Source organism: Astatotilapia calliptera, chromosome 22 (genome assembly GCF_964374335.1).
Source record: "Astatotilapia calliptera chromosome 22, fAstCal68.1, whole genome shotgun sequence".
In the NCBI taxonomy this organism is placed as follows: domain Eukaryota; kingdom Metazoa; phylum Chordata; class Actinopteri; order Cichliformes; family Cichlidae; genus Astatotilapia; species Astatotilapia calliptera.
The window spans coordinates 1,526,898-1,815,255 of record NC_137442.1 but is presented as its reverse complement, the minus strand read 5'-3'; the positions used below and the strand labels follow the sequence as shown (position 1 = coordinate 1,815,255).

The 288,358-nt window shown below is 44.5% G+C and overlaps 7 protein-coding genes and 3 long non-coding RNA genes across 36 annotated transcripts; 2 read left to right on the top strand and 8 right to left on the bottom strand.

Moving 5' to 3' along the window:
• Window positions 1-74,039: 74,039 nt before the first annotated feature.
• On the bottom strand, window positions 74,040-87,005 carry LOC113014268 (zinc fingers and homeoboxes protein 1-like). Of its 2 annotated transcripts, none has more exons than XM_080296715.1 (8): window positions 86,696-87,005; window positions 81,655-82,146; window positions 80,506-81,129; window positions 80,023-80,149; window positions 77,961-79,190; window positions 77,740-77,871; window positions 77,076-77,476; window positions 74,040-76,348 (listed from the first exon to the last, which is right to left on the bottom strand). In XM_080296715.1, the coding sequence occupies exons 2-7, from the start codon at window positions 82,020-82,022 to the stop codon at window positions 77,084-77,086; spliced, it is 2,874 nt and encodes a 957-aa protein (XP_080152841.1). In that variant the 5' UTR covers window positions 82,023-82,146; window positions 86,696-87,005; the 3' UTR covers window positions 74,040-76,348; window positions 77,076-77,083. The 2 variants fall into 2 exon arrangements, with proteins under 2 accessions (XP_080152841.1, XP_026011480.2); XM_026155695.2 differs by lacking the exon at window positions 86,696-87,005 and adding an exon at window positions 86,003-86,337.
• A 525-nt stretch (window positions 87,006-87,530) lies between these two features.
• Window positions 87,531-101,556, bottom strand: LOC113014266 (ATPase family AAA domain-containing protein 2-like). 7 transcript variants are annotated; one of them, XR_013904873.1, is made up of 28 exons: window positions 101,177-101,556; window positions 100,396-100,484; window positions 100,119-100,147; window positions 99,525-99,609; window positions 99,116-99,188; window positions 97,609-97,687; window positions 97,402-97,527; window positions 97,163-97,229; window positions 96,587-96,658; window positions 96,329-96,437; window positions 96,079-96,194; window positions 95,476-95,650; window positions 95,116-95,204; window positions 94,787-94,946; window positions 94,431-94,521; window positions 94,023-94,337; window positions 93,846-93,948; window positions 93,341-93,527; window positions 92,945-93,130; window positions 92,712-92,847; window positions 92,430-92,626; window positions 91,535-91,694; window positions 91,038-91,160; window positions 90,876-90,947; window positions 89,258-89,959; window positions 88,664-88,785; window positions 87,895-88,023; window positions 87,531-87,745 (listed from the first exon to the last, which is right to left on the bottom strand). XR_013904873.1 is itself a non-coding variant. In XM_080296710.1 (28 exons), the coding sequence occupies exons 1-28, from the start codon at window positions 101,312-101,314 to the stop codon at window positions 87,713-87,715; spliced, it is 3,723 nt and encodes a 1,240-aa protein (XP_080152836.1). In that variant the 5' UTR covers window positions 101,315-101,555; the 3' UTR covers window positions 87,531-87,712. The 7 variants fall into 7 exon arrangements, 5 of the variants coding, with proteins under 5 accessions (XP_080152836.1, XP_080152837.1, XP_080152840.1 ...); XR_013904874.1 differs by having other exon boundaries at window positions 89,336-89,959; XM_080296710.1 differs by having other exon boundaries at window positions 89,498-89,959; window positions 101,177-101,555.
• Window positions 101,557-112,122: 10,566 nt separating this feature from the next.
• Window positions 112,123-203,083, bottom strand: LOC113014344 (uncharacterized). 15 transcript variants are annotated; one of them, XR_013904860.1, is made up of 52 exons: window positions 202,869-203,081; window positions 185,536-185,808; window positions 185,054-185,344; window positions 184,221-184,505; window positions 183,629-183,658; window positions 182,986-183,021; window positions 182,408-182,440; window positions 180,231-180,503; window positions 179,749-180,039; window positions 178,916-179,200; window positions 178,324-178,353; window positions 177,681-177,716; window positions 177,103-177,135; window positions 174,898-175,170; window positions 174,416-174,706; window positions 173,583-173,867; window positions 172,991-173,020; window positions 172,348-172,383; window positions 171,770-171,802; window positions 169,567-169,839; window positions 169,085-169,375; window positions 168,252-168,536; window positions 167,660-167,689; window positions 167,017-167,052; window positions 166,439-166,471; window positions 164,238-164,510; window positions 163,756-164,046; window positions 162,923-163,207; window positions 162,331-162,360; window positions 161,688-161,723; window positions 161,110-161,142; window positions 158,919-159,191; window positions 158,437-158,727; window positions 157,604-157,888; window positions 157,012-157,041; window positions 156,369-156,404; window positions 155,791-155,823; window positions 153,561-153,833; window positions 153,079-153,369; window positions 152,246-152,530; window positions 151,676-151,732; window positions 119,247-119,531; window positions 118,711-118,839; window positions 118,193-118,222; window positions 117,667-117,699; window positions 117,428-117,463; window positions 117,291-117,320; window positions 116,667-116,750; window positions 116,471-116,509; window positions 116,307-116,343; window positions 113,364-115,882; window positions 112,123-113,285 (listed from the first exon to the last, which is right to left on the bottom strand). XR_013904860.1 is itself a non-coding variant. In XM_080296707.1 (51 exons), the coding sequence occupies exons 1-51, from the start codon at window positions 202,921-202,923 to the stop codon at window positions 115,858-115,860; spliced, it is 7,377 nt and encodes a 2,458-aa protein (XP_080152833.1). In that variant the 5' UTR covers window positions 202,924-203,081; the 3' UTR covers window positions 112,123-115,857. The 15 variants fall into 15 exon arrangements, 3 of the variants coding, with proteins under 3 accessions (XP_080152833.1, XP_080152834.1, XP_080152835.1); XR_013904870.1 differs by lacking the exon at window positions 202,869-203,081 and adding an exon at window positions 187,706-187,900; XR_013904866.1 differs by lacking the exon at window positions 155,791-155,823 and having other exon boundaries at window positions 202,869-203,080.
• LOC145423822 (uncharacterized) lies at window positions 123,167-123,837 on the top strand. The gene is made up of 2 exons (XR_013904876.1): window positions 123,167-123,517; window positions 123,649-123,837. It is a non-coding gene; the product is annotated as an uncharacterized LOC145423822 (long non-coding RNA).
• Window positions 141,563-144,195, bottom strand: LOC145423696 (uncharacterized). Of its 2 annotated transcripts, none has more exons than XR_013904749.1 (5): window positions 144,002-144,195; window positions 143,635-143,688; window positions 143,190-143,210; window positions 143,052-143,096; window positions 141,563-142,861 (listed from the first exon to the last, which is right to left on the bottom strand). It is a non-coding gene; the product is annotated as an uncharacterized LOC145423696 (long non-coding RNA). The 2 variants fall into 2 exon arrangements; XR_013904750.1 differs by lacking the exon at window positions 144,002-144,195 and adding an exon at window positions 143,829-143,878.
• Window positions 203,084-207,623: 4,540 nt separating the features above from the next.
• Window positions 207,624-216,217, bottom strand: LOC145423821 (uncharacterized). The gene is made up of 2 exons (XR_013904859.1): window positions 214,923-216,217; window positions 207,624-208,477 (listed from the first exon to the last, which is right to left on the bottom strand). It is a non-coding gene; the product is annotated as an uncharacterized LOC145423821 (long non-coding RNA).
• Window positions 211,580-224,462, top strand: LOC113014786 (class I histocompatibility antigen, F10 alpha chain-like). 2 transcript variants are annotated; one of them, XM_080296704.1, is made up of 7 exons: window positions 211,580-212,400; window positions 220,055-220,330; window positions 220,436-220,726; window positions 221,045-221,329; window positions 221,668-221,793; window positions 221,975-222,035; window positions 222,362-224,462. In XM_080296704.1, the coding sequence occupies exons 1-6, from the start codon at window positions 212,346-212,348 to the stop codon at window positions 222,031-222,033; spliced, it is 1,092 nt and encodes a 363-aa protein (XP_080152830.1). In that variant the 5' UTR covers window positions 211,580-212,345; the 3' UTR covers window positions 222,034-222,035; window positions 222,362-224,462. The 2 variants fall into 2 exon arrangements, with proteins under 2 accessions (XP_080152830.1, XP_026012302.2); XM_026156517.2 differs by having other exon boundaries at window positions 211,581-212,400; window positions 222,879-224,462.
• Window positions 224,463-224,902: 440 nt separating this feature from the next.
• qrfp (pyroglutamylated RFamide peptide) lies at window positions 224,903-227,900 on the bottom strand. Of its 2 annotated transcripts, none has more exons than XM_080296706.1 (2): window positions 227,650-227,900; window positions 224,903-226,721 (listed from the first exon to the last, which is right to left on the bottom strand). In XM_080296706.1, exon 2 carries the CDS (start codon window positions 226,719-226,721, stop codon window positions 226,146-226,148), a length of 576 nt encoding a protein of 191 aa, XP_080152832.1. In that variant the 5' UTR covers window positions 227,650-227,900; the 3' UTR covers window positions 224,903-226,145. The 2 variants fall into 2 exon arrangements, with proteins under 2 accessions (XP_080152832.1, XP_080152831.1); XM_080296705.1 differs by having other exon boundaries at window positions 227,513-227,650.
• Window positions 227,901-228,925: 1,025 nt separating this feature from the next.
• On the bottom strand, window positions 228,926-234,018 carry LOC113014755 (LIM/homeobox protein Awh-like). Its single transcript, XM_080296702.1, has 7 exons — window positions 232,993-234,018; window positions 232,551-232,669; window positions 231,815-232,023; window positions 231,630-231,738; window positions 231,416-231,548; window positions 230,047-230,273; window positions 228,926-229,401 (listed from the first exon to the last, which is right to left on the bottom strand). Exons 2-7 carry the CDS (start codon window positions 232,665-232,667, stop codon window positions 229,021-229,023), a joined length of 1,176 nt encoding a protein of 391 aa, XP_080152828.1. The 5' UTR covers window positions 232,668-232,669; window positions 232,993-234,018; the 3' UTR covers window positions 228,926-229,020.
• A 1,094-nt stretch (window positions 234,019-235,112) lies between these two features.
• Window positions 235,113-288,087, bottom strand: LOC113014508 (tenascin-like). 3 transcript variants are annotated; one of them, XM_080296700.1, is made up of 21 exons: window positions 285,462-288,087; window positions 283,995-284,067; window positions 282,279-282,637; window positions 281,253-281,310; window positions 280,914-281,132; window positions 273,596-274,963; window positions 263,780-263,895; window positions 251,096-251,249; window positions 250,057-250,326; window positions 245,683-248,664; window positions 243,753-243,875; window positions 241,281-241,424; window positions 239,296-239,415; window positions 238,976-239,125; window positions 238,760-238,902; window positions 237,876-238,008; window positions 237,644-237,795; window positions 237,343-237,439; window positions 236,946-237,101; window positions 236,230-236,393; window positions 235,113-236,031 (listed from the first exon to the last, which is right to left on the bottom strand). In XM_080296700.1, exons 3-21 carry the CDS (start codon window positions 282,411-282,413, stop codon window positions 235,933-235,935), a joined length of 6,783 nt encoding a protein of 2,260 aa, XP_080152826.1. In that variant the 5' UTR covers window positions 282,414-282,637; window positions 283,995-284,067; window positions 285,462-288,087; the 3' UTR covers window positions 235,113-235,932. The 3 variants fall into 3 exon arrangements, with proteins under 3 accessions (XP_080152826.1, XP_026011875.2, XP_080152827.1); XM_026156090.2 differs by lacking the exon at window positions 283,995-284,067; XM_080296701.1 differs by lacking the exon at window positions 245,683-248,664 and having other exon boundaries at window positions 285,462-287,467.
• Between the last annotated feature and the right edge of the window lie 271 nt (window positions 288,088-288,358).

The following is a 288,358-nucleotide window of genomic DNA, read 5'->3' as shown; positions in this document are numbered from 1 at the left end:
GCCAAAACAGGAGAAATCTGCTCTCTTTCTAGATGAACAAAAGCAGTTGTACGTGTTTAACGTGTGATTTTAGGAAATATCCGGGTCATAAATGACCTCACAGAGTCCTCACACTCTGATAGCCGCCCGTTCCAAGTATCTGGCTATCTGGAGGGTTTTAAGCAAAAACTTTACTTTAGTCTGAGTGAACATGAATGCATTTAAACAGGAGTCAGAGGTGCGCTCTTTAACATCCACAGAGTCACTGGCGACTCATTAAGGGTGGCTTTTGCTTCAGCCACAGGCTAAAGAGGAAAATATTCAGAAATGAGAGGTTTCTGTCAAAGCAGAGGTGCTACATCCAGAGGAACCGTCGAGGTGGTCAGGCTCCGGGCACGTCTCCTGGGAAGAAGTGCTCTGGGCACGTCCTGCCAGGAGGCGGCCCCGGGCCAGGCCCAGGAAACGCCAGAGAAAGTCCTACGTGCGAATACGACAGAGTCCTCACAGAAGGGCTGGAGGAGGTGATGGAGGTCTGGGTATCTCTGCTTCAACTGCTGCAGCTACAACCTGACCTGGATGGGAAGAAGATGGATGAAGGCGTGAATGACAGCCGAGCCGGACCCCGGACCCTGATGGGTCGAATGCGGCGTTGTGGATCTGTGTTCAGGTTTATCAGCATCTGTTAAAGAAATGAAATATTCAACAAGATATTTGTAAAAAGTGACTAAAGTAAAATATTAATGTCTCAAAATAGAGGTGTGAAGAATGTTGTGGGTTAGTTTCCATTCAGATTTTATTTTTTATTCTGTCTTTACAACTGCAGCTCACAGGTAAGGTGGGCTGCTCGAGCTGCCCCCCCGCCACGAAACCTGCCGAGGGAGCGTGGACTCCAGAGGCCTCGCTTCCTTCAGCTTCCCCAACGAGGCCGCTCAGCAGCCGGGTGTGATTGTACTCTGCAGCTCCCAGGTGTGATCGAGTGTAAGTGTGTGAATGTGAATCGAGGTGTTGTTGAGAAACAGAACACGGGCTCGGAAAGAGCGGGGAAAAGCTCCAGCGAGGTCTCCTGTGAGAAGTCTCTGTCTACATTCCCTAAACTCCAGGGATTTAAAGCGGCTTGTGTATCTTTGAAAATGTTCCAGCGCTGCCCCAGCTGTGCCGCGGTGTACAGTGAGCATCACATGTCTGAGTCCTGAAGTCCTTCGAAATATAAAGCGAGTTGGCACCTCACCGGCCAGGAAAACCAAGGCTTGGGGGGAACGCCGTTACGTAATGCGCCCGTCTTCGCTGGCCGCTCTACGACGCGGACGCGCGCAGCACATGACCTCAGATTCTCAGAAAGTCTTATGCAATTCGTCATTGTGTAATTTGGCCTTTTAACGCTACCGTTCAGCCTGTAATTGGGTGCTGCTTCTCGGTTGCATCACTGCTGCTCTGAGAGTCCTGCTCGTATTGTAAGGCCTTCGTTCCCAGCAGCCGCCGGCCTCCGCGAGATATTTTACAGCTGCAAAAATCCGTTTTTTATTTCAGTTGAACCTGAATCCAAAGGGCAAACATGAGTCCACGTATGAATCACGGCAGCTTGATTTGTTTTTGAAATTCCTCCACAGACACTGAAAGAGTAATTTGTACTCGAGAAGCCGAACGCGGCGCCGTGTGGATGTGAAGCGGGAATAAAAACGCAGTCAAAGGTAGGTGTTGATCTCTCCACTCTTATTAGCAGGGACGGAGCCCCCTCCTCGGCTCCCAGTGGGTCCACACTCTGTGCAGAATAACAATCAGACGCTTTATTGATCCTTGTGGAGAAAATCTTTTTGGGCATCTTCCACACGGAGGTCAGAGGTCAGCCTCGGCAGCCACACAGCCGGTAAAGATTCGGCCTCGTTTTGCCGGCTGTATTTTACACAATTGCCGCATCTTAATTCACAGCAGGATCCTCGGGAAGTCGCTGCACACACAAGTGCAACCTTTACACGACCTGGACTCTTTCACACGCCGAAACCCACAGGTGTGTTTATCAGGTTCCTGTGTTCCAGGTAAATATACAGCCCTTAACAACCATCTAATACTGCGCAGGTCACCGTGCCAACAGCTCCGACCTATCAGGCTCCACTAAACATCTGTGAGCGGCAGAGCCTCGATTCAGTAACGATGCTCAATCGAACTGAGATCTCAGGAACTTCGAGTCTGCAAGTCTCAAACTCTTCTGAAGTATAACCTGAGAAGGTTACGGAGGATCAGAGTTAACCCTAAACCTAATTTAACCCCTAATCCCGGGGTGTGAATTTGTTTTAGCTACATGCTGGGAAGGCAAAAGGACACATTAAGATGTGACATTTCAAAGTCTCACACTCACGGGACATTTTATTGGGTAATAATAATAGATTTTATTTATAGGCACCTTTCAAGACACCCAAAGATGTCTAAACTAAATGTCAAAATCACAGTGTGCATAAAATGAGAAAACAGCACAGAATTAAAAAGTCAACAACACAAAATCAAATCAGCTGATCTTAAAAAGGATCACTTACTAGGATAAACCTCACCAGGACCGGGTCTGACCCGTTATTCCTTCAGAACGTCTCCTTAGCCTTCATGGCGCAGACTTAACAAGGTGTAGGAAACATCAGAGGTTTTGTTCCATGTTGACATGACAGCGTCACACAGCTGCTACAGATGTGTCTGCTGCATCCATGTTGAACCCACATCCCAAAGGTGCTCTGAGGGGCTGAGATCTGTGACCATGGAGCCTGTTGTGAACTCAGCATCACGTTCAGTTTGAGATGATTTCACAGTCAGAGCAGCCGATATTCTTCCTGTCTGAGCTGACAGGACGGGCACTTGGAGCGGTCTTCTGCTGCTGAAGCACCTGGTTGCGCATTCAGGTTGTGTTGATCATGTCTACATCTACTGAGTTGCTGCTGTCATCAAATACTTGCTTGAGCAGTTGAGCCATTACTCCAACTGTTGCTGTTGCTGTGGTGGTTAGAAGGTAAGAATGACTCCTGCGTGAGGAGGTCTTGAGCTCCTTGTCCTGTTCCTCAGCCCTCTGAGGTCGAGCCCGTCGCTCAGTTAAAATTACTCTGAAACCAAACCTTACATGGTGATAATAAAAGATCAAAATCTGTTCCTCAGAATTACTGACAATATTTTTGTCCCATGATTGCAGAGAGAAAAATATGGTGACGGTTTTCTTCCACGGGCCTGGACCACACGGGCCGACCCTCGTCCCTGACCCCGTCGGCAGGTAAGCAGCTGGTGATGCCTACAGCTGACCACCACGTGAAAAAGTCCCAGAGGCTGTGGCTCAGACGGCCGGTCGGGGCATTGAGTAATTGGAGGGTTGGAGGTTTGATGCCTGGCTGCTCCAGCCTGCACAGTATTGTTGGGGAAGCTGCTGTTCGTGCACAGTATGATATGATTTATCTATTTGCCAATCGAGACACGAACTCTTAGACGTCCGACTCCAAACTTTATAGATGTTTTAGGTCTGGGGCGTTGTCTCTCCTGGAGCGTGTCTCGGTGTCTCTGAATGCGGACGTTCAGGATTTTTAAAAATGCAGTGAGAAGAGTGGTGCAGCGTTACTCGGTCTCTTTAAACCAGAATTTAACTCGGACTGCGTTCACCTGTCAAACAGATTTTAAACAGTACACTCGGCGCATGCAGATTAGGGTACAATAATAGCATCATCATCCTCATCATCTGGTTATCTGCACAGCTGGAAGCCGACCCTCCGAGCGTTAGTGGCATCGCGGGTCATCGTGCTCTCCGAGTTTCCATTTTTCAGCCCCATTCAGCTGTTTGAAGACACACTGGAGGCTTGAAAAGCTTTTTGTGCAGCACGTACCTCAGTATAAAGATTTCTTTTTCTTTATACAACACTGGTCTCTCTCCCTTTGAGCTTCTTCCTGCTGTTCAACCACGGAGCATCACAGTTTGTACAAAATGATGAAACACACGTCACAAAAGAACAGAGTTACGATTTGATATGAAAAGAAACAAACAGAGGCAGAGAAAAGGCCGCAGAAATAGTCTGGGAGAAATTAAAGCTGAAAAATTCATGTCTGCTCCTCGTCGTCTTCGCCAGATGGAACTTCATTTTAAAGTTTAGGGTCAAGAGCGCCGCTCATACATTCGGCTCACATCAAATTCCTCACTTAAGATGCTGCTTTCTGAGTATATAAGTCATTTCTTATCTGGAGCAGCCAAGTTTCTCGACTGCCTCGCTCTTCTTGGACGGGCAATCGAGGGCGTGCGATATGAGAAATTTAATGAAAAGTCGAACGGGCGTGTGAATCACGCTTTAATGGGCGGCTGCTCGTCAACAGAGAGGCCGTTTCTCCTATCAGACGAGATATGGGGCCTCGCCAGAGAACCCGCGATGAGCCATCCTGCGGCACGTTATTATTTTTTAACCTTTGCGCGCAGCGGGTTTGTGAACCGCAGCCAACATTCACACCGCTCCACACTGGGAGCCTCCCATTACAACCACGGCTTCATACTGGGAGCTGGCCATTATAACCACAGCTTAACCAGGTCAGCACTAAGCAGATCCACTGGAGCAGCGGTTAGAGGATAAATCTCAGAGTTTACCCCATCATAAATCTTGCATCAGGAGAGTTACCCGAGAGCTCATACAGTCTGACTTTTCACATAAAACAAAGCAGGTTTAATTTTGTTGTTTTCAGATCGAGAAGATGCTGATCGGCGTCGCTCGGCAACAAAGTTACTGAGGCTGTGCTCCAACTCAGAGACCGGAAACACAGATTCATCAGTCTGGAGAATAATCTTAGATTAATTCATTCATCATTTTTCCTTTTTGTTAAATTCAAGTACGTGAGGATATTTAAAGATGTCACCTTGAGAGAATCAGGACAGAATTTCTGGCACCTGACCAACAACTAATTTGGAAATTACAGACAGACAAAGAGGTCCTGATTCCTTTTTTTCTGGGACAATTTGTGTCCTCCTCAGTGGATCATTATGAACGTATTATTCACCCATTTTTAAAACCGCTTCATCCTGTTCGGGGTTAGGGCTCGAATCACACCTGAACAGGTCACCAGGCCATCACAGGGCTAACAGGGCTAGCAGGAAACTGTATTCACACTCACACATACAGCCAATCAGAATCATCGGTTTACCAGATAAGTTAAACCAGGTAAAGCTGTACCAGCACAGGTAGATCCAAAGCAGCCGGTTGGTGGATGTGGATCACGTCTTACTGCCAAAGAGATCGTGAAGCTGTCTGACGAGTAGACACGGAGGAGCTCAGTGATAAAGAACCGTCTGCACTGCACAGTGAGCCGAAACATAGTCCGATAACTCAAACACCTCCAGACCCCGCCCTCGAGCTCACAGGAAAGAAAACGACATTTAAAACACACGCACAGGTTAGGGTTCGGGTCATTTCCTGTTTCTATCACTGAGATGCCACAGGGGGCGGGACTTTGGTGCAAAGGCCCGGCTGTTAGCGGTGATGCACTGAGGATTTTCTTTGTTGTTTTCATTACAAATGCTGAGACGTGTGTTTGTGGAGGTGTTTTAAGGTGATGCCAGTGATTAAAATTTAACATGTGAAACATTTCTCACGTTGATCCGATTCCGGTAAGTGGGGCTGGCAGATGCTTTCTCAGACGCCGGCTGCTCCTCTTGGTATTGGAGCACTGATGCACCGTTCGCACGAATACTGACCACCTACAGAGACTCCATGATGGGTGGAGGTTCATCAATGTCTCTCTTGCACCTGTCAGGCCCATTTTTCTGTTAGTTGCTTCTTTTTGTAACATCAGTGGTTTACGATATGGAGGTAGCTTCCTACTCTGAAACAGCCCAGCGATCCGGCAACCGCTCACTTCCTCGCTCTGTGACCTCAGCACGAACTGTGCCGATCAGTTTATGGGGTCAGCCACCCACTTCAAGTCTTATTTAATAAACTACAAAAGTAAAACGGGTGATAAAGCAGGGAATGTGATTGAGAAGTCTCCGGGATGTAACACCAAGCTGGAGACGGGCAAAGATGGGACTGAAGTAACCAATGATTGGGTGCAGCTGCTGATTTCTGATGGAATAATGTGGGGAAGTCCATGGATGGACCAGGCGTCGTTAAACGTTATTGTTGGCGTTATTGTTTGCAGGGTTTGATGCCACTAACGAATCACAGCGTGAATGTAAATAGTTGATTTTTGTATTATATGATTTATTTATTACTTTTTATGTGGAGTGAATAAATAAAAGTATATTTACAGTGGCCCCTACAGACAAAGCACATACAAACTTCAAATCACGTACGAACCCTGAAGCACGTACAAACTCAAAAACACATAAAAACACGTAAAAACACATAAAAACACGTAAAAACTCCAAAACACGTAAAAACACATAAAAACACGTAAAAACTCCAAAACACGTTAAAAACTCCAAAACACATAAAAACACGTAAAAACACATAAAAACACATAAAAACTCCAAAACACGTACAAAACACAAAAGACGTGCTCCAGGATGCTAGGGGGCAGTGTCGAGCTTTTGTTACCTCGTGGCTACACAAGCCAGCAAGTACCAACGACCGGATTTGGTGTGTGATAGTAACAGGTAAATTAACATTTATTTATTTTTATTATTTGACTATATATGAATGCTTTTGTATAAATTCACAAACAATACACATATGCTTTCATGCTTTCAATTGTGTAATTTAAGTGATCTAGTAGCTCTGTTTTGGAAGTTCAGTTAACGCTAGAAATATGTTTTGGAGTTTGTACGTGTTTTGTCTCTAGGGGCCACCGCATATATTTATATATAAACATATATAAATAAAACCACTTTTTTTTTACATTAGTAATAACTTTTGTGCATAATTTTATATTATTGTTAATAATAAATTAATTAAAGCAACAAAACAACCTGAAGAGCCGGTTCGGAGCCGAAAGAGCCGGCTCTTTTTAGTGAGTCGAACCGAAAGAGACGGTTCTCTAAAAAGAGCCGGAAATCCCATTACTACCCAGTTCGGATTTGTTTCTCCTGTCGCTAAAAATCCCACTCAGCCTCCGCCCTGAAGCCCCGCCCCCTCTGCAGTGTTTGTGCAGGTTTACCTGAACTCCCGACACGTCAATCATCCCAAAGTTATCAAAGGAGCGTTTTCACCCACAAACCTCTCCACCCTTCTCCCCGGTGTCAGCACCCATATGGGAGCAGAGTGTTACTGCATCTGCGTCGCTGCACACGCACACACATGCACACGCACAAGGCCCTGTGTTAAATGGAGCAATTCACAGGAAAATCTCCGGCTCAGTGAGGGGAAAACACACACACACACACTCTGCATGAATACGGAGCTAAAAGGCAGAACGAAAAAAACCCACTCATACACTGGAAGCACTTAGGCGAACACACACACACGCACACACGCTCACAGCTTTGGGGGCACGACAGCTTTCATTCCCGACTGCAGCTCCATATCTCACGGAAACGTGATTTCACACTGAACTTTTCAACCCATTCTTTCAGGAGACGAAGAAAGACGGAGGGAAGAGCGCGAGCAGATAAAAACACCTCTGAACACATCAGTATTTTTGGCAGCTGGTGAGTGAGGCGACGTGGAAACACCCCCACCCTCCCCAAAACCCCTCCGCTCGCCCACGCCCCCCCCCAACAGCAACCCGATCTGTTTTTAAACTCCATCCATGACCTGACGGTGTCGGAGAATCTGTCTTTACCAGAAGAAGGAAATTAATCATTTTAAACTACGCTCTACTTTCTTTTGCTTCACCTGCTAAAAAGATGCTGAATTTTTTAAAGACGCACGTGTACGTTAAAATTTTAACTGCACTCAGTAAAAACAACATTTAAGAGCTTATAATGTTTCCTCTGAAGGAGCGCTAGCCCTGGATAAATCAGATTTAATAGTGCACCCCTGGACAAATGATTTTTTCCTTAACGTCCTGTGGCTAATTTTTTATTATTTCCCCCAATTAACCCAAACATACTCGACTAGAATTTAAAAGCACAAATGGACAAATTTTCTTTGGACTGATGATGGGACTGAAAAGGTTAAAAAGCCCTGGAATTTCCCACAATGTGCCGCCTTCATGCTTTTACACTTCTCCAGCAAATGTTAGTGGTCATGTTCACCTGCTGCATCTTAGTCTTCCAGTCTTTGCTCCCCGGGGAGACTCATAGCAAATACTGAAAAATACACCAATCTTGTAATGGTCCATTTTAGCACATACATGCAATGAACATAGCCCCCTTCATGTTACCCGTTAGTTAGTGAAGTCCTGCTCTGGAGCCTCGAGCAGAGCGTCCTCACCAGGATTTTAAAACCATACGTTAGCCGTGGTGCCTCAACTTCAAGCCTCACAGGTGAGTTAGAGAGAGGTTCACCCTGAACGTGATGACGGTCAGAGATCTGCTTTCTCACCTGTAGCTCCAACAGGCGACAGTCCCCTGCGTACCTGAAGGGCTCTGTCTGGTGTTGGTAAAGCTCGCTATGCCGCGTGAAAACGGTAAAAGAAACGATGTCGGCATGAGACGCTCTGAGTTCTGAACTTTGTGATCACCAGTTACCTGTTTAGGGCTCAGTTAGGTTCACTGTATGTGGACTCTCTCGCTGTTTGGAAAAACCAAATGGATGAAACGGATATGAGAGACGATAACTCCCAGTGTGAGAACTATTCTTGTTTAGGCTGAAATGTGGGCTAACGGCTAATGTTGGTGAGCTGGATGTTTAAGGTTAAAACTTCTCCATTCCCATCATCCTCCTGTGTTGGTTTTGAGTTTGTTGTGAATAAATCTGATTTTAGGATTTTCTGTTATTCCAGTGTTGATTCTGATATCAGGAGTCTCTGTTTTGTTCTGGTTTTTCTAAGGTGGTTTTCTGTTTTCGTGCTGGTTTTGAACCTTTGGAGACGACGAGGTGGGTCAACGACTCTCAGGACCGCCTCTAAGAGGTTAAATACCTGCGACTCCCATCAGCTGCTACACCTGAAGAAGCATCGTCAACAACGCAAACAAAGGAAGTCCAGCTGCCTTCAAACTTCAGGCTAGTTTTACTTCCCGTTTCTTGATTGTTCTCACCTGCGTCAACCGACCTCACCTGGGTCTCGGTCATTTCGCTGTCCCCTCCTCTTTGCCGCGTTGTCTCTGTTACCTTGTTTGGTCCTCGGCGGGTAACGCGTCACCTCAGCCACGTTTCTGCTCTCCTCACATGAAGAACCACGTCCTACTTTTCTGTATTTAAACACTTCAACAATGTCGAACACTTAAAAATTCAAGAGGACCTCTCTTCCACTTTGTGACTTGATGATTAATGTAGGGTCTGCTGAGGCTTTGATTTTGTATCATATAATAAAATATGATTATCTGTAAAGAAATAAGAGCAGAAAGTGTGAAAATCACAGACAGTTTAGGACGTTTGTTTGATTAACAAAATGTTTTTTGTGTATTAGAATTTTTTATTGTCTCCTAACGTTGCACACCATCTGGCTCCAGCCAAACTTTTTGGTTTCCAGCTGACAGTGTGGGTGCGTTTGGGAAGAAATAAACGAGATAAATTTATGTTTTTGATGCCGCTTTTTGTTTTTTCATTTGCTGCAGGAGAGTTTTGTTCTTCCTCCGCTGAGAGAAAAAGAAGAAACAACAGCTGGAAGAGAGCAGAGAGGACACGCTCGCGTTCTGTCGCACGTTCACATTAACTGTCGTCTACATATTTACACGTTTTCCCCTCTTCTCACACACACACACACACACACTCGCACACACAGTCACACTTTGCATTTGTTTCACACACATATTCACACATTTCTCATTTTCACATTCTTCTTCTTTTTGCCCACACACACATTAACGCTTCCATTTTTCTCAATCTCACAACACGAACACACACTTACTCACTTACTCTCACTTTCGCTCTCTCTCCCTCACACACACACACACACTCTTGTCAGATGCCGGGATGTCCCGGGGGGGAGGAGGTTTGTGAAAGTCTCTCTCCCTCCCTCGTCTTCTTCGTCTTCCTCCCCCACGAAGCTGGACATGCATGTTGTCTGTGTGTGAGGAGCTTTGAAAGCTGGATTTCTTCTTTATTGTAACATTTACTGTCTCTCCTCCAGCAGCTACATGCGCAGACTTTGCGGTCGCGCCGTGGTCATCTTCCACTGTGAGGCAGTTTTAGGCGGCCTGTAGCTTTTTGTGTGAGATGCTCCCCGAACGGCATCTTTCAGGCCGTTTTCAGGAGCGAAAGCAGTCCCTGCGCTTCCTCGTCGGTCTTCTACGAGGTTTCTGGGATTTTTTAAGGTGACATTTGTTGTGTTTATGCTCTCCGAGTTGAACCAATCGCCGATAAGGTACACCGAGGGCATGCCTGAAGAGAGGGAGTGAAAACAAAGTGAATCAGAGATGTAAAGGTCATTTTCTGATTGTTTTACAGCGGCTGCGTTCGAAAGCATGAATAAATCCGCCCACACCTCCGCAGGAAGCTGCTGCCTGTAAGCGAGGCGCAGCTTCATCCCGCCTGCTGTCGCTGCTTTGACCTGCAGCTCTGACATGAAAACACGAGACAGAGACCGCCGCGATGCAGCCCGCTTTAACGTCTTTATAACGTCATGTGTGGGAAGCAGCCGTGGCCACATCAGTGTGCTGATTAGCCTCATGTTGGTGGAACTGCACACCAACGAGGGGCTGAGGAAACACTCGAGATCCCCTCGAAACCTTCCAGGAATAAAAAAAGTCCCAGGAACGCTGGGAGGCGGCTCAGGTACAGCAGGTCTTCTGTTAATTGGAAGGTCAGTGGTTCAATCCCCGGCTTCTCCACTCAGCATGTCGAAGCGTCCTGCAGAGAGACACTGATGCATCCATAAAGAGCGTCTGTGATAGTTTCAGTGCTTAAAGGCACAAAATAAAAGTGTGAATTTAGATTTTATTTTTGAAGGACTTTGAGTGCTCGTCTACAGCAGCTGCAGGACGGTACTGTCAGCACCGTCCTGCTTCACACGGAAAAGCATCTCATGGAAATGTTAGATGTTTGTCATGAAGCTGAGACTTTCTAAAAACGTCCGACACCACAGCTTCCCACACACACTCATGTAATCTGTGACAGTACTCACTCACTTCTCTGAGACTGTAAACGCAGGACTTCATCCAAGCACGCCGTCAAACCGCCGCTCACCTGTGCTCCGTGTGTTCACGCTGTGATTGGCTCGTACAGTCGGAGCTGCAACTGTGTGTTAATAGAGCGAGAGTCATAGAGTGATGGAGAGAGAGTCCGTTTAAGCGTGTGTGTAGGATATAAAAACTGCTTAGAGTGTGTGTGTGTGTGTGTGTGTGTGCAAATAATAAATAAGGTGGAGCTGAAACTAGAAGCACTGCTAAAACACACACACACACACACGCTTGTACTTCTATCTTTGTGAGGACGAGCCCAAACTCTAAAGCCTACTCTGAGCCCTGCAGCGACCCCCTTTGATGTTGTAAGGACTGGCCTCACGATTTCCTCACTGTGATGGCTTTAGAAACACACACACACACACACACACACACACACACACACACACACACACACACACACACACACACACACACACACACACACACAGACCTGTTCGTGAACTCATTAGCCGTCCTCACAGACAGAAACATCAAACAAACTTGTATTCCCTCTCCACCAAGGTCATCCAGCAGTTCTTCACATGAGAAAGTGCTAACAAGCTCCCGAATCAACAGCCATGCTTGGTGCCCTCCAGCTGGACAAGCAAGTTTCTAGAAGCTCTCTGCATGTGACCTCTGACCTCATGGTATCCATCCTATTGTTACATTTGGTGATCAGATGCGTTTTATACCCGCTGCATTGAAATCGGTTCACCGTGCAAACAAAATCACCTCTAAAAGTCTTGGAGGAACGGGAGTCTAGTTTGGGTGCTCAGTGGTTAGCGTGGTTAGTGTTACTCTGCAGTATAGAAAAGGTGTTGGTAGCTGCTGTGTCGGCATTGGGTTTTATAGCCTGGGTGTTCTTTGGATGCCTGCTAATTACTGCATCCAAACAGCATGCATCTATTTTTTAAAAATCCAAGAATTTTACCAGCACAGACTTTTTTCTCTGTTAGTAGGAGCCCCTGTTTTTGTGGTCCTCCTCGGGTCCTCGTATGTCTATCTTGCGTGCTGCACAATATCGTTTATTATTTAGTATCTACTGATATCTACTGCTAGCTAGTTTATTGTGATGGTGCCGTTTTTTATTATGTTGCTCTTTGTTGTTTGCTTTCTCTTCTGTTTTTTTTCTCCATACAGGTGATCCAGGTGTTTGTTTTTCTTTCTTTCTTCCCCCCCTTCTCACCGTCTCTTCTCCCCTTTGGTTTTCTTTCTCTCCCTCTCTTTCTTTCATTCTTTCTCCCTGTCCTATCCCCCAGTAATGTCTGTCCCGTTTGTAGCAACTGAAAATAAAATAAATTCATAATTATAATAAAGGTCAATCAAATGGACCAATATGGCAAGGCCATGATGATCCACTTGGTAAAATAAATCCGCTTGGCATCTTTCTTGGCCTTAAGACAACAATTCTGATGGTAAAGATCCAAACGGGACACAAAAAAACCAAAAAACTAAAGTAGGAGCCACATCCTTACTTAGATAACTGTATTTAAATGCCTCAGAGGCTCCATCAGGTTCAGTCACTGCAGTTAGCTGAAGTGAAGCGTTACAGAGGCCACACCCCACAGTTGAATTATAAGACATTCAGCCCAGTAAAGGTTGTTATGAATCGTGTTTGTTTCTGCTTGAACTCTGATAACGCAGAGTTTGACTTACTTTTGGAGCCTCCAGTGGTCATTAGAGGAATTGCATCTCCTTTTTCACTTCCCCCAAATCACTTGTTTTAACACTGAAAACTATGCCGCTGTTTGGCCCGCACTTTCTGAGAGCACTTCTTCAATTAGCTAAATGACAAAAAATGAAAATTTCAGATATTTTTAATGTGTGATAAATCATGGTTTAATCAACAATTAAAAAATCTCCAGTAAAAGCTTTTTAAATGTCAGTATTTGATATTTTCCCAGTTTTCAGCGAGAGTAAACAATTGTGTTAAACTTTGAAAGTTTTTTACTGTTAAGCTAAAACAACAAGGAAGCATTCAGCTCTGAATATATGAGCAGAGCTTCAGGGCAAATTTCCCAAATTTCACTGAGTTAATAAAGCGAACAATCAATTATTTATTAAAGAAAGTAATTTGGGAACTTGTGGTTTGCATTATTATTAATAACTCTGCCTTCTGTGTCGTGCTCCTGGGCCTTGGTCCCATGGTTTTGAATTTCTGGACTTTTATAACTATTCTGTTTGATTCTTATTTCATGCATTACTTTATCTTCATATATTTCATTGGTATTTTCAGGCTTTAGTTCTTAGTTCCAGCTTCTGTTTGTATTGGATTGATTCCTTGTGTCTCCCTTCATCTTTTTATCCTATGTCAGGTTCACTCAGTGTTGCCGTTTCGCTTAGATTCCTATGCATTCTCTCGTTTACCTTGATTGTGTTCAGATGTCTTTGGTTTCCCTCCTGTTTCCAACTTTCCTCTTAACCTCGTGTCTATTAAAAGCCTCTGTTTGCCTTTGTAATGCCGTACTGTGCTGTTGTTCCTGGTGTAGTTGTTGTGTGGTTTCCTGTGTATAATTCCCATCTTCTGAGTCTCCTTTGTTTCTGACTTTGTTTTGGGTTCAATCTGCCTCAATACGAGCTCGTCCTTTGTTCGTCCACGTCCTCTCACGTTCATGACATTGAAGCTTTTTGACACAACTTTCCAACACAAGTTACATTTGATGTTGTGCTTTGTTGACTTAAACTATGATACATGTGCAGTAACACTGAGTCTTTTGGACCTCTTTTCCACTAATGTGGTGCTGATGTGGGGCTGCTTCTAGCGAAACAGTGTCAGCAGCAGTTCGTCCTTGTGAACATCCCTGTAGCACTAACTCAGATAAACCCTATATACAATCAAAGTATCATCGTCTGATAGCTGCTTACTACAGGATAACGCACACAGATTAAATCATCTCCAACTGGTTTCTTGAACAAGACGACGAGGTAATCGTACTCAAATGACCTCCACAGTCACAGATCTCAGTCCAGCAGAGCTCCTTTGGGATGTGATGGAAGGGGAGCTTCTCATCATGGACGCACATCTGCAGCAGCTGTTTGGTTCTCTCATGTTGATATCGACCAAAATCTCTGACCAGTGTTTCCTACATCTTACTGATGAACTACAGCAGTTCTGAAGATGAGAGTCCAACCTGGTTATTAGCACAGTGCAAAGTGTCCAGTAAGTATGGTTTCTATTTGTTTTGTTCATGTTTTGAGAAAATTGATGAGATTTATCTAAATTATCTTTAATTTAGTGGCCAGCAGGACACAAACTGCATGTATAGAAGTCTCGAGTTAAGTCTGAGTTTTACAAAAAATACTTGAATGTTGGCCAAAAACAGAAACACTGTTTCAGAAAGCCTCCCATACAGCTGGGTCCCTCTCTGTCTCTGCTTACACCCAGCTGGTTAATAACTGGAGTGGATCCCACACTAATAAGGAAAAGGTGGCGATAAAGGAGTTTATCTTAAAATGTCTAATCTAGTTGATTAATGCAGGATGAGACAATAAAACAGCGAATCTCGAGGGGAAATCTGGTAAAGAAACACAGGAAATGAGTCGCTGCAAGGAGAAAAGAGAAGCCAGGTGACATTTTCCTTTTCTTCTACCTGTAACAGCAGCGAGAGAGGACCGAACAAAGGCGCTCATTCCTCACACGTATCCTGTGTCATGAAACGCAGCTTTTTATAAACTCAGGATTTAATAGTGCTGTCAGAACACAGGAGAGGAGGGAATAACTTTAATCACACAAACAACAAACTAAGTGACACCAGGACACCGAGACTTAATTTTCCTGATTTTCATATCAGGCCTCAGTCGCGGTGCCGGTCCCACGAGGCTCTTCAGCTCCATCGGCACGTTTTCCTGAAGTACCTTTGACTCAGTATTTTTATCGTTCCTCCTCTAAATGTAATTTAATCAAACTCGAACCAAATTAAAAGTGAAATGTAGGAACAGGAAGTTTGATGAAACTCGGATCAGTTCAGTTTCACTCCCTCCGAGGATTCGCACGTCTGCTGGTATCAAACTTAATCTGTTTGCTTATTACGTCGAGCAGTTAATACACGATTGTGTTAAATACATCAGGTCCACATGGACGGTATAACGGGGTGGCAGAACAGATCTGATTGGTTCCTGGATCCCAGCTGGGGTTTGACCAAGTTCTACCAGGCTCTACATTTACTAACCTGTATTTTTATTCGAGTGTTATAAATTTGAGTCCTTTGATGTATTGAATTATACACTTAGGAAGCAATTTATTAGGAACAGGAAGAGGTTGGAGCCTGTGGACAGCGTCGGGCTGGATGAGGATTTTCTTCCTCAGACATTCATCAGAGGATTAATCACTGAAACACCTGAGCTGAAACGTGACACAGAGATCTGCGTTCACGTTAATGTCACCTTTGTTTGGTCTTTGTGTTTAAAAAATGTCAACGGTTCTGAGTCAGTCTGCGATACAGTCAAATTAATATTGCATCGACTTTTATTTATTAAATATATTCATTAGTTTACATCAAAACTAACAAATTATGAACAAATACATGGACATGTTCAGTATTAAGATATTTTTCCTTCATGATCTTTCATCACCCTAAAGAAAAGCTCATATTTACTACTCATAGAGATATTTGACTTTAAAAGCTGTTTTTCTTCCTCACACAGATTTTGGTTTTTATTGGTTTTTATTTTTATTTTTCCATCTGAGACAACAAAACATTTACTATTTCACAATCGCCCTGCACTGTCAAACGTGTGCGCGCTGTGTTATGGTTTGTAGGCTTTTGATTGGCCAACACTTCTGGAAGGAGTTATTTCTGAAAACAAATACAAATCTGTGTTTAAAGAAACCATGAAGATAAAGTTCCCATCAGGAGTTTGGAGGCTTTACTTTTTTAACTTTACTCGCTGCTTTGTTTGTGTTTGACGTTGTGGGAATGACAACAGGAGCGCTGTGGGTCGTACAGGAGCTATCCGGTCTTTAAGTCTGACGTCATTACCAGTTTCTGTGTCCAAACTCTGCGTCTGGTCAAGTCAAACAAACGCTGCAGCATCACTGAGAGTTACAAACTGTCTAAAGTCTTTCATCTTTAATAAAATGATCAGCGTTGCTGCTTTACCAGGTGTAACAATTAAGTTTAACATCCAGGCATCCATGAAAACAGGATTTATGAAATTTATTAAATTTAACAGAGTTAGAAGTTAGCAGGAAGTTAGCTCGCTAGCTTCTATCTAAATACAATATAGCATGTCCTGACTGAGAGATTTCTGAAAAAATCCAAACGTACAGCTCTGCTATCACTTCCAACATAAATGAAGACAGAAAACTAAACAGCAGTGACGTTTGTAGGGTTACTGAAGTTGGGCTAGCTGGTATATGTGTGCTACGTGACCGCTAGCGACACAGCTATGTTAGCATAATATAAACAAGCTAACTTTTTTTCCACTCGATAAAAGTTAACGTGAGTGTTCTCGGTGGTCAGGAACAAATGTAATCGCATGGCAGGATGCTGTAAAAGGACCAAACTTCAGCCAGGAGAACAACTGAGATAATCCATCCACAATACGAGGTTAGTCATTCATATACTGCTGCATGGGCTGGGCTGTAGTTACATCCTAAGGTTTTAAAAACTGAGCTTTAAAATGAGCAGTGGTAATAAAAGCCCAGCATGTAAAAAACAGCTTAATAAACACAGATTCGGTTGGACCTGGAAGCAGGGTTCATACATCATCACTTAAAGACTGGATTGTGAGGAGGTCGAGTCGGATGGAGGGGTCAGACCAAACGCCGGGTTGTTCTTTGTTTCCTGCTTCTATCTGTAAGTGTTAACAGTCTCACAGCGGTTTGTTTGATTCATCTTAATGGGCACGATCTTTCCACTTTTTTCAGTTCTTGGACAAAAAATTTCCACCATTTTTTTTTGTCCCTGAACACAATTTTATTTCATCTGACCCGCGGCATATGTACAGATTCACATCTACGTACACAAAATTAAACATTTTTACTTTAAAAGGTTTTGTTGTTATTATTGCAACATCCTGTTTTGACCCCTAACCCTGTATTTCTCCCAAACCTAATCAAGTTGTTTTTGTACCTTGTTCATAAGGATGACATAAACTGCCTGAAAACACTTCCACATTGTGAACAAGAAATGCAACAAAGGAGGCCCTTGAAGTGTGGAAGCTGAAATTATATATCGGATAACAAATGCTGGCTTCCAGAGCGACTTACAGAGGGTTCAGCGCACGCTCCTGTACACTTTATTTATTCATGTGGAGACGTGTTGATTCGAAATGAGCTACAATCAGTTTAACGTCAGCTTTAAATGATTTTATTTATATTTCAAACAGCATCCAAACTTTTTAGGACATGATGTTGTGCTTGTGTCACGTTGCAGTGATGATGGTAACCTACTTTATCTTGGACATTCCTCTCTTTGTGATTATGGTCCTCCTTTCACTCGTCTTGCTTTCCCTCTGTGTGTCTACACACTGCGGTCTGATCACATTTCAGTTAACAGGTTTTTTGATGAAGTGACCAGAAAACATCTGCAGGATAATAAATGCTGAATAAGGAGGAACATTGTTCCCTGGTTCGTCTCTCCGCTGTCGTATGATTCAGACTTGACTAAATTTCAAATGTGTTGACTGGTACGGGTCGGGCACTGGGAACAAGTAAGATCTACGCACCAGTTAAGGTCGCCACGCCTTTGACTGTTGTTGTTTCTGGTTGCCATGGTGACACCTCCAGCTCCCTCTTCTCCTGACAGAAGCCGTCCTGTTAAAATGTACAATTACACATGAAGCTGTCACAAAGCATGAAAACAGACGCTGTTTGACGTTTGGTTACGAGTCGTCGCTGGAACGCCGCGCTGGGATAAAATTTGTGTGCGAGGAATTCTTCATCCAGATTAGACAGCTGTGGTCTGAAGTTTACGTCCACTCATCACGGACATGAATGTCACAGGAATTCTTAATGATTTTTAATGATTTCTTTGAACTGTTGTTCCAGCGTGGAAGGATTCATTTAACACTTTAAATGACTTTAAAAAACACGCTGGAATTTAATTTGGATTTTTCCTCAGGGTCAAAAACTCACTTAAAGATGCAGTGCTGGAGCTTCTACAATGTCTTTTGTCTCGACAAGGTCTGTACACAGATTACTACTCCAATGATACTGTGGTGCACAGGTCTGATTCATTCCCACACCAGTACCTCTGCCTGTGTCAGATCAGCTACAATTATCCCAGTAATCAGAATCAGAATACTTTATTGATCCCTGGGGGAAATTATTTTTTGTTACAGTGCTCCATTTTAAACCAACATTAAGACAAGACAGACAATACGCTAACTAAGAATAGTACAATATATACATATATATACATACATACATACATACATACATAAGTCACTCATAAATAAATAGTTGGAAAAGAAACATGTGTAGCTGTAGCAGCAAACAGTGTGTTAAGTAGATGCGTTGTACAGGGAGCCACAGGCAGGAATGATTTCCTGTGTCGTTCAGTGGTGCATCATGGGTAATCTCAGTCTCTCACTGAACGAGCTCCTGTGACTGACCAGCATGTCATGGAGTGGGTGGGAGGTGTTATCCAACATTGTCTTTATCTTGGACAGCATCCGCCTCTCCGACACCACCTTGAGGGAGTCCAGCTCCATCCCCACAACATTGCTGGCCTTACGGATCAGTTTATTAAGTCTGTTGGCATCTGCGACCCTCAGCCTGCTCCCCCAGCATGCAACAGCATAGAGGATCGCACTGGCCACCACAGACTCATAGAAAATCCTCAGCATTTTCTGGCAGATGTTGAAGGACCTCAGTCGCCTCAAAAAATAGAGACGACTCTGGCCCTTCCTGTAAAGTGCTGTGGTGTTTTTAGCCCAGTCCAGTTTATTGTCAATGTGTACTCCAAGGTATTTATAGTCCTCCACAATGTCAGCACTGACCCCCTGGATTGAAACAGGGGTCAAGTGTTTCCTGGTCTTCCTGAAGTCCACGATCAGTTCCTTGGTCTTTGCCACGTTGAGCTGCAGATGATTCTGCTCACACCACGTGACAAAGGAGTCGACCACAGCCCGGTACTCTGTCTCATCATCCCTGCTGATGCATCCAACCACCGCAGAGTCATCAGAAAACTTCTGAAGATGGCAGGTCTCTGTGCAGTGGCTGAAGTCTGTGGTGTAGAGGGTGAAGAGGAAGGGGGAGAGGACAGTCCCCTGTGGTGCCCCTGTGTTGCTGATCACCTTGTCAGACACACACTGTGGGAGACGTACATATTGTGGTCTTCCTGTCAGGTAATCAACAATCCAAACCAAACCGAGGCAGGTTAAATGATAACACGCAATTTGGAAAAAGCAGGATAACGGTTTAGAAGGGTTAAAGAATCGCTTCAGAGTGTCGGGTCAGAACACTTGCAAATGTTCAGATGTGAGAGGAACAAACAGAGTTCAGGAATAAATAATAATGGATTGGATTTATATAGCGCTTTTCAAGGCACCCAAAGAGCTTTACAATGCCACTATTCATTCACTCTCACATTCACACACTGGTTGTCCTTCTTTGTGTTTCCAATTGAGAATGTGCCCGCAGGTGTGTGTGTGTGTGTGTGGTTTGGTCTCATGAACGCACACACTGTTGTTCGGCTGCCGTTTGTCTCTGAACTGAAGCTACGGACATGCACACCTATGGTGCATTCAGGGAGCATAGGGAATCCCACACACAACCCTAACCCTTTTGTACAATAGCATTAAGCTTCGTCTTCCCAAAACCCCGGCCTCAACCCTGGAGCTAGGCTTTAAAGGCGGTCTGTGCCAAACAGTTTAAAGGAAGTCTACAAATTCTGCCAAAAACGGAGATCGGATATTATTCCAGAACAAACGTCTGATCAAACTAATCATAAATGTATGCAAGAAGTTCCTGTTGTATAAAGTGGAACGATAATGATGTGTGCATCGTTATCGCGCCACCTGGAAAAAGGAAGCGTTCAAAGAAATCGCCAACAGACCACAACTGTGTGTTTCTGTTAACAGTTTGATGTTCACAGTAATAAATCTCAAATTATTTGTGTCCTCAGTTTGGCCGTTGCTGTGTTGCATCCTTTAGGATGAAGATTAATTTGGCTTCAGATGCTCCGGAGCGTCTAAGGACGAGCAGCTAATCTCACGTTTCATTTCACTTTAAAATAATCTAAGTTTGATAAAGAAGTGATGGTTTTCACTGCTCCTTCTCTGAGGCGACCTGCCTGCCCAGTTTGTAAAAAGTCACAAACTGACATAAAAGTTAATATTTTTATGTTTTCTTCATGTCCGTGAACACTTCACAGTAAAGTATTTCAATAGTAAGTGTGTTTCATGGTAGAAGCACATATTTGTCCAGAAAAAGTGGAGAACATCACCATGGTAACCACAAAACCAAGGATTTTTACCTGAAATTAAATTTTTCTGAACCTAACCCAGTCACAGTTACTTCCTAAACTTAACCACATTATTATTCATTAATAATGTATTTCATATTCATAAAGGTATGAGTAAACTTGGATCTTTGGTGTGAGCGACAGAATGATTTGTGGAACTGGGAAATGTGGACACCACCAGACCCATCGTGCTCCGAACATGAAGCAACGTTTGGAACTTCCTGTCGAAAATGTCAAATTTGAGTTCAGAATAAACAGACTGGTTATTTTAGCACTTTATTCCACATTCACCGACTCGGGGCTCGAGGATACTTTACCATCCAGACTGGAGAAGCCAGGGATCGAACAACGAACCTCCCAGTTAGTAGGTGACCCGCTCCACCTCCTGAGCCGCATCCACTCTGAAAGTTCAAAGATCAGGAACATTTCACAGACTGTTGGACATGGCTGAAACGAGGCAGTAAGACATGCTGAGTGATGAGCTTTTTGTGGTCCTCTTCCAGAGTTTTGTAGTTCCTCTGCAGCAGATCTCCATCAGCAACAGCTGTCGAAGAGTCTCACGGTCTCATCTGGATTCTCTGAGGACTCTTACACTTCCTTTACATCTCGACATCATCGACTGGAAAAAAGACTGAAGACGAGGGGAAATCGTGGCCGCAAGCTTTTGTCTGGGTTCCTGTTTTTGTTTAAACCCACTCAAAGGTTTACCTGTCTTTCATTTATTTATTTGATTTATTTCGTTTTTGTATGATCCAGACTTTGGGCCTGATGTGTTTTTAACCTGCCTCAGCGTCCTGATTCAGCCCTCTCTCAGGTTCAGGTACCTGTAGGTGGATTAGGTCTGCGGGTGATTCATCCTCACAAACAAACAGTGCAGCACAGAGGCATCAATGGCTGAACGTCTGGGGACAAACAGGACCTCTTACTATTGGCTGAATACAGAAGACTGTTTCTGATCGTCGGAGTGATGTGAGGAAGAAAAAGGCTGATAGGAGTGCAGAGCTGAGACGCAGATTTTTCCGGGATGTGATCAGGGGAAAAAAGCTCTCGGCGGAGGAGAGCACGCCTGCGATCGTCACAGCCGGAGTATTAAAGCTCGGTGCTCACAGAGAAATGCAGGCATGTCTCGGCTTCCCTGACTAACAGGTGTATTTGCATACATTCTGCCAACAGTTTGTTGACATGTCTGCAGTTCTTTTCTTATCTCCAACGCAGACGTACGAGTCAGGGACTCGACGGTTTTTCAGACGTCTGTAATCGCTGTCTAAACAACACGATGTGAACACAGTCGTGACTTAAACCTAATAACACACAGGCGGCGTGACGCGAGGCCCGCTCTGCACTTCCTGCACGACAGCGGGCCCGTGTCTGCTTTAGTCAATACAAACCAAGCAGCGGCGGCTCCGAAAGAAATTAGAGGTAAATTAGACTTTAATCGCGTGCAGGATGCTTCTTCAGCATCCTGCACGTCATTAAATATTTAAACTTGTAATTTTCTGTTCTAATTTCAGCGACTTATTAATATATAATTTACTTTATTCACCTGCAGTTTGACATTTGCTATATTCATGTTTGTGTGTCTTGGATTTTATGGTCATTTTCTGAATTTGTTGCATTTTTCTTGTGTTTTTTCCTTTGAGGGCTTTTCTGTGTCGAGCTTCCTCCTGTTAACATTTAAACAAAGATTAGTGAAAAATGGCTGATCCAAATCATCCTCTTATTTTCATACCTAAAAAAAGTTATGAGCATAATTACATCATTTTATACAATCACAAATAAAAACAAAGCTCACGGGCACAAGAAGAAACCCAGAACAGTTATCTCCTCAGGCTGAGCTGCGCCAAAAGCAAAAAGAAAGGGCAAAATATACGTCAGTGAGTCAGGAAACACAAAACAAAGAATGCTGCTCTGAATCAGAACCACGGTTCAAAAACAAGAGAAAGCCCAGAATAATAAACACGGCACAGCTTCCACTAAACAAACACTCGACTCTATTCAGGCGAAAACCTTTAGAAAGTTCACAGAAAGCTTCTCAGACATTTTCAGATGTTTTTGTGTTTGTCCTTCCTCAGTATATGTTTCTGATAAAGCCACAGGGACACAATACAACAAATATTAATGAAGCTCACACTTCTAAATGTCGAAACGATAACAGCAGCGTGCGGTGAAAGAAAACGCTCAGAGAGAGAATGATATATAAAAATGTACAAACTGGATGAAACAAAAGTAGAGACGCCGTCGAGTCGAGTGGAATTTCTTTTGTAATCATCTTTATCATAATCCTCATCATCCGTCTTTTATTATTATAATCAGTTCAGTTTTATTTGTACACAACCAACGCTCCATCTTTACATGGTACCATAAACATTTACCTCAGCAGGAGCTGAAACAGGGAGCGGGACCGAATTACTGCATCCGTGTGCAACCGGGCTGCGAGACTGGAGCAGGTCTGCAAACGTTCACAGTCAGTCGCCTCATTCAAAGCAACTTTGGTGCATTGAGACAAAAATGAAACAGAGTCTGCAATCTGTTTCTGACCGAATGACAAGAAACTGTGAAAATCAACACAAATTCACATTAACTGAGTCCAGACAGAACATCTTAGATTTGAAATGAAATCCCATGAATAGTGACGTCGTTGCTGGACTTTTACCTGAAAAATGACAGAAAGCATTAAGACTGGCTGTAGTGTGCTGGCAGTCTGTCTGAGAGTGGTTGCAGACTGGTTGCAGACTGGTTGCAGACTGGTTGCCTCCCGCCAGGACACCTGTGCAGCTGCCTTCAGACTCCAGAGCAGAAACCTTTGTTGCATGCAGGGAAAGCAACACAAAATCAGAACTTTAACAATACATAGCAATAAATAATAGCACGCATTAAAAATGTGCGATTAAAAGTGGTTGTGCACAGGATACCTGGACCTGCAGTCAAGTGCAATCAGACAACCACTGAGTTTTCCTATTGCAAGCAGGTTGCTGCCCTGCTGTTACTCTAGTGTGACTGAGCCATTAACCAGTGGCATTAATCTGAGGCACGCACTCACCATCTGATTTTCACTCCTCTGCTGAGGTTTCAGCCTCCAAGTCTTCATCTTTTCTCCGTATCTTATAATGACAACTTAATAAACGGGATGGAAGCAGATTCTTAAACAGGTTCGTGTTTGTAGGAGTCTCTTAATAAAAATCACATTCTTTTACAGAACTGATCAGCTGATTTGATAACATCAGAGTGTGGATGACCAAAAACCAACATTTAAATTCTCGATGTGCTTTTCCATGTTTGGGGTGATGCTGACACAAAGAAATGTTTTCACATCTCAAACCAACTTTTAATCTCATCATTAATAACTGAATTATTTTAGTAGCTTTAGACCATGTGATCATTCGGTATGATAACAAAGCAATAACTTTGGATATTTTAAACCGTGAGTGCAAAAAACCCATGTAGGCTCTGATCCTGGCGAGACTTCTGGTTCCTGTTGGCAGAGCGACTGAAGATGGCACACCCCGGCTGAAACCATGTGGTGCATTCCAGCTTTTATTGTGTGTGTGGTGTTAGAATACGCTCAGAGGACTCTTGTCAGGAAGGTTGTCAGGAAGCCAGAGCCGACAGGTTGAACTGGATCTGAATAGTTTGGCAGAGCATCTTGAGTTTGTTCAGCACACATTTCAGAAGTGGTGAGAGAAACCTGCCCATCACGTGACGTTTCTGTGCCTTAAATCTGACGTTGAGACAAACGGTTGGGAGCAGTCAGACAACGTTAAATAAGATTTATCTTATAACTCCTGCAGGTTCACTGCACCAGAGAAACAGAAAACGACCATTACTGTAAATTATCATTCATCACAGGGAAAAAGTAAAGGGCATAGTAAGATTTGGATCATGCAACCACAGCATCCTCTGTTGGATTCCAGCTGGCGACCTTTGTTGAATGCCACCCCCTCTCTGCATCCTCACTTATACTGCTGGTCTCAATTGGGTAAAAGCAAAACTGCACAAACAGGAACACGTATATCAGCATACATGTTTCATCATGCGGTTGGCTTCTGAAAACAAAGCTGAACAAATATGAATGATGAACCGACAGGCTCGTGTTTAAAGTCATTTCTTTTACTGCGATCCCAGCCGTGGTCGATTTCACAGTGTTTGCATCAGGCTGTAAACGGCTTTATTTCTGCTGTACACTTTAAACATGCGAACGGGGGACCGACTCGCTGCTGGAGCCTCTGCTGGACGTCAGGGGAACTGCAGCTTTTAACACTTCTACCCTTGCTTTAATTACCAGTTACTCTTGGCTGAAACGAAGCACTTTATGCTGCTACTTATACCTACACATGTCACTTCATTAGGTACACATGTTCTTCTGCTCATTATCACAAATATCTAATCAACTAATTTAGACACATGAACATGTTTGAGATGACCTGTTCAAACTGAGCACCAGAATGATGTGGAAAGCCGATTTACCCCAACAACCATCTCTGAGGATTACATAGAATGGTTCAGAAAATAGGAAATATGCAGCAAGCTGCAGTTCTCTGGGAGGACATGAGGTCAGAGGTCAGACTGCCTTGCAGACTGACCAACATCTGCAGAGGAGCATCTCTGAATGCACAACACGTCAAACCTTCTCTGTGAGGCTTCTCAGTCCGCGTCCTGCAGAGGTTTCACACCTGAGCGCTGGTGATGGTAATGACGCACAGCTTTTGATGACTCATGTGATTAATTCCTGGCCAGCTCTCCACAGGATCCCCTCAACCCCTGTTTAACCCCCGGTTTAATACGAGGGACTCCAACTGTTGTTTTAAAACTGCAGAAACCTTTTGGATGAGAGGCAAAATATCTCCACAAACCAAAAGACGTCCCACTGCCCTCTTTTCAAGCCCTCGACACAACACGTCCAACCTCGGGACAGCTCAGAACCGTGACCACTGTGTACCATCTCCTGACTGCTTCAGGCAGGCTAACGCACCGCTAACGCATTCTTAAAGTTCCCTGTGGTCACCAAAATCAACAGACCTCCGTTCCCTAGAGCTCCTTTGGGACGTGGAGTTCTCATCATGGATGCAGCCAACACATCTGCAGCAGCTATGTGGCGATGTCATGTCAACATGGAAAATGTTTGCAGCACTTTGTTGAATCTGAGCCATGAAAACCAGCTGAGCGTTCAGTGTTTTTATAGAAAGAGAAATGTAGTTTTACTGGGAGTTCGTTAGAAGTGGCACTGCAGGGTTTGGCATTTCTGTGGTGGTATTCAGCTCAAGAAGCAAAGATAATAATCTAATAAAGTTGTTTTACTCAAGGACAAAATTCAAACAAAAACAGCTCAAATGAAACAACTTAACAAGCATAAGATAAAAGAGCCCTTATCTGACGGGCAGCAGATCGACTGAGTCCATCATAAACAATACAGCAGCTTCATATTCAAATGACCCCAGTCATGCGCTCATGGAGATAAAAAGCTGTCGTCCTGATGAGGAACTTTAGTTTTTTTGATTCTTTTTATTTGCCTGGGACTTTGCACAAAAACACTAAACTCATTAGAGAAAAGAGCCCAGGTATCTCATTTCCATCTACAGTCCAAGGCCAGGTGCACACAATATTAAATAAGCTATAAAATACCAGACCATCATACTGGAAGCACAGGATAACAATCCAAATGAAAAGGCCTTTAAAATGCTGGATATGATTAATGTATACAGAGCTGGTTTCTTAGAATCCTTTTTTGTTTTTTTGCTTGAAGAGAAAAGATGAAACTGTGAGAGCTCTTTGCAGAACGTAATGGGCTTAAATGAAAAGGAGGCTTGTGCAGAAGTGGAGCTCCTTTGGGGAACTTACCCCGAGCAGCTGACCTTGAGGCTCTGCTTGTCTGATCCAAGCAAATCCAAACAAATCTTTTTAATGGCAGAGGCGTGGATTTATTGTAAATGAAATCAGGTTCTCAAAACTGGATATTTTATATTTCATACAGATGCAAAAAAAGTGAAATTGCTGCAGATTCCTCTCCAGAACTTTCAATTCAGCTCAATTCAATTTTATTTATATAGCGCCAAATCACAACAACAGTCGCCTCAAGGCGCTTTATATTGTACAGTAAATCGTACAATAATAGATACAGAGGAAAAACCCAACAATCATATGACCCCCTATGAGCAGCACTTTGGCGACAGTGGGAAGGAAAAACTCCCTTTTAACAGGAAGAAACCTCCGGCAGAACCAGGCTCAGGGAGGGGCGGGGCCATCTGCTGTGATTGGTTGGGGTGAGAGAAGGAAGACAGGATAAAAGACATGCTGTGGAAGAGAGACAGAGATTAATAACAGATATGATTCAATGCAGAGAGGTCTATTAATACATAGTGAGTGAGAAAGGTGACTGGAAAGGGAAAACTCAATGCATCATCATGTCTATTGCAGCATAACTAAGGGAGGGTTCAGGGTCACCTGGTCCAGCCCTAACTATATGCTTTAGCAAAAAGGAAAGTTTGAAGCCTAATCTTGAAAGTAGAGATAGTGTCTGTCTCCTGAATCCAAACTGGAAGCTGGTTCCACAGAAGAGGGGCCTGAAAACTGAAGGCTCTGCCTCCCATTCTACTTTTAAATACTCTAGGAACAACAAGTAGGCCTGCAGAGCGAGAGCGAAGTGCTCTAATAGGGTGATATGGTACTACAAGGTCATTAAGATAAGATGGGGCCTGATTATTTAAGACCTTGTATGTGAGGAGCAGGATTTTGAATCCTGGATTTAACAGGAAGCCAAAACAGGAGAAATCTGCTCTCTCTTTCTAGTCCCTGTCAGGACTCTTGCTGCAGCATTTTGGATCAGCTGAAGGCTTTTCAGGGAGTTTTTAGGACTTCCTGATAATAATGAATTACAGTCGTCCAGCCTGGAAGTAATAAATGCATGAACTAGTTTTTCAGCGTCACTCTGAGACAGGATATTTCTAACTTTAGAGATGTTGCACAAATGGAAGAAAGCAGTCTTACATATTTGTTTAATATGTGCGTTGAAGGACATGTCCTGGTCAAAAATGACTCCAAGGTTCCTCACAGCGTTACTGGAGGCCAAGGTAATGCCATCCAGAGTAAGAATCTGCTTAGATACCATATTTCTAAGATTTTCAGGGCCGAGTACAATAACCTCAGTTTGATCTGAATTAAGAAGCAGAAAGTTAGCAGCCATCCAGGTCTTTATGTCTTTAAGACATTCCTGCAGTTTAACTCATTGGTGTGTGTTATCTGGCTTCATGGACAGATAGAGCTGGGTGTCATCAGCATAGCAGTGTAAATGTATGCTATGTCTTCTAATGATACTGCCTAAGGGAAGCATGTATAATGTAAACAGAATTGGTCCTAGCACTGAACCCTGTGGAACTCCATAATTAACCTCAGTGTGTGAAGAGGACTCTCCATTTACATGCACAAACTGGAGTCTATTAGATAGATATGATACAAACCACTGCAGTGCAGTACCTGTAATACCTACAGCATGCTCTAATCGCTCTAATAGGATATTATGGTCGACAGTATCGAACGCTGCACTGAGGTCTAGCAGGACAAGCACAGAGATGAGTCCACTGTCAGAGGCCATAAGAAGATCATTTGTAACCTTCACTAAAGCTGTTTCTGTGCTGTGATGAGCTCTGAAACCTCAACTTTGAGGGCCCGTTTAAGTTGCATTCAGGTGAATTTCTAACATATCTGCCAGAGTTGCCGACGTGTCTCCACGTTTAGGAGCGAGTCGGCCACCGTTAGAGCGGTCGAGAGGTTCAGGCTAGTGACGGGGTGTGAGCCGGGTTAAGGCATTTATCCTTGTATGTGTGACGTGATGTTCATGGAAAACTCAAAGTGACGACGGAAAATCCCCTGCATGGACTGACGAGGTTGCCAGCATTGGGAAAAACCCACCTGGGGGAGCAGAGGGTGCTTTGTGTCTCCAGATTCAGTGTCATGTGTTCATGAACGAGCCTCGGTTGATTTGACAGAAAGAGTAAGACTCAGCTAAAATCGGTTAAACTCCTGTGTTTGTGTTAAAAAGGTCAAAATCTCTGAACATCTGAAAACCCACTGGAGGACAGTGCTTTTATTACCTGTTTCTGTTTGCAGGTTTACTCAGTAGGTTTTGGAGTTGAGACCGATGCAGGAAGGATTATTTACCATTTGGAGATAAGGCACAATTAAACATATATGAATCAGCTTTCAGATATTGTTCATGTGTTGTAGATAGTTTTCAGGCTTGAGACTTCTTGTGTCCTCTACTTGTCCAGATGCTCTACACACCATGACGAGATCTTTGGGAATCAAACTGTATTATCTTTGGTATTTGTCTTAGATTGGGTGAGGCAATGGGAACAAAGATGTGTTTCAGTAACAGGCTGCTAGCAACAAAGAGCCTAAAGATACAAATAAAATGCATTCTTTGCTAAATTGTTACGTGTAAGACGCTGCCTCATCCGCTGAGTTAGGAGCCTTTTTGTGCTTGAATGATTCTTAGGTCAGAGCTACATGCCTCTGAAAGTGGTCAGGTACAAGGACCGGACTGAAAACGGAGAAATATCGCTCAAGAGCACGTTAAAGAGTTGCACCGAAGACTGCACAGAACTGTAGGGCTGTATTTTGGGCATCATCTTTTTCTTTCTTTTTGTCTTTTATTTCTTTTCTTTGCCAGTCTCACTGAATTCTTTATCTGCTAATATTGACACAAACCAACTGTACAGGAGGCTGTGCCAGAGTCTCCACATAACGATCACACCTGGGACCGGGAACAGAAGAGAAAATGAGAAGGAGAGCAGAAAAATTAGATCAGCAGAGGTCCCGTTTTAATGAGGAGACAGAAGTTGTTTGTTCTGGGAGGTTTTTGTTTCTCTTCCTCGAACAAAGAAGTGGAAGGGTCGTAACCGGGTCACAGCGGAGCATCCAGTACGGAATCGCTACGATCGCCATCTGAAATCTTACTCGACCTCCGTCAGTCCAGATCCAATGAGCATAAATGTCAGAGGCAGCGTGACGACGCCTCCTCCTCATTTGATCATTCAAACCAACAAACGAGTCGTTGTCCCGCTGCTCTCTTGACTCCCGTGTTCACAGGCCTGCAGGCAGGTTGTCAGACACAAACTAACACCGAGGCGCTTTGAAATCCACAGCCGGAGTTTATCTGATGTTGAACTCACAGCCACTCAGAAAAAAAGGAGTTTTAAGTCTTCATTGCTTCTAAAGTGACAAACTGAGCAGGAAAAGTGGCTGTGACACATCATTGTGTTACTGGGTAACTGTTTGTTTTGACATGATCATAAATTAACTGTTTTCCATGAGATGGTTATTTTTGGACGTGGGGATAAAAGCTCGCTGTGTCGAGGTCGAGTAGTTGCTTTCTTGTGATCACAAGAACACAACAAACAGAGAGAGGGAGTGCGGCGTGGTCTTAAAGGCGGAGAGAAAGCTTCCTTTAAAGTCTCCGTCCTTTTGTCGCGGTTAGTTAGACTCAGCTGGTGAAATCAACGTTTTAAAGGCTTGTGAATGAGCTTTGTCGAGTTTAAGCGTCATTGCTGAAGATAATAAACTTCACGATCCCCGGGAAGCTCAGACTCCATGTTTTTAATGAAAACCTGGGTTATTACCTGCAGGTAAAACTCAAGTTGGTGTATTTGGCTCTAAGAACTCTGTTTGTCTGTCTGGATGCCATTAGCTTGCCCTTGAACACCACTGTGGGGATCGTTGGGGCTCTTTGGGGTTAAAAATGGGACACTGCTCAGCTCAACTTCCCGTGTTAGGCGACATATCCGATGCTCCGCTTTGCCAAAAGAAATAATGTGCGGTTTGTCAAACTAGCCACGATCTTTGGCTTCGATCTTATGAAAAAGGGCAGGCGCCCCCGCCTCTGTCTTCATGTGGCTTGAATCATCTCCACTGACGTGGTTTGAGAAGAAAACTGTGTTTGAACCACTTTAACCAGTGTGGGTCTGATTTTAGGCGCTGTGGGCTCCTGCGAGTTGACAGCGAGACATGTTTATTATGTTCCACTGTGGATTTGTGTGGACATGTATTATCAAATTTCAGCGGTTGTAATGTAACCCATGAATCTGTGTTTGTTAACCCCACTAAACGGTTTCTCTTCTTTGTTGGTGGATGGGCGACGGTTTTCAGAGAAGGCTGCAGGAGACACCGATGATTGACAGAATTTAATAAATGCAGCAGTAAAAAGTTGGCAGCAAAGTGGCGACTGTAGGCAGGAGTCTAGAACAGGAGAAACAGGTTGGCACAGCGAGAAGGAGGAAAAACCACTCACTGTAAGGTCAAACATCAAAATGGCAAAACCACAAACAGTCAAGTAAACTTTGTTAGTGAGCCAAGGAACGCTACCCTTAGAGCGAGGTATGATCTTTAAGCAGGAGGCGGGTGGGTGACGGCCTTCGTCTGGTGACGGGTGAGGACGTTTGAGTATTCAGGGATTATGTTTTTATCGGCGTTGTTGTTTTTGGCTCTTATGTCTTAGTTAATTTGCATGTTAACATGTTGGATGCCCCAGTAAGGCAGAGCCTTCGCTTAAAGTTTCACTGCTGATTGGTCCTCGTCTTGTACACAAAGTGCAGGCAACAGAGCAACAGCGAGCGACTTCAGGGAACCGGGTGGGGGTCTGAAGATTTCACGGTGACTGTCAGCATCCGGAGAAGTCTTGATGATTTCAAGCTGGCAGAAGCGTTTGGTTACTCATCCAACTGACTTCTTCAGTCTCAGCTGACTGCAGGTTTTCCCAAACCTACAATCACTACCTTTGCACAATGACTGACACTAGCCCACTGACCAACGATGGGCTGTGAGGTCAGTCTTGGAGAATGCACACCAGCCGATCTCTCCTCCTGAGGACTGGGCGTCACTTAACTTCACTTACGTAGTGTTAGTGATGTCTCTATATTCCATTTCTATTTTTTCTTTTGGAAATTTCTCAATGTTCTCAGGAAATGTGAAACTGGCATCCAAGAGTAGCTGCACTGGTTGAGTGGGCAACCATGGCACAGGCTGCTGCAGGGGGTCCGGTCTGAGTCCACCCAGAAGAACATTCAGGAGACTCTGACATTAAAAATGCCCTGAAACGTGTCACATTCAGCCACCTGTGTCTGACCACACCCCCACAGAGCCGTCATGAAGGGTTAAACTGTCCATATGCATTGGGAGGCTGACACACTCTCAGACTGCAGGCACAGCTTTCAGCCATCAGTCTCCTCCAGGTTTGGGCTGAGGAGGAGGACAGCGTTCTTCCTCCCCACTGTGACCAAGTGATGCTCACAGCAGCGTCTGGTTGTTGGGTTTACACTGTAATACTGTCGAGTCTTTGCTTTACAGCGTCACGCATGCCGAGGCAATCGTTGTTATCTGGAGCCACATAAAAACCTGAGGTAAAACAAAAGGACATCAACAAAGTCCGAAAGTCTTATTTTACTGTGCCTCATCTTCTTCGGCATCGAAGAAGAATGCTCTTTCCGAGCACCAAATAGAATTGAGTATTGAACCTGTTTCAAGGTAACTGACTTGATTTTTCTAAAAGTTTTTTTTGCAGGGTTTTTATGTCCACATGTGCCATATTTGTAAGAGGGAGCGAACTTCAATGAAATTGGATTTTTTAAGAATTTCTGTTCTTAAAAAACGTATTTTAAAAAAAGAGAATAAAAGTTATTTCAAGGGTTTCCTGTCTTTATTTGAAGATGTCTGAATTTCTAAACTTTTCTGAACTAAATAATGAAAGACAAATATTCTGTGGTGGTAAAGGCTAACACTGTCTGTCTGCAGCGGCTCAGTGCAGAGCAGAGATGCTGAGACCTTCTGAGGTGTTCCTGCATCTGCCCCGGGGTCTCCTCCCTACAGGACGTGCCCAGAAGTATTTGTCCAGGAGGTGTACATGAAGCCACCATCTGGACACTTTGGATGTGGAGGAGTAACTATGAGCGTCTCTCTTAAGATCCAGACAAGCTCATTTCATTCTTTCAGTCACCACATCGCTCCATTTCCAGGCTCAGCTCTCTCTTTACTACAACAGATCGTTACAGCTCCGTCTCTACTCTTACTGCGCTCACAAACAAGAGCCTGAGATTCTTGAACTCGTCGATTTGGAGCAGTGAATTCCCCACAAGCTGGAGGTCAGCGCTCGATGAAGCCTGTAGAACTCCCTGACCTCTGGGCAAAGCTGCAGAAGGATGTCAGCGAGAACAGCCCCTTAGCATTCAGAGCATCGGGGAATTTAGGGTGAACCTCATCCACCCCTGGAGCCCACTCCATCCATCCATCTGTCCATCCTAGCTGTGGTTCGGGAGGTACGGCAGGTCATCTACTATGTGAAAGTGTCCTTGAGTGAGATATTGAAGTCTAAATTGAGTGTGAGTGTGATCAAATACAGCACTGTGAGAATGTCAGTGTGCTTTCTAAAGCTCTGCATGCTCAGTAAGAGTAAAAGGAACGATAAAAACACCAAACCATTTACTACGTGTCCGTCTGTCCGATGGAGAGACTTCAGACTAAACCTCAAAACCAACGAGAGAAATCCAGAAATCCAAAACAATGTTGAAATAAACCTGAACAACATTTCTAACATTTAAGATTGTGCAGGAAGTGATGTATGTGTAACCATGCTGAGATATAAAGTAAGACTGCCTGCTGTTTATTCTAAAGCTCAAAGACTCCCAAAACACGACAACAATAAGACACCAAACATGCAGCGTATTAAGATTCACCAGGGTCCAAATCCCGAGGCCAGGACATTCATATGCAACCAGAAGATCTCTCACAGCAGCGAGCGGTCTGTCTGCTGCCCGTCTGAAAGTCTGAAACAAACATATATATCTGAAAGATTTTACTGTAAAAGTGTCGTCCTGACTTTTAAGAGAAGTTTTTAACCTCACTGTTTGTTGGCCCGAAGCAGGGACTTCATGGACTTTGTGCTGATTGCTGAAAGTCTGAGATTGTCCCAGTTTGCTCCAAAGAAACAGATTACTTAGAAATGACAAAATCCTTGGAAATGGGATTTAATCACATGAAATATCAGCTCACCGTGACTTTAAAACAGTGCTCCGTTAGATAAGTGATTTAAGACGAGGAGTCAGCTTTGTCTTTAAGCACAGTCGCTTCTCAGAATCCAGCAGAACTCATAAAAACATTCAAAACAAAGTTTATTTTCTCTTTTACTTTGTGTTTATTCTGTTGAGACGAGCGCCTTTGTCTCTGCAGCATTTTGTCTCTTAATGTGGATTTCAGATAAAACTCTGGACTCATTCAACGTTGAAACAAACAATCTACAACTGAGGGGAACTCATTTCCTTTTTTAATTGCATCACAAATCGCTTCAGGAATTCATTCTTCGCTGAAGTGGGTGTATTTCAAATCAAGTACGAGCTGCCTGATCACAAAATGTCAACACTTCATCTCTGCTAACACCTGAAACAAGGCGAGCTGCATTAAAAACACACCAAATTATCACTTCTGCTTCTCAGTTACTTCATAAAGAAAATTATGACAATAAATAAACTAACAATGTGATTTTTTTTGCAGCGTAACCAGCTGTGAAGAATAAATATGAGTCTTTGATGGTTCGGCTTCGCTGGCAGAACTTTCTGGAACAAAGATGGTCTTCAGATCCTCGAGGCCTCTGGGAAATCTGAGGAGCTGTGACGACAACCGAGAGGTCACACAGACACACACACGGCCTGATTACAAGTACATATTGTATGCATCAAACTGTATGATCTTTGTTAGCTGACATAACTTCCTGAACCGCAGACTATCACCCTGAATGTCCTCATTTAAATTCTGCACAGATGCTGAGTCATCTGTCTGCTCGAGACGAAGATCCAGAAAATCAGCATCAGCCCGCTGAAGGCTCGGCTTCGTGCCGCATGTGTAACATAGTCGAGGTCTTCCTCTGACAACAGAGTCAGGTCGTGTCTGTTCAACAGGACAATGAAGCGAGTCCAGCTGTTTAAGCTGTATCTGCAAGCTGCTTTGCAACCCGCGGCCTGCCTAGGTTGGTCCTTCTGTGCTGTGTGTGAATCATCTGTTCACGCTACCTAAGCTTTGTCTTTTGTTTGCAGAAAAATCGCCATCTTCCATCCAAAGTAGACACGGCCGTGAAAATCTGCCAGCAACCAAAACATCCACCAGGAGGTTTCTGGTGCAGTGCAGTGTATCTCTGATTGACCAGTTTCCTCCAGCCAGCAACCAGTTACCAACCAGTCTGCGTGACTTAAGGGTTAAGCTCAGATAAATGGTAATTTATCTATTACAGCGCTTTTCTACTTTCCTGGAGTACTCAAAGCGCTGGATATAACATGCCACATTCACGCAATCATACAAGCACTTCTAAACGCAAGTGCAAACTAAACTACATTCACACTCCGATGAACGCTTCAAATATCTTACCCAAGGATATTTGGCATGCAGACTGGGGAAGCCAAGGATCGAACCACCAACCTCCCGATCTGCTCTACCACCTGAGCCACAACCAACCCCCTCTGTTCTCTGGGATGAAGTCTGGTCAGCATTGTCGTCCTGTCACATGATGCCTTTTGTCTCTGCCCTTCAAGATGAAATTTACTGAGAATTATTTCACCCTAATTCTCCATCTTCCCTGTGGTAATGAGCCTAGCCATACCATCTGTAGCTATGCAGCAGTTAGCAGCTCATCATGCGTCAGCTAGCCTGACTTCACTAACCGTCCAAACCTCAGATTTTTGTCGTTTAACACTAGTGTAGAGCTGGATCTGTTTAGAAACGTGACCATCATGAATCTCCTTTACATGGAAACAGGCTTGCTGACGTCCTTCTGACGCTGAGACCTGTATATCCTCGTTTCCGTGTCTGGATCTTAAGCTTTATGGTAACAGCCGTGAGAAAAGCAGCAATCATCATTTTATGGCAGCTGAAAGAAACTGGACCATTTTCCCCCGATGAGCAATGTAACTTTTTAAATGATTTCATCAAAGCAATGTAACTCATGCCGTTCACATTTACATGAGTACTTCCCTAACGAGTTTCTTCAGGTCTGAATATTTCAGTGTCTGCTTTGCTTTCACTGCTGGTAAACAAGCATCGCTCTGCACAGTCATTTTTCTAATTTCAGAGGCATTTTCTTTATTTCCAGCCCTGAAAGCGTTCTCGATTAAACACACGCCGTTTGATGTGGTGCGGTCAGCTGGTTGAAGGCACCAGAAGAATGGACGTCCTTTAAAATGTGCTGAGAAAAATGACTGGAGCTGTAAAGACTGCTCACTGTCAGCCAGCCTGCCCTTGATCGTGCTGCTCTCAGATTTGTCTCGACGGCCTTCTTCACCTGCTCAGTCGGGAAATCTGCCAAAAGAAGGCAGAAATATGCAAAGCAACAAAATTAATGTTATAATTCTACAGAAAAGGTCACTGAGAATATTTGGATGCACTTTCTTTGTAAACTCCAGTGTTAATGACTGCAATGACATCCTTTCTCTGTGTAAAGGTGCTCATCACAGTTACGTTTGCTCCATCGTTTCATCAAGAATTAGAGCAAAAGCTGGAAAAACCGCTGATGGTGTAACGTGCTCCATTTATTTAAGAACAAATCGGTCAGCGAGACGTAGAGTCCTGAGGGGGGAGTCGCATCAGACGAGGGTTATAGATAAAGTAGTTTTGGCGAATCATTACTCCCATAGTATTTTTGGACTGTGCCCTATATTTCCTCCAGGTGTGGAGGAGCTTCTGTCCCTGGAAGTAAGACAAGGTCAAACTCAGTCTTTATCAATATTATTTACTGAGGAACTCTGACTCCAGGCTCTGATGTCATTATTGGTCTCTATTTACATTTATTATGTGTCCTTTCAGCATTCGTGACTGGCTTCAGGTGATTTATCGAGTAAAGTCTGTAAGTTGGTTGAAGCTTGAGCTGCGATGCGTCATGATGTGAATAGGAAGACTCGTGGTTGCTTCGTGAACACATCAAAGATATTGATTGCAAGTAGTTGTGGAAACAAAGCGATTACCTAAAGACTGAATGTGCAACACCGTCCTCGTCTGAACGGCACATCGAGTCTCCACCTGCAGGCTCTGCGCTGCCTTTGCTCACCTCTGCCCATTTTCTGTGTGTCATATTTGCACTGAGTGAGAATAAACTGTATGAAAGATGGAGGAAACTGCTCCAACTTAGGGGTGGGTTTAAAAAAATCCCAATTAATATCAATTTTAAATTAAATAACGCCATATCAATTCATGATTTAACGCTAAATTCACTTTGGCATTAAATCATAAATCGATTTTTAAATATAAACGTATTTTGCCTGAAACGCCAGGATCTCAGGTTAAAGCTCACAAAACTGTTTCAACAACATCCAAACAGCTGAAACAGTAAATGAGAGCAGGCACACGGATTCGTGTAAACACAAAGCGTGGAGCGTTCACCCGACGCCACGCACACAGACACGCCGTCGGGCCTGAAAGTCGACGGCTCACAGATTCTGATGATGCATGTTTCGTCACTCTGACCAGAATTCACTGAACCGGCAGAAAAAGAAGATCCAACCCACCCTTTATCACTTTGTCACCAGTCTACTGTTGTGTACAGCACTGTCGGTCTCCGACAAGAAAGCCTCGTTTCTGCTGTTCAACACTGAAGAAATGAAAACTTTTTAAAATGATGCAGAACGCTCAGCTGTGTCTGTAATCAAACCTCTGTAACTTCAGCAGCATCAGGTAATGTTCAGATGTTGATTCGTAGTTTTCTTCAGTTTTTGATCTACTGCAGGATCTTTTTAAGGGGTTTCGAATCGACCTTGTGAATCGAATTGAAACGATTATAGAAATCGAAATCGATACCCAGCCCTACTTTGACTCCAGCTGTTGTTTTTGGACCTCTGAGATTAATCAGAAACATGTAAGTAATAAGAATATGAGGCTGGTTGAGTCAAAGATACGTGTTTGTACTTTGGAGCCCTTCTGTTAATTTCTGAAAGGTTAATGAAACTCTTGGACTTTCGCCCAGGCGGCTGAGGCTTGTGGCCATGCGTGACCACATTATTTAGGATTATGGATCAAAACTACGTATTTGGAATAAGAAATAAATAAGAGAGCCATTCACAGCTAACAGCATAAGAAGAAACACTGCAGTGAGAAACTGAAAAGTTTTTTCTCCCTTTAAGCGTTTCTTCCCTAAATTTAAGCTGGTACGTTTCATCAGGGAAGAACAAAGAGCAGAGTCAGAAATGCTGTCCATGTTGTTTTAACAAAGCCTTTTATCACACAGCTCCGTTGCACCGTCTGATCACATGTTTCTCTTTTAGCTGCTGATTGGCTGTTTGGGGCAGATGAGCCACCATCTTTGCCACTACCCTGAACTCTTCTGGTCTTCACTTCATTTCTACCATCTATTCATAACAAAGCATTTCAGCCCTTAAACTGCAATCCAGGAACAATGAAGGTCGTTCGTGTCGTGGCTCCTCTTGGAAACATTAAATGTGTTCCACTTGGATGCAGCAACAAAAACTTTAACAGCTGATAACACCAGCACGCGCCCAGTACGACCTGCTCTGGACCTAAAGCCTCGGTGACCCCGGGCGAGATGACGACAACAGACTAACCACATGATACAAAAACCACAGCATATTTAGCGTGATGGGAAATCAAAGAAAAGACGTTTCTTCACGATCAGGCGGTGTAACTGAAGCAGCTCAGCACATTGTCAGAAACTCAGCCGTCACGTTTGTCAGACCCTCCGGGTGAGAAGGTTTTGTTTTGTAACCGAGCGCTAACAGACGGTTTAGAATAACCTCAGATGAGCTGAAGCATCCTCCGATTCACCGGCATTAAAGAAGGAGCTGTTCGCTAATTTGTGAAGAGGATGAATCCAATCCTTTATATGCCGATGGCAAATTTGTGGTTGTATTTTAAGTGCCAGCATCCAAAAGAGAAGAAAAAATATGAGAGAATACACTCAGAAATAACTAGATTCAGTGGCTGAATGGGCCAAGAGCTTGGATGAAGAACTCAAGGTCACAGGTTCAAGTTTGCTTTCAAATTTCTAATTTGCAAGTGTTTTCAAAGCCTACATGTAGTGGAAATATTGAAAAGCTTCACGAGAAGAGTGCTGAGGCTATGCAAAGTATTAGCTCACTGCAGTACGCAGCTGCGCTGAGTTGTGGCATATTTGGAGTTGACACACTGCTTTTGCTTTTGACAATCAAGAGGCAGCATCTAAAGGAAAAACTTGAAAAAGCTCTCGCTTATGAAGACTCAATGGCTCAATCAGCAAAGCAGACAGGTTTAGAGGTGATGAGATCAAGTCACATCTCTGCTTCTGAAAGGCTGTTTGAAAGCCGGCGGCGGTGTAAAGACTGAAAAGCTGCCAGTGAAGCAGCTGCAGGACTGAGCTGATAGCATGAAGGCTGTGGGTTTGAGTCCCATTTACAGCCTCAGTCTCTGAACCTCTGAGTGTCTGTGGGAGACACAGATATGAAGAGGGAGCTTTCATTTCTGCCCGACTAACGCTAACAACCACACAGAGACTTTTAAAGAAGAGAAGCCCAAATTAAGGTTCAAACTCTAAGAGGGAACCAAAAGTTTCATGACAGGAAAGGCCAGAAAAACAGCCCCTTTGGAACCACGAAGACTCAAACATCTGGACACATCTGCTGGATAATCAAAAATGAAATCACATCTGGAGAACTAAATAAATAACCACCAACGTTTGAAATGGAGAACAAAAACAACCAAAACATGAAATTCAAAGACCTCAAAGACCCCGACCGGACAACCAAAACGGGATTTTGCTCAGTATACAGACATGAACCCATCTGCTGTCAGATCATCTGCATCTCCTCCTATCCTCTGTCACTCCAACCTGCTGCACGTCCTCCTCCAGTACATCCATGGATCTTCCCAGAGTGTTCCTCTTTCCCTCCTACTGGGATGCTCTGTATTGAACATCTTTAATCCAATATATCGTCCCCTGGCTTTAAACCAGTTCGACTGAATGGCGCTCCGGCACCTTCAGCCATTCAGTCTGAGAGCAGGTCAATCCATTTTACTGTTGAACGAGTAATGAGAAACCACTACATCTGATCTCAGGGTTTCCCCACCTGCCAAATAACTGTTGCTGTTCTCCAGCAGATCAAGTTAAAGATCCTCCTCACTCCCAGTGAAGATCTGAGCCTTCACGTTGGCAAACCATCTTCATATGGGATCCAGAACCTGTTCACACTGAAAACCTAACCAAAGCCAGCCCTCAACAGATAACTGAAGTCAAGACCCCACCAGAGAAGCAACACACACATCACACTTACAGAAACCAAGGAAGCAAAACAGAATCCAAGCTGGAGAAAATACAACATCAGCAGCGCCTCTCACCTCGGAGCCTTTGAAGTACCCACATGAAACGTTCAGGGCTGAAAAACACGTTTAATCTCTGTTCACAACTGTAAACAGATCAGGTTGCTGTTGCAAGACAAAATCGGATTTTGTTCAGCACGATTTATTTCCATAACCAACTCTGAGCGCCGGCATCACGGGACATCTGCTGGTTTCAACCCCAAACCTGCACCAGTTTAACGTCCGTGACGTCGAGGAGCAGAAACGAGCCTGGATGTTTGATCTGTTTCTGATCATTTGTTCAAAACCAGAAAACCAAAAGCAACCAGCCGGTGTTGTGCCAAAAAGTGATTGTCTGCCAAAAACTGATTTCCGGTATTTGCCAAAAAGCGATTGCTCATATTTAAAGTGCTATAAGTAACTTGTTGGGCTATAATATGTTAAACATATGTCAAATGCATCCCTTATGGATGACATAAAGTCATCTTGAGCCACAAACAACACTCGTGTAGCAAGATACAAGCCGCAATCAGTTTTTGGCAGCGACTTTTATATAACCTTTATTTATGCAGTAAAAAAAATCTCATTAACATTAAAAATGTATTTTGTAAGAGTAAGTTGCCCAACAGGACAGCAGAAACGGCAGCAAATATTACAATAGTTCTGTAAAAATATTTTAAGTGGGGATAAAGGACCGGATTGGTTATAATGTAAGTACAAGTTGTAAAGATACTTAAAAAACAGATAATTTTTTAATTCTTTATGTAACCCCTTTGTATCCCCTGTTCACTGAAGTCTATTTACGAACATACGTAAAGATATTACACATAAAAAATACACAGAAACACTGGAAATCAGTTTTTGGCAGACAATCACTTTTTGGCACAACACCGGCCTGGCTCCCTCAGCAGCGTTGTTGTATTACAGCTTCCCACCAGCAGGGGCAGCAGAGAGCCCGAGCTGCAGATCAGCAGCAGGTGGGAAAGACGAGACAACTGAGCACCCGAGTTTCACTGCCGCTCGTCCCGGTGAGTCCTTGTTTCTTTATGACTGTGTGTGTTTGATTTGTCATCCCTGAACTTTAATCAGACCCAAACTCATGAATCATTATCAGCTTTACGGCCTTGAGACACTCGTTCATATCCTCAGCCTGCCACGCTGCATCAAAGGCTACCTCAGCCTCATCTCATTAAACAACCTGACATCACAGACTTATTTACCAGGGAGGGAAGATAAAATCTATGACGTGCAAAACTTCAGGTCCCGACTGTCCAATAAAACCTTTGGACGTTTCTGGCTCTCACAGTGAAGCTCAGGTTGAAGTCCCTGAAATGTTTGGAGCTTTGTGGAAATCACAGTTGGCAGGAAGGGGGCTGATTTTTTTATTTCCTCGTAAGCGGAAAACAGATTTTTTCCCCCCAAACAATCCAAATCAGCCGAATGCTTTCACAGAGATTAAAACCTGAATATGGAAAAACACACCAGCATTTCACCAGGTAGCAAATCCAAATTATATTTTTAGGAAGAACAAAACAGATTTAAAATCTGTGGTTGTGATCGCGCTCATTTTCTCACTAATATTAATTTTTAAATACAGTTTGGAAGCAGAAACAGTTTCTGCAGCTCAAAGGAGTTTTCTTTAAAAAGATAAAATTCTGTGAATTTAAAGGAAATGTCCATTTTTCATACTGGAGCAGTGTGGTGATGATTTACAGACCTGCGTGAGCTGTGCTGATGGGTTTCTTCGGCTCGCATTTCTTGTGATATTTCTTTAAAACGTTGTAAAGCTGAGATCTGTTCAGTAAACATCTTTAATGACCTTAAAAACAAGGACTGTGTGCACAAGCGTTCATGCATTTTGGATTTTCTCTGATCCACACAGGCTCAAACACAAACACCCCGCTGATCTTTGCTTAAAAGTTCCAGAGCACGTTAAACCTCGGCCGGATGCTTTTGCGAGCAAGCTTCTGGAATAACTCTGTCTGGCTATCTGACCAGTGTTGTTTGCAGAGTTTGTTTCCAGAAGCTTAGTGTTATCCTGTATCCTTTATTTGGGATCACTGTCCTGTAGGAGCACCAACTGTGTCCCGGTTTGAACCGTCTAGCTGCTGATTTGAGGTGAAGAATCATTATTCCATCTACCAGAACCACTGCCAGGTAAACGCTGTTCCCAGTTCTGCTTGTGACTCCTGGACGGTTCCTGGACATCCTAGCAAGTTTCCTCTCATCTGAGGGCGACAGGTTGGATCTCCTTCCAGACTTTGGCAAAGCGCACAAACATCCAAATAACTTCTGCTTATGAATAATTGGCTGAACTGATGATTGTGAAATCTTTTTAGAAACGGGTCCAAGAGACCTCCCAAACTTAAATCCAAGTTCCTTTGACTTTTTCGTTGTCCGGAGCGTCCGTCTGTTCTGTCAAACAAATCCTTTTTATGCTGCAAAGAGGATCCCAGCTGCAGCCGATCGTGGACGCTACCCAGGAGTTAACAGGCCTCGGCCCTGCCAGCATTTATCTGAGCCTGTATGCAAACGCTTAACCCTGCAGATTGTTCTTGTTTTTTAGTCATGAAAGTTCTGCGTTTTAACCACATCAGCAGCTTCCCTCCATACTTCCTGTCACAGGCCAGCGTCCTCTTTATAGCCTGGTTGTCGGTTTTCTTGAATATTTAGCGGTAATGTAATGGCACAGCGCTTTGTTGAAGGTTGTTGAATTTGCTCTTCTTCTTTATTTTTGGGGTATTTAACCGTCATCGGAGGCTGACCTGAGGTTCTCCCCCAGACGTGCCCGCTGGTCTCGCTGTTGGCGTCGCATTATTCCTGATAGTGTGAGACAACATCCTTACGTCACGGTTTTTTCCTTCCCACTGTCGCCAAGCGCTGGCTCACAGGGGGCGTTCGGTTGTTGCTTTCCTCTGCGTTCTTGTGCAGTCTTTACCTTACAGGCGGCTGCTGTTGTGATTTGATGCTGTGTGAAGGAACCTGAACAGTATTTATGTGGAATATGGCCGAAGGCCTACCGAGTGTAAAGGTTACTTTCCTCTAAAACCTTTTTTTGTCAGGTAAAGGTTTTAGTCAGAAATTATTCTTGACTGCTGCTAAAGTTTGTTTTTCTTTCATTTTTTGCCATATCGCATGTTTTTGCTTTTGTGTGCTGCATTTCTGGCACCTGCATCCACCTGGAGGATGTGTAATCAGAAACCGAGCCTCTGCGTTTGTCAGTCAAGGCCAGCGTTCACCGCTCGCTGCAGAGAAAAATCAAGACAATCACACATTTCTAAAAGCCGATGTGTGCAGGCTGTTTGTCGGGCCGCTTTGTTTTTGCAGCCTCTCGCTGTACGTTTTAAACTCCACCACCAGCTCACCTGATTCAGCTCTAATGCAGTATTGATTAGGCGCTGTCTGAGCATGCCAGCGCGGATCAAAGCTGCGGTAAAGACTCGGGGGTTAGGCTGCTGCATATCGATCGCTGAACCTGTTGTTAGTGAAGATGTTTCTGTGATTCATCGTCAGTGCGAGCCCGTTTCAGGTCGAATCCTTCGGCAGCGATTGTGTGTGAGCCGCGGGTATTTTGATCATCTGTCGCCTGCCTGTGAAGCGAAAGCGTGTGAGTGAGAATATACGTCTGTTTGAAGCCGCAATCAAACGCTTCATAAAGAATATCAGAAAGTAAAGATTCAACACATTTGGCTTCTCATTTAGTCTCTTTAATATCGCGCCTGTATTCAGGAGCTCGTGATAACCTGCGTTTAATGAATTTCCTTTAATGTGTGTTTTCAATTAGCCGAGCGCCCTCGTTAATGAACCCGCCGCTGTAATAACGCTCCGTCCCCCTTCAGGGATCAAACTCGCGTGCAGGAGCTGCTGATGGTGCAGCCGACCGTTTATCCTGCCGAGCGCTGAGGAGCTGCCCTTCATCATCCTCCTCTTCCGCTTTAAGACGGTGATAAAGTGCTTCTTGCACAGGCGGGGCCGTGATTCCGGCTTCCCGATGTGTCCCAGGTACGTCTTATTCTCGTCCTCGTGTTCATCGTTTCTGCAGCCGCGGGGGCAAGTAAACATCCAAACCGCAGTTTTATCTTCGCCGAGGGTTTCTGCTTCCTGCTGAAGTCCTCCGCTGCTTGCATCAGCTTCTTCTTCTTCGTGCAAATGCAACACGAAATCTTACACAGAGCTGACACTCAGTAGTAATGAGGAGAAAATCAGCCTGTGTTCAGTGAAATTAAACACGCATGTCTTCGGTGATGACTTCCTCTCATTGTTAGAGAGCGCCTGAATCCCAAGAATGAAAGACTGGATTATTTTGATGTAGCGCCTCCGTCTGTTCAAGCATTAAATCTGACAGCACTGAATGCTTAAAAACGATGGATGTAGTTAATTCAGTTGCGAGCGTCCAGTTTTAAGCCTCGACACTAATAAAATACTCAAACCTCAGCCTCCAAAGCTGAAGCACAAACACAGACAGTGATCCAGAAGGCACAAACACATCGGAGGTGAAGGCTGGCAGCTACAGCAGCCTGTGTCGGCCTCCACCTGTCAGTCAAACAGGCCAGGTGAGTTATTAACGCTCTTATGACGAGACCAGAGGCTGTGAATGTGTTTATTTCTGCTGTGAAGTTGGATTTTTAACACAGGAGTCTGTGGGGGCGGACTCGTTGCTGGCGCCTCTAGTGGACATTAGCGGAACTGCAGTTTTTAGGTTGCTTTAGCCTCTGTTGGTTGTAAATGAGCTAAATATTTGGCAGGTCCTCTTCCTCCTACAGTCAAGAGCTCCATGATTCAGGTTTTTATCGTATGAAGGTGACAGGATGGTTTCTTTGGTTTTTCAGCTCCAAATAACGGAGAACCAATGACGTCTCTGTTGGTTCTCTAATATGTGGAGCTGGTTGGCTGACAGGAAAGTCAGGCGTGTCTCTTTGTGTAGGTTTGCTTGGTTCTCCATCGGGATTATCTTTGGTTCTTTATCAGAAACGTGTTCGTGTCTTTGATCATCTGGTGGCCACGTTTGTTTGGCCTCGTGTTTTGGGTCTCTGGTGAACATGTGGTTACGTGTTTGGATCTCCTGTCACAGCACAGCAGGGTCAACATCTTATTTTGGGTTCTCCAAAGTGGAGGTCGGTGGTTACTGTTATTTTAAGGTCTTTACCTTACAGTATAATAGGCGAAATCATGAAATGAAAGTCTTTGTCTGGTGAGTGGGTCTAAGTCAGTATATTTATATAAAGAACTGTGTTTGGTGATTCATCAGTTGTGAGGGGAGGTGGTCTGTCTATCATTACAGATGTATTTATACAGATCATGTTGTTCTCCGCTAATAATATCACCTTATTTCTGGTTCTCCTGATTCTGAGACCAGGTGGGAACCTTTTTACTGATTTTATATGGAATTCCTCCACAGGCTGTCTTTATCCTGCCCACCCAAACCGGTCACAGCAGATGGCCCCGCCCCTCCCTGAGCCTGGTTCTGCTGGAAGTTTCTTCCTGTTAAAAGGGAGTTTTTCCTTCCCACTGTCGCCAAAGTGCTCAGTCATAGGGGGTCATATGATTGTTGGGTTTCCTCTGTATTATTTTGTGGTTCTTACCTTACAATATAAAGCACCGTGAGTCGACTGTTGTCATGATTTGATGCTGTAGAAATAAAACTGAACTGAATTACCCTTTAATATGCTTTAAATCGTAAAACAAACTGCTTATACCTGCAGTGGTTTAGATGTTTACTGTTTTCAGGATTTATTGAATATCAGAGTAAATCTTTGTCTGTACTGAAAGCAGGAGCTTTTCTGAACTTGGAGAACCTCAGACTTTTTTGTGTTTAAACTGAAAACATATTCAATGTTTTAAAGAGTGAAACATGGATGGAAGAATTAGGCAAAAGGAAAAACAATGAGCAGAAACTGAAGCAGATTTCAGGCGTGTTCGTCTCTGCTGCTTAATTCTGCTGCTGTTTGTTGACTTGTTCCAGTCTGAGACATAAACCTGCCAGTTTGTTCAATTTCCCTCCAAATAAATAACATCTCAAACAATCTGAGGAGATTAGAAATAATCACTGATGAAACCGTGTTAATGTATTCTCGTCAGAGCGAGGGAGGGAAAAAAAGTCGCCCGCATCAAATTGACGTGAAATTTTCTGACACACAGGGAGGTGAGTCTCAGCCTGACCCCGAACCTGCTCTGTCACAGTCGCTTAAAACGGCGTCGCTCGGCTTTTAAAGCAGACGCGCCTTTGTCAGCCCTGTTCACGGGACAAATGTAAACTGAAAGTACAGCAAACCCAACGACAAACACCACCTGACCTCCTCCTGCAGCTCCCACAGCTCCTCCAGGTGAGCCGCAGAGGAGGAGGAGGAGGAGGCATCCTGAGCGCTCGGAGGACACGCTATAATTCCCTCTGACAACATCTTTAATGGCTGCTGCTGATTCCTGCGCTGTTAGATGGGGGAGGAGGAGGAGGAGTTGGGGGTTGATGTAACCAGGCTGAAATCACAGTTTTAACATCCCAATCTGTCAGAGTATCTGAAAACGAGACATCTGACAGGCTGCGGCGCTGCAGAAGGTGTCAGAAACAGCAAAAAAGCAACACACAGAAGTGCAGGCGCTCACACACACACACACATATTTACTCTGCCGCCTGCTGAACTCGCTGATTTTTAGAGGTTTTACAGGATTATCTGTCCCATACTGCAGCTGTGACTTCTCTATATTTGGGGATTTGGTTAAATGTCTCCCGCTCTGATCAAATACTCTTTGAAAACGTTCCTCTATGGTTTGTTTTATGTTTCATTAAAGCACCTGAAGTCAGGCTGTCTGTGTTGGTGATCAATGGAGGAACTTATGTCCTGTAAATCATCATGAGGCTGTGTGTGTGTGTGTGTGTGTGTGTGTGTGTGTGCGCGTGTGTGCGCGTGTGTGTGCGTGTGTGTGCGTGTGTGCGTGTGTGTGTGCGTGTGTGCGTGTGTGCGTGCGTGTGCGTGTGTGTGTGTGTGCGTGTGTGTGTGTGTGTGTGTGTGTGTGTGTGCGTGCGTGCGTGTGTGCGTGTGTGCGTGTGCGTGTGTGTGCGTGTGTGCGTGTGCGCGTGTGTGTGTGTGTGTGTGTCTGTCATATGCTTTGCTTTTTATTTTTGGGATTCAGACTAAAGCGTCTTTATGCTGTGATCACACACCAAAAAATAGAAACACCTGCACGGACGAACAGCAGCCTTAGACAGACGAGTAATTTAGTAGTTTCACGCTTTTTTTTTTACATCTAATTAATTGGATGATCGGTTCTCCGGAGACCTCATTGATCGTTTCGTCTCAGAAATGTGAGAAAGTCCTCCAGAAAGCAAACACCAGGTCATCGTCACTTCTTTGTTCAACAGGAAAGCATCCTGAATCCAGAGACTATTCTGCAGGTTTGCTTTTTATCTTTTAATTTATTTGAATTGATTGATTACTAATTTAATAGGAAACAAGTCTGTTTATTATCACAGGAGCTGGAAAATGTTTTTTACTGCAAAATGACTAAAACTATTATCTAATCATCAACATCGGTGCACAGTATTGTTAATTTAACTGACAATCTCCCGCAGCTCTTCAGCATCGTAACTTCACTGTCTGAAATGTCTCTGAATTATGTTTGAAAAAAATCTAGTTTATTGAATAGTTTCTGATGCAAAAACTGCAAACACACCGGACTTTACCTGACTTTACGCCAAATGTGAGGTGAAGACTCGCAGCGGGGCGTGACCTGTGAAGTCTGACCCGTTGGTGACGGGGGGAACTAGAGTTGGGCCATTTTATGCCGTTCACGGTAAGACCGGTATATTGTTAGGCAATGATTAGAAAATGAAATAGCGATAGAATATGGGTAAAACGCATTGTTTTCATACGCACATGGTAGAAAAAGCACGGCGGCGACGGAGAACGAGAAGAGCGAAAGCAGATCATTGAATGAACCAGAATTGGTTTGTAAAAATGGTGCAACTTAAGTTTCGTCAATCAGATACAAACCGAAGCACATGTTTTTGTAGAGCATGAACGCGAGCCGTCATTATTACCGTATTTTTCGGACTATAAGGCGCTCTTAAAAGCCTTTCATTTTCTCAAAAATCGACGGTGCACTAAGTTGCACTAATAAAGTTGTGGAGCTGTAAAGTATTTTGTCTCGCATCAATTGTATCGTCAGTTTTATTGTTATCGCAAATTTTCAAATATATCGTGATAAATACTTTTGGCCATATTGCCCTAAAGATAAACGACTTTTTATTGTTCATGCAGAAAATCTGAGTTTTTAGTAAACGTAAGAATAAAATGTTTTGGACCTTGGCTAGTTTCCGTGTGCTGCTGTTGGAGAATTACATTTAAAACAAACGATGAAGCGATTCAGACGTTACAGGCTTTCGTTGCCTTGGTAACCTGCTGTCTTATAGTCGACAGAATCCTTTGATGTCATCAGTCGTATTTCGGACCGCCACATTTGCATCATCAGCAGTTACTTCCTGTCATCAGTTGAAGTCACTGAAGGATACAGGAAGTGACTATCGGCTCTTCCCAGGACATTGATGTCGACCGAGAAGCAAATTTTTAAGGCGGTGCGATTATTTTCAAGGTCCAGTCAGGTGAGTTTATGCCGGTTGAAGTAACAGAGGTGAATCTGTGTTTGCTTGAGTTAAAATATTTCAACTTTGGTGGGAAAAGCTCTTCACCAAACACCAGAAATGGAGAAGGAGCTTATGAATGCCGTCTGAGGGGCAGATTTTAGGAGGAGACAGGAAGTAGCTTGGAGAAGACTCCATGCTAAGCTCGTATCCCGTGAACGTGGCGACCGTGACGCCACCCGCTGGCGTGAAGTCCTGTTTTTGACGCGAGAGGAGTCCTTCTGACGAACAGGAAATATAAACCAGACTTTTTATTGACGCGTATCGAGTCCTGAGCTCATGAGCTCAGCAGGAATCTGTTTCCAGAGCTGACGAGACGTTTTTTATAACTTCTTCCTGTCAGGAAGCCTTTGTACTCACAGCTGTCGCCATCTGGTGGTCTTCAGACAGAATGCAGGTTTAGGGCATTTCCTTTTTTTTTTTTTTTTTTTTTAGGTTTAGGGCATTTCCACATTAGCCTCATTGTTCCGACCCGGAAGCTACCCCCATGTTTGGGTGGTGTACAACCGAGGTGTTGGTTGGTGTTCAGCTCTGGGTCTCCATGTTACCCCTGCCATCCTGAGGTGGAGGCTGCAGGACCAGCGGTTTCTCCACGAGATGGACTTCATGGTCAGAGCGTACGCTAGTTTCACGCCTGACATCTATGGAATGACCCTCAGTCCTCCATCACCTCCACCTGTATCCATGAATCCTTTTTATTATTATTGTTGACCTAACATAAATAACCATCGTCTTCCATTAATACTGAAGGCTGAGTGAATAGACGCTCACGCTGCTCTGATGGAGGCGTTTGATGTCTTATTTTCCACAGAGTGAATCCCACTAAACAAGATGATGAAGATGTTCCACAGAACATTTTGTTTTCACTTTGTCGCCCTGCAACTAATCCTCTTAAAGTAAGAAAGGCTGCGTTTACCTTTTACCTGAGCGTGTCTCCGAGTTTCTAACAGAAACGCCGTCAAACAAGATCAGCTTACACATTAAAGATGTCTGCGCTCTAATTTCAGCTCATTTCTGATTTTCAGATGTAACAGAAATGTATCAGACACAATGTTTGATTTCTTTGTTGTAATGATCATTAGAGGTTTATTGTTTCCCTGGTTCAGTATTTTTTACTGTTTTATTGTTGATTTTAACTGTTATCTCAGAAATAGAAACACTGATTTGCACGATGGGACTCAGCAGTCCTGGTTAATCTGTGCGTTTAGAGCCAGAGCCAAATACTGCAGGGGATCTATTAAAGGTTTATTAGCATTTAACTTTTAAGTTTATTAATTTTAAATGATTCAGACCTGATGTGGGTGTGAGTAACCCAAGTAAGACCGTGTGAGCTGGTGTTTCAGGGAGGTGTTTGTCTCATTGGGTGGTGTTTCCGAGTCTTTGCAGCTGGGACCGTTTTTGGTCTCCTGAGTCGAGACAGTCTGATAAATCTGATGGAGCTCAGATCCTGAACCACGCTGGAAACGTTTGCCTTCAGAGTAAAAGCGGCACCTTTAGAAACATGTTGGTTTCAACAGTAAGGCACAACTTTCACTTTGAAGGTGAATCGTCTCCGTTTCTATTTTTCCCGGTCTTCCAAATGTCACTCGCTGGTCTGTTGGCGAGTGTTTGCAGACAGGTCAGCAGAGCACGTTCGACAACAGCAGTAATGGTGGGGTTTTGGAGCTGTGTCCTCTTTACAGGGGATGAAATCTGTCACAACAGTGATTGAAGGTTACCAGGGGTCACCAGGTGGTCTGTAGGCGGTGTGATTGAGGCTTAGTCAAACCCAACAAGGGCAAAGACACCCGACACAGCACCTCCTTAGTAAATTCATCCGTCCATCAGTGGGAAAGAAGAGATCTCCTCGTGTGAGTTAAAGAACAGGAAGAGCAGGAGGATGGAGAGAGACTACACGCTGCTAGTTCAGCCTTAAATGTGACGGAGAGATGCTTGAACAACTTCCACGAGTATCTCATGATGGTGACGTTGGTTACCTTTGAGCATTGCTGCTGAAATGAACCAGAGTATTGGTGTAGTATAGTGTTACAGGACTGCTGCTGTCCTCGCTGGTGTCAGATGATTGATTAAATAAATGTGATGAAGCCCGGCTGAAGGGCCCCCCTGTGAGTTTTTGCCCGGGGCCACGACAGACTGTAGAACCGGCACTGCTGAACTGTTTATTGAGTGTCCTTAGGCAAGATGATAAAAACTGAATTGTGGTGTTAAAATGGGCGAGTGTGGACTGTAGTGGATGTTTTTGTGTCATCAAATGTGTCCCACCTGATTTGCCTGGAAGAAGGAGGGACTCACGCGTCCTCTGTTCTTGGCCAAGATGAAACTCCTTGCTGGGCTGTGACGATGAGGAAACCGAAATAAAACGTTTTCTACTTCTGAAACAAATTTTTGGCTGTTGTTCATAAATATGAGCATTTAAAAAATTCATAATGGGGGAAATGGGAGACAACACCTTGACAATTTTTGGCTTTGGTGCATGGTGTCACACCTGGGGAATATCTCTGAAACATATTCAAGCTTTAATAAGTGAGAGAGCATTCACCTGATTTGTTTTAAAGAAAATTCTGCAGAATATACGAGAAACTGTAACTAAAACAGCCTTAAACTGTGGTTTCTGCAGGCCTCCAAGCCTGCTGTCAGACGTCCACATGTTTCAGGGACAGTTTTCTAGATGATGGAATTTTGAAACGATGATAGAAAAACAGCCCTTGAAACGTAATTTTTAGAGCAGTGAATTCAAAAGAGTGCTTTTTAATCAGAGGACAAGGTCATGTCAGGTAAACTTCTGGGATATTGAGCCGGTCAGTTAAGTAGCAGAAGGGGCAGACTTCATGAGGGTGTCCTGAGGTCCCCACATCCTCTAGGGGGCGCTGTGCTCTCTGCCCGGCACCGTGGAGCCTGAGTGGCATTTACCATAGAAACAGGTTCAGCCTGAGCACATGTGACAGATGTGACAGGGTCTGGAGAAATGCTGCCCAGCATCGTTCCAGCACATGGTCTGGTGGTGGTCGGTGATGGTGCGGAGAGGCATATCCGTGTAGAGACAGAAGAGGCTACACCACCCTCACTGCCATCAGGTATCAGGGCGAAGTCCTTGGACCTGCTGACCCTATGCTGGTGCAGGGGTCCTGGATCGTCCTATGCGAGAGTGTGCAGGCAGTTCCTGGACAGAGATGGAGGCTGGGCCAACAGTCCAGGTGTCATTCTTTTCTGTCATCCTCACAGATAAAAACTGAGACGGTAAAACTGTGACTCAGACCTGTGGCTCGTGACGTGATCCACTCCACAAACCACACAGAGTCCTTTCAGTGGGCCGGATCGAGGCGTCCGACAGGCCAGTTTTAAACCCCGGGCCGTATGTTTGAGACCCGTGACGTAGTCACTGGAATGAATCTTCATAAACGGCATTAAAACTGACGCGTTGCCGCTTTAAGCTGCAAACTGGCACGTGTTTGTCTTGGCGTGTCGATCGGCGCCCGCCTGCTGCCCCGCCGAGGCTAACACTAAATTCTGAGAACATTATATAACGCCGCTGCAGCGCTCACATCTGCACACGGATCTGCCTCCTAATGCAGGCAGAGAGCCACTCTTCAAACTCTCAGACATTACACAGGGGAGTTTGCATCTCGCTCCGGCGACCCGGCGGCGCGCAGGGAATGTAAAGGAAAACACGTTAGTCTAGTTAGAAGTGACAGACTCAAACAGCTGTGGCAGCTTTGATGCAGAGGAGTCAGGCGGTTTCTGTACGCCGCTTTGCGGTGTTAATATAGGTTAATACGACACGGGAACATAAAGGTATACAGCCGAGAATAAACGTGACAGCTCGAGAGGAGGAACGCTGACGCTCGTGTCCAAACGTGGCCCGACAAGAGGAGCGCCGCTGACAGGGGCACCAACACACATGTATACACACCGGGCTACACGTATACACACACACACACATTAATATATATGAACACACACAGAATCCGAGCTGGTGTAATTCTCTGTTCCTGTGACAACACTTTCATTTCAGCACTGACCCAAATAGACCCACATGGCTCTGTGTGTGTGTGTGTGTGTGTGTGTGTGTGTGTGTGTGTGTGTGTGTGTGTGTGTGTGTGAGAGAGAGAGATAAGGGTTTACTCTAGTTGTGAGGTCTGGCAGCTTCAGGGAAGGTTTTATTTTTGAGATCTGAGGTCAGAAACAAGATTCTGAGAGTTCGCCTCGCAGATGTAAATACAGGATTGAAAAGAGAGAGTGTGTGTGTGTCTGTGTGTGTGTGTCTGTGTGTGTGTGTCTGTGTGTGTGTGTCTGTGTGTGTGTGTGTGTGTGTGTGTGTGTGTGTGTGTGCACGTGCATAAGTTAAAGGAGCGCTGCACCCCAGTTTCCCAGCCATGCAGTTTCCTGTGAACGCTGAACAATCCTCCTATCACAATTGTTTCAAAAGTTTTGACCCTGCGGATTTCGGTTCATTGCTGATTTGAATTGGATCTGTATTCAGGTGAGAGAGGTCACACACACACACACACTGTAAACACACAGCAGATGGTTAGTGCGACTGTGCTGAGCCGGCTCCCTGAATATAGCACAGAGGTTTGAATGCAGTCTTTGTGCGCTGAAGACCTCAATAGCCTCGATGCAATTGTGTAACGGACCTCCTTTCACAGAGATGGAGGCAGAACGAGAGGAGGGAGGGGGAGGAAAGTAGCGCAGGGGTGAAAAGTGTAGGATGAAGAGAGGAGACGCAGAGACACGATGAGGAAAAGGAAAGCAGGAAAAATGGGATAAAACCAAAGGGAGAAGACGGAGAGGGTGAGAGTGGGGCCAGAAGTATGTGGACACCAGGATGTGTGACCACTTCAGATGAAGTGTATCTCCTCATTCACATCGTAACACAGAGACCCTGTAAGCATCCATCTCTCTTTCATGGTGATGATGAGGGATCACTCCACACACACACACCCAAACACATCTGTGCGGTTATTGTGGAGACGCTACATGAACCCTGTGATGCGGCGGAGTCCCATAATCATTTAAAGCACTGAGGTAAAGTCACCTTGATGAGGGAGCGTCCACCGGTCCCTTTGACCGTCGTCCATCCCCGACCTCACCGTCCGTTGACACAACGAAACGTTTCACCCGCAGCGCTCCGTGAACCAGCCTGCACTTCTGCAGCGCTGAGCAGAAACGCCGCGCGGGATAATGGAAGTCCTCGTCGCAGCTGACGTCAGTAGGCGTCACCTCGGTGGCCGCGGAGCTCCGAGGCCGGGCCAGTGTCCACGTTTTTGTGCCGTCAGTGAAATTGTGCACCACTTGTTGAACATCAGATTAAAGCCACCACGCTCCACGCACGTAGGGAGCTCCCAGACGAGCTTTTGGAAGAAGCTTGTATCTTCTGACTGATTCTTTCAGGCTCTGCCCACGGCGGGGTGCGTTTGTGGGGATGGGAATATAGATCAGCAGTAAACAGTCAGCTCCCCACTTCGATCCACGTGGGGGTGTCCCTCGTCCCTTTTTACCACTTGTGTGCCAGACTTGACGGTACTTGAACTCCTCCACTTGAAGCAGCTGCTCCAGCCGAGAGCAGGCAGTCCTCTCCGTTCACGTATCTGACTGAAAGTGGCCGACTGACTGTCAGAGCAGCCAAAACCACAGCAGCGGCACACTTAACAAAAAAAAAAAAAGGATTACAAGAAAAACATAATAAATGTGAGAGGTCTTTACCCTCGAGACTCACACACAATAGTATGGAGGAGCCTAGCTTTCACTGGAACTGATGGGCTTAGTCTGAACCTTGGAAAATAGCCCAAGGCCAAGATTCAGTTGGATAAAAAAGTGTGTCCTCATACTTTTGGGTATTCTTTTATTCTGAGAAATAAAAGAATCAGCCGTGTAGAACCGACTGAAAGGTGGCTCAGAGTGTTTTAGCTGTAAAATTAACAGGAATTCGTCGCGCCTCCAACTGTGTTGTGTAGCATTTTAGCATCCAAATAATTAACACGTTGACTCTGAATCACAGCTGTCACAATCAGCATTTCCCCAGACGTCGCAGCTGCAGGAAACACTTCGAGCAAAGTTTGTGGAAGTAAAGCAGCTCGTGAGGTTTCTGTTAAAACGTTCCTCCTCTGTGCAGATCTACGACATCATTTTTAAAAGTCGTTTATGACTGAGTTACGATGACCCTGTGAAGGCCAAACGCAGAATAAAAAGTCTTTTCCTGCCAAATAAATCCCGGCTATGCCCAGACTCGTCTGAGCTCCGGGCTGTGGGCTTAACGGGCACGAGAGCTGCACATCAGAAATGTGCATTAAAAACATTTTTCGGACTCACGTATTCTTATTGCCGCCGTTCACACAGACCTGCCACTGTCACAGGACGCTGTTTATTATTTTAGCTCAAGCTTGACTTTTTTTCTTTCAGATTTTTTAGATCTGAATAAACAGATCTGGCCAATCAGACGACTGCGTTTGGAAAGTGTGCTCGTAGCTCAAAAAAAGCAGCAGTACTGAAAATACAAAAACTTACAAAGAAACTTTAAAATCGTGTTTTCCCTCAGACGCAGCGCTTTACACACCATGAAATCCTCCCTGCTGCTGAGATTTGGATGAACCAGAATCTGTTTCTTCCTTTTCTCGTGTAGCAACAGCTCGTCATTGCAGGAAAGAGCCACCACGCGCTCGGTGTGGAATGCCCTTCAGTTGGCATCAAGTTATAAAATGCTTTCAGCAAGAATAGAAACCCGCTGAAATAAAAGTACATTCAAGTATTTTCACTCAGCAGCTGATGAAAACAGAAGCAGATGTGTTCCCTGAGGTTACCTTCAGCCCACACCTCGGGCTTTTCCTGTACCTGAAGTATTTTGGTGTTCCTTATTCTTATCCTGGGACTGTTTAGCCGTTCACATTTTAAACTAATCCTCCTTTCTCCCACTCTGGGTCTTAGTGCAAACAAACATTTATCCTGTCTCAAACCAGCAGCTTTAGCTCCACCCAGTTCCAAGACAACTGTTTTCTGATTGGCTGCCCCTCAAACAGAACATTTGAACAGCAGGTGGGTGGAGCTTCTTTGTTAATAGCATCCATATAAGCCCATTCCTTCTAAAGTCATAAAGATCCAGGAGTGTTGAAACGTTTACAAACTTCCAGTCAGACCCAAAGTCTTGAACCTGATTTTACAAGCGTCCTTTAAATGTGACACAAAATTCAAACGGTTTCAAAAAGAGTCATTGACGAGCTTCACGGTGGTGGAGTTAGCACGTGTGCTTCATGTCACTCCTCAGGCCCGCCGGCCCGCTTGGTGCTTTGGTGATGGTGCGCCTGACACGGAGCTGGATTGGACATCAGTGGCAGCTGGTCACTGTGTCCAGGTCAGTGGTGTGTGGACTGTAAAAAGCTGGATTAGTGCACTTTTTATTTTAAATGCTTCCCCGAGACTCTCTGTGCACACACTGTAATGTTTTGTGTGGCTCCTCGTTTCCCCCCGGCCTCTCGGCAGAGAAGGAGAGCACAAACTCACAGAGACTCAGAGCCACAATAGCCTCACTAATGGGAAACCCACCAGGTTGAAATAAAGCAGAATTATCCTTTAAGCCCTATTTTGGACGGGATTAACCTTCCGGGGAGGTGGATGTGGCTCCTGGGCACTGATCCGGATGGGATTTTAAACTTCTCAAAATTACATGATCTTGTTTGTACAAGATAATCAGCAGGACGATCCGAGGGAGGAAGAAAGGAAACATCATTAAATCAGCTTAGATGTGTCAAAAAGACTCGTCAGGACCTGCCTGTGAGGAGTAACGAGTGTTTCCTTTAGTGTCACAGCGATGCAGTCAGGGTTCCCTGTGCGTTACAGGCGGGAGGTAATGATTGACATTAGAATACTAACACAGTTATCAGAGTTTGGACTTGGAGCCACACATGTATACATGTATAAACACCAATAAATAATGGTGTGTTTATTTATTTATTGGCAATGATGTGACGTCTGCTCACTCAGGTAAGCTCACGTTAACCAGCAGAAAGCCAGTGAAGCTCCTCCAGCCTGCAGGTATCCTTGGCAACATGCCGAACCCCAGGTTTGCCCCGATGCATCCAAAGGAGTGCGAGAGTGTGAACGTCAGGCTACAAGTGCTTCGGCTGTTGTCCTGTATGAGTACCAGTCCACTTCCTGAAGCCTGGGTGGGGTCCACTGTAGGTCAGGACCAGCCGTGAGCATTCATGCTAACTTAGCTTCAGATTTATTTCCCCTTTTTGTGTGTTTACAGTTTTTATATGGACACATTTGCCCTGCTGACCCATGTATGGCAGTCATGTGTCCACTCCATGTTAACTTGTCAAGGTAACCTGAATAAGGTCAGTGACCCCAACTGCCTGTTGCTTGGGCAGGGGTCAGCAACCTGCGGCAGTTATTCTCCACCGTGAACGATGTTACAACAAACACGCTCGCGCCTCACAGACGACAGCTTACAGTCCTGTAGAGATGAAAGTGACTTCGTACAGCCCCGACCTGCAGACGCTGTGCGCAGAGGTTCAGGAGCAGAAGTCCCGTTGTAAACATATCACGACAGACCCGACGATGTTTCCATGAACGCGCTTTACAGCATCTCTTTATTGACCACTTTTCACACACGGTTCCTGTACGCATACAGCCGCTTTGCAGCTTTGTAGCTTTGCAGCTCACAGCCCGACACACACCAACAACAGCAGAGATGTATTTGCGGCTCACAGTGTTTTCTTTTGCTCCAAACGGCTCTTTGGGTGTTAAAGGTTGCTGACCCCTGACCTGGGGTAACCTCTGTAAACCCCTCAGCTGGTTTCACCGGGTGAAACTGCTCTTTGCTTTGGTCGCTGACGATGTCGACTTGTCTGCAGATGTTTCACAGCTGCTCTCTGAGCTGCAGTGAAGCCGTAAAAGGTTCGACAAAATAAAATAAAATCAAAATAAAAGGTTTGAATCTGCTACCCATGAAAATAACAAATGCTGAATTCACTGAATTCATTACCCAGTATGTGATATCATCCTCCATCATCATCAGGGTGATTTTTTTATTCTTATGCTTTCATTTCTTTAAGATAAACTGTGAAAAATAAAAGATGGAGGAAAATTATACAAATTATTACTCATATATGCAAAATCATTATTTAATTAATTTCTAATTTCTCAACAAACACTGCAGTTAAAAGGAGAAAAATGTGAATTTTCTGGCATTTATTTCAGGTTCAGCCGTCACAGAGAATATGAAAATGCATGAAACGCTTTCTCAGCTCAAACTTTAAACTGGGCTGACTCTTATTTTCATATTTCTCTGCACAAAGCATTTATGTTTGATCGTTCTAACCAGCTGGATATTTTTAATGGCACAAAGGAGGAGAACGGCCCTGCCACACCTGAGCGAAGGAGGCGAAAGGCTTCGGTTTGCAACGTGGAAACGGTGAAAATCGAAAGCAAGCTGTGTGAGCGAGCCGTGCCGCAGTTTAATCACTTCAATTGCAGCTTTTAAAGGAAACTGGAAGCAGAGAAAATAGTGCCTCATTTTCTGTTTTGGTGACGTTTGGGAGCCAGAAAAACAGGCGGAGAGCTGAAATGAAAGGCTGGAGAATGAAGGCAGGGTGAGGCAGAGATCAGGTTATAAGGAGTGAGGAGGGCGTAAAAGAGCGAGACGGGGGGAGAGAGTGTAGACAGAGGATGGAGAGAACAAAACCGAGCAGAGGGAGAAGCGACGAAGCGAGACGAGTGACGAAAAGAATACTAATAGATGAGAGACACACAAACACTCCTCCGCTGGAGTTTGTCTGAGGTCTTTACAGAGGGACTCTCTATATACGAGTGTGTGTGAATGCAAACAGAACGTGTGACAGGTGATCATCATCCTCCTCCTCCTCCTCGTGCTCACAGCGTCCTCGACTGCATCAATTAGACAAAGGTGGTAATGCGGTGACGGGTCCTACACTTTGTGAATTTCGATGAGTGAAATACAGCCGACACGTTTCTGTGCGGTCGCACTTCTGCCAACACGCTAAACACTTAAAGGTGTGTTTGGAAACTTTCTGTTGGGTCTGTGTTTCCACAAGCCCCGCTAGGTTAGAAACGTATTCCCGCTAACGACAAAAACAAGGCGAACATCAAGGGAGGCCCCGCCGGTGTCTCAGCGAGCACTCTGAATCCTACCGCAGACTGACCCCGACGACGGCCTCCGCTTGCTGCCTTTTATTGGGAAAACAGTTCACACAAAACACATCACAGCAAAAGCACCTCCCACCGTAAACCTCCAATGGTTCTAAGACAAGGCACTGTGTGTGTGTGTGTGTCTGTATGCATGACTTCCTGCTCACCAAAAGGGTCATAAAAGCAGGAAGCAACAACACAAGAAACAGATCTGTCAGATAGGCTGTATCTGCAATAAAACCTCCCCCAGCACCGAGTGGCTGCAGAGGTGCTCAGGATCAAAGGAATGTCTTGATCCTATAGATTGAACTCAGAGTTTACAAATTTAAGAAACACAATGACACATTCAACAATTGGACTTAACATTTCTCAGTGTGTTTATTAGAAATGGCACGATACCACTTTTTTATGTCCGATACCGATATCATAAATTTGGATATCTGCTGATACCGATATGAATCCGATATAGTGTTTTTTAATCAACAAAACTGTTTTTTTAAATATTTTGCTGCATTTTGTATAAGTTCATACTCAAGTTTAAAACAACAACTACACTAAAGCTATTCTGTTATACCTGTATACAAAAAAAATATTTCATAGTTCAGCAATACTGATCAATCTAATAAACTTAGACCTACACCATCCTCCCTATTCTGGTATTTTAAAGAGTACTTAGCGTAAATATTAAGCAACCTAACTAATAGGGTTCCAACTCCCAGCAACAAAAATAAATAAATAAAAAATAGGGAACCACCCCTCACGCTCCACCTCATGATGCTTAATCGACGTAATCAACCTTAATTTGATGCAGTGTGAAAAGAAATGCACAGAAATCAATTATTTTTCAAGAAATATTAAATAGATTCAACATCTTTCTTCAGCAAAATTGCAGACTGCACAGATGGTACCTTCCCAAAGTAAAAAGTACTATAGCTTACTAGGGTATATATATTAGACTTAATAGTCACTATATACAGTAATGGACTTCTATTCATTTTACATCAAATTAAAACTTTGGGTGTAAGATTCAGATAAATATTAAATAATTAAAAGCTCGACATTTTAAATGAGAATAAGAAAGAAAAGTATGTCTTTGTGCCCCTTTTCCCTGTTCATGCCCTATCGGCCCCCCTGGCTAAACTTTGCTAGATCCGCCCCTGCACAGTTACCAGCGTCAGCTACGTAGAAAAAGATCCTGGTGTAGAAAGTAATATTAAATAAATTCTAACAACAGCTGATCAAGCTTAAACGTGCTGCTGTTGTTCAGCCGCTGGTTTCCTCTTTCTGGTGCAAAGTGGACCAAAAACAAACTAGAGACGGACTCACGACAGAAAAGCCGATCAGCTGATCGTTAAGCAGTTTCATGATTGAAGCAGCAGCCGGAGAGCGAGAGAGAGAGAGGCAGTCGCTCCATATATCGCTTGTTAAGCTTAACGCAGGAATGCTTTACAAACATTCAGAGATGGACTTACACACTTGCTTTACTTCTCTCGGGGATAACTTTGTCGGAGATGAAATGCCGGGTTGCTAGCGAAGCTCCACATGCTATCCAGACCACCGACAGGTCCCGCATGCCACAGCCGCTCTATCACGTGATGCATACTGCTCCGACGTGCTAACGTTCTGAGGTGAGTTACGGCGTGTTGCAAGTTTTGTGAGGTGCTTTCGTGATATTTAATGGATCGGATTACATTTTTTATTTTTCTCCGATATCCGATCCAGTAATTTAGGTCAGTATCGGACCGATACCGATACGTAATATCGGATCGGTCCATCTCTAGTGTTTATTGGCTTTCTGAACAGAAACGTAATAATGAGAGCTTCACTGACTGTTTGAAGTACTGTGCAGTTATCTCAGTGCAAGTGAAAGCACAGGTGTGACGTGTGCGCTCGCTGCCCAGAGCCTCGCTGCATCAACAGTGAGCAGCGGTCGCTAACGTTAGCTTCAGCAGGGCGTTGGTCCAGATTGATTTTCACAGTCAAACTCCACCCTGAGCTCTTTCCTCTGGTTGCTGATGGCAGCTCAAAGATGTCTCGCATAATTCAAAAAACGCCTGCCAGGTCTCTGGGTTTGAGCAGCGCTCTCGCCAACTTCACTGAGCACAAAACCTAAAAGATGAAGCTCAGATTTCACGCTAGCGAGAGCCAACCACCTCCAGCAACCACTCGTTGTGGGGTCTTCACACTTTTCTCAGCTGATGGTTGCTGACTCGTCTCCCCAACCTTTGATTGGTCCAAACCCTCAGAGCGCATCTGGAAACTCTGTGATCAGCTGTTACAAACTAACTGTCCTCAGATTCATGGAGCGCAGCTGTAACTACGTGTGTCTCACTTCCTAAATCAGATCTGATTGGCTGTTCGGTGGGGCTATTTTGTCTGATCAGCTGATCAAGGATATCAGCTTGTTTACATATTTTCTAAAGAAATTATTTTGGAGATCAGTAAATCATGTAATGGCACAAAGCAGAGATGTTCACGGTTTAAACAGTCATGCAGTAATGGGTAATATATGTAGGTGTCCAGAGCCTGAAGGGTGGATGCAGCTGCTGCGGTGTCACTCATTGGTTAAACAGCTCCGAGCATTTTCCTGTTGTCACGTCGGTGTTTTGAACTCAGACTGTGAAATCACAGAGAAACACGAACAGCTGGTGACTCTCAGCGCTTCCAGAGGTCAGGGCCAGAGGTCCTTCTGTAGCTGCAGGTATCGCCCCCTGATGGTCATCAGAGAGAGTGCAGCTCCACGTAGGCTTCACTTCCTGACCCTGAAGCTAATGTCCATCTTTTCTACTGTGGATGGTTAAAGTCCGTGTGGGAAGCACTGCGTATATACAGAAATATGTTCATAAATAATAAATAGCGGCTGAGCTCGGTGAGCGATGCAGGTCTGTGTTACAGTCTGAGTGAAGCAGTCTCAGTCGGCCTCACAGGTCACAGAATATTTTCTTAATTCGCAGATGCAGCAATGATCGAAGAGGAGCTTCAGGGATTATTAAACATACGCAGACCTCATTATTTGAGTTTATGGACGTGTTTAATAGGAGCAGCCATCACTGGAGCATGACAGGAAGTGAGGAAAAGCAGTTTCCCTTTGATCTCCTGCTGAATCCAGATGTTGGCTCCTCCCACATGTATTTCCAGGTTGATTATTTGTCTTCCCCGCTTCAGCAGCTGTCCGGCAGAGGTCACGCTGCGTTCACCGGGTTAGTGAATCAACCAGTCGGTGTTGGAGGTGTCAGTCGGGCCGGCTCCCTGAGATGGAAGCGTTTCTATTTAAAGCCACCGTGCAGAAGCGGCATATGTGGGGTCACCTGAGGACGCTCAGAGGCGTTTTTTCCTCAGTGGAGGCTCAGAGTGTGTTTGTGCGCTCATGCGTGCCCCCCACCCCCCCGCCTGCATCCGTGCATACGTGTTGGCCGGCGTGTGTTTAGGTTTCCCGACGCACTGACCTGAAACTGGGAGTTGGTGAGCGGATGGTTTTAAAGCCGTGAACAAACAGGAGCGAGAGTATATAAGGTCTCTCCTGACCAGGTGACTCGCCCGCCGAGGAGTGTATTTATGTTTTCTTTTCTTTTTTTATTAAATGGAGGTCATATAGCCTCGGCGAGTGCACACGTGCCGAGCTGGAGTGTGTTTGTTCGCTCAAACGTGAGCGCGTCAGAGAACATGAGGCGGTGTGTACATTCAGGCTGCCTGGTATCCTGGGAAGACCCGTCACACAGGCCGGCTTTCCGCCACATCACACACACACACACACACACACACACACACACACACACACACACACACACACACACACACACACACACACACACACACACACACACACACACACACACACTCTTACCCTCAATTTTACCCTCGCATCAACCCAGCCTTCATCCTCCTTAAAGTTCTGATTCCCATCATGAGGAGCAGCTTTCTGTTTACAGCGGGACTCTGGAAGCAGATTTATCTCACACGCACACACACACATGCACACACACACACACAGCTACATCTCCTGCGTTTCTGCAGTCACACATGTCCTCGGCTTGACCTCTATCTGACCTCGCTGCAGCTGAAAGTTTCTCAAAATCGTGCAACAGAAAAAGTCGGCTTCAGTAACGGCGCTGATCTTAAATTCACAGACATAAAAACAGAAGAAGAGAAAAACAGAATAACCGTTTCATGTCCAGGTCACACGTGTCGTAGTTTGAATGCTTACATTAGACATTTTGTGACATCAGCAAAAGCTTCATTCACATGTTAAATCAGTTGACGCCACCATACTGTCGTTTAATTAAGGTTGAATTCTCGGAGCTGCGTTCAGACTATGAGACACACATCAGCCTTCGTCTACACTGATTTCGTGGAAGCGTCTCTCGACTGTGGTTCTGTCACAGGAATCGAACCAGGACAACAGAGTCTGAGGGAGGCTCACACCTGACCTGCTCCGTCTCATTAAAAGGAGCTTGGTTCGCTTTGCTTCTTGGTACAGTTTGTTTGTGCAGCAGCCAATAAGAAGCATCGGGGTCAGACTTGGAAACACCTCGACGTGAGGGCGACTTTTTTGTCTTAAAGTTTGAGATAAAAATCTTTCTGAGAGCACGAGACGTTCAGGGTTTGTTCTGGTCTCATAAATAACTGCACCGAGTGACTCCGGTGAACAGATGATGTATTAAAAAGTAAAACTGCAGCAGAAAACAGTCGACTTCGTGCTTGCAGGCGCAAATATAATAATATTGGGTTTTTGTTGTGTGTTAGTTCTGCCAATGCCATGCACAGAAAGCGATGCTTGGGAGGGGCTGGATGTTTTTATTATGTGCTTCCAGAAGACAAAGAGGCAGCAGATTAGGCAGCTAACATGGAACTGCAATTAAGCACTGCACATTCATAAACACAAGCTGACAAATACAGAAGTGAAATGAACCAATAAACTTCAATTATCTCTGGTGGGCCTGACAGCAAGCGAATAACCAACTCGTCCGGTTTTAGGAGACTCGGTGAGTGAGGAGGCCAGAATATGACGTCTGTCTCATGTTTCTGACCTTTCACATAATTTTGTGTAATTTGAAGCAGAATTTGGCAAAGTGCTGTTTGTCTGTTTCCGAGAGTTCATCGGGTTTCACCAGTTTTGTGCGTCAGCGATGCTTTTGGGAGCAAATATGCTTGTTTATGCAGTGCTGCCCTTGGGTTGCAGAGTAAGTGGAAATGTGATTTATGAAATCATATTTTAGGTTGTTTTAGGTGTTTTTTTCTATACCACCAATTCACAACAGACTTATCTCGTATCACCCCACAGTAATACAGAGAAAACCCACAACAATCAGACGACCCCCTATGACCAACCACTTGGCAACAGTAGGAAGAAAAAGCTCCCTTTTAAAAGGAAGAAACCCTGGGCTGAACCAGGCTCAGGGAGAGGCAGCTAAACTAACTGCTAAAAAATAGCTTAAAAGCTGAACTCTGGATCCAGCTGCTGCTTAAACACTTAAACCCAGAAACTGCCCATCTGTCCATCTTCTTCTGCGGATCCAGTCCAAGGTCACGGGTGGTTGGAGCCTATCCCAGCTGTCACAGATCGAGAGGTGGGGTTACATCCTGGACAGGTGGCCAATCAGTCACAGGGCAACCTGAAGCTGATGATCCAACAACCCAGCCATGCAGTCCTCAGAGGACACTTCCACCACCTCTGACTGAGGTAATGTTGGAGACTCTGACTGCTATTTGCTGTGTCGTGTTCGGTTTATGATGCTTCCTGATGCAAAATGTAATCTATTCATCACAAGCAAGACAGAGCCAGGAGACCCATCGTCATGCCTAAACACCTCAACTGCCTCCTTTCGATGTGGAGGAGTAGCGGGTCTACTCTGAGACCCTCTCGAATGACTGAACTCCTCACTAAGGGACAGGTCAGCCAGCCTTCGGATAAAGCTCATTTCTGTTGCTTGTATTTGCATTCTCGTTCTTTCAGTCGCTATCAAAACTTGCGCCATACTATAGATGAGGGTAGGAACATAGATTGACCAGTAAATCGATAGCTTCATGTATTTGCTCAGCTCTGTCTTCACCACAATGGACTGCAGACACCGTCGCAATCTGTCTGTGAATCTCTCGCTGCCCTCTCTCGTGAATAAGACCCAGAGATACTACCTTTCTCCAGTTGGGGCAGAAGCTCATCACTGACCCAGAGTTAACATGCTGGCTGAGGACCACGGCCTCAGAACCACTTCAGCATGAACTGGAGGGCACCACCTGATGATGCAGAACAACATCAGTCCTGGCGAAATCCACCACCCTCCAGGAAAAAGTCCAACTTATCTCAACAGGCGTCCAGGACTGTTGTTACAGGCCAAAACCTCCATAAAAAATCCAAACTGAGTCCTTTCACACTGTAAAACCATCCAGTCAGACAGACTGGACCATTGTCCTAGCCCGTTCTGGCCAAAGTCACACCTACTGCGATTGAGTATTGACTATTGATTTATTGATTAGCATTCAAATATCTCAGTGAGTACAGAATAAAGATCTACCACAAAGCAAGAAAGCACGAGACAAGGCTAATCAAAGCATTTGCTTATTACGCCAACCCTTTTAACAAAAGATCTTTTAGCATGCAGCTCAAGCTAATTGTTATTCACCCACGGATTCACTTTTGGAGTGGCCTCTGGTGGACATCGGAGACACTGCGGTTTCTGGCTTCATTCTTCAGGCTCTTGCTGGGAAAAGACGTATATAAGTACACATAATTTATACATGCAGCCCCAGCGTTGTGTGTTCTGCTAATTATGCGTGGTTTGGTTTCGTCTTGAACATTTTCTGTGAGCTTAGAGTTCCTCGGTGTAACCAGAATAAATCAGCGCTTCAGGTCGGTCTCAGAGGGTCAGCGTGCATTACACATGAAGCTGGCTGACTCTTGATTTGGGTTTAGACAGTTTTAATACCAGCGTGCAGTAAAGTAAATGCAGTTCAGTCTTGAGCTCAATTCAAACAAAGAATCAGTGAGTGCTGGATATTTGTCTCTCCCTGTAAGCATTCACCGAAGGCCAGACTTCAGCCTGTCAGGGGTCTTCTGAGGACACGGCGGTCCAGCCAAGCAATCTGTCAGAGCTGAGGCATCCGGGACAGGCGGCCATCAGTTAATTCAGGGAGGGGCAGCTGGGTGAGGGGAGGCCGCGGCAAATGTTCTCATGTTAAAGGGATTATCTGAGAACAGAGCCAGGGAAGCGCGGTGGGCTGGAGGGACTATATTTCACTGCGGCGGGATACAAACTGTTTCCTCTGCTTTGAGTGAAGGTTTTTTGTTTTTTTTTTTCAAAAAAGTTCTCAGATTTTTAAAGGTCAGCACAACGGCGGCTTTTTAACCCGATTTCAGCCGTTTTTCTTTCATTCAAAGTTGGAGGAGATATATAAACCACTGACAGTGCTCACTAATCCCACCAAACCCAGACGTGTGTCATGGATGTGAACCTACAGTGAAGAAAAGGTGTCAATATCCATGCATGTCCTTCATGTTTAAATGCAGGTTTGGAGGGTTATGACCCCAAAACCAGACCGCACAATCTGATCCGCAGACGGAGAACAGAGGTCCAGCTTATCTGTTTCGTGTTTGTTTCATACAAAAAACATTTGGTAACTAATGTGGTTATGAAGCGGCTGTGATCAGATGCAGACTGGTGTTACCAGAAGCCTGTTTTTAAAGAAATGAACAACACCACTTTTGTTTATCTGCATCTAAATGGTGTCTGCACGGTGTCTGGACTGTCGCAGCCGTCGCCTCTCTGCTCGTCTCTGTCAGCGTCATAAACCTGAAATGCGATCACGTCTGCATCAGTTAGATGGATAAGAAAAGGACCCTGAAGCGTCAGGTCAGGTGTGCAGTTTGTTTTTCTTTGATGTTTTAAAGGTTTCACAGGTTTTTGTTCTGTTGGGAAAAAAACCCTTAACATAAACTTCTAAGAAGTTCACTGCAGCTGTCCACACGTCTCCATTGGCACAACTTCAACTGTCAATTCCTAAAAAACCAAACAATATGTAGACACATGAGCACAGGAAGTTGGAAGAAAGGTCCAGTAAGGCAGGAAGTCTAAAACCTGACTCAGACTTCAGCCAAGAGAATCTGAGATGTTTGAGTCTGAATCCCACCTGAATCAGAATCAGCTGATTATCCTTTAAAATAACTGCTATATTTAACAAAGCCTTCTATAAACACTTTCAGAGTTACTGACAGGGTTTATTTAGGCCCTCGAAGAACATCTGGGTGGGTCGAAATTCGGTGTTTTGTTTCTAATTCCAGCTTTTTGTTTTTGTTAATTGTCCCTTGGGGATAAATAAAGTTTTCTGATTCTGATTTTTTGAGTCGTCAGAAGTTTGCGAATCCAGGAGATCCAGAGGAAATCCTCAGGGCTGAAAAGCCTGCGACCAAACCGAGGTTACAGCCTCTCCGAGGGTCAGCATCTAAAGTTTCTGCTCAGCACGGTTTGTCTCTCTAACCTGCTTCAAGCCTCAGACGCATCATAGTCTGCATGAACCGCATTTCTAAGGATCGTCTCTTACTGTTAGCTTGTTCTCTTTGTGACTGTTTGGCCAACTTGAATCACCCATGAACCAGCAGCAGTGGGTGGAGCCTAGTTAATCAAGCCTTTACCGGGCTCCACCCCCCCCCAGCGGCCCTGAGCCAGATGTGCAGTTAAGAAAACGAATGTGACCGGACCTGTTTGTCTGCGTCTTTTTTCACCAGCTCTAACATGGAAGATAGGATCGATGTTTGCCGGGTCTGAACATAATCATCAGAGAGAATGGACTTGTTTGCTTCTAGGGGCTACTTATAGTCCTTATCAATATTATTAAAACACTTGTAGGGACCCTGATAAGAGCTGCCAGTAAATGAAGTGCAGTGTGCCGGACAGATAGCGATCCCCTCCTTTTATGACTGCGGTTTAATGAGTTATTATCGTGTGTTCCTATTGAAAAAAACGATGTATAATTAAATTATGTGTAATTGAAGGAAAATCCTGGATGAATTTTAAGCAGCGTTCCTTCTGATGTCGTATTTAAAGGCTCAGCGCTCGGCTCGCACGTGCAGGCTGTAAACTTCAGGAATCCAGGGAGGATAAAACACAAAAAGCTGCAGTGACGCGTCTGCGAGCCGACAGCGGTGAATTATTTATTCTCATGTTGGAGGGATTATGGGGGAGGAGGGGGAGGAGCTCTGACAGTTAACAGAGAGTCGTACTGTGGAGAGAAACGCTGTTTGTGCCGTTTTTTCTGATTGAATGGATATAATGAGAGGTGCGATGACTGTCAGCAGGTTGCCAGCCAGCGTGTTCGTGTGGATACTGACGTCTCCGTTTATGAGAGATCGCCACTGAAAAAATAGACCGACAGCTTAGAATGACAAATAAATACAGGACAGCTGCCACCTGGACTCAGAGTCGGACGTATCGCGCTCACAGACGCAGCAGAGGGAGGCTAAGTTACACTCTGAGGTCAGCGGGTCGCATGAGGTCATCGTCATGCACATGTTCGTGGAAACAAACCCCTCCCCCTGTCCCGCCTTCTCCTCAGAGAGAGTTTAGAGGAACTCCACTTAAACAAAGTTCTCACAGTGATTGTATGTGTAGATGCTGAAGGCGTTACAGGAGGGCAGGGGTGGGACTCGTTCCTCCACCTTTAGGCTGAAATTTGTTCCTTTATTGACTTTGGACAAAGTTTAGGCCTCAGCTTTTATTTTTATTATCAAAAGGCCATAAAACCAAACCACGACTTTAAAGACCGAACAGTCTGAATATAACGAGTCAGCCTTTACTTTGGTGTCATATCGGATATGTTCAAAAGAGTATTAAGAACAAAAACACTGTTTGGTCCGAGAATAAAGCTTAAATGTGGAGACTGGCGCAGGTTTAGCTCAGTGCGTTGGGCGGGCGACCACATGCCATACGGCTGACACAGGCCGGCCTGGGTTCGAGTCCTTTGCCGCATGTCTTCCCCCTTCTCTCCCTGCACCTGCTCTCCTGTCCTTCCTTCACTGTGTCGGTCAAATAAGCTGAAAAAGGCCAAACAAAATGTGGAGACTAAATCTGTTGTTTCAGATCAAGCGGCTGCTCTAGCCTCTACAAGCTGCCGTGTGCAGGTGAAAATATTTCTTTATATTTGACACCACAGGTGAAACTAAAACCTCAGAGGACTTTGAAGTTTGTGAGAGAGAAATGATTGAAACGGTAACACGAGGGTCAGCGGCTCGGTGACCTGGTGATCAACACCGAGGGGGTCGCTCTGGCCTGTATTTGACTGTTTTCACCCCCCGGCCCGTCTGTGGATGCTCTCCTTGGTGTTGTTACTGTAGGAACATCAATATGACGTGATGGGAAAAGCACCGCCGGTCCTCTCTGACCCGTGGGGTCTCGTTGGGTCTGGCCGCTCCTACAGATTTGGATCTGCAGAGTTTGTGGAGGTCGGGTCGGCGCCTCAAGCTGTTTGCTGCGTTACATGTGGATCTACGGCGAGTCGGCACGCGGCCTCGTTTTTCAGCTCCTCTCTGACAGACGCACAGTTGGGATCCATCACGTCCTCACGATACAAACGAGCGGACGCACGAACGAATGAACGGATGAATAAGCTGCCGGGGCCGAGCGATGCGTTTGCGTGCAGCCAGTCAGCAGCCAGGCGTGCGGATATGTAGGGCGATGCAGCGAGCAGGCAGCGACCGCGGGCACAAGCTGAGATGGGAGGGGTCTGTGGAGGGGTATAGGAAGAGCGATGGAGAGAGCGACGGGGTAAAGCGAGGAGAGATGTCCTCAGAATGACCCACATCAGCACCAGACAGCTTCACCCCCTCCCCCTCTCTCTTACTCTATATCTCCTCATGCTCGCTCGCTCTTTGCTGCGTAATCGGCTGAAAAAAAAAAAGCAGAGGAACACGAGCGGGACGCCTGCACTCTAAAAACGCTCTCATGAAGGGTTCAGTAAGGGACCCGAGGGTTCCCCAACTCTGGTGAATACAGGAAGTGTTTTTGTGATCTGCAACTTCATTAAACCCAAACCTCTGACCAAAACAGCCTTTCTGACGCCGTCACATGACTTCATGCTAACATGAGCTGAATCTCACTGACACGGTAACCATCCTCACACCGGCACACGAAGCTGTCGGGAGTGCCACGTCAGGGGCGTTTTCCACTCGCCGTTTCCTGTCAGAGGTTTCCCCGTAACCACGGAGCCGCAGTGACGTCACCTACTCACACCTGCACTTTGGCCCTTTTGGTCCGACCGCACTCTGAGGCACACTGCATCCTCATTGGCTGACGACTTCTGACTGACAGAGTGCTCACCAACAAGCAGCCGTTGGTTTCTGACTTTCACCATAAAATAAACGCGGGGATTTATCCTCCGGAGAGCCGAGGAAAAAAACGTTAGTTTAACTTGTTTCGTGGTTCGTATCCAGAGGACGTGACTGAGCAGGCTGAGGACACCGAGACTCTGTCAAACATGACAGCAAACATGTTTGGTGTAACATGTTCCAAAGTAACACATTACTGTAATCACATTACATTTTTCAGTAATGTAATGAGTCACAAAGCTCTTCAGCTATCTGCACAGAGTCTCTTTCTGCATGCGCACTTCTGCTCCGATCAGCTGATGCGAGAGCCGTCATCCACACATGGACAAAACTTGGAACGTCTCCCAATGAATGGCCGGCCTTCCAAAATGACTACAAGAGCACGTGACACGAACATCAGGACAACTGAGCGATTGCAACGCAACAGAGGCTTAGAGATAAAGTCACCTCGAGGTTCATACAAGGTGAGGAAGCACTTGGCAACAGTAGGAAGGAAAAACTCCCTTTTAACAGGAAGAAACCTCCAGCTGTGACTAGTTGGGGTTATACACGTACAGAGGTGTATAAACACATAGTGAGAGAAGAAGAAACACCCAGTGCATCATGGGAATCCCCGGCAGCCTACGTCTATTGCAGCATAACTAAGGGAGGATTCAGGGTCACCTGGTCCAGTCACAACTATATGCTTTAGCAAAGAGGAAAGTTTGAACGCAAAAGTACTGAGTAAAAGTAACAAATTACTTTCTCTAGCAACTCACTCGGTAGATGATGCATTACTTTTGATAAAAGTACTAGTAGTAATAGATTACTTTCTTTGTACTAATGACCCCAGTAGCAGTGACATCCATGATTGTGCCTGACACGCGTGTGCGTCTCCGTTAGTGTTGCACTCATTGGTGGGAGTTGTGTGTTTGCAGCAGTGCAAACAGGAGCTGTTCATAATGAATTCAGCTAACTTTTAATGCCTGCTTGGCTTCCTCTGCGGAGGCTGCCAGCCTCAGAAAGCCTCGGCTCTAAAAGGGCCCTGCACGCTCTGCTGTGCTTCTACGTGCTCGTGTGTGAAGCTAACGCGGTGGGAAGCAGGACCGGTGTTTTTCAGAGTGTGCTCCAGAGACGGAGCGTGTGAGCGGAGCATTAAACGGGAGGTTTAGCCCTGTCGGCGGCGCTATAGATTCAAACACGTGCGTGGAAGTAGGTCAGTAGTGAAAGGGTTCTCGGCTGTCCTCGCACGGCCTCTGCTCGGCCCGTCACACCACTCGCGTCGACTCCAATTTTCTCTTCCTCGCCCCTCCTCCTCCCACTGCCCCCTTCCTCCTCCCCCTTCATCCCTTTCTCTCTGCCCCGATTAGGAGGGGAGCAGGTCCCACCCCTGGTTCAGACGGGTCTCCTGTAGGTTAACTCTTCCCGCTCCGAGTGAACTTTTATCTCTCTGCGAGGTTCCTCCTCGGCGGTCGGCTCGTGTTTTCACCGAGGCCTCTGCCAGACCACGTGCGGCGTGTAACTGGTGTTTTTGAGGGAGACCCGACGCCACAAAATGGGGCCAAGCTCGGCGCTGTGAAGGCAGGACATGAATCAGCCTTTTCTCCCCGAAGTTCGAGTTAAAAACAGAGGCCAAAAAAAATCTGGGAAATTAAGGAGAGAGGGAAACGGAGCCAGTGAACTTCCAGGAAGGCTGGATAAAACCCAGATCTGTGAACAAATGGTGTATTACCCAACCCGGCCAGCTTTACATGATTTACAGTAGAGGTTAGAGAGGGGCGGGTGGCTGAGCTCACACCGCCATCTGCTGGAAAGCAGCGACAGTGCGAGGACAAGCCCCCCTTTAACCACACAGACGAGCCAAAATGCCCCATCATGGCTCCCAAAAATGTGGCACAAATTCACACCGAACCCGGACCGAGTGTAAGCAAAGATGTTTTCTGAAAGGCGCTGAAACGCCGAGCGATGAGGGCTAAAGCGAAGATGTAGAGGAGAATACAGTGGTTTGAATATCTGGAGGAGAACAGCGTGTTCCCAGGACTGGTTCGGCTGGTTTCTATGGTGCTGATGGTTTCTATGGTGGCGGTGTTTTTGGTGGCGGCGCTGAATACCTCGAATAATTGAGGCGGTTCAGCGAGGAGGGAAAACAGCGCCGCAAGTTAAAGAAGGAACAATCAGAGAACGCTGGAAATGAATCTTTTTAGACGCAGACAGACACAGATATCGTAAAGCTCAAAGTGAACATACACGTGTGCTCGCACCGGTCACTTAACCGACTGTCAACACAGATATCTAATCATTCAATCACATGACACCAACTCATTTACTGGGATTAGTGTACAATATCCAGTAAGCGTCATATCTGTCTTATCGAGGTCAGAGGAGACAACCGAGGCCTGCACAAGAGCATCTCTCCGTGCACCACGTGTCCAATATGGAGGCGGATGAGCTACAGCAGCAGAGAACCACACCGGCGACGCTCCTGTCGGCTCAGAGCAGGAAACTGAGGCTACAGCTCATAGACTCAACAAAACTGGACACAGACCACCGGGAAACACTGCCCGGCTGCTTCCAAAAGGCCAACACACCACGTCATAAAGCTCCAGTCATCTCCATCTGGTAACACTGGGAATCCCCAAAAACCCACCGGTGGCCACCAGCACACTTCAGCCTGTGTCAGTTTGATCTGTCCGAACCTCACGAACATTAAAAAGGCCCAGTTTGGAGGAGCGTCTGTAACGCTGGAGCGCACGGCATCAAGAATCCGCTTCAGACCACAGCAGCTACAAGGACCAGGAAAGCTGCTGCATCATGTGACTCCACAGTAGTTTATAACAGGTTTTTTCAGCAAATTGTCAGAAAACTAAAAAAAAAAAAAAATCAGCTGACTCTGAGGAGGGGGTCAGGTGCGACTCACATCCAGGGCCGACGAGCACGTCGTTAATCTGAAACGAACGTCCTGCCGAAGTCTCTACATCAGTCACTCTGAGCCGTCACAGCAGCGCCGGTGCCAGTGCGACACCTGCTGGTGGTTTCAGGAATTTAAGAGAAATCCAGCAGCCTCACATGTTACTGCTGATTGCACATCTGCATGTGTTTCCACCAGAGTTCAGAGGATGTTTCATTAAAGGTGGTCTGATAAACCTGAGCTGCTCAGCCCGCGGTTCACGTCTGCAGGCTTCAGCTCACCGACTCCTTCCTGTTTCACAGCAGAACAAAACTAAAGAGAAAAACCTGAAATAAGATCAGAACGCCTTTCAGACGCCTTGAGGTCCCTTGGGCAGGTCGATCCTGAGCCTTGGGGGCTCCACCTCCAACAGCCCCGCCTTCAGGTTTCAGCCTCCAGCTGGTGCATTACGGTGACATCAGCGAGGCCACGAAGGACCTTCAGAAGCACCAGTGCGGTTTTAAATGAGCCCTGGGAGCCGGTGTGAAAACACCCAAACCCAGAGTTTGTTTTTTAGTGGTCATGAGAGAGAAACACAACAAAGCTGTGTGTGTCTTTAAATGTTACAACAGGTCTTAGTTTTAACATCTGATAAAAACATGACGTCAAAATGTAGCGTTCGTCTTTATTTTAGGGTCTTTGTCCTCATCGGGCCGAGGAGCCAACACTGCGCCGAGACACCGAGGTGACCCGCGGGCCGGAGTAAAGATGCTGAAAGACCCGAGTTTGCCATCTATTGTAAATGATTTCTAAAAAACAAAAAACATCAAATGTTTGAAGAATTTATGGAGAAAAACTCCTTTTTTTAATTTAAAGGTAAATTACAGCAGTTACAGTTTCAGACATAATTTGAGAACAATATCTGAAAATGCAGTTAAATAAAACTACACTGAAAACTAAAAGTGCAGCAAGATGCTGTCAGTAAACATGAGCATCCAGGACCCACTCACATCTTTCTGAGATTTTCTTACATTTCCGAGTGTTTTTCCTTTTTTATTCCTCGTTTCCGCTAAATGTGCCGGTTTTTTAACCTTCAGTAACACCAACACGCTGTCAGTTTTATTTACTCGAGACATTTTTTTGATCGTTTACATCTTTATAAGTTCGTTCAGAGGCACAAAGACTCGACTGTATATGGAACATGAAGATAAAACGCGTTCACACAAACATAAAACAGGAAAACAAACTCGTTTTTTCACTTTTTATTTTTTGCTTGCAGACAAAAAAAGATTCATGAAAGTCCAGATATAATAAATAAATTAACTACTAAAAACCGTCGACTATTAAAGCGATTTAAAGAAGAAGAGGACGAGTGGTTGAAAGGTTACAGAGAAGATTTTACTGCCCACCTCCACCTGCTGATTGTTCCTTGATGGTTGCATATCCTATCAGAGACCTACGAGGTTCCCTCACCACAGGAAGAGCACAGAAAAGCAAAATAAAAGCTTTTTCCCCCCATATGAAAAGTTAAAAAGCTCCCGTAAGAACTGAGCCTGGTGGTTTATTGTCCCTAAAATATCGTCTTTAATTCGAGGAAACCTGAAAGATCTCGTTTAACTAGTTCACCCGTATTTGAGCTAATAAACGCAGTAATAACTATGTCTTCTTCTGCTGTTCCTCTTTGAAGCGATTCGCTGCCTGTGGTGGCGAACGCTGTCTGAAAGACATAATTATTTTCATGCATACAGTAAAGGAGAAACCTGTCGTCGAGTGTAAATGTCACAATCTTGCCGAGTTTGTAGTTTAACTGACTGAGGTAAAGTTGCCTGTTTCCTGAAGTAGAGCGCACCTGCCTGTGTGTGTTTGCTTTTTGGACGAGGAGGCGAGGAGGCGGCGCTCAGGTTCAAACGTTTCTCAACTTCATCGGTTTGTAAAGTTCAGATTATTTTTTTTAAAAAACCCAGAAAAAAAATCATCCGAGCAGCGAGTCTGTGTCCGCACAGCGTTAAAGGAAAAATCCACTTCCATCTGAACTTTTAGTTTTTGCTCTGTGACACGTCCGGTGATGTCCCTGTTCTTTCCGAGCGCTGAGCTGGATCACAGCTCACCTGTTACCTCTCCAGTGTGTCCTGGCCACACCTCTGATAGGTGTTCGGGAGTCCGAGCCACCTCGGCTGCCTCCTTTCAGGGCGGTCAGGAGGCGACCGACCTGCGGTCACCACTCGCAGCCCGTCAGCAGGGGTCAGGGAACGCAGAGCATCTGGAAAACTGACAGACAACCTGTCCCGTTCCTGCAGACAAACTTGGAGCGGCTTCTCACTCCCAGCCTGCTGATTCGCTGATTCTGGACCCAGCTGACCTGCGGCTGAAGACCAACCCAGTGGACCAACCCAGAGGTGGAGGCCATCGCTCAGCCCAGATCTTCCGTCCACTGAAGGGAACAAACCAAGCTCGCACCGCAGCCCTGCAGGGACCGGAGCCGCCCCGCCCCCACCCCAGGAGGACGAGCTGGAGCAGCGCTCTGTAACCAGGATCAAACGGGATCGCTCCTCTAGCATCCTGGGATCTATGAGCGAGACCCACCTGAGGCTGAAACCCTCTGGACCGGCATCCGTCGAACACCATCCATGGATGCTGGTGGTGTGAGCAGTGCAGTCGCGATGCAGGTAGTTTGATTAGAAGCTTCAAACCAGCGGTTAAAAGTTTCCGTCGGCACAGACGAGTAAACAACAGCGAGAATCAAAAATCTGTTTATGTCGAGGCGTGCTCGTCTGTGGTTACCCCGCAGAGGGTAAAACTGACCACGCTCTGAGTTTTAAAGTGGATTTTCCCGTTAACGGTGCGTCACGTGTTCTCTGGTTGTTTTGGTTCAAACTGAAATGATGTTGAAACTGAACCCGAACGCCTGAAAACAAAAACAGATTCAGCTTCCATTATATGTTTTATGTTGTTCAGACTTTAAGAAATCACCTGGAAAAATACAAAAGGTCTGCTGTGGGTCTCTTTCCAGCGCTGCGTTTGTCTTTATTTAAACAATCGTAGAAACAGAATGGCACTGATCGGAGCGGTTTTAAAAACCTCATCTTCAGAGGAGCCGAGTGTTTCTGGGCCGGAGGACGATCCCTCCGGAAAAAACGTCCCGCGGTTCCTCCGTTATTCTGAAAAAAGTCCTTTTAATAAAGAGAAAACCATGCGAGGTCTGACCTCTGAGAAATGTCCTGGACTTCTGTCTTTATACAAACGCTGATTTCTTTTTAGTTCTGTATGAAAATCTGAGTAAAAGCCGAGTCGCTGTCAGAGTAAAAGCTTGTCGTTTGTACAGGAGCAGAGCTGAATCGCAGCGCCGTTCGGTCCCCGGCAGACTAAATCCACACGCTCCGTCCTCCGTCGCGGCGATTCTCAGCTGCACCGCGACCCAAAGCCTCCGAGGCTCCAACCCACCGCTCGACAAGCGAATGTCCATCTGACCTTACCGCAGCCATCTTTGGGTCCCGAACCACCAACTGAGAAACACCACATCCTCTGTCATCTCTGCGCGGGGGGAGCAACGATAAACCTGAGGAAGGACAGGTGGGGAGAAGAGAGGCAGGTAACTACGGAGAAACACGCCGGGTCATTCAGGATTCATCTTGTTATCCCAACAGCGTCACATGGAGGTGACTCAGGAAGTCAGCCCCAGGTTTGGTGAGATGGCTAACAGCACCTTCACCCGAGGCCAAGTTTGCAGCATCTGACCAATCAGAATCATGGACGTGCCTACGGTGCACTGACTACAGGGACCCACAGGAGGGCCGGCGCTGTACACACTGACTGCACTGGATTCAGTTCAAAGCTCAGAAATCAAACAGAAACATGGAAATCTCCTGAACAACCACTGCAAAGTGGAGCAAACATCAAATCTGTGGCACAGCTGCAGTGTTAAAGACCGGGCCATGTAGTCTGTCTCCTGTTAACGACTATTATATGAATAAAGTTCAGTCTATTTGAAGTCAGGAGGCAAAGCTGGTAGAAGCAGAACTGCAGCACATGTCCCTGCAGAGAGCAGATTCAACCAATCAGGAGCTGTAATATCAGGCAGCTCCTCCTGTGCTGACAGGCTGTGGTTCTTATCTGTTTCTTATCTGTAGTTGGGTCGACTGAGGACAAAAGGTTTCATGAAACAGAAACTGCTTCTACCTGCTCGTCGACTCACGCGTCTGCAAACTGTGCGGTAATTTTCCTGGTTTTAGTTTCTGCTGAATCTCTGGAAATAAAAAAGGAATAAAACTGAAAACATTTCTCACCTGTCTGCTCACGTCTGCTCTTCTGCCTGAGGCTGTGATTGGCTGAAACCTTCAGATCCCTCCTGGATCTCTTCATCCTCCTCCTCTTCTGCGTCCTTCTCGTCTTCCTCCACGCAGTCGTCGTCCGATGCCTCCTCTCCTTGTTCTTTCACCTCCATTTCTCCCTCGCTGTCTGCGTGCTCCGCCGTCGCCTCCTCCTCCTCTTCCTCGTCCTCTTCCTCCGCCTCCTCATCGCTGAAGAGCTCCGTGCCCTCCTCCGCCCTCCTGGCGGTCTCGGAGAACCAGTCTCTGACCTGCTCGTAGCTCATGCTGGACTTTGCCACCAGCTCGTCCAGGTCCTTCTCGCTCAGGGCTCGGTGCTTGAGGTAGTACTCCTTCAGAAAAGCCTTACCGGACTTCACCTGCAGGAGGAACAAAGATCACCTTCAGTCACTTGTAATCCTCACATTTGCTACACAATGAGTCCAGGAGAGGCTGGACTGTGAAATGTGGACGATCCGGGGATCGAACCAGCGCCCTGGTTGGCAGACGACCTGCTAAAATCCAGCTGAATACTCGAGTTCTCCAGCTGCTCTCCAGCAGTTCAGAGACAGGCTGTTGTACCGCCTCTCGCCCAACGATGGCCAGCCGGGTAGGAATTTTTCTTTTTTTTCTAAAAACGCACCTTGATGGCACCGTCGCCGCCCTGTGGAGAGCGCTTGCAGGGATACGGCCGGCGCGTCCTCCTGGACCAACCACGGAAACGCTTCCTTGACTTCTTCTGGCTCTTTGCGCCGCCGTTCAACGCCTCGTCCACCTGGAACAAGAAAAAAACCGTCAGATGTTACCAGGAGATGAAGCGTGGCGTTTGTGTTACATCACAAAAAAGGTTTCCTGCGAGCGCACCTTGCCGCTCTGGTAGAGGTAGTACCACTTCAGGTTGCTGTTCTTGCAGGCGTAGCGCGTGTCTCCGAACCAGTTTACGATGTACGTCCTCGGCAGCCCGCTCTCCTTCGCCATCTGGTCGTACTCCTCGGGCGTCGGCCACTGCGAGTGGACGAAGGCCTTCTTCAGGATGTGCAGCTGCTCCGGCGTCTTCTTCACCAACTTCCTGCTGATGGGAGGCGTGCCCTGTCGTTCCTGAGCCGAGGGCGAAGGCGCGGCGGCCGGTTTCGCCTTCTCGTCGTCTCCCTCTGCGTCGCTGTCCTTCGACTGACCCGCCGACGGTATTTTCCTCCTCTCCGTGAACCAGGCGTCTACTTCGCGCCTCGTCAGCTTCGTCTCCGCCCGCAGCCGGCTCAGCTCCTCGTCTGAGGGCGTGTCCGACTTCTGGAAGCTGGCCTCCAGCACGAGCAGCTGCTCCGGAGTCTTTTCCTTGAACTTCTGCGGCGTGAAGTCGGGGAAGGCGTGGCGGAATTTAATGCGGAGGTCGCTGGAGGACCCGGCTGAGCCTGGAGCGCCGGCCGAGGTCGGCGAGGAGTCGCTGGCGTCGTCGCTGGAGTCGATGACGATGGTGGAGGTGTTGTCGCTGTTGTTGCTATCGTTGATGCTGATGCCACCGCCGCCGCTCCTTCCTCCTCGGCCGCCGCCGGCCGCGGCTCTGCCAGGCGTGGCCTGCGTCAGCAGCAGGCTGTGGTGGTCCTTGGAGTTCCTCTGGTTGTAGCGCGTGTCGCTGAACCACTTCTTTATCGCTCGCTTGGAGAGTTTGGTGACCTGCATGAGGCGCGAGATCTCCGCCTCGGTGGCGAACTGCCGCCGGCTGTAGCTCGCCTTCAGCTCTGCCAGCTGCTCTTTGGACTTCTTCGGCTTGCTTGTGGTCGAGTCCAGACCGAGCGACACGCCGGCCGACGAAGACGACATCTCGGCGTTCGATTCGGACGTAGACGGCTCGGCGGCTTTGGGCTGGCTGCCGGGGACACCCGCGACCGTCAGCGTGATGGGAGAGGCGACGGGGACCGCGCCGCTGTTCCCGGCCACCTGAGTGAGGACGAGGCCCGGCTGACCGACGATCTGACACGTCTGGAAGATGTTCTGCAGGCCGTTTGTGGTGGCAGCGATGTTAGCGGGGATGACGGTGATGGTCTGAGGGATGGTCTGCACTGTGCCGTTAAACTTCTTCCTCCGCGCCTCCTCCACCTGCAGAGAGGAGCAGTAGAAGGTCAAAGGTAAGGTGTGACATCACCGACTTTCTAAAGTTATTAAAGTTGTGGGAGTTATTGTTTAGATGCTGCAGTGAAGATGTTTCTCAGAACTGCTCAAGTTCCTGCCTCAGGCTTCCTCAGAGCCACAGACTTATTCTACATCTACGAAACAACCAGAACGACTTCCTGTCAGGAAACTGAACCACAATCATCATCATCAGCCACAACACAATCTGACCGGGAGTCACGTGATCAGTGAGGCGGTGACGGCCTGTAAAAACCTGTTTTATAAAGCGACCTGACGAGTCTGGCAGCAGTTAATAAACACTCATAACTGCAGTTCTTAAAAACTGGACCACGTTTGTGCTCAAGCACTTTTTTTAATGACCCAGGAAGAAGTTAATGATGTAGTTTCTACTCACACAGTGTGACACTCAACAGCACAATAATGTTTCCTGATGCTTTTCTCTGAGAGTAAATCTGACATAGGAGCAGATTCTTCCTTTTACCAGGATTCATCTGTAAACTGTGAAGGAAACGTGTCGCTGACGCTGACTGCAGATGGACCCGGAGACGCAGCATCAGCGACACGTTGAAACAAACTGCTGAACAGCCTCTGCTGCAAAATCCACTTTCAGTTTGAAGCCTCTGGTGGCCTTTCAGAGCTGTGGGACCTGCTGAGACTCGTCCTTCAGGCTGCTCGCACACAAACTCAGGATATTTGATCAAATTAGACTCTCGCGTGGTAACTGGAACAACATCAGACGTGACGGGAAGTTTAACTGCAGCCGGTCAGTCTGCGTGTGAGCGTCTGCTGAAGCACCCACCTCCTCCGGCGTCCAGCTGACTCCGTGTTTGAGCCTCTGAGCAGAAAACCAAACTTTGATCTGCTCCTCGCTGAACTTGGTCTGTGACGAAAGGCCCACGATCTCCGACACCGAGGGATACGGAAACCTGCGACACAAAAAGCACGCACACTGAAACGGCAGCGGGATTACACACCAAGAAACACGTCTGTGTGCTCGTGGAGCAAAGCAGTAACCTCCACCCGTCTGTGCTACCACCCAGCCTCCATCCAGCTGTGACTGATGCAGTAAATGCGGGTGTAGTAACCGGGCGGGTCGGCTGCTTTTTCGTATCATCAGGTGCACAGAGAAGTGCAGTAAAATAAGATAAAGCATGAGCGACAGCTGGCCTTTCAAAATAAGAGCGAGCCAACTGTCTGACAGTGATTAAATATACAAAAAGCTAAAATCAGTGGGCGGTTCCACGTGTGCGGCGCCCCTCAGGTGTACCTCAGGTGTGCTTACCTGTTGTAGGCGCTGACCAGCAGGACGTTGTTGTCCATGGCTGCGTTGTAGGTGGGGATGCTGCTGATGGGGATGAGGAGCTGCGTCTGCGTGCTGTTCTGCTGGCTCTGCAGGGCTGACAGAACCTGCGCCAGCGTCCCCGGAGGCAGCACGCCGCCACCAGCGGGGGAGGCCCCGCCTTTAATCTGCAGCACGTTGGGGCTGTTCACCACGATGCTCTGCGGCACGGCCTGGACCTGCAGCGGCGCGGTGATGGGGATGAGGCGAGGGGCGACGGTAGCGGGGGCCGTCGGCGCGGGCGACAGCGCAGGCGGCTCCTTGTCGTCATCCTCGTCGTCGCTTTCCACTTTGATGACATCGTCGACGGCCATCTTGTGCGCGGCGGTGAACTTCTTGAGCTCAGCTCGGCTCTTGTTCCTCATGATGGGCGTCTTGCTGAAGGCGATGCCTCTGCGCGCCGTCTCCTCCGCCTCGTCCTCCTCCACTTTGACGAAGCTGCCGTCGAAGGTCAGGTCGTTCACCGTCTGCTGGAAGATGGTCTCGTTGTTGCGCTTCACCATCGTCCGCGTGAAGTTGTCCTCGCCCGGGTGCAGCCGAGCGTTGTGGGCCAGCAGCGTGTCGTAGCTGGAAGCAGAGGATCATGGGTAAATAAAACAAAAAAGGAGATTCAGAACTCAAACTATGGTAAAGTCCACAGTGTTGATGCTCAGTTACAGATCATTTTTACATCTTGGCGTAAACGTCACTGAGTAGCAGCTTTCAGCCCTGAAATTAGGGATTAAAACAGTGATTTCTTTAATCGTCTCTTTGTTGAGATTAAAAATCGCTCTTTCTGCTGTGTTTGTGTGTTTTTTTTTAAGGAAGTGAATGAAAGTTTTGTTTCCTTCTGCTTGCTGGGACAAGGACTGCTGCTGTGCATTTACAGGAGGTTTAAAAATGAAACATTAAAAATGGACGAGTGGAGCCATAATTGCTCTGTTGGCGTTTTTCTGTCTGAAGATGATGAACTTTGACACGTGTTGGTGTGTTTGGTGTTATCAGTTACTCTAACCTGCCTTCAGGGCCTGGATCTGGACTGTTTTGGCTCTTAATCTTTCACATTTCTTTTTAAATAAACGCACTTCCTGTCAGGTGGTGTGAGCGTGGTACCTCTTGGTGTGGTAGTCACACTCCATGCAGACATAGGAGGTGTTGAGGACGACGTCGGGATGCTCCGTGTCCACGTGCATGGTGAACAGGTTGAGCTCCGACGTCTGGAAGCTGCAGTATTTGCACTCGTAGCCTCCCTCCGCTGCATTCAAGTCCAGGTAGGGGTCCGACGCCGCGACCTCACGCCTGCCGTCGGCCTCCTCTCCTCGCTCCTCCAGCAGGCCGGAAGCCTCTGAGGAGACAGTTGCCGCGCCGTTGCTGTCCTCTGGATCCGCCGCGCCTGTTACATCCTCCATCTCCTGGTCCGAGTCCACAGTTTCTCGGGGAGGAACCATGCAGGGGATGGTGGACTTCCTCCTGCTCGCCATCCTGAGTTTGGGTGAGCGCCGCGTTCAGCCGAGTGTTGGAGCCGACTCAGTTCAAGCCGTCCTGTCGTGGCTCCATAAAGGAGGAGGTCACCAGTCGAAATGTTCCCTTCGCTGTCTTTAAACCCTGTGGCACAGAAATGCATCATTACTCAGAGCACATCCCCACGATCACGCCACCTGTTCTTTAAGATCAAACATCAGCAGTTAACCCTTTAAAGCCGGTCGGAGCGGGCACGCTCCGTTTTGCATAACTACTTTTAAAACCCTGTAGAACCTGAACCTGTAAGCTAGCGCAGTAATTTTTTTGCATATGAAACCGGAGGAGTTGTACTTTCATCTGATGCCATCAGCTTGTCCTAAGTCACAGTTTCCTTCCACATAAAGCTTTGCAAAAATTGCATAAAAAGCACTTGCAGGAACAAAACATAATATTCCAGAAACACGCTTTGCCGATCCGATCAGCTGTTCGTAACACTTCCTACATTGGAAAAGACGTCAGTGCGAACTATCGCATGTCCGCCATTACCTGCCCGAAACTGGAAGTGACGTCATTTTCGCGGAAAATGTAGTTTTTTACTTGTAGGCCTTAAAAGCCTATACTGGTGTTTTTAAAAGTCATGTTTGACTTTATGCTTTTCTGAATACTTGCTGGGATGCTTAGAACTCAAATTGCACTGCTGGAAATAGTTTATTTTGATGCTGTTTTCTTTGCAAATTTGCATCATAGGATTGTTTTTCATTTTTTCTGCAGTATATAAAAATTGGTGTATCACAAAAATAAAACTATGAAGACACTCAAAATAAATTTCCTGTTGTTGTAAACTACTGTTTGCAACTTTTTGTATTTAAAATTTCTCCAAGTAGAAATATATGTAAAAAAAACAAAAACGATTTCCAATTTTTTGTAGTTTATTGCACTTTTTTGCATTTTATGTAGTTACTATGGACTTAATGCATACATATTATTAGAATTTGGGCTATAACAGTTGTATTGATGTATAGCAACTTGAAATGCTCCCGAAAATGGCTCCACAGCATGTAAAAAATATCCGGTTGTTCAGTCTGACGTCACTAGCCGTGTCTGGGTCTAAACTCCGCTGCAGGTCCATATATCAAACGATCACTGTGGCATTACTGAGAGTTGAAAACTGTCTAAAGTCTTTCATCTTTAATAAAATGATCAGCGTTCTGCTCTACCAGGTGTAACAATTGAGTTTAACATCCAGGCATCCATGAAAACAGAATTTATGACATTTAACAGAGTTAGAAGTTAGCAGGGAGTTAGCTCGCTAGCTTCTATCTAAATACAATATAGCATGTCCTGACTGCGGGGTTTTGGAAACAAATTCAAACGTACAGCTCTGCTATCACTTCCAGCATAAATGAAGACAGAAAACTAAACAGCAGTGACGTTTGTAGGGTTACTGAAGTTGGGCTAGCTGGTATATAATGATGTGCTACGTGACCGCTAGCGACACAGCTATGTTAGCATAATATAAACAAGCTAACTTTTTCCCCACTCGATAAAAGTTAGCGTGAGTGTTCTCGGTGGTCAGGAACAAATGCAATCGCATAGCAGGATGCTGTAAAAGGACCACACTTCAGCCAGGAGAACAACTGAGATAATCCATCCACAATACGAGGTTAGTCATTCATATACTGCTGCATGGGCTGGGCTGTAGTTACATCGTAAGGTTTTAAAAACTGAGCTTAAATAAATGATTAGCGGTAATAAAAGCCGAGGGAGGTCAACAGTGATCACTGACTGTTTTAGGAGCTTTTTGAGATCAAATAGAAGAAAATACATAACATTAAACATGTTAACAACACAAAAGCCATATTAAACGCAGACTACTTTAGGCCCGGAAGTAGGATTCGTCGCGTCATCACTGAACAACCGGATAATATAAGCTCTGGCGGACTTGGTTCTATGGTAGGTCTTAAAGGGTTAAATTATCACGTACGGGTCGCTCCACCTTCATCCTCCTTCATCGCTCTTGTCTGTCAGAGGCTTTGTATACAGTGAAGTAACATGTTTTTAAATGAACTGTGCAATTATTATGCTGTAAATGCTGAAACACGTTCATGCTGATGAAATCAGTTATTAAACTGTTCCAGCACCATCAGTGAATCCTTCCTATGATTGCTTGATCACGACCACGCTCAGTATCGTAAACTCAACGATCCATTTGTTAACACATCACACAAAAAAATGTCCGTTTACAGCAAAGATGGAGGGCGACAGCTCGTTATTCCGCAGCTCTGACTAGTTAACTAGCCTGTCTCAGAAGAGCAACTGCTCATGGTAGCCACAGGGCAACAAGGGCAACACAAACAGTGTCACGCCGCAGAAATCAGTCTGATTCTCAGAGGATACAAAAAAAAAAACAAAAAAAAAACAGACACACAAAAAACAACAACAAATAATCTTTCTGTTGCTCCGAGTTGCAGGTCAGGAAGACGGCAGCACATTGTCCTGTAAGCTATGGTGAAAAGTACGGCCAGCCTACGCTGACATGGTCTGTCCAACTTTGCAAACTGCTGGATTATATAATTTAACGAGGCTTTAGCTTACACTGACGACAGCAATAATTACTTAAACGAATATTTTGGGCATAAACAGCAAATGTATGAGCGTTAAATAGTTTAGTCACATAAACCTTCATAACTACAGCTACAGACAGCTTTGGTGTATGACAGCAGGATCCTTTAGATGATAAATTTAACTCCTAAAGTCTTTATCATTATTCTGTCATATTACATATCAGGTGTTACTGACCACGTGACTGTGTTTCTATTACCACTTAATTAACCCGCCGTCCCCCGTACACAAACAAACTCAGAGGTGTTGAAGCTGTCTTGGTTGGGTCTGTCTCCTCAGCTGCTTTCTACAGTTTTGTTTATTAACTGTTAATAAAATCAGAAGTTGCCAATAGTCCCAGTTTTGGTTTAATTCGTTTTTTTACTAACATCGGTGAAAGGGGAGGAGCCTGAGTCAGTGTCAGCTGATGGCTTCTTCTTCTGTTTGTTTATGTCAGGCTCCTAGCTGCCTGACTTTGTTTGGGCAGAAACATGGTGACCCTAAAGATTTCATTTTCCTTTCAGCCGTGGATTTAGGGGCAATAACGCAGAGTATGCAGAAAACCACACGTGATTTTAAATACTGTAAACAAAACAACAACAACATCATAATTAAAATAGTGCCAGTGTGGGGGATGATCACAGGATCCTTTCCATGAGTAACAACTCTGACCACTAACCCTACAGCTCACTGTGGGACATCAGGGAGATATAAAAGAATAAAAGGAGTTTTCCACCAAAGCCAGTGTAACTTTGCTACTGTGCACCCTGGAGATGCGTCTGGTACAGTGGCAGACCTAAATAAACTTTTACTGCAGTATATCCTAATCTTATACTGCTGCTGTACTGCATTTCTGAGGTAAATATTTGCACTTGTTGCTGCCCTACTTTGACTGTAGCCTCTACTTAATTAGGTCTGTGCTTTATTCCTTTGAAACAGCTGTAAACAGCTGATAGCTTCAGATCGGGATCATTGATTAGTCCAAAGTCCTCCTTTGTTTTCTTATTAATCATCGTATGATCCCTGGTGACCCTTCAGAGGGGCCCAGGCCTTAGTTTGGGGACCGGTTTACAAACCGTTACCAGTACTACTTCAGTCAGAGATACATTTCCTGCAGGGAAGGTACTTCTGATACTTCTGCTCAGCACTGATTGCAGTACTCAGTACCTTGCCTCGGCGGTGTGGGGGCTCGGCTCGCACTCGGTGTACTTCCTGCCCAGCACACACGTAAACATGTTAGAGCTCTACGAATCTCCCCTGTCCTCACTGAACATCCTCCCGCTAACGTTAGCTAGCCCCGCCGCTCCGCGCTGTGCTAGCCGACGCTCCGCTGCTTGCAGCGGGCAGCAGGCTCCAGCTGACGCCGCTAGCAGCCTGCTGAGAGCCCGGGCGTGTTTACCTGCACTGTCGGTTTCCGTTTTCCTGCATGTCGGAGCGAACAGTTAGCTGTAGCCGTGTCTGTTGATACGCAGTCTTCCGCCTTTTGCTTGATTTCACCGCGGCTCCCATCTGCTTCAGCCGGACACAGAGCCGCTCCAGCGGCCGGGGAACATGCTAACTACCGCCGGCTAGCTCCGGTTTGGGCCGGTCGCCGCTCCGACTCGCATTGCTCGCTGTCGCGCTTTGTTAATGAGACGGACCGTTTAAGTGAAAAGGGTCCGATAGTTCACCGAATCTGACGATGGCCATTTTTCATACCGCCACTACAAGCGAGCAACGGCCGAGAAATGTATCCGGTTTGAGCTTTTCGCAATAAGAGCATCAACGCAAACACGAGAAACGCCAGTAACATGAACTGTGTGGGTAACTGGGTAACTGTGTAATTGACACACTCACAGCTGTAGTTGAAGTCAACAACCACAGCGACGAAACACATTTAAATACGTTAAATTACAGTAATTACATCTCACAAAACCTACAACCTGCGATTAGAAATATTTCATTTAAAAATGATCCTTTGTTATTTTTTATTTTAAATTTCAGTTAGTGTAATAATGTTTAGGATGTGGGTTTGAATCCTCTGAGCTTTTCTGTGTGGAAGTTATCTCCAGGTACTCCGGCTTCCTCTCACAGTCCAAAGCGTTTAGGATACCTGGTGATTCTACGTGGACTGTGTGAGTGAACGGTCGTCCGTCTGTGTTAGCTCCTGACAGCCTGGTTACCCGTCTAGGTGCACCCCGCCTCTCGCCCTGCGGTAGCCGGCACAGGCTCCAGCCCTGGGTGGTGTTTTCTTCCAAGTAAAAACAATAAGTTTGTTTTACAGCGTTTCATATTCTGGGATGTGTTCAGTCAAAATAAAAGTACGCGCAAGCGCAATGTAGATGAAAGGAAACTAAGAAAATATATTTAAATGAAAGCTAATGACGATCACTTATCAGCACTCAGCTCACCGTGGCATCGAAAAACCACTAACAATGTATAAAAAGACTATTTTGAAGAAAGCGGAAGCGTCTGTCAGCGTGCTGAGGTCAGTGTGTGACATTAATTATTTTTTATTTTTTAAATATACACACACATATAGGAGCATGGAGGGCACGAGCAGAGCCTTTGTGGTTACGTCACATGGCTGCGCTCCGACTTTCAGAGTAAAAGTACCATCACACACACACAGGAGAGAAAATCCACCATCATACACTGAACTCTAGCCTTACTTACAAATCACTAATATCATTTATTTTATTTAATACTAACGGATTCATGTGAGAAACTGAAAGAAGCTCTTTGAGTCTGAAGCCCTTGAAACTGTTTCCAGCTCTCTGTAAACACTCAGATACTAACGTTTCCCAGCATCTGCATTTCTGTCAACTCTTCTGAGGCCTGTGACCCCAGCTGCATGTTTTCATGGTTTTATTCTGTGGTTTCGTGCTGGAGTCGCATGTGCAGGCTTTCAGCGGTCAGCTGAACAGGAAACAGAGACGGCGGCTTCATTCACGCTCACAGAGACTTTATTAAAGCGACATCAGACAAACAGCATGGAGATAAACATGGTATTACTGTTTGAAAAGCACTGCGATAAAGCACACCTGAGAGGAGAAACTGAACGATTCCTGACGAATGAACGACGCGTTTGTTTGAACACTGAGGTTTATTGAAGTCGAGCTGCTGGAGGTCAGGAGAATCGATCGATTTCTGTCTTCATTTCCTGGAAAGCAAAAGTGAGAAAACTGAAAATGTGCTGATGGTGTCTGTGCGCTGCAGGCTGGAGGCTGGTACCTGATAAAGTAGCTACTGTAATCAGTTATTTATACTGAGGTCACATGAGCGCCCTCTGGGTCTCTGTGGGCGTCGTACCTGCAGCAGCTCTGCCTTGTTGCAGTTGTCTCTGTGTCGGTAGATGCACTGAGCGAGCCGGGCGTAAAGCTTCTCCAGTGGCTCCACCTCTGCGCCATCCGTCTTCGCCACGGCTCTCCTCAGGAGCTCCTGGAAAACAGAAACCAGTTTGAGGTGGTGCCTGCAGAGGCCCGTGGGGCCCACGGCCCCTGCTTTATTCATTACTGGCTGCTGGGGTGGGGGAGGGGATGCTGTGCGACTTCCTGTTTGTTTCCGGTCTGAAAGCAGCTCTTCAACCGTTGGTGCTGCAGACTGAAGATGTGAGCAGACTGCTTCCTACAGTCAGACGTGAGCAGATTCCTTCATGTTCAGCTTCCTGACGACTCGCTGAGAGCAGACGGAGACGATGAAGAGCTTCCTCCTCATCGTAAAAGGACAAACTCAAGGCGTCTGACCGGTAAAGCAGGACAGCCGCAGCTTCTTGTTCCTCATGTTTGTCAAGTATACTTCACTCTGTATGTAAACTCAGACGGACCATCCAGGTATGAAGAGTGAAATGAAGCTGGACATGTAAATCTGCAGTTACGTTAACAGCCAGCAGGGGGCTCCAGCTGTGTCTGTGACCTTGTTAACTCTGCGTTGATGGGTTTACGGTCACACTGAGTACAGTGTGAAGGTTATTCTCTTCACGCTGATCCAGGATCTGCTCACTGATGAACGCTGGCTCTAATGAACACAGCGTCACGTTTTATTCAGTCTGAGCCCCTTAAAGAGGCGAGCTGGGACTCACCTTCAGTTTGCTGCGATCGACGATCAGCTGTGGAGTTTCTTCCTGCTGCTCCGGCCTGTCCCGACTCAACACCTGCTCCAAAGCCGCCTTGTTGGCCCTCGACTCAGACTGTTCGCTCTTCTCTGAGGAGGAAGACAAGCAGAGGAAGAGGGCATTACCCTGCAGTGCCTCCCACAAACAGCCAACTCTATGCCTTCACAGCTGGAATCAACCAGGTTATGGCAAAAAGAAATGACTGTGGAGTTTTCAGCTAACGGTAGACATCATTTCCTTTGGGATTAATATTCTGATTTGTTAGAAAGCTGCAACACACACACACACACACACACACACACACACACACACAGCAGCCGTGTTATTGGTCAGATAATTTAAAAAACACCACTCAGCGCTGCGTCAGAGGAACTGCAGTGTTCTCATACCTGGAGGCGGAAGCTAACAGGTCAGGTCTGATTGGTGTGATGCAGCCATCAGATTTACAGATGCAAAGCTCCGCTGTGTGTGTGTGTGTGTGTGTGTGTGTGTGTGTGTGTGTGTGTGTGTGTGTGTGTGTGTGTGTGTGTGTGTGTGTGTGTGTGTGTGTGTGGTATTTACAGTGTGTGCTGAACCACAGAGCCGCGTTAGCGCTCCTGCAGTGCGTTTCATTCAGACTAAAGCAGCCGGCTCTGACACCTCACACGCTCCTCCTGCTCGATGCCCGGAGCGCTGCGGAGCCTCGTAGCGTGAAGCGGCGGCCTGTAGAAGCTCGATCGGCAGCGGCTGCGCTCTGAAGCGGTCCAGTGAGTCGGTTAGTACAGCGAGGCGCTCGCACTGCTCGTGCTCACGCGCACAGACCTAAGCTGTCCGCGGTCTGGCCGTTCAGCACGGTCTCCGGGCCTGGGAGGGTCTTTGATGAGCGGGTTCGACGCACGCCTACAGGTACGCCATCAGCCAGCTGGCGATGAACCGGCTCGGTGTGGCGGTGATACCCGTTCGTGAGGACTCCGTTGTGGGATCTTGTGATGCGGTTTGGGGTGCGATGGAACCCACTCAGGCCGCCGTCACTGCTCTCTGATGGGCTGGACGAGCCAGCACCAGCAGACCCGTTCACCGCTCGCCGTCCAGCAGCTCTGACCTCCTCCGCACTCGACTCAGAGCTGAACTTACTGGACATGGAGGAGAGGGAGGTGAAGGAGGAAGAGGAGGAGGATGGGACTGGTGGCTCCTCCTCCTTCTTCTTCTTCTTCTTAGGTTTCTTAATGACGCCGGTGCTCCACTTGGACTTTCGGGGCCGTCTGTAACGTTTCTTCTTACGAGCTGGAAAACAGAAGTGGGGGTGGGGGTGGAGCGGGGAGGAGGAAGAGTAAAGGTCATTAGAGAGAAAGGTCACTTCTCGTCCTCTCTGCCTCTTCCTGTCCTCGCCTGCCCTGCGGCTCTCACGTTTGAGCAAACACTGTGGCTTCCTGCTCTCGCTGCTTTCGCTTTCACTGAGACGTTTTTAAAAGCAGCTTTTTGCTGCAGCAGCCGAAAGAAGCGCCAAGCTCTCTGTTCATCAGACGTTTCACAGCGTGAGACGAACCCGGAGCCTCAGTCCTGCTGCGAGTCTGTGAATCCATCGTTAACATGACGACTTCTCTTTTACTCTCATTTGATCTAAAAGCTGCTCTGAGGAGGCGATCCCAAAGAAAAAACACATTTCTGTAGATCCACAGACGAGGAGAATCAGCTCGCTGGCTGACAGACGACTTTAAAACTGATTCATTACTTAAGGTTTTTATAAAGTTTGATGGTTACAATCTTATAAAATCGACTGTTTTTGTGATTTAAATGTCATCTTTTTGGCATTTTGTGAAAGCAGCTGAGTTTTGAGAACTTCTGAAGAATATTTTTGGAGCAGCCTGATGTCCTAATGTTTGGTACGTGAGTCCAGACTCTGAAACAGGAAGTGAAACTGGTGCACTCATCAACTGTCACTTCTCTCTCACGGACCAATTAAAAGTAGGGGCGGGGCTTATCAGCACTACTAACAGTGGCTGAGGAGAACCTGACGGGTGGTTGACGGCTCACTGGTGCACACGCTGACGGTGATCAGACCTGATGTGATGTCTGCTGGTTTGCTCTCACGTCACTCATATTTCTAACAGTTTTGTTAAGCAGCTGCTGACGTCTGTGACTAACAGTGCGCAGAGACTCTGAGCCGCCCCGTGCTGTTTCAGTTCAGGGGTGAACTTACGTTGGAGAGTGTTTCTGGAGAACGCCGAGCTGCAGACGCCATCGGCCTCCTGCGAGTTGGCCACCATCAGAGCTGTCACCAAAATAAAAGTCTTAATATAAAGTTTGACAGTACACTGTTAGCAGCAGCTGGATGAGGCGTGAACATCTGGCTGAGTTTCACCTCTGTGGATGCGCGACTCTCTGATCTCCTCGCAGACTTTCTCGAAGTCTTCGTCCAGCTCGTCTCTGATGATGGCGCGGACCGTGTCCTTCAGGGCGCACGCTCGGTGACGGATGTTGCGATCTGGCACACACACACACACACACACACACACACACACACACACACACACACACACACACACACACACACACACACACACACAGTAAAACAAACAGGTTTTTTATCACCTCTCCACAGGTGAGTCCAGCTGAGAAATCTGCTTCTGTTTAGTTCGTCTCTCCTCAAACAGACGCAGACAAACAGAAAAGGATTTTTTTCCCCCCCACCCAACAGCTGAACTTATAGCCCCGCCCATTGTGGAAATGTTTCCACCTGGAGACGCCTGCTCCGTCTTTCTCATACAGACAGCAGAAGAAGAAGAAACTTAAGAAAAGGAAGGAGACTGTGGGGCAGAGGACAAACTAAGAGAACGGTCACGGGTGACGTCGTCTCACCCATGGGGTCGCTGTCCGGGTTGTACTCCAGAGCGTTCTTCCAGATGAAGTCAGCGTCCGCCATGAACTCGCCGACGGTGACGTACTTGTGCTGGTCGATGTTGGTGAGCAGGGTGGAGAGGTCCATGGGCTTCTTAATCACCATCAGATAGTCGGGGACCTGGAGGAGAGGAAGGAGGGTTTCTGCTGTTGGTGTTTGGTTTGGCCACTCGGGGGCAGCAGAGACAAATACTCTGGGCTGATTCACAGATCGAACAGGCGAGAGCGGCAGCGTTGTTTCCGTTTTATAAACCCCTGGTTGGCCTTCCCCTGACACCAATGAGCCAATCAACAGTCAGAACAGGAAACAGGCCAATCATGATGTCATGCACGGTGTCGGCGTGTGGCTGCGGTCTGACGTGATTGTAGTAAACATTTCTGACGTTTGCTCCGCGTGCTGATGGGAAACTAAAATCTGATTTAGTGAATGCTGAATGTGTGGATTTGTTCCAACATTCTATTCAATTTTATCTATACATCACTAAATCACAGTTGCCTCAAGGTGCTTTATCTGGTAAGATACAAACCCTACAATAATATAAAGAAAACAGAACAGCCCACAGTCAGGCGACCTCATGAACAAGCACTGTGGCGACAGCGGGAAGGAAAAACTCCCTTTTAACAGGAAGAAACCTCCGACAGAACCGGGCTCAGCTAAGACGACTGCTGACCCGTGAGTCTGGTCTTGCCATCTGACCTCATCAACCTGCACTGAATCTGCTGCACGCTTTTTTAATAACATGTACGGCGTGGAGCTGGGAGGAAGGCGTGAACTGATCCGATTCCGTTTGTTTAATTATTCACGACCTTAAAACTGAGCAGCAGATGTCGGCGTGTCTTTCTCTCAAACTCTCACCTCCTCGATGTCGACCGGTTTGGTGAAGGCTTTGAAGCGGCGGTCCAGAGACAGGCGCTCGGTGATGTTTCGCAGGAAGAGACGGAGCTCTCGCAGCACGTCCTCCTCCTGCTCCTCCAGGCGGAGGTGCTCTTGCGCCGACATTTTGCGAGGAGGCGGCGGTGGAGCTAGGGGGAGGACCTCCATTGCCTGAGATACTGAGAGAAGAGGAGGAGGAAAGAGTGAGCGATCTATCACACTCTGGGCTTAACAACCACAGCATGAAGGCGGAGTCACACACACATGTTTTTCTCTTAGAGGGAGGGGCCTCGGCCGCCTGGTTCAGAATGAGATCCTGGAAGAAGCTGGTCCTCTCCTGCTGGGTGGGAACTCTGAGGACGTAGACCTCCCCGTAGTCCTCCCGAAACAGGCTCTGGATCTGGGAGCAGCACAGCATCGAAGATAAAAACCTGTAAAACCTCCACGCACAGGGACACAGCTGAGGGACAAAGGAAAGATAAAGCTTCAGTCCTCACCTCTGGGTCCAGCTGCTGGAAGGACACCCTGCAGGTGGCGAGGAGGAGGATGGGGGAGAAGGACGGGATGCTGCCCAGCAGGCTGAGGAAGGATGCCCTCAGTGCCGGCCCCGCAGTGTCCCACCACTGCTGGATGTGCGGTATGTAGAGGATGCTGGGAGACGTCCGCTTGGCCTCACAGAACACCTGATCAGGGGAAAGGTCAAAGTTCACATCCTGAGACTGTCCGGCACAGACAGGCTGCTTTAAATAATTAAAAACATTACAGAGTCAGAAAGAACCACAGAGCCGCCTGTTAACACTTCTAAAATGATTAAATGAAGTTTTTATGAAGTGTGTTTGTGTTTGTGTGCACATGCGTGTCGACCTGTAGATGCACATGTCTGGAGGAGTCACCTGTGCACAGGCTTCCTCTGGCGAGGTGCTGCTGACACCAAACAGCACCGCTGAGTCCAGGCTGTGGACGGTGAAACGCTCCAAAGCGTGCAGGATGGCGGGGGCCAGGTGGGAGGTTTGACCAGCGCCAGGACGACCTGCCAGCAAGATCCTGGGGCGGTGAGACGTCGGCTGTTTGACGGCACTCCTACAGGTCGGGGGAGAGGATCAGAGAATGCAGCGTGGGGGAGATAATCGATGAGAGCACGCAGTGTTTATAGAGACCATCCCTGCTTTCTACATGACCAGTTGAACACATAAATCACGTACATGTATAAGTCATACCTGCGATACTGCAACGCAGTGTTTGCTGCGGCACCTTTACTGCACTTTAACACACAGAATCTAACCTCGGATCACAGGAATCAGTGAAAATGTGGCGCTTTGACCCAGCTTTAGACTCGGCTTCTGTTACCATGGTGATTCACTTCATAGTCACGCCCCTCAGGTGTGGATAAAGGCTCACCTGAAGAAGTGCAGGAAGGTTTTGTTCTTGGAGGGTTTGGAGATGCTGGGGCCCTCGTCTTCGTCAAACATCAGAGTGTCATCGACGATATCCGAGGTCAGGTCTGACACAGGAAACAGGAAGTTTGTAAACAGGAAGTGATGTGTAGACACAGCAGAACTTTGGCCTCTGGCTCACCTGGTTCCCTCTTCCTCTTCATGCCCTCCTCAGCGTGTGGAAACATCCTCTGCAGGGCATTGAGGATTTCTTGCAGGGCGCCGCCTAGAAGCAGGTGGACCACAGGGGACAGCGGTTTGGCCGGGGAGGCGGCAGAGCGGTGCGAGGTGGGCGACATCTTCTTCAGGGCTGCTGCAAAGTCGCAGCTGCTGACGGCGATGGAGGAGACGTCCAGCAGGAGCTTCTGGGACGTGCCGTAGATCTGCGGGTAGCGTCGGCGCAGAGCGCACAATGCCGCCTCGGTGCACACCGCCCTGATATCAGCGCCGCAGTAACCTGAGAGCGACAGAGGCTCAGGAAGTCAGGTTACCAATAAAAAAATAACTACATTTTCCTGAGACAAAAAAAAGCTGCTGCCATTTTTCTCACCGACACATTTTTCTGACAGTTCATCGAGAAAGTCTTCAGACGGAGGAGGTTTCCACTGCCGAGTGTGGATCTTCAGAATGTCTTTACGAGCCTGAAACACACACACACACACACCTAAATTAAGGTCCCTGCTGCAGTTCCTCTGATGTCCAGCAGAGGCTCCAGCAGAGGCGGCCTCCGACTCCCACAGTAAAACTTTACAGCGGAAACAAACACGTTTACATCCTGATCCTGAAACAATCACTTCCCTTCATCACAACCGTGCTGGTAGATTTTTTAACACCAGCCCACACTGACACTGCAGAGATTATGGATGCAGCTGAAAATATATAAAATCTAATAAAGTAAAGAGTCACCTCTCTGTCGGGAAGGCCGAACAGGAACTCGCGGTCAAAGCGCCCGGGCCGCCGCAGCGCAGGGTCGATGGAGTCGAGCCGGTTTGTGGCTCCGATCACGACGACCTCCCCTCGACTGTCGAGCCCGTCCATCAGAGCGAGGAGCGTCGACACGATGGAGCTGCGAGGATTTCCATTTATTTAGTCTGGCACACGTTTCCTTTGTGTCAGGAATAACTTTACAAACGTTTACAAACAATCTACAGTGGCGGCGGCGCCTCTGACCCGTTACACTGAACCTCAAACTCTGACACCGCTGAGGTGACACGTGTGGAGAAGCTGAAACTGACCTGTGGATCTGGTCCTGCCTGCTGGATCGGACCGGAGCCAGACCGTCGATCTCATCGAAGAAGATGATGGACGGACGCATCCGATACGCCTGAGTACCCCACACCCACACACACCCACACACACTTTAAACCTGTTCACGATGAATTAAATGAATTTAAATTCACAGGGTTTGTTTAACGAGTTTGATTTCAAAGTTTCTAACACAGACACTGTCAGAGTATTAAAGTGCTGCTGACACAAACGGATGTATGCAGATATCGGTCACAGCGTCTGCTCAGAAGCAGCTTCTCTCTGCTCAGACTCATTAAACTCACTCAAATCATATTTCCTGCTTCAGTATGACTCAGGTGAACGTTTACCTGCTCAAACAGCAGCCGCAGCTGCCGCTCTGACTCGCCCACCCACTTGCTGAGGACGTCGGCTCCCTTCCTCATGAAGAAGGACACCTTCCTGTTGCCGTGGCTACACTCGTTGGCCAACGCCCGTGCAACCAGCGTCTTCCCCGTCCCGGGAGGGCCGTAAAACAGACACCCTCTGCAGAGAGACGCAGGTGGAGCGTGTTCACTGTGTAATCCGTCTTAAAAACATGAAGTCCAACCTTTGACCTCGGCCCACTCACATCATTCAGTCTCAGCAGGACTCAGTAACTACTACAGCACACATTTACCTTTGTGAGAAGGTAAACTCATCATGTCCCTGCATCAAGCATCACTCACCTCTGAAGGTTTCTTTATATATTTAGAATCTGGGGTACACAAGCGTGTATTCATATCTTTGTGGGGACCAAATATAGAAAGTTTACTATACTTGTGGGGACCAAAATTCTGGTACCAAAGAGTTTGAAGGGATTTTAGTCTCAGGGTTACAGTTAGGTTAAAGTTAGGGTAAGAGGCTAGGGAACGCATGACGTCTATTAGACGTCCCCACAAGACATGAATACCTGACGTGTGTGTGTGTGTCACCTGGGAGGCTGAATCTTGAAGTTGTCAAAGACCTCAGGGTAGAGAAGGGGGAAGACGACCATCTCCTTCAGAGCTGAGATGTGACCTGACAGACCCCCAATACTGTCAAAACCCACCTGAGGAAGGAAGGAAGGAAGGAAGGATATAACAGGATCAGGTGGAGAACAAAACAACACAATGAGAAGATTTTTCTGTGAATCATGTGTAAAACACGAGGTCACAGGAGAACATATCTAAGGTTTAATCTCACAGATTGGTCGATGGCCATGGGATCGATGTCCGCCAGGCCCGCTCCTGCAGCCATCTTGTCGTTGCGGGTTTCCAAAAGGTTGCCGGTACGCAGGCTGAGTGGGAGACAGCTGAGAGCGAGAGACAAGTCTCAGTAAGACAGGCAGCAATCAACATCTAATCTACTCCATACGCCTCGTGCTTCACAGTTAAAAGCATTGATGATGGACGATGTATCAGGAAGTGGTTTGATGATCCAATCAGATTGGCTGTCTCTGACCTGTCAGGGGCCTCCTCCTCTTCATCATCAGAGTCTTCATCAGATTGTTTGGACCAGGCGCTCTTAGTGGGTCTGCAGGATGAAACAGAGACCCGAGTGTGACGGATGAAGGTGAAGCATCCAACAGGTGAAGTTTTGGTGATGATGATAAGATCTGTTATTCCTGTAGTGAAGGCGGTGATTTTACATCACCCACCTCTGCACTGTGTTTGTGCTGCTGGAGCATTTTTAATGACATCAGCTGACCAACAGCATGGCTGCTGAGGTTACAGCACTAACAGGGCTGAGCTCCAGTTTGGTGAAATCGTAGGACTTTAAAAGCAAGTTTGTAAAGGTTTTAAAAGCCAGTGATGTCACAGTTTATACGTCAGTCTATGGTGGCCCCTCAGGATCAAACAGATACAGGAACATTTGTGAGGGAAAATTAATAAAAACAAGAATGCAGAAAAAGTGTGACTTGAGTTTTCGAGGGTTTAGACTGTGTAGCCAACCTGCTTCAGACTACATCATACTTCAGCGTTCAGCTGTGTCCTGCTTTATTTGAAGGAGAGAGGAAAGGCGTGTCCACGCTCTGACCTGAAGGCTGCTCTGCGGGTCATGTTCGCTCCGGAGGCGCTGACCGGGAAGGTTCCTCTCAGGACGTCTAATCGATACCAGAGAAAACAAAATCATCAGAGCTGGAGCTTCAGTACGTTTCAAGTGTGTGGTTTTATTTTTCTCCTGAAGAACCCGTTGTTCACCGATTTGTAGTCTTTTAGGGTTTTTATTGTATTACTCAGCATGTACAGACGGCGTGTTTGGAGCGGCGTACTGACCGCTGGTCGGGCCTTGGTACAGCGATGAGGCTCGGCTCAGTTTGGCATCAACGTTGTGGCCGACGCTGCAGTTGCTGTCTTCATCTGCTGTTACGGCCTTCCTGCTGTCCTCGTCAAAGCCCGCCCCTGGAGACACCAGAGAAGACGTTTTTACCACCACGTCTCCCTCTCGTCATCATTCCTCTGCTCCTAACCATCTGCACTGACCTCGGCTGTCCTCGCTGTCGCTGAGCTCTCCTCGCAGTGGGACTGGTGTTTTACTCCTCTGGGCTTTAGAGTAGATCTTCTGCAAATGTATCAGTTATTAGGTGTGTAACGATCAGTTAATCATCCCTGTGTTTATCCAAGTAATGCATCTGATTAAAGTGACCAACGTGACAACGAGGGATGGGACTGTTTTTGGACATTTCACAGATCAGTTAACTCGTTACTGAGGAACATTTCAGAACCGCTAATATAAACACAAACTCCCACTGTGGACACAGAGCTGTGGGCCTGTGTGATGTCACAGCTCTGACAACTCAGACATTACACAGATCCATGAGTAGAAGAAAACTTGACCAAACTCAGAGTTTCAGGCAAGCTTTTGGTTCACTGGGATTACTGCACATACAGACTCATTATTAGAAACCTGACTGATGTGAACATCCACGGCTGGGACAGAAGATCTGCGAGCCTGCTGTTGTTCTCTGACAGGATGTAAAGCACACGCCACACTTCACACACTCTGATTACAAACGTCTCAACGACTCTCGTTGTTTTACTCATTCAGAGCAGCAGAAACTCCATGTGAGGAGGAAATATGAACATGTGGGCACAAAATAAGGGCTGGTGCTTGTCGGCTGCTTTCCAATATGGTGCCAGCTGATATAGACGCTGCCCCCTCCCCACAAGCCGCGAGCAGTGGGAGGGGGGCTGGGTGCAGCCGGGTCCACCGCCCTCATAAAGACCTGATAAGAGAGGCAGCGCCCACCGAGGCGGTGGCCTCAGCTGAGGGTTTACAGCTGACTCGGGATGTAAACAAACTCTCAGTGTTGATTATCAGCGTAAAAACATAAACACAGCTCCTAACAACAAAACACGACACAGCTCCACGGCAACAGTGACGCCACAAAGCGCACACACGCGTGTGCCTTTATAAACACTGCAGCTGCCTTAGATGTTTGTGTTGCAGTGCAGTCTGGGTAATGATGCCAAAAGGTTAGGGTGAGGGAAACATGTCCTCTGTTCAGTGTTTTCTATTTGATCCTTAAAGAACGAAAAAGACTCGGACTGTTTGTGATGATGGAGACGATCACACTGACCCCAGAACAGCTGGTGACCAGCGCACAGCTGTCTGTATCTGAGCACACTGTTTGGGCCGATGTCACTCCTGGTCAACGGGGTCGTGACCTTTGATGACCTCTGACTTGTGGCAGAAAATACTTGACACAGCGTCTGGTTTGAGTCCTCGCTTATACAGATCAGCATCTGTGAGCTCTTTAATTACAGTACTGTGCTGACCCTCGTTTCTTTATATTTTTCTTCCAATGAGCCAAAAGTCTGAAAAAGGTTTTCTTTGTCACTCATTTTCAGTCCAGTCCTTCTACCCGAGCGTGTCCAGAGGAATGATTTTGCCTGTAATAACTGAGAACTGAACAGAGAGACGTTTCTTTGTGCAAACAGGCAGGATAAATACTTATAGTCACTGATCCAGTCTAACGGCTCCACTCACTCCTTCCTTGTTGTTACTGAGCCGCCTCTTCTTCTTCATGCTGTCCATCCTGTTCAGGACCGACCTGGCGGCGCTGCAGAGAGAACAGCGTGGACGTCACCACGATTCAATCTACCGTATTATCACAATCGTACAGGTTTGTGGCATAAAGATCAGTGCAAACACGGCGGACGGCCACTCTGAGCTGCTCAGGTTAAACTTCAGACTTTTAATGTATCAAAGACATCTGTGAATCCCAGCAGGGACGATCAAACACAGAGCTGTTGTTCTGTGTGCTTCTTTCTTTGGCTGTCTCAGTGTTAACAATCAAAGTGTCATTGATGGCATCATAACCTGAACTCATCTCAGTTTCTACGTCACGGCTTTTACTGCACGTCCATCACCTCACATGTCAGGAGGATTTTCTTACTTGGTGCTGATGCCATCGAACATGTTGGAGGCCTCGTACCTGCTCGTCACTTTGGTCAGCCTCGTGCTTCTCCTCAGCCGGCCGCCTGACATGCGCACGCACACACACACACACACACACACGCACACACACACACACGCACACACACACACACGCACGCACACACGGGGGAGAAACTACAACCTTTAATTCCTGAGCTCGTGTTTCCAGCTGATGCTGGACTGTTTTACATTAAGAGGTGTTTCTAATGTTGTGTCCAATGCATCTTCAATATGAAGTCATAATATTAGAGACGTGCAGGTACACAGCACTGATGGGTAAAACCACCACTGAAGCTCAGCATATTTTAAATACATATTAAAACCATTTCCCCTCATAAACATATAAAATATCAGGACTTTGAATGATGCTCTTACATAAATAAATATTCAGAGAAATGCTTTGTTCTGCAGCTGGAAAAATAATGGACCACTTTGTGGTCTTGCACTGTTCCTGTGTGAGATGTTTTCCTGTCTTTGTGTGTAAAGTTTAATAAAGTGCACAGTGTGAACTCTGAGACCTTTCACGTCTTCCTGCTAGCGTTGTTTTTCTCACCTGAACGCTTCTGGAGCCGCTGAGATTTCCTGCCAACACAAAACCAACGTCAGTGACAGTAAAATGAAAGATTCACGTCACACACTGACTCCTGAACCACAGTTAGAGCCGGTTTAAAAGCACCGTTCACATCTGTGTCCTGTGGCCTGCAGTTGGATTGTTTCTGAGCGCAGTTCCTCCTGCACGCCGACACAGGTGCCATGATGAAATGTAATCGCCCAGCTCATCATTTTAGCTCTGAGCATGCTCAGTAAAACACTGGTGACTTTTGTCTGACCTGATGACGCTTCCTGCTGCTTTCTCATCTTCATCCTCGGGTGTTTCGGAATCGGTGAGGTTCTGCTCCTCATCCTCTGATTTACATACCTGAGGAAGATGTGAGAGGTCGGGTCACTCGCACTCATTTGGAGGCGCCTACAGCACTACAAGTGATACACGCGTGATCACAGACATTTACACTCAGTGAGCGTCACACGACTGCAGCTAAAGACCAGAGGGGTATTTTACACCTGTCACATGACCAGGGAGCCTGCTGCACCATGTGACCTTACAGTGGTTTACATGAGGCCGATGTAAAGTTAAGAAAAACAAAACAAGCGGCTGATCTCAGAATAAACTAGTAAAATATCTGCAGCGTAATTAAAAAACGTTTAGTTTCCGATTTAAACCCGAACACTAATGAAAATATCTGGAAGGTTTTTTTTAATATTTATAATAATAATGATAAAAATACGGTTACTTTTCTTTGAGATGTAATTTATACATTTGTTTTTTTAAACGCATTTCGTTCTCAGAGACTAAGCTTCGCTCTCACTCGGCGGCCATCTTTAAACACAGGGTTTTTATTTATTACCGGACTTTTACTAAAGCTCGTTAAAGCAGCGAGTGAGACCAGGAGGAAACTCCACCTGTTTACTGATTTTTACCAAAATAAGTTTGAAAAGCTGCCCCCGGTCCTCTCCCGGTCAGTTTAACGTTTTCCTCCCTCCGGTTAAACTGACGGTCATTTAAACGTCGCCGTGAGTTGAACCTTACACACCGAACACGGACACACTCACATCGGACCGTCCGGACTCTTGAGTCCGGGGAGCGTTCTTCCTCCTCCGGGTCTTTATCTCAGATCGTGCCGGGGTCCCGGTGCTCGTGCTCGGCCCGTTTCTCCGGTCCGCGTCCCCTCTGCCTCGGAGCGTCACCATGGTAACGACGCAGGCATAAGCTAACGAGATTAGCCTTAACGACAAAAATAAAGAAACTCCGAAGAAACTCAGACCTCCGAGTGTCCGCCGGCTGTTTGTTCCCGAAGAGCGTCTCCGACTGTGGAGGCTCAGCTGAAGCTGCAACGCACCCAAACACGAGCTCGATAAGCCGACAGACCGCACAGCTACACCGCTGTGGTTCAAACGCGAGGGTTCTGCCGCCGCCTGCTGACGTCATGCCGTAATGCACGTGGTGCGTAAACTGTTGATAATAATAATAATAATATAAATAATAATATAGATGATTTCAACGCTCTGTCCTGTCAGCGGCTGACTCTCAGAAGGATCGATCTGCGGCTGTTTGCTTTATCAGTGAAGATAATTAATTATTTTAGTGAATAGAAATCCACTTTCTCCCCCCCCCCCCCTCTGTCCTCAAACAACCAGTAATAATGGTTAAATTAAGAAATCTACTTGGAGCCTTAAGTTTTCAATTAAAATAAATCCCATCGAGTATCTCAAAGTACAGAACTGTGCAGCTAAAGTGATGCCACTTTATCAGCCACATAAATTAATTCAAAAGATGAACTCATGTCATTTTTCATGCTTCATATTGTCTTTCATTTTCCTACTTAAACACTCAGTTCAGACACTAAAATCTTTTTCTCTTTGCTTTCCTGAAAACTTCCCTCCAATGGGACTGCAGTGGTGATTCCTTTGTTTGTCCAACCAAACATCCAACAATTTAAAATCTACAAGCCACTGCTGCACTGTGGTGGTATTTTGTATGCAGGCAAAAGAAGTCAAATGTCCAAAACCTGAAAGTTGCGTTTTATGGTTTATTTATCCAGTTTGGCAAACAATAACAAAGATCCATTTCTGATGCTTAGTGCGGCTTCTCCTGTTTTGATAAAAAAACAAAAACCATAGGCCCTCCCCAGTGCATGCTGGTCCTATACCAGTCTCTTAATTTATAGAAAAAAATGGCCCCACAGTTCTTCCTGACTGACTTAATAAGATAAACAACAAAACAAAACAAAAACATGATGCAAGTATTAACCTACAAATAAAACGTGTAAATAACAAAAGATATAAGTTAACCAACAACAAACTTTAACAAATTTCAAAATAATAAAAATAAAGAACAAATCGCTCCAACAGGGACTGCATGAAATTCTCCATCCATCCTTTTCTGGACACACGCTGCTCATGTGGTCAGTTTGCAGGGCTCACTTGAAATTACACCAGGAAACACAATAATAATGAAACAAGACTTATGAACAAACTGAGATAATTTTATTAAAATACATAAAATTCACCTCTGACCTCATGTGACGTTCACTGTGACTGAGGTTCAGCTTAAAGAGGAACGTTTTAAAAACTCATTTCAAAGAACCTCATTTCAATGCTGACTCATCAGTTTCTTGATCTGTAAAATGCATTAAAAGGAAAATATTCCACTTTTAAAAAAGCAAAAACAAAACATACTTAATGCTCTGCATTAAGTATGTTTTGGTAAATCTGGTGTTGTGTGTAGATCTGATGGAGACTTCAGGGCTTCACAGGACTCAGCGTCTCCAGCATACAGCTGTCAGCGACTCAGGTGTCAGTATAGTCTGCAGGGACAAGCAACTGTTTTATTTCATATTTCTTATGTTCAGCAAAACTAAAAATGTCTCCAATAAAACAAATATTTTGCTAAAATATATGTTGTACATTTTCTCTTAATTTTCTAACATATCTCTTATTCCCAGTTCTTGCTGACCCCTGTGCTGCAGTAATGTGAATTTCCCCAGTGTGGCTTTAATAAAGTCTGGGTCTAAATAATGAAGGTTTAAAAAAAATAACTGTTTAGACTGACGCTGTCTAAAACACATTTCATGTGCTCTGTGTTTGTCCTTCGATGTGCGCTGCAATACTGGTCCAGCATGTAACATTTGGCATTTTCCCCATAAGAAAAACAACAAATTGTTTATTTATTTGTATTACATCTGCGTGTGAAACACGTTTAACCTTTAACACACTGGCACCAGCTACATACAGGGGAGTGTTACAAGATGAAGTAAGTTTGGTAAGACATTCATCCGGATCATTTTGGACACAACTGTAAATGTAAATATCTCAATGTTTCGACCACATTAAACTTTGATACTTCCAAAATGAGATTGCTTGTTTCATTTTCACTTCCTGCCGACTTAGTTTCATTCTCTGCATATCTGACCTGCTCCAGTTTTGTTGATACTTCAGTGCTGCTATAACAGGAGCGTTACAGACCTGGGTCGGTGGTGTAGTACTCCAGATTATGGATCTCTGTCCACCTCCGCTGGACTTCTGATGGTCCTCTCCAGGGCAATGCACAGTCTGAGTAGAACAATATTAGATGAATTTCCAGCTTTATAAATAATAGATAAATTATGCAAAACACCAAAATTTCACAGTGAAACTCAAGCCCTCAATACATTAACTGACACAGCCCTAAGCAACAACAGGTCTGAAAACACAGAAAACTTTCTTACCGAAGTTATCCTTAATGTTCTGGTTCTTATAAATGACTTCATAGCTGTACTTAGACTTGTCATGCTTTGAAATCTCCACATGGGCTCTTATCTCCAAGGTGCCGTCTTTATTTGTCTCAGTGTCTGATCTCATCAGACCCTTCTCTTCAGTTACAGTCTCCCCGTTACGCTTGATCTCCACGTCGATGGCTCCCTGGCCTCTGGCGATGCATGTCAAGAGGATTTTTTCACCGTCCTTCGAATTCTGTGCATACGCCTCATCTTCAGCTGGAAGGAGAAAATGTAAAATGATGTAGGGGAGACCGGGGATAGTTGTAACGTGGGTCAGTTGTAACACTTCCAATTTCTCCAATCAGGGCTAAGTTTCAAATGATGTGACTCATCCTGTGCATGCCTAATTCAGTTCTGCTATCACACGTGAAAAATCAGCACATTTTGTCAAAAACAGACAATTTAACACCAAAAAAAGTAATTTGTACACCAAAAAGTACGTTTTTCTACTTTATTTCAATTTCTAATAGCATTATCTGCTTTGCAGTTAAACTCATCAAACTTAAATTATGTTATTTGTATGTCTATGGGGATATATTCTGTGTAGGTCTTTAGTGCTAATGTTTTAGCTATAGGAGTCTGGGTCAGTTGTAACAGCAACAGTCTGGGTTAGTTGTAACAATAATGCAGATGTTACCACACTATTACTTTAACTTATATTAAACAAGTTGGGGCAACGACATCAGCAGAGAGAGGTTCACTGGTCGCTTTTGTATATGCGGTTAATGCCATTGGCAACACAATTCCTCCACTGTTTGTGTTCCCACACATACATTATGCAGACCACTGTGTCAGAGATGGACCAGTAGGAAGTACTGGTAGTGGAAATAAATCAGGATGGGTGCAAGAAACAGATTCCCTCATCTTTCTGAAGCACTTTGCAAACCACACCAAGGTAAGCCAGGATAAAAAGTAATGGAGTTGAGATGCTGGTGAACAACTACATTTTTTCAGCTTCATTGTTATGTTCAAAATTGGTGCAAGAGTTGTAGGTTATAATGCCCACTGATCCAATGAGGCCAAACTCAAGGAAGACCAACCAAAATTAATGAAATATTCAGTTGCAGAGAATTCCATAATTTGTCTTTTTGGGGGGTTGGAATATGTTCAAAAGCTAGATTTCTGCATTCTGTCACACACACACACACACACACACACACACACACACACACACACACACACACACACACACACACACACACACACACACACACACACAGCTACATAAATGGCTCTAAGTGCATTCATGTGTTGAATAAACAAAGATTACATGTTAATGTTTTGTTAGTACTCTTATTTCATTGTGTTACATTTCACCCCAGGATATGTTACAACTAACCCAGACTATGGGGTTAATTGTAACATTTCACTCTTTGTGTTTGAGGCCATACCAGGCAATGGGTAATTGTGCTGCAGAGAAAGTAGCTGCACTATTTAATAGCAGAGACATGTAAATACTTTGCATTACATTTTGAATCCACTACCTTAAAAGAGCTCCAATTTACAGACAGAAATGTCAAAAATGTTACAACTATCCCCGGTCTCCCCTACTATACAACAATAAGTTCAAGTATGGCTGCACTGAATTTGGATTAAGCCTGGCAAACACTTTGATGGAAACAATCTTAATGAAAGAAAGTTAACCCAACTCCTGGACTGCTGCAGTCCTTCTAACAGAAGACTTAGCCCAGACTTTTATACCCAGTATTCCAGTATATATATGTTCCACGGTAAGTGTGACAAATAACGCACTAACATCAGTGTTAGTAAAGACTTGTGGAAATTAGAAGCAGCACTCGGTCATCTCAGGATGGACTAACACGGAGTTTTCTCTCGGTCCGTGGGGACAGTTACAGACACGGAACATCTCGTGAAAACTATTTCCTCCTGTGTTTTGAGATGTCAGGCCTGTGCAGCAGGGTTAAAGCTCTAGAATCGATCAAATATCTTTTCTATCTATCAACAATAAAAAGCGAATCGATCATCTGAAATGTGCGTCACTCTTTACTTTCACTTTTAAGCCTCCTGCAGGACGGTCACTCACCGCCGTCCACGCGCAGTCCTGTCCCCGCGAGGACCAGAACCACCACGAGGATCATTCTGACCCTGTTCTCGTTTAGAACCAGTTTTATCCTCCTGCTGGAGCGGGGTCTCCGTGTCTGCCTGAGACCCACAGCTGCTCGCCTTCCTGCTGATGTTAGTGAGCAACAGCTGGAAGACTTCAGCTGGATAACGGTTTCTATTTTTTTTTATTCCCAGCTTTATTCTGGAAGATCACACACGGAAGAGCAAACCCTGGAACACCAACACTAAAAATAATAATACAAACACATTATGTTTTAAATAGATTGCTTTATTGAAGTGATTTTTATTGGTCTTATTGGTCTCTTTTAACTTCTGGTAGTTGTTTTGTTTTACTGAATGTTATAAGTGTGTAATAAGGGAGTAATAATGGGAACACACACAATGAAAGTGACATTTTGCAGATTTTTACTGAATGGAAGCACTCAGATTGTACGTGAATCAAAGATTTAGAATTAGCGATTTGAACTTTGAACTATGAAACACTAAACAACAACAAATATGTGAACTTTGACCCTGTAGTTTGTTTCTGGGGGTCTTTTTTTCTAAGCCCAGGCGTTTTTAGCCCCTGGTGGAACTCCAAAGATCAGTTCCTTACAAGCTGCAGACGAAGGACATCTGCTGTGATTGGTCGGGGTGAGAGAAACAAGACAGGATAAAGACATGCGGTGGAAGAGAGACAGAGGTTAAATGCAGAGAGGTCTGTTAACAGATAGTGAGTGAGAAAAGTGACTGGAAAGGAAAAACTCAATGCATCATGGGAATCCCCGGCAGCCTACGTCTATTGCAGCATAACTAAGGGAGGATTCAGGGTCACCTGTCTCAGGGTGATGCTGAAAAACTAGTTCATGTATCACACAGTGGAAAATTGTGTTATTATATTTTGTTTTGGATCAGGCTGTGTGTTGGTACATAGTGTTGATTTTATTTGCATGATTTTATTGTGATATTTATATTGCATGGTTTTATCCTCATATTTATATTGTGTATTTTAGTGTAGTTGCACAATATTCTTTTAATCCACTGTGGACTAAGCGGACAGTTGTAGGCACCTGTGAGGTGGGGGCGTTCCCCGAGGCGGTCTATCAGCCGCCAAACTGACCTGTTAAGGAGGATAGTGAGCTGTGCTGAGGTGGGACAGAGTGACAGTTTGGTCCGACTGATGCTGAGAAAAATGTTCATTCGCTCAGGATTCTCGTCCTGACGCGTTTATCCTGCTGCTCCAGCACAAACCTGAGCTATAATCACGGTTCCTGCAGGTCAGCTGATCATTCTGATGATCGCACGAATCTAAAACTCACCTTTGCACAGATTTCCTGTGAAACTCTTCACAGCTGTGACAGTCACACCGTGGTCACATGACTGAACCAACCTGTGAGCTTCAACTATGAAGTGCTGACCTTAGCGCAAGAGCATCGTATCAATAATGATAATAACAATAATGATAAAAATTATAAATATCATTATAACGGGCGACCGTGGCTCAGGGGGTTGGGAAGCGCATCTGTAACCGGAAGGTCGCCGGTTCGATCCCTGGGCTCTCTGTCCTGGTCGTTGTGTCCTTGGGCAAGACACTTTACCCTACTTGCCTACTGGTGTTGGCCAGAGGGGCCGATGGCGCGATATGGCAGCCTCGCTTCTGTCAGTCTGCCCCAGGGCAGCTGTGGCTACAACTGTAGCTGCCTCCACCAGTGTGTGAATGTGAGAGTGAATGAATAGTGGCATTGTAAAGCGCTTTGGGTGCCTTGAAAAGCGCTATATAAATCCAATCCATTATTATAATAATATTCAATTCAATTTTATTTATATAGCGCCAAATCACAACAAAAGTCGCCTCAAGGCGCTTCATAGTAATAATAATAATTATAATGATAATAATTATAATGATAATAATTATAATGATAATGATAATAATAATAATAATAATGATAATAATCATATTTTTCATTAAAACTGTTTATGAGTTTCTCCAGGATGAATTTTAACACCCAAAGTTTGATCCTGTGCAACTATTAATAAACGATACTTACAGGAGACACCTGAGTCATAGGCGGAGTCAGAGGCGGAGTCAGAGGAGCTTTGAGAGTCTGAAGGAAAGAAATTAATTCAGGTAAACTTGTGAGTTGAATATGTAAAATTAACAATATCACGATAAAAATAATTAACATAACTTTCATATTTACGCATCACTGCACAGTTGAAAACACACATACTTGAAAAACTTAAAAAATAAAAAAAAATTGCTGCACAACCAGTAAATTTTTAAGCTAATGTTCAGGAAAAGTATTTCCTGTTTAGAGTTCAGGTTTGACTTTTCAAGTGTGTGTAACTTGACAAGTTAACTGCAATAAATTACAGGTAGTAATAAAATAAACTACTAACTCTTTTACGCTGTGTCCGCACCTACACGGGTATTTTTGAAAACGCAGCTGTTTCGTCCACGTAAACGGCGTTTGGAATCACCGAAAACTGAGATTTTTTTTAAAACTCCTTTTTTGCGTTTACGTGTGGACGAGGAATACAGAGTTCGTCACACAATGTCAAAGGTATGTGCCTTGTTCACGTCACGCTGAGCGCCCCATATTTTTTCCTATGAGATGAACTGCAGAATGGCAGATAGAGACAAAACACTGTTAATCTGACTGTCTGCAGGTTTTACACGCTTACGTACACAGATGCAGTTACTGTCCCTCCATTTACAAAGGCAGAGGCGTCATGTGTGATTATTTTACATGTAGTTGTTTTTTTCTGTGTAATAATATTTAACATTGCTATCAATGCATTTCTTAAAAATTGCCTCTCTGTGCAAAATAGGTTTAAAAACAAACAGCTGTGAGATCCTGTTTGTTCGTGATTTAAACCGGGGAACAAATCGTGGCAGCCTGATGTTATTTGTATCCCGCTGTAACTTTACTGTATAAAGAGCAAAATTACCAAAGTGCAGACGGTCTGCACTTAGGGAAGCTGTCTTAGAGGAAGAGGACATTTTTAACAAAAGCTTCTACAGTGGGGCAAAAAAGTATTTAGTCAGCCACCGATTGTGCAAGTTCCCCCACCTAAAATGATGACAGAGGTCAGTAATTTGCACCAGAGGTACACTTCAACTGTGAGAGACAGAATGTGGAAAAAAATCCATGAATCCACATGGTAGGATTTGTAAAGAATTTATTGGTAAATCAGGGTGGCAAATAAGTATTTGGTCACCTCAAACAAGGAAAATCTCTGGCTCTCACAGACCTGTAACGTCTTCTGTAAGAAGCTTTTCTGTCCCCCACTCGTTACCTGTATGAATGGCACCTGTTTGAACTCATCATCTGTATAAAAGACACCTGTCCACAGCCTCAAACAGTCAGACTCCAAACTCCGCCATGGCCAAGACCAAAGAGCTTTCGAAGGACACCAGGAAAAGTATTGCAGACCTGCACCAGACTGGGAAGAGTGAATCTACAATAGGCAAGCAGCTTGGTGTGAAAAAATCAACTGTGGGAGCAATCATCAGAAAATGGAAGACATACAAGACCACTGATAATCTCCCTCGATCTGGGGCTCCACGCAAGATCTCATCCCGTGGGGTCAAAATGATCATGAGAACGGTGAGCAAAGATCCCAGAACCACACGGGGGGACCTGGTGAATGACCTGCAGAGAGCTGGGACCAAAGTAACAAAGGTCACCATCAGTAACACACTACAACGGCAGGGAATCAAATCCCGCAGTGCCAGACGTGTTCCGCTGCTGAAGCCAGTGCATGTCCAGGCCCGTCTGAAGTTTGCCAGAGAGCACATGGATGATACAGCAGAGGATTGGGAGAATGTCATGTGGTCAGATGAAACCAAAGTAGAACTTTTTGGTATAAACTCAACTCGTCGTGTTTGGAGGAAGAAGAATACTGAGTTGCATCCCAAGAACACCATACCTACTGTGAAGCATGGGGGTGGAAACATCATGCTATGGGGCTGTTTTTCTGCCAAGGGGACAGGACGACTGATCCGTGTTAAGGACAGAATGAATGGGGCCATGTATCGTGAGATTTTTAGCCAAAACCTCCTTCCATCAGTGAGAACTTTGAAGATGAAACGAGGCTGGGTCTTCCAACATGACAATGATCCAAAACACACCGCCCGGGCAACAAAGGAGTGGCTCCGTAAGAAGCATTTGAAAGTCCTGGAGTGGCCTAGCCAGTCTCCAGACCTCAACCCCATAGAAAATCTGTGGCGGGAGTTGAAAGTCCGTGTTGCTCGGCGACAGCCCCAAAACATCACTGCTCTCGAGAAGATCTGCATGGAGGAATGGGCCAAAATACCAGCTACTGTGTGTGCAAACCTGGTAAAGACCTATAGTAAACGTTTGACCTCTGTTATTGCCAACAAAGGTTATGTTACAAAGTATTGAGTTGTATTTTTGTTATTGACCAAATACTTATTTTCCACCCTGATTTACCAATAAATTCTTTACAAATCCTACCATGTGGATTCATGGATTTTTTTTTTCACATTCTGTCTCTCACAGTTGAAGTGTACCTCTGGTGCAAATTACTGACCTCTGTCATCATTTTAAGTGGGGGAACTTGCACAATCGGTGGCTGACTAAATACTTTTTTGCCCCGCTGTATAAAGTATTTACTTGCTTTCAGGTTTTATTCAAATGTTAGTCTTTTCATTTGTTTCCCCACTTTTTTCCTGTTTCAAAATCAAACACCAGTTTGTGAGAAGATTATCTTCTTTTTTTTTTTTTAAACAGGCATCGGTTTTGCATTGGCTAATTTGCCAATTGTATGTTAAAAATGTTTGTATTTTAATATTCAAAAATGTTTTTGCCCAAAACATATGTGCACTACATGTCAGTAAAAATACTATGCAAATATGGATGTCCTTGAATGCTGAATAAAAACTGACTGATTGTATCTCTTGTACTTTATCAACGCAGTATCTAAAAACTTTGCACCGTAGTGGTTAAAATCTCATTCTAATAAGAGTTAAAAGCGCATTCGGTTATTAGGTTTACGGGGTTATTGAATTATGGTTAACGGTTGGTAGAATTGTTTTTAACATTATCTGCCAATTAAATCTGCCACCCTTCTCCAAATCTGTGCCCCTACCTGGCCCCCCCAACAAAAATTTTCTAGACACGCCACTGGCTGGGATGGTCAATTTGGTAAAGTAAATCCGTTGGGCATCTTTCTTCGCCTTTAGACAATAATTCTGATGTAAAAGAGCCAAACAGGACAGGCAAAAAAAAAAAAATCAAAGATATCATTACCGACTCGACCCTCCCATTTATCCAGGATTAATACCAGCTACAGCTTGTGTTCCACTTGATAAATGGACTTATGTGTGTAATCTTTCTCACATGGTGTGTCGTAAACAGTGACAGAAAAATGTCTGTCACAACATCTGAGACTATTTAAATTAAGGCAAAGCTAAAACAATTTTGAGATTTAATTTAAAAATTAATTTCAGCAATCTTATTGTCACATTTTGTTGAAACGGGTTTGTGTGTGGAAATATAGTCATTAAATGATGTTGAACAGCATTTTGAAAAGTACATTAATGAGAAGAAGCTGGTTTGCTGGACACGCTTTCTGGAGTAGAGCCAAACATTTTTAATTGTGGAACCAACAGCACTCATGACCTTGTAAACTTTAAATTTTATGTGATGGTGGTGCAACTTAAATGAATAGAACCACATTCAGCATTATGATCATAAATACTTTGCCTATTGGTGTTGTTCTGGTAAAACTAGGTAAATCTCAATCACAATTTTGGCTTCCCACAATTAAATAACCATAATGAAGTGTGTGTTCTGTCAATACAATGTGAAGCAAAAACAAATCAAGTACTGCGGTGTATACAGCCTAAATAGTGCATCAGTGCACTGAATTTATGTTAGTAAGGCCAATTTTTTTTTAATTCAGGAATTTGTGCAAATATGAACCAGAATTCTTCTCTTTAAATGACAATGCACTATAAAAGTTTGGTTACAAAAATCATAAATAATTGTAACAAATAATCATAATTATCATTTTGGGAAAAATTGCGTAGCCCTATTTTCATCTGATGGAAGTTCTTATGAGGGCTTTGGACATCTTTGTCACAGCGGGGTGCGCCGATGTATGTGGAAACAGGACCCAAAAGCAGATGATGACGAGGAATTGTAATGATTAACAGAAAAGTGAACCTTTATTGCGATGACGGCAGGGAATGAACCAAGAGACCAAAACAAACAGGCAAAACACTAAGAAACAAAACACTATAAGGTACTAAGACCAAACACTATAACTATAACTGTGGAGTACATAAGCAGGCAAAGACAAAAACTAAGGCTAAGGTCAACATAACAAACGAAAACTAGAACTATAACTAGGGATGGGTATTGATAAGATTTTAACGATTCCGATTCCATTTTCGATTCTGTTTAACGATTCGATTCTTTATCGATTCTCTTATCGATTCTTTTTTTTTTTTAAAAAGGAGAACACTAAGGTCGATTAGCTCAGAGCTTTGTTTTATATCTTCTCTTTGAACAAGATAGAAATTTAGGAGTAACATGGCCTTACAAACCCAACAGTGAGATCTTGAGAGATCCAGCCTACGGCTCTTCAATGGGGTGTCACAGGGTCCCCAGGAAAAAAAAATTGTAAATGTAAAATAATAAAATAAATATTCTTGTGAGACATATCACATATTGACGGGGTCGGGTTATGTTAAAAAGTATAAATTGTTATACTTTGTTCATTGGTTCAAAGGTACCCCACACTTCTTTTTTTGTTTGCTTGTTTGTTCTGTTGTATTTTTCATTTGAACTGTTACTCTGCCAGAGTACTCATATTTACAAGATGGCATTGAACGCCCCATTGGTGTATCAGGAAAACTATTTTGTACGTATGTTCCTTGAAGGGGATTGAAGTCGTTCTTTTTTCCACCGCAGCGAAGGGCTAGGAGTAGGAGAGGAGCTGCTGTATGTTTTTGTTATCGAATCGATCTGATTGTGAAATAAAGCATATGCAGTGAGAACTCCAGGAGTCATCCCTGCCTTAAAGCTGCAACATTCTTCTGTAGCAATAACAAAGTATAACATAAATTGTTCTGTGGCAATTACACAAGAATATCCAGTAATGTCCCTGCCTACAATTAAACACATTCACTTATCAAAAATCGGGGGCATCTGCTGTGGCAAATGGGTGCAAGCCTTTGACCACAAACTTAGACACTGCTCGGTGACATTAGTCTATCCTGGCCTGAAAGGAGACGCTACCGGTAGACTGCAGCGAGAACTGCCAGCGAGCGCCAGCCAGACTCTGTCTGTCTCTCTCATCATGGTCACCTACATGTACAGTAATGGCAGGTCTTGTAATAAGGCAGATTGCGCTAACATAATATGCACTGTTAGTTGATTATTTACCTGCCGCATTAACGGGAGAGGACGTGCAAACGTTAGCGCTGCTGCTGGGTTGAGAGTCACGAGTCCGGAGCGGAATTAAAAACGCGTGTCATCGCGTGTTTTGTGAGCAAATGCTTTTGCATATTCGTAGTGTTTCCTCCCTTGAATGAAATATCTACTTTGCAAGTTGCCCTGTTGTCATCGGTTCTCATAAAGTATAATCAAACTTTTGAGCGTTTGAGCCGCTTAGGCGCCGTGTTTCCTGCCAGGTAAATGACGCTCCGCAACGTGGTGACGTCATTCGGGGCGACTGGAATCGATAAGGGAATCGTTTGCAAAAATGGCAAACAATTCCAAGGAATTGAAACAGTGGGAACCGGTTCTCAACAAGAACCGGTTTTCGATACCCATCCCTAACTATAACTGGGGCGAGGTAAACAGGCTAAGACCATGACTATAACTGTAACTCTGGTGAGATTAAACAGACGAACCGACAATGGCATGAAGAAAACAAAAGGCTTAAATACAGACATGAGGTGATCAGGGGAAGTAGGGACACATGGGGGAAAACAGCTGACAGACATAAACCTAAAGACAGGACCAGGAGAGGAAAGCTAAATATAATGAACAAAGAACACATGACATTGTCAGAATAAAACAGGAAATGACAACACAACTTAACAGACCTAATACGTGATGAAATAAATAGAAAACCCCAAAACATAGAAAACCCAGGAACAATAACTGCCTAAACTAAAGGCAAATAGGAAATAACACAAACTAATAACATATCAAAAAATACAAAGAAAACTCAGAGTGCTGGGTCGGAGACCCAGCCTGTGACAATCTTAATTGTCATAAGCATCACCTGCAGGGACACACAGCAGTATTATTTTTACATGCATGAAAACAAACAGAAGGTTCAGTGTTGATCTGTGCAGTGCAAATTTCAATAAAACATACTCACAAGAGAAACCACAGTCAAAGTCAAAGCCTAGTTCGATCAGTCATTCTAATGTTGTTAATGATATTCTCTTAACTCTGGATTCTGGCAGCCCTGCTGCCTTTGACACAGTCAACCTCAATCGTTAAAACACACGCTGATAAAAAGGAAAACATATATAGATATCATTCTCAAATATGATATGCTGGCTCAAACGTGTCAGTGGTTTCAGTTTACTTATCTGGAAGGACTTTTTATTTCAGCATGTGCCCCCACAGCTCTACAGCAGCCCCTCTTAATGATGGTGCATCTGAAAGCTCAATCTTGGGTCTACTCTTGTTTGCACTGTACATGTTGCCACTAGGAGTCTATTTTTCTGTCTTTCTTTTTTAAACCGTATAACCTTTCATTTCACTGTTTTGCAGACAACTTGCATATTTGTCTTTAAAAGCAGAGAAAGATTCATTTCAACTGTTGCTACGTTGCCATGAAGACGTTAAACAGTGGATGTTCTTAAATTTTGAAAATTAAATGAAAACAAAAAAAAAATGTCATTTTGCCAACTCTATTAGTAAATACATTGACAGTGTTCAGTGAAGGTATTTACACAGTAGTATCAGACACAGTTTAGTTTTTGTAATCATCCTGCAGTTTACTCAGCTTGGCCAAAAACTCTTTGGCCTTATTAATAAATAAAGGAGATTAATCACTATGTTTTACCACGACACACCAATGTAAATTCATTAAAGTAAATGCTGTAATGAAATTTCCTGTCACATTCCTTTTAAAACACATGCCACTTTATTTCTAAAGCACCAAAGGTCTGTACAAAAAGGGTAAAAGTTCAAGACAGATGAAAACTCACGCTGGTATAAAAGCCAAGGAGAAAAGGTGTTGGGTTTTTTTTTTTTTAAACGAGTTTTAAAAACAGCAGGAGAGTGTTTACCTGCCTGACCTCTAGCAGCAGCTCATTCCACGTTTTAGGAAAACTGCAAAGGCTCTGGATTTATAAAATGTCTTTGGGAGAGTCAAAAGCACCTGGTTAGCTGATCTACAAGCAGGTGATGGCGTGTAAGGGTGAAACATCTCAGACAAATAAGAAGGGCCAAGACCTTTAAGAGACTTCCAAACAAATAAAAGAATTTTAAAATGGATTGGAAACTGAATGGTAAGCTAGTGAAGGTCCACTAAACCGGGGTTTTTGTGCTCTCGTTTGCTTAAAAATCGTACAGCAGTGTTTTGTACCAGCTGTAGATGTGAGAGGGGGGCCTGGCTTATTCCAAACACAAGACATTAATCCAGGCGAGCGATGATAAATCCATGGATCAGAGTCTCAAGGCGGCATCTAGACAGGATGGGCTTCATTTTAACAGCTGCCTCAACTGAAAGATGGAGGATTTAACCACAGCATTGACATGTGAGTCGAGTTTTAGGCTGGGGTCCATTTTCACACCTAAATTAGTGATGCTGGATTTTTCGTGGGGGGCCAAAGAGGAAAGGTCAAAGTCAGGGATACAGCTGGAGGCACTGGATTTAGCATGACCTCAGCCAGTATTCTCTGTGGCAGAAGGTTTAGTGTGAATCCTGAACCTGTGAGCTGCAGGCATGAACAACAGTATTATTTTACATGTAAAGTAACACAGAGGCTGATCTGCTCGGATTTATTCTCTGTTCTTTGGCAAAGCTGCTTTCTACCCTCGCTCTAACTCAGAAAACATACTGCAGGTTCTCAGTGAGGGATACACCAACCTGATCATATCATGAAAATTAATAAACCCTTATGTGTAAGGGACACACTCCACTTAAATATTTACTTTCTATCTGTAATTTAAATCAATTAAATGTAACAGGGACTTCCAAAAATAGAAACCCACTGATCTGATATTTATTAGGAAAATAATAAAATAGTCAAAATCAAAAAAGAAAAGTCAGCTAGCAACGATCAAGTTGATGTGGATCCAGCTCTGTGAGACTGATATCAGACTGGTGCAGTAGTATCCTACATCATCAGTTATACTTACATGTCAGAGTAAAAACCGCTGGAGAAAGAAGAGGCCACTGTAAAGGAGAAAAAAGTATTCACATGGGTTTAAAATGTGTCGGTCACTACCAGAGTACAGAATAATGTGGCTTACAATTACACATCACAGAGCTCAATGCTACATGTTAGCTGACAAAAACTTACTGGAACTTGCTTTATTACCCTCGTCTTCGTCAGCACTTCCTGTAAAGACAAAGGAGGAAAAAAGTAAAAAAAAGTAAAAAAAAAAAAGTAATCAGCTGCAACATGAGCTTAAAATGTATCAGTCAATACCACAGTACAGAATAATGTGACTCATATTATACAACACAGAGCAGCATGTTAGCTGAGGGAGACTTACTCTCACTGTCTGTGAGACGTTCGGTTTCCTCATCCTTCCCATCTTTAGCATCAGCCTTGTTATCTACAGTAACTGCTGCACTTCCTGTAAAGACAACATACATTGTGAGCTACATGAAGGAAACTGCAAACTTTAGCAACACACTGATGTGATGCTGGTGATCGTTCTGATGTGAGGGTCGTTCCTTTCATTGATTACTGCAGTTTCTCTAACCGGGTTATATTTGTAGTCTTAATTTAAAGATAAACGTGGGAATTCCCCAGTGTTCTTGAACACCTCACATCAAAGGAACGTGGAGGAAAGCCTGCAGGAAAGGAGTCGACGTTCCTAAAAACCTTTTTGTTCCAATTCAGAAAGTAAAAACATCCACGTCACACAATTTTTATTCACCATTATCAATAAAAAGTTATCAAAGTTTCATTTTAATGCAACAATGACTCTCATAGAAATTTGTTTCACTGGTCCTCTACATCCCACTCTGTGCCCCACAGATGGAGAACGACTGATATAAAAGAGGCACCGTTCCACATAAAACACACAGAATATGAAGAACATCTCCTACAATCTACTGGGCCTTAAAATAAACTGTTATGTGTGTCTGAGGAAGGAGAAGGAAACACGTACCACTGCTGGAAGCTGCAGGCACAGGAGCAACTACACACACACACACACAGACAGACACACACACACACACAAAATATTAATATTAACTTCAATAAACTATTTTGTATAAATCTTTGTAGGGTGGGAGGGGCACCTACCATTTATCAGAGGTGTGCTTGCAACGCCATTACCAACTACACACGCACACGCGCACACACACACACACACACACACACACACACACACACACACACACACACACACACACACACACAGGTTAAAATCAGCTTTAAGGTTTTCAGCTGCTGCTGTATAAATATTATTACCACATAAACACTTTAAATATCAGAAACATTGACATTTAACAACATCCAGAGCAGAGAAATAAAGAGCTTACCTGGCACAGGAGCATAAATAGTCTTTATTCCAGCTGATAAATACAAATGATAGAAAGACAAAACGACACATTTTAATTCAGTCAGTGCTTCATGTTTGATTCTTTTTATCTGTGTTCTTATAAAAAGTCACAAATGTTAAAGAGCAGTGACTCCACAGAGAAACTGAAAGTCAAAAGTACGTCTGACTTTTTCTTCCGTTTGTTTCATAAAGATGTAAAGTGTCAGTGAAACTGAGCAGCTGTCACAGAGAGGAACCTCTGCACACACCTGACAGCAGCCATGTTTCACCTGTCAGGCTCATCCAGATATTAGGAGCTTTATACTGACCACAGGTAACCATGAGCCTGGCTGCTCTAACCTTTCTCCTCATGCTTCAAGTTTCTGTCTCCTCCACTGTTTGCCTGTTCACCTCCTCTGTGCTACACTGAACAAATACTAATCTGTTAAAGGTGTTAATGGATGGGCTCAGACTGACTCGAGTCTCCGAGCATCAAACTTTATAAGACAGCAAAATAAAGATGTTACCTTTGTTGTCGTTGGCTCCACGTCTGCGTCCTGTAAACAGACGTAACACAGACTGTCAGTGATGATGGATGAACTCAGTGGTTTGTTCTACATGCAGATGTGTCTGAGTGGAGACGGTGGAGGAAACGAGCTGCACACTATCAGCAAACATCAATCATTTCTGTTCTGCACAGAAAAACTACATTTATGTCCCAGAGGGCTCAAAGTTATTGGATCAGAAGCTGCAGACAGGAAAGTCTGACATCATGTCACATGACTGTGACCTTTGACCCCCTCATGGAGTCCTAATAGAATACTAAGTGAAGTGTTTGAAGGCTGACAGACTGGAGCAGCTGATATTCAACATTTCTTACATTCATTTCAATGATTTTCTTCATGTGTTTCAAATGTGATGATCAGTAACAGAGCTCCATGTCATCACTGTCTGAGACCAGGACAGTTTCATTTTTACAGGATACAAAGACAAACATTTTAGCTCCACTCAGCAATAATTACACACAACAGCACACTGGACTTACCAAGACAGCCTTTTTTATACAAGATCACACAGGCAACTACAGCAACAAGAGCAACCACAGCCAAGACTCCTCCCACTGCAGCAGCGATCGGAGGTCCACATCCAGGTTCCGGTGGAAGGTCAGTGATGTCTGAAACACAGACACAAGCTTCAGGTTGAGGTCACTGTCAGTTATTTGCTGCTGTTTGTTACTGAGATGTAGATTTGAAGCCACAGTCATGATGGAGTCAGTGATCTGACAGCAGTGATGTGGAGCAGCAACAGGAGGTCAGTGAGAGGGGACGGCACTGAGACTGTTCATATCTGGAACTATTCAGTGATGCTCTGGAGGAGATCGCTGCTCTGCTTCTTCAGGGCTGCAGAGCTGGGCTACATGTGACATGCTAGCTTAGTTCTAGATGGACTGACATGGATCTGACCTCAGGACTGTGATCAGGACAGAATGATGCAGATCTGCTGGACACAGAGGAGCTCCAGGCTCTGACTGAAGAAACAGAGTTATGATCAACAACAGAGACAATAAATAAAGTTTCTTACCCCAAGTCTTTGTAACATCCACACCAGTCGCCTCATGAAAGACTTCACAGCTGAACTTTGACAGGTCAGACTTCAAAATCTCCACATGGTCTCGTCTCTGGAAGGTCTCATCGTTATTTGGAAGAACTCCTGAGCTCGTCAGGCCGTCGACTGGAGTCAGAACACGTCCGTTCCTTCTGATCCTCACGATGATGTCTTTGAGGTAGAAGCCTGTGGCGAGGCAGGTCAGGATGAGGTTTGTCTCCACTTTGGCCTTCTTTGCAAACACAAACACCTCAGGTGGAGCTGGAAGCAGGAAATGGAAAACTGTGTCACCACATTTGATACGTGATTATATGAATGTGGTTTATCTCTGAAATATTAAAGCAGTGTATGAAATTGAATGTCTTATATGCTGTAGCTGCTAAAAGCCACACTACAGCAAAAAATATGTTAACCTCAGAGAGACTGCAAAGACACACTGGTTGGGAATTGAGTTGCATTTTTTTTTGTCTGAGATCAAGTCCAAGTAGTTGCAGTGACCAACAGTGCAGTGTCACCCAGAGGTCGAGCATGCAGCACCTTCAGCCTCCAAGTGAACAATTTTTCATCGAAAGACAACTGCACAGGTCACATGATGGGCCACAACCTGTGTCAGTCTGACTTGGACCAACTGAAATCAGGAGGATTTATCATTCTGAAATCCAACAGTCTGTGAGATGATGCAATCACAAATATTTAAATGTAAAGAAACTGGTTTGATCCAAAGATGGTGACCATCACAGTCCTGTGAGCATCCAAGGTCAAAGTTCAGTCTGACAAGTACCTCAGTATTAACACTGATAACAGTTTTAGATGTTGGTCTGTTTTTCTGTTCTAGAAAGTTCAGTCAGATGGCCCAACAGCATGATGTGGAAATCTGTCAATGGCAGGAAAATTAAGGTTACTAAAAGTGGTGCAACCAGCAAGCTGATCATTGTCCTCAATGCCTTTATGAACAGTGTGTGTTACAGCAAGCAAGGAGGAGTTGATCCAACATGAACTGTGACCTTCTGACAGCAGACACGGAGCTCCACACTGTGAGTTTGGAAGCTTTAAGAATTCATTTGTGCCTCATTCAATTCAGTTCAATTCAATTTTATTTATATAGCGCCAAATCACAACATAAGTCGCCTCAAGGCGCTTCATAGATACAGAGAAAAACCCAACAATCATATGACCCCCTATGAGCAGCACTTTGGCGACAGTGGGAAGGAAAAAACTCCCTTCTAACAGGAAGAAACCTCCGGCAGAACCAGGCTCAGGGAGGGGCGGGGCCATCTGCTGTGATTGGTTGGGGTGAGAGAAGGAAGACAGGATAAAGACATGCTGTGGAAGAGAGACAGAGGTTAATAACAGATATGATTCAATGCAGAGAGGTCTGTTAACACATAGTGAGTGAGAAAGGTGACTGGAAAGGAAAAACTCAAAGCATCATGGGAATCCCCCGGCAGCCTACGTCTATTGCAGCATAACTAAGGGAGGATTCAGGGTCACCTGGTCCAGCCCTAACTATATGCTTTAGCAAAAAGGAAAGTTTGAAGCCTAATCTTGAAAGTAGAGATAGTGTCTGTCTCCTGAATCCAAACTGGAAGCTGGTTCCACAGAAGAGGGGCCTGAAAACTGAAGGCTCTGCCTCCCATTCTACTTTTAAATACTCTAGGAACAACAAGTAGGCCTGCAGAGCGAGAGCGAAGTGCTCTAATAGGGTGATATGGTACTACAAGGTCATTAAGATAAGATGGGGCCTGATTATTTAAGACCTTGTATGTGAGGAGCAGGATTTTGAATTCTGGATTTAACAGGAAGCCAATGAAGGGAAGCCAAAACAGGAGAAATCTGCTCTCTCTTTCTAGTCCCTGTCAGGACTCTTGCTGCAGCATTTTGGATTAACTGAAGGCTTTTCAGTGAGTTTTTTGGACATCCTGATAATAATACAATACAATACAATCTTTATTTATAGAGCACATTTAAAAACCAAGGGCATGCCAAAGTGCTTTACATAAAACAATAAAACAATGAAACAATTAACACTATATCATCAGGGTCATATAAGTGTGGGATTATGTTCACAGATAAAAACCACTAATAAGAATAAACTATAGCACATAGCTATAGCAAAGTAAAACTATACCATCAAACACGGTAGTAGAGAACATAGACAACGCAAGACAACACAAGACAAACAGAAAAATTAATAGAATAACTCACTGCAAACAGGCCAGGATTTAACTGGTAGAAAAAGCAAGTTCAAACAGATATGTTTTAAGCCGTGATTTAAAAGATTGAATAGAATCAGACGCCCGGATGCCAATCGGAAGATTGTTCCACAGCTCAGGTGCAGCTAGAGCAAACGCTCGATCACCTCTAGACTTCAAACGAGATCTGGGCTGAACCAACAATAACTGTGAGGATGATCTTAAAGCCCTCGCAGGAGCATATGAGTTTAGGAGTTCCTTAAGATAGCTTGGTCCTGTGTTATTAGTAATTTTAAAAGTAAGCAACAGAATTTTAAATTGAATACGAAATTTCACAGGCAACCAGTGCAGATCAGCAAGGACGGGAGTGATGTGAGCAAACTTCTTAGTTTTAGTTAGAATGCGTGCAGCGGCATTCTGGACTGTCTGTAATCTATGTAGAAGGGTAGAGTGGAGACCAAAATAAAGTGAATTACAATAATCTAGCCTTGACGTTACAAAGGCATGGATGAGCTTTTCCAGGTCATTGTGCGGGATATAGTGTTTGGTCTTAGAAATAAGGCGAAGTTGGTAAAAACTGGATCTGACGACAGCAGACACTTGTTTATCAAGTTTAAATGAGCTGTCAAGTAGCACACCCAGATTCCTAACAGTGTCAGAAAAGGAACTAGTGAGAAAACCAAAGGCATCACGGAGTTTGGCACGAAGAGCATCACTACCAAAGACCACAATTTCAGTTTTCTTATCATTAAGGATAAGAGTATTTGCCAGAAGCCATTGCTTGACCTCACACATGCACTCTCGAAAGCTATTCAAGGACAGAGCTAGATCATCATTTAACTCAAAATAGATCTGGATGTCATCGGCATAATAATGAAAAACAATATGATACTTTTCAAAAATAGCACTTAAAGGAAGCATATATAATGAGAACAGGGTAGGGCCTAACACAGATCCCCGGGGGACACCACAGCAAACTTTCAATTCAATTCAATTCAATTTTATTTATATAGCGCCAAATCACAACAAAAGTCGCCTCAAGGCGCTTCATAGATACAGAGAAAAACCCAACAATCATATGACCCCCTATGAGCAAGCACTTTGGCGACAGTGGGAAGGAAAAACTCCCTTTTAACAGGAAGAAACCTCCGGCAGAACCAGGCTCAGGGAGGGGCGGCCATCTGCTGCGACCGGTTGGGGTGAGACAGGTACAGCGGAAGAAGAGGAGGTGGCCAAGTGAACCGAAGAGAGCCGGTTGGAGAGGTAAGATTTAAACCAATCCAAGACAGCGCCCTTGATGCCTACAGTGTGCTCTAGTCTCACCAATAGTATGTTATGGTCAACCATGTCAAATGCCGATGAAAGATCCAATAGCACTAGGACAGAGGGGCGTCCATTGTCAGCCATTAGTAAAAGGTCATTAAAAACTCGGAGCAGCGCTGATTCAGTGCTGTGATGTTGTTTGTAGTGATGGGACGTTCTGTATCGAGGCTTCGGAGCGTGTGTCGAGTAATGGAGGGGGCGTTTCCGCGAAGCGCGTATCGAGGCTTGCTTCATTTATGGGAGGAGCTGAAAATGATGACGTCCGAAGCCTCGCTGCCCGGCTGTACCACGTGACTGGTTCATGAAGTGGTTCGAACTTTGCCGCGAGCTATGACAGCGATATAAACCCCTCAGACTACATTCAAAAATGTGGGTGTTTGATGGAGAGTTGCGGTTAGTGAGAGTTTGGAGACCGTTTGGAGGTTTATGAGAGTGAGGAGAGAAAGTCAGGAGAGAATGGAGCCAGCTAAGAAGAGGAGGATGTCCTCCCCTGTGTGGGAACATTTTGATCTTATTCCTCCCAACAAGGTATGTAAATTTCTACAGAAGATGTATTTTCATGATACTGATGGTGCAATACAATTTATGTTGAGCTGTCTTGACTTTTGTACAAGGTGAAGTGTTTGCTATGTGCCAGGGAGCTGGGATATAACAACAACACCTCATCCATGCTTAGGCACTACAGAGCTTTGCATGAGAATAAGGGGAACACCGATCGTGGAGCAAGACCAGGTGAGCCATCAAATGCAATGATAATATAGGATGCAGTAATGTTACTAAATAATATAACAATATTATACAACTGTTATAAGTTACGTGTGTGATATTTATATTTGTGCTTTATCTTTATTGTCTTTCCTCAGGAGAACAATCTCAAATAGATGAAGACCTGGTCAGCATGGTGATTGAGGACTCCCAGCCATTTAGCATTGTGGAGGACAAAGGATTCAAAAGATTTGTTAAATCATTAAATCCTAGCTATGTTCTCCCCACTAAAAAGGTCATAAAAGCAGTGAAAATTTAGTTTTTACAGAATAAAATGTGAACAGGCAGGACTGAGGCTCAAAGCCTCAGTGTGTAGCTGTCCATACCTCAACGTTACAAAAGCACAACCACTGTCCACACCCCAACCACACCTCACCTCACAGTAAATGATCATTTCCATTTCAAGCATTTCCAAATAATCATTTCCCATACTGCCACTATAAATATACACAGTATACTGCCATCACTACAATATACATGTTTTACACACTCCTTTTGTTGTTGACATTTACAGGCTGTGTGCAAAATGCCACACTCTTCAAATTCATGCCAGCTATTATTTTTACGTCCAGTAGGTGTCCTGCTAGAGCAAATGAAGCTTCATGAAGCTTCGCGTTGGGGTGAACCAATTGGATGAAAAGCTTCAGTGCTTCATGGGGCTTCATCTGCCCATCACTAGTTGTTTGTAGGCCGATTGAAATTTATCATTAATGTTATTCTCATCCAGGTAGGTCTGAAGTTGAAGCAGAACTACCTTTTCAAGAATTTTGGCCACGAAGGGAAGCTTAGAAATCGGCCTATAGTTGGCATAATCATTATAATCAAGGTTACTTTTTTTAAGAACAGGTTGGATTATAGCATGTTTAAAAGCTGATGGTACATAGCCGGAAAGCAAGGAAGAGTTCAATATGGACAATAGACAAGGTCCAATTGCACTAAAACAATAGATGTAGATAATGAATTACAGTTGTCCAGCCTGGAAGTAATAAATGCATGAACTAGTTTTTCAGCGTCACTCTGAGACAGGATATTTCTAACTTTAGAGATGTTGCACAAATGGAAGAAAGCAGTCTTACATATTTGTTTAATATGTGCGTTGAAGGACATGTCCTGGTCAAAAATGACTCCAAGGTTCCTCACAGTGTTACTGGAGGCCAAGGTAATGCCATCCAGAGTAAGAATCTGGTTAGATACCATATTTCTAAGATTTTCAGGGCCGAGTACAATAACCTCAGTTTGATCTAAATTAAGAAGCAGAAAGTTAGCAGCCATCCAGGTCTTTATGTCTTTAAGACATTCCTGCAGTTTAACTCATTGGTGTGTGTTATCTGGCTTCATGGACAGATAGAGCTGGGTGTCATCAGCATAGCAGTGTAAATGTATGCTATGTCTTCTAATGATGCTGCCTAAGGGAAGCATGTATAATGTAAACAGAATCGGTCCTAGCACTGAACCCTGTGGAACTACATAATTAGCCTCAGTGTGTGAAGAGGACTCTCCATTTACATGCACAAACTGGAGTCTATGAGATAGATATGATACAAACCACTGCAGTGCAGTACCTGTAATACCTACAGCATGTTCTAATCGCTCTAATAGGATATTATGATCAACAGTATCGAACGCTGCACTGAGGTCTAGCAGGACAAGCACAGAGATGAGTCCACTGTCAGAGGCCATAAGAAGATCATTTGTAACCTTCACTAAAGCTGTTTCTGTGCTGTGATGAGCTCTGAAACCTGACTGAAACTCTTCAAATAAACCATTCCTCTGCAGATGATCTGTTAGCTGTTTGACAACTACTCTTTCAAGGATGTTTGATATGAAAGGAAGGTTGGAGATTGGCCTATAATTAGCTAAGACTGCTGGGTCTAGAGATGCTTTTTGAGTAAAGGTTTAACTACAGCCAGCTTGAAGGCCTGTGGTACATAGCTGATTATTAGAGATAGGTTGATCATATTTAAGATTGAAGCATTAATTAATGGCAGGACTTCTTTGAGCAGTTTTGTAGGAATGGGGTCTAAAAGACACGTTGATGGTTTGGAGGAAGTAATTATTGAAGTTAACTCAGAAAGATCAATTGGAGAAAAAGAGTCTAACTTAACATCAATGGTACTAAAAGTAGCTGTAGATAATATTACATCTGTGGGATGATTATTGGTAATTTTTTCTCTAATGATAAAAATTTTATTAGTGAAGAAGTTCATGAAGTCATTACTAGTTAACGTTAAAGGGATGGTTGGCTCAAAAGAGCTCTGACTGTTTGTCAGCCTGGCTACAGAGCTGAAGAGAAACCTGGGGTTGTTCTTATTGTCTTCAATCAGTGATGAATAGTAAGATGTTCTGGCTTTGCGGAGGGCTTTCTTATAAAGCAGCAAACTATTTCTCCAGGCTAAATGATGATCCTCTAGATTTGTGACACGCCATTTCCTCTCCAGATTACGAGTCATCTGCTTTAGGCTACGTGTTTGAGAATTATACCACGGAGTCAGGTACTTCTGATTAGAGACCTTAGTTTTCACAGGAGCTACAGTATCCAGAGTCGTACGTAGTGAGGAGGTGAAATTATTAACAAGATAATCGACCTCTGTTGGAGCAGCGTTCAGATAGCTTCTCTGCTCTGTGTTGGTACAGGGCATTCAAGATGATAACAGTGGGTGGATTATATTCTTAAACTTAGTTACAGCGCTTTCAGAAAGACATCTACTGTGATAAAGTCTACTCTCCACCGCTGTGTAATCAATTATTGTAAATGTAAATGTTATCAGGAAATGATCAGACAGCAGAGGGTTTTCAGGAAACACTGTTAAATGTTCAGTTTCTATGCCATATGTTAAAACAAGATCTAGAGTGTGATTAAAGTGGTGGGTGGGTTCTTTTACATTTTGAGAGAAGCCAATTGAGTCTAATAACAGATTAAATGCCATGTTGAGGCTGTCATTTTTAGCATCTACATGGATGTTAAAATCACCCACAATAATTATTTTATCTGAGCTCAGAACTAAATTAGATATAAAGTCTGAGAAATCAGACAGAAACTCTGTGTAAGGCCCAGGTGGACGATAGATGATAACAAGTAAGACTGGTTTCTGAGTTTCACAGCTGGGGTGGACGAGGCGAAGCATCAGGCTTTCAAATGAATTAAAAGTCTGTCTGGGTCTTTGGTTGATTAATAGGCTGGTGTGAAAAATTGCTGCCACACCGCCCCCTCGGCCTGTGCTTCGAGGTTTCTGGTAGTTAGAATGACTCGGGGTGTTGATTCATTTAAACTAACATAATCATCCTGCTGCAACCAGGTTTCTGTAAGGCAGAGTAAATCGATTTGTTGATCAATTATTCAGTCATGTACAGAGACTTGGAGGAGAGAGACCTAATATTTAATAATCCACATTTCACTGTTTTACTCTTTGGTTCAGATGTGGATACTGTATTGTTCTTTCTTTGTGATTGTTTATGTTTAAGTTGTTTGTTGCTGGTTTTTAGTTTGTTTTTTGTCTGTTTGGGAGCTGACACAGTCTCTATGGAGATGGGTTTTTGGGGGGGTAGCAGGAGGAGAGAAGCTGCAGAGAGGCGTGTAAGACTGCAACTCTGCTTCCTGGTCCCAACTCTGGATAGTCATATTTTGGGGAGTTTAATAAATTTGTCCATATTTCTAGAAATGAGAGCTGCTCCATCCAAAGTGGGATGGATGCCGTCTCTCCTAACAAGACCAGGTTTCCTCCAGAAGGTTTGCCAATTATCTATGAAGCCCACATCGTTTCTGGGACACCACTCAGACAGCCAGCAATTTAAGGAGAACATGCGGCTAAACATGTCACTCCTGGTCTGATTGGGGAGGGGACCAGAGAAAACTACAGAGTCCCACATTGTTTTGGCAAAGTTGCACACCGATTCAATATTGATTTTAGTGACCTCCGATTGGCGTAACCGGGTGTCATTACTGCCGACGTGAATTATGATTTTACTGAATTTACGTTTACCCTTAGCCAACAGTTTTAAATTTCCTTCAATGTCGCCTGCTCTGGCCCCTGGAAGACAATTGACTATGGTTGCCGGTGTCTCTAGCTTCACATGTCTGAGAACAGAATCACCAATTACCAGAGTTTGACCCCCGGCGGGTGTGTCGCCGAGTGGGGAAAAACGGTTAGACACATGAACGGGTTGGTGGTGTACCTGGGGCTTCTGTTTAGGACTATGCTTCCTCCTCACCGTCACCCAGCCGCCCTCTTTCCCCAGCTGCTTGGGGTCTGCCGGGGAACAGCTAGCGGGGCCTACGCTATCTTCGGCTGCACCAGCTACAGGGGCCTGGCTAGCTACGGGTGAATGAAGGGTGCGAAGCCGAGTCTCCAATTCAGTAATCCTGGCCTCCAGAGCTGCAAATATGCTACATTTGTTACAGATATCATTACTGCTAAAGGAGGCCGAGGAGTAACTAAACATCTGACACAATGAGCAAGAAAGTGCAGGAGGGACAGGTGAAGTAGCCATGGTGCTAACGAGTCGGCTACGAGCTAAGCTAAGCTAGCGAGACAGTACAGAGACAGTGAGTGAATGCTTTGGCTATAAATTAGGTAGTGAGTACACAGAAAGTGTGCTTCGGATGAAGCACGTGAAGATTATACTATGAAAGAAGAATGTATTTAAAAGTTGTTAATTAAATTGCTAAGCAGATAAGCTACTCAGAAACACCACTGTGTTTGAGCAGGAACAGGAAGTGATACTCTACCACAGAGCGAGCGAACACCAAGTGACAGCGCCACTTGGTGTGGTGGCGCCATTCAGTCAATGCTCTGAATATCAGGACATCACAGAGTCATTGCAACATAAGTTATTCTACATTTAATGTTCATTTTTATCAATGTGCTCCATTTTATCCTATAATCAATAATATAATTTATGACTATTAAAATAATAATTTCCTTATACTGGAATTGGTTCAAAGTTTGTAAATCCAAGTGTATAAATTGAGTTATTTTTCCTGAAATGGCCTGTTTTATTATGTTGGCTGCTTTATCCTGAATCGGTGAGAGGAAGCAGAGTGATCGGGGATAAGAGACCTGATGGTGAAGGTTTCCACGTTTACTGTCCCACACACCAGAATTAATTTAAAAACGTTTTTTTTAATGTCATACATACATTTCTTTTTGAGCTGCTGTTGTTCATAATCCAAGAACTTGCTCAGCCAATCGATGCACTCGTTCTCCAGGTATCCCTTGGTGTACTCTATCAGCACCTGGACCCTGTCCCACTTCCTCTTGGTTAGTTCTGCCTCCTGAATCTGAGCGACCCAGACTCCGTTTTTATCATCGAAGGACAGGAAGTAGTTTCCATCGTAGGCGTACATGTCCACGCCTCGGACAAACCTGAGCGTGCCGTCAGGCTGCGTCTCACCCTCACAGCCGTGCATCCACTGAAGAACGTGGAGGTCTGGAAGCAGGAGGGTGAAATAAGGAAGAACAAACAAAGGACAAGGAAATGAAGATTTAGAGGAGACGAGATGAGGAAGCAGGAACAACTTGTTCCTGACCTGAGGAACCTGATCTCAAATGGAAGCATTTTTCAATTAAAATGTTATTTTGTTGATGTCATGCAGGTCCTTCAGCTTTCGAGGGTCTGACCTGAGTCATTCTGCCTCATTTGCTCCATCACGATGCCGATGTTGACCTTGAACCACTGCTGCTTGCTCTTGCGGGACTGTGTGCCTCTTTCCCAGTAATCAGCAGGTAAACGCTCTCTCATCCACTCCTGTCTGGGAACCTTTGCCTGATTCTCGCTGTCAAAGTAGTCGACCATCCTGCCGTCCAGCAAACCCATGGCTGTGAACTGGTGGATGCCCGGGAGGCCGACAGGTTTGGAGAGCGCCGTGTAGATGTAGGTGAGGGAGTGAGTCTCTGAAAGTCACACAGGAGGGAAAACACAGGAGCAGGATGGATGAGCTCTGATGTTTTTACTGGGCAGGTATGTTTGCAGATCCATGGATCAGAAGCTCTGGCCCTTTGCTATTTCAGTCATGAACAATCAGTGAGCAGCAGTAAATAATCAGCTGTGTTATTTCTGTCACAGTTTGCAACTGAACGATTTTTCTGTTCTTGCTTCTTTCAAACTGTGCAGGTCAGAAATAAATCTTGTCCCTGTATTTGTAAATGGAGTCCAGGCTGGGAGGGTGGACAGATGCTTAATTTTGATCACCTTTCTGCTTGTGTTTCTTAACTGTAACTTGCCTTTGTTCATTAAAACAGAGAAGTGTAGAATATTCCTGAAACATGAGGGGGAAACAGAGAAACACAGAGACCTCCTGAGAAGCAGTGAGAGCTCCTCAGCAGCACAGATGTGATCTGTTTGTCATTTAATGAGGACAGAGCACGGTGCTGTCCTCTGCACAGATCTCTTTAACCCTGCAGAGAGCTGTGATCAGGGTTAAGCGCCATTTTAAAAACATCCGGTATCAACTTCCTAAACCTTCTCTCTGACACATAATTTGCAACATTAAACCGGAAGTAAGACTGAAACTAATGAATAACCTCAACATTTAAACAAACATACCTAAAAGTAGGCTTAGCTGAAAATAAATGCATAACAACTTAACAAGTTCAACTCAATTTTTAAACGACGCTACATTTTACTTCCGATTTGAGCCCGTCACACGAACAAGTGTAAAAACACTAAAACTCACCGCTGTTTACCGTCAGTCCTGTCCCAACAAGGACCAGAACTGCGATCACGAACATTTTAGTCCAAATTAAGTCATCTTGTCCGGAATAAACTCAGATTTATTCCCCTCCGTTGCACCGAATATTCCTCTCCGTGTCTGCTCCTCTCTGCTTCCTTGTTCTGAGTTGAGTGATGGATTCAGGGACCGCGGGTAAACTAAAGATGCATTCATCTTCATTTATTTAAATGTGTCATCTGTGACACTTGTGAAGTTATCTCAAACACACTCTGTCAATGTTTAAAAATGTCGCGAGTTTACCTGGTGATATCCTCATGCGCGACGCGCTCGCGAAAACACTAAACCAGGGGTCAGCAACCTTTAACACCCAAAGAACCATTTGGAGCCGGTTTCCACGCAAAAGAAAACACTGGGAGCCTCAAATACTTTGTGACATCTAAAATGAAGATAACACTGCATATATTGTTTTTTACCTTTATGCTTTGTGTGAACAACTAAGGTGTGCTGCTTAAATCCATGAAGTGCTACAGAGAAAATTACATCTTATTTATGTAATTAACACATGTAGCGGCAATTCCTTTTGTTTGACAAACCAAACATCCCACCAGGGACGTGCAGAGAGGTTTAAAGGGGCGGGTGCTCAAAGTTAAAAAGGGGCACATTGAACCAGGCTGAATAACAACAACACACATTCATCAAGAATCTAATATGGGGAGGGCAGGGCTGTGTTGATCTGAGACTGTAGACATTAAAAAGTCCACAGGAGAGATGGTAGCTGATTAAACAAGTGTCATGAGATAATAACAAAATGCAAAGATTGGTGACAGCGCTTGGAACCATAAGGCAACAAAAAACTGTGACATAAACTCGGCTCTGCCTGTGAATCACTCTTTGCTTCTCTTCTTCCTTCCATCCCATCATTTCATATATCACTCTCCACTTGCTGTCTATGTGAGAACAAGGCACAACTTGCTATTGCAATAAACTATAATCTAATTATCCACACCTAACAACTCCAGCACTTAATCTATAATAAAATGATGACAGAAAAATGTTATAGCCCTGCCTTTAGTAGCCTCACACAGCTCCTGCTGTTTCCTCCTCATGTCCTTACTGTTCTGTTATTGTTCTTTAAAATACAGCTTGTGTTTTTTAATATATTATAATTATAATTATTATTATGTGGACATGCATATTAGATCGTTTTTAGTGAAATATAATCCCTCCAGAAAGGCAGGAAATGCCCAGAAACTTACTTTAAAACGAAACATGTTCCCTAAAACGGTGACAGAGCTACAGACCCATGACAGCCTTACACAGGTAGCCAGCAGCTATGACCAGCACTACCTGTGCAGTTAATAAAAGGACAGGTAATGTTTGTCGCGCTGTTGCACACACAGCACGCTCGTTTGTTTCAGTTCGTGAGTTGCAACAAGACAGCTTACCAACGTGTACATAATAAGCTAATACTCCTGTGTGCTACACACTACAGTGCACGCTGTACACCTACTTACTGGTTGTGTCGCATCAGTCTGTGTCTCTGAGTTAACTTGTGTTTCTCCTACAGCTCCGGACCGCTAAAAATGCGCGTGCTCTTTGTGAGCTCGTTCCCGGCTCGTAACCAGCGCGTTCTGCCGTCAAGGGCGATCATTGGTTAAATGTGATCATGTGACTGATGCAAGCCAGATCCTTTTATTTAGCAAAACTATGATTAATAGTTAAATATTATTGTTGAGGGGCACAGACAGGACTCCGCACACACACATTAAAAAATAAATAAAAAAAATTTTAAAAGTTGCCTCAACAAAAGGGCACTTTGGGCACTCATCAGGAAAGGGGCGGGTGCTCAAGCCCCTCTAGTCCCCCCCCCCTCTGCACGTCCCTGCATCCCACAATTAAAAGTCCACAAGCCACTGCTGCACTGAGATAATATTTCGTACGCAGGCAAAAGAAGTCCACTGTCCAAACTTGAAAGTTGCGTTTTTATGGTTTATTTATCCAGTTTGGCAATAACAAGATCCATTTTTTGTTACTTCCTGCTGCTTCTCCTGTAGTAGTATTTATTTATTGTCATTGTCGGAACAATGAAATTGTGTTTGGGGCTTCCATACAACCCCCCAAAAAAGAAGAAAATAATAAATACCCCTTAAAACCCAAGTGTACATATTTAACCCAGTGTGACTCCAATGCAATGAGACAATCCTTAGCAATAACATGAGAACATGACACGTAATGTTCGTAGAAATTCAGACAGAGACCTGAGAAACATGACAAAATACAACAATGCAACCCATTCAATATTATTGTACTGTGAGATATGATATCAGATATGATAGTTATCTATTTAAGAAAGAGGGGGGGGGGGCAGGAGGGGGAAGAGAATAAAGATATGATGCACCAATGCAGACCAGTTCATTGCTATTAAGAAGTTGGATATGGTTATTGTCCGTGAGAGGGGGGCAGAGAGTTCAGGAGCCTCACAGCCTGTGGATACAGGCTGTTGGCCAGTCTGGATGTTCTGGCCTGTATAGACCTGTACCTTCTCCCTGAGGGCAGCAGATGGAAAAGGTGGCGCGCAGGGTGATGTTGGTCCCGCAGGATACTGTGCACCCTCCTCAGACAGCGAGTGGGGAAGATATTACTGATCTCTGGCAGACTTGTTCCAATAATTCTGCCAGCTTCTTTCACCACCCGCTGGAGTGCTTGCTGATCGGCCTTGGTGCAGCTGGGGAACCACACTAGAAATCCATACGTCAGAACGCTGCTGATGGCACAGTTGTAGAAGTTCAACATCAGAGATCTGGGTATGTGTGCGCTCCGCAGTCTCCTCAGGTAGTAGAGGCGCTGTTGGGCCTTCCGTGCAACTGAGGTGATATGGTTGCCCCAGGACAGGTCCTCGGTCACAGTTACCCCCAAGAATAAAAAACCACAGGCCCACCCCAGTGCAAGCTGGTCCTATACCAGTCTCTTTATTTATAGAAACAAAATGGCCCCACAGCTCTTTCTGACTAATTTAACAAAGTAACATCAAACAAACATTGAAACAAAATATTAACCGACAAATAAACTTGTAAATAAATCCCAAAATATAAGTAAACTAACAACAAACTTTAACTAATTTCAAAATAAGAAAAAAAATAAGAGCAAATAGCTCCAATACTACAGTTGGGGATTGCTGATGCTTATACCTTTAATAAAAGCTCATAATTGTCATAACTTAGAAGTAGGTTTGCAGGAGACTCTCCACCTTATCTGTAGAGTGGGGGTCTCAGTGTTTGTAAAATGTTAACTCTGTTTTGTATGTTTTGTAAAGGAATTTGGTGTAGCTTGAGAGAGGAGATTACTTTTATGACTGGCAGGAAGTCACCTACACAGAGACACACACAGTGCTTTTTTTTTTTTTTGCCTGTCCCATTTGGTTCTTTAGCCGTCAGAATTGTTGTCTGAAGACCAACAAGGAGACCCAATGGATTTATTTGGCCAAATGGATCATCGTGGCATTGCCGTATTGGTCCATTTGATCGACCTTTGTTTTTATTTTTTATTTTATTTTATTTTCAGTTGTTACAGACGGGACAGACATGAGTGAGGGATAGGAAAGGGAGAGAGAAAGAGGAAGGAAAAGAAAAACAGAAGGGGAGAGGGACAGTGAGAAAGGAAACTTAAAAACTAAAGATGGCGCCGGTGAGGTCGGCTGCCGTCACGACTGCTCCGACCACTTTTTCTTTGTCTTTGTTTTTTAAGTTAGTTTTCAGCGTTTCTAAATCGGCAAAATCATCACCATTGGGTACATTAGGTATGACAGTGACACTCTTGTTTCTATTGGTTTACAATGTACTCACAATTCGAAGTTTTTAACTCCGGATCCGAGCTGGCCGAGTGAGATCTCGAGGGAGAACAAAGGGAAGCGGCGGCGGCCTAGAGGGAAGCGAGCCGGCGTCAGGAACAGGCTGAGAGCTCGTGCACACCGCACACCTCTGCCTAGCATCCTGCTCGCCAACGTCCAGTCACTGGAGAACAAGCTTGACGACCTCAGGGCCAGGATAAAGTTCCAGAGAGACATTCGGGACTGCAATCTCCTCTGCTTCACCGAGACATGGCTGAACCCAGCGGTGCCGGACCACGCCATCCAGCCGGCCGAGTTCTTCTCGGTTCACCGCATGGACAGGACACGGGACTCGGGGAAGTCAAGGGGAGGCGGCGTGTGTTTAATGGTGAACAACAACTGGTGCAACAGTGCGAACGTTGTTCCTCTCACACGCTCCTGCACACCAAATCTGGAACTACTGTCCATCATGTGTCGTCCTTTTTATCTACCTCGGGAATTTACATCGGTCATTGTAAGTGCCGTTTATATTCCACCACAAGTGGACACGGTCACCGCCTTATGCGAGCTGCATGAGGCACTCACACAGCACCAGACACAACACCGGGACGCTGCGCTTATTGTGACGGGGGACTTTAATAGCGCCAACCTCAAACGCGCAGCGCCGAACTTTTATCAACACATCACCTGCCCCACCAGGGGTGAAAGGACACTGGACCACTGCTACACTACGGTTAAGGACGGCTACAAGGCACAATCCCGCCCCCCGTTTGGCAAACCTGATCACGCCGCCATGCCAAAATACAAACAAAGGCTGAAACAGGAAGTTCCGGTTCAGAGGAAGGTCGCGCGCTGGACTGATCAATCGGTGGCCGCGTTACAGGACGCACTCGATGACGCAGACTGGGGCATGTTCAGAAACAGCTCCGACGATGACGTCAACGTGTTTACGGAAGCGGTTGTGGGATTCATCGGGAAACTAGCGGATGATACCGTGGAGACAAAGACTATCACAACGTTTCCCAACCAGAAGCCGTGGGTGGATAAAACCATCCGCGACGCTCTGAGATCCCGCACCGCTGCCTACAACACGGGACTCATGACGGGGGACATGGACCCGTACAAAGCCGCGTCATATAACGTGCGGAGGGCGGTGAAAGAGGCGAAGCAGCGCTACGGGAGGAAACTAGAGTCACAACTCCAACAGAGTGACTCTAGGAGCCTGTGGCGGGGACTAAGGACAATAACGGACTATAAAGCACCAACAACCGGTATGACGAACGCGGCCGTGACTCTGGCAGACGAGCTGAACACTTTCTATGCTCGCTTCGAGGCTGCAGCTAAGGTCTCCAACAATGCTAGTGCTAGCGGTGCTAACGGCTGCAGACAGGAAGATACTGCCAGCACCGGAAACGTGCTCGTCATCTCCGAGCATGAAGTAAGGAGAGCCTTCAAAAGAGTGAACACCAGGAAAGCAGCAGGACCAGACGGCATCCCAGGTCGTATCCTCAGAGACTGCGCATACCAGCTAGCTCCTGTGTTCACTGAGATATTCAACATCTCTTTATCTCAGTCGGTGATCCCCACATGCTTCAAAGAGTCCATCATTGTTCCTGTCCCGAAGAAACCCCACCCTGCTTCTCTCAATGACTATCGCCCTGTAGCCCTCACCTCAGTAGTGATGAAGTGCTTTGAACGCCTGGTCAGAGACTTCATCATTTCTTCACTACCAGACACACTGGACCCACTACAGTTCGCTTACCGTCCAAATCGTTCCACAGACGATGCCATCTCTCATCTCCTCCACACATCACTCACTCACTTGGACACTAGAAGGGGGAATTATGTTAAAATGCTCTTCATAGACTACAGCTCTGCATTTAACACCATAATTCCCTCCACACTCACCACCAAGCTGGAGCATCTGGGACTCAGCTCATCTATGTGTCAGTGGATCTCCAACTTCCTAACTGGCAGACCACAGGCAGTAAGGATGGGCGGACATGTCTCAGCCTCCACCACTCTCAGCACTGGAGCCCCCCAGGGGTGTGTTCTGAGCCCCCTGCTGTACTCTTTGTACACATATGACTGTGTGGCCACTACCAGCTCCACCACCATCATCAAGTTTGCTGACGACACCGTCGTGGTGGGCCTGATCTCTGATAACAACGAGACGGCCTACCTGAAGGAGATTAGGAATCTGGAGAACTGGTGCCAGAGGAACAACCTCCTTCTAAACGTCAGTAAGACAAAGGAGCTGATAGTGGACTTCAGCACTAAGCAGGAGAGGAACTACCAGACCCCCGTCATCAACGAGTGCCCAGTGGAGAGAGTGGACAGCTTCAAATACCTCGGAGTTCACATCACGCAGGACCTGTCATGGTCCTGTCACATCAACACCGTGGTGAAAAAGGCCCGTCAGCGTCTCTACCACCTCAGACGCTTGAGAGACTTCCAACTGCCCTCCAAGGTGCTCAGGAACTTTTACTCGTGCACCATAGAGAGCATCCTGGCGGGAAACATCTTAACCTGGTTCGGGAACAGCACCATGCAGGACAGACGAGCTCTACAGAGGGTTGTGCGGTCAGCTGAGCGCACCATCCGCTCCGAGCTCCCTGACCTGCACTCAATCTACAGCAGGCGGTGCTGGACCAAGGCCAGGAAGATGGTGAAGGACCTCAGCCATCCCAACAACAGACTGTTCTCTCTGCTGAGGTCAGGAAAGCGATTCCGCTCCCTGAAGACCAACACAGAGAGACTGAGGAGGAGCTTCTTCCCGCAGGCGATACGGTCTCTCAATCACACCACCACACAGTACTGACCCACACATATGGTTCTTACACACACACTGGACTTTCTGGACATTGTTTTCACTTCATCACTTAAATCACTTTAAGCATATTTGCACTGCACAAGACATAATGTGGATTGCACAACACTGGACATTATATTCTTCATTTCCAGTTAATACTTGTACAGCTGCTGTTATTGTGTATATATTTATTTATTTATATTTCTTCATACATTCTTACATAGTTCTATATTGTGTATTGTGTATTTTGTTGTACAGTTATTTTATTTTCAACCTTAATTTATATATTTTATCTTATTCTCCCAGTTAAATTTACCCTTCATTCTAATTTGTGTTGTACAGTTATTTCATTTTTAACCTTAATTTATATTTTATTCCTTCCTAGTTAAATTTACCCTTTTTAATTTTTCATATTTATTTCCTATCTTATTCATAGCCTTTTTTTTTCTTTAGGTCACGAGCAGTTGTCTAAGAATTTCACTGCATATCGTACTGTGTATGACTGTGTACGTGACAAATAAAATTTGAATTTGAATTTGAATTTGAAAAAGAGAAAGAAGAGAAAACAAGCCAAAAAAAAAAAAAACAGAGCAACATACTAAACACAACACCATCACGTTAATCTAGCTAAGTGTAAACAGCAGTAAATACTAAATATTGAATGTTGTTGTGTAGCAAGCAGGACAGACAGCGCACAATGTGCTTTGAAGTAGCAGCCAAGAAAGGTGTAATTTAAGTCTACGAGCAGTGAACACCCGTGTGCACACCTGTGTGGTTCAGCGCGCTTGTATTCAAAGGTTTCCCCATGTAATGGTCTGCAAGAGGATGTAGCGAGCCATAGCCCCGCCCCCCAGGGCATGAAGCAGGCATGGAGGAGATCCAGGCTCCAGACATCCAGAGGCCCCAGAGTGCGAGAGCCCAAGGAGGACCACCGGAGGGGCATCCGTGCCACCCTCCTGGGAAGAGCTGAGGAGAGCCCCAGATGAGGGGTCACCCAGTAGCCACGGAGCAGAAGCCAGAGGGGGCTGCAGTGGCGTGCCCGCCGGCTCTGCCAGCTGTGCCAGAGTGAACCGAGCCGCAGGCCCAGAGGCCGAAGGCCCGAGGCCCCCCTTTGCCCCGGAAGAGGCCTGACCGAGCAACAGGCACCAGGCTCCGCCAAGTAGCCACCGGAAGTGGCTGGTACATACCTGAGTGCCCAGCCCCGGACACCAAGAACCACCAATGCACCGACCCCTGAGGGCATCAGTCACTGGCAGGGAGTGTGGTGAGGGGAGACAGGCCTTGGAGGGCCTGGGAGTTCCCAGAGAGGTGGAGTCTAAGACCCGACCTGACATATAGACACAGACAAACAGGCACACACAGACACAAACATGCATTCCCACCCTCATGCACACATATACAAACACTCAGCACTCACCCAACGTAAGGACTGACATAAATGGACATGTACACACAATCACACTCCCCAAACATACTCTATACCCCAGGTCCAGGTACCCTCGCCCCTGGAGGGGGAAACGGCACCTAGACCCAGGAGATGTTACCCTTTCCCCCGGGGTGGAGGCAAGCAGACCGCCCGAGGCTCCGCAGCAGCAGGGAGGCCCCGCATCCCAGATCCCAATCGGACGGCCAGCACCTCCTCCCCGATGGCCAACAGAGAACAGGGGTGTGTGAAGACCCCATACCTCCCTCCTCCTGCTCATGTGTAGTGTTGCTGCGTGTTGTTCTAAAGTGCATTTAAAATAAGGGAGAGCATGGTGCTGCTGCCAGAGAGCAGCACGGCCCCTCCCGAGAACCCTCAATGTCTACATGGATTTAAAATTGAAAGGTGGGCACCGACGCCAGAGGTGGGGTTGAGTACACAGACCGTCCACTGGACGCCATTAACGTGCCCACCCTCAAGGCCCTATATATATGTGTGTGTTATGAGAGTGTGAGTAATGTGAGTGTCTAAGTTGTGGAATAAAATTGAGGTACAGGTGGCCAGAAGGGGACGGGGGGGGGGTGCCTCCCCTGCACCCTGGTGACACACCCGCACCCCAAGGCCCTTGTGTGGGTGGGTGTGGTGGAGCGGGAAGAGGGAGGCAGCCGGGGGTGGGGAGGAACACACATTGCTTTAACTGTTACAACACACACACCCACACGCACAGTCACTCACGTGCACTCACATAAACACACAGGCACTCACATGCTCGCACGTACATACACAAACGCAGAGTTTGCAACACTCCGTGGGGGTTTTATGATGGGGTCGCGTCTATAAAACTGATTGTAACAAACAAAGAAGTGAAGATCTGCAGAGGGACACCGGCCTTGCACGTCTCCCCTTCTAGAAGATGCATGCGTAACTGAAGATGAATAAAGGTTTTGTGAAATGACTACTGAGTCCGGTGCCGTCTCTGGATGCCCGAGGAATAAAAAAGAACCGGGGTGAAACTGCTTTACTTAACACTATGTAGTTAGAATATTGTACCTGCTGTGTAAGATGTAATAATTAGGATTAATGTGCGACGTTTGACCAGGTTGTGACCTATTGCGATAAGCCAAAGCCAAAGGGTAGTGAGAGTCCTGACTGGCCTCTGGCCAGGACTGACCCCTGCAGCTGTGTTTGGCTGGAGGATGGGTGGGAAAGTTACCCAGCAGCAGGGGGCGGGGATACTGGTCCCTATATATTAGGGGACCAGAGGACACCCCAGCACTCTTTTTTCCTGCTGCTACTTTCTGTCTGTCTCTGTGTTGCTCTGCTGTCTGTGCTTAAGGCTGTACACCCCGGGGTTTTGCTTTTCTTGCTTTCTGCTATGTAATTCTCTTGCTAAATGTCTGTATGTATTTTTCCTGCTGTTCATATGATTCAGTGTATTAAACTCTGTTCCAAGAATTCTACTCTTTTTCAGAGCATCTTTTTGAGTGCCTTGATTTTAGTTGGATCTAAAAAGGTTGGATCTCCACATCGTTGGTGGGAGAAGTTTATCATGATGGCTTTAAAATTTGCGACCACAATACATAAGTGTATATAAAGTGGATAATACATTTCTGCAGTTTCACAGTATTTCTGCCCTCAGCATGAAAATGTTTAACATCACCGTTTCTCAATCCTACAGTTTACTGCAGGCTTTAAGAACAAAGGGAAAAAATAGTCCGTCTCACCAAATCCACTTTATATGTTTAAAAGCTGTGTTTCAGTGGAGAAAGTGGAAATGAGCTGCAGGAAAAACTGACTTAAAAATAAGATATCTGAATATACGCACTACAGGTGGTCACAGTTCTCACATTAGAAACCAAAAACTGCAAATGTTACTGAGCCATAAACTGTCATGAAAGCTTAGTGATAGCTGACATCAGTCAGCCATTAGTTCATTGATGGAAAATCCCACATTACATCACATAATCAGTAACAGGGTAGTTCAATGTGACCTTTGAGGATTTCATGAAATCATAATAAAATAACAACAGACCTTTAAACTTGACAACAGACGATGACACAGACAACACATATCCTTATTTTTACAGCTGAAATGACTCAAAGAGCTGCTGTGAATGCTTGACTCTTACATACTGTTCATATTTCATACCATCACAGTACTGTTTGGGTCAGTTTTGACACATAATAAATGTCTACTACTAAATTTGAACTACAGATCTGTTTAGAATGCACTTCAGCCTGTTTTACTGACAACAGAGGTCTCACTGCAGTTGTGAGTTCTCAGAATCGGCTGTTTGGGCAAAAGAATGAAAACACCAGCAAGTTTGATACCATCATCGGGAAGCTTGCGGTTCTCCAACAGGAGATTGAGAGACCAGTGTCGGAGTGTTAAAGAACAGCTTTGAAATTCTCATGAGTTGTCACGAAGAAAAATTACAATCATAAGGGCCCCTTCGGCGCCAGCTGTGGGCTCAAGGCTGGAGCCGAACAAAACTCCCTGATAACGACTGTGTTTAGTCTGTTCTTCCCATTCCCTACAAGGCCACCTGGGTTGGCTGGAAGACTGTTTACTTAGCCTGGCAGGGCGAAGGACACTGTCTCAGCTGAACACTGGACACACACACATACATATACTGATACTGATAAGCACTCACTGACGCATCACCCTCCCAACGCCACCTCCAACGCTTACCTCCCCTCTGATGTGGACATCGGGTCAGCTGGAGGCGCAGTCGAAGATTGCAGAGGTCCCAGATCAGATGTGCACACTGGAACTCTTCCCCATGTTGCTGTCTGTGTTTATTGTGTTATGGTGTGTTGATATCTGTGCATCCCTGTATTATCCTTTTGTGTTGCACATTTCAATGTTTTTTTTCCTCGCTACCTGGCCTGACCTGTCTCCCCAATGTGATGTTTGTGTTGTATGTACGGTCGGCAAGGTCTGTCATCTCGGTTGTGGGCAAAAGACCTGCAACTGACAAATAAAGGCCATCTCATCATCTCATCTCACATAATTCAGTTAGCCAAGTGACAGTTTTAAGGCAAGCATGTGTAAGTGAAGTGTGTGTGTGACACTTCCTGACACGCATGGCGGTGACCTCTCAACAACATCTCTAGTCACTTCATTTAGAGCGTGACCTTTTAACAAACCAACATGTACAAAAACAACTAGTTATTGTGTCCACATCACCCAGTGTGGCAACGAAACTCACTTTCTGAACATCTGAAAATCTTGGAGCAGAGCATTCGAACGGGGAGAAAAAGAAAACAACACAAACAAGACAGAGAAAGTTTTTTCTTTATTTTTGAAAAGAGTAATCTGATTCACACAGAATAGGTTGAGGATTTTTCTTTGAAAGAAAACATACATGAGCGTATTACCTCTGTGCATTTTGCACAAACGACTGAAACACATTTCAAAGATGTTTCAGGATTACACTTTTCTTTTTTTACACTGAGAAGGACACACAGCAGGTATTTCACAGATTTATGAAGACGAAAACCATCTTATCATAAGGAATAAACCTTTGTAACTTTCAAAGAAATAGATGATACAGAGAGGTAAAATCCATAAAGTCATTATGTTTAAAATCCTTTATTGCATTAGTCAGCACAGTAAAAAACTCCAGCCCAATCCTTTAGATGAATAACAGCATGAATTAAAGTATAGCTACTGATCACAAGTATAAAAACTCTTCAGCTTCAAAGCTTATTTGTAAATATAACACTAAAGATAATCATCAAACTTTCAAGAATTCTGCCCTAAAGCTCCGACAGTAAAAGCTTCTAAATCTCACGGCCTGCAAATTAAATTTAAAGCTGCAATAAAATGAAAAATCTATTCACAGAGTATTAGCTATATTAAGTGATCCATTTTTTCACTAAATGTTAATGAAGACATCAAACATTTATCATAATAATATTGGTAAAAAAATGACTGTTTTATCCTCATCAGCCCACAACAGTGATTAGAGCAGGACATGTAAAATCCAATTGTCACATGCTGCAGTGCTCTCAGCGATTCATAAAACTGTTTAAGCTAGAAGGATCAAATCAACAAAGGCACCAAACTGGTTCTCATTAAGCTTTATTCCCAGCAGCCATCGTTTCTTTTTAACTAAAATAAAATGTCCTTTTCTTTTATACACTCATTCAATGACCACAGAGGACTCTTCTTTCCACCTGAGAAACTTTATTGAACAACACTGCTGTGAAGACTCGATTTTACCATTTGCCTTCAGTGCCTTTCAAAGATTTACCTTAAAGCTTGTCACTTATTTTATCCTCAGTGCTGTAAAAACCCGATTTTAAATGTTTGAGTAACCCACCAGTGATTTTTAAAAGTTAATTTTAAAAAACCCTTCATTTTACTGCTGATGCTTCTGTTGTCTAAAATGTTGGAACTAACCACCCTTAGTCGTAATGCTTGTGCACTGATCGATATATCTGTAGTTTAAGTCAGGCTCCAATCTATGTGCTCTGATGGAAGTTCTTGTGAAGATTTCAGACAGTCTCCTGGCTAGATGACGGCATTAGACGCTCCTCCTCTGCAGTTTGGGGTGAACTTTGAGATGTCTCAGCTGCAGGGACAAACAAACTTATTTTAGAACAATACAGAGACCTACCTGCTCTGGTTTGTGCTTATATTTTCATTGGCAAACCTGCATTTTCTTTGCGTTAAAATATCATTAAAGTTATAAGTGATGTTTTTTGTTAAACCCTCAAAATCCAAATCATAAACCTAAAACAGCAACTGTCAAAAATACTTACAAGAGATGCCAGAGCTACTGTTGGTCTCAGTGGAATCCTTTGACCCTGTGAAGGAAGGACGATGTTTTCAGATTCAGTCCAAAAAATGTTAACCTATACTTTCTTTCTTTTCTTTTATATGCAGATGAACACACTTACCTTTGCGGCCAGTGGGGGGTGCTGTGGACACATGAAAAAGTATTAACAACCTCTAATATGACCTCTATTTTAGTGCATTTCTGTGTTTGCGCAGTAAATTAACAGTTGGTGAGCATTGCACTGACGTCCACCTTAAAGTAAACCCAACCCCTAATTTATGTTTAAGACTGACTTATTAGCCTTGGAAAAATGTAGATGTAGTTTTTGATGTGTGGCCATTGAGAATTTCAGCATTCGAGAATTATTTTGAAAAGGCAAATCACAAACTTTGGTACTGTAGGTTCAGAGTTATTTATGGACTCTGCTGCTTAATTAATGTGACCTTCATATTAATGTTGGGTAGATTCAAACTCCCGACCTTCCGATGATGGGGCAATCACTCTACCTGCTGAGATATTCCTGTCACTAGCAGCTTCATGGTAAATTGCTTCAGGGGAAAACTTACCATTCTGAGTTGTGACTTCATTGTCAGTTTGGCTGATGGTTGAAATGTTGGATGCTACACACACATAGAAACACACATAGAAACACACATAGAAACACACATAGAAACACACATAGAAACACACAAACACAAAATGTCAAAGGTCATGTTCTATAATCCTTTCTACATAAATCTTTGCAGAGTAACAAACTTACGATTGCTTCCATTTCCGTTGCCATTGCCCACACACACACACACACACACACACACACACACACACACACACACACACACACACACACACACACACACACACACACACAAAATATTTAAACTCATCTGCTACACTGCTGTATGTATGAAAATCTCTGCACAAGGAAACACTTACCTGTCATAAGAGGCGTGCCTGCTGGGTTGCTGCTGCCTAAACACACACATACACACAAAATGTCACAGCTCATCTTGTACAATCTTTTCTATATGAATTGTTGCAGAGTGTTACGTTTTCGGTGTTGTCAGTGTGTTGTTTTTGGCGTGACTGTTATGTGTTTCCTGTTTTACTTTGAAAGTCTGTGTTATCTGCCTGCACACACACACACACACACACACACACACACACACACACACACACACACACACACACACACACACACACACACACACACACACACAGGTGCAGGCATCAAACTTTATAAGAGAAAAATAAAGATGTTACCTTTGATGATTCTGGCTCGACGTCTGCGTCCTGTAAACAGACGTAACACAGACTGTCAGTGATGATGGATGAACTCAGTGGTTTGTTCTACATGCAGATGTGTCTGAGTGGAGACGGTGGAGGAAACGAGCTGCACACTATCAGCAAACATCAATCATTTCTGTTCTGCACAGAAAAACTACATTTATGTCCCAGAGGGCTCAAAGTTATTGGATCAGAAGCTGCAGACAGGAAAGTCTGACATCATGTCACATGACTGTGACCTTTGACCCCCTCATGGAGTCCTAATAGAATACTAAGGGAAGTGTTTGAAGGCTGACAGACTGGAGCAGCTGATATTCAACATTTCTTACATTCATTTCAATGATTTTCTTCATGTGTTTCAAATGTGATGATCAGTAACAGAGCTCCATGTCATCACTGTCTGAGACCAGGACAGTTTCATTTTTACAGGATACAAAGACAAACATTTTAGCTCCACTCAGCAATAATTACACACAACAGCACACTGGACTTACCAAGACAGCCTTTTTTATACAAGATCACACAGGCAACTACAGCAACAAGAGCAACCACAGCCAAGACTCCTCCCACTGCAGCAGCGATCGGAGGTCCACATCCAGGTTCCGGTGGAAGGTCATTGATGTCTGAAACACAGACACAAGCTTCAGGTTGAGGTCACTGTCAGTTATTTGCTGCTGTTTGTTACTGAGATGTAGATTTGAAGCCACAGTCATGATGGAGTCAGTGATCTGACAGCAGTGATGTGGAGCAGCAACAGGAGGTCAGTGAGAGGGGACGGCACTGAAACTGTTCATATCTGGAACTATTCAGTGATGCTCTGGAGGAGATCGCTGCTCTGCTTCTTCAGGGCTGCAGAGCTGGGCTACATGTTGTGTGATTCTTACTCTGAATCTGAATAAGTACGCGGGACCACTGTGTGCGGTAAGACCATCTCTTTACTTCCTGTATTACCATCTACCGGCATGCATTGCCAGTGCGTAACACGTAATTACACAATCAAACAGTGAACACATACTGCCCATACAACAAATGTACCAGAGACAATTATGAATACACCACATCTCCCCTTTTAAACAAAAACAGAATATTACTTTTCTCAAGACAGAACTTCCAACCAGACTACCTCTTGATTCTTTTTTTCCTCTTTTTCAAAGCCATACAAGAACATCTGGCAAACAATCTGCATTACATTTTTAACCTTTTGTTTTTGTTTTCTTGTTCTTTTCTTTTCTTAACAACTCTTTTTAGCTTTATTTTACTGTGCTCTACAAAACCCTTATAACACAGTTACATAACAACAACCTTTTTTTTTTTCTCTTACAGATCTAACTTTTTAGGTTTAACTATTGGCCTCCCTGACTTGGTTCTGACCACATCAGTGTTAACAGGTGTAGCAGGGATCACACTGGGTGTTTGAGGCTTCTGCAACACAGGCACATTAGCAGGTTCATGCACAGGTGAACTTAAAGGAATCAAATGCACACGATTACGCCTCACAGTCCCTTGTGGTAACTCCACTGTGTATGATCGGGGTGTAGAGTGATTTTGGACAACAGTGCCTGTAGTTTTGACATCAGTCACCCAAACTTGCTCTCCTGGGGACAGGCTGCATAAAGGTTTTGCGCGGTGGCGCCTGTTGAAGTTTGCCATGTCCATCATCCTCTTCTCCCTTTCCTTTCGAGCGAGCAGTGCGTTGTCCGGCAGTGTGGGCTCCAGCTGCGATGGAAGCATCGGCAGTGTGGTTCGCAGACGTCTGCCCATTAAAAGCTCTGCAGGGCTGTATCCGGACTGCAGTGGTGTAGCTCTATAGGCAAGAAGAGCTAGATAAGGATCAGCTGCTTTTTTCAGAAGATTTTTTACAGTCTGCACAGCACGTTCTGCTTCTCCATTACTTTGTGGAAACTTGGGACTGCTTGTGATGTGTTTGAAGCCGTATGCTGCTGCAAAGTCTGTAAAGATTTGACCTGAATACTGTGGCCCATTATCAGACATGAGGACCTCTGGGATGCCATGACGGGCAAAGAAAGATTTCAGGTGAGTAATGACATCGTTTGATTTTGTCCTGTTTAACAAAGCAATCTCAACAAATCTAGAGTGATAGTCAACAGCGAGAAGGTAAGTTTTCCCTCCCAGCTCGAAAAGATCTGTGCCCACTCTCTGCCAAATATATCTGTCAGGCCGTCGACTGCAGTCAGAACACGTCCGTTCCTTCTGATCCTCACGATGATGTCTTTGGGGTAGAAGCCTGTGGCGAGGCAGGTCAGGATGAGGTTTGTCTCCACTTTGGCCTTCTTTGCAAACACAAACACATCAGGTGGAGCTGGAAGCAGGAAATGGAAAACTGTGTCACCACATGTGGTAACTGGAACACTGATTTAATGAATTTATCTGTGACACATAAAAAAATGAACCAGCTGGTACTGGATGTCTTATATGAGCTGTAAGTATTAAAGCTTCGGTCACACAAGAGGAAAAATAGGTTGGTAACCTCCATGAAAACTGGTTGGGAGTTGGTCGCACTGCTTTTCTTCTTTATTCTTTGTGTTGTGAATAATAACTCTGTGAATAATGACGCGTCACCAAAGAAGAAAATATCTAATTGGCTGAGAAAAACTAAAAATGTGACTGGCTGAGTTTACCTCATTTTATTCTGAGAAGCTTCGAGGAGCAGCTTCCATAAAAGACACTTGATTGTTCATTTATTTATGACAGTGGTTTAATTCTGTACTCTGATTCTGGTCTGCAGAGATCTCACAGACGAGCTGCAGATACAGCTTTCACAGAGTGAGACCTGATCTGTTAAAGTCTGATTTCTAGTTTAAACCTGCAGAGAGGCTCTGCTTCATTTTACAAACATGTCCACATGGATCACACAGGCTGCAAACATGCAGATGTTAAAGTGACACATTTATTGAAGGAATATTTGGTTAAATGTGTGAGCATATTTCTGCCAAACAAAGGACGTTACATACAGCTCATTTATACTTAACTTTAAAAATAGAATCAGTTATTTTTTAATTGTTCTTTTTCATTCATCCATTTTTTTTTTGCTTATCCTCCTCCAACTTCTCTTGGAAAACACCAAGGTGTCCCCAAGCCAGCCGAGATATATAATGTCTCTCCTGTCCTGGGTCTCCTCTGGACACCCACATCTACATTATTGATACTTTTTAATGTGAAATGTTGTCACACACTGACCTAAAAATTTCATGAATTTATAACTTTCGTGCTAGTTCTTTTTTTTTTTCCTCTGTTTTTTTTCTCCACTTTTTTCACCCATGTTTAGAGAACCAGTGCTCCTTTGTTTACGTTTGGGATCAGCTGTTAGCACTGCTCCCTGCAGCTGCAGCTGCGCTACTGGCAGACAGACCCGACATCCCCAGTGAGCTGAAGAGGAAGAGACGGGGGTGATGTCACCTGAGAAGGAGATGTTACAGACCATCTGTCCCTTCTGTGATCATTGGAAATGTGAGATCGCTCCCTAATAAGATTGAGGAGCTAATGACCCGGTCACAGAGTGTTCTGACAAAACGCCCTACCTATAAAGCTGTCCTACCTGTTGTTACTGCGCATGCGCACAACTCAAAACGGCCATATTTTTGGTGTTAATAGTGGACGCCTATTATTTGATCCTACCCTGATCATGTGTGTGCAAAACAAGGTTAGTATTATATGTATTACTTCTTTATTACAGTTGATACTTGTTTTCTTTAAGCTGTTGTCAATTTGTTAACTTTTCAAGCTAACATGCATTTTGTTTTTTAGCCCTGGCCTCTCTTATATATTTATTGGAGAATGACAAAATTCTACACTAATCTTCTTTTCAAATGACACAACTCAGATCTCTCTGCCATCCTCAAGTTTTCACATAAATCTTTTTTAGGTTGTTAAACAGTTTATAGAAAACAGCTGCTCTGTGTGCTGAAGCAGACAATTCTAAAAACTCCACCACTGTATTTGTGCTTTGAGTAAATTTTCCTTTGGTAATACAATCCCTTATTGTAAATATTTCCAAAGATGATTTTCTCTTATCAAACCGTATTTTGGGTTATTTCAGCCAATGACATAAACACTCCCCCTGAGTAAAGAGCGCTTATCCTGTGTTTGCCTTTAACAAGCCATTCCTTCCAGCACACCGTTTCTGTACAGCAGTGTTGTTCCATAGCGAGGTGTAAGGTTGTCTTAAATCAGATGCTCCACACATTGTGCACCTCTACCCAGACAGCCTTAGAATACCCGAGCACGGGGTTATCATGAAAGTCTTGTCCATTAATAGCTGAACCCTGTGAGAGAACATCCAAGGGTGTAAAAGGGCTCACTAGTTCCTGTTCGATCTTCATCCAGCTCAGCTCCGTCCGATCCTGTCCAGTGCTTGGCCAGTCTTGACATTACAAAAGCTAAATTATACAACTTCACATTTGGGAGGGCCATTACTCCAATGTCTTTAGAGGCCCAGATGTTCTTTAAATTCACTCTTGGCTTCTTGTTATTCCACAAAACATCTTTAATTAGCTTCTCAAAATTGACTAAATATGTGTAAAGGAATTCTTACAGGTAACATCATGGAAACATAATTGAACTGCGGGGCCACCATCATGTTAATCACATTAATTTTACCCCGTAATGTAAGATTTAAATTAGCCCATTTATCCAGATTTGTTTGTATCTTTAGGAGGAGAGGTTCCATCTTTGGAAGCATAATATCCTCCAGTTTGGGTTTAATATTATTCCTAAAGACTTCATACCTGAAGGTAAATACTTCAAAGTGAATGGAGTAATGGATCTAGAGTGACATGATGCTGATAGGGGCGTGCCCTCTGATTTGTACCAATTTATCTTATAACCTGACAACCTTGAAAATGACTCGACGCATGTGAGCAGCGCCGGTAGAAATTAAATGTTATCGTTAATACTGCTAAGATGCTGTCAGCATATAGAAATAACTTGCTCCCTGCCGCCTGCGTGAACACCTCTGATAGCCACGTTAGCTCGATTAGCTAAGATCAGTGGTTCCAGAAATATCGTGAAGAAGAGCGGGGATGAAGAACACCCCTGCCGGGTCCCACGACTGAGATGGAAAAACTCTGACACCAATCTATTTGTCAAAACTGCTCAGCAGGACATTTTGTCGATAATCAGGTTCTCTGGCAGCAGGTCAGTCACACGACTGAACAATGTGTGTGTGTTAGTCCCTGTAGGGAAATGACTCCTCTGCATTTAACCCATTCACCCAGTGACGCAGGGCAGCCACCAATGCAACGCCCGGGGAGCAGTGTGTAGGGACGGTACCTTGCTCAACCTCAGGGCCCTTCAGTGGAGTTGAACCACCGACCCTCCGATCATGGGGCAACTACTCTACCTACTGGGCTGTCTCTGAACAACTGGGTATAAAAAGAGGCGGAGTTTCTCAGGAATTAAAGCTGGACAGATGTTCATCTGCACAAAAAGTATCAGAATTATGTTCTTCAGTGTTAAATTATCTACAGGAAGTAATCCAAACGTGATTGTCATCGTTTTATTTTGAAATGAACAGTGTTGCTGCTTCTACCTTCATGCTGTACGGTGGTTTAATCACTCACTTTGGTCACTGGAGGACTTTAAAACTGCTTAAAACGAAATAATTATAAAAACTGTCGTTGTTTGGATGCAGGAAGAAAAAGACTGAGGACAAATGAACGGATCCATCAGCAGCACCTGACGCTCGTCGCTCCAACATCGATAAAAACACTCATCACCTCATGATTCACACATTAAGTTCAGTTTATTATAAGAAACAACACAAAATACTTTCATTTTCTGATCCTTCACATTGCGACTGAAACACCTTTTAAACAGAAGCTGTAAATATGTCTGACAAACATGGCTGTCGTGCACTATAATGAAGAGGCTTCAGGATTGTGGCAGAATGACACAGAGTCATGCAGCTGATGTGTTGCTGATGTATAAAAACAGATTCCTGTGTTTCTTGACTTTTCGGAGCTTGTTGTCAAACACCGAGTGGATTTTTCTCTACATGAAAATCTTCTCATCTTTCATACATGAATCATTTCCTTCCAGCGGCTCTGAATCAAACTGCTGCTCTGAGGTTTCCAGGCTTTACTTTCTGAGCTCTTTCAAAGAATCCAGTTTACATGAAACTGCAGCAGCTTTGAAAGTTTGATTCACTTTTTTATTCTCACTGCTGCACAAACCTGATTTGACATGTTTGAGTAAAAACTCCAAGTTTAAACTGTAAAATGCAGCAAACGTGAGCCTCCTCTTAGTCTGCATGTTGGGACATGTGGTAAATACACTTGTTTTGGTAAATGTGGCTTCAGGGAGCCTTCGGGCGCTCCGACGGACGTTCTTGCAGACGTCAGAACATCAGCTGGACGGGCTCCAGCAGCAGTCTGCCTGAACCCGGGCCTCGGCTGTCGGAGTCATCGGCTGCAGGGATGAACAGAGTATCACAGAGGTGCACGTGCTCTGGCCTCTTCTTCTGCTCTGACTTTTGCAAACCTGCATTCATGACTGTGTGTTTGCTGTGAGCATGGCTCAGCACGAGGAGGCAGTCACATGACAAACAGCTGTATGGATGAGATCTGCTCACAGTGCAAACTGCTTACTCATGATTTCTGTTCTTTATAAATAACGGACTCTGTGAAAGACGAATAAAGCAGAAGATATAAGTGTGACGCACAGACAGCGACGCCTCACAGTAATCAGATTACCAGATGAAGGTTAGTGATTACATTTCCTCCTCGCTGACAGGAAACAGCAGCACACCTGTGAGGACTCATAGCTTCACACACAGCAACACTGACATTAACCTGCAAACACAACGGCCTCCGATCATCAGCTGACAGCCGCTAACAGGCCAGTGTTCACACCTGTGCTGAGGTGGGACAGAGTGACAGTTTGGTCCGACTGATGCTGAGAAAAAAGTTCATTCGCTCAGGATTCTCGTCCTGACGCGTTTATCCTGCTGCTCCAGCACAAACAGCAGCGTACCTGAGCTATGATCACGGTTCCTGCAGGTCAGCTGATCATTCTGATGATCGCCGAATCTAAAACTCACCTTTGCACAGATTTCCTGTGAAACTCTTCACAGCTGTGACAGTCACACCGTGGTCACATGACTGAACCAACCTGAGAGCCACGATTTCAACTATGAAGTGCTGACCTTAGTGCAAGAGCATCGTATCAATAATGATAATAATAATAATGCTGATAATAATTATAATAATCATCATATTTTTCATTAAAACTGTTTATGAGTTTCTCCAGGATGAATTTTAACACCCAAAGTTTGATCCTGTGCAACTTTTAATAAACGATACTTACAGGAGACACCTGAGTCAGAGGCGGAGTCAGAGGCGGAGTCAGAGGAGCTTTGAGAGTCTGAAGGAAAGAAATTAATTCAGGTAAACTTGTGAGCTGAATATGTAAAAATAACAATATCATGATAAAAATAATTAACATGGCTTTCATATTTACGCACCACTGCACAGTTGAAAACACACAAACTTGAAAAACTTAAAAAAATAAAAAAATTGCTGCACAACCAGTAAATTTTTAAGCCAATGTTCAGGAAAAGTATTTCCTGTTTAGAGTTCAGGTTTGACTTTTCCAGAGAAAATCTAAAGGAGGCGGCAGAGACCCTGTAGCAGACTGACGGATGATCCACAGCAGACGTGCACACAGGAAACTCTCCACACTGTGGACCTAACTCTGGATTCACCCACTCAAATTCAGTTCAGTAACTGACTCTGAGTTCAAACATTGGCCGGAACAGAAAAGTGACTGTGGTCAGAAAACTAACGCTGCAGGGATCTGCTGCTCTCCAACACAACTTTAAACAAAGAAGAAAACTGTGACGAATCAAAAAAACAAAAATAAAATAAAGTTTCTCACCCCAAACTCTGGTGACGCTCACAGCAGATGCCTCATGAACGACTTCACAGCTGAACGCAGACAGGTCAGACCTTAAAACCTCCACACGGTCTCTCCTCTGGAAGGTGTGGTCTTCATTGGGAAGAACTCCTGAGCTGATCAGGCCGTCGTCTGCAGTCAGGACGCTCTCATTCTTTTTCATCCTCAGGACGACGTCTGCTGGGTAGAAGCCTGTGGCGAGGCAGGTCAGCACCACGTCTGCATCCACTCTGGAGGTCTTTGCATACAGGGACACCTCGGGTGGAGCTGGAGGAGGAAATGTAAAGAGGTGTGTATCTCCTCAGCTATCACTGCAAACAGGAACCATTCAGGTTTCTTTGATCACCCCTAACGACTGAGCACAGCTGTGGCAGACGTGTCGCACGCTGACGTTTAGTTTGTGGCTTCCACACAAAATGCTTTCACATCTGTAGTCTCACATCTGGAGCTGAACGTCACTGAGCTCGTTTATCTCGTCTCTGTGACTTTGTTATCCACCAGGTGTTTCTGTAGGTGAACACCTGCCGTGTGGGGGGAGGGCGCAGCGAGGTAGTACAACGACAGTTATTGAGCTGTAAATCTGCATTACTGCTGCCATCATGAGACTGTTGTGTCCAAATAAAGGAGGAAACATTTAACTCACAGGAAACTTTAAGCTTTTTACATTTATTTGACCTGAACTTAGAAAAGTTGGAAGTTTAACTGAAGGTTCTTGGATTTCTGAATGTTATTGACCCATAATCACACACAAAGCCTCGTCTATGAAGTCTAATAAGAATAAATATCAAAATACAGAAACTAGATGTCATACATACAGGTGTTTCGTGGCTGCTGTTGTTCATAATTCAAGAACTTGCTCAGCCAATCGATGCACTCGTTCTCCAGGTATCCCTTGGTGTACTCTTTCAGCACCTGGACGCCGTCCCACTTCCTCTTGGTGGGTTCTGCCTCCGGAATCGGAGCGACCCAGACTCCGTTTTTATCATCGAAGGACAGGAAGTCGTTTCCATCGTAGGCATACATGTCCACGCCTCGGACAAACCTGAGCGTGCCGTCAGGCTGCGTCTGACCCTCACAGCCGTGCATCCACTGAAGAACGTGGAGGTCTGGAAGCAGGAGGGTGAAATAAGGAAGAACAAACAAAGGACAAGGAAATGAAAATTCAGAGGAGACGAGATGAGGAAGCAGGAACAACTTGTTCCTGACCTGAGGAACCTGATCTCAAATGGAAGCATTTTTCAATTAAAATGTTATTTTGTTGATGTCATGCAGGTCCTTCAGCTTTCGAGGGTCTGACCTGAGTCATTCTGCCTCATTCGCTCCATCAGGATGCCGATGTTGACCTTGAACCACTGCTGCTTGCTCTTGCGGGACTGTGTGCCTTTATCCCAGTAATCAGCAGGTAAACGCTCTCTCATCCACTCCTGTCTGGGAACTTTTGCCTGATTCTCGCTGTCAAAGTAGTCGATCATCCTGCCGTCCAGCAAACCCATGGCTGTGAACTCGTGGATGCCCGGGAGGCCGACAGGTTTGGAGAGCGCCGTGTAGATGTAATGGAGGGAGTGAGTGTCTGAAAGTCACACAGGAGGAAATGTTTTTATTCCAGCCAGCTGAGAAAAACCATCTGAATATTTACATCCACTATGAATCAGGAAGCTTTGCTCTTTGGTATTTTAGTCAGTCCCTGATAAACAATGATTACATCCATTCAGTTTTTCTGTCTCTTTAAACCTCTGTGTGCTACATTTGTTAAAGAGCAGCTGCTCTGGAGGACATTAACTTAACTAAAGTCCACCTGTTAAAAACCACACAGTTAAAACATACAGTTACAAAATGAGCTTAATCAGATCTCTCACACTCCATCGCAATGATTTACAAAGGTATTATCCAAAAATATGGACGATGGTGGACAAGTGAAAGTCAGAAGGATCCATCATCTGTCCATCATCCATCCGTCCATCATCCATCCATCATCCATCCATCCATCATCCATCCATCCATCCATCCATCCATCATCCATCCTCCATCCATCATCCATCCTCCATCATCCATCCATCATAAAATCATCCATCCATCCATCCATCCATCCATCCATCCATACATACATCATCCATCCATCCATCCATCCATCCATCCATCCATCATCCATCTGTCCATCATCCATCCATCCATCCATCCATCATCCATCTGTCCATCATCCATCCATCCATCCATCCATCCATCAGCCATCCATCCATCCATCATCCATCCATCATCCATCCATCCGTCCATCATCCATCCATCATCCATCCATCCGTCCATCATCCATCCATCATCCATCCATCCATCCATCCATCCATCATCCATCCTTCATCCATCCATCCGTCCATCATCCATCCATCATCCATCCATCATCCATCCATCCATCCATCCATCATCCATCCATCCATCATCCATCCATCCATCCGTCCATCATCCATCCATCCATCATCCATCCGTCCATCATCCATCCATCCATCCATCCATCCATCCATCCATCCATCATCCATCCATCATCCATCCGTCCATCCATCATCCATCCTCCATCCATCATCCATCCTCCATCCATCATCCATCCTCCATCATCCATCCATCATCCATCCATCATAAAATCATCCATCCATCCATCCATCCATCCATACATACATCATCCATCCATCCATCCATCCATCCATCCATCCATCCATCCATCCACCATCCATCCATCCATCCATCCATCCATCCATCATCCATCTGTCCATCATCCATCCATCCATCCATCCATCAGTCCATCATCCATCCATCCATCCATCCATCCATCTGTCCATCATCCATCCATCCATCCATCATCCATTTGTCCATCATCCATCCATCCATCCATCCATCCATCCATCCATCATCCATTTGTCCATCATCCATTTGTCCATCATCCATCCATCCATCCATCCATCCATCCATCATCTATCCGTCCATCATCCATCCATCCATCCATCATCCATTTGTCCATCATCCATCCATCCATCCATCCATCCATCCATCATCCATCCGTCATCCATCCATCCGTCATCCATCCATCCATCCATCTGTCCATCATCCATCCATCCACCATCCATCCATCCATCCATCCATCCATCCATCCATCTGTCCATCATCCATCCATCTGTCCATCATCCATCCATCCATCCATCCATCCATCCATCCATCCATCATCCATTTGTCCATCATCCATCCATCCATCCATCCATCCATCATCCATCCGTCCATCATCCATCCATCCATCCATCCATCCATCTGTCCATCATCCATCCATCCATCCATCCATCATCCATTTGTCCATCCATCCATCCATCCATCCATCCATCCATCCATCATCCATCCATCATCCATCTGTCAATCATCCATCCATCCATCCATCCATCCATCCATCATCCATCCATCATCCATCCATCCATCATCCATCCATCCATCCATCCATCCATCCATCAGTACAGAGAGAGGAGAGAGATCACATGTAGAGCAGAGAAACGTACTTGTTGGAGGATCAAGACCAACAGAAGGTCGACCGGCTTAAAACCACAGAGTTAAAGAAAGATTTGAAACACACGACTTCATTTTAGCACAAACATGAATCCATGAATCCATCCTGGTTTATATCTGAGCTTCAGGCTGCTGCTTTGATGTTTGGGGATATTTTTGGGCCTCTTAGTCCCAACTCAGCACGGCTGAAACAGCGCAGCCTGCTCAGTGTTGTTACTGAGCATGTCCATCCCTTTATCACCACAGTGTTTCACCCTCTGATGGCTGCTTCCAGCAGGATAACACACCATGTCACAAAGCTCAGATTATCTCAAACTGGCTTCTTGAACATGACAATGAGCTCAGCGTACTCTCAGTCACATGTTGTTGTGTTACAGCCTCAATCAAACACAGATTAAACTCATTTTTCACTTCAACGTTCTCCACACAATACCTGATAAAGCACTGTGAACACTGTCCAGATGCTGTGTGTGGAAAGATTAGATTTAAGCTGGTGGTTGTAATGCTATAGCTGATCAGTGTGTGTGTGCAGAGAGAGCTCAGATCTAGAGAAGAGAAATGAAGCACTTACTTTTACTTGGAGTGGGAACCACAGCAGAAGGTCCACCTGTTAGAAACACAGAGTTCATCTTTCTCAGTTAACTTCAGTGATTACTTCCTCAATTCCTACAAAACTGCTCAAAGAAGTCCTGCCATTAATTAATGCTCCAATCTTAAATATGATCAACCTATCTCTAATGATCGGCTATGTACCACAGGCCTTCAAGCTGGCTGTAGTTAAACCTTTACTCAAAAAGCATCTCTAGACCCAGCAGTCTTAGCTAATTATAGGCCAATCTCCAACCTTCCTTTATATCAAACATCCTTGAAAGAGTAGTTGTCAAACAGCTAACAGATCATCTGCAGAGGTTTATTTGAAGAGTTTCAGTCAGGTTTCAGAGCTCAGCACAGCACAGAAACAGCTTTAGTGAAGGTTACAAATGATCTTCTATTAATGCCCTCGTGGTACCGTATCACCCATTAGAGCACTTTGCTGTCAGACTGTGGGCTTCCTTTGGTTCCTCCAGTATTTAAAGTAGGACGGTAGAAACAGCCTTCTCTGTACACAAGCTGTCATCACCAACAAAGGCTTTTGTACAAAGTAATAAAATAGTCTCAGTAAGCGTGTTCAACGGTTATTCTACCTGCTGCATGTCGAGAGCAGAGACACTTACTTGTTGGATGAACAACAACAGAAGGTCCACCTGTTAGAAACACAGAGTTAAACGACACCGAACAACATCAAATATTTGAATGAATGAAATTAAAATTTATTTTGGAATCCAGTCTGTTTTCTTTATTGTAAACACATCTTGAAAAACATCTATTATTTTATATTTGCTCAAACATATCAAGCATAAATACATCAATCGAACCTTCCAGGTCAGACCTCGTGTTGTTTTGTCTTGTTCACACAAACATTTCCCATTTTAAATATTTCTCTTTTTATCTGAACTGCTCATAATTTAAATATTCTTAATAAACATTTTGAAATAAAAATAAAATGTAATTCATTTGCCAATTTCTGGTTTGTGAGTATGTGTTCATCTTCATCCATATGTTAGCAGTGTGTGATTTGGTGGCCTGGGGCTACATGTAAAGTTTCACTCAGAGCCACCAAACTCCTACTTACGGAAAAATTATGTACAATTCCACACAGTGACTCCTAGGACATGAATATACTAATAACCACTTCTGAATTCAAACACAGGTCTAAGGAAATGAAAACAGAAAAGTCTGAAAAATGACAAAAATAAAGTTTCTCACCCCAAACTCTGGTGACGCTCACAGCAGATGCCTCATGAACGACTTCACAGCTGAACGCAGACAGGTCAGACCTTAAAACCTCCACACGGTCTCTCCTCTGGAAGGTGTGGTCTTCATTGGGAAGAACTCCTGAGCTGATCAGGCCGTCGTCTGCAGTCAGGACGCTCTCATTCTTTTTCATCCTCAGGACGACGTCTGCTGGGTAGAAGCCTGTGGCGAGGCAGGTCAGCACCACGTCTGCATCCACTCTGGAGGTCTTTGCATACAGGGACACCTCGGGTGGAGCTGGAGGAGGAAATGTAAAGAGGTGTGTATCTCCTCAGCTATCACTGCAAACAGGAACCATTCAGGTTTCTTTGATCACCCCTAACGACTGAGCACAGCTGTGGCAGACGTGTCGCACGCTGACGTTTAGTTTGTGGCTTCCACACAAAATGCTTTCACATCTGTAGTCTCACATCTGGAGCTGAACGTCACTGAGCTCGTTTATCTCGTCTCTGTGACTTTGTTATCCACCAGGTGTTTCTGTAGGTGAACACCTGCCGTGTGGGGGGAGGGCGCAGCGAGGTAGTACAACGACAGTTATTGAGCTGTAAATCTGCATTACTGCTGCCATCATGAGACTGTTGTGTCCAAATAAAGGAGGAAACATTTAACTCACAGGAAACTTTAAGCTTTTTACATTTATTTGACCTGAACTTAGAAAAGTTGGAAGTTTAACTGAAGGTTCTTGGATTTCTGAATGTTATTGAACCATAATCACACACAAAGCCTCGTCTATGAAGTCTAATAAGAATAAATATCAAAATACAGAAACTAGATGTCATACATACAGGTGTTTCGTGGCTGCTGTTGTTCATAATTCAAGAACTTGCTCAGCCAATCGATGCACTCGTTCTCCAGGTATCCCTTGGTGTACTCTTTCAGCACCTGGACGCCGTCCCACTTCCTCTTGGTGGCTTCTGCCTCCGGAATCGGAGCGACCCAGACTCCGTTTTTATCATCGAAGGACAGGAAGTCGTTTCCATCGTAGGCATACATGTCCACGCCTCGGACAAACCTGAGCGTGCCGTCAGGCTGCGTCTGACCCTCACAGCCGTGCATCCACTGAAGAACGTGGAGGTCTGGAAGCAGGAGGGTGAAATAAGGAAGAACAAACAAAGGACAAGGAAATGAAAATTCAGAGGAGACGAGATGAGGAAGCAGGAACAACTTGTTCCTGACCTGAGGAACCTGATCTCAAATGGAAGCATTTTTCAATTAAAATGTTATTTTGTTGATGTCATGCAGGTCCTTCAGCTTTCGAGGGTCTGACCTGAGTCATTCTGCCTCATTCGCTCCATCAGGATGCCGATGTTGACCTTGAACCACTGCTGCTTGCTCTTGCGGGACTGTGTGCCTTTATCCCAGTAATCAGCAGGTAAACGCTCTCTCATCCACTCCTGTCTGGGAACTTTTGCCTGATTCTCGCTGTCAAAGTAGTCGATCATCCTGCCGTCCAGCAAACCCATGGCTGTGAACTCGTGGATGCCCGGGAGGCCGACAGGTTTGGAGAGCGCCGTGTAGATGTAATGGAGGGAGTGAGTGTCTGAAAGTCACACAGGAGGAAATGTTTTTATTCCAGCCAGCTGAGAAAAACCATCTGAATATTTACATCCACTATGAATCAGGAAGCTTTGCTCTTTGGTATTTTAGTCAGTCCCTGATAAACAATGATTACATCCATTCAGTTTTTCTGTCTCTTTAAACCTCTGTGTGCTACATTTGTTAAAGAGCAGCTGCTCTGGAGGACATTAACTTAACTAAAGTCCACCTGTTAAAAACCACACAGTTAAAACATACAGTTACAAAATGAGCTTAATCAGATCTCTCACACTCCATCGCAATGATTTACAAAGGTATTATCCAAAAATATGGACGATGGTGGACAAGTGAAAGTCAGAAGGATCCATCATCTGTCCATCATCCATCCGTCCATCATCCATCCATCATCCATCCATCCATCATCCATCCATCCATCCATCCATCCATCCATCCATCATCCATCCTCCATCCATCATCCATCCTCCATCATCCATCCATCATAAAATCATCCATCCATCCATCCATCCATCCATCCATACATACATCATCCATCCATCCATCCATCCATCCATCCATCATCCATCTGTCCATCATCCATCCATCCATCCATCCATCATCCATCTGTCCATCATCCATCCATCCATCCATCCATCCATCCATCCATCAGCCATCCATCCATCCATCATCCATCCATCATCCATCCATCCGTCCATCATCCATCCATCATCCATCCATCCGTCCATCATCCATCCATCATCCATCCATCCATCCATCCATCATCCATCCTTCATCCATCCATCCGTCCATCATCCATCCATCATCCATCCATCATCCATCCATCCATCCATCCATCATCCATCCATCCATCATCCATCCATCCATCCGTCCATCATCCATCCATCCATCATCCATCCGTCCATCATCCATCCATCCATCCATCCATCCATCATCCATCCATCATCCATCCGTCCATCCATCATCCATCCTCCATCCATCATCCATCCTCCATCCATCATCCATCCTCCATCATCCATCCATCATCCATCCATCATAAAATCATCCATCCATCCATCCATCCATACATACATACATCATCCATCCATCCATCCATCCATCCATCCACCATCCATCCATCCATCCATCCATCATCCATCTGTCCATCATCCATCCATCCATCCATCCATCATCCATCTGTCCATCATCCATCCATCCATCCATCCATCCATCCATCCATCCATCCATCTGTCCATCATCCATCCATCCATCCATCATCCATTTGTCCATCATCCATCCATCCATCCATCCATCCATCCATCCATCCATCATCCATTTGTCCATCATCCATTTGTCCATCATCCATCCATCCATCCATCCATCCATCATCCATCCGTCCATCATCCATCCATCCATCCATCATCCATTTGTCCATCATCCATCCATCCATCCATCCATCCATCATCCATCCGTCATCCATCCATCATCCATCCGTCATCCATCCATCCATCCATCCATCCATCCATCCATCCATCTGTCCATCATCCATCCATCTGTCCATCATCCATCCATCCATCCATCCATCCATCCATCATCCATTTGTCCATCCATCCATCCATCCATCCATCCATCCATCCATCATCCATCCGTCCATCATCCATCCATCCATCCATCCATCTGTCCATCATCCATCCATCCATCCATCCATCCATCATCCATTTGTCCATCCATCCATCCATCCATCCATCCATCATCCATCCATCATCCATCTGTCAATCATCCATCCATCCATCCATCCATCCATCCATCATCCATCCATCATCCATCCGTCCATCATCCATCCATCCATCCATCCATCCATCCATCCATCCATCCATCCATCAGTACAGAGAGAGGAGAGAGATCACATGTAGAGCAGAGAAACGTACTTGTTGGAGGATCAAGACCAACAGAAGGTCGACCGGCTTAAAACCACAGAGTTAAAGAAAGATTTGAAACACACGACTTCATTTTAGCACAAACATGAATCCATGAATCCATCCTGGTTTATATCTGAGCTTCAGGCTGCTGCTTTGATGTTTGGGGATATTTTTGGGCCTCTTAGTCCCAACTCAGCACGGCTGAAACAGCGCAGCCTGCTCAGTGTTGTTACTGAGCATGTCCATCCCTTTATCACCACAGTGTTTCACCCTCTGATGGCTGCTTCCAGCAGGATAACACACCATGTCACAAAGCTCAGATTATCTCAAACTGGCTTCTTGAACATGACAATGAGCTCAGCGTACTCTCAGTCACATGTTGTTGTGTTACAGCCTCAATCAAACACAGATTAAACTCATTTTTCACTTCAACGTTCTCCACACAATACCTGATAAAGCACTGTGAACACTGTCCAGATGCTGTGTGTGGAAAGATTAGATTTAAGCTGGTGGTTGTAATGCTATAGCTGATCAGTGTGTGTGTGCAGAGAGAGCTCAGATCTAGAGAAGAGAAATGAAGCACTTACTTTTACTTGGAGTGGGAACCACAGCAGAAGGTCCACCTGTTAGAAACACAGAGTTCATCTTTCTCAGTTAACTTCAGTGATTACTTCCTCAATTCCTACAAAACTGCTCAAAGAAGTCCTGCCATTAATTAATGCTCCAATCTTAAATATGATCAACCTATCTCTAATGATCGGCTATGTACCACAGGCCTTCAAGCTGGCTGTAGTTAAACCTTTACTCAAAAAGCATCTCTAGACCCAGCAGTCTTAGCTAATTATAGGCCAATCTCCAACCTTCCTTTATATCAAACATCCTTGAAAGAGTAGTTGTCAAACAGCTAACAGATCATCTGCAGAGGTTTATTTGAAGAGTTTCAGTCAGGTTTCAGAGCTCAGCACAGCACAGAAACAGCTTTAGTGAAGGTTACAAATGATCTTCTATTAATGCCCTCGTGGTACCGTATCACCCATTAGAGCACTTTGCTGTCAGACTGTGGGCTTCCTTTGGTTCCTCCAGTATTTAAAGTAGGACGGTAGAAACAGCCTTCTCTGTACACAAGCTGTCATCACCAACAAAGGCTTTTGTACAAAGTAATAAAATAGTCTCAGTAAGCGTGTTCAACGGTTATTCTACCTGCTGCATGTCGAGAGCAGAGACACTTACTTGTTGGATGAACAACAACAGAAGGTCCACCTGTTAGAAACACAGAGTTAAACGACACCGAACAACATCAAATATTTGAATGAATGAAATTAAAATTTATTTTGGAATCCAGTCTGTTTTCTTTATTGTAAACACATCTTGAAAAACATCTATTATTTTATATTTGCTCAAACATATCAAGCATAAATACATCAATCGAACCTTCCAGGTCAGACCTCGTGTTGTTTTGTCTTGTTCACACAAACATTTCCCATTTTAAATATTTCTCTTTTTATCTGAACTGCTCATAATTTAAATATTCTTAATAAACATTTTGAAATAAAAATAAAATGTAATTCATTTGCCAATTTCTGGTTTGTGAGTATGTGTTCATCTTCATCCATATGTTAGCAGTGTGTGATTTGGTGGCCTGGGGCTACATGTAAAGTTTCACTCAGAGCCACCAAACTCCTACTTACGGAAAAATTATGTACAATTCCACACAGTGACTCCTAGGACATGAATATACTAATAACCACTTCTGAATTCAAACACAGGTCTAAGGAAATGAAAACAGAAAAGTCTGAAAAATGACAAAAATAAAGTTTCTCACCCCAAACTCTGGTGACGCTCACAGCAGATGCCTCATGAACGACTTCACAGCTGAACGCAGACAGGTCAGACCTTAAAACCTCCACACGGTCTCTCCTCTGGAAGGTGTGGTCTTCATTGGGAAGAACTCCTGAGCTGATCAGGCCGTCGTCTGCAGTCAGGACGCTCTCATTCTTTTTCATCCTCAGGACGACGTCTGCTGGGTAGAAGCCTGTGGCGAGGCAGGTCAGCACCACGTCTGCATCCACTCTGGAGGTCTTTGCATACAGGGACACCTCGGGTGGAGCTGGAGGAGGAAATGTAAAGAGGTGTGTATCTCCTCAGCTATCACTGCAAACAGGAACCATTCAGGTTTCTTTGATCACCCCTAACGACTGAGCACAGCTGTGGCAGACGTGTCGCACGCTGACGTTTAGTTTGTGGCTTCCACACAAAATGCTTTCACATCTGTAGTCTCACATCTGGAGCTGAACGTCACTGAGCTCGTTTATCTCGTCTCTGTGACTTTGTTATCCACCAGGTGTTTCTGTAGGTGAACACCTGCCGTGTGGGGGGAGGGCGCAGCGAGGTAGTACAACGACAGTTATTGAGCTGTAAATCTGCATTACTGCTGCCATCATGAGACTGTTGTGTCCAAATAAAGGAGGAAACATTTAACTCACAGGAAACTTTAAGCTTTTTACATTTATTTGACCTGAACTTAGAAAAGTTGGAAGTTTAACTGAAGGTTCTTGGATTTCTGAATGTTATTGAACCATAATCACACACAAAGCCTCGTCTATGAAGTCTAATAAGAATAAATATCAAAATACAGAAACTAGATGTCATACATACAGGTGTTTCGTGGCTGCTGTTGTTCATAATTCAAGAACTTGCTCAGCCAATCGATGCACTCGTTCTCCAGGTATCCCTTGGTGTACTCTTTCAGCACCTGGACGCCGTCCCACTTCCTCTTGGTGGCTTCTGCCTCCGGAATCGGAGCGACCCAGACTCCGTTTTTATCATCGAAGGACAGGAAGTCGTTTCCATCGTAGGCATACATGTCCACGCCTCGGACAAACCTGAGCGTGCCGTCAGGCTGCGTCTGACCCTCACAGCCGTGCATCCACTGAAGAACGTGGAGGTCTGGAAGCAGGAGGGTGAAATAAGGAAGAACAAACAAAGGACAAGGAAATGAAAATTCAGAGGAGACGAGATGAGGAAGCAGGAACAACTTGTTCCTGACCTGAGGAACCTGATCTCAAATGGAAGCATTTTTCAATTAAAATGTTATTTTGTTGATGTCATGCAGGTCCTTCAGCTTTCGAGGGTCTGACCTGAGTCATTCTGCCTCATTCGCTCCATCAGGATGCCGATGTTGACCTTGAACCACTGCTGCTTGCTCTTGCGGGACTGTGTGCCTTTATCCCAGTAATCAGCAGGTAAACGCTCTCTCATCCACTCCTGTCTGGGAACTTTTGCCTGATTCTCGCTGTCAAAGTAGTCGATCATCCTGCCGTCCAGCAAACCCATGGCTGTGAACTCGTGGATGCCCGGGAGGCCGACAGGTTTGGAGAGCGCCGTGTAGATGTAATGGAGGGAGTGAGTGTCTGAAAGTCACACAGGAGGAAATGTTTTTATTCCAGCCAGCTGAGAAAAACCATCTGAATATTTACATCCACTATGAATCAGGAAGCTTTGCTCTTTGGTATTTTAGTCAGTCCCTGATAAACAATGATTACATCCATTCAGTTTTTCTGTCTCTTTAAACCTCTGTGTGCTACATTTGTTAAAGAGCAGCTGCTCTGGAGGACATTAACTTAACTAAAGTCCACCTGTTAAAAACCACACAGTTAAAACATACAGTTACAAAATGAGCTTAATCAGATCTCTCACACTCCATCGCAATGATTTACAAAGGTATTATCCAAAAATATGGACGATGGTGGACAAGTGAAAGTCAGAAGGATCCATCATCTGTCCATCATCCATCCGTCCATCATCCATCCATCATCCATCCATCCATCATCCATCCATCCATCCATCCATCCATCCATCCATCATCCATCCTCCATCCATCATCCATCCTCCATCATCCATCCATCATAAAATCATCCATCCATCCATCCATCCATCCATCCATCCATACATACATCATCCATCCATCCATCCATCCATCCATCATCCATCTGTCCATCATCCATCCATCCATCCATCCATCATCCATCTGTCCATCCATCCATCCATCCATCCATCCATCCATCCATCCATCAGCCATCCATCCATCCATCATCCATCCATCATCCATCCATCCGTCCATCATCCATCCATCATCCATCCATCCGTCCATCATCCATCCATCATCCATCCATCCATCCATCCATCATCCATCCTTCATCCATCCATCCGTCCATCATCCATCCATCATCCATCCATCATCCATCCATCCATCCATCCATCATCCATCCATCCATCATCCATCCATCCATCCGTCCATCATCCATCCATCCATCATCCATCCGTCCATCATCCATCCATCCATCCATCCATCCATCATCCATCCATCATCCATCCGTCCATCCATCATCCATCCTCCATCCATCATCCATCCTCCATCCATCATCCATCCTCCATCATCCATCCATCATCCATCCATCATAAAATCATCCATCCATCCATCCATCCATCCATACATACATCATCCATCCATCCATCCATCCATCCATCCATCCACCATCCATCCATCCATCCATCCATCATCCATCTGTCCATCATCCATCCATCCATCCATCCATCATCCATCTGTCCATCATCCATCCATCCATCCATCCATCCATCCATCCATCTGTCCATCATCCATCCATCCATCCATCATCCATTTGTCCATCATCCATCCATCCATCCATCCATCCATCCATCCATCCATCATCCATTTGTCCATCATCCATTTGTCCATCATCCATCCATCCATCCATCCATCCATCATCCATCCGTCCATCATCCATCCATCCATCCATCATCCATTTGTCCATCATCCATCCATCCATCCATCCATCCATCATCCATCCGTCATCCATCCATCATCCATCCGTCATCCATCCATCTGTCCATCATCCATCCATCCACCATCCATCCATCCATCCATCCATCCATCCATCTGTCCATCATCCATCCATCTGTCCATCATCCATCCATCATCCATTTGTCCATCATCCATCCATCCATCCATCCATCCATCCATCATCCATCCGTCCATCATCCATCCATCCATCCATCCATCCATCTGTCCATCATCCATCCATCCATCCATCCATCCATCCATCCATCCATCATCCATTTGTCCATCCATCCATCCATCCATCCATCCATCCATCCATCATCCATCCATCATCCATCTGTCAATCATCCATCCATCCATCCATCCATCCATCATCCATCCATCATCCATCCGTCCATCATCCATCCATCCATCCATCCATCCATCCATCCATCAGTACAGAGAGAGGAGAGAGATCACATGTAGAGCAGAGAAACGTACTTGTTGGAGGATCAAGACCAACAGAAGGTCGACCGGCTTAAAACCACAGAGTTAAAGAAAGATTTGAAACACACGACTTCATTTTAGCACAAACATGAATCCATGAATCCATCCTGGTTTATATCTGAGCTTCAGGCTGCTGCTTTGATGTTTGGGGATATTTTTGGGCCTCTTAGTCCCAACTCAGCACGGCTGAAACAGCGCAGCCTGCTCAGTGTTGTTACTGAGCATGTCCATCCCTTTATCACCACAGTGTTTCACCCTCTGATGGCTGCTTCCAGCAGGATAACACACCATGTCACAAAGCTCAGATTATCTCAAACTGGCTTCTTGAACATGACAATGAGCTCAGCGTACTCTCAGTCACATGTTGTTGTGTTACAGCCTCAATCAAACACAGATTAAACTCATTTTTCACTTCAACGTTCTCCACACAATACCTGATAAAGCACTGTGAACACTGTCCAGATGCTGTGTGTGGAAAGATTAGATTTAAGCTGGTGGTTGTAATGCTATAGCTGATCAGTGTGTGTGTGCAGAGAGAGCTCAGATCTAGAGAAGAGAAATGAAGCACTTACTTTTACTTGGAGTGGGAACCACAGCAGAAGGTCCACCTGTTAGAAACACAGAGTTCATCTTTCTCAGTTAACTTCAGTGATTACTTCCTCAATTCCTACAAAACTGCTCAAAGAAGTCCTGCCATTAATTAATGCTCCAATCTTAAATATGATCAACCTATCTCTAATGATCGGCTATGTACCACAGGCCTTCAAGCTGGCTGTAGTTAAACCTTTACTCAAAAAGCATCTCTAGACCCAGCAGTCTTAGCTAATTATAGGCCAATCTCCAACCTTCCTTTATATCAAACATCCTTGAAAGAGTAGTTGTCAAACAGCTAACAGATCATCTGCAGAGGTTTATTTGAAGAGTTTCAGTCAGGTTTCAGAGCTCAGCACAGCACAGAAACAGCTTTAGTGAAGGTTACAAATGATCTTCTATTAATGCCCTCGTGGTACCGTATCACCCATTAGAGCACTTTGCTGTCAGACTGTGGGCTTCCTTTGGTTCCTCCAGTATTTAAAGTAGGACGGTAGAAACAGCCTTCTCTGTACACAAGCTGTCATCACCAACAAAGGCTTTTGTACAAAGTAATAAAATAGTCTCAGTAAGCGTGTTCAACGGTTATTCTACCTGCTGCATGTCGAGAGCAGAGACACTTACTTGTTGGATGAACAACAACAGAAGGTCCACCTGTTAGAAACACAGAGTTAAACGACACCGAACAACATCAAATATTTGAATGAATGAAATTAAAATTTATTTTGGAATCCAGTCTGTTTTCTTTATTGTAAACACATCTTGAAAAACATCTATTATTTTATATTTGCTCAAACATATCAAGCATAAATACATCAATCGAACCTTCCAGGTCAGACCTCGTGTTGTTTTGTCTTGTTCACACAAACATTTCCCATTTTAAATATTTCTCTTTTTATCTGAACTGCTCATAATTTAAATATTCTTAATAAACATTTTGAAATAAAAATAAAATGTAATTCATTTGCCAATTTCTGGTTTGTGAGTATGTGTTCATCTTCATCCATATGTTAGCAGTGTGTGATTTGGTGGCCTGGGGCTACATGTAAAGTTTCACTCAGAGCCACCAAACTCCTACTTACGGAAAAATTATGTACAATTCCACACAGTGACTCCTAGGACATGAATATACTAATAACCACTTCTGAATTCAAACACAGGTCTAAGGAAATGAAAACAGAAAAGTCTGAAAAATGACAAAAATAAAGTTTCTCACCCCAAACTCTGGTGACGCTCACAGCAGATGCCTCATGAACGACTTCACAGCTGAACGCAGACAGGTCAGACCTTAAAACCTCCACACGGTCTCTCCTCTGGAAGGTGTGGTCTTCATTGGGAAGAACTCCTGAGCTGATCAGGCCGTCGTCTGCAGTCAGGACGCTCTCATTCTTTTTCATCCTCAGGACGACGTCTGCTGGGTAGAAGCCTGTGGCGAGGCAGGTCAGCACCACGTCTGCATCCACTCTGGAGGTCTTTGCATACAGGGACACCTCGGGTGGAGCTGGAGGAGGAAATGTAAAGAGGTGTGTATCTCCTCAGCTATCACTGCAAACAGGAACCATTCAGGTTTCTTTGATCACCCCTAACGACTGAGCACAGCTGTGGCAGACGTGTCGCACGCTGACGTTTAGTTTGTGGCTTCCACACAAAATGCTTTCACATCTGTAGTCTCACATCTGGAGCTGAACGTCACTGAGCTCGTTTATCTCGTCTCTGTGACTTTGTTATCCACCAGGTGTTTCTGTAGGTGAACACCTGCCGTGTGGGGGGAGGGCGCAGCGAGGTAGTACAACGACAGTTATTGAGCTGTAAATCTGCATTACTGCTGCCATCATGAGACTGTTGTGTCCAAATAAAGGAGGAAACATTTAACTCACAGGAAACTTTAAGCTTTTTACATTTATTTGACCTGAACTTAGAAAAGTTGGAAGTTTAACTGAAGGTTCTTGGATTTCTGAATGTTATTGAACCATAATCACACACAAAGCCTCGTCTATGAAGTCTAATAAGAATAAATATCAAAATACAGAAACTAGATGTCATACATACAGGTGTTTCGTGGCTGCTGTTGTTCATAATTCAAGAACTTGCTCAGCCAATCGATGCACTCGTTCTCCAGGTATCCCTTGGTGTACTCTTTCAGCACCTGGACGCCGTCCCACTTCCTCTTGGTGGCTTCTGCCTCCGGAATCGGAGCGACCCAGACTCCGTTTTTATCATCGAAGGACAGGAAGTCGTTTCCATCGTAGGCATACATGTCCACGCCTCGGACAAACCTGAGCGTGCCGTCAGGCTGCGTCTGACCCTCACAGCCGTGCATCCACTGAAGAACGTGGAGGTCTGGAAGCAGGAGGGTGAAATAAGGAAGAACAAACAAAGGACAAGGAAATGAAAATTCAGAGGAGACGAGATGAGGAAGCAGGAACAACTTGTTCCTGACCTGAGGAACCTGATCTCAAATGGAAGCATTTTTCAATTAAAATGTTATTTTGTTGATGTCATGCAGGTCCTTCAGCTTTCGAGGGTCTGACCTGAGTCATTCTGCCTCATTCGCTCCATCAGGATGCCGATGTTGACCTTGAACCACTGCTGCTTGCTCTTGCGGGACTGTGTGCCTTTATCCCAGTAATCAGCAGGTAAACGCTCTCTCATCCACTCCTGTCTGGGAACTTTTGCCTGATTCTCGCTGTCAAAGTAGTCGATCATCCTGCCGTCCAGCAAACCCATGGCTGTGAACTCGTGGATGCCCGGGAGGCCGACAGGTTTGGAGAGCGCCGTGTAGATGTAATGGAGGGAGTGAGTGTCTGAAAGTCACACAGGAGGAAATGTTTTTATTCCAGCCAGCTGAGAAAAACCATCTGAATATTTACATCCACTATGAATCAGGAAGCTTTGCTCTTTGGTATTTTAGTCAGTCCCTGATAAACAATGATTACATCCATTCAGTTTTTCTGTCTCTTTAAACCTCTGTGTGCTACATTTGTTAAAGAGCAGCTGCTCTGGAGGACATTAACTTAACTAAAGTCCACCTGTTAAAAACCACACAGTTAAAACATACAGTTACAAAATGAGCTTAATCAGATCTCTCACACTCCATCGCAATGATTTACAAAGGTATTATCCAAAAATATGGACGATGGTGGACAAGTGAAAGTCAGAAGGATCCATCATCTGTCCATCATCCATCCGTCCATCATCCATCCATCATCCATCCATCCATCATCCATCCATCCATCCATCCATCCATCCATCCATCATCCATCCTCCATCCATCATCCATCCTCCATCATCCATCCATCATAAAATCATCCATCCATCCATCCATCCATCCATCCATACATACATCATCCATCCATCCATCCATCCATCCATCCATCATCCATCTGTCCATCATCCATCCATCCATCCATCCATCATCCATCTGTCCATCATCCATCCATCCATCCATCCATCCATCCATCCATCAGCCATCCATCCATCCATCATCCATCCATCATCCATCCATCCGTCCATCATCCATCCATCATCCATCCATCCGTCCATCATCCATCCATCATCCATCCATCCATCCATCCATCATCCATCCTTCATCCATCCATCCGTCCATCATCCATCCATCATCCATCCATCATCCATCCATCCATCCATCCATCATCCATCCATCCATCATCCATCCATCCATCCGTCCATCATCCATCCATCCATCATCCATCCGTCCATCATCCATCCATCCATCCATCCATCCATCATCCATCCATCATCCATCCGTCCATCCATCATCCATCCTCCATCCATCATCCATCCTCCATCCATCATCCATCCTCCATCATCCATCCATCATCCATCCATCATAAAATCATCCATCCATCCATCCATCCATACATACATACATCATCCATCCATCCATCCATCCATCCATCCACCATCCATCCATCCATCCATCCATCATCCATCTGTCCATCATCCATCCATCCATCCATCCATCATCCATCTGTCCATCATCCATCCATCCATCCATCCATCCATCCATCCATCCATCCATCTGTCCATCATCCATCCATCCATCCATCATCCATTTGTCCATCATCCATCCATCCATCCATCCATCCATCCATCCATCCATCATCCATTTGTCCATCATCCATTTGTCCATCATCCATCCATCCATCCATCCATCCATCATCCATCCGTCCATCATCCATCCATCCATCCATCATCCATTTGTCCATCATCCATCCATCCATCCATCCATCCATCATCCATCCGTCATCCATCCATCATCCATCCGTCATCCATCCATCCATCCATCCATCCATCCATCCATCCATCCATCTGTCCATCATCCATCCATCTGTCCATCATCCATCCATCCATCCATCCATCCATCCATCATCCATTTGTCCATCCATCCATCCATCCATCCATCCATCCATCCATCATCCATCCGTCCATCATCCATCCATCCATCCATCCATCTGTCCATCATCCATCCATCCATCCATCCATCCATCCATCCATCATCCATTTGTCCATCCATCCATCCATCCATCCATCCATCATCCATCCATCATCCATCTGTCAATCATCCATCCATCCATCCATCCATCCATCCATCATCCATCCATCATCCATCCGTCCATCATCCATCCATCCATCCATCCATCCATCCATCCATCCATCCATCCATCAGTACAGAGAGAGGAGAGAGATCACATGTAGAGCAGAGAAACGTACTTGTTGGAGGATCAAGACCAACAGAAGGTCGACCGGCTTAAAACCACAGAGTTAAAGAAAGATTTGAAACACACGACTTCATTTTAGCACAAACATGAATCCATGAATCCATCCTGGTTTATATCTGAGCTTCAGGCTGCTGCTTTGATGTTTGGGGATATTTTTGGGCCTCTTAGTCCCAACTCAGCACGGCTGAAACAGCGCAGCCTGCTCAGTGTTGTTACTGAGCATGTCCATCCCTTTATCACCACAGTGTTTCACCCTCTGATGGCTGCTTCCAGCAGGATAACACACCATGTCACAAAGCTCAGATTATCTCAAACTGGCTTCTTGAACATGACAATGAGCTCAGCGTACTCTCAGTCACATGTTGTTGTGTTACAGCCTCAATCAAACACAGATTAAACTCATTTTTCACTTCAACGTTCTCCACACAATACCTGATAAAGCACTGTGAACACTGTCCAGATGCTGTGTGTGGAAAGATTAGATTTAAGCTGGTGGTTGTAATGCTATAGCTGATCAGTGTGTGTGTGCAGAGAGAGCTCAGATCTAGAGAAGAGAAATGAAGCACTTACTTTTACTTGGAGTGGGAACCACAGCAGAAGGTCCACCTGTTAGAAACACAGAGTTCATCTTTCTCAGTTAACTTCAGTGATTACTTCCTCAATTCCTACAAAACTGCTCAAAGAAGTCCTGCCATTAATTAATGCTCCAATCTTAAATATGATCAACCTATCTCTAATGATCGGCTATGTACCACAGGCCTTCAAGCTGGCTGTAGTTAAACCTTTACTCAAAAAGCATCTCTAGACCCAGCAGTCTTAGCTAATTATAGGCCAATCTCCAACCTTCCTTTATATCAAACATCCTTGAAAGAGTAGTTGTCAAACAGCTAACAGATCATCTGCAGAGGTTTATTTGAAGAGTTTCAGTCAGGTTTCAGAGCTCAGCACAGCACAGAAACAGCTTTAGTGAAGGTTACAAATGATCTTCTATTAATGCCCTCGTGGTACCGTATCACCCATTAGAGCACTTTGCTGTCAGACTGTGGGCTTCCTTTGGTTCCTCCAGTATTTAAAGTAGGACGGTAGAAACAGCCTTCTCTGTACACAAGCTGTCATCACCAACAAAGGCTTTTGTACAAAGTAATAAAATAGTCTCAGTAAGCGTGTTCAACGGTTATTCTACCTGCTGCATGTCGAGAGCAGAGACACTTACTTGTTGGATGAACAACAACAGAAGGTCCACCTGTTAGAAACACAGAGTTAAACGACACCGAACAACATCAAATATTTGAATGAATGAAATTAAAATTTATTTTGGAATCCAGTCTGTTTTCTTTATTGTAAACACATCTTGAAAAACATCTATTATTTTATATTTGCTCAAACATATCAAGCATAAATACATCAATCGAACCTTCCAGGTCAGACCTCGTGTTGTTTTGTCTTGTTCACACAAACATTTCCCATTTTAAATATTTCTCTTTTTATCTGAACTGCTCATAATTTAAATATTCTTAATAAACATTTTGAAATAAAAATAAAATGTAATTCATTTGCCAATTTCTGGTTTGTGAGTATGTGTTCATCTTCATCCATATGTTAGCAGTGTGTGATTTGGTGGCCTGGGGCTACATGTAAAGTTTCACTCAGAGCCACCAAACTCCTACTTACGGAAAAATTATGTACAATTCCACACAGTGACTCCTAGGACATGAATATACTAATAACCACTTCTGAATTCAAACACAGGTCTAAGGAAATGAAAACAGAAAAGTCTGAAAAATGACAAAAATAAAGTTTCTCACCCCAAACTCTGGTGACGCTCACAGCAGATGCCTCATGAACGACTTCACAGCTGAACGCAGACAGGTCAGACCTTAAAACCTCCACACGGTCTCTCCTCTGGAAGGTGTGGTCTTCATTGGGAAGAACTCCTGAGCTGATCAGGCCGTCGTCTGCAGTCAGGACGCTCTCATTCTTTTTCATCCTCAGGACGACGTCTGCTGGGTAGAAGCCTGTGGCGAGGCAGGTCAGCACCACGTCTGCATCCACTCTGGAGGTCTTTGCATACAGGGACACCTCGGGTGGAGCTGGAGGAGGAAATGTAAAGAGGTGTGTATCTCCTCAGCTATCACTGCAAACAGGAACCATTCAGGTTTCTTTGATCACCCCTAACGACTGAGCACAGCTGTGGCAGACGTGTCGCACGCTGACGTTTAGTTTGTGGCTTCCACACAAAATGCTTTCACATCTGTAGTCTCACATCTGGAGCTGAACGTCACTGAGCTCGTTTATCTCGTCTCTGTGACTTTGTTATCCACCAGGTGTTTCTGTAGGTGAACACCTGCCGTGTGGGGGGAGGGCGCAGCGAGGTAGTACAACGACAGTTATTGAGCTGTAAATCTGCATTACTGCTGCCATCATGAGACTGTTGTGTCCAAATAAAGGAGGAAACATTTAACTCACAGGAAACTTTAAGCTTTTTACATTTATTTGACCTGAACTTAGAAAAGTTGGAAGTTTAACTGAAGGTTCTTGGATTTCTGAATGTTATTGAACCATAATCACACACAAAGCCTCGTCTATGAAGTCTAATAAGAATAAATATCAAAATACAGAAACTAGATGTCATACATACAGGTGTTTCGTGGCTGCTGTTGTTCATAATTCAAGAACTTGCTCAGCCAATCGATGCACTCGTTCTCCAGGTATCCCTTGGTGTACTCTTTCAGCACCTGGACGCCGTCCCACTTCCTCTTGGTGGCTTCTGCCTCCGGAATCGGAGCGACCCAGACTCCGTTTTTATCATCGAAGGACAGGAAGTCGTTTCCATCGTAGGCATACATGTCCACGCCTCGGACAAACCTGAGCGTGCCGTCAGGCTGCGTCTGACCCTCACAGCCGTGCATCCACTGAAGAACGTGGAGGTCTGGAAGCAGGAGGGTGAAATAAGGAAGAACAAACAAAGGACAAGGAAATGAAAATTCAGAGGAGACGAGATGAGGAAGCAGGAACAACTTGTTCCTGACCTGAGGAACCTGATCTCAAATGGAAGCATTTTTCAATTAAAATGTTATTTTGTTGATGTCATGCAGGTCCTTCAGCTTTCGAGGGTCTGACCTGAGTCATTCTGCCTCATTCGCTCCATCAGGATGCCGATGTTGACCTTGAACCACTGCTGCTTGCTCTTGCGGGACTGTGTGCCTTTATCCCAGTAATCAGCAGGTAAACGCTCTCTCATCCACTCCTGTCTGGGAACTTTTGCCTGATTCTCGCTGTCAAAGTAGTCGATCATCCTGCCGTCCAGCAAACCCATGGCTGTGAACTCGTGGATGCCCGGGAGGCCGACAGGTTTGGAGAGCGCCGTGTAGATGTAATGGAGGGAGTGAGTGTCTGAAAGTCACACAGGAGGAAATGTTTTTATTCCAGCCAGCTGAGAAAAACCATCTGAATATTTACATCCACTATGAATCAGGAAGCTTTGCTCTTTGGTATTTTAGTCAGTCCCTGATAAACAATGATTACATCCATTCAGTTTTTCTGTCTCTTTAAACCTCTGTGTGCTACATTTGTTAAAGAGCAGCTGCTCTGGAGGACATTAACTTAACTAAAGTCCACCTGTTAAAAACCACACAGTTAAAACATACAGTTACAAAATGAGCTTAATCAGATCTCTCACACTCCATCGCAATGATTTACAAAGGTATTATCCAAAAATATGGACGATGGTGGACAAGTGAAAGTCAGAAGGATCCATCATCTGTCCATCATCCATCCGTCCATCATCCATCCATCATCCATCCATCCATCATCCATCCATCCATCCATCCATCCATCCATCCATCATCCATCCTCCATCCATCATCCATCCTCCATCATCCATCCATCATAAAATCATCCATCCATCCATCCATCCATCCATCCATCCATACATACATCATCCATCCATCCATCCATCCATCCATCATCCATCTGTCCATCATCCATCCATCCATCCATCCATCATCCATCTGTCCATCCATCCATCCATCCATCCATCCATCCATCCATCCATCAGCCATCCATCCATCCATCATCCATCCATCATCCATCCATCCGTCCATCATCCATCCATCATCCATCCATCCGTCCATCATCCATCCATCATCCATCCATCCATCCATCCATCATCCATCCTTCATCCATCCATCCGTCCATCATCCATCCATCATCCATCCATCATCCATCCATCCATCCATCCATCATCCATCCATCCATCATCCATCCATCCATCCGTCCATCATCCATCCATCCATCATCCATCCGTCCATCATCCATCCATCCATCCATCCATCCATCATCCATCCATCATCCATCCGTCCATCCATCATCCATCCTCCATCCATCATCCATCCTCCATCCATCATCCATCCTCCATCATCCATCCATCATCCATCCATCATAAAATCATCCATCCATCCATCCATCCATCCATACATACATCATCCATCCATCCATCCATCCATCCATCCATCCACCATCCATCCATCCATCCATCCATCATCCATCTGTCCATCATCCATCCATCCATCCATCCATCATCCATCTGTCCATCATCCATCCATCCATCCATCCATCCATCCATCCATCTGTCCATCATCCATCCATCCATCCATCATCCATTTGTCCATCATCCATCCATCCATCCATCCATCCATCCATCCATCCATCATCCATTTGTCCATCATCCATTTGTCCATCATCCATCCATCCATCCATCCATCCATCATCCATCCGTCCATCATCCATCCATCCATCCATCATCCATTTGTCCATCATCCATCCATCCATCCATCCATCCATCATCCATCCGTCATCCATCCATCATCCATCCGTCATCCATCCATCTGTCCATCATCCATCCATCCACCATCCATCCATCCATCCATCCATCCATCCATCTGTCCATCATCCATCCATCTGTCCATCATCCATCCATCATCCATTTGTCCATCATCCATCCATCCATCCATCCATCCATCCATCATCCATCCGTCCATCATCCATCCATCCATCCATCCATCCATCTGTCCATCATCCATCCATCCATCCATCCATCCATCCATCCATCCATCATCCATTTGTCCATCCATCCATCCATCCATCCATCCATCCATCCATCATCCATCCATCATCCATCTGTCAATCATCCATCCATCCATCCATCCATCCATCCATCATCCATCCATCATCCATCCGTCCATCATCCATCCATCCATCCATCCATCCATCCATCCATCAGTACAGAGAGAGGAGAGAGATCACATGTAGAGCAGAGAAACGTACTTGTTGGAGGATCAAGACCAACAGAAGGTCGACCGGCTTAAAACCACAGAGTTAAAGAAAGATTTGAAACACACGACTTCATTTTAGCACAAACATGAATCCATGAATCCATCCTGGTTTATATCTGAGCTTCAGGCTGCTGCTTTGATGTTTGGGGATATTTTTGGGCCTCTTAGTCCCAACTCAGCACGGCTGAAACAGCGCAGCCTGCTCAGTGTTGTTACTGAGCATGTCCATCCCTTTATCACCACAGTGTTTCACCCTCTGATGGCTGCTTCCAGCAGGATAACACACCATGTCACAAAGCTCAGATTATCTCAAACTGGCTTCTTGAACATGACAATGAGCTCAGCGTACTCTCAGTCACATGTTGTTGTGTTACAGCCTCAATCAAACACAGATTAAACTCATTTTTCACTTCAACGTTCTCCACACAATACCTGATAAAGCACTGTGAACACTGTCCAGATGCTGTGTGTGGAAAGATTAGATTTAAGCTGGTGGTTGTAATGCTATAGCTGATCAGTGTGTGTGTGCAGAGAGAGCTCAGATCTAGAGAAGAGAAATGAAGCACTTACTTTTACTTGGAGTGGGAACCACAGCAGAAGGTCCACCTGTTAGAAACACAGAGTTCATCTTTCTCAGTTAACTTCAGTGATTACTTCCTCAATTCCTACAAAACTGCTCAAAGAAGTCCTGCCATTAATTAATGCTCCAATCTTAAATATGATCAACCTATCTCTAATGATCGGCTATGTACCACAGGCCTTCAAGCTGGCTGTAGTTAAACCTTTACTCAAAAAGCATCTCTAGACCCAGCAGTCTTAGCTAATTATAGGCCAATCTCCAACCTTCCTTTATATCAAACATCCTTGAAAGAGTAGTTGTCAAACAGCTAACAGATCATCTGCAGAGGTTTATTTGAAGAGTTTCAGTCAGGTTTCAGAGCTCAGCACAGCACAGAAACAGCTTTAGTGAAGGTTACAAATGATCTTCTATTAATGCCCTCGTGGTACCGTATCACCCATTAGAGCACTTTGCTGTCAGACTGTGGGCTTCCTTTGGTTCCTCCAGTATTTAAAGTAGGACGGTAGAAACAGCCTTCTCTGTACACAAGCTGTCATCACCAACAAAGGCTTTTGTACAAAGTAATAAAATAGTCTCAGTAAGCGTGTTCAACGGTTATTCTACCTGCTGCATGTCGAGAGCAGAGACACTTACTTGTTGGATGAACAACAACAGAAGGTCCACCTGTTAGAAACACAGAGTTAAACGACACCGAACAACATCAAATATTTGAATGAATGAAATTAAAATTTATTTTGGAATCCAGTCTGTTTTCTTTATTGTAAACACATCTTGAAAAACATCTATTATTTTATATTTGCTCAAACATATCAAGCATAAATACATCAATCGAACCTTCCAGGTCAGACCTCGTGTTGTTTTGTCTTGTTCACACAAACATTTCCCATTTTAAATATTTCTCTTTTTATCTGAACTGCTCATAATTTAAATATTCTTAATAAACATTTTGAAATAAAAATAAAATGTAATTCATTTGCCAATTTCTGGTTTGTGAGTATGTGTTCATCTTCATCCATATGTTAGCAGTGTGTGATTTGGTGGCCTGGGGCTACATGTAAAGTTTCACTCAGAGCCACCAAACTCCTACTTACGGAAAAATTATGTACAATTCCACACAGTGACTCCTAGGACATGAATATACTAATAACCACTTCTGAATTCAAACACAGGTCTAAGGAAATGAAAACAGAAAAGTCTGAAAAATGACAAAAATAAAGTTTCTCACCCCAAACTCTGGTGACGCTCACAGCAGATGCCTCATGAACGACTTCACAGCTGAACGCAGACAGGTCAGACCTTAAAACCTCCACACGGTCTCTCCTCTGGAAGGTGTGGTCTTCATTGGGAAGAACTCCTGAGCTGATCAGGCCGTCGTCTGCAGTCAGGACGCTCTCATTCTTTTTCATCCTCAGGACGACGTCTGCTGGGTAGAAGCCTGTGGCGAGGCAGGTCAGCACCACGTCTGCATCCACTCTGGAGGTCTTTGCATACAGGGACACCTCGGGTGGAGCTGGAGGAGGAAATGTAAAGAGGTGTGTATCTCCTCAGCTATCACTGCAAACAGGAACCATTCAGGTTTCTTTGATCACCCCTAACGACTGAGCACAGCTGTGGCAGACGTGTCGCACGCTGACGTTTAGTTTGTGGCTTCCACACAAAATGCTTTCACATCTGTAGTCTCACATCTGGAGCTGAACGTCACTGAGCTCGTTTATCTCGTCTCTGTGACTTTGTTATCCACCAGGTGTTTCTGTAGGTGAACACCTGCCGTGTGGGGGGAGGGCGCAGCGAGGTAGTACAACGACAGTTATTGAGCTGTAAATCTGCATTACTGCTGCCATCATGAGACTGTTGTGTCCAAATAAAGGAGGAAACATTTAACTCACAGGAAACTTTAAGCTTTTTACATTTATTTGACCTGAACTTAGAAAAGTTGGAAGTTTAACTGAAGGTTCTTGGATTTCTGAATGTTATTGAACCATAATCACACACAAAGCCTCGTCTATGAAGTCTAATAAGAATAAATATCAAAATACAGAAACTAGATGTCATACATACAGGTGTTTCGTGGCTGCTGTTGTTCATAATTCAAGAACTTGCTCAGCCAATCGATGCACTCGTTCTCCAGGTATCCCTTGGTGTACTCTTTCAGCACCTGGACGCCGTCCCACTTCCTCTTGGTGGCTTCTGCCTCCGGAATCGGAGCGACCCAGACTCCGTTTTTATCATCGAAGGACAGGAAGTCGTTTCCATCGTAGGCATACATGTCCACGCCTCGGACAAACCTGAGCGTGCCGTCAGGCTGCGTCTGACCCTCACAGCCGTGCATCCACTGAAGAACGTGGAGGTCTGGAAGCAGGAGGGTGAAATAAGGAAGAACAAACAAAGGACAAGGAAATGAAAATTCAGAGGAGACGAGATGAGGAAGCAGGAACAACTTGTTCCTGACCTGAGGAACCTGATATCAAATGGAAGCATTTTTCAATTAAAATGTTATTTTGTTGATGTCATGCAGGTCCTTCAGCTTTCGAGGGTCTGACCTGAGTCATTCTGCCTCATTCGCTCCATCAGGATGCCGATGTTGACCTTGAACCACTGCTGCTTGCTCTTGCGGGACTGTGTGCCTTTATCCCAGTAATCAGCAGGTAAACGCTCTCTCATCCACTCCTGTCTGGGAACTTTTGCCTGATTCTCGCTGTCAAAGTAGTCGATCATCCTGCCGTCCAGCAAACCCATGGCTGTGAACTCGTGGATGCCCGGGAGGCCGACAGGTTTGGAGAGCGCCGTGTAGATGTAATGGAGGGAGTGAGTGTCTGAAAGTCACACAGGAGGAAATGTTTTTATTCCAGCCAGCTGAGAAAAACCATCTGAATATTTACATCCACTATGAATCAGGAAGCTTTGCTCTTTGGTATTTTAGTCAGTCCCTGATAAACAATGATTACATCCATTCAGTTTTTCTGTCTCTTTAAACCTCTGTGTGCTACATTTGTTAAAGAGCAGCTGCTCTGGAGGACATTAACTTAACTAAAGTCCACCTGTTAAAAACCACACAGTTAAAACATACAGTTACAAAATGAGCTTAATCAGATCTCTCACACTCCATCGCAATGATTTACAAAGGTATTATCCAAAAATATGGACGATGGTGGACAAGTGAAAGTCAGAAGGATCCATCATCTGTCCATCATCCATCCGTCCATAATCCATCCATCATCCATCCATCCATCATCCATCCATCCATCCATCCATCCATCCATCATCCATCCTCCATCCATCATCCATCCTCCATCATCCATCCATCATAAAATCATCCATCCATCCATCCATCCATCCATCCATACATACATCATCCATCCATCCATCCATCCATCCATCCATCATCCATCTGTCCATCATCCATCCATCCATCCATCCATCATCCATCTGTCCATCATCCATCCATCCATCCATCCATCCATCCATCCATCAGCCATCCATCCATCCATCATCCATCCATCATCCATCCATCCGTCCATCATCCATCCATCATCCATCCATCCGTCCATCATCCATCCATCATCCATCCATCCATCCATCATCCATCCTTCATCCATCCATCCGTCCATCATCCATCCATCATCCATCCATCATCCATCCATCCATCCATCCATCCATCATCCATCCATCCATCATCCATCCATCCATCCGTCCATCTTCCATCCATCCATCATCCATCCGTCCATCATCCATCCATCCATCCATCCATCCATCCATCATCCATCCATCATCCATCCGTCCATCCATCATCCATCCTCCATCCATCATCCATCCTCCATCCATCATCCATCCTCCATCATCCATCCATCATCCATCCATCATAAAATCATCCATCCATCCATCCATCCATACATACATACATCATCCATCCATCCATCCATCCATCCATCCATCCATCCATCATCCATCTGTCCATCATCCATCCATCCATCCATCCATCATCCATCTGTCCATCATCCATCCATCCATCCATCCATCCATCTGTCCATCATCCATCCATCCATCCATCATCCATTTGTCCATCATCCATCCATCCATCCATCCATCCATCCATCCATCATCCATTTGTCCATCATCCATTTGTCCATCATCCATCCATCCATCCATCCATCCATCATCCATCCGTCCATCATCCATCCATCCATCCATCATCCATTTGTCCATCATCCATCCATCCATCCATCCATCCATCCATCATCCATCCGTCATCCATCCATCATCCATCCGTCATCCATCCATCTGTCCATCATCCATCCATCCACCATCCATCCATCCATCCATCCATCCATCCATCTGTCCATCATCCATCCATCTGTCCATCATCCATCCATCCATCCATCCATCATCCATTTGTCCATCATCCATCCATCCATCCATCCATCCATCCATCATCCATCCGTCCATCATCCATCCATCCATCCATCCATCCATCTGTCCATCATCCATCCATCCATCCATCCATCCATCCATCCATCATCCATTTGTCCATCCATCCATCCATCCATCCATCCATCCATCATCCATCCATCATCCATCTGTCAATCATCCATCCATCCATCCATCCATCCATCATCCATCCATCATCCATCCGTCCATCATCCATCCATCCATCCATCCATCCATCCATCCATCAGTACAGAGAGAGGAGAGAGATCACATGTAGAGCAGAGAAACGTACTTGTTGGAGGATCAAGACCAACAGAAGGTCGACCGGCTTAAAACCACAGAGTTAAAGAAAGATTTGAAACACACGACTTCATTTTAGCACAAACATGAATCCATGAATCCATCCTGGTTTATATCTGAGCTTCAGGCTGCTGCTTTGATGTTTGGGGATATTTTTGGGCCTCTTAGTCCCAACTCAGCACGGCTGAAACAGCGCAGCCTGCTCAGTGTTGTTACTGAGCATGTCCATCCCTTTATCACCACAGTGTTTCACCCTCTGATGGCTGCTTCCAGCAGGATAACACACCATGTCACAAAGCTCAGATTATCTCAAACTGGCTTCTTGAACATGACAATGAGCTCAGCGTACTCTCAGTCACATGTTGTTGTGTTACAGCCTCAATCAAACACAGATTAAACTCATTTTTCACTTCAACGTTCTCCACACAATACCTGATAAAGCACTGTGAACACTGTCCAGATGCTGTGTGTGGAAAGATTAGATTTAAGCTGGTGGTTGTAATGCTATAGCTGATCAGTGTGTGTGTGCAGAGAGAGCTCAGATCTAGAGAAGAGAAATGAAGCACTTACTTTTACTTGGAGTGGGAACCACAGCAGAAGGTCCACCTGTTAGAAACACAGAGTTCATCTTTCTCAGTTAACTTCAGTGATTACTTCCTCAATTCCTACAAAACTGCTCAAAGAAGTCCTGCCATTAATTAATGCTCCAATCTTAAATATGATCAACCTATCTCTAATGATCGGCTATGTACCACAGGCCTTCAAGCTGGCTGTAGTTAAACCTTTACTCAAAAAGCATCTCTAGACCCAGCAGTCTTAGCTAATTATAGGCCAATCTCCAACCTTCCTTTATATCAAACATCCTTGAAAGAGTAGTTGTCAAACAGCTAACAGATCATCTGCAGAGGTTTATTTGAAGAGTTTCAGTCAGGTTTCAGAGCTCAGCACAGCACAGAAACAGCTTTAGTGAAGGTTACAAATGATCTTCTATTAATGCCCTCGTGGTACCGTATCACCCATTAGAGCACTTTGCTGTCAGACTGTGGGCTTCCTTTGGTTCCTCCAGTATTTAAAGTAGGACGGTAGAAACAGCCTTCTCTGTACACAAGCTGTCATCACCAACAAAGGCTTTTGTACAAAGTAATAAAATAGTCTCAGTAAGCGTGTTCAACGGTTATTCTACCTGCTGCATGTCGAGAGCAGAGACACTTACTTGTTGGATGAACAACAACAGAAGGTCCACCTGTTAGAAACACAGAGTTAAACGACACCGAACAACATCAAATATTTGAATGAATGAAATTAAAATTTATTTTGGAATCCAGTCTGTTTTCTTTATTGTAAACACATCTTGAAAAACATCTATTATTTTATATTTGCTCAAACATATCAAGCATAAATACATCAATCGAACCTTCCAGGTCAGACCTCGTGTTGTTTTGTCTTGTTCACACAAACATTTCCCATTTTAAATATTTCTCTTTTTATCTGAACTGCTCATAATTTAAATATTCTTAATAAACATTTTGAAATAAAAATAAAATGTAATTCATTTGCCAATTTCTGGTTTGTGAGTATGTGTTCATCTTCATCCATATGTTAGCAGTGTGTGATTTGGTGGCCTGGGGCTACATGTAAAGTTTCACTCAGAGCCACCAAACTCCTACTTACGGAAAAATTATGTACAATTCCACACAGTGACTCCTAGGACATGAATATACTAATAACCACTTCTGAATTCAAACACAGGTCTAAGGAAATGAAAACAGAAAAGTCTGAAAAATGACAAAAATAAAGTTTCTCACCCCAAACTCTGGTGACGCTCACAGCAGATGCCTCATGAACGACTTCACAGCTGAACGCAGACAGGTCAGACCTTAAAACCTCCACACGGTCTCTCCTCTGGAAGGTGTGGTCTTCATTGGGAAGAACTCCTGAGCTGATCAGGCCGTCGTCTGCAGTCAGGACGCTCTCATTCTTTTTCATCCTCAGGACGACGTCTGCTGGGTAGAAGCCTGTGGCGAGGCAGGTCAGCACCACGTCTGCATCCACTCTGGAGGTCTTTGCATACAGGGACACCTCGGGTGGAGCTGGAGGAGGAAATGTAAAGAGGTGTGTATCTCCTCAGCTATCACTGCAAACAGGAACCATTCAGGTTTCTTTGATCACCCCTAACGACTGAGCACAGCTGTGGCAGACGTGTCGCACGCTGACGTTTAGTTTGTGGCTTCCACACAAAATGCTTTCACATCTGTAGTCTCACATCTGGAGCTGAACGTCACTGAGCTCGTTTATCTCGTCTCTGTGACTTTGTTATCCACCAGGTGTTTCTGTAGGTGAACACCTGCCGTGTGGGGGGAGGGCGCAGCGAGGTAGTACAACGACAGTTATTGAGCTGTAAATCTGCATTACTGCTGCCATCATGAGACTGTTGTGTCCAAATAAAGGAGGAAACATTTAACTCACAGGAAACTTTAAGCTTTTTACATTTATTTGACCTGAACTTAGAAAAGTTGGAAGTTTAACTGAAGGTTCTTGGATTTCTGAATGTTATTGACCCATAATCACACACAAAGCCTCGTCTATGAAGTCTAATAAGAATAAATATCAAAATACAGAAACTAGATGTCATACATACAGGTGTTTCGTGGCTGCTGTTGTTCATAATTCAAGAACTTGCTCAGCCAATCGATGCACTCGTTCTCCAGGTATCCCTTGGTGTACTCTTTCAGCACCTGGACGCCGTCCCACTTCCTCTTGGTGGGTTCTGCCTCCGGAATCGGAGCGACCCAGACTCCGTTTTTATCATCGAAGGACAGGAAGTCGTTTCCATCGTAGGCATACATGTCCACGCCTCGGACAAACCTGAGCGTGCCGTCAGGCTGCGTCTGACCCTCACAGCCGTGCATCCACTGAAGAACGTGGAGGTCTGGAAGCAGGAGGGTGAAATAAGGAAGAACAAACAAAGGACAAGGAAATGAAAATTCAGAGGAGACGAGATGAGGAAGCAGGAACAACTTGTTCCTGACCTGAGGAACCTGATATCAAATGGAAGCATTTTTCAATTAAAATGTTATTTTGTTGATGTCATGCAGGTCCTTCAGCTTTCGAGGGTCTGACCTGAGTCATTCTGCCTCATTCGCTCCATCAGGATGCCGATGTTGACCTTGAACCACTGCTGCTTGCTCTTGCGGGACTGTGTGCCTTTATCCCAGTAATCAGCAGGTAAACGCTCTCTCATCCACTCCTGTCTGGGAACTTTCACCTGATTCTCGCTGTCAAAGTAGTCGATCATCCTGCCGTCCAGCAAACCCATGGCTGTGAACTGGTGGATGCCCGGGAGGCCGACAGGTTTGGAGAGCGCCGTGTAGATGTAATGGAGGGAGTGAGTGTCTGAAAGTCACACAGGAGGAAATGTTTTTATTCCAGCCAGCTGAGAAAAACCATCTGAATATTTACATCCACTATGAATCAGGAAGCTTTGCTCTTTGGTATTTTAGTCAGTCCCTGATAAACAATCAGTTGATGAACTTGTTCTTTTCTTGGAAAAACTAGGATTGTTTAATGTGACCGTTCTGAGACTCGACCCATCGTTCTTCTGTTCTTGCTTCTTTTCTCGTTTCCAGAACACAAGCTGCACTCTGAGGTGAGCCTGTATCTGTGTCTTAGCTTCATGCTTTAGCTCCAGCTCTTCCCCACCACAGACAGGATGACCATGACACCAGCACAAATTTGTGACTGTCAAGTCCTCCTCCTACGGTCCCTGCATGGATGGCAGGAGGGCTGGCCCATGACAATCAAGGCCAAAGACCCTCATTGATGAGCCCCTCCCCAAGGCCTGAGCCTCCCAACCCTGTCCTGACGGAGGCATCATGGTCCACTGCTGTGGAAAACATGAGTCCTTGAGGTACAAACCCCTCCCCAATGATAAGGTTGTGATTCATACATGAGTAAAGATCTCTGTTTGTATGCTGACCAAAAATGTCATGTTTCTGTTGTGTAAAGATTTTAGTGACATACTTAAAAATGTAGACACAAAGACAAAAGTCTGTGGACAGACTACAGCTAATCTAAAATCCCACCTAAAGAATGTGCCTGGATACTAAAACAGCATCAGCAGAGCTCTGACACCAGGTTGAAGATGACAACAGGTGAGTAAAGAGCATTTTAATCCAGTGGTGCTGACCTGTTGATAAGTGCTAATGCTAACACGAGACCTGGAGAGAAGAACAAACTGAAACTGATCATTTACACACAAGTGGAATTTCAGCAAGTGAACCAAAGGAAACAAGTGCATCAGAGGCCGTGTGCTCAGTACCAGAGTGGGGATGACTAAAGGAGCAGCTGCTGAGCTCTGCAGTGGTAACACAGTTTTGTGTGATCAAGTTGTGCGTTAACGAACCTCGAAGTGTTATTTCTTTTGGTCGGTTAATTGGCATGATACTGGTTATACTTAACCAGTGCATGTTAAAATTATGCCTCAGTTGTTGGATTATTCAGTACTAAGTTAGTAGCAGTGACCATCCAGCTGTATTAGGAATGAAGGACTTTTCTATTGTTTAGTTGAACTGTTGCTAGTTTGCCATATTTGTGCCTTACTAGTAACAACTTGTAAGACATGTGCGGTTTGGCCAATTTATCTTCTACAGTGACCCCTTGTGGACATTATGAGATATTGCTTGTGTTAATAGATGATGTGTTGTGATTGTTTTCCTAGTTATCTATGACTCTACTCATTGTAGAATTACCTGTTTCTGTTTCCAGAAAACCATGCTCAGAGTCACACATACTGTGCACTACACAACAATAAGTTCAAGTATGGCTGCACTGAATTTGGATTAAGCCTGGCAAGCACTTTGATGGAAACAATCTTAATGAAAGAAAGTTAACCCAACTCCTGGACTGCTGCAGTCCTTCTAACAGAAGACTTAGCCCAGACTTTTATACCCAGCATTCCAGTATATATATGTTCCACAGTAAGTGTGACAAATAACGCACTAACATCAGTGTTAGTAAAGACTTGTGGAAATTAGAAGCAGCACTCGGTCATCTCAGGATGGACTAACACGGAGTTTTCTCTCGGTCCGTGGGGACAGTTACAGACACGGAACATCTCGTGAAAACTATTTCCTCCTGTGTTTTGAGATGTCAGGCCTGTGCAGCGGGGTTAAAGCTCCAGAATCGATCAAATATCTTTTCTATCTATCAACAATAAAAAGCGAATCGATCGTCTGAAATGTGCGTCACTCTTTACTTTCACTTTTAAGCCTCCTGCAGGACGGTCACTCACCGCCGTCCACGCGCAGCCCTGTCCCCGCGAGGACCAGAACCACCACGAGGATCATTCTGTTCTCGTTTAGAACCAGTTTTATCCTCCTGCTGGAGCGGGGTCTCCGTGTCTGCCTGAGACCTACAGCTGCTCGCCTTCCTGCTGATGTTAGTGAGCAACAGCTGGAAGACTTCAGCTGGATAACGGTTTCTATTTTTTTATTCCCAGCTTTATTCTGGAAGATCACACACGGAAGAGCAAACCCTGGAACACCAACACTAAAAATAATAATACAAACACATAAAGGAGAGAACAGAGTGACTTAATCAGAGCATTTAAAATATCTTTATTTATTTTTATCAGTGTAAATATTTCAGCGTCATTTAACTTTTTTAGCTCCAGTTTTATTTTGAGTATCTGATGTGGCGTAATCTAACCTGTTTTATTGTGAAAGGGTCAACAGGAAGTGAACGTCGGTAAACCGGTGTTCTAACAAAACACCCTACTTGTGTTACTGCGCGTGCGCACAACTCAAAACGGCCATGTCCGATGGAGGCATAAACCACGTAAGGTAGCACGGATTGATAGACATGGCTGTAAATCTACGCTGCGGTCGGACGTTTGAAAGGTTTCCACTTAGCAACCGTAGCCCTTTAAACCCCATAAAGTTAAACAGGCCGCCTGGAATGACGTCGTTGTTTGTAAAAGTGTCATAAAGTCTGTGAGGATGTGCTTTTGTCCCTTTTCTCAGGGATACCACTTCTTTCAACATCTGGTAGTTGTTTTGTTTTACTGAATGTTATAAGTGTGTAATAAGGGAGTAATAACGGGAACACACAAAATGAAATTGACATTTTGCAGATTTTTACTGAATGGAAGCACTCAGATTGTACGTGAATCAAATATTTAGAATTAGCGATTTGAACTTTGAACTATGAAACACTAAACAACAACAAATATGTGAACTTTGGCCCTGTAGTTTGTTTCTGGGGGTCTTTTTTTCTAAGCCCAGGCGTTTTTAGGCCCTGGTGGAACTCCAAAGATCAGTTCCTTACAAGCTGCAGACAAAGGCCATCTGCTGTGATTGGTCGGGGTGAGAGAAGGAAGACAGGATAAAGACATGCTGTGGAAGAGAGACAGAGGTTAATAACAGGTATGATTCAGTGCAGAGAGGTCTATTAACACATAGTGAGTGAGAAAGGTGACTGGAAAGGAAACACCCAGTGCATCATGGGAATCCCCCGGCAGCCTACGTCTATTGCAGCATAACTAAGGGAGGATTCAGGGTCACCTGTCTCAGGGTGATGCTGAAAAACTAGTTCATGTATCACACAGTGGAAAATTGTGTTCTTATATTTTGTTTTGGATCAGGCTGTGTGTTGGTACATAGTGTTGATTTTATTTGCATGATTTTATTGTGATATTTATATTGCATGGTTTTATCCTCATATTTATATTGTGTATTTTAGTGTAGTTGCACAATATTCTTTTAATCCACTGTGGACTAAGCGGACAGTTGTAGGCACCTGTGAGGTGGGGGCGTTCCCCGAGGCGGCCTATCAGCCGCCAAACTGACCTGTTAAGGAGGATAGTGAGCGCAGAGACGGGAGAGACAGGTGAGCAGGAGGAGAAGAAATGGGGGAATTTTAGCATATGGGAAACATATGTTTAGCCTTTGTTTTGATAGTATATAGTTACCTCTGCAGGCAGGGTTTTTTTTTAGCGTATTGAGAACAGTCTTTTATTGTATAGGGGGATTTTAAACTGTATTTGTAATTCTGGCTGTGTTTGTTTCCATGGAAATAAATGGTGTGTTTAAGGCCAACTTAATCTCTGTGCCCTGAGCGCTGACCCACTCACTCCCCTTCCTCTTGCATGTGAACAGACTTTGTGGTGAAGATTTAGATCCACACATGCATTTGTTACTTCCAGGCCGGACGACTGTAATTCATTATTATCAGGAAGTCCTAAAAACTCCCTGAAAAGCCTTCAGCTGATCCAAAATGCTGCAGCAAGAGTCCTGACAGGGACTAGAAAGAGAGAGCAGATTTCTCCTGTTTTGGCTTCCTGTTAAATCCAGAATTCAAAATCCTGCTCCTCACATACAAGGTCTTAAATAATCAGGCCCCATCTTATCTTAATGACCTTGTAGTACCATATCACCCTATTAGAGCACTTCGCTCTCGCTCTGCAGGCCTACTTGTTGTTCCTAGAGTATTTAAAAGTAGAATGGGAGGCAGAGCCTTCAGTTTTCAGGCCCCTCTTCTGTGGAACCAGCTTCCAGTTTGGATTCAGGAGACAGACACTATCTCTACTTTCAAGATTAGGCTTCAAACTTTCCTTTTTGCTAAAGCATATAGTTAGGGCTGGACCAGGTGACCCTGAATCCTCCCTTAGTTATGCTGCAATAGACGTAGGCTGCCGGGGATTCCCATGATGCATTGAGTTTTTCCTTTCCAGTCACCTTTCTCGCTCACTATGTATTAACAGACCTCTCTGCATTGAATCATATCTGTTATTAACCTCTGTCTCTCTTCCACAGCATGTCTTTATCCTGTCTTCCTTCTCTCACCCCAACCAATCACAGCAGATGGCCCCGCCCCTCCCTGAGCCTGGTTCTGCTGGAGGTTTCTTCCCGTTAAAAGGGAGTTTTTCCTTCCCACTGTCACTAAAGTGCTGCTCATAGGGGGTCATATGATTGTTGGGTTTCTCTGTATCTATGAAGCGCCTTGAGGCGACTTATGTTGTGATTTGGTGCTATATAAATAAAATTGAATTGAACTGTCAGAGGCCATAAGAAGATCATTTGTAACCTTCACTAAAGCCGTTTCTGTGCTGAGCTCTGAAACTTGACTGAAACTCTTCAAATAAGCCATTCCTCTGCAGATGATCTGTTAGCTGTCACAGACGGGACAGACATGGCTGGTGATAGGAAAGGAAGAAAGATGAAGGAAAAGAAAAACAGACAGGAAGGAGGACAGGGAGAAAGGGCACTTAAAAAGAAAAAAAAATTCCCGGATCACCTGTTGAGAGAAAAAGAGAAAACTAGCAAAAAAAGAGAGAAACATAATAAACACCATCACAATAATCTAGCTGGTGAGGAGAGATAGGCCTCCAAACTTTGGACGGCCTGAGATGTTCCCAGAGAGGTGGAGAGGTGAGTTATATTCTTAAACTCAGTTACAGCGCTTTCAGAAAGACATCTACTTTGATAAAGTCTACTCTCCACCGCTGTGTAATCAATTATTGTAAAAGTAAATGTTATCAGGAAATGATCAGACAGGAGAGGGTTTTCAGGAAACACTGTTAAATGATCAGTTGTGTAAGGCCCAGGTGGACGATAGATGATAACAAGTAAGACTGGTTTCTGAGTTTCACAGCTGGGGTGGACAATGTTAAGCATCAGGCTTTCAAATGAATTTAAAGTCTTACACTTTCTTATTCTTATATTTTTTATTACAGAAAAAATAGAAACAAACAAGTGAAATTTTTATTTTTAAATGGGGAAAAAAGAGTAAACAGAATAACTTTTTTAAAAGAAAGAACACAAAGTCTGAAAGAACTTTTCTACACAATCTTCAAATATACGATGCTTTACAATCCCATTATTATTAGCAGTAAACGTCCACACAATGGAAGACATTTCAGGATTACAAGATGAATTTGAGTCTTACAGCAAATATTTCACTCATTCATCCACAGACAGTTTCATTATGTGGACTGAACCTTTTACTGTAACGTTCACACTTAAAATCTAGAATATAATTAAAGCATCTTATCCAGTAAAGTAATCCTAGCTCGTGCTGAATAAAAGCAGAAATTACCTTGGAAACAGACCTTTTCAAATTAAGAGCTTACATGTAAATGCAAGAAAATACTGAAACAACATTTTCCAGATTTCTGCCCTAAATTTCCCACAGAAAAAGTTTCTCTATTTTCAAACAAAGTTTCACTGCAAATGAATATTTAAGGCACAATAAAACATTAAATGTATTTACACAGACAGACTTTAGTTTTTGTAATCATCTAGAAGTTCACTCAATTTGGCCAAAAACTCATAAAAGCCATAATAAAAAAAAGAAGATTAATCAGTAGATTTGTCCACGCCCCCATTACACTGATCACACCAGAGTATCTAAAATCGTTTAATTCTCATGAGCGCCTGAGGTCTCGCTGTTTGTAAAGGTCTGATTCGTTAAGCCAACTTACAGTGAAAGGGTTAAAGCACCAACCTTCACATTACATTTATGCTTTGTTTTTGTATCCAACCATTTTATTCACTTCTAAATATGATGATATTTTAATTATATTTCTCCTACATAAAAACATTATATGCATCAACAGACGTCACACTCTAAAACATTTTCTTCCACCTGTCTGGAGACGTTTCCTGCAGAGGCAGCAGGCGTGACTGCTGAGCTCCGCCCACTTTATCAGAGTTTAAACTTCATTTGGTTTCCTGTAGTTTCTTAAACTGGATCAAAACTGACTCATAAATTTTGCTGTCGTGAAGGTTCAGATTGAGGAAGCATGAACACTTTTAAAACTCATTTCATGGAAAGCTAAAGAACCACATTATACCTCAAATGTTTAATCTGTAAAGTATATATATTTATTATTATTATTATTTTTAATTATTGTCGTCTGTATGCCAATAATCTAGTTCATGCGAGCCTTGAAACTTGATGTAGCCGAAGATTCAGGATGACTCCTGGGCCTGACCTTGTTTGTCAGAATCAGCTGCAGAGAGGAGCAACAGTATTATTTTACATGTAGAGTAACAGCAGGTTCTCAGTGAGGGATGCACCAACTTAAACTCTTACAGCTCACTGCTCTTATTTACACTCACACTAGTGTCTTCTTTCAAATAAAGTCTCTAAAGTTTGAAAGGGAACAGAGAAACTGAAAGGGGAAGCATCGTCGTCACCTGAGCTTTATACTGACATCAGCTGAGTGTGAACAAAGGTTGAGATACAATAAAAACTGGCTGTGGCTACAATGTAGCTGCCATCACCAGTGTGTGAATGTGTGTGTAAAGCGCTTTGGGGTCCTTAGGGACTAGTAAAGCGCTGTACAAATACAGACCAGTTACCGTTTATCCTGTGTTAAAGTGTAAATCTGAAGTGCATCAGAGATACTTACAAGAGACACCAGAGTCAGTGTTGCTGGAGTTAGACACTTTGTCAAGGGACTCTGAAGGAGGAAAAAAGTAATCAGCTGCAACATGAGCTTAAAATGTATCAGTCAATACCACAGTACAGAATAATGTGACTCATATTATACAACACAGAGCAGCATGTTAGCTGAGGGACACTTACTGTCACTGCCTTTGAGAAGTTCGGTTTCCTCATCCTTCCCATCTTTAGCATCAGCCTTGTTATCTACAGTAACTGCTACACTTTCTGTAAAGACAACATACATTGTGAGCTACATGAAGGAAACAGCAAACTTTAGCAACACACTGATGTGATGCTGGTGATCGTTCTGATGTGAGGGTCGTTCCTTTCATTGATTACTGCAGTTTCTCTAACCGGGTTATATTTGTAGTCTTAATTTAAAGATAAACGTGGGAATTCCCCAGTGTTCTTGAACACCTCACATCAAAGGAACGTGGAGGAAAGCCTGCAGGAAAGGAGTCGACGTTCCTAAAAACCTTTTTGTTCCAATTCAGAAAGTAAAAACATCCACGTCACACAATTTTTATTCACCATTATCAATAAAAAGTTATCAAAGTTTCATTTTAATGCAACAATGACTCTCATAGAAATTTGTTTCACTGGTCCTCTACATCCCACTCTGTGCCCCACAGATGGAGAACGACTGATATAAAAGAGGCACCGTTCCACATAAAACACACAGAATATGAAGAACATCTCCTACAATCTACTGGGTCTTAAACTAAACTGTTATGTGTGTCTGAGGAAGGAGAAGGAAACACGTACCACTGCTGGAAGCTGCAGGCACAGGAACAACTACACACACACACAAAATATTAATATTAACTTCAATAAACTATTTTGTATAAATCTTTGTAGGGTGGGAGGGGCACCTACCATTTATCAGAGGTGTGCTTGCAACGCCATTACCAACTACACACACACACACACACACACACACACACACACACACACACACACACACACACACACACACACACACACACACACACACACACACACACACACACACACACACACACACGTTAGTTCTGAACTGCAGGTTAAAATCAGCTTTAAGGTTTTCAGCTGCTGCTGTATAAATATTATTACCACATAAACACTTTAAATATCAGAAACATTGACATTTAACAACATCCAGAGCAGAGAAATAAAGAGCTTACCTGACACAGGAGCATAAATAGTCTTTATTCCAGCTGATAAATACAAATGATAGAAAGACAAAACGACACATTTTAATTCAGTCAGTGCTTCATGTTTGATTCTTTTTATCTGTGTTCTTATAAAAAGTCATTTTCACACAAATGTTAAAGAGCAGTGACTCCACAGAGAAACTGAAAGTCAAAAGTACGTCTGACTTTTTCTTCCGTTTGTTTCATAAAGATGTAAAGTGTCAGTGAAACTGAGCAGCTGTCACAGACAGGAACCTCTGCACACACCTGACAGCAGCCATGTTTCACCTGTCAGGCTCATCCAGATATTAGGAGCTTTATACTGACCACAGGTAACCATGAGCCTGGCTGCTCTAACCTTTCTCCTCATGCTTCAAGTTTCTGTCTCCTCCACTGTTTGCCTGTTCACCTCCTCTGTGCTACACTGAACAAATACTAATCTGTTAAAGGTGTTAATGGATGGGCTCAGACTGACTCGAGTCTCCGAGCATCAAACTTTATAAGACAGCAAAATAAAGATGTTACCTTTGTTGTCGTTGGCTCCACGTCTGCGTCCTGTAAACAGACGTAACACAGACTGTCAGTGATGATGGATGAACTCAGTGGTTTGTTCTACATGCAGATGTGTCTGAGTGGAGACGGTGGAGGAAACGAGCTGCACACTATCAGCAAACATCAATCATTTCTGTTCTGCACAGAAAAACTACATTTATGTCCCAGAGGGCTCAAAGTTATTGGATCAGAAGCTGCAGACAGGAAAGTCTGACATCATGTCACATGACTGTGACCTTTGACCCCCTCATGGAGTCCTAATAGAATACTAAGTGAAGTGTTTGAAGGCTGACAGACTGGAGCAGCTGATATTCAACATTTCTTACATTCATTTCAATGATTTTCTTCATGTGTTTCAAATGTGATGATCAGTAACAGAGCTCCATGTCATCACTGTCTGAGACCAGGACAGTTTCATTTTTACAGGATACAAAGACAAACATTTTAGCTCCGCTCAGCAATAATTACACACAACAGCACACTGGACTTACTAAAATACAAGATCAGACCCACAGCTACAGCAACAAGAGCAACCACAGCCAAGACTCCTCCCACTGCAGCAGCGATCGGAGGTCCACATCCAGGTTCCTCCGGAGGGTCACCGTTCTCTGAAACACAGACACAAGCTTCAGGTTGAGGTCACTGTCAGTTATTTGCTGCTGTTTGTTGCTGAGATGTAGATTTGAAGCCACAGTCATGATGGAGTCAGTGATCTGACAGCAGTGATGTGGAGCAGCAACAGGAGGTCAGTGAGAGGGGACGGCACTGAAACTGTTCATATCTGCAACTATTCAGTGATGCTCTGGAGGAGATCGCTGCTCTGCTTCTTCAGGGCTGCAGAGCTGGGCTACATGTGACATGCTAGCTTAGTTCTAGATGGACTGACATGGATCTGACCTCAGGACTGTGATCAGGACAGAATGATGCAGATCTGCTGGACACAGAGGAGCTCCAGGCTCTGACTGAAGAAACAGAGTTATGATCAACAACAGAGGCAATAAATAAAGTTTCTTACCCCAAAGCTTCATAACATTCACACCGGTCGCCTCATGAATGACTTCACAGCTGAACTGTGACAGGTCAGACTTCAAAATCTCCACATGGTCTCGTCTCTGGAAGGTCTCATCGTTATTTGGAAGAACGTCTGAGCTCTTCAGGCCGTCGTCTGCAGTCAGAACACGTCCGTTCCTTCTGATCCTCACGATGATGTCTTTGGGGTAGAAGCCTGTGGCGAGGCAGGTCAGGATGAGGTTTGTCTCCACTTTGGCCTTCTTTGCAAACACAAACACCTCAGGTGGAGCTGGAAGCAGGAAATGGAAAACTGTGTCACCACATGTGGTAACTGTAACACAGATTAACTCATGGAATCAGCTGGTACCTTCAGTACTTTGTTACAGTAAGACTTTCCACCATGCAGTGAATATCGTGCATACAAACAGACGGTGGGGCTCACTGCCTTTGTAACAGCAGTCGTTAAACATGTGGTGTTAATAATAATGAAGGCTGTGCTCTATTTAGTCAACACCTGGGTTTGTGACTGCTTCATGTCCAAATGGCTGTCGTTTGGCTAATCAGGGTCTATTGTCTCAGAACTATACTTTATCATTTATCCTTTAACTACACTCAGTTATGATTCGGCTGGAACGGCAGAGTCTGGAGTTCCATTTAAGACTTTAAAAGTTTAATCTTTTCCAGACGGTGCTGAATGGATGTGCACGTGAGGACGTAAGTGTTTGACACTTTAGTCATTTGGATTTAATTTTTTAAACCGTAACAATATTCAACACTCTCTGTAAGGCTTGGCACATGTGGACTAATAATACTAATATTTATGACAAACATACATTTCTGTTTGAGCTGCTTCTGTCCATAATTCACAAACTTGCTCAGCCAATCGATGCACTCGTTCTCCAGGTATCCCTTGGTGTACTCTTTCAGCACCTGGACGCCGTCCCACTTCCTCTTGGTGGCTTCTGCCTCCGGAGTCGGAGCGACCCAGACTCCGTTTTTATCATCGAAGGACAGGAAGTCGTTTCCATCGTAGTTGTACATGTCCATGCCTCGGACAAACCTGAGCGTGCCGTCAGGCTGCGTCTGACCCTCACAGCCGTGCATCCACTGAAGAACGTGAGGGTCTGAAGGAAAGAGAAAGAGGACACCATGATGTGTGGGTCAGGATTAATCAGGCCTCGCTTTGTCACTGAAATAAAGCAAAGACTTACTGGCTGAGTCATTCTGTCTCATTCGCTCCATCAGGATGCCGATGTTGACCTTGAACCACTGCTGCTTGCTCTTGCGGGACTGTGTGCCTTTATCCCAGTAATCAGCAGGTAAACGCTCTCTCATCCACTCCTGTTTGGGAACCTTTGCCTGATGCTCGCTGTCAAAGTAGTCGATCATCCTGTCGTCCAGCAAACCCATGGCTGTGAACTCGTGGATGCCCGGGAGGCCAACAGGCTTGGAGAGCGCCGTGTAGATGTAATGGAGGGAGTGTTTTTCTGAAATCCCACAGGTAGGAAAACACACAATATTAATTTATGTGTGACAGCTGAGAAGCAGCAGCAGACCAGACACGTGCATTGAAGTTGTTTTCCTGATAATTAAAATTAAAGTAACAACAGCTGCTTACTGACCATCTGTAACGTTCAGCCAGAGGCTGTGTCCCAATCCAGCGACCGCACGCTCCGGAGTACACGTTTTGAGACCTATTACGTCACGGCGACGCGGCGACGGCTGTCCCAATCCGACGTGTACACTAAATGCATACTCCAAATGCGCAGTTCATTTCCCCAAATATCAATCGTGGTCCGGTGCACGCTTTATGGTCCCATATATCCCACAATTCATAGCGCGGCGGTGGGTGTGGATAATTTTGCCGCAAAATACGGCAGAAGGGAGCGGCCGAAGAGTGAACTGTCAAAAGTAAGTACTGAATATTGTGTCACTTATTTATGTGCAAATGTTTAATAATGAAGAACATTAAAACATTACTGTTGGTCACATGTCGGCAAAGTCATGTGACGTTAGTGACGTTTGTACTAACTTGGTTTTAAAGCCTCTACACCAGGGGTGCTCACACTTTTTCCGCATGTGAGCTACTTATAAAATGACCAAGTCAAAATGATCTACCCACTACAAAAATCCAAAACGTATACTTATTTATAAATATATTGAGGATTCTTTATATCTACAATGTATATACATGCATAACCGCAATATCCAATATTTCACAACACAATTAACTATGTAAATTTTTTGTCATTACCTGAGTTTACTCTGATGACTTGCACTGAATTGAATCAGCCAGGGATGCATAGTCCGGACAGTAGCTGCTGACGGCCAGGTTTAAGAGAAAAAACCGAGAGCTAAAAATTGGAGTTAACTCGCTGACTAGCTTGTCAGTTTTACTACACTTCGCGCCGCTGTTTGCGCATGCGCAGCGACCTAAGCGTCAGAAAAAAATCTGATGTCATCTGACTGGCTTCCCTGTATCAATCAAGTGACGGGATGGATGATAGGCTGGCATCTATTTTTTTAATGCCATGCGATCTACCAATACTACCTTTGCGATCGACGTATTGAGCACCCCTGCTCTACATATATATAGAGTCGACCTTAATCTCACAGAGAATCTGATGATTTTATGGATGATTAAAGTCAGTCATATATCCACAAACACAACAAGCTGAAAGTCAGTGATGCTGTTCGGTTTCCTGAACATCACGGCACAAGCAGGATTCACTGCACTGTTAATGTGAGCTGTGTTATATTGCTGCCTCTGTTCGGTGGTGTCGAGCCAAACGCACTTTAACGTGTGTTTGAACGAGCTGACGGTTCACTCGTTAAGCTGAAAGAAAGATGCTTTAATCACAGCAGTCACACATGTGTCCACTGCACCATCTGGAACTCTTCTTGTTTCGTAATAACACAAACACTAAATCCTGCTTCTCTGTGCTGTTGTGTAGCAGTGTGTACACCTGAGACTGTCACCTGTCTGTCTGTCCTGCACTCTCTCTCTGTTTCTTTCTCTCTGATTGTGGAATAAAAGTATGAACATGTGTTTATAAGTTACACTTGTGTTTGAATCCTGCAGCTTATCACACATTTGATTTCCATGTGTGACGACTGCAAGTGTCCAGAGTGAGGACAGACTGAGGGACCCACTGCTGCACATCATCTGTGAGGCTTTGCACCCCTGATGATCCACCAGGACAAACTCAGCAGTGTGTGAGGAAGAGGAGGAGGAAGAGCCAGCAGCAGCTGACAGATGGAGAGAATAGACAGACTGTTCCCTGTTTGTGAAGGACTGCTAGGAAAGTTTAACATAACTGTCTGTGCTGAATCAGTCTTATTAGGTAATGTTCAAATAATGTGATCATCCCAGTGTTTCCAGTGTGGGAGAAAGTACTCAGAGTACTCAGGGCCTTCAAGTTACACACTATGAAAGGCAGCAACAAGTTTAATGTTCAGAAACCTAAAGTCTGTATCAGCAGCAGAATGGAGCTAAAATAAATGTTGGTTCCAGTTCTATGAAGCTTTGAGTATTTTGGATCAGTAGCTGCTGTGTTTGTTGCATCATATTGCTGTAACTGTTTATATGCTTTATATATTCTGAGCTAAGTTGATCTATAGTGTTACATCATATTCTATAAGGATGTTATGTGTTTGTAGACTTTCTGCCCAGTTTGACCCATTTAGCAGACGTCAGCCTGTTTAAGGCTCTGATATCTATTCTGTGTGACTTACAGCAGTTATGACATGGTCTGATTTTCTCACCCAATAAAGGAATATTTCATATATCAGTCGACTCTTCATTCTATCAGACACACTTATCACAGCTGGCCAAATTAGCCAAACGTAATAATGCCAACATAGTAAACGAACAATATTTGTCTTTTATATATGATACATCTGTATACACACTGTCACCGTCCCATTTCACAGGCCTCTCACTTCCGCACTTCTCGTACTTGTAGTACGCACCGTACGTAGTGCGCCGAAGCGTGCGGTCGCTGGATTGGGACACAGCCTAAAGCTGAAGCTGTTTTCAGTTTCTGTTCTCGGCCATGTGTAGACGTCAGTGCGCTGTACCTGATCTACAAACCTGACTGATGTTTAAAGGCAGAGCAAAACACTTCCTCCTCTCGCTCGGCCTTCAGTTAGCTCACGTTTACAAACACTTATGCGGTTTTACGAGTTTCGGTACAAACGTGGTTTGGTTTTTAACTGTGGTGGGCATGAAGCTGGACACTCTGGTGACAGTGGCAGAGAAGAGGAGAAAGAAGCTGCTGGACATTATGGACATCCTCTGCATGTGGTCATAAACAACCAGAGGAGTCTGTTCAGTGACAGGTTGCTCCTCTCAAAGTCTCGGACCAACAAACTCCTCGCTGGAGGGGAAACAGGAGGACGAAGGAGGGCGGGAGCAACGACGCTGCAGTGTTTTTTATATTCAACTGTGCAACAATCACTGTGCAATAGACTCACAATAGTTGAAATGTGCAATGGACTGTGGCGGTCTAGATCTCATCAATGAGATGTGTGACATCTACACTCAGCCCAGAGTTTTAAATAAAATGGTGCCGAGTTATTTAAACGAACTCCTCAACATGTATGACCCCAAAAGAGCGCTGAGATAATCGAGATGCTCTCAGCACGACCAAGGTCTCGATGGAAGCACAGAGGAGATCGGGCCTTCGCAGCAGCACCCAGACTCTGGGATAATCTGCCACAGGAGATTCGTACTTCAGAGTCGATTTAATCTTTTCAATCGCATCTTAAAACTCACTTTTTTACTTTGGCTTTTAATTCGAGTTCAGCATGAGCACCTTCAGGCCTGTTTTATGTTTTTATTGTTAATTCACTGTCTTCTTATTGATCTCTATTTGTTTCTCTATTGTTTTCTCTTGTTTTTAACCGATTGTGAAGCACTTTGGTCGACTGTTGTTTTTTTAAACGTATATACACGTTATAGAAATAAATTTTGAATTGACTATATTTCACTAGTATTCCCCTTTATCCCCATTATATGTTCTGTATTTACATATGTGTATACATGTATATATGCTATATTTATGCTTATTTCCATACTCTCTCACTCCCCTTGTTTTGGTATTCCAACTCTGTAACGTGCAACTTCTGTCGGTGCTACTGGAAACTGAATTACTCAGAGGAACCCACCGGAAGGATTAATAAAGTTTTATCTAATCTAATAAAGTTAGATAATTCTCTGCTGAACGGAAATTTTCTATATGAAAACGCTGTTCATTCAGTTGTTAAAGAAAATAGAGACAGCTCTAACAACAACGATGATTCCACACAGAACAAGAACTAGAGTCCAGTCTGGATGTTTAAGTTAACCGGTGACAGTCACAGAACATTATGTCAGGTTACAGTAATGAACTAAACCTGAAGAAAACTGACAGAAAATCTTACAAAACTATTGAAAATATTTAAAAAATTAAAGATATTATTCTTAGTCTCTCTGTTTGGTTACTGCAGAGCCAGCTTCGGTCCACTCACAGCAGAATGTGTGCGCCACCATCAGTCAGCTGCAGGTACTGCAATCTGTTTATATCTTCTTACATCACACAATCCACCAACCTGAGTTGAATCAGATGGCGGGGGAGGACGCTGGACAGACCTGGTGCACCTAAACGCGTAGTGAGGGTGTGCTGGGAACATCTAGCAGAGGCCCCAGTCCGCGAGATCTTCAACGCACACCTCTGGCAGAGCTTCAACAGCATTCCGAGGGAGACTGGGGACATTGAGTCCGAATGGACCATGTTCAGCGTCTCCATTGCCGAAGCTGCTGCATTGAGCTCACCTGAAACTCTGGCTGATTGGGACCCACACCCAGTTTCACACCTTGGCTCAGGCGATTAGAGGATCATCAGGGGTCCTTTTGTCCCTCTGTGGGGGGTCACTCCCACTAGGTTTATATCTGGGACTCTCCACCATTTGACCTTAGAACTGAAGAAGCTTCTCGGATGAGAGGTGAAACGTCTTCAAGTAACTTAAAGAAGTCCAGACGCTTTTCTTTGCAAGCTCCTTTGATTATTAATAACACCCACAATAACATCAAAAGTAATAAAAACTCTAAGAAAATATGTTTAAACTTTAAAAACTAAACTGAATTTAAAACTTATCAAAATAATGAACAAAGGAAACTAGTGAGGCAGACTTGACTGAGAGAAACTATCAGTATTATTGTCACATTTTATTACTAAATGTAAAAAATAAATAAATGTAATAAAATGAATCATCACTTGTTACAATAATAAACAGTTTTCCCCAGCATGAGCTGTTCTCCTGGTAAAGAGATCATCGTAACATTCCTGTGTAAACGTCAAAAACGTCACCTCACAGACCTGAAACAACATCACAGCAGTAATCCGTTTCATTTAAAAGTTATACCTTTGATTTCAGCTTTGATCAGCAGCTCTGACCTCAAACCGACAGAGAAGTGTAAAGAGACACGAGTGACGTGTTTCTGTCAGCGTGGGAAAAAACCCTGCAGTGTCTCAGGTGCGTTCACTGAATGTGGGGAAATGTTACTAATTCAATCAAAGATTTTCAGATCTCGCACCTGTCTCAGGTAAGCAGAAAAACAAGTTGTTTACAGTAAACTCTGAGATGCTTCTGACTGGTCGTCACGTCACAGATATGATAACGATGCGATCAGTCCGGCTCAGCAGCTCACAGCGACACACCTGTTCTTACCTGTTTACTGAGAACTGACGAGTGTCAGGACAAGATTCACAACCGCTAACACGAAGTCCACTGCTATAAACCAGAGGACTCTAACCTGTATTAACACACACACACTCACTCACACACACACACACACACACTCACACACACACACAGTTTACAGCCGTGATCTTCAGTCAGCTTTGAAGTTTTCAGGTTTTGAACTCAGCAGTTTATACGAAACTGTCTGATCTTAAAACACAGCCAAGAATTTAAATGAAAAACTTAAATCCATAAAATGTTCAGTATTTGTGTCTGTAAGTGTTTCTCTTCGGGCCTCAGCAGACCCGCGGCAGCAGCTGAACTTGAGAAACTCCTGGGAGGATTAAAGCGCTTTCTTATTTCCCACTTTCACACACCTGGTGCACAGAGTCACGCCACGGCACCGAAACACTCAGAAATCTCCGTTTAATACCGATAAATTAAACTAAAATCGTCGTCTGAACTTTTGTTTTTCTGCGACGTCACAGTTCGTTTTTACTTTCGGTTTGGACCCGCTCCGCTAGCGTCGGTAAAAAAGCGCAAACTCACCGCAGTTTACGGTCAGCGCCGTCCCCAGAAGGACCACCACCGCGAACAAGATCATCGTGACTCCGAATCAGAGCCTCTGCTCGGTAAAAGTCTCAGATTTATCCGCTTTTCGGTCGGACGCGTCCTTCCTGAAGTGATCGTCTCTATTTCCTGACTGTGTCTGCTCACTGCTGCATTCACTGCCGCTCGTAAACCACAGACGCCTTCAAGTCACGCCCACCTGCTGGCCTGCTTTGTGTTTACGTAACTGACAAAGGTGAGAGAGCAGGTAGAACCAACGGAGCTCAAACTGTCCCACAAACTGCATTTATTTATTTAATCACAGAGACAGAAGCTTCCGGTTTGAGTGGTTGAAAAGACCCCAAATGTCCCCGACTGGAAGGATTTCACAAACTTAAGAAGCCGAGCTGAGTTTTTTAACGCAGCCCAGACCACCAGGACCTGAAGGACCGATAACACGGACATCTTCACCTCAGCGCTCACTGATCAGTCTGAAAAACTCAGCTCAGAGAAACAGGATTCACTTTTTACTCAAAGTCTACCCTGGAAAAAGATTAATTAAAAAAATAATAATCTGTGCGTGTTTCACGTGTTTGTGGTTCTTTAGAATAGTTTAAACCTTTTAAACTAAAATGATCACTTTTCAGATTTGACCCTGTGCGGATTAAAGACTTAACCAGCCGTGCCTGATGAAAGTATTTACACGTTTAAGCTTAGATCAGTGAATGTGTCGCAGGGCTTCCTGGTTCCTGCTCCGTGTTTTATTTCCTCGTTGCAGCAGTTTGCGTCAGCTGATCGAGCTGTTCTCTCGAAAACATTTCATCTGCGCACATTAAACACGTGTCGGACTCACGGGGGTTCGTGGGGACTTGTTAAACTGTAAGAAATGCTGAAGTAACACAAACAAACTCATCCAAGGAAACGGACGCTTCTGATGGGCGGGGTTTGTGACTACATAAAAAAATAAATCAGTAGCTATAATCTAATAACATTTAATAATAATTACTTTTAGTGACTCATAATTCTGAAACAAATGGGCATTTTATTTTTTTTAATATTAAAATCATAGGACAGACAGTGTGTACTGATGTAACACAAGAATGAGCCAATTAAATGATGTTCACCCACAACAGCTGGACTCATGTTCACAGGAGGAAGAACTGAAAGACTTTGAGATAACTTAACTTTTTTTTGTTTCCTTAAATATGTTGGAAAACAGAAACATCTGTATGGACCCCAGATGTTCATAACAAGTGTGTCCATATGTGTGTGTGTGTGTCTATGGGATCATTCTGTAACACTAACAACAAATATTAAACCAAAAGATGAAGAAGAATCGGCTGATGAGTTATTATATGTCAACCAACTCACACACACACACACACACACACACACACACGGGACAGGCCTCTAAACGGGTTTCCGTTTATGTGAAGAGATTAAAACCTGATGAATAAACTGGCTGATCCATCTATTTATGAAGGTTAAAGGTCAACATGTCCTAACAGGAGTCTGGATTATGAGATGGACTAAAAGCTCAAACAGTCAGATGATCGATTAACAGAAGGAATAAGAGCCAGACTTTGAGTGTGAGTCAGTCCACTGACGAGCTTTCAGCCACAGATGTGCAGAAAAGCCCAGAATCAAGCTCTTATTTAAGGTCGGTGGGGGCGAGATTAAACGAACACACACTTCCTGTCTGTCAATGCCGCCCACTTACCGCCTCCAGCCGGGCCCACGTTCACCCACAGGAAGGGCAGAAACAAAAAGATCCAGGTCTTTGTGAAATTCATGATTTTGATGCGACAAAAATCTTCAGAAAAACAGAAACCTGCTCAGAACAAGCCCACGGTCCCCGCGGGTTGCTATTATTATTATTATTATTATTATTATTATTATGATTATTATTATTATTATTATTATTATTATTATTATTATTATTATTATTATGATTATGATTATTATTATTATTATTATTATTATTGCTGCCGCCTGTAGGGGGCGCTACAGACGACTGGCTGCCTCCATTTACACCCGCCTTCTTCAGACCGACAGCAGCCAATCAGATAACTAGTCTGCGGTTGCTGGGCAGATTACACGATACAAGGTTAGAGCCGCCGAAGAGTGGGGTGACGTCACAGCGTGGAGAAATTTGTAGCTGCTGCCAAAGTTTTATTTTTATCCTGTAATATGAATCCTGCTGCTGACCTTCACTTGTTTGTCACCCACAAACACTCTAATTACTAAAATCTGCAATGAATAAACAAATAAGGACTTTTTAATAAAGTTTACTTCATGATAACCACTGATAACACTGTTAGAGCTCTACAGATGTTTAAAGCCAGGTGTTGATGAAGGTTTTCGACCGTTTTTGATGATTCGAAACGTCGTTTACGTTTGGACGAAACAGCTGCGTTTTCAAAAGTACTAGTGTAGGTGTGGACGTATAGCCTAAAAGAGTTAGTAGTTTATTTCCTTACCTGTAATGTTTTGCAGATTACTTGTATTTGCTTAATTGTTTAAATGTTAATTTAATTAAAATTCACATTAAATTAAATTTTAAAATTAAATTAATTAGTTAAACTAACTTTAATTAATGTAATTTTAAAATTTAATTTAATTTTAAAATTAAATTAAATTAAATTAGTTAAACTAACTTTAATTAATGTAATTTTAAAATTAAAATTAACATTAAATAATTAAAATAAACTTAATTGCTTAAATGTTTGAGGTGTGAAATAAACCGCAATGGAGCAAAATACGGGTGTGTTGGAGGATGTGTTTGTGAGTGCGTGTGCGCGTGTGCGCGTGTTCACGCGGGCAAACATTTTTCTTGTAAAACAAAGGGGGGGTAGCAAAAAAAGTTTGGGAACCGCTGTTTTAAAGTAAGAACATATGATCATTAACATCTGGTAAAGCTTCACAGCTGTTCGTTCTATTTTACGATAAAATCAGTAAATAAAGGATAAACAAAGCTACCATAACCAGCGCTGCCCCCACGATGTACACGGTTAAATTCACTTCAACAGTTCCATTTAACACAAACAATTAAGAGGTGAAACAAAGTAAAGTAGAATAAAAATAAGTTAGTAAAATCTGTAGACAAACCAGAAGACAGTAGTACTGATCAGTCCCTGAAGGTCAGGCATGTTAGTAAATTCAAAAAGGGGAGTCCATGTCAGTTCAGACTGTTAATTTCCCCGTACTGAAGCATCCAGATGTTAGGATCAGAGTCCAAATGAGATCCGCTTCTTGTGTTTTAAAAGCACAGGAAGTGAGGCTTTTTATGGAGCCGTGTTTAGTGTCTTACAGGAAAGTTTCAAGTCTGGTTTCCTGTGGTATATTTGGGAATGTCCCTAACAGTGTTGGGACTAACGCGTTATTAAGTAACGCGTTACAGTAACTACATTATTATTGTGGTAACGAGCACGGTAACTAGTCATTATGCCAAAACCAGGAACGCGTTACTCGTTACTGGGATTTAGATAGACTTGGAACTTCGTGTGGAGGCATCGCGGAGCTTCCACAGATTCAGATTCAAAAGGTGAGGCAGGAGGAGAGACCCGAGGCGGCCGCCGGTCCGAGAGTGTCAGGTGAACTGAACTTCAGGTAAGAAGTTATGACCTGCAGTCCATCTGGGTCAGATATGAACCAGGTTTAGGTGGAGTTTATTTTAGCTGTGCTGACTTTTTCATACTGCGTGCTAGCTAGCATGATGGAGTTTCTATACAGCTGGGTGGTGCTATGTTACTGATGTTGAACTTTATTTTGTTCATACGGTTAATTATTAGAGTTTCCAACCATCCTGTAAAAAGACAGAATCGTCTCGTATTCAGAGAAATTTTCGTGTTGAGGTGAAAAGGAACAGTTTGTCCCGTAATTCAGCTACAATGAAAAAGACACAAAGCTGGAGTTATTCTGTCTTTATGCTGCACAGCTGCCTCTTCTCCTCTCATTCTCCCCCCTCTCTCTCCTGTTTCTACTTCAATCATGAAACTGATCAATGATCAGCTGATCGGCTCTCTTGTTTGTTTATCGCCCACTTTGCGCCAGAAACAGGAAACCAGCGGATGTCGCGCTAAACAACAGCAGCACGTTTAAGCTTGATCAGCTGTTGTTAGAATTTATTTAATATTACTTTCTAGTATCAGCTGATGTTTGCTGGAGCCACAGCTGTAAAGCTGCTGGTCATGATGTCGGTTTGGATATGTGGTGAGAGGGAAACATGAAGATGAAACCAGGAGATGTCCTTACTGAATCATCAGAGCTGTGATGGAGAAACAGGTTCACCTTTTAGGTGACATGGATGAGTTGAAGTTATGAACTGTTTCTGAGAGACAAATAACACCAGGATCCTTTTCTAAGCAGCTGACAGCTGGTAACTGTGCAGGGGCGGGTCTAGCAAAGTGTTGCCAGGGGGGCAGGCAAATCAAATCACTTTTATTGTCACATCACATGTGCAGGTACACTGGTGCAGCACATTTGAGTGAAATTCATGTGAGTGAACTCTGTGTCAAACACTGAGCTTCAGTAAAGATTCAAGTTGTATTTATTTATATGTCCTATCACCTTAAATCTTCACTCAAAGACGAGTACCTTTGACAGTGTGTATACAGATGTATTATATATAAGAGACAAATATTGTTCGTTTAATATGTTGGCATTACTAAATTTGGCTCAATGCTTACATACATGTGTAAAAAGCAAATGTACGAGCTGTGATAACTGTGTCTGATAGAATGAAGAGTCGACTGATATATGAAATATTCCTTTATTGGGTGAGAAAATCAGACCATGTCATAACTGCTGTAAGTCACACAGAATAGATATCAGAGCCTTAAACAGGCTGACGTCTGCTAAATGGGTCAAACTGGGCAGAAAGTCTACAAACATATAACATCCTTCTCCTCCAGCTGTGCCTGAGGTTTATACGTTTGCAAAGGCCTCCACAGTGGATACAAACGTGGTGCTGACCTGCCTCGCCACAGGCTTCCACCCAGCAGAGCTCACAGTGACGATCAGAAGGAGTGGGCGTGTCCTGACTGCAGATGACGGCCTGAAGAGCTCAGGACTTCTTCCAAATCACCATGAAACCTTCCAGAGGAGAGAGTACGTGGAGGTTTTAACCAATGAGCATGCTGTGAAGGACTGGGGTAAGAAACCTTCTGCTGTACGTGGATATAACACAGCCAGTTATAGCCATGGTTTCCTTTACTAACACACAAAACACGCGCAGGTGTCACAGGCTGGGCACTACCATCCTGTCATCTGATTGGTCAGTTTATGCAGCCTGGCCTGCCTCAGTACCACAGCAGTGTAGTACCGTGTACCACCTGACATCCACAGGGGGCGCTGTTTCCCTCAGTGTAGTCATCAGCAGAGAGAGCAGTGCTGTTAGTCTGTTTAGAAGCTGCTCTGTTCAGTTTAAGGGTCACATGTTCCTCACCTGCACAGCTGATTTCATGATTTGTGTCACAGTAACAAACACAGTGTTGTGTGTTTCAGACGATCGTCTGCTCCCAGACTCAGAAGGAAGCTCAGTTCACATCCCCGTCGCTGCTGTGGTCGTCCCGCTCGTGGTCGTCGGTGTCGCTGTGGTTCTCCTGGTTCTGTATAAAAAACACGACAAATGGTAAGGCCTGGTGTACTGGGTAACAACTGTACCTCGTTGCTAACTGTTCATACTCACACGCCTGTGTTTAATACAGTTTAGTTCAGGTTAGTTTTTATATACTGGCAAATCACAGCAGTCGCCTCAAGGTGCTTTATGTTGTAATAAAGACTCTACAATAATTTATGGAGCGTCACTTTGGCGAAAGTTGGAATGAAAAACTCAATGCATCATGGGAATCCCTGGCAGCCTACGTCTATTGCAGCATAACTGAGGATTCAGGGTCACCTGGTCCAGCCCTAACTATATGCTTTAGCAAAAAGGAAAGTTTGAAGCCTAATCTTGAAAGTAGAGATAGTGTCTGTCTCCTGAATCCAAACTGGAAGCTGGTTCCACAGAAGAGGGGCCTGATGAGCAACCTTAGAGTTTCCTCATCTGTCAGTCTGAAGACAACGTTTATCTGCTGTCAACTCAAATCTCTGTTAGACACCAAAGTTTGGTTTGAAAATGATTAGCAGGTCTAAAGCTCATGTTAGTAAGTTGTGTTTGTATAAATCGACTCCTGGTTTATAGCAGGAGTGTGTTGCATTGTAATCATTGCATTCTGATTGTATTCACACTTTAAACTTGGATGTAAAAGGATTCATCAAAGAGACTGCGTGAAGATGCCAGAGCAGGCAGACACTGATGTGTTCTGAGTACCTGAGCATATAAACTAATTTTTCTTTCATCCTCACAGCTGTTGGAGCTAACAGCCAGAGTCATGTGACTCCACTGAATCCAACACATGGCTTTTAAAAAGTGTTCCTGCCCCTTTAAGCCAAACCTCCATCACAGGGACATTTAAATGAGCCTGCTCTAAGACGGTAAGAAAGTGGGATCATTTTTAAAGGTGCTTTGTAAATACATGTTGACTCAAAGCAAACTCTTACAGCAGGTTTGTGCAGCAGCGGGAATAAAATAGATGCTAAATCTGCTCGATCGTCATATAAATGTGACAAAATGCTTTTAAAGAAGATGGGTCAGAGGAACTGTTCACAGCTCAGAGCCTGATCACTCATCAAGTTTCAGTGTCAAACCAGGTGGGAGGAAGTATTTTAAAAATATTTATTATTTTAAATTCATTATTTAAGAATAGATTTTATGTGCCACAGTAGCCTCTGGACTGTTTCCTCATTACAATGGATTTGCCATCAGAAATAAAGAATCGTGAAAAGGAGGCGTGGTACTCTGTCAGTATATCTGTCAGTGCTGGTTTGGGTGTTTGGGGCAGAAACATGATGATTAAACATTTGAAAAAGTTCTGTTTTCAGACAGTAACGAGCACTTTTAATCTACGACGCTCACAAGAACCAGATTTAAATCCCACCTGGAAACTCAGCAGAACTGTTAGCGGCTAATGCTAGCAGCAGGGTCACAACAGGCTCGTCATGAAGTGTATTCAGTCCGTCCGTGTGCCACAGTAACAGGCTGCCAATTAAACACATTTAATTGTGTTAAATTGTTTTTTCTAATGTTCAGACTGAAGCTGACAAACAGCTGAAGAGCAGCAGACGAGTCGTCACAAGGCTGAACACGCGTTCATGGACCAGCAATGCTCATCAACTTTCTTTATGCACCTTAATTTAGTCTTTTTTGTATCATAATTTGATTCTTAACACAATTTATTTGTTATGTAATAAGATTATCTTCTTTATATTTAATGTGTTTCTCTCCTCGTGATGAAACTGATTCAATCTTTTGATCAATCAGTGAAATATCTGCTGTAAGACATCGGTCATCCTGAAATCTCTTCCTTCATTGTTCAAAGTGTTGAAAATGATCCTGGCTGTGACACAGGACAGCTGTGTTTAAAATGTGTTACAGTCTTTTATGTAAAAGCTGCTTGCATGTGTTGTGTACAGTCCTGTTGGGTTTATGTGTTACTTCCATGATCCCCGAGAACACAGGAGCCGTTAGGATCTGTGTCCACTGCTATTTTACTGTATTTACGGCCTCTGGGTTCCTCCTTAGAAGAGCAGAAGGATGGCGTCTTTCATAAAACCTCTCTCTGACGTTAAAGCTCGTTTCGCTTTCAACTTTTTAAATTTAAGTGAAGACAGAGGTGCTGGTGTTTGGACCCAGTGGTCCCTGTGAGTCCTCCTCTGTAGATTTGGGACTCCTGGAAGTTTATTTTAGACCTTTGTTACTGACTTTGGTTTTAAATTGGACTAAAATCAGAGCAGTGGTCCAGTTTTTAGAATGTAAGGCGACTGGCAGCAGTGAAATCTTCTCTTTGGCAGCACTTGGAAACAGCGATCCATGCTTTTATTTCTTCCGTGTGGACGACTGTAACTCTCCCGGTGTTTGGGTCAGTCAGTCGCTGCTCTGGCGCCTGCAGCTGAGCGCGAACAGGATCTGGTAAGAGAGCACATGTGCTGGCCTCACCGGCTGCCTGTGTCCTTCAGAGCTCATTTTAAAATTCTCATGTTTGTTTTTAAACGCCTTCAGTCTCGCCCACCTCTCTGAGCGTCTTCATCCTCACACACCCTGCTGGCCGCTCAGGTCAGCTGACCAGCAGCTCCTGGAAGATCAGGAGGAAGCTCAGAGGGGGCGGGGCCTTTTCTATCGTTGCATTTACGAAAATAATTGATTAAATTAATTATTTAATTAATTATTTTATTCTTTTTATGATTTGGCTTTTATTTATATCGTATGTAACTTTTTTTATTTAGTTCCAATGTATCAGCTGTGGTTGTTTTAAAGTATTTTATAAATAAAGATTTGTTCTTATGCACCAAACGTCGCAGCTTCCTGTTAAAACCCTGTTTAAACACGTGTAGCTCAGCAGATTTACAAACACTGAGCTCTTTCTGAAGCGTCGCTGTTGGAGCGCCGAGCTTCAGCACGTGCACACTGTAGATGTTGTGTCAGTGTTTTTCTTATTTGTTCTTTCTTGGTGTTGCACAAAATACACACAGTTAAGAATTACATACAGTCTTATATGATCCACGCGTCCGGGGTCAGAGAGATGCTCACATGCTAAGCTACAGCATGGCACAGTGGGCGATCACTGTCAGAAATAAGTCGAGTCAGATTCTCCAAGATCAGGCAGAGCATCAGAGGAAGGAATGATCTGGATGTCTCTGATGGAGGCCAAAGTAATAAAGCCCTCTGCACCACGGCCGTCACGGGAGGACGATCCTCACAGGTCGTGTTTCACAGCTGGGAAACCAAAGCCACGACTTCAGAGTCCAGGCGTGCACGACACTGTTCATCCACGGGGGACTTTGCTCCTTCTCAGGCTCCTCAAACCCGGATGTTGTCCTCCCAGCTCTCGCCACGTGGCCCTCCTCCACCTCCTCTCCTGACAGCAGGAAGTGTGACTCCACCTCCACGGGTTCAACCCGGTCTGCCTCGCTCCCTCACTCCATCCTGACCCGGGCTTACTGAGTGTGGTTAAAATGATACTTTAGTCATCAGATGGCTTTGCATCAAATATAATAAACCTCTACCAGAAATCCACAGAAATAGAAGCAACCTGAGATCAGACCTGGACAGAAGATTTTAAAATGTCATAAACAATAATAAAAAGATATTTCACAAACAGTTTCTTTGAACCACAGTTATTTAATTTAAATTACGTAAAAAATAATCTTCTGTTGTTTTAAATGTGCTATAAATACACAGGGTTTCACATCAAAGGTTACTTTTACTCAGCAACTTCACACATAACTCATCTTTCAGTTATATTCACGTGGTGTAGAGGGTACTTTCCCCCGTGGGCTGTGTGACTCTGAGCGCTGCCTCATTCAGAGCATCTCTCTGTCGGACACGCAGCGTGAACTCGGTGTGATCGGGGAGCCGAGGCTTTAAAGGGATTTAAAATGTTCATCGTGGCTTTTCTGCTGCTGTGGGCTCCAGGACTAACGGAGAGCGCCGGTGAGTCCCCGTTTCTAACACAGGCTGTGCCGTTAGTCCCGCGTGTCTGTGGGTCGCTCTTTTATTGAGAAACAAAGAGAGTGAACCTGAGCCGGGTGTTGTGCCAAAAAGTGATTGTCTGCCAAAAATTGATTTCCAATGTTTCTGTGTATTTTTTATGTGTAATATCTTTACGTATGTTCGTAAATAGACTTCGGTGAACAGGGTTTACAAAGGGGTTATATAGAGAATTAAAACAATATCTGTTTTTCAAGTATCTTTACAACTCTCTGCTATTGTACTTACATTATAACCAATCCGGTCCTTTATCCCCACTTAAAATATTTTTACAGAAATATTGTAATATTTGCTGCCATTTCTGCTGTCCTCTTGGCCAACTTACTCTTACAAAAGACATTTTTAATGTTAATGAGATTTTTTTTAACTGTTTAAATAAAGGTTATATAAAAGTCACTGCCAAAAACTGATTGCGGCTTCTACCTTGTTACACGAATGTTGTTTGTGGCTCAAGATGACTTTATGTCATCCATGAGGGATGCATTTGACATATGTTTCACATATTATAGCCCAACAAGTTACTGATAGCAGTTTAAATACGAGCAATCAGTTTTTGGCAAATACCGGAAATCAGTTTTTGGCAGACAATCACTTTTTGGCACAACACCGGGCACGAGCCTGAGTTACGTGCTCAGCCAACGAGAGCCCGGATGTCCAATGTTTCTGTGTATTTTTATGTGTAATATCTTTACGCATGTTGGTGAACAGACTTCGCTGAACAGCCTTTACAAAGAGGTTAAATATAGAATTTAAAAAATATCTGTTTTTCAAGTATCTTCACAACTCTGTGTTATTGTACTGACACCAACCAGTTCTTTATCCCCACTTACAATATTTTTACAGAACTATCGTAATATTTGCTCCCAGTTCTGCTGCTGTTGGCCAGCTTACTCTGACAAAAGACATGTTTGATGTTAATGAGATTTGTTTAACTGCATAAATAAAGGTTATGTTAAAGTCGCTGCCAAAAACTGATCTAGCTTGTTACACGAATGTTGTTTGTGGCTCAAGATGACTTTGTGTCATCCATGAGGGAAGCATTTGACATGTTTCACATATTATAGCCCAACAACTTACTTATAGCAGTTTAAATACGAGCAGTTTTTGACAAATACTGGCACCGAGCCGGAGGGCGGCGGACAGAGTCTACGCACGTGTGACGGTTACCGTGGAGAAGCAGCGGTTAGTCTTTGTGCGCGTGGTAACACGTGGTTAACGGAAACTCATTCAGCATCAGCTGCACGCGCACAGACACGTCCGTTTGGTTTCGCGCCTTTATTTTATTTACTTTTATCGATCTGTTCATCGATAAAGTCCGGATCAGATGAATTTTCATCCTCATCGATACAGAGACGAGGAAGTAACTTCAAACTTTAACGCCAACATCTACAAATGACGTCACGGTAACGGCGGCCGCGCTCGTGACGTCAGTTCATCTTGAATTTTCACGTTATTTCCCGACTGAGCGTCGTGAACAAAGCGGGGTCCCACTCCCACGCGGTTCCTCTGAGCGGTGTGGTAGAAACAAGTGAAATAACCCGTGATTATTTCACAGCGCACAGCCTGCGTGTTTATACTGTGTCACGGTAAAGGTGGCAAACTACAAAATACTGAGCAACACATAAAGTCCACGTTAAGCAGAAACAGATGAAACAGACCGACAGTGACTCTCAGTGTTACCGCTGTTCTGACCCTCCTATTTAAACTGCTGTAAACATGTCAGCTGTTTCCCTCATCATGATATCCGGTCACTGTGAGCCACAAACAACATTCCTGTCACAAAGTCGAAGCTGCAGTCAGCTTTTGGCAAAGTGACTTTCATGTGTCCTTTAAAATAAACTTGTTGGCATTAAAAATGTATGTTTAAGAGTAATCTGCGCAGCCGACAGTGCAACAAATGTAACAGTAGTTCCGGGTTGGTTATAATGTAGGTGCAATAACGCAGAGTTATGAAGATACTTGAGAAACTATTTCTCAAATTTTATATAACGCCTGTGTAAATCCTGTTCACTGGAGTCTTTTTACCAACATAAGTGAAAACATTACACAGAAAACACAGAAACAGTTTTTGGCTCCATATCAGCTCAGCTATTTTGGATTTCAAAATAAGAGCCTCTTGAAATTCTGTACAATTTCAAAGTGCAATTATTTTGAAATACAAACTCAGAGTGACTTGAGATTGATACTTGATACTGATTCAACTTTACCCAAGAAAACATGAAAACTAGCAGCTCAAAATAAAAATAGATAAGGAAGTCTTTGAAAAATATCATGTGCACAGAAAACGAGCCCACGCAGTCAGCTTTCTACACTCTGAAGAACAGCTGTCACTGCTGGATTCAACATCTGTTCTGTGAACACACACACACACACACACACACACACACACACACACACACACACACACACACACACACACACACAGTCTGAGTAAAATACAGATGAAGGCTGATCAGTATCGGTACCTTCACAGCTGCAGTTTTGTCGCCTCGCTGGCAGGAAACGTGAAAAAGGAAATCACCAACGGTTTAATGAGAAGTGTCGGTTTCTAAAGAGGCTTAAACAAAGAGAGAGAGCAGACTCAGGATCGTGCACAGGTCAGAGAGGTGTCAGTTTGTGTAGCAGTAACATGACACCCGCTTTGCCTCAGACACCACTCTGTGTGGTGGCACCACCTCACTGCTCCACCTGAAGCAGCTGTCTGAAGGTCTGGTTCACACATCCTGGTTCACAGAAACAGACGTTTAAAGCTTTAAAAGCACCGAGACGATGCTCTGCTGTTAGTTTGTCTCTACTTTTCTAACTGATCTGTGATCAGTGTGAGGATGTGGTGTGAGCGCTGCTCTATAAAGGTTAATAATCAACCACTGACGCTGAGCTCAGTCACAGTTTTCACTAAAGCGCCTCGTTTGACCTGCTCCGTCACCATGGTAACTAATGCTTGACGATGAGAGTTTGGATTGAAGTGAGCAGGAAGATTTCAAATTCAAATTCAAACTTTATTTGTCACATACACAGTCATACACAGTACGATATGCAGTGAAATGCTTACACAACTGCTCGTGACCTAAAATAAAAGACGACAGGAGAGGAAATAAATATGAAAATTAAAATAAAGGGTCAATTTAACTAGGAAGGAATAAAATAAAATATAAAAATTAAAGTTAAAAATAAAATAACTGTACAACAAAATACACAATATAGAAATATATAAGAATATATGAAGAAACATAGAACAATAAGAGCAGCTGTACGAGTAATAAATGGTATGAATAAATATAATGTGCAGGGTTGTGTAATCCACATGTGTAAGTGTCTTGTGCAGTGCAAATATGCTTAAAGTGATTTATTTAAGTGACTTGTGATAAAGTGATCCGATTAGATGACCACGCAGTGTAGTTGTGCAGCAGCTACTGGTGTAAACAATGTCCAGAAAGTCCAGTGTGTGTAAGAACTGTATGTGTGGGTCAGTACTGTGTGGTGGTGTGATTGAGAGACCGTATCGCCTGCGGGAAGAAGCTCCTCCTCAGTCTCTCTGTGTTGGTCTTCAGGGAGCGGAATCGCTTTCCTGACCTCAGCAGAGAGATCAGTCTGTTGTTGGGATGGCTGAGGTCCTTCACCATCTTCCTGGCCTTGGTCCGGCACCGCCTGCTGTAGATTGAGTGCAGGTCAGGGAGCTCGGAGCGGATGGTGCGCTCAGCTGACCGCACAACCCTCTGTAGAGCTCGTCTGTCCTGCATGGTGCTGTTCCCGAACCAGGTTGAGATGTTTCCCGTAGGGCTGTGCAATATGACCAAAATCTCATCTCTTGATATAAAACATCTATCGTCCAATAACGATATAAATCACAAAAATGTAACATTTTCTGTAAATTCTGTGAATCTCGTGTTGCTGCAGTGTTTCCAGCTGGGCGTCGTGTACCTGGAGTGTTTTAACCGATGCATGAAACGATACATTTTTACACATAAGTTGTAACGGCCGCCGTTTCCTTTGTGAGTATTTATTACACGGCGTGCTGCGGGGAAAAGCCTGTTCTAACGTTTGAGTCTAAGGTTTATTTTTTTGCACCTGGCGTCTTTTTTACTTCTCATCCGTAAACTCTGCATACTCTTTCATGTGATTCCGTTTATTTTGACAACACATAAAAACAGGCGCTTGTCCGTCCGTAGTGTGGTTATATTAAATATAAGAGAAAGAAGGTGTGTCACCAGGGTGCCAATTTTAAATACATGTAGACATTGAGGGCTAGCAGGAGGGACTATGCACTTACCTGCTGCTCTCTGGCAGGTAGCTCCAAGCCCTCCTGGGTTTTAAATGCACCTTAGAACACACATGCATCAACACTACAATGAGCGGGTGGAGGGAGGTTTGGAGTCTTCTCCCACCCCCATTCTCTGCGGCCTGCTGGAGCGGGAGGGCTAGGAGGAGTTGGCCGTCCGACTGCGGTCTGGAGTGTGGGGCCTCCCTGCTGCTGCGGAGTCGGGGCGGTCTGCCTCTCCCCACCGCAGGGAAAAGGGTAACACCACCTGGGTCTGGGTGCAGTTCCCCCCTCCAGGGGCAAGGGTACCTAGACCCGGTTTGTAGAGTACGCTTGGGGAGTGTGATTGTGTGTACAGCGTCTCTTTATGTCTGTCTCCACGTTGGTTGAGTGTGGAGTAAGTGCATATGAGAGCATGAGGGTGGGAATGGATGTTTGTATATGTGTGTGCCTGTATGTCTGTGTCTATATGTCAGGTTGGGTATCAGACACCACCTCTCTGGGGACATCTCAGGCCCTCCAAGGTTTGGAGGCCTATCTCCACCCACCACCACTTCCCCTGCCAGTGGCGGACCCCCTCAGACATCAGTGCGTTGGTGGTTCTTTGTGTCCGGGGATGGGCGTCCAGGTACACACCGGCTCACTGCTTGGCGGCCGCTTATCGGGGCCTGGAGCCTGGGGCTCGCTCGGGCCACTTCGGAGGTGGGGTGCCCCCGGCCTCTCGGCCTGGGGCTCGGTCACTCTGGCGCAGCTGGCTGCCGGCGGAGCTCACGGGCGCGTCACTGCAACTCCCCCTGGCTTCTGCTCCGCGGCTGCTGAGTGAGCCCTCATCTGGGACTCTCCTCAGCTCTTTCTGGGACAGTGGCGCAGCTGCCCCTCTGTTGGTCTTCCTTGGTCTCTTGTGTTCTGGGGGCCTCTGGATGTCTGGAGTTTTGATCTCCTCCACACCTGCTTCATGCCCTGGAGGACGGGGCTGTGGCCCCCCCACACCCTCTAGCAGATTATTACATGAAGGAACCTTTTAAAAAAACAAAAAACAAGCGCGTCCATGCTCACAGGTGTACACACGGGTGATCACACCCACAAACTACACCCTTTTTGGCTCCTACCTCAAAGCACACTGTGTTCTGTTGATCTTATGTGCTGCACAATAATGTTTAACATTTAGTATTTACTGTCATATTCCCATATATCATTGTGATGTTGTTTATTATGTTCTCAACAGGTGATCCAGGTGATTGATAGATGTATTTTTTGTCTGCTTATTTTGTTGTTTTTGTTTTTTTGCCCTTTAGCCCCGTCCCTCTTCTCTGCTGTTTTTCTTTCAAAAAATAAAAAATAAATAAGAGAAAGAGAGAACTTTAAGAAAGTAATACAGCCACTACTGTGACCATCAAAGCGATGAGAAAATATTGCCGTAAACAGTTTATTTTGCTACACCATGAAACAAACGATAGCGTAAAATGAAACGATAGACGTTTTCATATCGTCATCCGATATATATCGTTATATCAAACAGCCCTAGTTTCCCGCCAGGATGCTCTCTATGGTGCAGGAGTAAAAGTTCCTGAGCACCTTGGAGGGCAGTTGGAAGTCTCTCAAGCGTCTGAGGTGGTAGAGACGCTGTCGGGCCTTTTTCACCACGGTGTTGATGTGACAGGACCATGACAGGTCCTGCGTGATGTGAACTCCGAGGTATTTGAAGCTGTCCACTCTCTCCACTGGGCACTCGTTGATGACGGGGGTCTGGTAGTTCCTCTCCTGCTTAGTGCTGAAGTCCACTATCAGCTCCTTTGTCTTACTGACGTTTAGAAGGAGGTTGTTCCTCTGGCACCAGTTCTCCAGATTCCTAATCTCCTTCAGGTAGGCCGTCTCGTTGTTATCAGAGATCAGGCCCACCACGACGGTGTCGTCAGCAAACTTGATGATGGTGGTGGAGCTGGTAGTGGCCACACTCATAACGCAGAGAGCTTCGACTGATGCGACTTTATTCTCCCCTCTTTAAACCAGTTTGTGACAATATGGCGCCGTGAAAACTATAAAGACGCACAAACAAATGCCATTCTAACATTTAAGCAGAAAGTGCAGAAATGTTCACATTTTACTATGTAGAAAATTATTTTGATGAAGTCAAATCGTGACATTGACATAAATCAATAGCTTTTAAACAATTTATGTTACATTTAATAAAATGAATTAACGACGAGCTTTCTGTCTCTTAAATACATAAACAATCATTTGCAATCATTAAACCTCTTTCTGCTTCCAAGCGTGCTAATCATGCTGAACCAGCAGCAGCTCCATGCACATCTCTGAGCCAGTCTAACCACAAACAGATGACATGCATAGACACAAAAAACGAATTCAACCACATTGAGTAAACTTTCAAAGCTACAGCCTGTGACAGAGAAATAAAATACATAGTTCTGCTCAAGAGTTGGGAGTTTGCCTTGTAATCGGAAGGTTGCCGGTTCGATCCCCGGCTTGGACAGTCTCATTCGTTGTGTCCTTGGGCACCCGTTGCCTACTGGTGGTGGTCAGAGGGCCCGGTGGCGCCAGTGTCCGGCAGCCTCGCCTCTGGCAGTGCGCCCCAGGGTGGCTGTGGCTACAATGTAGCTGCCATCAGTGTGTGAATGGGTGGATGACTGGATGTAGTCCTAAGGACTAGTAAAAGCGCGATACAAATACAGGCCATTTACCATTGACCCTGCATATCACCTGATAGTTAAACCTTTACTCAAAAAGCATCTCTAGACCCAGCAGTCTTAGCTAATTATAGGCCAATCTCCAACCTTCCTTTATATCAAACATCCTTGAAAGAGTAGTTGTCAAACAACTAACAGATCATCTGCAGAGGTTTATTTGAAGAGTTTCAGTCAGGTTTCAGAGCTCATCACAGCACAGAAACAGCTTTAGTGAAGGTTACAAATGATCTTCTTATGGCCTCTGACAGTGGACTCATCTCTGTGCTTGTCCTGCTAGACCTCAGTGCAGCGTTCGATACTGTCGACCATAATATCCTATTAGAGCGATTAGAACATGCTGTAGGTATTACAGGTACTGCGCTGCAGTGGTTTGTATCATATCTATCTAATAGACTCCAGTTTGTGCATGTAAATGGAGAGTCCTCTTCACACACTGAGGTTAATGATGGAGTGTAGCATGTGGGAAAGGTTGTTTTTAAAACAGTAAGGCTTCTGTTCCTACTGCTGAGGTGAACGGATAAGTCTTTTATGTTTCATAAAACGCACCCAGAGAGAGGCCTATTTCAAAAACATGAGTGAGATCTGCTGATGCATCTCACCTGTGTTTAATAAAATTTTCTTCTGTGACTTTCAGACACTCACTCCCTCACCTACATCTACACGGCGCTCTCCAAGCCTGTTGGCCTCCCGGGCATCCACGAGTTCACAGCCATGGGTTTGCTGGACAACAGGATGATCGACTACTTTGACAGCGAGCATCAGGCAAAGGTTCCCAAACAGGAGTGGATGAGAGAGCGTTTACCTGCTGATTACTGGGATAAAGGCACACAGTCCCGCAAGAGCAAGCAGCAGTGGTTCAAGGTCAACATCGGCATCCTGATGGAGCGAATGAGACAGAATGACTCAAGCAGTAAGTTGTCGCTCCGTTTTAATCTTGACGCACACATCATGGTGTCCTCTCTGAATCTCTGTTCTTCTGATATCTTGTTCATTTCTGTCACTGTTGGTCCTTCAGCCCCTCACGTTCTTCAGTGGATGCACGGCTGTGAGGCTGAAACGAATCCTGACGGCACGCTCAGGTTTGTCCGAGGCGTGGACATGTACAGCTACGATGGAGACGACTTCCTGTCCTTCGATGATAAAAACGGAGTCTGGGTCGCTCCGACTCCCGAGGCAGAAGCCACCAAGAGGAAGTGGGACAACGTCCAGGTGCTGAAAGAGTACACCAAGGGATACCTGGAGAACGAGTGCATCGATTGGCTGAGCAAGTTTGTGAATTATGGACAGAAGCAGCTCAAACAGAAATGTATGTTTGTCATAAATAAAAATAATATTATCATTTATTTATTTTTAAACATTGTTAATAGACTTTTTAGAATTAGTTGTGGTAATATGACCTCACATAATTATTGTGTTCTTGGTCAGTTTCATAGAAGCGCCTTCACTGATGGATTATTCCACTGTCACCGAGTCTCTTTCACGCACCTTTGAGACAAATTGAACCAAAACACACAAAAACCATCAAACTAGAGCCTCACCACGTCTGCCTCGTCTCACACAGTGTGCCAGACGCCACATAAACATCAAACCAACGCACTTATCACTTTCCATTTCCTCCATCCAGCTCCACCTGATCTGCACGTGTTTGCAAAGAACTCCAGAGTGCAGACAAACATCGTCCTCACATGCCTCGCCACGGGCTTCTACCCCAAAGACGTCACAGTGACGATCAGGAGGAACGAACGTGTTCTGACCGCAGACGACGGCCTGAAGAGCTCAGGACTTCTCCCCAATGACGACGACACGTTCCAGAGGAGAGAGTACGTGGAGGTTTTAAAGTCTGACCCGGCTACATACAGCTGCGAGGTTTTTCACGAAGCGACCGGTGTGAGAATTTCTAAGAGCTGGGGTAAGAAACTGTCATGGTTGTAAAAATGTTCTTTTAACTGGAGACACAAACAGACTCTGCTGTTCACTGTGTAGGTTTCTTCCTGTCCAGTCATCTGATTGGTCAGTTTATGCATCAGTAACACAGCAGTGTAATACCGTGTGCTACCTGACATCCACAGGGGGCGCTGTTTCCCTCAGTGTAGTCATCAGCAGAGAGAGCAGTGCTGCTAGTCTGTTTAGAAGCTGCTGTGTTCAGCTTTAAGGGTCACATGTTCCTCACCTGCACAGCTGATTTTCACAGCAGCACAACTGAAAATGAACCAAAGGTGAAGTAATGTTCTTGTTTTGTGTGTTTAGATCTCAGCCTGTTACCTGTTCCTGATGACGATGGATCTGCTGTCACTGGTCTGGTGGCAGCACTCCTGCTCGTGCTCATCGGTGTAGGCGTGATTCTGCTGGTCCTACGTAAAAGACGCAATAATGGTAAGAACGAACAGCCCGTGTGTCAGCACCGGGTGATTTTAAGTGTGGCGATGGCACCAAGAATCAGACCATCAAACAAAAGCATCTGACTTACCCACTCTGTGTGTGTGTGTGTTTCTCTGCATGCATGCAGAAACACAGCAGATGAGTTTTAATGCTTGCTGTCTGTCTGTGCTCGCAGGCAGGAGCAGCGCAGATACACCAGAGTCGCAGGAGTTGAACGATGTTCGTCAGGAGTAACAGTGAGTTTCTCTCTCATCGTTCTCAGATGTTTTATTACCTACACGTGTCGATTCTCTGCCCTCAGATGTGTAACTGCCTCCGAGCGTGCACGAGTCACAGTGAAGGCTCATAAGATGAAGCACACAATGAGGCGGTGTGCATGTTTCACGGAGTTTTGTGTGTGCTTGTTTTCTGCACAGTGTATTTATGTTTCATGTGCACATGTTGGTGAATGAGGCTCAGAGTGAGTAATAGCACCATCACCGTCTCTGTCGCCTCCTCTGAGCTGAGGACAGCAGCTGTCCTGACTCTGCTTCCTGCTGTTGTTGCTTGCATGATGTTCCAGATGTTCACAGCTGGTCAGAGGTCTGGACTGCAGGTGGACTTTCTCCTAAGAGTAGATGCAGTCTGCAGTTTAGCATCGTCCTGCTGAAACATGAAAACATCGTCTGGGTGGATGCTCCAACTGCTACCTACCTGTCAGCACTGATGGAGCTTTTCCAGATGTGCCAGCTGCCACACCCAGAGGCACTGATGCCCCTGGAGGTGTGGCAGGTCTCACCACCGTCTTTAAACTTCGTGCTGCCATCACTGTGACACTCTTCTCCACCCACTCCACCCTGCTCTTCTTCACCTCTCCTGTAAAGGAGGAGGAGAACGCCGCCAGACTGACCAGTTAACCTGATGAGTTTCAAACTGTTCCTCCAGCTGTTTCTTTTAACTCAAACTTCCTTTTTTTGTTGACCTCAAACCGACTCTGAGACGCATCACTGCTCAAATTGAGCTAAAGTTTGTATCAATGGGGTTTGCTGGTTATGAGTAACTGAGCATGTAAAATAACGCTGCTGCGTTCATCCCTGCAGATGGAGATCAGAGCTTCCACAGAAGCACATCGAGACTCGGTGGGACCAGATTTACCGAAACAACACAAACATTTGTTGCACTTTACAGGTGGATCAGCATTAAATGGGATTCCATTTAATTCAATGGATGGGTTTAAAGAATTGTTAATGCCCCTTGCAGCCAAATCTACGGTGGCCCTGAGAGGTCCAACTTCAACAACAACAAAAAAAGCAAACAGAAAACACTGCAGAAGCAGACCAAGCACAACCACAGTGTTTCTGGGGACGCAATAATGTGACGGACCGGCTGAGGAAGTGACAGAAACCAAAAGATGTGAAGAGTTGAACTGAAACACGCTTAAAGAAAGCTTTAAGGGTTAATCTGTGAAAATAATGTAATAATAATGTGTGTTTTAATCACATGATTCCTGTAACACATGTTTGCTGTTGGGGGGCAGAGCAGGTCATACAACTCAATTCATTTTTATTTATATGGCACCAAATCACAACAACAGCCTTGTTGTGTTTTGTGTGTTTTTGAAGCTGGCGGCACGGTGGCATTGTGTTTGGCACTGTTGCCTCACAACAAAATGGTCCTGAGTTCAATTCAGGCAGTGTTTCTGTATGAAGTCTGCATGTTCTCCCTGTGTTTGTGTGGGTTCGTCCAAGGACATGCAGTTTGTAAGGATAGCTTAATTGATTAACCTACATTGCCCGTGAGTGTGAATGGTTGTGTGTCTCTGTGTGTCAGCCTTGCCACAGGCTGGTGACCTGTCCAGGGTTTACCCCGCCTTTCGCTCTATGGCAGCTGAGGCTCCAGCGACCCTGAAGTGGATGGATGGGTGTTTTTAAAGCTGCGGTGCGCGTCACGTCTCAGGGCAGTATCAGAGTTTAAGTCGCACGTCAGTGTTTTTTAAAGCAGCTCAGAGCCTGAGAACATGTTTGGTCTGACATGATGCTACAAAATATATGTGCTTTAAGTTTACACATTTTGACCCACAGCGGTAAAATTCTGATGACGCGGTGTCGTCACACGGTTGGGTGGGCGAGGTGTGCGCACACATTTTCTAAACTGGTAACTAAAGACGGCACAGGTTTAATCATCTTTGTTTCTAACATACAGACCGTCACTGTGGTATCATTAACGCTAACCGTCACGCCATCATGAGGGTGAGCAGTTAGAGTACAGGAAACACAACTATGACACTGATTTCATGTTTTAATAAATCGGTGGAATATCTGCTGTATGACTCTGTGACTTTGTGTTTTCACTGTGTGATGATGAATAATGACGAGGTCAATAAAAGCAGGACTGACAGGTGTTTAACATTTAATGCTTTTAATTTGAAAAATGTAATGAACGTTAATATTTCTGGGACCAACTTTTGTTCTGTGTGCAGGTCACTCGTTATTCTGCTGTGGTTGTTTTAAAGTGCTTTATAAATAAAGGTGATGATGAATAAACAAACAAACATAACTTTACTGTTGTGTTTTTGTTCCATTGTTAAATATTTAGATATATTTTAGGAAGCATAAAACAAATGTTACAGAGTTTTAATGCTTCTGTATTTTTATTTTCTATAACTAATAAAGTGAAATCGATGAGTTTCTGTCCTGAACATCTTCTGAGGTATTTTAATGGCGCGTTTCTTTGACACTACTTCATTCTAGTCGTTACTTTTTACCCTAGTACAGATATTTTACACACGGAGTTATTTTGGAAAATATTTTTTAGAATAAAGACTTAAAGTGATAATAAATCTTTTTTTAAGTCAGAGCTGGCTGTGTTTGCAGTCATTCATTGAACTTAATATTTATGGATGCATTTTGCACTGCTCTCTTGCACAACGTCTGTCTTACTTGTGTCTGTTTTAACTTTAAATTTAGATTTTACTTTAGTTTCTATATAATGCTATATAATGATGTGCTACGTCAGCGGTCTCCAACCTTTTTTGCGCCACGGACCGGTTTATGCCTGACAATATTTTCACGGACCGGCCTTTAAGATGTCGCGGATAAATACAACAGAGTAAAACTAGTACCGGTACCTAAAAACAGAAGATTTATTCATAACACACGTGAAAAGACCCAGGAAAACAGAGTAAACGATCAAAACAATAACAAAATAACGCTGGAAACCGATAAAAACCCTGAAAACCAGACATTTCACACCTGAGCCTCAACTCTCGCGGCCCGGTACCAAACGACTCACGGACCGGTACCGGTCCAAGGCCCGGGGGTTGGGGACCGCTGTACTACGTGATTGCTAGCGACACAGCTATGTTAGCATAGCATTAGCACAATGAAGCTGGAGGATGAACGCTAACTTTTTTCCACTAAAAGTTAACGTTAAGGTTCCTGATGGTTAGAGACAAATGCAATCGCATGGCAGGATGCTGTAAACGGACCAAACTTCAGTCAGGAGAACAACTGAGATAATCCATCCACAATACGAGGTTAGTCATTCATATACTGCTGCTGGGCTGTAGTTACATCGTAAGGGTTTAAAAACTGAGCTTTAAAATGAACAGTGATGATAAAAACCGTGAGAGGCCGACAGGGATCACTGACTGTTTTTAGGGGCTTGTTCAGATTAAATAGAACAAGATACAAAACATTAAAACAAGTTAAAAACACAACAGCCTTAATAAACAGAGGGTAGTTTGTACCTGGAGGCAGGATTCATACGTCATCACGTAAAGATAAAAACGAGTCAATAAGGGACAAACATGCAGCTCTGTCAGAGCAGAGGAGGGAGCTGAAAATGTGACGTCGGGAGATGAAGCGCAGCTGATGTCACCTGGAGGGAGTGGCTGGAGCAGGAGGACTCTGTGGTGCTGTTTCCTTTTTGCTCCCAGGAGGAGCTGGTGCAGTTGTTCCTGAGGTAAAGGTGCTTCTGAAGAGTATAGAGTGAAAACAAGACAACGTCCAGCCTTTGCAGCTGTGCCGAGAGCTGCACCTCCCAGCTCTTTATTCATGAGTCATGTTCAAGCCAACAAACACACACACTGACAGAAGCTCCGTGCACATGCTTATATTACACTTTCAGATTAGACACGACGAGCTGCGCGCTTGTTCTGTACATCCAGTAACATGGGCCTTCATATTGTTTCAGAAGGAGAACAAGAGCATAGGATAAAATCTCGTTTCTCAGGTTACCACGTTTATGTGTTTACTTTTGTGCCATGTTGTTCTGAAAATGAAATTAAAAGGTGTCACATTTACAGAGTTCATGATGTGTGCTGTAATCTGGCAGTCCCCTCTGAAGCGTGTCAGCCTTTCTTTCTTTCATCGCTCTCGTCTCTTGTCCCTGTTGACTCCGTCCTCGTCACTTCTGCTTGTCCTCCTCTGTTCTCCCTCTCCTCCTTCCATCCACTCCCCGTCTGTCCATCTTTTCCTCCCAAAGCGGAAACCAAACCCTCCCTTCTCACGGCTGACAGCTTGGAGTCCTCCCGCAATGGAGGTCAGAGCATCGTTCCTCTTCCACCCGTCCTCCCCCTCTCCCCCCTCCTGGTAGTGCATTCTCTCCAGAGAGTGACCCCCAGGGAAGGGTGACAACGGCTGGGCCATCAGGTCTCCTCTCTGGGCCTGCAGCAGAGCTGCTTCTTCCCACGACTGGTCATCCTCCTCACCTGGCTGGATGTCTCGAGGCCACTCGGCCCAGGCTTCACTCCGGACGTCCCCCGGCTCTTCCAGAGCAGCCTGGAGGTGCAGCAGGGTGGACTCCAGCTCAGATCCACCCACTGTGGGCAGGAGGGCGGTGGGAGGATAAGGGTATGATGTGACGGGGTGTGGGATGGAGGAGAGGAGGGCGAAGGAGAGGAGGGCGAGCTGCGAGGCACCAGGATGAAAAGAAAGTCTCATCTGGAAACAGAAACAGACTTTTATCAGCAGGTTACTGATGTGTTTATTAGCTTTGATCAGCTGATGATAACGGTCGAGAGAGGAACTGAAATATTATTAAACAAAGGGTAAAAATACTGCATTTGAAGTAAAAACCAAAAGAAAAAAACTGTGAACATTATTATTGAGTTTGTCTCATCACACACACAAACCCTGAATCTGCCTCCGCCCAGTAAACAGGAAGTGCTGTCAGTAACCAGATAGAATAATGAATATTTGTACGGAGATAAACAACGTTTAGAGAAACTTCTTCAAGCTGACGAGTTTTATTTTTTCAGCAGACACATATTCAGTACTTAAGTAGAAGTACAGATACCAGTGTTAAAAATACTGCAGTATAAGTCAAAGTACTGATTATACTGCAGTATTCAAGTAAAAAAAACAATATCAGTGGAAATAAAACCTTTAAACCAGTTTAAATTTTAATTGTAATGAAAGAACACGAGCAGAGAAAAAGATAAAACAGCAGCTGTTTTACATGGTAGACGCCGACTCCGCCTGTAACCTCCACCACAGTGCAGCAAACTAACCCTGCAGTTTTAAGTGACTCAGTTTGTTCAGCAGCAGCTTTCACCCTGTGAAAAACATCATGTCACACAGATTTAGCAACATGAGCATCCTTCCTTTAACTCTAAGCTTCCTGTCTTTTCTCCCCCTGAAATAAGCAGCTGCAGCACACTGTGAGACAAACACACAGTTTGTGTGTTTGCTGATGTTTGTTGAGCTCATAGAAACGCTGCCTTTCAAATTACCTGACACTTTAAAAACGTCACTCCCCTTCTGTAGAGCGAGCTGGATGCTGAAGTACCAGCAGTGGTTAAATATGGAAAAATAAAAACTTTAACCCCTGACTGTGGCCCACAGCTGTTCCTCGTTCATCTCATCTTACCTGGTGATTAACAAACAAACAGGATTTCCTCTCATGTGTTTCTGTTTAGGCTCAATTCAGTTTGATACGTAAAACATCAGCAGTAGAAAATACATTTTGTTTAAAAAACGTAGGGAGTAAAAGTAAAAAGTAGCCAGAAAAAAGTACTCAATTAAAGTTCAGATACCTGAAAATTCTACTTAAGTACAGTAACAAAGTAACTATATTTGCACATGTGAAAAAGGCTTCTTCCTGTTTGTCTTTCACAATAAAAGCCTTCAACATACCATGGTGAGCTCACAGTAGAGAGAGATCTCGCTCACAGCTCAGTTTGTGTCTGAGATAAACTCCAACCTTTGGTTTTAATAGTTTTGATATATTTCTAATATTTCAGTAACCTGCATGAAAAGTTCTAAACTGACTGAAACGCTGTTTCTCGAATTAATCTGGAAATAATTCACTGAAAACACCAACGAAGAAGACACACAGCAGAAACCTGCAGCCGTCTCTTACCTTGCTCCGTGTGCGATGACCTGCTCTATCTCCTCGAAGAATCTCCACATCTGACCTTTTTAAAAACTGCCCGCTCTCCTCTGCCGCCCCGCCGTCGCCCATTGGTCACTCGGCCCTGTGACGCATGAGAAGGCGAGCGCCGACCACGATAACCTTCATACTTTCTTCTGAGAAACGATGACCCACTTCATCACAGAGGCCCAGCGAGTCATGGCAATTATCGCCGTTTGATTGTTGAGGGTGACTCATTAGGACATTTCTGAGGACGGCGAGGGATTCCTTCCTTATACCGCCGCTCGTTATGAATGTCAGCTCGCTGGGGAAACACAGACACACCTGAAAGAATGTCATTCATGATGAGGAATCGTCTCTGTGACGGATCCAGACCTCAGACCGAATGATGCTGCGCTCAAATTACTGCCAATTATGTGACCACAGATCTGCTGAGAATTGATTTCTGAGAAAAATGCTTCACCTCCGGCCTTTTAATGATTGAAAGAAGAAAGTCTGTCACTGTTTCCATCACATGCACTCGTTAAGTAGTTCGAGGAACACGAGGAAGTCGATCGTTCATTAGAAAAACAGTGAATGTGATCAGGATGTGATGCCAACGAATGGTAAAAATGAAATATGCCGTTTCAGATCATACAGGCGAGGTCATGGTGGTGTCCTGTTCCTACCACGAGCCTCTCGTCAGTGAGAGCAGAGCATGAAACTCAACAAGCTCTTAGGTTCATGCTAAACAGACAAACAACTCGACACGTCACAGGAAAAACATGAAAGCTGGATTTTAACAATATATTTATTATCAACCTCACAAATCCGACAGCTCGTCACAGTTTGAACGCCGTCTACATGTATTTACTGTGTTTTCACTGACTAACAGTAATGTGGACCAAAAGCATCAGCGCTAACTTCTCCACCTCCTGCCTCCCCAAAGTCACCGTGGACCTCCAGGGTGGACATGCACCCCGGTGCGCTCTGGGAGTCGTAGTCCGGGAAGAAGTCGGGGCTTTGCAGCAGCTCCTGGGAGGGGTGGCTGATGACCTGCTCGCTGAGCGGGGAGGTGAGCAGGGACAGCTGCAGCTGGTCGATGGTGCTGGTGGGAAAAGGCTGCGATCGGTCCGGCGGGGAGCAGGTCGGGGATGAGGGACTGGTTGCCATGGTGGCAGCTCTCGGAAGAGCAGAGGGCGAGTTGACCTGAGAGTCATCGGAGAGAAGGGAACGGCGGAGTTTGGCCCGAGCGTTCTGAAACCACACCTGAGGGACAACGAGAGGGACAAGAAGACGTTTGTCACTCAGCCCACAATCCACAGTAAACCACACCATTTCCATTCATCTCAGGACAAAGGGCCCACGTGAGTGGAAGCATCCCACCTCTCCCACACCACAGCTGAGTACCTGCACATGATTACAGTCTATCTGCATCTCCGTGCTTGTTTTACATCTCTGCAAACAGAACAGCTGCAGACACACAAAATAACAACAAACAAACAAAAAGGAGGAAAATTGCATGAAAATGTGCAAAAACTCAAAGATGGCACAAATCTATGAAATGTCTCTAAAAGGTCTGAAGAACAACCAGAAAGAGATAAATGTGTGTGCAGCAGAAGAAAACCCCACGGCTCTGTCGGGGCTGAGAAATGAAACCAGACAGGAAGTGACTAAACCTGCACTTCCTCTAATGACCACAGGCGGCCCGCTCCAGAAGCCTGTGCTCAAACCTACAGCAGAAATAAAGACGGTGCAAAGCTTCATCGTTTATCAGAACTGTGTGAGTCAGTGTTCATCTTCAACCCTGTGCGTGTGAGGATCTTTGACTTTTACACTGCTGAGCCAATAAGAATGCGGCGTTTCATTTTAAACGGAGGCCTCGAAGGAGCCCGTCCTTCCAGACGTTTGTACCTGCAGGACTCTCTTGGGCAGGCCGGTCTTGTGTGCGAGGCAGGTCCAGTCTTTACCGTCGGGGTTGTGTTTCTGGGCAAAGTACGACTCCAACGCTCTGAGCTGCTCGCTGCGGAAGCACGTCCTGATTCGCTTGGTCCTCCGGGGGATCCGCCCACCTGCCGCCCTGTCGTCCGATCGTGGCTCTGGACTGCTGACAGACTCCTCCCCCTCACCTGACACCTGGGCTGAATTCGGCCCCGACCAACAAAGCAGAACAAAACTTTCATTCAAAATGAACTTTAGAGAAGTTTGACTGAGAAAAGGATTTGAACATTTTATTACATAATGACTAAACTGCATTTTAAATCACGTTTGATGGTTTCATGATAATAAATATTAATAACTGTCTTCACCCTGGCCTCCGTAGCGCTCTCATAGTGACTGTATCAGGACTACGGAGCAGCGAAGCGTAAATGCCGGCTTTTATAAAGAATCTGTTATTCTGACCTCTGTTTGATCCTCAACTCGTCCAGATCTCGTCGTTAGTACTTTAAGCTGTTTGATGACCGACTTTAATATCCGGGGGGGGGGGTTAAATGGACGTTAAAGGCTTGTGCGACCTGCAGGTAAGTGGTCAGATTGAAGTCGTCCCAGGTACAAATCTAACCTGTCCTGAAACGTGACTGAATATGTCGTTTAGTTGGAAACATCATCTTAGTTTCGGTGGTCAGAGCGTAAAACTGCAAACATAAAATCAACAGTGAGAGCTGGAAGGTTGCTGACTCCACACCAACATTTTCCTCCATGGACGTGAAACTTCCGTCGCCGTGTTTTCATGATATTTCTGCTCCAGTTAACTCGGCATCACGAGCAGGTCATCTATCAGGAGGTTGGTAGTTTGATCCCGGGCTGGTTTCCCGCTGATGTGAATGTTAGGAAAGGCTTAGATGAGGAAAAGCTGCTGGTGTGAGCAGGTGACTGTTGTGTTGCTCTGCACACAGTGTGGTTCGGTGCTCAGGCTGTGACACAAACACTGCATCAGTTTTCACTCCTTCTCTCACTGTTTGGCAGTAAACGTGACGACTCCATGAGTGACAGGATTGTTTCATCAGAGCGGGAGCGTCACTCCCACAGTGGGAGTGGGAGTGACTGCAATACTTAAAGCTCCATGAGTGAGAACGGGCTCATCATCATGTGTGAAGTGAGTGGAGGACTTCCCAGCTGGGAGCAACATCTCCAAATGCTGCTCGGAGCTGATTTAAAGTGATTAAAGTCGAGTGGTCGGAACTTCCTGTATTTGACATTTAAATCCAAACAGAGTGGGAGAGCTCGACAAGATAAAACAAATAAGATGCCCACAAAGGCCCCAGAAGTTCTTCACACTCACCATCTAGATGCTGTTTGGGCTGCAGGTCGGGGGGGGGCTGCACGCCCCCGTCACTCTGATAGTGAGACTGACAGTAGAGGTTGGCGCCCTGCATGCAGTACAAGTTCCCCGGCATTAATTTCACGTCACACTCCTGCAACACATCGGACAGACCGTCTGCATCTATTCAGAGTTCTTTAACCTGAAAATAATAAGACGAAGCGTGGAGGCTGACCTGGCAGGAGAAGCAGTGAGGATGGAAAGTCAGCTCACCAGACCTCATGACCAAATCAGAAGCTGGGATTGGCTGGAAGCAGCGAGCACACTGACCGCCTCCAAACATCCTGAGCGGGAGGAGAAAGCACACCAGAGTCAGAAAGGTGAAAAACAGGAAGCAATGGAAGGCGAGACCTCGCAGACCTGCAGTAGTCCTGCTGGCAGTAGATGTTTCCGTCCCTCCAGTACAGCGACGGGTGCGTCTGCAGCTCGCACTGACACTGGCTGCAGCGCAGACAGGGGTTGTGCCACACCCTCCCCGCAGCCAACAGGAAGAAGCGGTCGAGCAGCTGCTCGCCACATCCGGCACACGTCACTGGCTCCTGGATGGACACAGCTGTTGGAGCCTGAGCCTGACAGACGGATTCAATGTCAGTGAACATTTACTGATAACAGTGATGTCACATCTGGATCAGAGAAAATGTGATTGCACAGTTACTGAGCAGGAGGCCGACAAACACCTGAATATTCTCCCAACTGCTTTTAACTGTAAGCAGATTATGACTGTTTTTGTATCAGATTCAGCAACAAAATGTTCTTTATTCACTGATTAATGTTATTTTAAATGAACCAGAGCAGTACAGATGCTGTGTTTTGGTTTTTATCTACCAGGGAGTGTTTTTATCCAGAAAACAGCTGTTAGATGAGTGAAATCAGACCATGTGTGTAAAAGGAAATCATAACTTTTGACTGATCGGCCGTCAGCAACAACATGACAGTCGACGTGTCAACAGACAGTCGAGTACAAGTAAAATATAAAAACTAATGTTGTATAAAACAAGAATAAAAATATAATAATACAATAATAATACTAATAAATATTACTATCAATAATATTACATTATTTTGATATAATTGAATAATTAAATATAATATTCACGTTATTTGCAGCAGCGCTCTCCTCTGCGCCGCCGCCCAGCTCCGCCCCCTCCACCTCGTCACCAAGGTCACTGCCGTACAACAGGTCGTCGAGGGCTCGGTCATCTGGCGACATCATGACTGAGAAGCAGAGGAGGCGTCATCAGAGCGATGAAAACCTCAGTGAAGGTCGCGACCAACAAGCAGAGTCCCAAACATCGAGTCAGCCGTTTCTATTCGTTTCTATTCGTTTCTACTCATCCTTACGTCTCTTTGAAAAATGTATCACATGTTTTTAAGGCTTCATTTTGTCCTTTGGGTTCTTTATGTCATCATCATTTACAGTTTTTGTTACCAACAGGACAATAGAAGATATGAATTCAATGAGAAAGTGGTGGAAATGCGAACATTACTGCAGCTCTTATTTGCGATGCAGGTGGATGGAGGAGATGGAGCGAGCTTACCTGTGCTGTTCAGAAGCTTCTGGTTGGTTTTCCACTGAGCGTGCTCTGTGCGAACCCTCTCCAAACCCTTTAAGAAGAAGGACCAGGTTCGTTCTGCTGAAGCCACAAACGCCGCTCTGCTTGAACAAAAACGCTCCTCAGTCTCAGCCTCTTCCTCCAGGCAGTGGACCACCTGAGCGCCCTCAGCCCCCCAGGTGTCTCTGCAGCCACCTGTCTCGTGGTTTTGGGACTGGTTTCCCTTCACATGAGACCTGCCTCCACCTCGTTCTCAGCCAATCGCTTTGCCCGCCTCTGATCACTGGTCTGTCCCCAGTGACGCCCCGGACACACACCTGTAAACAAGCAGGCTCAGAGGACAGGTGAGATCCACTGTGATTGGTTTCCTGGTGAGCAGAAGGGTGGGAGGGTGGGAGCTGCACCCTGGGGACCAATTAAAAAACAAAAGGTTTTTAAAAGCACATCTGGGAGCTGAGGTGAAGAATGAAAAGACACCTTTTCCCTCAATGCTTCAGCTGAACATGGACTCAACTGGCAACAAACACGAGACATTTTCTCCACAGTTGAAAGAATCATTCATGTCCTAAACATGAATGTACGCTTATCTTAGACTGCCCTACAATCACAGGGCTCCATCACGTGAACGGTCTAAGGCTTATGAAAGGGTGATTTTATTGGGTGTACTTGTTGCTAACAAAGAGATCAAGCTTCTAAAGTCACCGAACCTTTCACCAGAATGTGAACAACACACAACATTTATGGGACACAGGCGGTGAGGTGACCTGAGGCCATCATTCATATCATCAAGCTAGTGTTAGCTCAACATTTAGCAACATTTGGACAGAATTCATGTTCACTGTTGGGTATAACGTGGTAATAATAACAGTTACAATGCACAGTTACTGTAATGACATTACATATGTCACTAATGTCACAGTGTTACCTGCTGTTACATACTTTTTTCTTTCTGCACACTTGAGCAACAACCAGCTGATATCAGCTTGTGTGGAGTGGTCTACAGTGGAGATAACAGTGCTCATCTCATATACATATACATATATATATATACATATATATATATATATACATATACATATATATGTATACATATATATATATGTATATATATGTATGTGTATATATATATATATATATATATGTATATATATGTATGTGTATATATATATATATATATATACACATACATATATATACATATATATATATATATATATATGTATATATATGTATGTGTATATATATATATATATATATATATACAGACAACAAAGTAAAGCTAGTTTTCAGCTACGAGCCGACACGAACCCGACGTATCAGCCAGAGGTCCTTTACTATGGTTCAGAGCCGCGGACCTGTTTTATATACGCGCCGAATAGTTTCTACACGAGATCGCTGCAAAAAGTGCAGCCTTACCTAATGTCCACCTACTGTTACTCATTTATATGGGGGGCGAGCGTGGCTCAAGAGTTGGGAGTTCGTCTTGTAATCGGAAGGTTGCCGGTTCGAGCCCCGGCTTGGACAGTCTCGATCGTTGTGTCCTTGGGCAAGACACTTCACCTGTCGCCTACTGGTGGTGGTCAGAGGGCCCGGTGGCGCCAGTGTCCGGCAGCCTCGCCTCTGTCAGTGCGCCCCAGGGTGACTACAATGTAGCTGCCATCACCAGTGTGTGTGTGTGTGTGTGTGTGTGTGTGTGTGTGTGTGTGTATATAGGTGGATGACTGGATGTGTAAAGTGCGTGGGGTCCTTAGGGACTAGTAAAGCGCTATATAAATACAGACCATTTACCATTTATCTGTAATCTGTAGTGGAATACATTTTCATAGTAACCTTTCCAACACTGCTGATACTCCTCTTCCTCCTCTTCCTCCTGCTGATCCAGGTGCAGTTTCTGTGACATTTGCTCAGTGACACCTTGTGTGCATCACAGAGAGAATAACTTTGAGTAAACGACACTGCTCAAACTGCACTGACACGCTCTTTGTTAATATATTCAACATTTTAAGGATTAAACAAAAGAAAGAATGATTTCATTCATATCCTGCAAACAGAGAGTGTTTAGTCACAATGCAACCTTGACTCCAACAGATGAACCCGCGCAGCTGTTTAGTTTCACTTGTTTTATTATTGAAGTCATTGGGAGGCTTCATACAGAACACAGGGAATAAAACAGATTTGTTAACACAACGAGAAGGCGACAGAGCACAGACCCGTCTCCATTTACTGCGGGGCCACAGTGCACCTGAGGACCCTCACAGAGAGTGAACACCGGGGGGCGCTGCTGAGCTTTAAAGTGGGGCTGCTGCTAAACGAGCTTCTAAGCAGGACCTGTGCCTGATTACATTTCACTGTGATCTGATCTGAAACACTAAAATGTTTTTTGGATCATTTTGTCCTTGAAAATGTTTTTGTTCTTATTTATTTTTCAAATTTGAGGCACACAGTGATGGAAAAACCAGGGAGTGACGTGTGGGCTGCGTTTCTGGCCTGTGTGTCGCTCATATCCATCAGATCTGACTGAGCCGAGCACTCACTGGTACCGGTAATCTTTCTAAGAGGGTTTTGAGTTGTTTTTTTTATCTTGTGTGACTTTTATTTGGTCTGAAAGCCACAGTCTGCTTTGGATCAGGAGTCACGAGGGCCTCTAGTTTGAGACTTCTGATCTCTCAGAGCATCTGCATGTGAAACCAGAACTGTCTAACTGGACCCAGCCGTGATATAATTTGTGTGAACTGAGCCTTTAAGTATGGAGGAAGACGCCCCGCTTTAAAATACTGTCGAAAAGGAGGAACCTGTACAATCTGCAGTAACATACTGATAACTGACTCTATACAAATCTTTCAATGTGTGCGTTCACACATGTAACACACTGAGCATGTGTGTTTAGCAGTTCATCATCATCATCATCATCAGCCTCTCTCTCGCTCATCCTCGGGACGGAGGCCGGAAGGCTGCCGGTCTCAGCTTCATCTCAGTGAACGGGACAGAAAAGTCTTTTCCTTTCCAGGCGGTCCAGATCACACCCTGAACACACACACACACACACACACACACACACACACACACACACACACACGCACACACACACACACACACACACACACACACACACACACACGCACACACACACGTTTGTTTTTATACTTCAACCAGCTCCATTTCAAAGTTGTAGCAGGTCCTTGAAAATAAGTAAAATCCGTCCGAGCGACTCGATGACGTTACCTGGTGTTTGGTGCTGATGCCGTAGAGGCCGTTGAGGTTTGCCTCGTGGCAGTTCTTGTACCACCAGCCTCCTCGATAAGACATGGCGCAGCGGGTGATGAAGGGCGCCAGGTCCCGGTCTTTGGTGGAAAAGATCCGGTGGTTGTGGTAACTGAGAGAGTCACCTGAAAGGATAGCACGGTAGGAAGTTTCCTTATTAACAAATATAATTTTATTTACTTAAATGATTCATTATCTCCGGATCCTTGAGCTTTATTTAGATGACTTAATTCAACTGTTTGTGAATTTTAGTCTTTGTGGAAATAAAACCTCAAACTCGTTTCCCACAACAAGAGAAAATAAGAAACTGTAACCAGGAAGTGCGATCGAAAAGGTTTGTGTTGGGCACAAGTGCAGTTGGCATGGACGTGCGTGAGAAGCAGCAGCCAGCTATGAGTCAGGCTGACCTCTGATGATACACGACCGTCCAGCAGGTTTCAGTCTGAAGTGTCCCAGACCAAGGAGGCCAGGAGTGCAGGCAGGGGCATGCTTTTAGGGGCCTTGCCCCCCCCCCCAGTCTGGACATTACAGTAGGACAGAGGTGACCTTGGTGTGATGGCTTTTTCTGACTGAATGAGACCCAGGCAGATCAGGATGTTCAGAGCAAACATCTGAACCTGAATCGAGCTCGGCGGTGCTGAAAACCTTTGATCACCTCTTCCAGGTTCCCGTGTTACCTGCGGTGCCGCTGTATCCTCCCACAGTCAGTTTGTAGTTCCTCTTGGCCACCTCGAACGTCGAGTACTGAGCGAACACCGACTCGTCGCCGTCTCGCAGGTCGACCCGCAGGCTCATCCTGCTCATCGCTGTGAGGTTGTGGATACTCGCGAGTCCTGAAGGGGCGAGTTTATCGGGTTTTATTACAGGAAACAAAATAAACAACAGAAAAATGAGAAAAGGCTGGGATGAGAATGTCTGTCATTCCAGTTAAACTGGCGCTGTGCTCAAATCTGCTGCTTTAACTGCACTCTGTGGAAGCTGCATCTGCCATCCGTGTTTCCAAATATGTTTCCTCACCACACGGAGCCTGGTCCTGTGCAGATTTGTACTCAGATATTAAAAAGCATCTCTCACCGAGCCAAAACTCTCCATTCACGTCCCCGAATCCTTCCACGTACTCGTTCCAGCGTCTGAAGAAATTCTCGGAGCCGTCCTTCCTCCGCTGGAAGACCTGCACACAGGAAGCCAAACACCCGAGACCTGCTCAGTGCAGGCGGCGCTGACACGAGGCTGCCTTTGAAAGCGAGCCGGTCTCCATCGAGTCCCATAAACGTGCTTTATAAATACTGCTGGACTATATTGGAAGTGTTTTATTAGTAATTAAATTGGGCAAACACACGTAAAGTAAAGATGACTCTGTGGTGTGAGTTTATACCGTCCAGCCGCCACCGTCTGTCTCCATGTCGCAGGAAACTGTCACTGGCGTCCCGTGTCTGCCTTGAGGGAAAATCTCTGCCTCGCCTGAAGTCACGATGCCGTTCAGCAGCTCCTGAGAGCAGTCAGTGGGGAACGGGTACCGCAGGGTTCCTGAGGAGGAGCAAGACGGAGGGTGAGGGTGGGAGGAAATCTCGAACAACAACAGCACTGACGGAGGCTCGAAGAAGTACCGGTGGTGAATTCTGTGGAGATGGCGGACGTGTACTGTCCTCCTCCTTCGGCCTGGAGCTGCAGCGTATACGTGGATCCAGGATGGAGTCCAGTCAGGTTGTACTGCGTTAACGAGCCGTCCACAATGACCTCCTGCCGCCGGTACAAACGGAAATCAGGCCTCACGAATGTCTGAGATACGCACGCTATTATAAACATCAGGTCAAAATAAACAGGAACGTCTCAGCCACGTTTTCCTTTGACGGTTGGTGAAAAACAACCATCAAATTCAACATCTGCTGATATTCACGAATAAATAAATAATAAAATGAGTCTGAGGTTCTCTTTAAGGTGGTCGCCATGTACACATCTGGACCTCTTTAAGTTTAAACTCCACAAGGAAGCTCAGTGTTCACACATCTGGGAGTTTTCCCAGGTGTTCACCACCACCAGCGTCTAGACTCCAGGGTCCTGCTAATCCCTATCACTGCTGCGATTCTGGAGTCTGCAATAACAATAACTCGTGTTTTCCTTCTAATGATTGATCTTTATATGACTCTGAAGATTCAGCAGTTCTTTGGCCATCGACACAATCGTCACTCCACACCTGTACAAGTGTAAGCAGTGTGAACGTCCACAGAGTGACCCAAAAGAAGCAGCTGTGCTGGAAACAGTCCAGATGTGCACACGGTGATGACAAGAGGACTCAGCAAATTTAACAAATATGTTATTCGATTTTCTTTGGTCCAGAGAGGCGATGCTAAGCCGGACGATTGTGTTCTCAGAAGTTAAAACACAGAAAAATCATAGGAGGAGGCGTAAAAAGAACATCAGCCTCACTTCCTGTCGTGACTTGAACTCGAGTCACTGACTAATCAGGAAATCATTTTTAAAACTTGCTCACCTTCATTTCTTTGTCTTTAGCCTGATAGCTCAGTCTGTAGTTACCAACGGGCTTTGATGGAGGTTTCCATGACAACGTGGCAGTGCGTGGAGTCACGTTGCTCGCCTGGAGGTCTTGCGGGCCTTCCCCAACTTTCCCCGAGCCTGGAGAGGAACACTGATGAGGTTCGTGTTTGTTCAGGTCACAAACCAAACTACAGACAAAGGTGGTGCTGACCGCCGGTGGTGGTGAAGCTGGTGGTGGCCGGCGAGCTCTCCCGGCTGCCCAGCTGGCTGGTTACAGTGACGGTGTAGGTGGTGGATCCCTCCAGGCCGCTGAGCTGCTGCTCGGCTGCGTTTCCGGACACCGTGACCTTCACCTCTGAACCTACACAAGCAAACTGCCTCATTCAAAACGATGATCAGACTGGACGCTTTAGTCAGACACGTAGGAGTAGCAACGAGGAGCCGTGGGTGAATTTAAGACACGCAAGAGAAACTGACATGATGCAGACATGATGAGTTTGCATTAACAGTGAGATGAGACAGCCTGCTCACCTGTGCCCGCGCCGTACACGATGGAATACTTATCAACGGCTGCCAGCGCTGGACGCCACAATAACAAGGCGGTGGAGTCGGTGACGTTTACGGCACGCAGGTGTGTCGGCGGGTCGGGCACTGAGAGACACATAAAGGTAATAATGGTTACGAAAAGAATCATGACCTCCCAAAACAACCTCCCATCATGACCTTTCTCCCATCTTGACCTCCCATCTTGACCTCCCATCATGACCTCCCATCATGACCTCCCGCTCCACAATTATAACAGCAACATTTCAGCTATATCGGTTCAACTTGAAGTTTAGTGCAGTAAACATCACGGCCACGGTGAAGAAAGTAAAATGCCAGTTAACCAACTAACGATTAAAATAAATCTGTATTGTAATGCTGAAGTTTTTACTCTATATTCATGATTTAAAAGCCTAAAAGTAAAAGTGAAATGAATACTTCTATAATTCTCCTGAAGTTTCTCTCTCAGTTTTCCACTCCAGAGGACACACGCCCCAGTCTGATAATCACCAAATACATACAACAACAACAACAACAACAACAATCTTTATTTATAGAGCACATTTAAAAACCAACGGCATGCCAAAGTGCTTAACATAAAACAAATTAACACAAGTATAATTTCATAAAAACAAAAAATAAAAGTGTAAAATTATGTTCACAGGAAAAAGCCACCAATAGAAAAATATAACTATAGCACAATATAACTATGCCATCAAAACACAATGGCGATATGACATGCACAGCGGAAATAAAAGCATGATAGGAAAATTAATAGAATAAATCGCTGCAAACAAGGCCAGCATTTAACCGGTAGAAAAAGCAAGATTAAACAAATACGCTTTAAGCCGTGATTTAAAAGATTGAATAGAGTCAGACGCCCGGATGCCAATCGGAAGGTTGTTCCACAGCTCTGGTGCAGCCAGAGCAAACGCTCGATCACCTCTAGACTTCAGCCGAGATCTAGGCTGCACCAGCAGTAACTGTGAGGATGATCTTAAAGCCCTAGCAGGAACATATGAGCTTAGGAGTTCCTTAAGATAGCTCGGTGCTGTGTTATTAGTGATTTTAAAAGTAAACAGCAGAATTTTAAATTGGATATTTCACAGGCAACCAGTGCAAATCAGCCAGGACGGGAGTAATGTGGGCAAACTTCCTAGTTTTGGTTAGAATGCGTGCAGCAGCATTTTGGACTGTCTGTAATCTATGAAGGAGGGCAGAGCGGAGACCAAAATAGAGTGAATGGCAGTAATCCAGTCTCGAAGTTACAAAGGCATGGATGAGCTTTTCCAGGTCTTTATGCGGGATATACTGCCTGGCCTTAGAAATAAGGCGGAGTTGGTAAAAACTGGATCTAACAACAGCAGACACTTGTTTATCAAGTTTAAAAGAGCTGTCAAGTAACACGCCCAGATTCCTAACAGTGTCGGAAAAGGAACTAGTGAGAAAACCAAAAGCATCACGAAGTTTGGCACGGAGAACGTTACTGCCAAAGACCACAATTTCAGTTTTCTTATCATTGAGGATAAGAGTATTTGCCAGGAGCCATTGCCTGACCTCACTGAAGTTTGTAGACTGATCACCAGTGAAATATGCAAAGATGAGAAAAAGCATCCAGTTTCCCCGTGAGACTGTGTTTAGGATGGGAATCATCTGAACTGCCTTCTCTGCTCTTTGAAATAACACAGACGACTGGAATAAATCCAGCACGAGTCTCCTCAGACGAAGCATAAAAACCGTGCAGCTCATTTCCAGGTCAGCACCTGCTGCAAACACTACCAAGCTACCAGTTCTCATATAGAAGCAAAAACATGTAAAATTAATTGTTTTTAGTTCTTCAGTGTAAAAAAAAGCACAAAAAATGGAAAACATGAAACTGTTTAAAGAAACCATGTGTGGATTCAATTATGAACTTTTACAACAGTGTGTCATCTCAGGCTGAGATAAACAGTGAACAACAGCGCGTGACTCACGCGTCATGACAAAGTCTTTCACTGGATCGCTCTCGTCCAGTCCGAGGGTGGAGATGACGGTGACCTCGTAAGAAGAACCAGGTGAGAGCTTGGATAAACCCACGGTGGAGTCCTTTGAGTCCAGAGACACCGACACCGGCTCGCCTGCATGCACAAACACAGGATTAGTTATTTATTCATGTAATCCTAATAGACGTTTGCATGTAATAAAAAGTCATAAATTATTCAATATTTTTTATTTTCCATAAAGTCTTGCACCAAATCATCAGTCGCCTCAAAGTGCTTTAAATTATACGGCAAGGATCTAACAATCACACAGAGAAAACAATGTTATTGAACTGAACCAAACCTCTGATGGAACAGATGTCTTTACTCATCAGCTGTGACCTCGCTCCCTGATCTAGAAACTGGACATGACCTTTGCTTATGTCAGGGGTGGGCAATCTCAGTCCACGAGGGCCGGTGTCCTGCAGGTTTAGATCTCACCTTGGGTCAACACACCTGAATCACATGATTAGTTCGTTACCAGGCCTCTGGAGAACTTCAGGACATGTTGAGGAGCTAATTTAGCCACTTAAATCAGCTGTGCCCAGTAGCACTCACCCCCATCATCACTAAGTGCTTAGAGCAGCTGGTCCTAGCACACTTCAAATCCTGTCTCCCCCCCACCCTGGACCCCCACCAATTCGCATACCGCCGGAACAGGAGCACAGAGGATGCAGTCTCCATCGCACTGCACTCTGTCCTCTCACACCTGGACAACAACAACACCTACGCCAGAATGCTGTTTATAGACTTCAGTTCAGCATTCAATACAATCCTTCCCTCACAACTCATCAGGAAACTGACAGACCTGGGTATCAGTTCCCTCATCTGCAAATGGTTACTGGACTTCCTGACCAACCGGCCCCAACATGTCCGGCTGGATAACCGCTGCTCATCTACCATCACAATGAACACCGGTGTACCACAAGGCTGTGTGATGAGCCCTTTCCTCTACTCCCTCTTCACCCACGACTGCAGACCTGCTGATGGTTCCAACACCATCATTAAGTTTGCAGATGACACCACGGTGATTGGCCTCATCAGTGACAACGATGAGGCCGCCTACAGGGAGGAGGTGGATCGTCTGGCTGAGTGGTGCGACAGAAACAACCTGCTGCTTAACACCGAGAAGACCAAGGAGCTCATCGTGGACTACAGGAGGAATGCTGACCCACATCCACCCATCCACATTAAGGGGACGGCTGTGGAGCGTGTGAGCAGCTTCAAGTTCCTGGGAGTCCACATCTCCGAGGATCTCACCTGGACGACCAACTGCTCCAAGCTGGTCAAGAAGGCTCACCAGCGCCTCTTCTTCTTGAGGACTCTGAGGAAGAACCACCTGTCCTCAGACATCCTGGTGAACTTCTATCGCTGCACCATCGAGAGCATCCTGACCAACTGTATAACAGTCTGGTACGGGAACTGCTCTGCCTCGGACCGGAAGGCGTTGCAGAGGGTCGTGAAAACTGCCCAGCGCATCGCCGGAGCACCACTTCCTGCCATAAAAGACATCTACAGGAAGCGGTGTCTGAAAAGGGCTGGGAAAATCATCAAAGACCCCAGTCACCCATCACATGGACTCTTCACCCTCCTGCCCTCTGGGAGGCGCTACAGGAGCCTCCGGACTAAGACCACCAGGTACCGGAACAGCTTCTTCCCCACAGCTGTCAGACTCCTGAACTCTGCCTCCTGACATCTGACCCATGTTAACTCATGGACTGAACATACACACACCCACAATGGACAACTGTACCCTCAAACACAATAATAACATGGACTGAACCACCACTCACAACCACCAGCACTTTATATAGCCTCTGTAGAAACTATCTACACCCTCACTTATCTTAACTGCACTGCTGTATAGCTCTGTGTAAATAATCATTCTGTACATTCGATAATCTTTAATCCTACAACTGTTTACAACTTGCATAGTTCCCATTTCTGTATAGCTGTATATCTCAGATTCTGTAAAGTTATTTATTTCATATTCTGTATAGTTTTTCATATTTATATCCTGTTCATATCCTGTACATAGCTTGTACTCACTACAGCCTGTACATACTTATAGTTATAGAATATTCACAACATACTTCATACCGTGTACATTATAACATACCATAATAGACCCATTTCTGTAATATACTCACATATCTATATTATTGCTAATATATATTGTAATATATCTATATCACTAAAGCACTTCTGGATGGATGCAAACTGCATTTCGTTGCCCTGTACCTGTGCATGTGCAATGACAATAAAGTTGAATTCTATTCTATTCTATTCTATTCTGTGATGGATCAGGGACACATCTAAAACCTGCAGGGACACCGGCCCTCGAGGCCTGGAGTTGCCCACCCCTGGCTTACGTAAATATTCACTAGCCAATAAGAAATGAAGCACAATAGGAATCCAGGCTCTCACCATCCTCTGCATGGGTATATGTGACTTTGAAACCGCTGACGGGACTCTTTGGTTTGGTCCACGACACCGTCACAGAGTTTTCCGCCACCTTACTGAAGACTATGTTAGAGGGAGGCTCGGGTCCTAGAGGGCAGATCGAATATAACGAGAGAGGGGGGGTAAACGAAAGGCAGGAAGGGAAGTGGAGGGAAAAACATCAATAAAAGACAAAAACAAGCAGCAGAAATACAAAAATTCCACAAAGAGAAAGAAAAAATAATAACTGGGTTTGTGAAAAACACTGAAGTAGAGTGAAAAGAGTCAGGAGTGAAAACAGTGTGCACAGTATTATTTATTCATCCACACATTTGCTATTAGTGCTTCAATGGGTTTCTGTGTATATATGTACAATGCAAACATATATACAGTATACAAATCATATACAGACATATAAAGTAACAATTAAATGCAGATGGCTCCTGGGCAAAGGAGGGAGTGACGACATTTTAACACAGTAGTTAGCTGCTCGGTCTCACCTGAAAATAAAAGGCATGGCAGGAATAAAGGACGTTAAAACAAAGGAAGATAAAGAGACCACTTGACAAGATTATTCAGAGTGAATGAACACAAACACATTAAGATATTAATCTAACTGTTTAGAGCTGGAAGTGAGAACCAGGAAACGATCGGGAGAAGTTAAGATAATTTTCCAAAACTCAGAAGGACTCGGTATCACTCAATAAATGATATTTCTTTTATTTTTTGCACGACTTAAGCTGTATATTACAAAAGAGAATTAGACTATTCTTTGTATTAAAATCTATGCTGTACTGTATAATACTGATAGTACGCATCAGTACTGTACAGCGCTGATTTACCTTAAAATGTTCACATTTACAGATTTACTAATTGATTTACTTTTTCGTTTTTAAATGCGAAAAGTTAAAACAGACCGAAAGTAGAGAGACCAGCCGTGGTCTTACCCTGGTTTGGGAGAGAGGTGAAGAGGTGTCAGTGAAGATGGCTGTTAGCTTACCCTGAGTGAGAAAAAACCAGAGTAGCAGTGAATGAAGAGAGTTACGTTGTTACTGATGTCTTTGATGTCAACTTAGTTGATCAACTAGTTTGTATCAACAGTGCATCTGAGTGGAGTTCCCCTAGGCTCAATCCTGGGTCCTCTTCTGTTAATCATGCCCAACAGAGTTGGAATGCTGTTTGGTTTCTTGTACATAAAATCTTCCCTAATGTTTGTACAAAGAGAAAAAAACAAAGATTCTCCCTCTTTTTTTGTTTTTTGTAAAGAATTGGTAAATTTTCTGCATGTGGCAGTCTGGTAAGTTCTGCAGGTTGTTTGTTAACCAAGTTAGGCCAGTACAAACTAAGAAGACTATCTGGCAAACAGCTTTGTAAACCCACATCTGAGGGTTGACATCAAATAACTGGATGTGTCTTTTATGGTGGAGAGGGTGTTGATCTTTATAATGTCATGAATATGAGTATTTGTCATATTCACGAGAGCTGAAGAATGACTGCACAAATATAATATGAACAGAAAACACAAGTTCATGAGAGTTTTTTCAAAATCAGTATGTGTTAATAAGAAAGTGAGTTATACTGAACCACTGTTTGAATGACAAACACAAAGTGATGAATGTGGAACTGTAAATCACAAGCTTACAGTCTTCAAGAGCGCCACAGCATCCGAGCTCTTGAAACCACGATGGAGGAAGCATTTAGTGGGTAAGCACACATTTCTAGTCACATTTAAGACGAGTGATTATTAGTTATTAGCACTTGAATGAACAGTCTTCTGAATGATCCAAGACTGACGCGGGTACAAGATCAAAAAGAAAGAATCGAGCCGTCTGAACGAGACTTGACAACACTGACAGTAATTTTGAAGCTTTGCACAGTAGAAATTCATCTTTTCTACTGTTACAATAGCTTGTACCTGTACTGATGACAAGCTTGTGCAGTCTTGACAGAACGCCAGGGCCCTTTCCCAGTAAGGTCAAGGTGTACTCGGGCTGTGGGGGCAGATCCTCAAACCGGAAGGACCGAGCTGAACCAGGAAGGACTTTTTTGAAGGTTTTTTCATTTTCTGTTGGTTTTACTATTGTTTTGCTTTGGATTTTTGGGGCATGAGTTACAAGGCTTCCAGGCACTCTGTTCTCATCTTCACTACCTACATTTTGGGAAATGGTGTCCCTGTTAGGCGTGTGATTCGTCTTCTCTTCTTCCCTGCCTCCCTCTTTGCCAGAATCGTGGTAGTCATGCTCTTTTTCTTTTGGCTCTGTGTCCTCCTCTTTTCCGTCTTTTCTCGTCACAACAAAGTTTTTGTACTTGCCTTCAGGTGAGTCCCATATCAATGTGACTCCATCAGTGGTCTGGTTTATGACTTCCACAAAGTCCAAAGGTTCCCTTAAGACTCCAGACGAAGAAAGATCTGACGTAGGATTTGTCTGCTTAGTTTTACTTTCAAATGTTTGTGGGTTCTCACTCTTTTGGCTACCCCCGGTGTAGTGTCTAATGTGGGTGGGATGCTGTGCTGGAACAGTTTTTGCTGCTGGTTGTCTTATTGGAAATGTGACTGAGCTGGAGGGTCTTGAATTTGGGAAATGTTGTTTTGTTGGTCTGCCTTGAATTCCAGTCCCATTGCTTTTGCCAGGATTTCCGCTGTCATTTATTTCTTGCAGCTTTGAATCAGTACTGCTAATATCTTCTTCTCTCCCCACAGCTCTGTCTCCAGTTCCTAGATTCTCAGTCTGTGATCGGACATTGGTTTGACCATCTATCTGGTCAGCTGCAGTATCTTGATCTCCTTCTCTAATTGGAATTTGATGCATAGGGTGTTGGACATTCTGGCGAGTTAATATGCTTCCCAGTTGGCCAGTTTGATTTCCAGTGCTGCCTGCATTTACCTCTTTGTTTGGGAAATACTTGTGAGGAGAATAGTTATACGGACGTTGAGGTATTCTTTGGGTTCCGTTTTTTAAACGTCTTTCATATAGTTGGCGAGAGATATAGCCCAGTTTGGTATTTTGGCGATGGAAGGAAGACATTCCTCTTCCTCTGAGTGTCCGATTAAACTCAGTGGCTGAACTTGTGGAGGAGATTCTTGTCCCAAGTCCACCATCATCTGCATCTCTCACAGGCCCTTTGGAAAGAGAAGGGGCTGACGTAGCTGTTAACTCATTGGAAACCACCTGCTCTTTGCGTGGCTCTGTTTCACGGTTCAAAGGTCCAATACGACGAGTTTGATTCTGAAAAGGTCCGCCTTTTAGAAAACGGCAATTCTTGAATGGAGGACAGCGATTTGCTATCCTTTGTCTTTCTATCTGCACATTTTTTTGGTTTTGCTCGACTCCAGATAAGTCAGGTGTACCTGTCCCATTTTTTAACCCAGTTGTATCCTTCACTGGTACACTTGCCTTAACAGAGGATGATTCCTCAGAAGCAGATATAGATGGTAAAGACAACAGTTCGCTCGTCGGCCGATGTTTGTTCTCTGCTGTCATTTCAGGACTAAGGTTCATACGATGGGAGGGGAGACGGAATCTAGAATTTATATGGGTTTTGTTCTGAAAAGGTCCAAACTTTGCGTATGGACGGCGTCTGATTCCATATTTAGGAGTGTTCATTCGAGGTACCCCACCTTCTGGTGGTGGTTTTCTATCTGTGGGTGGTGCAGGCGCAGAGCTACTTCTGCTGCTTTCACTTAGCTCATTGCTTGAATGTGAATCAAATTTATCAGATCTGGAAGGGGATGATGATGTTGTTGGAAGGGACAATGATGTGGATGGAGGTGGTGACAGTAAAGATGAAGGTGATGATGGAATTAAAGACATTTGCGAGGACGATGAACCTGCCGTTGATCCATCGGAACCAGGTGAAGGTGGGGATGGTGAGGATAAAGGTGATGGTGGTGCAGCTGGAGAGTGTGATGTCCTTGAGGCTGATGAATGCGATGATGATTGTGACTCTGAGGATGTTGAAGAGGATGAGAGCGATGGCAGTGGCTTCAGTCCTCTCAAAATCTGTTTCCCAATTATGTCTGCATTGACTGAGAGGTTTGATGATTTTGACAGGTGAACAGAAAATGTTGAGATGTTCATACTATCAAAAGTGTCTTTCAAAAGTTTATGTAAAGGATCTGGTTTATAATCAAGGTCTGGCTCTGCAGAAGGCGGTGAACCCAGGTCTGGACTTTTCTCTACCATGCCAGCATGCTCAGCCCCCCTACACCCATTGCCTCTATCTTTTAAGGGGAGTCTCGAATGTGTCACTTTGATTTTATTTAGACATTTCTTCTCTTGGCTTTGAACGGTCCCACTTGGTTCTGGAGAAACGAGACCAGTGTCATTTCCATGGCCTGCAATGCCAACATGCGGTGGCCCTTTTAAGTCAGCAGCAGCCGCTGATTCCTCTGAGCTACTTTGGATCTTTGTTTCTGAATCTGTTCCAGGCAGCATAGCTTTATTTTTATCAACTCTGTCAGAGCTGGATGCCTCTATACTTGGGTCTGACACAGACTGTCTGATGATGGGGACACCTGGTTTAAGGTTTTTACTCTCCAAGACTTTTTTAAAAGGTCTCCTTCTGGGCACAACTCTTGTTGCATTGAAATGCGGTTGCTTCCTTGGCAATATGGACTTTCCGATGGGTTTGGGGCTGGTGCCATTTATTGAAAACATTTTATTGACCAGAGGTTTAGTTCTGGCAATTATTATAGGAGTTGAGGAGTCTTTGTCCTTGCTCACATCTTCTGTCTTCTCACGCTGGTCAAATATTTGTCCCTCGGCTGATGGGTTCAAGTCTTGGTGTATGCTGCTAACATCTTGGTTAGGCGCTAGGGAGGCCTGGGTAGTCAAAGTGGACTCTTTGGAAATATATGGAGGGGAAGCTGCCGTGGGAAATCTTGGTAATATCGTTCCTAAGGATGTAAAGGCAGTGAGTATTTGGATTAAGTGTTAAGATCATCATAATATGCCCTTAATACCGAAGAAGTCACACCTAACAAAGAAAGAAAAGCAGGGTTGTTAATCATTATTGTTCCTTTAAGGAAACCTGATTTACAACAGTTTGCCAGCCCGAGCAAACCATAACTCAGGTCAGCAGCATCCATGTTCAACCTGCAAGGAGAATATCATAATGTCATTATTGTTTTCCTCGGACAAACCTGTTCGTATCACTGTTGAGAAAGAAACATAACGACTGAGGTTAGAGGCAGATAAAAGTACGTTTTCTTCTTGAGGGTCGGGGGAGGACATCGACTAACGTGTTGTATATGACGTAATTCATTGAATGATGAGGTGTCGGGACACAAAGGCTCACTTAGCCGAACAAAAGCTGTTATGGCCCGAGCATAGCCTGGAAAAGAAATGTTTGAACAACAACGACCTGGATTCCTTCCTTTTATTTCTCTCTTTTATCAAATTTCTAACTTTTTACTCAGCAGTGAGTCATTTCAGACTAACTTTGGGGTGATAACTAACCAGAGGCTCTTATCAAAGCCAGACGTAACAAAGGTTAGTGAAGTCCTGCTGTGAAGCCTCAAGGTGAGGATTTTATCTTGGGTTTTTGTGAACATACAGCACAACAGAAACGGTGAACACTCGTATGGATGCACAGAGTCATACGTGGTCATGCATGTTCTGCTTTAGCTTGTTTTTTGACTGTAAAGTTGCAAACATCATACTGCACTTTATTAAATTAATCAATCAGGCCAAAGCATCATTTTCTGAGACTTTAACCGGACTTATTTTTCTTAAACTATAGGAGAATCCTCCGTCTGTCCTTTAGAAAGCTGTGAGGTAGCTCTGCATTTACTGTTCAGACCAGAAACGTTATATACACTTCATAGTTCTAACTAACATTGTTGACCACAAATTTCATATAAAATGCTTAACAAGCAGTAACCTTCAGTTCCTCTAACATCCATGTGAACTGGACCTCTCGACTGCTGTTGGAGACTCGTGGAGCATTTTTAATGCAATTATCTGATAAATATCTTTGGCTTACTGTCAAACTGTACTAAACACTGGAATTGCTATTAAATGTAGTAGTCGACCAGCCAAGAATTTAATTCCTTTTACGTTATTTTTTAGCTCCTTAGCACTAATTAGCAAGTATCTGACAGTTTATGGATGCAGCTTACAAACAAAGCTAGTGAGCATTAGCTAAATATGATTTAAATGAGGTCACTTCTGACATATAAAGTTGAGGCTATCTCCATTATCTACATACAGTCAATGGCGTGAGCTAAGAAAAATGATTTCCAGGACGTTAACCTGAGTGGAAGCAAGCTGTGATTGCCTCTACTCACCGGGGACTACCTGGGTGGTCTCTGGAGCGCTCCTGCTCGTGTCTTTCTCTGCCACGAGCAGGATGTCATACAAACGCCCGGCCTCCAGCCGCTGGATCTGTGCGGAGTTCTGGTCAGCTGGGATGGTCATTTCTTGACTCCTCCCCGCTCCATCATTTGGCGTTACGGTGAGACGGTACCTGTCAATCTCCCCCACTGTCGGCTCCCATTGGACTACCGCAGACGTGGACGACATCTTGACAACTCTGAGGTTGGTGGGACCAGAAATAACTGAAGGTGAAGAAAACAGAGAAGAAAGTCCAGCACACGCCAGGTGAATGTTTTCTTCCAGGTAACATGAAGCCGTCTACCTGTTCCTGTTTACCCCCCTGACTTGGATCGATACACTTCCACTCGGTTTTTGCCTTTTCTAAACTCCTGCAGACTGAATCGTCCTCTTCATCGCCAGCCACCGGGCAGCTTCTCTGCAGCTGCCACAGATTACATCTCCCACAGGAAGGGCAGCGAGAGTGAAATGTTTAAGCTCCCGCTGCCAGTTTGGTGATTTGAGCTGCTCTCAAGTGCCAGTATGCTAGTCAGAGGCTCCTTTCTCTAACTTCAGGCTCTTTCATAAAGCAGGACCAGCGCACAGTTACTTTCTGGTTCAGGTATCAGAGTTGAAGAACATGCCTTTTGTCAGGACATCTGCACACAGTGTGTATTTGGGGAATACTTGGTGTTCTCAGAATGGTTACAACACAAAACTTGACGTGATAAAACGTAGCTACACCCATCACACCTCCTAAACACCATCACGGTATAACTCCTGTAAACCAGCCAAAGAACTAACACTATTAAGGAGGATAATTCAGTGCAGAGTGACTAAGATGTACACAAGTTATTCAAAGTCAGTGTAGTCTGTATGACTTTCCTCATTTTTAATGGTTATCTAAGTGTTAAAATCATTTCCATCTGCGGAGGGTGGAAGCGATTGTGGCTTCGATTTAGTAAGAAGAGAAAAGCAGAGGAGTTTCTGACAAAGAAGGAAACAAAACCTCACGTGTCATGAATTCAGCGGTGCTCTCGCGTCCTCTCCTGCCGTCGATCTCTCCCACGATGCCGACTCTGTAATCCTGACCGGCCGCCAGGCCCGTCTGGGTGTAGGTGGTCAGGCCGCCTTCCACCTGCGCAGTTATCTGCTGGTCGCTCTCCTTCTGTCGGGTCAGGACAGACAGAGAATAGAATAGAATAGAATTCAACTTTATTGTCATTGCACATGCACAGGTACAGGGCAACGAAATGCAGTTTGCATCCATCCAGAAGTGCTTTAGTGATATAGATATATTACAATATATATTAGCAATAATATAGATATGTGAGTATATTACAGAAATGGGTCTATTATGGTATGTTATAATGTACACGGTGTGAAGTATGTTGTGAATATTCTATAACTATAAGTATGTACAGGCTGTAGTGAGTACAAGCTATGTACAGGATATGAACAGGATATAAATATGAAAAACTATACAGAATATGAAATAAATAACTTTACAGAATCTGAGATATACAGCTATACAGAAATGGGAACTATGCAAGTTGTAAACAGTTGTAGGATTAAAGATTATCGAATGTACAGAATGATTATTTACACAGAGCTATACAGTAGTGCAGTTAAGATAAGTGAGGGTGTAGATAGTTTCTACAGAGGCTATATAAAGTGCTAGTGGTTGTGAGTGGTGGTTCAGTCCATGTTATTATTGTGTTTGAGGGTACAGTTGTCCATTGTGGGTGTGTGTGTGTTCAGTCCGTGAGTTTAACGTGGGTCAGATGTCAGGAGGCAGAGTTCAGGAGTCTGACAGCTGTGGGGAAGAAGCTGTTCCGGTACCTGGTGGTCTTAGTCCGGAGGCTCCTGTAGCGCCTCCCAGAGGGCAGGAGGGTGAAGAGTCCATGTGATGGGTGACTGGGGTCTTTGATGATTTTCCTAGCCCTTTTCAGACACCGCTTCCTGTAGATGTCTTTTATGGCAGGAAGTGGTGCTCCGGCGATGCGCTGGGCAGTTTTCACGACCCTCTGCAACGCCTTCCGGTCCGAGGCAGAGCAGTTCCCGTACCAGACTGTTATACAGTTGGACAGGATGCTCTCGATGGTGCAGCGATAGAAGTTCACCAGGATGTCTGAGGACAGGTGGTTCTTCCTCAGAGTCCTCAAGAAGAAGAGGCGCTGGTGAGCCTTCTTGACCAGCTTGGAGCAGTTGGTCGTCCAGGTGAGATCCTCGGAGATGTGGACTCCCAGGAACTTGAAGCTGCTCACACGCTCCACAGCCGTCCCCTTAATGTGGATGGGTGGATGTGGGTCAGCATTCCTCCTGTAGTCCACGATGAGCTCCTTGGTCGTCATAGGTTGGTGGTCTGGCGTCATGTCTGCTTTGGTTGTGGTTGTGGGGTTCCCTCGCTCAAAACGAGCATAAAAGTTGTTGAGCTCGTTGAGGAAGGAGACATCAGAGGATGCGGGGGAGGGTTTGGTGGTCCTGTAGTCTGTGATGGTCTGGAGTCCTTGCCACATGCGTCGGGGGTTGGAGTTGGAGAAGTGTTCTTCTACCTTCTTTTTGTAATGGTGTTTGGCTTTTTTGATGCCCTTCTTTAGATTAGCCCTGGCTGTACTGTAGGCGTGTGCATCTCCTGACCTAAAGGCAGTGTTGCGGGCCTTCAGGAGGAGACGAACATCCCGGTTCATCCAAGGCTTCTGGTTGGGGTACATGGTGATCCGTTTCTGGGTGGTGACACTGTCTGTCAGAACTTCCACAGACACGCTGTCAGATGCTTCAGGTGTTCATCTGTCATCCCCGTCTTCCTGCAGACACAAAGCTTTGCATCATAAGATGGATTCTGGGCATCTCCAGCCTTTGAAATCGTTGTTGTATTTGATCAAGTTAGTGTCGTATCACTCGTCAGAGGTCTGCTGCACATGGAAGGCAGGGAGGTACCCGAAAAGACCCAAACAATGCAAGTGGAAATAATCTTCTTTTGAAAATAGTGGCCTGACTGAAGCAAGGTCAGCATGACAACAAAGGCACAAAAGAACCACGATGCTGTGTTTCAGTTATTGCTGTAGGTGGACGCCGTGCGGCATCTGGCCCACGTAACATTTGGCTGTAACTGAACCCAACGTGGCTTAAGCTATTGGAGTGATGATGATGATGATGATGGTGAGAGAGAGCCTGAGTGGAAACACCACTCTGTCTGTGGGGCTTCCACAATCAAACTTTACTGAAGCAAATGAGAAACAATCAGGAAGCAAATCAGTGACATCGCCGCACGTCTGGAAACGGCTGTTTCTGGTTTGTGCAGCATGTCAGGCTCATTCAGGGGAAACTAACCCTGAGGTTAACCCCTAACCTAAACTAGTGGGAGGACACAACGTAAAGTCTCTGATGTACGAAAAACACAGAAGGAAACACATCGCTTTGATCAGCGGCGTCCGTCACCTGGGGACATATCTGCCCCTCCCACTCGTGTGCAACCTTATCATAGTAGGAAAATGAGGTTTATGATTTGGAGTTACAGGAAATGAAGGAATTCAAAGAGATTCATGAATATTTCCTCTCTGAGGGTCGTTTCTCATCCAACCGTCTCTGCTTTGATGTGTGCGAGTGCACAGGAGCTGCTTCTCTTCAGGTTTGTTGTTGTTTGTTGTTGTTTGTATTGTTTTCATGTGTTTGTAACTCTGTCCTGAATGTTGTTGATAAACCCTGTGACAGACCTGCCCCGCCTCTCGCCCTGTGCTGGGCAGCGACTGAATGAACCTGCAGAGTCAGCGTGAGGCCTGGACTTCATTCATGAAAGTCAGACCATAGATCATAACATTAACACCATGTTGTCGTAAATACGAGTTGTAACTGGGGGCAGATAAAGTTCCTGCTTCTGCTTCACCTTCTTGGCTGAAGCTAGTCTAACAAAGACGCCTCAGTCTCAGCGGCTGCAGGATTTCAGACGACCCTTTGAAAACCTTTAGGTGACGTCAGCGCAGTGATAAGAAATGCATCAGTCCACAGCTCAGAGGGAAAATACCCCAATTAAGACGTCATTCCCATAATTTCCGTCTTTCATCTTTTCTAATTCAGGCTCTTAAGAGAGAATCGAGTCTCTTTGTGTGTCGGAGCCTCAAACTGCCCTCCAATTAAAGGCTGCTGCACTTTTAATGCCTGGATACTGTGTTGTAAAGTAAATGGACCACAGCTGGTTGCCATGCTGGTCTCTATGGTGACTTCCTGGCGACGGAGCTCCAGAGGTCATTCTGGATCTGCGTCCTCGATCCAAACACGACATCATTAACATGGAGGCTCCAACAAGTTCACGGTACGCCTAAAACCAGGCCGAGGCTGCGTGGCGTCGCCACGGTGACTAAACCAGCCGCACAGCGACTCTGCTTCTTTACGATTTCATGGTTTTCTCCGATATAAAAATACATCTTTGCGCCGTCCTCTTCTCCGCCTGGGTGTGTCGACGAAGCCTGGACTTTGTTCCCGTTTAAGTCCCAGAATAAGAAAAACCTCAGCATCGGTCAGGAAGCAGAATCAGCAGGTCAAGCGAGCTCGTGTTAAACCCTGTGCGGCTTTTTTAAAGTAACCGTCAGAAATATTTTCCTCATATATTAAAACGTTCTTCCAGGCAGGAAGTTCAGCCTGGTGGATCAGCTGATTTGAGTGTGAACAGCGTGTTTATGTTTTCTACTCTAAAAACAATCCTTGTTTCTATTTTTCTAACATGTTTGATAAAGTAAAACTGCTCTCATGAAGTCACACATGTCTGCACTGACACACACACACACACACACACACACACACACACACACACACACACACACACACACACACACACACACACACACACACACACACTCTGGAGCTGTGGGCTGGGGAGTTCCTGTGAAACTGAGTGACCTGCTTGAACTGATTTATTCAGTTTCAGTTTCTATGATTCATCCACAGAAACCTAAAACACCAGAAGCTGCATTTTGGCTCTAGTTGAACTTCATGCAGATAAGCAGTCAGAGATCCCAGCTGGGCAGCGCTGCTGGTTGTACTGGTGACTGACTCATACTTCCCTTGGACGTGAGGTCACTTGGTCGTCTTGGACTCACAGACTGTTTTATCCGCACAAACGACATAAAAGACACCGTTAAAGCTTCAAGCCCACATTCAGTAAATATGAGTTTGCTTTATTTACTGAGTATGTCTCATATCGAAACTGTAAAAAACACGTTGAGCGACGAGTTAAAGGGGGAACTTGAAGCTTTGCACCCCGGCCTGGATTCGTGTCCATCTTCAGCACTAACACTGGTTGGTTAGCTCGGTGCGAGCTGCAGGATTTTCCTCGAGGCTGTTCAGATTTGTTTTGCTGCCACAGAGGAAATCAGTGACTGAAAATGAGTTTATGAAGTCAGAAATGAAGCAAGGAGAAAATCCAGACTGAGGAGTGACGTCTGTCTGACGCTCTGGAAATGCTGTCAGAGACGATGGTTCAGCCTGAATGTGGAGGCTACACCGCCTGACGGCGTGCAAGCAGAAACTACACCACGGATGAGTCCTTGGATCCGGAGCGGATCTGGATTAAGCTGCCGTGTTTTCGTGAGAACTTTGACAACTTTAATAACATCACATTTTCTTGGAAGGAGCCGCCGCCCGCAGTGTGCAGAGGAAGCGTTTCCTCGTTCTCAGGCACGCAGCGACCGACTCGCCTGCGGTCACGAAACAGTCTTCATCAACCTAAAGATCAGTGAAAGCTAACGCCGCTGCTCGCTGACGTGCAGACGGAGAAAGATGCTCGACTCTGAGTCCAGAGGAAACAGCGAGCAGTGAGTTCATAACTCAGCCTAACAGTTTCATTCATGCACAGGTGAATCCATTAACACCAGTCTGTTCCCTTTGATTTCCCAGTTTGGAGGATTTTTTTTTATTAAAGCTGAATTTTGTGTTGTTGTTTTCGAGCGCTCGTCTTCCAGCTGAACATCAGCTTTCCCACAGATGGACTCACATTATTCTCAGCTACTCTGTTATGATGCAGAATGAATGACTGTGAGCTGCTCAGCCCGGAGGACAGGAAGCAAACCCTGACCAGAACCTTCCCCAACCTTCGGCCCACCTGCTCTGCTTCAGCGAGGATCAAAGGTTGGCTCGTGCAGACACGCCGAACGTCAGCTCGTGTTGGCCGAGGCACCTGAACATCACGGAGCAGTCTGCGGTGAGATCACATACTCTCACTGTCTCAGCTTTTTCTTTGAGGGGAAAACGAAACAACAGATCCCAAACGAAACTTTCAAATCTGGTAAAATTCAGTGACTCTGAATGATCGGAGAGGCGGGATTCAGACGTGGTGTTTGTCCCAAACAAAGGGCCCTGGCTCCGCTCTTTGACCTGCACTTGCACCCGTATGACCGTTTAGTCACTTCTCTGTTTAGAGACGAGCTTTGGGACCACGCTTCCTTGCAAACATCACTCCAGACTTCATGCATCATCAAAGCCTCCCACTCAGCAGCGTGCTTTCAGTTTTCATTTCTTCCTACTGCAGAAACGGTTCCAGAGAAAGCAGCGCTGAGACGTCCACATCGCTGCTGCTGTTTCTGTGCGTTTAACTGGAAACAATAATGAAACCAGCAGCCGTCAGACTGACACTGATCTCTGTTTCCTGATGTTCTCGCTGCTGCTTGTTGTGACACGCCGTTATTTGCGTGACGTTTATCTCGTGTTTATCCGTCTGGTGAACGGCCGCTGACGGATGTCGTCTCCCTCGCTCTCTTCCCATCTCCCTCGCTCTCTGTGTCACAGCTGTAGGTCCACGGTGATGTCATCTCTCTGGCAGTTGCCATGTTTTTGACAGTGTTTACGTGTTTCCTCGGCAACAAGCATCCCACATCTGCATCTTTTTCTCTGGACCTTGAGGAGTTCACTTCATCCACCTCTGTCAGCCCACTCTGCCCACTCGGCTTGTTGTCTACTTTTCGCTGCTTCTCTGACTTTAACGCTTCAAAGCTGACGGCCGTGACAGGAACAGGAAACCTCCAGAGTCGGAAAGCCGGAGCCAAATTCTCACAGTGCGACTGCCGCAGCGAGCCATCCAAACCTTTTCTTTGCCTTTCCAAAGATGACACATCTGATCATTTTCTGATCGGATTCCCAAACCAGCAAATGACTTAATGGGCCCGACCGTCACAAAAAAGATTCTTGTAATTATTACTGGGAGGTTTACATGTGGCTTTCAAGCAGTCAGACATCAGGAAACAGCCCTCTACGACTCCTGACATCAAGAAAACCAGCTAACCTTGACCTCTGACCCTTTGATGGTTTCTTTGTTGGTGAACATGTTTGTCACAGAGACTGTAAATAAAAGATGGAAGTCTGTTTTTCAAAGCTGGAACGTAAATCAGCCACCACCTCGCTGCTGTCTTTGTTGTTTTGGAGCTATGTTTGGATGAGAGGCTGAAGTGCTAAGTTAGCAGCTAATGCTAGCTAGCTCGATGATCCCTGTTAGGCAGCACATAAGCACATTAACCTAACCCCCCCATCAAACTAGTGAAAGTGGTACTCTCCTGCTGTGCACAACATTTATTTCTTCATACTCAGGAAGCAGAAGAAAGCCTTAAACTGAGTCAAAGTGCTAATATGACCAAGCTTGTTAGCAGGCTGCATCAGCACAGAGGGAGCTAGCAGGCTTTATGAACGTTATGCTAGCACCATGAGCCGCACAGTAAGCTCTATTATTTTTCAGGGGACTTCTTTAAAATGCTTCTTTAACAGGACAGATAGAGTTAGGAGGTCCGGTGACTCGAATTAGCTCAAATGAAGCGTAGCAGGCAAAGAAGCACCGCATCCTTCATTTACTGGTTGAAAACAGGTGATTTTTAGGATTCTGGACATTTTTTAAATCAGTTTCATTTCTTCTGAACGATGAATAAATGAAACCTCCTGTAAATATTTGACATTTTTTCACAAGAAAAAAAAGCAGAGAGAACTTTAAGCTGCCTGGTGCCGTCTTACTGAGGACAGCTCTGACTCTGAGCCCAACATTTCACCAACACCATAAAATGATGCAAACTTTGGAGACACGACGAGTGAAATGTGCCAGAAACAGCACATTTAACTGCACATATCAGCACCGATCTCTCATCCTCTGTCCTTCTATTCCACTCCTGTTTTCTCTTCCTTTGCTTGTCTCTCTTTGTTTTCCGTCTGTGTTTGGACTGCTTCAGGATAACGTCTCCCCTCGGTGGGTTCGTAAAGACGAACACATGTCGATCTGAAGTTCAGCTCCAGTTTTGTTCCCTCTTCGGCCAAGTCTCCATCATTTCCTCCGCCTATTAACCTCCATCCACCCATCCATCCTTCCTTTTGTCTCTCTGGTGCTGTTAGTCGTTCCAAACAAAGTCATTACTAAGTCTTAATCCCTCGATGATGTCAGAGCGGGAAGAAAATTACAGTATGAGGCGATCACTGTAACTGTGTGTGTGGGAAAACATGTCTGAGAGGAGGCCAGCACGTGTGTGTGTGTTTAATGTAAAGCAGCGACTTCTTTCATCTCAGTGACAGTTTTGATTTTAAGTGATGTAGAAAGAACGAGTTTAAACGTGTTTTGGTTTTGCCGAGGCCCCCCCCTCTCTCCTGCCGCTCCTAAACTCACAAATACCAACGCAATTAGTAATTTTCCCTTCTGTAAGGCCCTCTGCAGCCGATTGATCGCACATGTTTGTGAACAGACTGATGAACATGTGAAGCCCAGGTTACGAAGCATCTCAATACTTCTGTGATTAAAAGGACAATTTAGTGTTTTTACACCAGGAGAATGATCAGACCCCATCATGCATCACGTAGCTAATGACCATACGTAGAAGGCCTGGCTGCAGGGCATCAGACATCCCGCCACCCACACACTGAGATAGATGGAGGGAAGCTGTTTTCTATCATGTTTGGCACACGGAGTTTGAACTCCTGGTTTCCTGCAAACAGTTTCCATATAATCCCAGAAAAACTGGTAATTTCATCAAAATTATATGATGTTCTCCCGTTTCAGTGTTTGGTGCCAGATGGGTGAAATGGAAACAGAGAAACGTTTACACTTATTAGATAATGAAATCATGTATGAGCCACAATAAGTCACTATATTTGACATATGTGACTGAATTGTTACCTGTTATTTTCAGGTATTAATTCAGTTAAAAGCACATGACTGAAGCGTGCTGTAGTCCTGACTCAGGTCGTCAAAGGTTTCCAGGAAATTTGCATAGAAATAAACACGTTAAAGAAAGACCACATGTCCAACATGGACATGGCCTAAAAGGCTGCTGAATGAAGTTAGTTTTTCACAAACATGATTATCCTCTGCAGTCCTGTGCAAAACTACCTGCACCATAACTCAACACTGCATCAGTCAGCAGCAGGAAATGAAGTGGTGATTTCCTGTGTGACTTCTTTGGTCTCTGACGTCGTCGCTGAGGAACTTTGGCCACTCCACTCGTTCACGCACAGCATCTCAGTCAGGTTGACGTCTGCACTCTGACAGCAGCTCGATTCAGCTCTTCTGTCAGAGTTCTGCTGCCGTGCTTGGATCGTTGTCCTGTTGATGACCCTGTCCGAGCTTTAGCTCACGTTTGACTCCAGACGACTTTGGGGAACAGAGGTCCGGGCAAATGGCCCAAATGATTGTCCTTCCTCCACCGTGCTGAGCGCTGGTATGAGGTGCTGCTCTGCATTGTGGACATCATCTCCACTTTGGTCTCGTCTGTCCAAAGGACATTAATCCAATCACGAAAAGCTAAGCTGTGCTGCCAAATAAGCCACACCCACTCGGTGCTTTTCAGGTCAGCAGGTCTCTGTGCATGACGTCCTCTCAGAAACAATCACATCCTTATTTCTGGCTGCAAATACACATTCATGGTCAAACAGTCTCTAAACTGCAGCTCACTTTTACATATTTGCACGTCCTGCTGTTGCTCTGTCCTGCAAACATCACTTTAAACAGTCTAACGCTTCAAACTGAAACACCTTGAACTCATTTGCACAAACTTGCACGCTCGGCTGTTACAAGCGAGCAAATGATGAACAGCTTCATCAGACAAAGCTACGCTACTGCGCCCCCTACAGGCGGTTACATCAGAGGAGCGGACCGAGGACGTTGTTGCTATGTTGCAGTTTATTTTCGTCCACGATGATATGATTGTGTTTGTGTTGCTAACACTGTCGCTAACGACACTCACTGCCAGCGCTTTAAGGTTCCTGTGAGGGAAGCAAATAAAAGTGCTCATATGTGGTTTGAGGAGAATCAGCAGGAAATGCAGCACATGATTAAAGCAGGAGATGAGGTGTTAGTGTCTTCCACATGGGCTCCGACTGCCAAGCGCATCCGGCTGCGATGGAACGAGTTTGGCTCTAAACGAAAAGCCAAAATGAGCGGAGGGAAAGCAGACGAAATGAAAAAGGAAATCCATCAGCCGGCCGTCCTCCTGCTGCTCTGCTGCAAACATCAGCCCGACATTAACTGATACATAATTACTATTATTCGTTTTCACAGGAGAGGCAGATTCGGTGTTTCTATATTTAGTGAATGGTTTTTAAACTCTTTGTCAACAGAATGAAGCTTGGTGAAAGTCCCTGCCCTGCCTGGAGGGTCGTGGTGGGCTGAGCAGCCACTCTGGGGCGAGTCCAGGTTTGATTCTGTTACGTCTCCTCCATCTTTCTTTTCTACTGTCAATCTGTCCTGTCATAATTAAAGCCATCAGGATCCATGAGGATATTTTTTAAACCAAATAAATTTTTAGATGACTCATCATACCTCTGCAATGCCCGAGGTTTAAAGAGAAAGGGCAGATGTGTTGTTACTTTGATCTGAAAACACACATCTCTGTGCCGTGTCCCGGCTCAGACTCACTCAGTCTGACGCATTCACGACTGATTTTTGCTGTTTTAGAGAGAAAACCTCCAAAAGTCCTATGAGCAAGAACTTGGTGACGGCGGGAGGAAGAACTCCAACAGAACCAGGATCAGGCAGTTTTTATTAAAGCCATTCAAAGGCACCTCTGAGAAATATTAGCATCTTATGAAGTTCAAACATGTAAAATTAGTTGCTTAGCAACACTGCTAATGATTTTTTAAAATCATAAAACTTCACAAAACTGAGTATTTGCTTCATGGTGTCGTGTATTAATAACACTGAATACAGAGCGTGTTGTAGAGCAGGCTGATGAGTTTATGCATGAAGGTGGATGCTGGGTGTTTAAAGACAGTGAGTGGTTACTGGTGATGTGTCGGCCGCGAACGAAACGGCTCTTAGAGCCGGGTCTTTGACGTGAGCGACGCGAGCCGTATTTTTTTTCTTTTCTTTCTCTCAGCCTCTCTCACACTTTTTCCCGCCTTGTGCTTTAGAGGCAGAGGGGGGAGGGGCGGTAGTTACACTCAGTAGCACAGGAACAGAGCGGGAGGGAGAGAGAGAGTTGCAGATGATAAAGGATTCAGAAAGTTTATTCATGCAGGTCCATATGACAGAGAATGTGCATTTCTTTTTGTTTTCATATTTTAATTTATATTTAATTGTGTTGTGGTTTGCAGTGTTTTGTGTTGTTTCTCTTTAAATTTGTTTAAAAGGAAAAAGCTGAAAATTTAAATAGTTAAAAGTTGAAATGTGAATAGTTGGTTTTTGTATCATATGATTTATTTATTACATTTTATGTGGAGTGAATAAATAAAAGTATATTTACGGTGGCTGCTACAGACAAAACACATAATAACTCAAAACACGTACAAAACACAACAGAAGTGCTCCAGGATGCTAGGGGGCAGTGTTGAGCTTTTGTTACCTCGTGGCTACACAAGCCGGCAAGTACCAACGACTGGATTTGGTGTGTGGTAGTAACAGGTAAATGAACTTTTTTTTAAAATTATTTGAATATATATGAGTGCTTGTGTATAAATACACAAACAATACACACATGCTTTCAATTGTGTAATTTAAGTGATCTAGTAGCTCTGTTTGGAAGTTCAGTTAACGCTAGAAATGTTTCTTGGAGTTTGTACGTGTTTTGTCTCTAGGGGCCACCGCATATATTTATATATAAACATATATAAATAAAACCACTTTTTTTTTTACATTAGTAATTCCTTTTGTGCATAATTTTATATTATTGTTAATAATAAATTAATTAAAGCAACAAAACAACCTGAAGAACCGGCTCTCTATAAAGAAATCCCATCACTAGTGGTTACTTTACAGGTGGACGTGGGACCACCAGAGTCCACACAGCGCTGATCGGTCCAAACCCGGCAGGATCCTGACACTCCAACAAATTTATGTCCCCATCACTTTCCAAATCAAACCCACTCTAGTAACCACGGTTACTGATGTTTATTAAATATTAGCTGGAAAAAGACATAAACAGCAGCTCCATCTAAATCTCCAGGCACATTCAGCTCCCCTGTCACGAGGGGTCACTGCAGTGGGTAGCTTTCCTCCACATCCACCTACTGACATGACCCCAAAGCAGAGCTCTGTCTCCACCTGGAAAGTGAACCAGCAACTGAGCGGATGTGTGAACCTCCACCTCCCAAACCTTTGAGTGGTAGCTAAAATGACCCCCCGAAGAAAAAACTATTGTAGGTTACATTTCTTTGTTTAATTGACTTTGAAATTTCAAAATTGTGACTTTCGCCGCCATCTGGAGTTTCACTTCCAGTCACGGAAACATGAAAGCGGCGCTTTGGTCTCAAACCTGCGCTCAGCCGACGGAGTCACTGAAGTTTAACGCCATAAAATCTGCAGTAATTTAGTGTTTATGGAGCCCAGAGATCTCCTCTGGCACTGCAGCCCAACCTCACAGATCATTCTTACAGGCGTTTGTCATGGAAGTGACAGACTGTTCGTGTCCTTCAAAATAAAAGACCAACACACCCCCATCACTTACACTTTGGATATCCTCTAAGGTTTGCAGACTGTGATTGCTGTTATGACTGCGGTCACATAAAGCTGGATTTTTATGGTGTGTGTCAAATGTTTGAAGTTCATTTTGAGCTCAGCAGTTTTGTGCTTCAGGCTGTGAACGCTGCTCACAACGACGCACCACAGTTTGATATTTCTACCTGCAGACCTCTTTGGAAACTTCACTGAGGATCTTGTAAAGAAACGTGTGTCCTCCACACTGCTCCACCCTCTCTACATGACCTGGTGAAGTTCCTGGATAAGGGGACAGTGAGGACTGTGGATCTGTTATGTGAATTATGGAAATATGTGCGTGAGCCGAACAGGTTTTTACTGGACTGTCTCCGTGTGGTTCCACAGTGTGAGAGAAAAACAGCAGCTGGCTTCACATTTTATTCATTTTATTAAAAATATTCAGTTTTAAATGGGGCCTTTCTGCTTTTCCATACTGGAAACACTTTGGTCTGAGTCATAGCACAACACGTATATTACTGTATGTGTTGTATATGCAGTTAATGGTGGATGCTTCTGTCTAACATGGCAGAGTTTCAGATCAACACGACACGTCAAACGTCTCACAGGAGAAAGTGGGCCCCTCTCCGGGAACAACACACGTTTCTTTAAGAATGAAACTTCTGATTTTTCCCTTTTTTTGCTGCTTTCAGTTAAACTGATAAATTCAGTTCAGGTGATCTGATGCTGGAGTCTGTGCACGTCTGCCAAAGAACCACTCAGGAGGTAGAGAAGTGAAACTCAAAGACTTTAAAGCTTAACCTGCCACGTACCTGGCTGCTGAAGGTGATGTAGTAGGTCTCATACTGGACAGGAGGCGGAGTCCAAACCAAAGCGACTGACGTGTCTGTGATGTCCTGAGTGCTCAGCCGGGAAACACCAGACATGACTGAAAGAGAGAAACACAGACTTAGCTGCACAATGAGACTCAGGCTAACACCACCGTGTGCGTTTGTCTCCACGTGTTTGTGTGGCAAAAACTCCTGTTCAGCAACATTCCTGCTTTAGCGGACGCCGCGCTATGCTGACCTCATGTTATAGGACAGAGGCGAAGCAGCTAGCAGCACAACAACAAACACGACCTCTTCACCTGGTAGATGACCTGGCTTCATCCACCAACACCATGGCATCTGGGAAGGAGGCCCTACAGCAGCTCCACCCTGTCCCAGTGGCTGGAGCGGGCCAGCCTACCACACTCAGCCCTCTCCACCTTTACATGACCACCACTGAAAGTGGAGCACAGCAGACTGCCAATCGACAGATCATGCTATCAACTGTTTAAGACAAGTGCACGTTTACTGAGCAAATATGCAATAAGTTTATTTATACAGCAACAAATCACAACAGCAGTCGCCTCAAGGCGCTTTATATTGTACAGTGGACCCTACGCTATTAGATACAGAGAACAACAAGCATATGACCCCCTATGAGCAGCACTTTGGCGACAGTGGGAAGGAAAAACTCCCTTTGAACAGGAAGAAACCTCCAGCAGAACCAGGCTCAGGGAGGGGCGGGGCCATCTGCTGTGATTGGTTGGGGTGAGAGAAGGAATATATTTGGGGCAGTATAATCCAGGAGTGACCTTTCAAGCTCTTCCACTCATCAGGTGACAACAAACATGATAATAATAATAATAATAATAATAATAATGGCTGTATTCAGTGACTTGCAGATGGATCACACACAGACGAACATCATCGGCGCCACAGTTTAGTCACCTCATCACAAACGTTCCTGTCCATGCTCCGTGCAGTCGACACTGCTGAATAACCCTGCAGGTCTTCTTCCTCCTCGTTTTCTCTCTCCTGTGATTGATGCAGTGGAACAAGCAAAGTGTTTGTCCTGCAGCAGGAGGCTTTTTCTCCTCCATCTTACCCAAACCAAAGTGATGCATTTATCAGAGTTTGGCATCAGCCTTAATGAAACCTTAAACCATCTGCTCCCTGGCACCACAACAACAGGACAAACCATTCGATCTGATGTGCAGGTTGAAAATGACACTGCTCCAGTGATGAGGGGTGGTTTTCTCATTAAGGCTCATGTCCAGGTCTGTGATTTCCGAGCCACAGCATGAGCTCAGATGAGGAAGAAGAGGCAGATTTCAGTCTTTGAGGGTAAAATTGAAAAGCAGCGGGAGCTGGCTGAGACCGATCGAGGAATCTTCTGGTGACCACAAACAGGACTCAGTGATGTGGAAGTGAAAGAAGCTGCTGGCCAACACATTCACTGTAAGTTTACTGAGGCGATAATACATCAGAAAAGCTCTTTATTTGCTTATGCACTCTAATGTAACTTACATTAATATTCCTGTGTGCTTGATGCAACCCACAGCAGTGCTGTGTGTCCACTGGAACACTGGAAAACATCAGCTTACCTTTAAAGGTGCACACTATTTTTACTGTACTGTTACAGCACTGTATAGAAGTAATCATCACATGTATGTAACCTCTGCACCACAGCTGTGTTGGCTCTGTTTCAAATACAGCAGCTGAATTTTCATTTGCTTCAGGTGTTTGTTCTTCTTTGTTCTTTAATGAAAAGAAAGTAAAAATACAAAGAAGCTTATCTCATCCACCTTCTGCTGCTCTTCTCCCATCAGTGTTCTTTAGTCAGCTCATGAGAACAGCCCGACGGACTCGGCAATGACCCCGCCTCTCCTGCCACTGCTGCGTCTGGATTAACTTTATTTCCTCCCAGAGGGAACGTCGTGACTTTATTTCAAACTTCCTCTGGGATGGTTTAAATCGCTCACACCGCAGCAGCACGGCACAAACACAGGCGCAGTAAACAGACCAACACCTCCGGCTCACGGAGGCCGCCTCCATCAGCCTCCATCAGCCTCCATCAGCCTCCAACAGTCAAACTGGAAGATCCGCTGCTCGTGGAAGGCAGCTACTCAAGTTCAGCGTGCGTGTTACACATGTAAAGAAGCATTATTTGGCTGAGTGCCTTCACAATAAAAGCTTCCCCATTCTGCAACATTATTCCATCAAACAGTTTCTTTTGCACATAAACGTCATCAGACTGATAAATATTTCTCCGTTTGATCCCATCTGCTTTGTGTCTGCGTCTATCAGACTGTGGCCTTGGTGGTTTATTCGCTGCTTTACGTCAACTCTCACTGTTCTGTTTTGCGTGATGGTTCCTTTAAGCTTTATCGATTTCAGCTGCCACAACGTTTTGATGTTTGTTGGGTTTGTGTGTCAACAACTGATTAAAGTTATAGCCAACGGCCGTCATGTGGAAGGCACATCAACACAAACATACATTTAAAGACACAAAAACTAAAAGAAACATTTATCAGAACAAAATGTGCACGTCTGAGTGTTTTCAATCAAACACTTTAAAGAAACCTAGACGTGCCTTTTTAGGTTTGCCTCTCAGTGGCGTGTCTAGAAAATTTTTGTTGGGGGGGCCAGGTAGGGGCACAGATTTGGAGAAGGGTGGCAGATGTAATTGGCAGATAATGTTTAAAAATAATCCTATAAACCTAATAACCAAATGCACTTTTAACTCTTATTAGAATGAGATTTTAACCACTACGGTGCAAAGTTTTTAGATACTGCGTTGATAAAGTACAAGAGATACAATCAGTGCTTTGTCAGTGTTTACTCAGCATTCAAGGACAGCAATATTTGCATAGTATTTTTACTGACATATAGTGCACATATGTTTTGGACAAAAACATTTTTGAATATTAAAATACGAACATTTGTAACATACAATTGACAAATTAGCCAATGCCAATGTAAAACTTTATCTGCCTGTTAAAAAAAGAAGATAATCTTCTCACAAACTGGTGTTTGATTTTGAAACAGGAAAAAAGTGGGGAAACAACTGAAAAGACTAACATTTGAATAAAACCTGAAAGCAAGTAAATACTTTCTATGCTGCCTTATGGTAAACTTTGGTAATATTGATAAAGAACAACACTGGCTGACGATGAAATACAGTCAGCTGGCATGGTGACACTGCCAGTATTAACCTGCAGGGCTGGACTGGGACAAAAAAATTGGGCATTTTTACTACAGACCGACCCACCAGGTATTAAAGCCATAAAGACTTTGAATGAAAACAAACCCTGTTGTGACAGTGATGTACAGTCTTGTTGGTATATGTATGATTTCTATACATTTTACGTCAGATAAAAACTTTGGTTGTAAGATTTAGATAATTATTTAATAAAAACTAGGTATTTTAAATGAGAATAAGAAAGAAAAGTATTTCTTTGTGCCTTTCCCTGTTAATGCCCTACCTGCCCCCTGGCTAAACTTTCCTAGACCCGCCCCTGCACAGTTACCAGCTGTCAGCTACTTAGAAAAGGATCCTGGTGTTATTTGTCTCTCAGAAACAGTTCATAACTTCAACTCATTCATGTCACCTAAAAGGTAAACCTGTTTCTCCATCACCTGTTCAGCTCTGATGATTCAGTAAGGACATCTCCTGGTTTCATCTTCATGTTTCCCTCTCACCAGATATCCAAACCGACATAATGACCAGCAGCTTTACAGCTGTGGCTCCAGCAAACATCAGCTGATACTAGAAATTAATATTAAATACATTCTAACAACAGCTGATCAAGCTTAAACGTGCTGCTGTTGTTTAGCGCGACATCCGCTGGTTTCCTCTTTCTGGCGCAAAGTGGGTGATAAACAAACAAGAGAGACGATCAGCTGATCATTGATCAGTTTAATGATTGAAGTAGCAACAGGAGAGGGAGGGGGGAGAATGAGAGAAGAGGCAGCTGTGCAGCATAAAGACAGAATAAATCCAGCTTTGTCTTTTTCCATTCTAGCTAAAGTTCGGGACAAACTGCGTCTCTTCTCAGCTCAATACGAAACGTGTAATATTTTCTCTGAATGACGGACCATCCCATTTTTTTAAGGAGCCGTTGGCAACTCTACTAACCTTATGAATAAAATAAAGTTCACTATCAGTAACATCATAGCACCCACCCAGCTGTATAGAAACTCCATCAAGCTGGCTAGAACGCAGTATGAGTTATTGCAACTGACAGTAAAAAGTCAGCACAACAAAAATAAACTCCACCTAAACTTGGTTTATATCTGACCCAGAGAGACTGCAGGTCATAACTTCTTACCTGAAGTTCAGTTCACCTGACACTCGGACTGGCGGCTGCCTCGGGGCTCTCCTCCTGCCTCCCCTTCCCTCATCCACCTGTTGCCTCTGTGGAAGCCCCGTCATAGCCACCACCAAACAACGGAGTTATTTCTACACATCGACCTGCATCTGGCCAATCCACCACCTCTCATTGTTCATGCCGTTACAAAAAAAATAAAAAATAAGTCAAATAAGCCCGATGGCCAGTCCAGCTATGTTAACCTGCAACCAAATCTGCAGCTCCATACAGCAATGTTACGACTTAGATTATATCTTATAACTCATAACTCTTATGTTAGCTCCCCTCAGTAGCATACTGTCTGAAATATTCCACGGCTGCAATAATTCTTTAAGTGTTATTTTTTTCCTTGGTATTCTAATTTCACCGAAGTTTACTAAACTCAACAAACTTAATATTACTTACCGGGACATTTATTCTGTCCTCATTTTCTTTCACCGAAAAATTGTTTCCTGCAGTGACGTCTTTCGTGCTTGGCTCTCCTACCTTTGCTAACGTGATGCACATAGCGCAGAAGCCGATGCTGCATTCACTTACACTCGGATATCTGAGCGTCACCGTGAAAACATAATCGGACATTTGATATTTGATTGAATTTTATTGTTTTGCCTTTGGGGTGGCACCTGGGGTGGCCAGTCTGGTTGGGGGGGTGGCCTGTGCCCCCGCAGGCCACCCCGCTGGACACGCCATTGTTGCCTCTTATCTGTAGTTACTTTTATTTAATTTAATAACTGTACAGTTCTCTGGTTATAGGAACCACTGTCCTCGATGTAAATATGTAAGAAAAATGTTTCTGTCCTGTTTGTTTGTACATGTGTCTTTCTGGCTGCTGTTACAACCAAATTTCCCCTTGTGGGACAATTAAAGGATTATTCTATTCTATTCTATTCTGTTCTATTCTGTTCTATTCTGTTCTATTCTATGTTCAGGCAGACATTTCAGTTGTTTTCTCTGAGAGCACTTTGTCTCACACTGGGCCAGTAATGGCATCAACATGATGAAGCTGTGACTGTCTCTTCAGTACTTAGCATGTCCCACTGCTATGACTGCTTAACAACAGTGGAGAATAATGAACATATGATATTTGGAGGAAGCAGCAAGTCGCTGTCAAGAACCTGCACTTTGTTTTTACAGCTGGTAATATGTCAGTGCAGCGATTAGAGCACGCTGTAGGTGTTACAGGTACTGTGGCAGCTGGGGCGCCAAAATAATACCATAAAATAACAGAAAAGAACTTCCTCATGAAAATACGGTTATTTTCAGCAATGACAATAAAGTTTGTTGCCCTAATTTTACATGGGATTCTGCCTTTTTCAAGTGCTTTTAAACATTAAATTAGGAACATTTTAATGTGATTAAACAATGAAATTACCTATAAAAAGGTCAATGAATGCGGCAATATGAATCATAATACAGTTGGTTTAAATAATAATGGATTGCATTCATATAGCGCTTTTGAGACCCTCAAAGCACTTTACAATTCCCCTCTGACCACCACCAGTAGGTGAAGCGTCTTGCCCAAGGACACAACGACCGAAACTGTCCGAGCCGGGGCTCGAATCGGCAACCTTCTGATTACAAGGCGAACTGCAAACTCGTTAATTTACATTAGAAATGTAAAATCAGTCTATTTATTTAAATTTAATGATATTCTAGAAGAACAGTACAAAACTGTAAAATACACAGTAAATACTTTTATATTACAATATTTTTTTTACAGTGTGCTGCAGTGGTTTGTATCATATCTATCTAACAGACTCCAGTTTGTGCATGTAAATGGAGAGTCCTCTTCACACACTGAGGTTAATTATGGAGTTCCACAGGGTTCAGTGCTAGGACCAATTCTGTTTACATTACATCAGGAAGTCCTAAAAGTCCCTGAAAAGCCTTCAGCTGATCCAAAATGCTGCAGCAAGAGTCCTGACAGGGACTAGAAAGAGAGAGCAGATTTCTCCTGTTTTGGCTTCCTGTTGAATCCAGAATTCAAAATCCTGCTCCTCACATACAAGGTCTTAAATAATCAGGCCCCATCTTATCTTAATGACCTTGTAGTACCATATCACCCTATTAGAGCACTTCGCTCTCGCTCTGCAGGCCTACTTGTTGTTCCTAGAGTATTTAAAAGTAGAATGGGAGGCAGAGCCTTCAGTTTTCAGGCCCCTCTTCTGTGGAACCAGCTTCCAGTTTGGATTCAGGAGACAGACACTATCTCTACTTTCAAGATCAGGCTTCAAACTTTCCTTTTTGCTAAAGCATATAGTTAGGGCTGGACCAGGTGACCCTGAATCCTCCCTTAGTTATGCTGCAATAGGTGTAGGCTGCCGGGGATTCCCATGATGCACTGGGAAACCAACCATCATCTCTGACCAGCGCGTGGTCATAAACTGGAGGGAAATATCCAGTTAATAATAATAATAATAATAAATTTTATTTATGAGCGCCTTTCAAGTCACCCAAGGACACTTTACAATAGGATAAAACACTTAGTAAAACAATGGCAGAATAAGAACAATAAAACAAAAGCACAAGATAAAATGAACAAACAGTGGATTCACAGTGAATATGCAGATTTGAACAGATGAGTTTTGAGGTGGGATTTAAACTGGGGGAGAACCAATATTTCTTATTTCAGGGGGCAGAGAGTTCCACAGCCTGGGAGCAGAGCAGCTGAAAGCTCTGCTTCCCATGGTGGTGAGGCGGAAGGAAGGTACAGCAAGCTGGATAGAAGAAGAAGAACGAAGTGAACGGGCAGAACAAGTGGTGGTTAACAGGTCAGAAAGGTAAGGAGGAGCGAGGTTATGAAGGGCCTTGAAGGTGAGCAGAAGTTGTTTGAATATTATCTGGAATTTCACTGTGAGCCAGTGAAGTTCCTGAAGAACAGGTGATGTGCTGGTAGGAGGGGTTCTGGTGATAATGCGAGCAGCAGAGTTCTGAACCAGTTGAAGCTGATGGAGGGATTTTTGGGGGAGACCATGCAGAAGAGAATTGCAATAGTCAATACGGGAGGTAACAAGACTATGTACAAGAATGGACGTAGACTGGGTGGAAAGAGAAGGAAGCAATCTGTTAATGTTACTTAGATGGAAGTAGGCAGAACGGGTGAGGTTATTGATGTGAGATTTATAGGAAAGTGAACTGTCTAGGATGACACCAAGGCTCTTAACCTGAGGAGAAGGGAAAACTGTGGAGTTATCGATGGTGAGTGAGAAATGGTTTGCCTTCAAAAGGTTGGATTTGGTGCCAATAAGGAGGATCTCAGTTTTATCCTCATTGAGCTTTAGAAAATTAGAGGTAAACCAGGATTTTAACTCGGATAGACATTCTGTAAGGGAAGAAGGTGGGAGGGAGGAATCAGGTCTGCAAGAGAGATATAACTGGGTGTCATCAGCAAAACAGTGAAACTGAAGATCAAATTTGCGGAAGATGGTACCTAGAGGGAGGATGTATATTATAAAGAGAAGAGGGCCTAAAACTGAGCCTTGAGGTACACCAGAGCTGACGGGGAATAGACGAGAGCGGAGTGATCTTAGTTGAATAAACTGGGAGCGGTCGAGGAGATATGATTGAAACCAGGCGAGGGGTGTGTCAGAGATGCAGAGAAAGTCTGCTTAGAAGGACAGAGTGAGAAATGGTGTCAAAGGCTGAGCTCAGATCTAAAAGGACGAGAATGGTGAGAAGACCAGAGTCAGCTCCGATTAGAAGATCGTTAGTGACTTTAAGTAGAGCAGTTTCGGTACTGTGACATGAGCGAAAACCAGATTGAAATCTCTCGTAGATGTTATTATTAACCAGGTGTAAATGAAGTTGAGCTGCAACCACTTTTTCGAGTATCTTAGAGATGAAGGGTAGATTGGAAATCGGACGGAGGTTGTTAAAGGTGTTAGGATCTAAAGAAGGTTTTTTCAGTATAGGAGTGACTAGAGCAGTTTTCCCCCCAAATAATATAATAACAGCAAAAACTTGCATGTTTTAAAGAAATAAATGACAACTGTCTAAAATAATGTGAAAAGGCAACGTTTGCTAAAGGAAATCATAATATTTGGATGTTGGTTCAGTGTTATGTATTTGCATCTGTAGCTATGTTTAGGAAGGAAAATCAGTGTTCACAAAAAATCTGTTTCCAATCAAACGTTTTTGCATCATTTAAATATGCCAACAGTTTCTCCTGATTATGTCATCACTGGGGTCTCTGCAGCAGGTGGATGGAAACATACTTCACACTTTCTGCTGCCCACTCTGAGTTTACTCAGTGGGCTGTCAGGCTGTGGGACATCCCTCCCTCCACTCCAGTAAGTGGTCAGTTGCATTTGGGAAAACACTTAAAACTCTCACACACATGCGGCTGTCCTGTGCAGCTGTCTGAGGGAGTTTTTATGTGGTCTGGACTCTACCGCTCTGGTAATGAAACTGCTCCGTCACTCAGATCACTGCCGCGTGAACAGCCTCCAAACAGGCGTGCTAATAGCCTACCACACCCTGGTAACAACAATGGCAACAACAACAACAACAACAACAAGAAAACATGGCTGAAAGAAGTACGCAGCTCGGCTGATGCTGCACTGTATCAAATTAAACAACCCCAGAATGACAGTTTTAGAAGAAATGTGTGGTTTGTGCACATTTGTTGCAAACAGATATTCCCACTGCAATTAAATGTGATCCTGTCATGGTGAACAAATGTTCTTCAGATAAGAATGAGACACAAACATGCATTTTACACAAAATAAAGGAAAGACATACACCAATGTAACCATGTCCCTAACTTTAACCCACACCACTATACACTCCAACTTTTAAGAAATTCACCCTGGGTGTAGTTGATGTTAAGAGATTATTATCTACAGGAACAAAAACTATGTTTGTTTACTAGATCCCCAAGGTTTGATTCTGTTCATCTGGACGTAGATGTGGGAGAAACGTTTCGTCACTCATCCAGGTGACTGAAGAAGTCACCTGGATGAGTGACGAAACGTTTCTCCCACTGAAAGCTCTACATCCAGATGAACAGAATCAAACCTTGGGGGTTTACTTACCTGTTTGATTGAGCATGCATCAAGATGTTTGTCTACCAGACTGTTGACATTTTCCCTGCTGTATTGTTGGGCAAAGTAATCGGTCAGGATTGACTCAACCGGACATTACAGGAAGTGCAGTTTTGGTGCTCTGGCTTCATTTTCCACCTTACTGTTCAGCTTCTGGTTCCGTCCATGCCCCCACCATAAATGTAACCAACTCTTGACTATTTGTGGTTAAAGCCAAGCCTACCAAGTCAAATTTAAAGAGGCTTGGTGGGGAAATAAACAAGCTGTCTTTCTTAAAACAGTGAATTATAGCATTTACACTGGGAGCAACTTTGCTCCTTTGTGCTGTTCGTGCACACATATCTCGATATCTCGATATCTCGATAGATAGATAGATATGGAGAAGATAAATGGAAGATTTGACTCACCGACATCACAGTTGGGCCCAGTCATCCCCTCCTGACACTGGCTGCAGTCTGGTCCTGTGAACCCCCGACGACACGCGCAGCTCCCCCTGAAGCAGCGCCCCCTGTTGTTGCAGTTGTTGGGGCAGCTTTTAGCACTGCAGTCTGCACCAGTGAATCCATCATCACAGACACACTGTCCATTCACACAGCGCCCCCTGTTGTTGCAGTTGTTGGGGCAGCCTTTAGCACTGCAGTCTGCACCAGTGAATCCATCATCACAAACACACTGTCCATTCACACAGCGCCCCCTGTTGTTGCAGCTGTTTAGACAGGTTCTTTCAGAGCAATCCTCGCCAGTGAATCCATCATCACAGACACATTGTCCGTTAACACAGCGCCCCCTGTTGTTGCAGTTGTTGGGGCAGCCTTTAGCACTGCAGTCTGCACCAGTGAATCCATCATCACAGACACATTGTCCGTCAACACAGCGCCCCCTGTTGTTGCAGTTGTTGGGGCAGGTGTTTTCAGAGCAGTCGTCACCTGTGAATCCGCTGTCACATATGCATTTACCATTAACACACCTGCCACGGTCGTTGCAGTCATTTGGGCATGTTCTTTCAGAGCAATCCTCGCCAGTGAATCCATCATCACAAACACACTGTCCATTCACACAGCGCCCCCTGTTGTTGCAGTTTTCAGGACAGACTGCCTCAGAGCAATCCGCACCGGTGAAGCCACTGTTGCAGACACATTTACCGTTAACACACCTCCCACGGTCATTGCAGTTGTCTGGGCATGTCCTCTTTAAACAGTCTGGCCCAGCGAATCCAGGATTACACACACACTGCCCGTTAATGCAGCGCCCCCTCCTGTTGCAGTTGCTGGGGCAGGATTTGTTGAGGCAGCTGGGACCTGTGAAGCCACTGTTGCACACACACTTGCCGTTCACACACCTGCCTTGATTGTTGCAGTTATCGGGGCAGGATCTCAGGGAGCAGTCATGACCGGTGAAACCAGGATTGCACACGCACTGTCCGTTAACACAGACCCCTCTTTTTTTGCAGTTTCCGGGACAGGATTCATCGGAGCAGCTGGGACCTGTGAAACCACTGTTGCACACACATTTGCCTTTCTCGCACCTGCCGTGATTGTTGCAGTTATCAGGGCAGGCTTTCAGGGAGCAGTCAGGACCGGTGAAACCAGGATCGCACACGCATTGAACATTCACGCACTTCCCGTTGTTGCTGCAGTCCCCGGGACAGTTGGACTGGCTGCAGTCCGGCCCGCTGAATCCAGGAAAGCAGACACACTTGCCATCCTTGCAGTGACCCTGATCACTGCACTCACTGGGGCACTCCTTGGTCTCTGGTTTGATGGAGCATCCTGCACCTGATGGACAGGAAGAGGTCAAGAACAGGTTCCTGATCACCACGGCAACAAACTAAATTCAGTTTAAACCATTTTGAACCAAGCTACAGTATCTGTGACATCAGTTCAGAGATCCTAAAAGAAATCCTGACTTCTTTTTTGGAAACCCGAGTGTGTGTTATCTGGCTTCATGGACAGATAGAGCTGGGTGTCATCTGCATAGCAGTGTAAATGTATGCTATGTCTTCTAATGATGCTGCCTAAGGGAAGCATGTATAATGTAAACAGAATTGGTCCTAGCACTGAACCCTGTGGAACTCCATAATTAACCTCAGTGTGTGAAGAGGACTCTCCATTTACATGCACAAACTGGAGTCTATTAGATAGATATGATACAAACCACTGCAGTGCAGTACCTGTAATACCTACAGCATGTTCTAATCACTCTAATAGGATATTATGGTCGACAGTATCGAACGCTGCACTGAGGTCTAGCAGGACAAGCACAGAGATGAGTCCACTGTCAGAGGCCATAAGAAGATCATTTGTAACCTTCACTAAAGCTGTTTCTGTGCTGTGATGAGCTCTGAAACCTGACTGAAACTCTTCAAATAAACCTCTGCAGATGATCTGTTAGCTGTTTGACAACTACTCTTTCAAGGATGTTTGATATGAAAGGAAGGTTGGAGATTGGCCTATAATTAGCTAAGACTGCTGGGTCTAGAGATGCTTTTTGAGTAAAGGTTTAACTACAGCCAGCTTGAAGGCCTGTGGTACATAGCTGATTATTAGAGATAGGTTGATCATATTTAAGATTGAAGCATTAATTGACAGTATGCAGATATCCTGCATCATAGTAATGACTAGCTCAAATGCATTCTTAGATATCCAAAACATAAGACGGCCATCAGCATCACTTCAGTCATAAATGTGGTTTGTTGGAGGATGAATGAAGCGTCTTGAATGAGTTAGAACCAGATAGTTACCCTTTGTTGCACTGCCTCAGTTTTGGGGGTAGAGTGAAGGGGGGTGGACGTCTAATCCTCTCTAAATAGAGTGTAACACAGCCTTGTTGTGACTGATTATCCCCTGTGTGTGTGTGTGTGTGTGTGTGTGTGTGTGTGTGTGTGTGTGTGTGTGTGTGTGTGTGTGTGTGTGTGTGTGTTGTTGCGGTGCAGAGGGTGGACTGGGCGGAGGTGGGGGCTGAGATCACACTGGGCACAGAGCTGAAGACAGAGACGCACAAACAGTCCTCTCCCGTTTCCATCACTTCAGTAGACAAAACATTCACTTTTCTGAAGCTAAACTAAAAACAGGACATTAACTTTTTATCCAGTTTTGGGTAATGATTTTGGAGTAAATTACAGTCTTACTTTATTCCCCCTAACACAAATCAGACCCCCATATCCTCACAATCTATGGGTCCCCATGTTTCAGGTAATACAAGTACACACACACATCTCACAGGTTAATCTCTGCCAGTTTGTAATGTGATCATCTCTGAAATTAATCCAATCACACACTCAAAGAAAAACACATATTCTATTAGTAGAATACAGCTTTAGTCTACTTTACTTTTTTATTAGATTAACATAAAGCTATTAGAACACATAATAACAGATGGTGGTGAAATATTCAACAGGTCTGATGCACGTCTGAGAGAGCATGAAGGAGGGTGTAGGAAACAGCAGGTAGCTGCCCAGTAATGTTAAATAAAGTCAAAAAACTTTCATTTTCATTTCGCTTTGCTCTGTATTAGATGTTTCATATTTCATTCATTCACAGTGTTAACGTTTCCTCCAGGTGTAGATAACGCCTCCCACTGTGGGTCCCTGTAACCCTGTCAGAGACTGCTCAGCTGTCAGGTCAGCTTTCCACACATGAAGAGAAAGATTTAGATTTAAACGCCCACTCACATCCTGGGCCACCTGACCTCAGGACATCACATGATAGGGTGGGGCTGGGTTTCACAATGAGCTGACCTGAAGCGTGGCTGATCGTGACCTACGACCGATTCACACCTGGCTAATGTGATTAAGTAGAGAATAGTCCAGATGCTTTTCTTTCCGAGCTTCTTAGACCACGATGAGCTGGATGACTGAGAACCTTCACAGACGACACTTCCTGTGTTTCGTTACCAAACTGCAGAAAACCTGCACGCAGATAAATGTTTGTATACTTCTATGTGAAATGATGAGAAACCTTTTCAAGAAATCAACTTAAAAAACAAACAAAGACAAAAACCTACAGAATAGAAACCACATGCTCAGAGAGCTAATCGTCAGCAGAGACATGTCTGTGGCCTCTCATTGGTCTGTTATTGCTCGAGGTCACGGTGCGAGGCAGATTCACACAGTAATGCAGTCGATGGATCCTGCGCTGCTGTTGACACTCTGGTTGTGTTTTAAATGCGAGTGAAAAGGAAGGTTTATGAATCCGAGTGTCATCGTGGAGCAAAGATTGAAAAGGGACGTCCTGGGAAACAGAGAGCGGCACCTCCATCTCCTCGTGGCCCGTTCCTCCGGCGTGTCATTTTTGGCATCGGGTACACGTTTGGTGTTGTCGATGTTTGGACGCTGCTGTCACAGACTTTGCTGCAAAGCGATGCCCTCACAAAACAAGAATTCGGCAGTAAAAAAAACCTGGAGCGCACACAGGGACCGTTTCTTTAACAAATCCAATAGAGTCCAGTGTTTGTTAAACATATGTTGCTATGAACACACACTGTGCTGCAGACCAACAACATCTTGGGTCATTTTCACTGTAATTACGAGCTAAAGATCAGCCGCTGTAAGACCGACTGCTGCTCTGTATGCCGAGCGCCGCCGTGCTGCGCGGCGGGGAGGTTAGCGCCTGCTGATGCAGACTCGTATTAATCGCTGTTCTCTCGTGTTTCCTCCTCTCCTTGCGATGTTTTTCTGTTTGCGTCTCTTTGATCAGCAGCCACAGAATCCTCCCAAACATCCCCAGTGTTTATTTTCATAAATAGGATTATTGCTGGTTGTGCCAGAGTTCGGTTTATATTTACTTTTTCATCCATGCGTGAGCTGATTGCTCCATTTGGTCTGGAGTTTCTGTTTGCTAACCTCACCAACATGCTTCAGGTGCTTTTAGAGTGGATCTTTGGCTGGTTGGGGTTCATACTGTGGAGCTGCTGCAGGACATCATCAGCTCCACACTGATGAAATCAACTGTGGGTGACTTTGGAGCCATGTGATGGAAAACCTCGGCTTTCCTAAAGCTCCCGAACTTATTTCTTCTCGAAGCTTCGAGGCCTTGAAAACATGACTCACGATCTGCTGCACGTCTTTCTGATAAAGTTTGAAAACATTTGATTTTTATTTCATTTATTACTTTTGGATTTTTGGCACTGAGGTGGAACAAACACGACCTCGACTTTGTGTCTGTTAAAGGTTTGTATGCAGGTCCTGCTCCTCCAGCTGTTTTAAGTCTTTTGAGTCCTCTGGTATGAAAAAACATCATTTTTTCCAGCCTGGTATAAAGAATTCGTTCATGCATGACGAATGATTTTGATCACTGTCTCAAATTCAGTTTGAATTTTTATTTTTTTGCACGTGAATGAAAAACTTTTCACGTTTCGTTTAATGTTTAGACGTGACATGAAAATGTGGCTTTTCTATATGACAATGACAGAAATGCAGCCGGTCATTAAAGCTTCGGCATGTGATGAACTTTAAGAATATTTAAAATGAAGATGCTAAAATTATAAACGTCCATGAAGCATCAGATCGGCTCCTCACTGGCTTCAGGGATCTAAGAAGGGAAAAGTGCTGAGTGAGAGTTCATAAAGCTGTGAAAGCTTATCGTAGGGCTCGATCAGGTGACTTTTTCCACTCACGCCAAGCTCTTTATACAACATTCACCCATTAACCCTTTAAAGCCGGTCGGAGCGGCACGCTCTGTTTTGCATAACTATTTTTAAATCCCGGTAGCACTGCAACCACGTAAGCTAGCGCAATAATTTTTTTGCATATGAAACCGGAGGAGTTGTACTTGCATCTTATGCCATCAGCTTGTCCTCGGTCACAGTTTCCTTCCACATATAGTTTTGCAAAAACTGCATAAAAAGCACTTGCAGCAACAAAAACATAATATTCCAGAAACACGCTTTGCCGATCCGATCAGCTGTTCATAACACTTCCTACCTTGGAACAGACGTCAGCGCGAACTATCGCATGTCCGCCATGACCTGCCCGAAACCGGAAGTGGCGTCATTTTCCTGGAAATGTAGTTTTTTTTACCATCAGGGCCTCATGAGCCTATCCGGTTGTTCAGTCTGACGTCACTAGCCGTGTCTGGGCCTAAACTCCGCTGCAGGTCCATATATCAAACGATCACTGTGGCATTACTGAGAGTTGAAAAACTGTCTAAAGTCTTTCATCTTTAATAAAATGATCAGCGTTCTGCTCTACCAGGTGTAACAATTGAGTTTAACATCCAGGCATCCATGAAAACGGAATTTATGACATTTAACGGAGTTAGAAGTTAGCAGGGAGTTAGCTCGCTAGCTTCTATCTAAATACTATATAGCATGTCCTGACTGCGGGGTTTTGGAAACAAATTCAAACGTACAGCTCTGTTATCACTTCCAGCATAAACGAAGACAGAAAACTAAACAGCAGTGACGTTTGTAGGGTTACTGAAGTTGGGCTAGCTGGTATATAATGATGTGCTACGTGACCGCTAGCGACACAGCTATGTTAGCATAATATAAACAAGCTAACTTTTTTTCCACTGGATAAAAGTTAACGTGAGTGTTCTCGGTGGTCAGGAACAAATGTAATCGCATAGCAGGATGCTGTAAAAGGACCAAACTTCAGCCAGGAGAACAACTGAGATAATCCATCCACAATACGAGGTTAGTCATTCATATACTGCTGCATGGGCTGGGCTGTAGTTACATCCTAAGGTTTTAAAAACTGAGCTTAAATAAATGATTAGTGGTAATAAAAGCCGAGGGAGGTCAACAGCGATCACTGACTGTTTTAGGAGCTTTTTGAGATTAAATAGAAGAAAATACAAAACATTAAACATGTTAACAACACAAAAGCCATATTAAACGCAGACTACTTTAGACCCGGAAGTAGGATTCGTCACGTCATCACTTAATAATCGGATACTGGTGTTTTTAAAAGTTATGTTTGACTTTATGACTTTCTGTGTCGTTTCTGGGATGCTGAGGACTCATATTGCACAGCTGGAAATAGTTTATTTTGATGCACATGCTGTTTTTTTGCAAATTTGCACTATAATATTTATTTTCGTTTTTCCTGCAGTGTATAAAAATTGCTGTATTTCAAAAATAAAACTATGAAGACACTCAAAATAAATTTCCTGTGGTGGGAAACTATTTTGTGAAACTTTTTTGTATTTACAGTTTTGAGGGATAAGCCTCTTAAATTTCTCTCACTAGAAATATATGTTAAAAAAACAAAAACGATTTTCAATTTTTTTGTAGTTTATTGCAAGTTTTTGCAATTTGTGTAATTACTATGCACTTAATGCAGACATATCCTTAAAATCTGGGCTATAATGGTTGTATTGATGTATAGCAACTTGAAATGCTCCCAAAAATGGCTCCACAGCATGTAAAAATATAATATAAGCTCTGGCAGACTTGGTTCTATGGTAGGACTTAAAGGGTTAAAGCCGTGTTTCTATGCTTTGTGTCCAACATTCACACACTGATGGATGATCTGGAGAACAAATGATCGTCCCTGCCTCAGCCTGGTTCTGATGGAGTTTTCCTGTTAAAAGTGAGTTTTTCCTTCCCACTGTTGCCAAGTTCATGCTAACAGGGATCTGTAACGGAGGCTTGTTAGCGCTCTGTAAGAGTGCTGTTGACATAAAAGTGTGCCCTCTTTAACGCTGATAGTCGCATCTTTCTGCTCTACAGATAAATATTGAAGGTAAGAAACGTGGTCGATCTAATAGAAATATCCAGTTTTACCTTTGCTTTCGTTTGAGCTGCAGCAGTTTCCTTCAGCCCCTCCACACGTCTCCCGGAGGGCTGACACCTCCCTCTCCAGCCTCTCCAGCCGCTCCCGCAGCGGAGCAAAGTCGGCGTCGCATCCACAAGATCCAGACCCAGACGCCGAATCTGAGGGAACCAGTTTGATCTTATGGGTCAGAACCAGAGGAGAACCAGGCGCCAGGTCAATTTCTTTACCTGCAAACGAGGACATTTGGTTGTGATTATATTCTGCAGTAGGAGCTGAGCTACAACACCCCCCACTGCTGTGAAAAACTACAGTTTCTGGATGTTCTTGTTTCAGGTCAGACTCTTTACCTCCTGTACTCCCATCAGATGCATCACCCTGAGTGGCACAGCCCTCTGAGATGACCACCTGCAACAGCAGAAAACACCAATCATTGCACTTTGTTTCATGTTAAGTTTTCATGTTCTCAATGCTGTGTTCTGCTGGTTTGTTCCACATATGGCTTCTCATGTTTCTACGTTCCTGTTGTCCTGGTTGAGTCCTCCTGTGTCGTATTGTCCATCTTCCCATCAGTGTGTTTGAGTCTAAACCTTTGAGTCGTCTTCCTGACTGTGTTTGGACTTTGTCAGGTTTTTGGACTGTGGATTTCTTGCAGCCACCTTTTTTCATGTTACTGAGCTCGGGGTGAAATAATCGCTGCTGCTCTGGAGCACAAAGTGTCATTTCTGAAAGAGTCCATTAGCATTATCCTTCATCGCAGCTCCTCTGATTGGCTGTTCGTCTATCTAGTTGAGTTTGCTCTGTGCCCGCTGGAAACTGGAGCTCAACAAAAAGGTTCCAGACAAATTCACATTTGCACATTAGTCCGGCGATGCCGGGGTAGATATATTACAGAAGGCGCAGGAGGTTTATGGCTTTAACTTTCTGCTTTTTCCAACATTAAAATGTGCTGGAGCGCAGGGCAGCAAAGACGTCAGTCATCAGTTAAAACACATCGAGAGTTTGTTGATGATAGGTCTCTGCAATTTATTCTTTGCTTGGACTGCAGACGGCTTGGAACTGAACTCTGACTGTGCAGTTGGCTTTTGCATCATCTCCTGAGCAGATTTCTGGATTCAAACGTCCTAACAATGAGATGCCTGTATGTTCATTACTGGCCTTCACTGGCTTCTTCCTGCAATAAGGAATCATCTGCAGACAGATATGAAAACTTAAAACTCCTGTGATTGCGGAGTCAGATGTTACAGGGGCCATCAAATAAAAGCAGATAAAGAAGAATTCCCTGAACCTTTTAACCACACTGACCCTCGTTTAACCCAGATGACCACTGAACTGCCGTGAGTCGGCCCATTTATCTCAGCTAAACCCTTAATCACCTTGAAGGAGTCCTGCTTGGTGTCCCTTGGTGTCCGTTGACCCCTTAACTGTAGCTCTTTGGAGGTTGACGGGGTCAGGAGGGCTGGGCCGGCCAGGAGGAGGAAGAGGAGGAGGCAGGGGATGAAAGGAAGCATCGCCAGGGTGGCACCAGGAGAAGACTTCCCTGGGTGTTTGAGGAGAAAGATGCCGGACCGCTCGGGAAATCGATGCTGACGGACGTTTGCCGGTAACAGCGGAGCCGGTTGCTTCCAGGACTCAGTTGGAACGAGTCTGCAGATCTGGACCTGCTCTCACTTCGCTTCAGTCACAGAGGTGATGGATTTTTTCCTCTCGCCTTTGCTCTCCATGGGTTTTCCCACTGGAAGAGACACAGAATTACACATTTAAGCTCACCTTAAATTTCATGTTAGCGCAGCAGACTCCACTTTGGCCACAATTAGCCGGAATAGGGGGCCATTAGCTGTTTATGGGCCCGTCAGCGGAGCATGGCGGCCAATAAAAACCCGATGGAAAAAGTAACTTGGTCTGAAAGAGTAGCTTGTTATCCTGCAGCCGATTTTCTGACATGCGGATCAGGCCGGGGCCTGGCAACGCCGAATATTACTTCAAGTGCAATTTGGCCCCAAACAGCCGATTATGTGTGGAGCATCTGAGGAAACAGATCCCAGTTTAGAGTTTCTTTACTTAAAAAAGAGGCAAAATTGAAGCTCTGTGAATGTTTGTAAGACTTCTTTAGATACTTACACCTTAAATCCTGTTCATGTGCAGGAGGAAACACTGCAAACTCCTCCTGGTTACATGACTTTTACTTTACATTGTTAGCATATTTATGAGCAGCAAGTAGCTCTGTGAATGGTCTGTCGGCCTCAGTAACCACCTGTGTGTCCTCTCAGTCCACTGGAGTGAAACAAGCATGTTTGCAGTGAAGCTGTGATGAGTGGATCCTGATGCCTCTTCAGCTTCAGCTTGCACCAGCCTGACTTCTATCTGTTATTTGTCTTTGGCTGTTTTAAAGCCTCCTATGAGAATAATTTAACTTTTGATGCAGGTGTCCTCAGGACTCGTCCATCATGTCTCTGCTTCAGCTCAGCTCTGGATCTGAACCCTGAACCCTGAACCTTTCCTCTCCGTCTGTCCACATGTTTCTCTGCTGCTAACTCGACCGACACACAGAGGCTTCTGCATGTGCGGTTTGATTTAGATCTCAGTCTGGACCTCGGCCAGTTTCTGCTCAGTGGGTCTAAGTGAGAACGATTACCTTGTAAATAGCTGCCTGTGACAGCTGTTCCAGCTGCTACGGGAGAACCTCAGGAGGGCAATACAAATTCTCAAAATACACCATGAAGGCTTCTCATGTGCTCTTCACCTTTACTCTCAGTGCTGCTGGAGGCTGTTCCCTCACTGCTTCCAGACTATGTGACAAACCTGTCGCTCCACGCCCACACTCAGGTTAATCATTTGATAGCACTGTAATGACCAGGAGGAGGAGATCTTATAAACCCTATAAATGTTCTTCTGGCTTCAAACCAGCAAGCAGGGGTGCAACTCCAGAAACTACTATTACCTAGTTAATATCGAGTAACACAGTCACAACCTTCAGACATACATGAGCGATCTCAGGTCTCAGAAACAGGAAACGGGTTTGACTTTGTGAAACTTTAACATTTGTGCTAACAGAATGATGAAAGATCAGGAACATCAGGAAGCACATTTACATGCTTTGGCCAAAAGCTTCCCCGAGACCACAGAGGATCACAGCAGCAAGAGTCCAGTGAGGAAATCTGGCAGCTGTGGGTGCAACAACACAGACTGTACATAAAAAATGGAAGTTGTTACTGTGACATCAGCCACTGGTTTCTGGATTCTGTGTTTTGAGGGCTCAGTGTTTTTGCAACCCGGTTAGCATATATGGACAACAGGGCGGCACGCTAAGGTAAATGCTAATACTAGCTAGCCCAGTTAGCAAGCTGCTTCCATAAAGTGGGTGCAGAGATTCCTGCTAATGTTTGCCAAGTAACAAAGTGATGAAATGTTAGGAAGGACTGTGTGTGTACCCTCACAGCAGCCATGCTATTGGTCAGATAAGTGCATTAAAAAGAAGCAGTTCAGAGATGAAGCTAGCAGCAGTACACAGTTACCATGAAGGGGGGAAAGTAGCTGTTTAGCAGCTTGTAAACCTGTAAATGTTTGATTCTGCTGTGAAGTCAGATGTTCTAACATGTGGCCTCTAGTGGACATTAGAGGAACTGCAGTTATTGGCAGTCATGAACTGCTGTAAGTTTTTAGTCCTGCAGGTTGCTGATTGACTTGCTGATGAGTGAAATAGCAGATTTTTTTTTTTAATCAAAGCAGTTATTTGATTCAGTCCATCACAGAGGACGGAGACTTCAGTGTCACAGAGACGACGTCCAAACATAAGCCTGCATCGATTCTGCTGCAGGATGCGTTATTACATGCACGAGTCTCTCTGATCTTTGGCTTTATACATAAAACTGAAAACATTTTACTTTGTCTGTATTTCTGCATCATTACTGCCTGGTTCTCTGTAAAATCCTGATTTGGATATTTGCTTTATGATTTCCGTCACAGCTCTGCAGCAGTCGGCACGTTTCACATCGTTGGATCATGTAAAAGAAATTATGATTTATTTTTTACATGAATGAATGTCTGAAAAACATGAATCTATTCCATTTGCTGCCAATTATTATCACCAAAACCCACAAATCCTCCCCTGTGAAGCTACAGCTGATGAGATCAAATTAATTTGGTCGTTAAACTGACAGAAAACAGACAAAAGTTCAAAAGTCCAACAATTAAATCTTTTTTCAACCAACAAATAAAAAGAAATCTTTTCAGTTTATTTGTAAAAGTCATAAAAATGACCAAAATATGAAACTCGTGTTCTTGCAAAGCTCATAAAAAATAAAGAGATAAATATCTAAGCAATTTAAAATAAATGAAACATGAAGCTAAAACCTTTTGAAACATCGTCGGCACTGAATGTAAAACAGCAGCTGCTCGTTTCACCCTCGTCCTCGAATGAAGAAAAGCAGCAATCATGGCTGCACAGTTCTGCTGTTTAAATGATGAATTTTCAAATGAAATCTGCTCTGCGTTACATTCATATTAAATGTTTATGAACCTCGCTCTCAGCAGAGTTTGTTCCTGCAGCAGCATCCTACCTGCTCAGAGAGGTGAGGAGTTTCCCTCAGCGGTGCTGAAGTCTCGTCTCAGTCCGGCTCTCTCGCTGACTGACCGGCAGGAGGAGGACGAGGAGGGTGATGGACGGAGCGAGAGAGGAGGGGAGGGGAGGAGGAGTGCAGTAAAATTTTCTCATACTTGAAGAATTTTTCCTCCCTCTCTCCTCTCTTCCTCCTCTGTTTCCCTCTGATGTAATTCTGTGGGCTTTACAGGTCCCCGCTGGGCGGAGGGCTGGAGATGGAAAACATCTGATTTTTAGATGTTTTCAGGGGCTCATGTGTTTCAGAGGGGTCTGCGTCCCCCGCTGCAGGACGCTCTGCTGGTTAGCGGGCGCTGAAGGACCCAGCTGACTCCACACAGGCGCGTGGCTGCGGGCGCTCGTGTTGCTCAGAGAGGATGTAAAATAGGTGCGTGACAGAGTTTTCATTCATGTGTGACTGCAGGTTTGGACAAAGTTACAGTGTGCTGATTCAAAGCATAGACTGTAAGTAAAGATGGAGGAAGGACTCCTGGGACTGGGAGACATTTTTAGTCCCTCGTGCTGTTTTATTGCTGCAAGAATGTGTTTGGATGATGTTTGCAAGCCTTGTTGGTAGGTCACGTCCAACCTGAGCCGGACTGCACACCTGCAGCCACCTGCCCACGCCCCTAACTGCAGACCTTAGCGATGTGAGTGTCTTTGGGGAGTGACTCAGTTTTGAAGCTGCCTTTAGTTTAGACGTGTGGTGTGAGACGACACCTGAAGGCACACTCAGAGCTTTATGGTCCAAATTTATCACCAGCTTCATGACCCGATGACCTCCCACTGACCTCCACCCTCTCACCACGAGCCCTGTTTTGTATTACCATGGTGCTCCGTGACTTTCTGGCGTGCTTTTGTTTGAGGATTTTGCAGCAATATTTGCACTTTGTGCATGAAGAGAGCAGCAGTGCAGTCTCACAGCGTGGTGCGCTCAGGCTGCGACCTCGTCTGAATTTTAAATCCTGCTCAGATCATAAAGAGTCTGAAAACCTCACAGTTCTACCGACACAAGTTTAGCAGAGGTCAGCAACTTCCCAGTGATTCCTTCAAAATAAGATTTGATGCTGGGGACAATACTTCCAGGTTTCTAATGAAACCACGCAGATATTTACCTTCATACATCCTCAAACAGGAACGAGTCAAACTTGATTTTAAGCTACAGAAGAAGAAGATCAGTCAGCTGATGCAGCTTCACACTGAGATGATGTAAATTTGAGAGTTTGAAACATAATACCAAACTCATTATTGTATAATTACAATTATTACAAATGAATGATCCTAATTCTAAATTGCAAACAAACTAAAACGGTTCATTTACCTGAGTATTAATATTTGATTGTTCTGTGTAGCTAAAGCATCTGTAATGCTCGTACACATGCATGCAGTGTTGTGTGCTCCCTCGTGTGCTTCACAGAGCTCACCGTCTTTACTGCCACCTTTAACTGCAGACCTCAGAAGTCTTCGGTTTGCCCCCGCGGCTGGTCGGCGGTGCTTTTGCGGTTCCCGTGGGAGCTCAGAAATGACTGAAATACCACAGAAACCAGGAACACATGCGCGATGAAGCGAAGGCTAATTGTACCACATGTGCGGCGGGCCGAGCCAAGCCAGCAACCAGAGCTTGTAAAAGTGGGAAAAGAGCGATTGAAGCTGACGCCCACGTCTTGATTGTCCCGTCAATAACTGTGACAGATCGAGTCTGAGGAAACAGCCGGTGCAGGTCACTGATTTATTTGGTTTCCATGGAGGTTTCTGGCACTTTCTGACCCACTAATGACCCAAACTACTCTGGTTTGTGTCAAAGCTCAGCCTGAGCATCGAGTTCGCTGTTATAGAGTCCAGAGTTTCTGTCCACCTGATCCATATTTGTTAGAACGTAATTGGTGAATTTTATACACATGAAAGTAAGAAAAGTGGAAAGTCCTGCAGAGACTGTGGAGCTCTGAGTGCTGCTGTCCCACCACAGCTCAGTCTAAAAACTGCAGCTCTTTGTCCAGATGTGCTGCCAAACAGGATGTGATGCGTGAACACCTCGTGAGTTAGAATCTCTTGGCTGCAGGGATCCAGACATGTGCAACATTCACACAACAGGGCGTTCACAGAGCCCATTAAAGCATCACTCACCGTGTGTTGCTGGGGTTAAATCCACTCAAGCTTCCCCTGCAACCCCCTGACCCTGCTCATCGCAGTCATGCCGTCGTGCACGATGCAGCCGGCGTTGCTGACGGTTTGTCGTACTCGTGAATGACGGCGTCGCCGCTGCTCGTGCACGTCTTCATTTCTGTGACCTGCTGTGCAAAGCTGTGCTCTGCGAGCAGCAGTGTAAAGCTCAGGCCTGTTTCCTGTCGGAGCAAACTTCCAACAAGCACTCATCAAAGAGAAATCGTGACAATGTGGAGAAATGAGTTTTATCTGACCTGAAGATGCTGAACACAGTGAACCGCCTGACCTGCTCCACATATTCTAATGTCACCCTTTTCTGACTGGCTTTCACCTACAAGCAGCAGGTGGGGGTGGAGATGCCTGTATGCCACACCCATTCAGTGACATCATACATATGAAACTGTACTTAGAGCAGTCTGACCTTAATGAGTCCAAACCACAGTAACTGAAGGTTATTAATTATGACAAATAAAGTTAAAAACTGTTGATCAGCTGCTCAGAAGCTGAGGCTCTTCATGCTGATGAAGCAGTCTGTGGTTAAAGTGGGCGGAGACAGAGTTTAGCGCTGTGGCGAGCGGACCTCCTCAGAGGGAGCTGCTGCTGTCACACTTTAGTCCTAACGCGAGGAAACAGGCGGACGCTGAGGTTTTCCCGCTGCTGCACATGTTTCATATCCTGTTGTTTGATTGACGGATT

Coding starts and splice junctions, on each gene's coding strand:
- LOC113014268 (XM_080296715.1), bottom strand. CDS start 82,022: ATGGCGAGCAGGAGGAAGTCCACCATCCCCTGCATGGTTCCTCCCCGA. Junction 79,191..80,022: donor TCAGCTGGACGCCGGAGGAG/GTGGGTGCTTCA, acceptor TCCTCTCTGCAG/GTGGAGGAGGCGCGGAGGAA. Junction 77,872..77,960: donor ACCTCTACCAGAGCGGCAAG/GTGCGCTCGCAG, acceptor TTCTTGTTCCAG/GTGGACGAGGCGTTGAACGG.
- LOC113014266 (XM_080296710.1), bottom strand. CDS start 101,314: ATGGTGACGCTCCGAGGCAGAGGGGACGCGGACCGGAGAAACGGGCCG. Junction 97,230..97,401: donor GTACCAAGGCCCGACCAGCG/GTCAGTACGCCG, acceptor GGTATCGATTAG/ACGTCCTGAGAGGAACCTTC. Junction 94,338..94,430: donor ACTGTCAGAAAAATGTGTCG/GTGAGAAAAATG, acceptor TGTCGCTCTCAG/GTTACTGCGGCGCTGATATC.
- LOC113014344 (XM_080296707.1), bottom strand. CDS start 202,923: ATGATCTTGTTCGCGGTGGTGGTCCTTCTGGGGACGGCGCTGACCGTA. Junction 156,405..157,011: donor TGTTGTTGTTCATCCAACAA/GTAAGTGTCTCT, acceptor TGTTTCTAACAG/GTGGACCTTCTGCTGTGGTT. Junction 155,824..156,368: donor GGTTCCCACTCCAAGTAAAA/GTAAGTGCTTCA, acceptor GGTTTTAAGCCG/GTCGACCTTCTGTTGGTCTT.
- LOC113014786 (XM_080296704.1), top strand. CDS start 212,346: ATGTTCATCGTGGCTTTTCTGCTGCTGTGGGCTCCAGGACTAACGGAG. Junction 221,330..221,667: donor GAGAATTTCTAAGAGCTGGG/GTAAGAAACTGT, acceptor TTGTGTGTTTAG/ATCTCAGCCTGTTACCTGTT. Junction 221,794..221,974: donor ACGTAAAAGACGCAATAATG/GTAAGAACGAAC, acceptor CTGTGCTCGCAG/GCAGGAGCAGCGCAGATACA.
- qrfp (XM_080296706.1), bottom strand. CDS start 226,721: ATGAGACTTTCTTTTCATCCTGGTGCCTCGCAGCTCGCCCTCCTCTCC.
- LOC113014755 (XM_080296702.1), bottom strand. CDS start 232,667: ATGATGTCGCCAGATGACCGAGCCCTCGACGACCTGTTGTACGGCAGT. Junction 231,549..231,629: donor CTCACTGCTTCTCCTGCCAG/GTCAGCCTCCAC, acceptor GATGTGTTGCAG/GAGTGTGACGTGAAATTAAT. Junction 229,402..230,046: donor TGCCCAAGAGAGTCCTGCAG/GTACAAACGTCT, acceptor GTTGTCCCTCAG/GTGTGGTTTCAGAACGCTCG.
- LOC113014508 (XM_080296700.1), bottom strand. CDS start 282,413: ATGCTTCCTTTCATCCCCTGCCTCCTCCTCTTCCTCCTCCTGGCCGGC. Junction 281,311..282,278: donor CCAAGCAGGACTCCTTCAAG/GTGATTAAGGGT, acceptor CTGCTGTTGCAG/GTGGTCATCTCAGAGGGCTG. Junction 239,416..241,280: donor GAAAGACTTTGTCATGACGC/GTGAGTCACGCG, acceptor TGTGTCTCTCAG/TGCCCGACCCGCCGACACAC.